The following is a 245,402-nucleotide window of genomic DNA, read 5'->3' as shown; positions in this document are numbered from 1 at the left end:
ATAAACAAACATGACCATATGAGATGTGATTCCAGGTTTCAACAATGTTATGTATTAAGTGGTTTTCCCACATTTCCGGGCTTAACAAAAAATATTTGAAGAGGAGGTTGTGCCTCAACAGTGGGATTCTCAGTGGAGAGCTAAACTCAAAGTCCACTGAACATGTTCCAAAAAAAATTAAAAGGAAGCACAGCTCAAGTTTTCAAATCAAGGGGGTCAAAAAAGTCACATTTCACTTGTTTATTTGCCTCAAATACTTTTTCAGTGGTGATGTGAGCCAAATAAACAGTGAAATATTAATATTCAATACTCAGCTCTAATGCTAATACAGCTGATAAGCCACTGTGGCTAAATTAAGAAACATAAACACTTTAGCACCAGTGTGACAAGAACTTTGTAAGGAAAAATAGCTAAGTCTTTCCTTAAGTTTCATCATTTATTTGAGTAAAACAATGATGATTTCAGCACTAAGATCCTTTGGGAAAAATGCAGCCTCTTCCTCCTCAAACAGCATTTTGCACATTTGTTTTTCCTTTCGCTGTCATCTTCTGTCATTTCTGTGTTACTGTCTGATTAATGACAGACTTGATTGTTTTGAGATGGTCAAAATGTTTGTTTGTATTATGATCATCATATTTATTTAAGCCCGGTTAAGAATTTAGTCTTGAGAAAGCACAAGATAATTGTTCAGATGTTTTTTGTTTTTTTTTACTCTTTGTCAAACTGAAATGGGCACATACTGTAGTCCAAGCCCAAACTTGAAATTCCTCATATAAAAATATTCTTAACAGAACGAATTGCATTTTGCTTTAGTTGATTGGCCGACATTTACTGTCCTTAGTTTTGAATGCAGTATCTTTATAGATTACTAGTATTAATTGATTGTAGACTTTTTTTTACTTAAATTTTCTTTCAGAATTTACCTTTCCCCATTTTGATTTGTAACATTTCCTTAATTTTTTTTTATTAAGTTCAGATTCGTTTCTTTATTGCATAGTTTAGTTTTATTTTACAGTTTTTAGGTATTAAAACTTATATCTTCCTGAGTGGACTGATCTTTGAGGAGCCCTCTAAGATTTTTAAATCTTTAGTAAAAAGAAAGTAAAGTAAAAAAGAAAAACTGTAAACTTGACAGCTCTGTGGAAGCCCACTGATGCCAGTGTGATGGGAAAAATAGGGCTTGTAAGTCAATATAATGAGATACTTTCATGAGAGAGCGATTTAGTATCTGAAAATAATGACAAAGTACTCAAAATAGTGACAGCCTTTCTCAAACTAAAGACTTATTCTGCTATATAAAATCATAATTTTGAGAAAGTTTACTTACAGAATCTTTTTTTTTTTATCACACTGGTGTAAAGGGCTTCTCCTATCTCTGAACCCACTGTGTTTGAAACATTTGAAACATTTTTGGGTTAACAAAAAATTATTATGTTATGAAGTTATACGTTTTCCCGTTATTGTTCCAACATAAGACTTGTTGGAGAGCTTTCTAAAACCTTAAAAAGGTGAACTCTTCATTTTGCGACACCAAGTATAATGTTATTTAAGATGTTTGACTTTCATTTTGTAGGTAATGTGGCAAAAACAATTGGACTGTTTGTCCTTTTACTTTGATTTGTCTTTAAGTAAAACTTTGCTCAGTGCCAAGTAATGACGTTTGAATTTTAGTGCAATAGTGAAGTTCTGTCACTTCGACCCTTTGGGCTTTATCTCCTGACATGTTTAAATTTGTCTAAGCTGATATAATTCTCACAAAGAGATGATCTTTTGTCGGTGGTACAGTAAAGCAGTATGACGATGCTTAACGGTAATGAAGGTGGATTAGATTGTGATCCAAGAAACCGCAGCTCAGTGATAATTAGGCTGATAGGTTCAGTAGTTGCTGTAATCTTTTGATCCATTCCTGCTTTTTGTTGTTATATTTGAAACATGATTATGCAAAAAGATCAGATTTCATAACTGGCAATTACTTACAACTACCACGCTGGATAAAAGTGACATCAGCTGATATATAACTCTGTGAAATCCATGCTGACTTTAAACAGAAAGGGACGTTTTCTGTTCAGTAGTTAATCTATAATCAGTTCATATAATCTTCATGTTAACATCGTTCAGGCGGAGCTGTGTTCCTTGTTTTCTTTCTTTCTAACCTGTAGACCTCATTTCTGAATGTAACATTTCTTAACGTGTTGAATCTGAGACAAATGTGTGTTTGTATGTTATTTATTTTAATGTGAAGCCCTGGTTGGCAATTATCTGTCATTGTTTATATGTAATTTTCTGTAAGTAGTTTTAAGTGTGTTTTTTTTATTTATTTCATTATGTGAGAGGATAAACTCTCCACTGCCCTAATTTTACTCAAACTTATTTAGATAAGAAATATTTTACTTTATGTGTAAAATATTCAGTATAGTATTCATATTTTCGGCATGTTATTCTGCAGTACACAGCAGCGTCTTTAAATGCCTTTTATTTTGTGAGTTTTCATAAATGTGGACAAAAGCTGACAATTTGAAACCTTGTCAAATCATTTTTTGAACGGTTTTAGGTGTATTCATTATATCCACTGAGTATGACATACTGTATGTGTTAGCTGACTGTGGGCTATGTTCCATCTTTAGCACTCTGTTGTCTCCATAAGATGTGCAGTACACCCTTTAACATCCACTATCCATGTTGTTGATGTGGCTGTCAAGTGAACGTTTGTCTATTTACTTGAATTTTTAAATGGATGAGAATTGGTGGATTTGTCATATATCAGGATCACAATAAGAAAATAAAAATATATACTTAACAGAGTTGCATATCAGAGTTTAAACTGTGCGTGTCTGAGATCTACTCATACACTGTTTTGCTTTTCACATGCTTCTGTTTTTTGTTCTACTTGAGCTTTAGGGCACAGTCACACATGCAACACAATTCACTTCTTGCTTTGTGTGGTGTTAAACATTGTAACTACTATATAAACATGAATACTCCTGTGACACACCATAAGAGAGATGTGATTCTCGTGTTTCAATTGATGCCGACCATGTGTAGATACAATCACAGAAGGAGGTACAATCAGCACCACAGACCAGCAAACCATTACAAGACTGAGGGAACTCACCACTGGAGACTTGTAGTAACGTGCTGATCAATAATATTCTAACAAACACGCTCCTGTTTCATTGCAACTTCCAGTTGATCTATCCATTACCAATTAACCTGTTATGCTGCATATCTTTGGACTATGGGAGAAAGCCAGAGTACCCAAAGTGAACCCACATGGACACGAGGAGAACAGGCAAACTCCGCACAGAAAGGTCCTGTCTTGCCCCAGCCACAAACCCCAGTCAGTCTAATCCAGTAATAAATTAAGCCCAAAACGCTATTTCCACAGATAAATACTCACAAACAAGCACGTAAAAGTCCCCCTACTTACATCCATGTGTCTGGATTGTGCAGATTGACACCACACTTGAGCCAATAGGAGCTTCCATCTCCTGTCCACTGCCCAAAATAGCTAACAAGAGTCTGAGTTAAAAGGAAGAGCCAGCCTCTCCTCTCTTGTGTAAAGACCGAGCCAATTGGTACAGATCGTGCAGGTGACAAATCTATATAGTTTAGAAGAGTAACACACACCAGGGATTGTTTGAGGGTGCTGAGCGCTGAAAGTAGACTTGAATGCATGAAAGAAGCGTCATTCAATCTGGCTCCGTGTGCATTTCTTTTTCTGATAATGTTTCGGCCTCCAGGCCTTCTTCTAAGATCAAACATCATTGTAAAAAAGAAAGGCACTGATACTATGTTGGTCTCGCTCTACTCACACATCCGATGGTGGTTACACAATCATCAAGAGGCCCTCTAACTCACAGCTTCAAACAGCTATTAGGAGGGTCTGCCTCCAATCAAACAATGACAAGAACCACTAGTACCACATGTAGAAATATAAGTTTTATATTCAATTTTTTTTTCTAGTTTTTTGAAAATTGAAGATGTAAATATATGTTAACTACATAGTATAGTAGTGCCTTTGTTTGGTGCTTTGTAGAGCCAATAAAATCCCCAAAATGACAATGTGCCGTTTTTAGGTGAAATATGAAGCTAGAGCAGAGAATGTATGTAATTGTTTGCTGTGAGTTGCTTTTTATATGAACTGCTTTTCCACCATTACACTCCTTTTGTGTGTGGTTTCAACAAGAGAAAATGCACTATAATGTATTTTTCCTTCATTTGGGTCTCCAAAAGGCTTTTTTTCCCCGAGATATACCTTTAACAAAACATGTGTAAATTAGTTTTGTTGTATTATTGGTATCCCATTTAATCTTGGGACTGGGTTCCGCTTAATGCTGTGGTCCCATTGTGTTTTCCAGCTAATAAGGCACAGTTATAGGGCATCTGCAGGCATGGCAACAAACAAGCACTCACTTCAGTCCTGGCCCGCATCACACTGTCATGTCTCATTGGTAAACCTGAATATAAATGAGACATCAAAACAAGACAAGACCTGTTACTAACAGCTACAGTTTTGAACGCCAAGATATTTTGGAGCCTCTCATTTCTTTATCTGTGGTGCATGAATTAATAAGAACACAATGAACATAATTTCAGCTACTAATCAAATCTTTTGTGCCTGTGTCGTAGATTAATGAGCCGAGTTCAGTCTACCTCCTCCTCCAATAAAGCACAGTGGAGTCAGGAATCAGCGACATAATCAGCTCATTTAGTTGAATCAATAACAGCGGCTCAGGCGTGCCCTTCCTTCCAGAAACTGTTTAAAATATTACTCCGTGGTACAGTCCGCTAATTTTGGGTAATAAGGAGCACTCAGTTTTAAATATCACCACCACTGTGGCACCCTCTGTTGAGTTCCTTAATGCAAAATTATGCAGTCATCAAATTAAATGCGAGAGTTTTAAAACCTGCTAATTCTGAAGCCTAATGGCCCAGCTTCTTTCAGACTTCAAATTAAACAATTCACTGCAATGTGGCTCACAATTTAAAAGTTGTCCCACCTTTATCGTGATGAATATTGACGAGGGAGAAGAGGGATCCACGTGCTCTGTTAATTGTATCTCTCAGGGATCACTTCAGTCTGATCACTTTCTAAACTGTTCCCTCTTCCTCGGTGAAAAACAAAATGCTAATGTCGAAAATATGTGCAAAACTCTCACAGCCTGTAATTGAGTTAAAAACTTTTATCTGCCACCTCACTTTCATCTGCATTCCTCTTTCATGGCTAATGTCTAATTTAAATCAGGTCTGTGTATTTTACCAGCAGGAACTGATAGTAAAAATCAAGCACTCAGCATCCACCTGACTCTTTCAACCAAACGTATTTGATCTCATCCTCAAAATACCCTTTTAGACTGAGATTAGAGCCTCCAGATCTAGATATTCCTAAAAGAAAAAATCTCACTGCAGTATTCATTAATATGCCTTTTTCAAGTTTCAGAAATGTTAAAGCCTCTGTAACAACTCATACTCTTTGTGCAAGAGAGGACACATTTGGATATATTAAATTAATAGCTCTGCATTTTTGGATTTGCTATGGAAGTCAGGGACAGCTGTGTATGGAATTATGTTCTTTTAATGCTGTTATCTCAAGATCACAAGCTAATTACTGCTTCCTTTAGCTTTGTTATCTTGAGATAAGGAGAAAATCAACCCATTTCACAAGAAAACAAATGGTTGCTTCCTCTTATTACTTATAATGTTCGTCAGAGATCAGGAGTTCTGGTGTTTTGGCAACTGTAGCAACTGATTTTAAGTTGAAAATGACAGATCAAACAGTAGTCAGTACTGATCAGTGCATCAGACTGTATTTCAATCACGGTCTAAGACAGGCAGAAAGTGGGTCAGTGATAACTCGTCAGGTTTGATAAAATTTATCCTGTGATCTTGACAAAACAAGACAACAAAACAAGTAGTTTTTGCATCATACAGTTTCTTGTTGAGAAAGCAGCTTAATGTTTTCTCAAGATAACAAAATAAATTACTATAACACAAGATAACACAAATTATCACAAGAGAAAAAGCTTTGTTATTGTGAGATAATGAAATAATTGACTTGTGATCTCGAGATAAAGACAGTAAAAAAACTAATTGCAAACGTGGCCGTTCTTGGCTAACATAAAATACACTTACTTGAGTTAAATAAGAACATTAATACCACTGTCATATCTGTAAGATAAATATATAGCTAGAACTAGCAGCCCATTAACTTTTACATTTGTACAGATTAACATATAATGTGTTGATTAGTGAGATTTGGATTTGCTGCTACTGTAGATGGACAGAGACAGGCTGGCTGTTTTCAGTCTTTATGCTAAGCTAGGCTAACAGGTTGCTGACTGGTTAGCTTAGCCAGCTGCTACATATTTATTCTAAAAACGCCAGAGTGGTATCAATCTTCTCAACAAACTCCTGGCAAGAAAGTTCTGACATATTTTAAAGGACCAAGTATTAAAGGTGTAAGATTTTCATAGATCTATCTATATTCTATTTCTATATAGAATATGGCAGAAATAATAAATAATACTCAAGTATGTTTTCATTAGTTTATAGTGAAAATAGAATCATGTTCCCGTTACTTCAGAATGGGCCGTTAATATCTACAAAAGGCGCGGACAAAACGAACAAACCTTACAAATCTTACACACTGGTCCTTTAAATCTGCAAATATGAATCAGAAAGACGCTGTCGTCTCCACTTTGACATGGTGTCATGTAAACATCTCAACATGGTCCTCAACAACACAGCACCAAATTAGCCAAACGCCATGTGTTAATGGATGAAATTGTTTTTTTTTATTTGGATAAAGTTTGCCAAGTTACTTGACAAAGATAAAAAGGCAAGTTTGAACAATACAAGACTTCATGTGTCAATGCAAAGTGTCAGGCAAATTCAAGATGAGTTGCGCCACCAGTAGCCGTAATACTGAATGAAACAAACGCAGTTCCATACAGAGACACCAGTCGCTTAAAGGGCCGTAAAAAGTTCATAGACTTTTTCCTCAAGTTTCTTTCATTCTCTCATAGCAAAGTAGAAATATAACAAGTCCTCTCGTTGTAGGTCCAGTTTTCCAAGGTGTGGCAGCTTAATGGACGCTCCGATTGACAGATTGTGCAGTAATAAAGCATTTTAATTAGACATCTGGCAAAACAACCAATTAGAGGCCACGTTACCTGTTCTTTTTTAATGCATTTTTATCATCCGTCTCTGAATTTAAACAAGAAATCAATTATTTTAGTCCATATTTGATGAATCTTACATCTTAATGAAATTCAGAATATGTTAATTCACCATTTAGCTGAGTACCAATCTGTTAATTAGATTTTGTTTAATTGGATTGGAGCATCCCCATTAGTTCCACAACTAATGAACAAAAATGATGTCTGAACGCTTTAATGATCTTGGCAATAAGGAGCGAGCACAGTGGGGTCACGATCAGTCAGAGTTTGGTCATGGGTATGTGAAGGCTGTTCCACGGGCCCATCCACAGTTCCTCCTCATCCGACTGCGTTCTGTCGCTCGGGCACTCTAACGGCGCCCTCATAACCAGTCCATCATCTTCATCGTTACTGCCGTCTACCTTCGACTCTCTCTGGCCTTCTTTCAGCTCGTCTCTCTCCGCTGTGCTCTGAGGCTGCTGTGTGCTGCCCTGCGCCGCTTTGAGCAGGTTTGATTTGGACGCCACACTTTCCACGCCAGTGTTGCTGGTGCTGGACGACCCTAAAGAAATGCTGGATTGTCGAGTGTTAAACTCGTTCAGCGTTTTATTGTTGTCAGTGTTAGAGAAAGAGGAAGTGGCCGTCGCAGAGGCGGCCATTCCCGAGCTTTGGAAGGTGCGCAGCGTGTTGCACCCAACGTCTGTTCTGGGGCTGTTCAGGGGGACTCGCTCCTCCAGCGTGGCAGCCATTTTGTCGAGTTTTTTAAAGTGCTTGGCCAGCCGCGAGCTGAAGACGGGGGAGGGGAGTTTGAGGTTGTTGTTCGTGTTGGTGTGCGTGTGTGTGGGACCTGTGGCATTCACTGAACGTCGGGTGCGGATGATGGAGCCGTTCTGGGCCACGTAGATGCTGCCGTTGACATTGGCGTGGCTGTTGAGGGTGGAGGTCAAACGGCTGCGTTGGTTCTCCGGCATGCTGTCTTCACCGGTGGAGCTGGTCTCATATTCCCGATCCACCACCAGCTTGATCCGACGTTTTCTGCTGCCGAGCTGAAAACACACACAAATAACATGTCGTTCAACTTCTAAATCAGGCAGAATTCTCTATTTGTTCTTATAAATCCTGTACAGATAGAGAAACACAAGGTCCCCTGAAGATAAAAAGCAAAAATTTAATTGGTTTTCCTGAACTCCTGGTCACTTATCGTCTGTGGGCGTTTGAGCTGTGTCTCATGGTTTAAAACACTTTTTTCACACAGTTGCTGTGCTCTCCTGTCGTGCCTGAACATTTACAAGTATTCTTTCCACTGAAATAAACAATATACAAATATATCCTACTATAAATGATGCATCTTCGTATGAACAACTAGACCATTTGAGAACATAATTTAAATTTCAATTAAATTATAAGTTTCTTCAAAGTCAGATTCTTAATACATTAATCACTATGAAATTGTCAGACTATGGATCACAAAAGGGTTTGTACACTAAATAGCCACATAATTTAGCACACCTGACCTGTACCATCCAATGTAGTTCAATACAACGGCTCTTACACTGACACCTGCCATTTACTGAGATTATTGGTGGTTAATACACCACATATGCATGACATGATGCAGTACACAAAACAAGCATCTAGTCTGTTTTTCTGGCAGGCGTGTGGACGTCTGCACATGGATCCACGTGGACGTTTGCACACGGAGACGGATTCAGTCACATGGACCCGTACAGCCACGTGGATGTGGCAACCATGAACTGACCTTTAGTCAAATCCAGAGAGTCTCTGCAAAGTTAAAGTGATTTTAGTCTGAAATTACTTCTTTTTGTTTCCCTGACAGTTTTTCCTTGCTGAGCCTCAGGGAAAACACACAAACTAATAGAGTAATTCGTTTTACCGATATCAACTGTAACTTTGGAAGAAACTTTGGAAGATTTGGCTGCAACTGCTGAGAACTCATTTTAGTTTGGGTTAAACTTCCCCATTACATGACATTAGCTGATCTCTCCTCAGCCAGTCTGGACAGAAGAAAGATTACAGTAACCACTGACTCTTTCAATGTACTGTAAATGTAGGCATGTGAGTATTGTTTTAAGAAAGACTCGCAAAATCTGAATCTATACTTTAACATTAGCTTTGCTTCACTGTGACCTCCTGTGGTTTTGAGCGTATGGGACCGACCTGTACGTAACCACACCAGACCACAGCGTCAATATGTCTCTACTGCAGCAAGGCGAGGAGAACTTTAACCACAAGAGGTCAGGAGAAGCAACATTTTCAGCTTAAGTTTAATTTGTGACCATTTTTCTTTTTAAGATGTATGTCCCGTAAAATCAAGAAATAAAGGTAGCGCTTTTACACTGCAAACACACTACACAGCAAAGACAGTCAGAGCAGCAGTGTTTACTCCAGATATCACACAAAGCAGCCTTTTGATAATGTGGTTCCAATAATTTAAACAAATTTAAGCATTGAGGAAAAGCTTTACCGTGTCTTGATTCTATAATGGATGTAAGTCTTGCTAACGTAAAAACATTATATGATGGTAAAACCTCCTTTTTGTTAGAGTAGAAAAACACTGCTTCTGCAAGTGCACACACTTCAGAAGTAGAAAATAACAAAATAACCCCCAGTTTTTCCATTTAGCCTTGATAGTATGGAAGAAAGAATGTGTTTACCATTACAAAGACAGCATATAATTTTCCCCTGGAGATAAAACAGGTGCTGGAAGAACTGACGGCAAGGATCGACACAGAAATGGAAATGACTAATGTAAAAGTTTTAGTGCTGCAAAGACAGGTCAGCGAATACAGAGAAATAAGCGGCTGGAAGTGGAGCTTGACACACATCAAAACTTCAGGTACGTAAACCAGGCGAGCGCTTCAGGAGCATCAGAGCTGTTTTAGAGGAAGTCGAGACTGATGAAGAGATGGAAGGGAAGGGAGGCCGATTGGAGGAAGGGCAATCAAGATACATGCAGAAGAATGTGGCAGAAAGATCCCCAGAAAGATCATCTGAGAGGGGGACACACAGGCAAGTTCAACCCCCGTGAATGTAAATTACAGCAAACAAGGAAAAAGAAGACAGATTATAGTAATAAATTCCACCCAGGTGACGACTTCACGCCCAATCCAGAGGTTTTCACCCAGATCTTACTTGGTGTCAAAGAATTTAATCTTTGAAGGGGGGCTGAGGCTTCATCTGCATTTCAATCAGCTGACTCATTTTCAAAATCCTCCTCCTCTTCTTCTTCCTCTTCATTCTCATCTCCCTTTCTGCCACCATGACTGCTGCTTCTCTCCTCCTCCTCCTCCTCAGTGTCTTCGATGATGGGTGACAAGTCGTCGCTCTCTGATTGGATGCGATTGGTGGATCGCCTGCTTGACGAAGACTTTCGAGAACTAGTGCTTTTTGCCTCCTCCTCTTCTGATTCCTCTTCTGCTTCGCTGTCTTCTCCGCCCTCTTCTTCTATTGTTTCATGTGAAGAGCGGGAATGTTTAGACGTTTTGGGCCTAGAACCTGAATATCTTGAACTTTTAGAGTTGCTGTTTCTATCTGTTGCTTTGCCTCTTTGTCTCTTGACGTTGGCACTTCTTCTGCTACTACTACTGCTACTACTACGTTTACTGCTAATACTGTTTCTACGTGCAGAACATTTACTGACACTTTTTGAGCGTTTTCTGCTCGACCCCTCATCCTCACTCTCTAGCCCCGACTCCCGCTCAGACTCTGACCCTCTCTCTGACTCTGTGTCGGGAGTTCCCTCTTCCTTTTCTGTCCCTGAGTCAGACTCATTTTTTTCCGTCTCTGTATCAGATTCGGTCTTGTCTCGCTCGGCTGTGACTGATGAGGTGAGGCTGCTCGCGTCAGATTGACTAAACTCTGATGGAGACTCTTTGCTGCCACTTCCTGTTTCTGAATCACTGTCATGAAATCTTTTCTCTCTCTTCCACCAATGCTCAGAGGAACTATTATTCTCCTCTTCCAGCCGCCTCCTCCTCTCCTCTCCCCTGGCTTGCTCCGACACTGATGCAGAAACACTCATATCTCCTACGGAGCCATACATCTTCCTGCTGTTCCCCTCTCCTCGGTCCCAGCTCGTTCCATCGCTCCACTGTTCGTCTCCCACCCTGGTGGGTCCCTGGAGCCTTCTGGCGAGGGAGATAAGACTGAGGGCCTCGCTCAGCTTTTGTTTCACCGGCGGGGGTTTGCTGGCTTCAACTGACGTCTGGAAATAACTCCCGTCGATGACTATGCCGCCGTCCAGGCTGGCGTAGTGGCCGGTGGACAACAAGCCAGGGAGCTCGCCCCTATGCTCTGGCCTGACGCCTTCTCCTCTTTCCAAAGCATTTCTCATCGCATTGTTCATTACGCCACCTCTGTTGCTTCTTCCCCACGTTTCCATTTCTGCTCTTTCCCTCCCTCTTTCTGCTGCTTCATCTCTTCCTCCCCCTTTGTTTTCTCTTTTCCCCATTTCCCCTCTCTCTAATCCTCTTCCTTCCCCTTTTCTTTCCTCCACTCTGTCTACTCTGTCTCTGCTTCCTTCCCCCTCTTCCACCGGCCTGACTCGGGCTTTATTCCAGGGCGGGTGGATGGCAGGAGGTTGTCCAGATGTTTTGCTCCCAGAGGACAGCAGTGAGCTCACTCTCATCACGGCCTTCAACCTGGCGGCCGCGCTTGAGCTCTTGGGCTTTGTGCTCATGGTTGGACCACCGTCTGGCGGTTGTTTTTTGTCGCCCTCAGTTCTCGCGGCTGGGGCTCCTGGCGTCTTCTTTGAGGGCCCGTGAGAAAGTGGAGGACGGGGCTGGAGGTAGGCAGGATGTGGGGCTAATCTACCTCCTTGAAACTGTCTCCTCACCTGTTGTCATGATGATATTAATTCAAAAACGGATAAGAAATTTTAGAAAAGGAGCAAACAAGACATGTATCACTATTAATGTCAGCATTGATATTAGGAGTAGGCTTTAACATTGCACCTCCCATTCTTGACCAAGTCATTTCTTTTTGCAACTCCATAGTCAAGTCCCTGAGTTTTGAGTCCTAAATAAGCAATAATGCACGCTTCACCAAATGTAATGTCATTTAAACAACCGAGCCTCGATTAAAAATAGTCCATTTGTTAAAAATTTGCTTTTTCATATATTTTTTTGCTGAACTAAAACTTAATTCAGTACTTAACTTCATTTCTGTTTTGTCTCTGTTAGAACACTTTTAAAAATCAACTTTAAAATCAATAAGTGACCCTTCAGCAACTTCTCAACTTAACATATGATGTGTTTATGTGTTTTTTTTTTTTACCTCTCCGTCAGACTCCTGTGGGCTGTAGTAGTAGCTCCCATCGTCATCAACAACAACTTCTCCATATTCATCGTAGAGGCCGGAGGGTGAGATCAGCTTCCTGCGACTGCCGTACTGTGGAAGGTCATACCTGGACAGAGAGAGGGAGGAAGGGAAGAAAAACAAACAAACAGAGATTTACAGATAAACAATAAAAAGTAAGAGGCTGTGCCAAGGAAACAGTGAGAGGCAAGTGAGAATAATATAAAATTCTGGTGGTCCATTATCTAAGTCTGGTCGAAATTGTTTTCTACTGTGTTTATGCCTTAAGAAGAGGTGAATAAAAAGATTTTATCAGGATGATCTCTCTAAGTTCAAGTTCACTAATTCTTTTCATTTGTGAAACAGGTGGACAAAAAAGTTTTCAGTATCAGTATTTTTCTGTTTGAAGTGCACCACTATCCCATTTTCTCAATCGATCTAAAAACATTCAGATTTTCTTCCAGGTGAGTTTAAATTTTTTTCCCATGCACTCTAAACACAAGACACATACTGTATATGGTGCATGAGGAAGTTATGTAACATTACTGTCATGTCCTTCACTTGGCTGGAAATGTATTTTAATGCAAAAGGCAGATTAGTTCTAATTAAAATACCTCTAATTTTAATTAACAATACTAATTTCTAGGATGCAACTTGGAACCATTAACCCAGCAATATCTTTCTTCCTCCTGTTCTTAATTCATAAACAAATAAATTTAGATCAGACTTAGAATGAATCACCAGAATTTTCTTTTTTTTCCCACTCGCCTCCCAGGGCTTATTCAAGTTTATTAAACTTACATTTCTAATGAACTTGAAGTCTTTTGACTGAAATTGATGACTTAAATGAATGAACGTACTATACGAAGTTCAATCAACTCATTAAATTCAGTTTTTAAAGAAGCAAGATCAGCATATCAGCTTCCCAGAATGCATTGTTCTTTTTTATGGTATGAAGAAAACATATATGATGAAAAACTGCTGTGTGTCTCCAGTTCACTTTAAGTTGCAGGTTTGCACAATAATGAAACACTGCAAAGCATGATGGAGGTTAGCATTCAATTAGTTAATTAAAAGTTTGTGTTAAATGTCATAAATGTTTATCAGTAGTGGGTGAACTTAATATCTTAAGTTTATTCAACATGTTTTCTCAAGTACAACTGAATTAAAATCACATTTATTTGACTAGAAAAGTTTGAGGCAGCTTGGACACTAACCTTTTTATGTTAAAACAAATAGTTTATTATTTACAGGAAGCTGTTGTACTGTTCAACAGTTTCTATCATTCAGAAGAGGACAGGTGAGAAATATAATGGACAAACAAAACAGTTGCACTTGGCTAATGCTTATCCACAGACACTTAAAGCAGCAACACACAGGGCAAAACTGCTGTTCACTCTGATGATAAGCACGGTCTAATGACTTGCCTAAGCAAAGCGGCCTTTATCACAAAAGGAGCATTTTGTTGCCAGGAGACATTTTGTTAGCAGGAAACACTGGAATCGATTCCCCTCCCTTTTGTCTCTCTTTGTTGCCTGTTGCCGGGAGCCCTGCCTCGGCTCCCCCGGCCAAAAAAGCTGTGTTGTGTATCACTGTTTGGGCTTCGTGCCCTGCAGCAAGCAACTCGGAGAGCCAGTGGGTCAAAAAAAAAACACATCTTTTCAAATGCTATCCTGGAAACAATATGTCCCAGTGTGATTAAAGTAACAAATCTGATGGAAGTCCTTTGGCTGGGCTCCGTAACAGAGTTGTACAGAAAAGTTTTCTTCCTGTAATCACTCTGCTCACAGTCAACTGGTGGGAGAAGTAGCCCTCCCTATTACATTAAGTAGCCAAGTAATAAACAAATGGAAGAGGCGAGTGGATGACGGATGTGTTTGGGTGAGATAAAGGGGAGGCAGAGGTGCGTTAGGGAAAGAAAGAAGAACAAATGAACAATGGAAGGGTCAAAACAAAAAGAGTGGGTCAGTTATAAGTGTTTCACAGCTATAATCCTTAGAGTATGGCCTCTGCAAGCTAATGTAATGAGTCTTAACCTTCCACTAAAACCTGCTTATGGGATTTCACAGTCATTAACCCGCAGACTCAAACTGAAGTGCACACACACAATCAAATTACTTAAAGGCTACACTAACTCTTTGCTTACATTTTCTTCCTTCCGAGTGGTCTTTCCTCTCCTTTCTTTCCCTCCGTTCATTCATTCTCTTTTTCCTTTCTTTCTCACTCTTCCCTCTCCTCATGTTTCCACAAGGGGGCAGTAATAAACTGAGAATTAGCTCATGCCTTTCAAAGTCGCCAGGCATTGCAGCCAAGGGTTGGTGATGTGTTTTTGTGTGTGTATGGACCAGAATGCACCTAATTGGGTCACTGGCCTGTTTTAGTTGGGTGTCCAAATGCTAAATGACTGTTTGATGGTCAGTCCCAGCAGGACGTGTGTACTTTCTACAGTAAAAGGCCTAAACATGACACTACTACTAGTGTTGTATGCTTGAATACCTTTTGAAAAGTTTCATAAGTGCAAGGTTGAATTCATTTGAAGTTTTTTTTTTTTTTCAAAATTACACAAAATGAAGAATTTAGAGTGTGGAAAATGGACTTAGTATTTTGGTGTATTAAATCTAGGTTATTACGGGGAATCTATTAAATCTGCATGTGAACGTCCATTTACTAATCATGGTAAAAAGTAACAGCCTGTAAAAACAATTGCACAGTCTCTGCAGTGAGGTTTGAAAAGAAAATGACTCAAGTGACATCACTATAACACCACGTATTTTACCAGAACATGCATTATACACTGTCAGTTTGGAGATGTCAAGAAGTGGTCATTTACCACACAGGGGGCTCTAAAGAAAATTGCTATCTAGTTGCATTATGGGAAGTTTTAGACCATATATTTTTGGAGCTTGATGCATAAAAGGGACAAAAAGTCATGTCTGCTGGTTCAGTTTTATCGTTCTTTTCTTCATCTGCCTCTCGAAAATCCCCTAACTTTGTTAGTAATATCACATCTCTGGAGTAGAAGTTTGCATGTCCAGCTTGTTTTAAATGATGTGCATGAATGTGTATGAAGACATTAATTACAAATGGGAACAAATTTTAAAGGAACAGTTTGACATTTTGGGAAATACACTTATTTACCTTTTTTTTTTGCCAAGAGTTAAATGCACAAAATGTTCTGCCACAAGGGGTCTCTCTCACATTAAAACAATAAGTAGCCCAGGATTACATTGTTGTCTTCAGGTTTGGGGAGAAACAGATTACAGGTAATGGGATTATGTAATTAGGATGCAAAAAAAGGTAACTGTATTCCAGTGCAGTTACAGAAAAAATACATAATCAGATTACAGATACATTTAGTTAATATAGGGATTACTGGCAGGATCACAACTTTTATACATTTTAAATAAAGAACGATGTACTACCATGAACAGCTTGCACACACTTCACAAGTCTCACAACACCACTCTGGTCTCAGTGAAACCATCTGACAGCCATTCATTATCAAAATGCTTTCTGTGGTGGAAATTTTATCTTTAAATCAGAAAACTTCACAGTACAGTGATTGCCTTCCAGCTGTGGAATCTCTGCCATCATTCAAGAACTCAACATCTGATTAAAATAAACATCTACAAGTTAAGCTTCACAGACCAACTGCCAACTAATGTAGCTAACATAAGCTACAAAGACCAGCCGCTAATGTTAGCTACACAGAAATACAGTTAGCTGGCTAACTTGTCAATACTACTACTCTACTGAGAAATTCACGTTCACACATGACGATGGAAGGAATAGCTGGACAACATTTTATTAGGCTAAATGCTTTCACCATATTTGGTATTGAAATAATCCTAAAGTAACAGACAGTAATCAAGTTACATTACTTTAATGTTTCCGAATACATGATTTGGAATACATTTTTAAAGTAACCCTCCCAACCATGTTTAAAATGTACATATCTGGTTTTGTACAGAAATGGGCATAAAGGAGCTTTAACTCCTTGAAAGAAAGCAAATCAGCACATTTCTCCAAATGTTCAACCATCCCTGTAATATTGTTTCCAATTTGTAATGCGTATTTTCATACGCCTTGCATCCAACGTCAAACAACCTGGACATGCAGATTTTTACTCTCCTCCTCTTTATGTTCCCACCTTTGTCCTGCTTCATGAAAACTGCATCCTCATTGTACTGATAATGCCAGATTTCACCCGTCTCATCCTATATTTCTTTATGTGGGTGCCCTAACTCAGCACCTATCAGCTTCATGACAGTCACACTGCTCATCACCCACGCCAGTAACGATTTTGGAAAAGCGAGATTTAATCCCTTACTGCTCTGTGGCGTGTACGGGTTGGAGTATTTTACTCTTGACTAGAGGGCAACATGAATTTGGCTTGTTTTGTTGTTTTTGTGTTGTTGTTTTTTTTTTCAGCCATGCATCAAACACCAGACCTGTGCAACAAATGGTTCAAGTTATTTTCAGCATCTGTATAAATCCAATCAGAATCATGCCAATGGCAGATGGCTGCATTCCCACATGCGGAGAAAATCCCATTTTGATTTCATCTTTTGAAGACAGATTAAAGGAAAGGTCAAAAGGTGATCATCCATCCGTCCAAACAGTTTCCAAATAGATACCTATGGCTGTGGAAGTAAATACTGGAACGGCTGTTGTCTTTTTCTCAAAAACTCTCCGAACTCTGAAAACTTTGCCTCTGTCCCAAGTGGTGGTTTAGCATTTGTTAGCTTCATTTTAGAAAAAAAATCCTGCACCTTTCATTAACAACTACGACAAATAAGGTGATTATATCTGAGTCCCACCAGGTCACAAAGTCTGATTTCCTGCTCCTGTGTACATACCGAGTCAGACATGAGTTTGTGGATGTTGCTCTAAGCCAACAGCATCTGGCCCATTGTCTGCCTCCACGGCTGGCTGCCTGATTAGCTGCTACAGTATTGCAATGCTAGGCAGAGAGAATTAGCTGTGTGTGTATGAGTGTGTGTATGTGTGTGTGTGTGTGTGCATGCATGTGTGTAAAAGAAAGAATGAGCAAGAGAGCATTTCTGAGTGAGTGAGTGAATGAATGTTTGCCATGAGAGAATTTATGTGTGTGTTTGTGTTTGTGTGTGTGTGTGTGTGTGTGTGTGTGTGTGTGTGTGTGTGTGTGTGTGTGCCCGCTACTGTGTATTTATGTGTGAGTGTGGGTGGGCGTATAAAATCAAGTTCCCGCGAGTCTGCAGCTAAAATTATAAAAATTACACAATGCATCACAGATGGCAGGCTCGGTGTAGAATCTCTCTCTCTCTCTCTCTCTCTCTCTCTCTTTCTCTCTCTCTCACACACACACACACACACACACACACACACACACACACACACACACACACACACACACACACACACACACACACACACGGGACGGATGCAATAAATCTTCAGAGGTCTTGTTCATGAACGCTTTGATCTAATGTGTATTTGTGTGTTCGTCATATCATCATTTCTATATAATATTTCTTGTTTTGTCGAGCGTCCAAAGAATGACACACACATATATATACAGTACACTCTTAGAAATAAAAGTGCTGATTAGAACCATATTGGGTTCTTTGTCCCCATAGGAGAACCCTTTGTCAGGGGGGTCCATGTAGTACCAAACATAAAGGGTTACACTTACACCCATCTGTAAATATAAGATGTTCTACAGTGAAACCTCTTATGGTGTAATGGTTCCACCCAGAATGCTCTCTGGGGAAAAACTTTTCCCCCTTCTAAAGGAGCAAACAAGAACCCACCCAGGGGTTCTACCAAGAATTCTATCAAGAACCCTTTTATATTCCAAGAGTTTTATATAGAACCCATCAATGGGAATCTACTGGGAACCCTTTTATAGTCCACAGGTTCCATCTAGAACTCACTGAGGGGTTTCTACCAAGTACCCTTTAATGTTCCAAGGATTTCATCTAGAGCCCACCAAGGAGGTTCTACTAAGAACCCTTTCATATTCCATCTAGAACAATAAAAAATGAAAATATTAAGGGTATATATATATATAAGGGTTTCAACTTTAACCCTCTTGCCTCCTGAAGTTTCTACAAAGAACCATGCTGTACTTTACAGATGGAGCAAAAACAAAACTAAACTATCTTCAACGGATCTTTCAACTCCGATATCTCCAGTAATACTTCCTGTCAAAAATGGTTCTGATAAAAATAGTTCTTAATGGAACCCCTAGTCTTACAAAGAATAATTAATGAACCCTTTTCTTTTTTTAAAAAAAGGGGGTTCTTCAAAAGCAAATGGCTCTGGGAAGAACCCCAGGCCTTCAGAAAGAACCATTTTGGAACCTTTATTTCTAAGAGTGTACATGCGCACACACACAACACTTGGAACAAAATCACTGTAAGATCTTCCTCCAACTCTCCTGGACTCCTGTAGATCGGAAACATACACACCATAAGCGAGTGGGAAGGTACAAGGCAGGTCACCGGTGTCAACATTTCACAGTAGCCACCATACTGTGTGACTGACACGGTCAGCCCGATATCAAAGCAGCTGCCACAGGGCTGACACGAGGCTCAGCTGGATAAAGTGCACACAGTGAACTCCAGAATCATGTAGGAGGAAATGTGATTCATCAGAGGTGTGGTGAGCGCTGTCGGTCACCGCTCCAGGTCGAAGGTCAGAGATGAAATGTGGCCTGACTTCACTAGCTTTGCTAGTGTGTGTCACTAATGGTTAATATTCTGTATTATTTTTCAACACGACTGCACTGCTAGAGAGAAATGTAAATGCTCATGCACCAGAGCGGCTACAGTCAACTACAGTACATTTGTTTCTCTTTTTACATTTGTTCAGAAAGTTCATTTGAGTTCAGAAAAAAGTTTAAAAGCTTCAAAACTGTCAAGTATAAGAGTTACTAGGTTAAGATAACAGTCAAGTGAATAAGCACATTTGTTTATGTAAATGATATGTGCGGCAGGAAACCATCCAGACAGAGAAAAATACAAACCCGTGATCATAGTTGTAATAATCTTGTGTGTAGTAGTCTTGACCGGGATCGATGCCAGATTCCATTGATAACTCCTGTTAGATTGACAGAGTTTTGTTAGCATCTTTCCACATGTGCACACCGCACACAGATAGAGACGCATAATACACCTACACAAATTTATCTGCACAAACACTCACACTCATACATACTTAAACATAGAACTTTGCACTTTTTCACCTCTGATTACATTGACCCGCACACTCAAGCGGAGACACGCATGCTGAGTGAAGAAGTTTTGAGAAAAGAGAGACAGAGTACCTCTGGTCTGAGCAGAGAGGGTCGGAGAAGTTGTTGTGTCTGCCAGAGGGAAAGAAAAGCGGCGAATGACAAGACAAATGAAAGAAGTTAGGAGTTCTCCCCTAAAATGCTAAACATCTATTGTGGAAATGTAAAATACATGATGTTCCTCATTCAATATCGCCAGAATGCAGATGATCCTGTCTGAGAATTTATTCTCGTTTGGTGTTGTCAATCAATTTTATAGAAGCAGGTATTACTTTTTTTTAGAGTGAATATCACTTTGGAGCTTAGTATCAGCTCAAAATAAAATATTTACAAGTTTATGAATGTGAATGCTGTCAAAGTGATTGCTGGAAATCAAATACGGCTTTTGGGGGAATGGATATTCACTGACTAAAAAGTCAGTTCTGTGCGCATGGACTACTTTTCATACAATAGTAAGATGTGTATTACATACAATGAATGTGAGGTAAAATTTGTTTCCAGCAGGTCTATATACTGTTAAATACTGGTAAATATTAAAAGACGGAGATATACTTGTATTTAAGTACACGTTTGCATGCACGTGATGGCTGCATCGCCGACCCTACATCTGATTGGAGGACTGGTTGTGCATGTCCTAACCTACAATTAGACAAGATGTGAATGGCAGGGGCAGTGTAGGGGGCAGTATGGGGATGTGTCAGGATCAGGGGTAAGTAGGCATGTCAGTTGCAAATGTTTGTATCATGTGTCACTGTCGCTGCACAGTGACAAAATATGCTTGTCAAAATAGCCGGAGACAAACTGGCTCTGTTATGACGATGTTTCCAGGTGATGTTCAGAGTTTTGGATTAAATCAGCTGTAAAATGCACCACCCTTTAACTTCTGTTCCTTTATGTGTGATGTTGATTCTCAGCTAAGACATTGTTTTATATATGTAAACCTGTTAAGCCATACTTTCATAATACTACCAAACAAAGCCATGGGATTACAGCAGTACATACTGTATATATCGTGTTCCCATGTGAACCTCAGTTGGTGATGCGGAAAATCATCCTGTTCATTTTGCACAACACCAAAACTGATTAGTCTGTCCTATTTATCACAAAAAACATTCAATTAATTAAATGAATTTCCCTTTGATTTGACCAAAAACTGAAGTGATTTCCACATATCCTTCATTATGGGACATTATCAGACCTAAATGCACATTGAGCATCATATGTACATATTCTGTATCAGGTTTAACTGTTAAATATGCAGCTGTCTCATTAGAAATAAATGCCAGGTATTGAAGGATTATCTAGTCAATTAGTAATTCCTCTGTTGCCTTATGTGCGATATATATATATTTTATATTCTTTATAGCTCTTCATTATAACAACTTGATCCTCCTGGCTGAAGTTGTCGGCATACGACTGGAACATCTGACGAGTCAAATGACGCAGCAGACGCCCCCTTTTTATATGAACGCGTGCAGAGCCTGAAGAAGAAATCCTGGGTTCACAAAGAAAGTTGATAACCACAGTTTTGATACCTGGGATCTCACGATGCAGCCGGTTGTCTTCGCAAACACGTGATTAAAAAGCGAGTGTGTCTGTGGCCTAATAGTATTCTTCATCTCCAAAAGTCACGTTTTTGGATTTAAAAAAAGAGGATTAACTTTCCTTATCAGTCTTTATATGCCAACAATGAACTGCAGGAGTCTTAAAATGTTTTTTTTAAGACATGGGAGAAACTCAATTATGCTACAGTAAATTGTAAATACACGGCACTGATTACATGCTGCTCTGTCTTGATTACATCAAACAAAACAAGAATAGAAAGAGCAGAAAACAACAAAGGACACCACTAAACATCAGAGGAAAAGACGAAAAAGTGAATAACACACGCATGCAACTATACTACATCCACGCAGAGAAAGACACCTACCTCAGGCTGTCCGTATCCACGGCTGGAAGATCAAAGAGAGAAACAGAAAGACCACTAACCAACATTACCAAGACAACCTGTCATTAGACATAATCCTCCTGATGTGGACGTGTCTTTAATACATGTCAGCACTTTGCTGTGTACTTTCCACACTGCAGAGGAAATGGGATGTTTAAACTCAAGACTCAAATGGAAGTGGCCGTTGGAAATAGATCACATTTTGGGAAAATTTTACCCAGTTTCCAAGAAGAAAGCGAGAAGATGAGATGTGTGTTAGCGTATGCATGGGAGTGTGTGTATTTTGAGATAAATGGGGACACATAGAGAGCTATATGAGAGAGAAAGAGACTAGTAAAGTATAAAACTAAATGAGAGAGCTGAGAATCTACAGTACACCATTCCTGCACTGTCATTTACTATTTATATTGCTGTCTTATTATGGTAAATATGCTGATTACACCTTCATAAATATATAATAATCAAATCTCATTTACAACCCAAATGAGCTCGTCCTATTGTTGATAAAGCCCATACATGGGGTTATATCAATATTAGCCACAACAATAATAAAATCATATTTCCATTAGTGTGTAATTTGTGACCAGTTTAATAGGTGGGATGTATTATTCATGACTGCAGGGCTGTTTATTCTCAGGGCTAGCAAAGATAAACACAACACATGCATGTATAATGTAAAATCTGTGCATCTAAACACACTATTTAGCATAAATTCAGCATTGTGCTTGCACATACTCTCAACATCACCAGTCAACAGATGTCAGCTCAAGTTTAATAGCGCTTAGCAATCAAACGAACCCTGACCAACCTTCTCCTCTTTGAGATGCTCCCTTCTGACTCCAATCAAACATTTCTGTCTGTTTTTTTGTACAGGTACAGGTCTAATAATAGTACAGCACTATTGAAACTATTTGGTGTCCTGGTTAACCTTTTCTTTTAGGTTTGAAAACAGACACAAGTCAATATTTCCGCTCTGAAGTTTTGAAGCTTTGATATAAAATTTAAGGGATTACTATAAAGATCAAAGTGTGAGAAATATCATTTTAAAGGTCAGACGTAACAATAAATTCTTAAAGGGATAGTTTGGATTATTTAAAGTGGGGCTGTTTGCAGTGAGTGTATTATACAGCAGATGGAGGTCTTGTAGAAGCAGAGGAGTAACAGCACAGAAGCTAACTCATGAGCTGCTGTAGAGAGGATCAGCAGCAAAAGTTATTTTATCCACTTAAAAACTTGAAAAAAATCAATATCAGTTTAAGTGTACACTATATTTAGAATATTTTCACTGCTTTACTTTGCCGTCAGACAGGCTTTTCTGATAAGAAATGACTTTTAAATAAGCAGAGTATCATTCTCTCCAAATCCACCAAACTCCACACGCAAAATCAGTCATTTTCCCTCCCAGAACAAGGGAGTTGCTGGTTTACCAACTGCTTCGATTTGTTAGTTAGTTGGTGTGATTTTAGTGAATCTGAGCCAACTTTTTAAAACAGAAGTCACACAATAACATAAACAAAGTAACCTATCAAGGCAGTGATAGACTAGCAACTCCTGAGTTCTGTGAGGAAAAATATTGATTTTGCCTATGGAGTTTGGTTGGTATAGAGACAGTGATATCTACCCTACTTAACAGCCATTTCCCATCAGAAAAGGCTGTCTGATGGCAGGAAAGCTGTGAAAATATTCTAAATCAAGCATGCACTTATCAATACCAATATTGATTTTTTTGTAGGTGGGCCTTTTTTTTTTTATAATCCTTTGCTGCTGACCTCGTCTAGAGCAGTGCATTGCTTAGCGTCTGTGGTGGTGCCGCTCTCTGCCTTTCCTAACTGCAGGCATGCCGACTGGCATCTACTGTAGGTAATACACCCCTCTGTTAGTACTTCTTCAAATTTCTCGACAGATGATCTCTGTTTTTGGAACTGAAAATCATAACACAATATCAGTGTCCTGGTTTTCAAGAGTTTAAATATCCACCATTGAGGTAGGATAGATTTCACAGGCAGAAATGTGGTAATGAAATCACTATCAGAGCATCTCCAACATTATTCCTATTCAATTCATTTTTTTTTATTCACTTAATGGTTTTGCACCAGAAAAAAAATCCAATATGATATGAGTAAGCAGTAAAAATTCTAACACAGCAGTGGTCCCAGGCAAATTGAAATTCATTCTAAAGATTTGACTATTTCCTGTTGGACAGGGCCTTTCACCCAGTTTGGTTGATTTCCCATAACTCTGAAGACACTCAGAGAACGTTTGCTTATGTTCTGTTCAGTTCATGTCCAAAGAAGAACTTATGTTCATCTGTCTTTAATGCATTTTTATTATATTGTGACGACCCTCTCTGCCCTGTCTGCCTGTTACTTGATGTGTGGCTGCTTTCTTTGCTGGCAGAGGGTCATCGGTCAAAATGGAAACAGCACCAGCAGCACTGGCAGAAATGCTCAACAGCATATGTAAAGTATATTAATGAACATGCTGTTTTATCTGTACAAAAACTGAAATGTAAAAAATGACAACCAGCAACCAGCAGCTAGCTACCAGGTTTTTACGTTAAGCTAAGATAATTACCTGCTGGCTCTTTATTGCTTTATATTTGCCGTACAGACAAGAGTGACATTAAAATTATAGGGCCCTATTTAGAAGATCTATAGCGCCTGGTCTAAAGTGCATTGCGCAAGTGCATTTAGGGAGCGTCCAACTCAAATTTTGACTGTTAAACAGCACATAATCTTGCCATAAAGAAAGACAATAGGTGCAAGGGTGCTGCATTTGGTATAGATACCGGTGTGCCTGGTGTGTAAATACGCACAGAATCTCTGAATGGGGTCATGTTTAACTGTATTTCACCCACCTGCAACCCATATAATGTTACTTTTTAGAATCTGTGGATTAATTACAGTGCCCGAGAGTGTATGTTCATTGTGGACCCGCCAATGTAGGTGCGCCACTGACTTTAGATCAGGTTTTTGTTGGTCAGTAGTACAACTGCTTTCTGCTGCCTCAAACTGTACCAACAATGAGCCTGACCACACCTCATTTTAAGACCACCATATCCATGGATGCACAGGTATATCTACTACTTACACAATGTGGATGCAAGGTAAGAAAGGTAGTATAGGGCCTGTAGTGTTCTCCCAAAATGCCAAACTGCTCCTTTAAGATCCTACTCTCCAACCATTAATAGTACTTTGCAGGAAAACAACAAATACTGGCTATTAATTTCACCACATATCAGACTGTGTCCACCCAGCAGACAAGTCGATGAAAGTACTATGAACAAATAAGCTTGATACTGTTTACAGTTCTGTGAAATTAAGAGAACAAGAACTGAGAGGAACAGTGAGATGGAGTAAGACACAGAAAAACTTCAAAAGAATGAGAGAAAAATGATGCTGAGATTTAAAAAAAAATGTTGGGAAAGGGCCAAAGGGAAAAACACAAAAGAAAAAAAAAAAATAGCAAACTAAGAAAAACAGCCCAAAATCTCACTGTCCATGCGTCTTAACTACGTCGCCAGCAGGATGTATTGTCACGCGAAAGCGAGGTAATGAGCTGGTCAAATGAAGATGTATCACAGAACAACAAATGGTGACTTTTAGAGGACATCTGATTCTCCTTTCTGAATGCAAACACACACATGCAAATTGTAAATCCACTTGAGAATTTCATTAAATAAATTCAAATGAGAATATAACTGTTCTTCTAAAATAGACACACACCAAGGAGAAACGTGGCCTTTCAGTCAGTATCAAAGTGCAGCTGAGTGCGCTGAAAAAGACGAGATTATGAGGCTAAATAAAGGTGTGGACAGAAGGGTGGGTGGGTGTATTGACGGACATATCAGTGGATGAATAGAAGAGGGATAAATGGATGAATACATAGATGAAAAGGTTGATTTTTTGGGTGAACGAAACTGCATCTTTTCACCATCACTGTGTGTGTGTGTATATGTGTGTATACTCAGATTATAGCTACCAGCAGTATGTGCCTTGCATTGTGTAATCTGTGTTTGTGTGTGTGCCAGTGTGTGAAGATAAGTCTATCTCAGTGTCCTTGTTGCGCTGACAGGCACATTATTAGGCCCTCTCGAGACAAAAACACACACAGACAGCTATCTGATCTCACACACAAACATACACACTTCTGACATGATTGACTCTCGCTCTTTGTGTCCTCTCCACCTTGTCTCGCAGTGTGTATGAGAAAGACAGGAGGAGAGAAATATTATTAGCTCTTAAAGACCAGGCACAGACTCTAACAGCCAATAACACTCCCCTCTTCTCTCTTTTCTATTTTCTTCCTACATTTTGTCTCTCACAGAGCTACTGTAGCTCCTTCGCCTTTTGCACTCTCTCTCCTCCCCTCATTTGTTACCTCCTTTTTCTCCTACCTGTTTCGCTCTCCATGTTTATTTCAGCCTTGTGTCTCTACACAGCCCCCTTTTCTCTCATTTTTTATACATTCTCTCATTGTGGTTGCACGTTACGCAGAAAATAACTTTAAAAAAATAACCAGGTCTCTTCAAATTTCCAGAACAAACCTGTTTGAAGGACGGTAAACAATTAATAAGTCAAGACATTGCATCTTTGTGTTGTAAATGTCTTGGGAGAGGAGAATCATTGCAGGCAAAGTGCCCTCAAACAGCTTTATATTTATACAGCGCTTATGATGTATAATAAACTTAATGTTGGGTTCAGATTGCTTGCCTCAACTTCTACTGAGTTGATTTACACCATATCACAATAAAGCCTCCCCAGCCTTTTTAGATATTTAGTCAATACTCACATATGAGCCAGTCATAGAGTTGTAGAGCCAACATTTTGCCTACCCTATTCTGCTGACTTGCTCGGATGCCTTCATTTTTATTTGATTTTGTGATTCCATGGGTAACAAGGCTACATAGTTAATTATTTTCCTGTCATTGTCTGTTTTTATGATCGGGAGTCTGGACAGGGTGTTTTATTTTAAACTGACCAGATGCTCTATGCTGTTCTTGTGGCTGACTTCCTTTGTGGCTTGATCTGCACTGTGCAGCTTGATGCAGCTTCTGTAAAAAATAGGCATGCATTTGAAGCAGAGCAGAGAGCTTCCTCTGGGCCACTTCTGAAACGCACAAGTACTGGCCAGCTCTAGTGGCTGTGTGGCAACTGTGATGTGACACAGACGTTCCCAGCAGCTACGCTAGCAGTGGCTCTGCGAGGCTGTGCTTGGACACGTTGCCTTGAGCTAAACTGCTGGTAACATAAACATCCTAACAGGCTGATATTAAGAAGATTTAATGTTTACCACTTTAGTGTGTTAGCATGCCATTATTGCACAAAATGACATTGATTTTGCAGAAATTCATCGTTTGGTCACTGTGGCAAACCATCCAATAGTTGAGAAATTTCACTCAAAACCACAAAAGTGAGGTTAACCAAAATCATTAGGATACATCTTCTGGGTGGCATGAAAGACAACTGGATAGAGCAGCTATATCATTGGATAAGTGAAAAGTTTGTCCAATTGTTGTTGCTAGAGAGACAATTAAGAGATTACCAAAGTCATTAGGATTCATCCTCTGGTTACCATGGATAACTCAACCAAAATATTTCATGTGAAACCCTCCAATAGTTGTAGAGATATTTAAGTCTGGACTTCCAGACCTCCATCTCAGCAGAAGTAAAACTGAAAGAACGGACACTCAAAATGTCGTAATCTGTCATAGGACACGAAATCTATGCATGCACGTCTATAGTAGATACGACATGTCTGTAAACTGCCTCATGGTTATGAACCATCTATGTTATAAGTTAAGGGAAACTGCTCTTCTTCATTGCTGTGTCTGACTTCTTTATTTGCATTGTGACCCTGTTCCCAGATCTCAGTGAATTTTGTAAATACAGTTACTACTTATGGAAATGGTGGCCAAAACCAGGGGCCAAAACCAGGGAAACAAATTCTTTAAGATACAGAGAGTTGCTCAAATGCAATTTAATATGTCTGACACACATGTTGAAATATACACCATCTACTACAGCACATATAATTTGCTACATCTCATGTCTATTTGCTGCTTCAGTGGCCACATTTCCCCTGATAATCTTTGCTATAGCGAGGATCAAACCTGTGACGTTGCGATTACATGACACCCTCTCTTTCACTGCATCTTGTATCTGTGTTTCTCAGTTCAGTTTCAATTAAATGCAGTCTGCTTTGCTGAATGTTGTAAACAATACATATTCCCGCAGATGTCAAAAGATGTCTGTTCTTCAGCAAAAGCATACAATAAAAACTGAAAGAGTGGAAGCAGAATCCATCTGTGAGACAATGAAGAAACGCAGAGTGTGTATGAGTGTGTGCAATGACATGCAGCACACTGAGGTTGAAAGCTAATCTTAACATAAAACATCTCCAATGCAGTCAGCTGAAACAGCAGCACTGCCTGCAACCTGTTTAATGCAGCTGTGTGTTTGTGTGTAAGTGTACATGTTCACACTCTTGAGGGGTTTTTTTTTATAAATGCACAGCTTAGAAACATAGTGTTTATAGCTTAATCACGATTTTGTGTATGTAAGAGGAGAAACACATTGCTGAACAACCGCAAAGGCGATGTGTGAGTGTGTCTGAACCAGCTTATTCTTTCGTAACGTAACAGCACTATAGATACCACTGTAGAAAAGATAAATCAAATGTATGTGTGTTTGGTATCTGACAGTATAAATCCTCTCATATCTCATTCCTTGATAACCACAGATGTGACCACCAGGATTTGTTTTATTTGAGCTGTACATCATGATTTGATCCATTTGCCGAGATATGATCACCAGTGACATGCTGGTCTTGCGGGACAGAGGCGGTTGTGTCACTTCATGATGACAATATGCGTCTGGAGACAACTTGTTGAGACCGTGTTAGCGGATGACAGTCAAATCTGCTGCTGACAGAGCTACTATATATCCACAGGCTCTGGCTGTACATCACAAATGAAACTACTTGTGATCCTTACAAGCGAATTTTAGACATTTTTAAGGTACTGTCTCAATTCAAAGCTGAGAGACTGCAGATAAGATGGACCTGTCATTCCTTTTGCTGTATAACAGCTACAGTTACCTCATCAAAGGAAAGAGAAAGACCTGACATATCTTACAAGCAGTTATAGATGACAGTCGTGGTCAGAATCATCTGCTCATCTCACCCAGTAGAATCTGACTTTATTGCAAATGCATTTTTATGTAATTTAACCACATATAAGATGTAAAAAATGGACACTCATCGGCCACAACATTAAAACCACCTGCCCTTTACTGTGTAAGCTTGTGCTGTCAAAACAGCTCTGACATGTCAAGGGTCATCTGGACTGTGGTGTCCTGTGGTATCTGGCACCAAGTCATTTTGAGGCCTAAGCCAAACACAGGCATGAAACCCTCCCCATCTCTTGTTCTCCTTCCTTTTCAGTCCTTGAATAATAATAATAATGACAATTACTTCCTAATATCATTATTGCCTTTGGCCCCAGAAATCCAGTATTGGTCAGGCTCAACCCTCAGAATCCTCCAGCGTCCTCCTTTTTTTGTAACTGCTGGGGTATCTTTGTTTTTTTAAACAGTCTGTTCATGCTGCTGTTTTCCAAAATAGGTTAGTGAGACAACACTCACGAATTAAGCATTCTGATACCATTTTAGCATGTGGATATTTGGAAAGACATAAGGCCAGACCAAACCAAAGACCATTAGTTTATTTGGTGTTTTATGGGGCCCTTTGGTAACTTGGGGTCTAAGGAAATTGCCTACCTTTGCCTAATGGTAGGTCTGCCCCTGACTACCTCCCACACAGACTCAATCAAACTTGGAGTTCAAGTCAACTTCTTCCATTGCGCCACTGTCAAGTTCCGACGCCCACATGCCCATTGCAGGAGGTTTCGGCGGTGGACAGCCGTCAGCACTGCTACTCTGACCTTCACTCCCAACACGCACCAGTGAGCCTTGGGCACCCATTTTTGCAAGTTCATTGGTTGTCCCTCCTTGGACCACTTTTGGTTGGTATTAACCACTGCATATGGAGAACACTCCACAAAATCTGCCATTTTGGAGATGCGCTGACCCAAGTCGTCTCACCAAACAACATGATGGATGAGGCTCAAAGCAATTGCCTAACTATGCCTTACATCTGCCTAGACGGGAAACTTCAACACGGAACAGCAACTGAAGTGTATTGATTTTATCCCCCCAATGCCCTGGATGAGTAGAAACATCTTCAAGTTCCAGTTGTTAGTTTCATTTTGACCAGATGTGGCTGTGTGACCTTCATAAAACACAGGATCTCATATCTGAGGTGAGGGAAACATTGTACTTCCTCATTAATATGCTGCAGATGTAGGAGGGCTGTGTACGTGGCTCCCTCTGCACACTTTTCTGGCACAATTCCATCAAGAGAAAACAACTGCACAGATGCTGTCATTGTCAGTCAGTAGATGCCACACTTTGCACATACCCATAGCACTGCTGCTACAATTCTGCAAATCCCTGAGGCATTTTTTTGGGGGGAAAGTGCCATAACATTGAAAGACAAATCTGGACATTTGGGGTTTCTACCTTGGTTATTGCATAACTAGTGCTAATGTTAAAGTGACAAAGACTGGAGACTATTTGGTACGAACTACGATGCATTACTACAGTAGCTCACAGTATAGGTTAATATGAGGTACTAAATGGTTACTCTTCCAGCACTAAGGCTAATCTTGGTTTGGAAAGTGATTTCAACCTTTTGTCAAGTAAAAATGGTCTTGCTCTGTTAGTCAGCAACATATTTTATTGAGAAAAATGTCTCATATTCATGACCCTTTTGTATTTTTCATTACTTCCCAAAGTTTTCATTTCCCAAAGTACCAGCACAATGATTTTAACAAAGCAAACCCTGGGTAAAATAAACAATAGAATGCTCAAGTTCATAAAAATGTAGCACATATTATTAAAAAAGTATCACTCTACATAAATGTTTTTGACATATTTTTTTACTTTAGCTATGCACCTACCTACATATTAACATTTGCCTCCTTGAAAAAAACATTCACATGACCTTGTGAAACATTAAAAGACAATGCAGGACCAGTGGGGATACACAGACAACGTGGGTCCAAATGAAATGAAAATGAGAACAACAGAAAGACTGTGCGGATCTTTTTAGAACTAAGAATCATATATGGGGAACTAAAAACAGATCAGTGGTTTTGAAGATATCTACCAACTAAATCAATCTGACAGAAAGATACAGACACAAAAAGACAGAAGATAACAGCCACTTAAAGAATGTTTTACTTTCACCGTGTATATGTTTGCAGTGTGGAGCAAGGTAGTTAGTTTTAACACATGTTGACGTCTGTAAGTATTGATATGAAAAGGTCAACCCTGTCTCCTAGAAATTACATTTGTATACAACTAATTTTGAGCACTTAACATGTTTACAATTAAACATAACAGTTAAGGGAATGTTGTTCAGGCGTATAGGTCACAAAACTGTTGTTACCTGAACACATCGGTAAAATTTTTAGTGCCATTATTATTTCATTTATTTTCTGCCAAAATTTCCAATAGAACATGAGCTTATATTGACTGTTCTGGTCTGGTTCCTGGGAATGCCTATACAAACCATTTCCTGTTTCCTGAGAAATATCAAAATAAAAAACTGGGAAAAATGTTTCTTAAAATATTCAGAACATATGGGAATATATTTAGAAAATATGTGGGATTAGTTTACTTTCTTTAAACATATGCAACAGCTGTGTCTGTGCTGGTGGGACAGCTGTGTATGTGCACTGATGGAGCACAGCTAGTGCTTTAATTAATTGGCTAACAAGTACAAAGTGGCACGAATTCAAACACTTGTTAGCATTAATGCAGTTAGTACGGTAACTGGTGGCTTAACATAACATGATTTCTGCCACCAGCCTTGCAAGGAAATACTTCAAAAGATTAAATGATGAGGATGTAAAGTGTGTCTGTGAACGAGGGATGGAGTGCGCTGGACTGAGGTTCAACGAACGATGTTCTGCGCCAGTTAGAACGTCAGACAAAATTCAAAGTCAAAGCCCAAATCGTGCAAGAACACTGTAATCATACTTAATTCAAAACATTTCTGGGTGAAATACTGGCAGTGATGGCAGCAATTACCTTCAACAGTTCCCTGTGGCGAAATGTGGCTCTCACTGGAGGAGGACGGCCAAAAGCTCCCCAAGAATCCATCAGAAATCTCACACCAATCGAGTAAGAGATTTTCAGAGCGCTGCTTTTTAACTGTGGGTGATTACTGACTTTATTTGGCCAACCATGTCTGACATTGTGGCTCACACAGTGAGAGTCTCTGAACAGGAACAGAATATGAAATCATTCTCTGGTCAGCAGAATTACTTTGAAAACAAACAAAAACTACTTGCCTTAAAGATTTTTTTGTTTATAATTTGAATAATTGTAAAATATCACTTCTATGAAGCTGTTCAGTCAGACAGTAACAGATCACGCTCACAGGGAATAAACTTGACATTTCATCCATTCAGCTGTAGTGAAGGTCAAGCCGCATGCGGTATTGTCTTGATTAATGTTGAAATGGCGTTCTTCTGCCTCAATAATTGTTAATAGCACCAGTTAATGCAACCCATAGCTCTCCTAGTCACACATGGTGTTGCCTGATTTATGATTTATGATCGTGTTTTGACTGTAGCCAAAATTATACCTTAAAAACAGCGCATTTCCCAGGATTCTCAGGTTGGCATGCTTCTGTCCCCGGAATAAGACATGTCTCATTTTCGTGAAAAATAATGCTTTGGCAGCACTTAGTTATGGTTAAAGAAATATCATAGTCTCGGTTTAAAACAGAAAAAGTAAGCAGTGATTTGAATCACAAAACACAACAACATGTAACTGAAACCAATCTTTCCCTAATCTTAAAGCAAGCTGCTTTCATTGCCTAAATGTAATTACGGATGGGCATCAGGAGACCAACCCCAGTCTCTGGAGTCCTGCGTGTTGCCTGCCATCCATCCCTGTTGCTCCAGTGAAGTAGATAACTCAATCATTCAAAAAAATATTGCCCTTGACCATAATCAAGCCAGCGACTACATTTGGTTGCACAATGTAAATTGAAAAACAATTTAGAATGGTAGAAATGTCATTTCTAGTAGACAGGGTTGAGAAAGATATGTAGTTGTGCATTGAGGCAAACTAATGAAAAAGATGGAAAGATGTTTGCAGACAGCAACCTACAATAGTGCAGATCAGACAGTATTCTTACACTAAGTGTTACAGTACTAGGTAACTATGTAACAGTGAATATTGATGAAATGGAGAACAAAAACAAAACCTGACACTGATCATTGATTGTAGCCCTGTAAATATTGCAGCAAAGCCACCAATGTAAAGAAAATATGAAGAATCCAGCAAAGTTCAAACCAAGTCAGCAGGTTTAACACTGTTCTTTCCTCCTCTGCTTGATTTTCCTTTTCACAACCACGGCATCTAGAATCAGCCGGTTTAGATGTCCAAAGGGTGTTAAAGCCATCCCAAAAGTAGAGGCTAATTAGCTTCTCACAGTAATTGGCCCCTTCAACAATCATATGTATTTCATTGATTATAATTTGTTGTTGACAAGAATGTCAATTACTTGGCGTGGATGTAAAACGTTAATGACGGTCGTCAAACTGAAAGTTAACCAGGAGACATTTTGCCACTTATAATCATTTGATTTCACTGTGCCCATCTGCAGCCATTCAAGCCAATTTTCCTCAGTGTAAATAAAAAAAAAACAAGCCCCAGAAATGTTGTTTGTGGAGAAACTAAAATAATGGCTGAGGCAGATAATGAGTTAGCCCTCCGAGCAACTACGTCGGCACAGGGGTGTTGAAGCAGGCTTTTGAATTCCTTCTAGGTTCACTGAAACGGGGACACACAAATTAAAAAATGGGCTTAACCTCTTAACCTGATTATCATTTCCTCCTTATCCTCAAACACTCTTTAATCCTTTTCTCTTCTTGTAACAGTCAAAGAGAAATAGTGGAGGATATAGTAACTGAGAGTGGAAACCCTTTCCAGCTGTTACATAACTGAATTTAGTGGGACCATACTTGCCAATCTTTAGACCTCAAAATTAGGGAGGATTTGGAAACCAGAGTGCCTGAGGTTCCTCCCCCGTGAAAATTTTAAGTAAAGTACTAAGTAAAAACTAAAAACTACTGAGTAAAAATACTCCGTAAACATTTTTTTTTTGCAGATGCCTGCAGATGACTGACGTAACTGCCACTTATCCATTGGCTGTGCTGCACTGATTTGAATCCCATTAACACTTTTAACACACCGAGCTGTGCCGAGTCGTGTTCGAGATGGACCCTCTCTGGAGTGGGGCCAAAGTGAGCTTGACATGCCTCCAAGCTGACTCCAGTGACGTCTTGCCGACTCCGGCCAACCACTGACCTAACTTTCTCCTCCTCAAACAAGAGAGTGCATTGAGACTCAACTTATGCATATGCAGGAGGACAGCGAGAAAGACATTTTTAAAATTCTCTGTATGTTCAGCTCAGTGGCTTCTAAATGAATCTCTGTGCTTTGAAGTTTAGTTTCTCTGCTGGGCTGCAGTTTGTAATGCTTGTACTAATTAGGTATCTGATTTATTTTATCGTTTCATGTTTGCTTTTGGTTGGAGTAGGAGTTGTGTTAAGTTACTGCTGATGAGAAGATTTGCTGATTTTGCTGCTTCATAATAAAAGTGTTTGAATAACAAATTAACGGGGGACTTTTATTATGAAGAATTTTTAGGAAATAAAGTGTCTATTCCATGTTTTACAGCAGCTTGACTCAAGCTGAACTCATTTTTAATTAAAGACATGTCTTCAAGTTAGTTGGATTGATGTGCCAAGTCAAACTGTCAAGCCAAGCCAGAACATGTGTATGGAAAAGGGGTATTATAAGCTGGGAAACATAGCAGTACCATGGTATTTAGCCTTCCCTCGTCCAATTTCAAATTTGATAACAAGAACACAGAAAATTTATATTTTACAAATGTTTTTCTAAGAGTATGTTAGTCAAGCTGCCCCTTTCCTTTAAAATGTCCCTTAAGAACAGGAATTCTTCTTTCCAGGACATCTGAAATTTCTTTCTCTTAGTACTCTCAGACTTATTTCTCTCCATCTCTCATTCGCTGAGGAGGACAAGTATGAATGTATTAAGGAGAACTAGAAACAGCGAACAACTCTCTTCCACATCTTATGCAATATTTGGTATCGCTGTATTGTTGTCCAGGTCGAAACTTTCAGAGCTGGAGGGCTTATACATGCTGTCCACTGCCAGAAACAGGTTGTGATAAGAAAAAAGAAAGATGAGAAAAATTGTAATAATTTGGGAGAAATACAGGAGAATTGTGACCCCAGGAGGAAACTGGGAGAGGGTAATGAAAGAAACAGGAGTCTCCTGGGAAAATCAGGAGGGTTGGCAAGTATGATTAGGGCTATGCAAGACCTCTGTTTTGCCTCCTTCCCTTCTTTTTTTTTCCATTTGCAACAAATACAGTCATTTCAGAGGAGAAACATTTTTCTTCTACCCACAGACTTTATTAGACCTACTTCTTTTCCTTTCTTTTCTTATGTAGAAAACAGGAAGTCTTGTTGGAAGAGCACAGCTGTAGCATGGTAAAAATCACCAAATCATCACAGCATCCCACTGAGCTATTTTCAGCATCAGGTCCCTTGACAGCTCCACGGCAACTACACAACAATTTTAAGAAATCCCCTCTGTGTGCTTTCCATATTATCAAGGCAAAGGCTAGAGCATTGTAGACTGAGAGGGGAATCGTTTCTCAAGCTCCTCCACAATGGAGTTCATGTTTGGGTTGGGCTGAATCTGTGGAGGTGGAGGTTCCTCTCCTCCTCCTCCTCCTCCTCCTCCTCCTTCTCCTTCTCCTCCTCCCTCTCCTCCCTCTCCTCCCTCTCCTCCCTCTGCTCCTCCTCCTCCGGATGCTGCTAATGAATCCAAGGTGTCAAGAGAATCGAGAGAATCCATGGAGGCTCGGCTCTTCATGACCTTTTTGAGTGGGATCTGTTTCTGATCTATCTGGCTGAACATGTTGGCCACTGACTTCTCAATGTCCGCGATGTTCTGGATGTTCTTTAAGATTCCTTTAAGCTCTTTTCGGGGAAGTTCAGGCTCCGTGGGGAGGGGAGGCGGTGGCGGGCGGAGGGACACGGGCCGCAGGGCTGGCGCCTCAGAGATTGATGGGAGGACAAAGGTGGATGGACGCAAGAGTGAGGGCGACAAAGGGGGAGGGAGAGGAGGCGGCGGGGGTGGTGGAGGAGGAGGTGGAGGATGAGGAGGAGCAGGAGGCTGCTGCTCTGTATGGTTGGAGTGAGATAAAGCAGAAGGGAGAGGAGGAGGTGTGGAAGGGTGTTTTGGAGGAGGAGGAGATAAAGGAGCAGATGTGGGTGGTGGAGGCGGTGGAGATGCAGGTGGTGGTGGAGGAGGAGTTGATGGAGGATCAGGGATCATCTCTAAATGGACCTGAAGTCTATCTTCAGCACCCTGATTTCCTGTTAAATTTGCCCCAAAGCGCCGCAGTACAGGAGGAGTTGGTTTGTGACTGGGTGGAGGGGTCCCTCCATCACTCTGGGTGACGATGATACTTGGGGGACCCTCTTTAAGTGGAGCAGTTGAGATACTGTGAGTTGGGATCTGTTTGTGTTGAGGAGACTCTGGATAAACAGAAAGTAGCATGTCAGGTGACAAAGATCCCCGTGAATCTCTGCTTTGCCGTTGCCTCATTTCCTGGAGCGCCTGTTGCTCAAACTGTCTGGCTTGTTCTTTGACGGTCAGTTTCGGTTCTAGACTTGGACTTCCCATTAAATCTGAATCCAACCCCCGATCAAATCCTGAATCTAAACCGGCATCTTTACTCTCCTTGAATTCGGCCTTTAGAAGCTCCAGTTCCCACTGGACAGGGTCCATGACCACTTGGCGTCTCAAAGCGTCATACATCTCTCTTCGATGCAGTCTTGATGGCAGAGTCCAGCTGTGTCCCACCCCAGATCCCCATCCGCTGTCGCTTCCACTGTACCCACCGAATCCCACATCTCCACCATGGGAGCTGAGCCTCAGCCATGCCTCTCGAAGGCCTTTCCTGGAGGGAGAGAAATTTCCAAGAAGATCCCTTCTCCTCTGGCTCCTTCCGAGAGTCTCTGGGCTACTCAAAGTCCCGTCCTCATGGTAGATGGGATTCTTGATAGTCAGGGGGTTTTCATCTGAGAGAAAGGTGATGTTGGACTCAGACTTGGGCAGGTTGTTGAGCACCCCTCCGTTAGCAACGCACTGACGATGGGCAGCGATCGCTCGTGTCGCGAAATCAGAGATCAGGCGCTGGCGGTCACTTTCATCCAGACTGCCGCCACTTCCACCACCACTACTGCTGTGGTTTGCCCGGCTGGTGCATGGATGGAAGCAAAAAATGAGAGAAAAAAGATGGAATAAAGGGAAAAATAATAAAAGAATTACAGATAAAATATGAGGGAGAGGAGGCTATAGTGAATTGGAAAGATGTAATTATATAAATCAAATCCAAATGAAATGGAGGAGGGAGGTGATGGAGATGGAGACTGAATGGAATGTAAATGAAAGAGCAGTAATGCACAGAATGGTTAACTTAAATATTGTATAAAGGGGAGTGACAACAGAAGGATCCATAAAGAATGGTAGAAAGACAGATAAAATAACAAAATGTCTGCTAGAGCCGTCGTCTGATATATGAAATGAAAAAGAGACTTCACATTAAGAGATGAATGAGCAAAGGAATGAGAGGGAGTAGAGGAGGGATCTTAAAAGAGGTAACAACATTTTCTTTCTGTGCTGTTTTTACCAGAGGGGCAAGAGATGGAGCACAAAAAAATAGTCTTGAAACACAAAGGGAGAGAATGCAAATAGATTTTATGTACGCTAAAAGTGGTGCACTACAAAGACGCTACTGCATCACGACTATAAACAACGCCAGATCTGTTGGGGCAGGGATAGACAACTATGTGTCAAAGAGTTCTGAGAGTATGCAGATTTCCTTCCAACAAAAGACTGATTATATCCTCCTTTCTGGTTGAAGGAGCACTAATCTGTGAAATCTCTGGTGCAGTTTGAGACTTTGTTGAAACTCTGCAGACTCTCGGTACTCCATGGCTATGCCCATGGCTGCCTATGTCTATTCAGAGGCAACCAATGCAATTTTTTGCCACAGTTCTAATTCATCTTGATCAGCCAGAAGCACAGCCAGCCTTCTGCAACACAACTCTGCTCTCTGATCTACCACAGTACAACTTGCCCTGCACATAAAACAAGAGTAACTACTAACAAGCATGGACACAAAAACACAAAACTAAAGCAAGAAAACTGTCACAGCAGAGTATCAAACTTGGCACAGATGTGAGGCAATTTTCAGCATCCTACTCACTTTTGTCTGTCAGTCATGGATAAAGGTGGATGGATGAGAACAAGAGACGAATGCATCAGTCAACATGAGAACAGGAAAAGTAGAGTGATGACATGATAGCAAAGAATGATGTTAAAATGTTCAAAGTAGTGACAGAAAAGAGCCAGCAGAAAAGGTTTACACAGCAGAACATAGTAACAAATCAATCACTACATTTAGATGCATGAAATATTCTGTTTTTTGCCCTTGTTCCAAAAAAGGCAATACGCTTACTGAGCTGTTTGTGTTGCCATGCATACTCCAATTAACAAATATCCTACGGCTTACATTATATACCATCTCCAAAGCACACAGGCATATCCAAGTGTTTCATAATGTTTAAAAGCAGGTGTGTTTCTGCTTCCAACCAGAAATGTGAGCTTCTCTTCAGTGTATGCATCGCTACCTGAGTCTCACAAACTGTTGGACAATTGGTTTGTTTATAACGCACAGAGCTGACTGTAAATAGGCAAGTATCTGCGTTTTGCAAACATGGCAAACCCCCCAATTGAAAGCGCTGTATACATGTCAAAAATCTAAACCCTGAATAATATCAGCACATCCCACATGTCTCAACCGGAAAATGCCACACTCCTCTGAAAATTTGGAATAGGGTCTGTTTACTCTTTCAAAGTCAGAGTATTGTCATATTTGGAATAATAGTGGAACATGAATGGGCAGGTAAATTTAGCCAGTGTAAATAAACAGGGGAACACTGGAACAAAATCTGTTTAGCTGTCATATGACAGCATCTTTAGGATTTATTTGTCCTGGAGGGGTTAGATTGGCAAAAATGTATTCTTGCTTTATTGAAGTGCACTTTCACGATACACATACAGCACATATCCCTGAACCTAGCAGATGCATCATAAAATTAAAACAATTAACTGCAAGGGATAAAAACCTTGAACTTTAACAGTGTTTCTCAGTATTGTTTCAGTGCCAGAAACCAAAACTGATAACTTTTAAATCATAAATTAATTGCCTTACCCATACGGTTGTCAATATGCTATGAGATTAAGAGTAGAAAACGGTGTTTAAGTTGTGTCACATAGTATATCTGTTGATCAGTTACATAAAGGGTAATAATACTCCACTCTCAGTATATGCATCCATTTGGGAAAACCTGCTGGGACTGCGGGGTGTAGAGGTTTAAGAATTTTATAATATAATCATCTTGTCTAGAGATGCTCATCACATCTGTTTTGGTTTCAAAGTAGGATATCTTAGGTCTAGTCCACATGAATACGTTTTCATTTCAAAACGGCATTTTAAAACAAAATGATCTCTATCCACATGAACATTTTAGCACAGTTTCAGAGATAAACTGTGGTTTGACTTACTCTCCAAGGCAGGGGAAAGTGATCGCTCTTCACAGAATCCTCCTGCATATTGTGATTGTTATTAGAACATTGTCAATAGCATTGTGTTTTTGTCTTTCTTTCCTGTCGGTGGACAGCATCATGTAATCCTGATACGATTGTTGCAAAAACCAACAACAAAAAACGCACTGTTAGAATGCAAACATTAAATTCACATTTAAACAGTGTGGAGGTAAAAAAAAAAAGGCCTATTGTGTACATGTAGTTATTGACACAGCACTGATGTTAACATCAGCTACATTACAAAATAACACAACTTTTAATTCAACTTTTCAAAAACGTGCTTCATTTAATATGCTGCTAATAATAAGCTGAAGAGCAGTTCATTTCTCTTAGGTAATTGAAAACAGACATTAAAACCCAATCCTGTCAAGTGAACAGCCAAAGGTAATTAAAAGGGGAAAAAATGCCTCGAAAATCAGTCTACTGAGCAGTTTGATAATGGACATTAATTATGAATGTGCAAACTTTTGCACTTTGCCAGGTTTTATACTCTTCAGGGATTATTTAGTCCCTACAAGATTGCAGTGATACAGAACACACACACATTCACACTCGAACACAAGTATTACACAAGAAATCCCAAACTGCCTACTTTCCAAACACACACGCACACACATGCACACAAACTACGTTCCCCACCACAATTAAACATGCTCTGTGGCTTATCAATAGAATTAATTATCGCCCAGGGTGGTCTTTATAAATTACGGGCTGCATTTATTTCAATTATCTCATATCCAAGTTCATTTCCGCACACATTTTTCAGGGGATCGTTTGGGCTGGTTAGTTTCACACACACACACACACACACACACACACTCTCTCACACACGTTTGGAAATCCCTTGTTGTCGTTTGGAGATAGTTTCTGCAATCTTGCATATGAATTGCTCTCATGTTAATGGGAGTGGGGAGGCATATCAAGGACAGACAGGAAACCGGTGATGCATGTAATGCTGATAAGAGTTCCTCTCAACTTCTTCTTAACGCTCCAGCAAGAAATTATAAATGAACTATATGTGTATTGCCTTGAGTGTTTTTGCGTGTGTGTAAAGCTGTTAAAAATTTCCAATAAAAGTTAATATGGTGTCTTGACACGCAGTCAGTATTAAACTCTTGTTAACCAAACACTAACAAATATTAAACTGGTAGCAGTTGGCAAAAGGATAAATAAAACCAAATTTGCTTGAAGATGCACAGAAAACAGGGGCGATACAGTAAATGGCAAAGATAATATGAGTAAATTGCACAATAATAATGCCAGTTTTTGAGTCAATATAGAGTAAATGGACAACAATGCCGTTCAGCAATGATGGAAGTTGAAATGTAGGACAGAATTAATAAAAAGTTCAACATAATCATCAAAAAGTGCATCTATATTGCCTCGATTTCCTGGCCATGGTCCATGGCCTTATGATTAGAAACAGCAGAAGTTCAAAAACAAACAAATTACTTGCAAAGCAAACGTTCAATAAACTCATATTGCAATCTGGTGAGAAGACTGATCGAGAAAAAGGTCATTCTTAGAGGATTAATTGGAGGGACGTGTTATAGAAAGCCACCGATCGATGAAAATCTTGATGTAAACTTGAGAGGCTGCACTCAAACTGAATATTGTTCTGCGGGCAGATCACCGACCTTGGTTTTTATCTTTTGTATAGTGAGGATATTGGTATGCATTACCGCAGGGAAACTGACAAGGAAAGAGCCGAATGTCGCTGAACTCTGTGAAGATAAAATTGCAGGGTTTATCTGCGACTGTTAATATATTCAAAAAATCAGAGCTTTGTTTGGTGTTAGTTTGATGTGGGGTTACAAGGTCCTGCTTGATTAATCCCAGATTGTGTCTGTCTCTACATGATGTCAGTTTCTTTGGCCGCTACAAAATGTTAAAAGAAGAAAACAGAAATGTCTCTGGATCAAAAAAAAAAAAAAAGCTTTGAGGCCACATTCACAACAGTCTGAGGGGAGACATTTTAAGTCAGCCGATAAATCCTTGCAAGGGCTCCCAAAGTAAAGAGTGATTTGGGAACATTCAACAAAGTAACTTGAGTGTGGTGAATCAACAAGTTTTATATCAATGAGGGGGTGTGTTTCAGTTGGTGTAACTGCTTCAATCAGACTTCAAGTAGTTATGCATAATTTACTTTTTACTTTATTCACTACTGTTCAAGAATTCTTAACAGGCTGAAATGTGCTGCTATTTTGTGCGAGGACAGCTGTCTTATCATTTATCAGTTTGACATAAAACTGGCTTCAGACTTTGACCAATTAATTTAATTGCTGGCAAGCCTGTAAATACGGTTGTTGAACAAGTCTGTCGATGATGTGGATACGTGTCTATCAGTGACCCCCAAGAACACCGACAGAGTCCCGTCCAAGAGTTACTGTATGTGTGATTAGGCTGTGTTAATTTATGAGCGTCACTTTTGCACTGCTGCATTTTGGTTTCCATTACAAATATCTTTCTTTTTCTGCTTTACTGAGCTCTTCAGTTGAGAGTATTTTAATACGAGCTTGACGCTATAGATGGAGTTAATTTATTGTTGTGTTTGAGAGGTGAAGGTACTGAAGTTTATGATGTTTGTCTTCTCTTCAGTGATAATCATATTATGGATTCATATTTATGTTATGGAGGTTGTTGGCATTTTCATTTCCTAATTGCTTTTGATAGTCATTAATAATAATGTTTGTGATATATTTTATCTATATAAAGGTGGATCATTTATGTGTACATGAAAATTTGGATGTACTCAGAGCCCATACATGCGTCACTAACATGCATCTTTAAGTCATGGCTGGTTTCAGGTCATTTAACCACTGTTTGTATGGTTGCAAGTTTAGATACATTAGTCAACTATAACTGACCACAGTGTCGATGTTTCATCATGAGACAATATCACAGCAGTCAGTCCACATGAGCACTCATTCTGCAAAAACTGCGCTCTGTCTGATCGGGGCCATACACTTTAGTGATGATTCAATCTTCAAGCACTCAGAAAAAAAAACGACTGTGTGAACACAAATATTCTACTTTCTCGCTTGGAGAAAGAAAAATTGGCTCTGGAACACCACACTATGTTTATGATAATCTATTTACGTGTGAAGAAGCTTTCATAGTATCCCAAATGGCTCCAGGCTCACGGTCCATGTTTTGAAACTAAAACAAAGCTTCTTAGTTTATGTAATTTTGCTTATTGTTTATGCTCATTTTCTTGTTTTTTTTTCCCTTCTTGTGTCATTCGTTTTCGTTGCCTTCTCATTTTTAATGCATGAAAGAAGTGTAAATGGAAAATTTAACACCTATGCTTAACCCCACCTTGTGAATAATAGCTCTGGTCTGTAGAGAATCAAAGATATATTTGCGGAGGCGGTTTCCATAGCGATTGTTAAAATGCAGGGAGATGTGATGTTATGGGACTGACTGCATGTGTGGATACCACAAAGCTCTCAAAGCAGAAAAAGGCACACTGCCAAAGGCTGAAGTTTAACAGCCATAGAAATGTGAGCTAATGCCTCTGCTTTGGCTCATCAATGCAAACGCCACTTTCACACTTCACTTACATGGCGTTGTCACCGAGCTCCTCATACAGGTTGTTGGCAGTGCCTCCCCCAGGTTTGCCTGTTGGCAGTGCCATCTGGATACGGGCTGTTTTGGCACACTCTGCCTGGCGTCTGGACACAGCAGAGAATAAACAGAGAGTTAGTTATCTAAAGTTAGAGCAAAACACAACCTTAGGAAGTAGTTAAAAAAAAATCAAGGCAAGAGGGCTTGTAACTCTTTTCTTTGTCCACAGGTACAAACCAATCTCTAACTTTATCCTTAATCAAGTCCTAATGTCAACTATTCTTACATTGTATACGCAGTACTAACAGTATTTATATTTTTAGCCATGCTAGTCTATCGTTGGTCCACCATTTTGTTCCAGACTTACAACAATTGGATGACTTACAAAGAAATTTTGAACACACATTTGCTTCCCAGAGGTTGGACCTTTTTGACTTGATCCCCTGGCCTTTTCTCTCACACCACCATGAGCTTGACATTTTAACTCGAGCAGCAGTAGACAGGCAACTTCTGTGTTCTGTGAGGTAAAAGTGTTGACTTTGCCAAAGGAGTCTTGTGGCTTTGGAGAGAGCAATATTTGACTTACACAGTGGTGGATTCACATTGTTAAATGCTGCCTAATGGCAAGGTAAAGCTGTGAAAACATTCAAAATATAGTGTACACTTAATCTGATATTGATTTGTTTGGGTGGACATCTTTTTAGGTCGCTAAAATATGTTTGGCTGCCGACCCTGCCCACAGCAGTACATTGCTCAGCTTCCTAGACTGGGACTATGTAGATAAAATCATCATATAATCCCACTTCAAAAAATCCAAACTGTCCCTTTAATATGCCTTTCTACATGACTTGAGGATTAAAGCAAGACTGTGTGACAACAGTAAATGCTGAACAGAGTCCTTTGTGGCCACAAGTGGCAATTACAAGATAATGTCATAGTGAATTTCCCTTCATTTTCAAAGGCTGTTTTTTTTTTTTTTTTTTAGTTAGTTGCCTTCATTAATAATAAAAGACCTGACGGAGCTTGTGGAATGGGAGCACAAGCTGGAAATAACAAACATCTATTTTCTGGTAGCTACAGCGTGTTCATTTCATTTTTCAGTTACACATGTCCCAAACCTTTGAAAAGTTAATTTATGACACGTTTAAACATGGTGCAATGGTACATACAGAAGAGTAATAAACTCTGCAAATTGACTTAATAATGCCAAAATGTTTGCTAACATTAGCTGCTGTAAGCTACAGGTCATACCAGAACAAATAAGACTCCAGCAGCAAAACAACTGTGTTTACTGAATTGAGTGAAGTTGTTTCTGATTACTTATTAATTTGACTTTTCATTTGTAAAAAGGACAATTATGTCATTTCTTCCCTTGTGACCTTGACTCTTATGTGACCCCACAAACAGATGCGCACACACACGTATACAAACACACACATGCACGCACACACACACACACACACACACAGACACTCTAATAAAAGCATCGGCCTGTGACATTTACCGATTTCATGTTCTTCAGGATTCATTTGTTTGATTGTCTACTGTCCTCTCTCTATTCGCCCTTCCTGATCCCATCCATTTCATTGTACAATGAAAGTCAACAGATTAATCACAATGAAAGGTGTTTAAGGCAGCCATGACATTAATATTTTAGACTGTGAATATGAAAGCAGTACTCACTCTTTGAATCTGGTGGCGACAGATGCAGCAGATAAGAGACAGGGAAAGAGAAAGACAGATTAGCAATTATTTGAACAATAAATCACACGCAGTACCTCTTGTTAGCTTTACTTATTGTAATTTACAAGCAAAGTTGGACAATTGGTCTTCATTACAGTCATTTAGCAACAGACTAGTCATTATTATGCTGTTGATTACTACTCTGTTTTTCTTTCTTCAGATCTCAACTCCTCTCTCTGTTATTTGTCTCAGGATGAGTAGTTCTCTCCAAAATGCACTGATCCAGTTTAAATGTGTGTGTATGTGTGTGCTTGTTTGTGTGCATTTAGGAGACGGATGAAATTAATAGCCTTTCACGGTGGTTAGCTAAACAAACTATTAGAAATGGCACTGTGGGACAGGCTGCCATGCTGAATCATCTAGGGAAGTGACTGGCCCAGGTGATAAAATGATAAATAGTACAAAAGGACGTCCTGTGGGAGACACCGCCGGCTTTGACTATTTTTTTTGACTATCTGCAATCTTTTTAAAGAAATCCATACATTTTCTACATGGCTTGTTATCTTTATTACCTTTTCTATTTAAAGTCAAAACATCAGGCCGCCTCTTTTATACCAAATGGTTTTGAGGACATAAATTCATATCATAGTTGAAGTAGATAGTTTCACTTCAAGCACAATGACATTAGTGACAGGAATGCTTAACCAGAAGTCCAAGAAGTACATTACAAAGAACATTATAATCTTCAAAAGATAGGCTGTTACATTGGAATGCACACAATAATGTAATCAATGTTTGTGATGTAAGACAAAATACAATGTCCATGTTCATCATATTCAGGGAACATACCACCCAGTACAATCATAGGGTTTTTCCATTGTCACTTTGGCTGCACTGAGTCAAACATTAATGTGCTGTGCCGAGATGGACCATATCTGGAGTGGCGCCAAAACTTGTCCCATGTGCCTCTATGTGGGTTGCGGGGATGTCTTGTCCTTTTCTGCTCCTCAAACAAGTGTGAGTTGTCATGTCCCACAGAGACCACAGTTTTTAGCTCTCTGTACATTTGTAGCTTCTAACTGAATCTCTGTGGTAAAAAAGTTTAGTTGCATCCCTACTTGTACTTTGAGGCATGTGCTTATTTTAGTGTGTGATGTTTGCTATCAGCTGCATAGGAGCTGTGTTATCTTACAACTGATAGAACACAACATTTCCTGATTTTGCTGCTTCAAAACAAAAGATTTTAAATAACAAAATAACGAGGAATTTTATTGCGGGGAATTAATAGGGAACTAAATATTTTAGTCATTGTTTTACGGCTGCTCGACTCAAGACATGCGTGTTTCGCTTAAAAGCCACACCTTCAAACTGGTAACTCTGCTGTAATGGAGATGCAACGCCCTGCTGTACTGGGCTGAAATGCCAAGTCAAAGCGAGTCAATCCAAGTCAAACCGTGTTCATATATGTGTATGAAAAATGGGCTTCAGATCAGAGCTCAACAATAAGGACTGCCCGATTGCAAAGGGAAAGTAGAATGCCATATTGGGCTAGTAAAGCTAGCAACTCACTTGGCCAAGGCAAGTGGTAAAAAACATTAAGCACACTGATTTTATTCCCCCGGAGCTGATAATGGAAGTATTTTAACAGTGAGCATCTCCATTCCTTCTTATCTCTGTTGCACATGTGCAGTACCTCCTCCTAGCTCCTGCGAGAAAATGGCAGCAGGTAAAGAACAAAAAAAAAGTTTATGAGCTGAAGTGTGAGCCAGCATTTCAGTTATCCTGGAAGCAGGTGTTGAATTGGGTGGCATTTAAGGATGTGGGTGAATTTCCAACTCTGTATTGTGCATATTGCTGCAAGTTTAACAGCAAGTCAGACAAAATGGTGTCCTTTTTCAAAGGCACATCAAAGTTGTGAAAAGTGTTGCTGGAGTGCCATAACAAGAGCTGACAGATCTCGCTTGCGTGGCAGCTATAAGCGCTGCTGACAGCTCTGCTACCGGGGTCTTGCTGGTGCTTCTGCAGAACACTGAGGCAAGCCAGGTAATCGCAAAAACCGATTATGCACAGCCATTCATCGCGTTCTCAAGTGTGATTACTCTTCAACCGAAGAATGGGATTGACCTGGGTAACAGTACCGTGTTGAAGACATTATTTGATAACCACTAATAAATAAAACAATGCACAGTCTATTCTAATCTAATCTCCTAACAGTTTAAGCTGTCCCTGATTTGGGAATAAAAATACTACCCATAAATCATACTTACTGTCTGTAGGTGATAATGACGATGAGTATGGCAGGGACACAGCAGATAATGATGATAACTGCCAGGGCCAACAGCGCCCCCTCTGTGTAGCCTACAGTCTGCATAGCTTTCTTTACACCGGTGACCACCTCAGGGGTCCGGATCTCCAGAATCCGTCCTCCAGGAGGGAGGAAGGGCTGGAACTCCTTATTGATGTCCAAGAGTTTACCATCAAGAAACCTTGAGAAGAGAAACACAAAGATGCATCTGAGACCATGGATACTTGGCAATAAACTCTACACGTTAACCTCTATTACTAGTGCAAGTGATGCTGGCACCAATAAGCATTAATGCGTGATAGTGAAGGGCACAATTTTCTGCCAGCTAGATGAGTTATCCAGGCAGGAAAATCAGTCACAAAGTCAGCAAGTTTAATTCTAAAATCATACAAATACACACCCACTCACTCAGGCTGTTATACTTGCAAATCTGTTTGATAGTTTAATTTATTTTTTTATATTTCTTAAAAATAGCTCCCAGTGAAAGTGATGACAACAAAACTTAGTAACTTTTCGTCTTGCTCAAGTATGCTGCCAGAAAGAAGAAGATTGACTTCAGCAAAATACCTGGAAACTTGTGTGGATGGCATCACTCCAAAAAACTAATTGAGGCAAATTAATTTAAAAATTACTTAATTGCGATGTAATTTCAGTTAGGCCCTTTCCCATCTTATGATACAAAGCTTTTAGAGAACTGCTATTTTACTTTTCACGAATTTGTTGGCTAAGTTCTTACTTGTAGAGCTCTTGTCTAGATACAGCTCTGTTTGTCAGCGGGTCGATGGCATAAATCATGAGGTCCGACTTGGTGTAGTCTTCCTGCTCCATCCCATCACCATGGCGATGGGGCCCGATGGTTTCTACGACAACCTTTGCTCCCGGTATCTGTTCCTGGACGTAGCGTTCCAAAATGCTGAGGATGAAAAATGATGGATTTTTGACTGATGGGATCAAACTATTCCAGCTCCTTCAGGATACCAATATGGCCAACACAAACAAAAACACACCTCTGTGGACACAGACATGTACTTTGAAATATGCAAAGACTAAGCCCTCAGACTCTGGTCACCCCACCGCCACACACACCACACATTTTTTTTTATATCCCGCCGGCTAGACAGACTCATGCTGTGCAATATTGATTCTTCCCCCCCTCAGAAACACCTGCTCACAGCAGGAATGGTCCCACTAAGGTGTGTCTTTGTGTGTGTGTGTGTGTGTGTAGCAGGGGAGTGGGAGAGACAGAGAGAAGAGATGGTAAGTGTTTTAAAACATCATTATCAAGTTATGGGTGTAAGGCAAAGGACAGCAGCAACCTGACTGAGCTGCAGTACAGTGTTTGTGCAAAAAGGCAGAAATATACAATAATATGTGTGCAGGAATGTGCTGTTTGTGTTTGGTATCAACATTTTGCCTTTCTTTACATGGATGTAAATATATTTGGCAGACTGTGGAGAGAGATAATATTACTTGATCCAAGCAAATTCCTCAAACAAGCTGAACTGGAGCAAAGTCTGGGTATCTTGCATTTAAGCTGCCAGTGTGGTGCTGATAAGGTCATGTTTTCAGAGCTGGAGTGCCAAATGTTTTGAACATTTGGAATATTTTAAATAGTTTTTTGTTGGCTTCAAGGGACAGAGGGTTGGGGAGTAGGTAACAATATCAGGTAACATTTAAAAAAAACACAATTGCAGAAATCTATCATACTTAGTAAAATGTGCCCTCAGTCACACACAAAGATCTGGGCTAAACCCTAAATATCTTAAAATGATTTCCTCTCTCCCGAACCATGTGCTAGTTTTTGTCAGTTTTAGTGGGGCAGCAGATCTTAGGAGGAGAAAGCAGCTTAACAGCATCAACTGAAAACTGGGAACCTGAAGATTAACTTAAGATACAGCCCAGCACTGTGTGAATTTCTAATGATAACTCTGTTATAAACATTTTGTTTTGTTAGATGCCTGTTCACAGGGCTTGGAGCATAATGATTGAAGTGTATGACGGCCATTCCCATGATGCTCTATCATGTTTCATAAGTTGCTGCAGCAATTTTTGTGTGGATACCATTTATTACACAGATTTGGGGGGAAATGTAACCATTTCTGACCACTCAAGAGTCGACAAAAATGGTCCAAAATACCACATTAAGACACCAAGACCTTGAGGGACACCATAGAAAAATCCATACTGTGATTTTTGGAGAATTCTTTTGGCAGTTGCATGGTGTACTTTTGTCCTAGAGATTGTTCAGACCCCCGTATTGTCATTATATCTACATGGGAAAGCCATACATCCTCTGTCTGTGGTTTCAATGTCTCAATGTCAAGTTTCATGAGGCTGTGATTATCCTAGAGGTCATTTTATACAGAGAGGTCAAGACTCAAAAATGGTCTCACCAAAAAATTAGATGACTATGATGGGGATTAACATCATCACACATGAATACAATTAGGCTCATTGAATCCACCAGAGTCTCAGCTTTCCATTCAGTTTTTGCAGTTCCGATCCCAATGAGCAGGAATATTCAAACACCATTTTTAGAATCGGCAAAAATAGCACATTTATACTGTATGATTTTGTCCAAATCTGCATATCTGTTAAGGGGAGACTCTTGGGTCCCCACAGAACCCATTTTCACTCAGATGTCTTCAGGAGAGAGGTTAATAGACTCATCGTACCCGTTTTTCACTTGCCAAAATTAACTAGCATAACATGATTAGCACTAATGGATTCCTTAGATCTTCTAGTTTCATATGATACCACTACTGTCACTCTGTCACAGCCTAAAGAGAAGCATCAGTTAAAGATTTTAATACCCCTTTATGTAAATACTGACAAAAACGGAAAAAAAACATGCAAAATATAAAGAACTATGTGAAAAAACTACATCTGTACCCACAGTTTGGTCTGTTTTAATACATTAAGAGGGAGATTCTTTGCTGTGGTCTAGCTGTGGTGGTCTGATGCTTGTCCCCGTTACAGTCCCAGTGTGAGTTCTGGCTCAACAAAGCACTCGGAGCGTCATTCTTACTAGGACACTTCATTATGATAAAAACTCTATTTTTAAACGCCAGACTGTTTGTGCTCTTTATCGAGTCTTGTTGATTTCCCCATGGTAGCAATTACAGCTTCAATCCTTGCTATGAAGACACACACAGCTAAATCAATAAAGAGGAACCACTGACTGTTTTAACTGTATAATCTAAAATGGCATCAAATCAAGGATAAAACTTTCATTTCAGTACTGTATTACTGTTAACTTATTATACACCCACTCTGATACAAAACAGTTACTTTTGAACTAATACTTTTAAAATCTGTGATAAAAATGCACATATGGACAGCAAGATGTTTTTTTCACCTATAACTCTTCATTGTTTTATGAATTTTCATATTCTGAGGTATCAGAATATAAACAGACTTTTGTTTCAAGGTGAGTGGGCAACTGTATAGAGTCTAACTATTATTTTAATTAAAGCACAAGGTCATTAGTTCAACAGAAAAGTTGTTAAAAAGCTATTTGTAGTGTTGATGATACATGTTGAACCCAAACTAGATAAGCATTTGTACTTCCTAAAAATAAGAAGCGTTCAATTGGTGAAAAGTTTGATTCCCATCACGCAGGGTATGTTGTACAGCCTGCTTGTTAATTTGTTGTACAAAAAAAGATAGAAATGTGGTAGAATGTACATTACCTGAGCAGCTTGTCTTTGTTTTTCTCCACATACGTTGGAGGGACATTTGATACGACCACCTGCATGTCCAGCTGGTTCACGACAGACACCTACATGAGAGAAAAAAAAAAAAAAAAATCTCATTACAGCATTTAAATTGAGCTGAAAAAAACATTTTTCAGCTGCACATTATTTCATTAAATCAGATGGCAGTTCCATCACTGGAAAAAAACCATTTGCATTAGAAAAGAAAACATTTCCAATTCTGCTTCAAACTTCCACAATGATAAAAAAGACAACTATGTTGTACAACGAAGCTGTTTACATGGCTGATGAAGATGAGTATTCCACTAATATTCTTGTTTTCTTGCATCTGTGCATGCTCTGATTATGGAAAAAGTGGAATAGCTGAAACAACTTGAGGCACTGTCCTTCTTTGTGGCACCAATTTTTTTTCCATTCTCTCTTTCCCTTGTTCAGCTCACAGATAGCAGAGTAGAGAGATAGAGAGAGTGGTGACATCACCCACTGGTTCTGGACTAATCTTTTAAAGCCTTGAGTTTGGCAGTATGGGGCAGCCATCTTGGTTTTTAGCAATAAGAGGTGAAGGGTGATGTACTGCAGCTTGAATGGTGCTGGGTTTGGCTTGTTCATTCGGCAGGAAATAATGAAAGCCTGTCTGGGTGGCATCTTTCTCATATTACAGCTCAACATTCACTAAAATCTGTTTCTGAAAACAGTTTCAGCAAAAATAGGCAATGTAGTAACAGAATGCTGATTCATATTTGATAAGCACTGCTTAGTTTGACAGTTTGATATGAGTTCCCTGAGTCCTCTGTGTTGCACTGGGTGGACACTGAGAATAGGTAATCCTGCCCTAAACTACACCCTGCTTTATCATCTATTTTACTCAACATGGGACCGCAATTTACAAAACGAGCATCATTCTATATTTAAAAAGACTTGAAACTAGTGATTGATACCATAAACTCATGAGGAGACTGTTTAATGAGGAATAATTCAAGTGAGAGGCAGGTCATTTTCTCGTAAGACTGCAGTCGCTCCCTGCTGGCCCATTAGAAAGAACGCTGGTTTAAGGGACTTCCGCATTGGCTTCACTTTTCAGACCTGGAAGCTCCATCCATTTATTCGTCTGTCTATGGGTCAACCACCTTCTTGAAAAGGTCGGCTTGTGATATTTGTGCATATCCAAAAATGTGTGGATATCCAAATCTTTCATGTTTAAAAGTAGGGTTCCTCCTTCTGACCAGAAATGTGAGCTGTTCTTTTGTGTATGCATCTCTACCCCAACCTTGTAAACTGTTCAACATGCACAGAAGTGACCATAAACAGGTAAAAGGATGTGTGTATCAAACTGCAGTAAAAACCCGTATTGATATTATGAATGTGCTGCATAAATGTCCAAATATAATATCAACATATCCCACATTTCTTAGACAGAAAATTCTCCATTGAGAGAAGGCCTAATTCAGACTATCCAAATGAACATGCCGTTTACATGACCAGTCTCAAATTGATAGTGAAAAATTGATTTGAATTTGTTTTTGAATTTTATCTACCTGAAGGACATTCTGGGGGCCGCATAAATCTCTCAGTTCAATAATGTCATTCAACTGGAAAACGCTACATGTAAGATGAAATAAACATTATAAACCTGTCATCAATGTCAAAAAAATGTAAATATACACACCACTATCTCCGCCTTGCTGCTGTGTCCTTGACCATAGTTGTCTGTAGCAACCACTTCAAATTTAAAATACGACCTCCTCATGTTGCGGTACATGATTGCCGTCTTCACCACGCCGCTGTACGGCTCGATGACAAAGCCGTCTTTGCTGTCTTTAGTGTCTTTACCAGCGGGAGGGGGGATGATGAGACGGTACATCATAGAACTGTAGTTTCCAGTGTCTTGGTCCAGAGCCTGCAAAATGAGGAAAAGAAGAATCACTACACACAGTGTCATTATTATAATCATTATCATAATCACTATTATAATGAAATGTCATCATCATCATCCATGCAAATAACACTGATCGAGTCATTGTTACCATTAACATAATAATCAATTCTTTGATCTGTGATGATTCCCCTCAGTTGATTCCAGGTGTTTGAGCAGCTAATCAATATGCAGCGCTGCCATGTATATTAATTAGATCATGAATTACATCCCGTCGGGTTTGTATTTCTCACCAAAAGGCCACATGTTATTGTTTTTCTGGATTTTGTTTTCTCCTGGGGGTTAACCTGCTGACTTTCAGTACTTGTGTTGTTTGATGTAGTACTCTGAATCAGCAGTAGGGGGTAAAGTGGTGCTTTGAGGCTGTATGCAGGTCTATTCATCTGTCCTGCCATTCTGGCTAACTATCAAGTCGCTCCCTCATTCACACATACATGCAAACCCCACATTCACATCCAGACACACACTCCGACAGACAGACATTGATTTATTGCTGGGTCTTTACAAGAGGGGCTGGGAGTGCAGACTACAGATTCAGCTCTGAGACACCCACCACATCAAAGGTAACTATATAATAGCAAGAAACAAAAAATGGCCAGGGAATAAGGAAATGGAAGCAGGGAAGAAAAGAAGAAATAAAGGAATTATAGAGGCATTCGTATAGACAGATGAGGGAATAAGGGAGGACCGAGGGAAGAAAAAGATGCACAGATCTATTTTTTTTTGTGTTGTTACTCGCAGAGGTAAGTTAGAATAAGTTTTCAGCAACACATTCACACCTGCAGTAACATCAACCACCTGTTCGAGTATAGCTGCGTCTAAAATCCACTTCCATGAATTCAAAGCAGGTTTTAAATGTGAAAGTGTTCAAACTGGAAAAGTGGCTAAATTAAATATACTTGAACATAGTACAGGGAGTTTTTTCTGGTCATGAAAAGGTCTCAAGTTAATACTGACATTTCTATATGACCCACATAAATAAACAAGACCATCAGTGAGAAGATTAGCTATTCTATGTGGTTCTATGTAGTAATTCTTAATGCCAGCCAACAGGTCAGATTATCCTTAAAATCAGACTGTAAGAAAACGTTTACATTTTCCATTTGAGTAGTACATTTTACCAAAGTTAGCAAGTCCTTTTGAAGCCCTGTCTGGCCAGCGTTTTCCCATTTTGACTGGAAATCAACAATGTGGAAACCATAATAAAAGCAACCACTCAAGTCCCCTGGACACCTGAGCCTGATTTTTTACAAGCATTTTTACAAGATGACTGGATTACTTGGTGTGTAGGGCCACGTTCAGACCAACAACAACAACGTGTGAAAAAAATGTAGCCTCCTCATTAATGTCAATGAAACTTGATGCCACTGCAGAACTCTGGCAAAAAATGTGAAAAAGGCTAAGGCACTGACGTTGCCAATTAAACAGCCCACATTCCAGATACATGATTGGCTACTGTTTACCTTGGGATTGTAATCATGAAGAGGAATAAAATTACTGTTGCTGTGGCAACTTTCTGGAGTTGCACGATAATTTCCACTGCTGTGTGGGGTTTTGTAATAACATGCTAAGTATTATGAATGTACTATTCAAAATCAACTTCATGGATTGTATTCTCTCTTCTCACCAGTGCCTCCAGCAGCACACCAGCCAAGGCCAATTCTCTGTGTGGTTGTTTAGGGCCACAACCATTATGGGGGGCTACACGATCAGTGTGACTTTCTGTGTTGCCACAGTGGCCTTGGCGCCCCACCCACACTGCGGTTTTTAGACTCCTGTGTCTTTTGTTTAGACTCTGATTGGGTAACATCAAGTGAAACACTGCTCACATAAGCACTGGTGTGTTAGATTTCAAGCTTGTCATTAACTGCTTGAAAACCAGGATATTTAAGTATGATGCAGACTCACAGCAGAGAGAGAGAGAGGAAGAGAGAAGGTCCTCATGTGGATGAAGGAGAAAGAGGGAGCATGCTAATATTGTACTGATGAGATATAAACTTTCTTTCAGCATGCAGCTTAATGTTACTCTACAGTTCTGTGGTTTAAACTGCACACTGGAGCCTGTTAACAGTGACAAACAGCTCGATCCACTCTACATTGTCTCCTTTATGAAAAGTTTTATTTCACTGCTGTTCGTGCTCTGTCACTCTCTATGGAAGCCCATTTCTGCTAAAGTGATGAAAAAGGAGGATCCTTTAAGTTAAGTTAAGTTAATTATAATGAGAAACTCTCTCAAAATAATGACTTAGCTAATAAGCTTTGCACTTATTTGGAGATGCCAAGTCATTATTTTCATATTGTGTCTAAAAGTAGTATATAAAAGTATATTGTTCTAATGAGAATCTATCAGCTAAAATTAATAATAATATCATCACTTTCCAACCATCTTACCAGGTTAAAATTACTATGACTATGTTCAGTTTAATTCATTCAAAATCAAAATACGACTTTAAAGTTGCATCAAAACTAGTGTATGTGTTTTTTTGGGCCACAAATCTTGTTCAGGGCCACCAAAATCCTAGGGCCGGCCCTGGGCTAATTGTTGTTATAAACACCAACTAACTGATTGGAATTGGTAATTAAAGAGGGAAGAAAATGCTGGAGAAAAAAAGAAGGGTAAATTCCACACCTTCACATTTGCATTTTGTGAATTAAATGAATTAGAACAAAACAATCTTTAGAGGTAACAAATAGGTTTGCTAATGCGAGTCTCATCTGCAATCTAATCGATATCTGCGTGCTGGCATCCTCTGAGGGACGGGATGACAGAACTCCTGCACGTGCACTTGAACACGTACTGATGGCATGACAGCCCTGCACTGAAGCAACGCACACACACACAACAAAATATAGCGCGGCATGCACACATGCAAACACACACAAAACTCATTAAGACAACGGGTGTGCTTCAGACAGATGTGATAGAATTAGTTATACTTGAGTGAAACCACTGAGATTGAAAACGCACATGTCTTTAACTTTCACTCCATCTTTTGTCTCACCTACTCTTTCATCAGGATGTTCGTGCCAGTGTGCCGCCAGCATCCCTGTCCATCTTTCTTGTCACCCCCCCCCCCCCCCCGCCGACTCCCTCTATTCATCCATCCATGAATCATGCATGTCTTCCCCGCCTTCTTCTGTCCAGTCAGTTTGTGTCTCAGCAGGATGCCAGTTATCTTTATCTAACCATCAATCCTCTCTCTTACTTCCAGCCTGCAGATCTATTGCTTCTCCCTGTGGTGATCGAGCAGTCTAGCTGGCTATTAGTTCTTCCTGTCAGTCTGCTTAAATATTTAAAGAGGTCAGGTGACTGTAGAGCAGGTTACTGTAAACCAGCTACAGCCAAATGTAGTCTTAATGCTCAAAAATCTGTATGCAAAGCCAGCACCTCAGGCCTCAGGTGTTTGCAGTGGAGGAATAATAATTTGATATTCCAGGTTTATGAGTGAGAAAAGCACATTTTCTACACTTGTGAAACTGTGATTTTGAATGTGACTCTTTGTTGCGTGCTCTCCCTTATTCTCTCATCTTTCCTGTCACTCTCGCTGTGTATGATCTAATGAAGCAGGAATATCTAAGAATGATCTTAAAAACTGTAATAAAATATTAAAGCAGATAACTTTTCTGCCGGAGACCCTGCCCGAGTCTCTTGTGGCATCCAGGCTCATTAAAACATATTGCTACTTCTCAGATACAGGCTGAAAGAGAGAGACTCTGTGACCCATTTTGGGTCCTGAAAGGCATTTTAATAATACGAGAGTCGCTCGAGTTGTTTACAGTGATATGAAATTCTCCCGAGTTAGGTAAAAAGGCAAGGGAAACAAAGAGACATATCAATTAACAGGTAGCTAGAGGTAGATGTCGAGGAGGAGACACAGAAGAATCTTACTAGTTAATCCTGTTACCTACTGGACTGAATATTGCCTTCATTTAAAATAAACAACATAAATAAAAGCACACTAAACCACACAGGCACTACGAGTGCCTTCATATTGAGCTGAACTGAATTTTGCTGGAGAGCCGTCATGGTTGGGTTACTTTTCATAATATTTTGAGTCTCACATTAAAATCTGGGATATTCTTTTTTAGTGAGAACTGGTTAGACAAAGGAGGACAAGTAAAACGAACATCTTAAAATTCAAAGCAATCCATTCAATGATATGACAAACTGAAACCTAAAACGTTGAAATATAGTTGAAGTCAGACTTCTCTGATGCAGTCTCAGAAAAACCTGAACATCATAAGCTTTACAAAGACTTTATTTATTGCAATGCAATAGCATTTCAGCCAGCCAACTCGTGTGGAACAGATTATTATGTAAATGGAGCAGAAGTGGCAAAAGTACACACATTCTCCAAGTAGACGATTTTGTAAGAAAAAAAAAAAGATTCACTGTAGAACGTCTGTTTCTGTGCAAATCGAACAACCCTTTTCTCTGCAGTCGAGTCTCCCTCTCTTGTCTGTTTTGTCATGTCACGTCTTTTCCTTTTCATCTTGTTATGTTTGTAATGCGTGATAAGCACTGATGGATACCCCAAATATATGTCCTATTTGTCGTTATGATCTATTGTCCCATCCATTTAGGTTGAAATCAGTCTTCATGTTAGGAAAGTACTGCACGGTTATGCAAAATACAAATGAAGAGTGCAGTCACAGTGCATTCATATTGTTTCCCCAGTAACTTTAATGGATTGCAATTACATTTATTTTGTGATTTATTTACACGTAATTAATTACCTGTAAGTATTTACTCTCCAGCACTGCTAGTTTTCTATTAGACATTTGTATTAAACATTGTGATTAGTGTAACAATTCTTGAATTATGGCCAAAAAATGTGTTTGTGAAGTCACAGTGACCTTTAACCACCAAAATCTAATCAGCTCACCTTTGAGGCCAAGTGGACATTTGTGCAAAGTTTGAAGAAATTCCCTCAAGGTCTTCATGAGAAAGAAAATTCACATGAATGGGACGCACATGAAATCACTTTGATCACTAAAATCCAGTACGTTTATCCTTGAGGGCAACTGGTGATTTGTGCCAAGCTTGAGGAAATTTCCACGTACACAAGTACATATGCATGACAGCAGAAATGCAGCCATTCAGCCAAAGAGTGAACAGAGCACCGGTGACTTAAGTACTCTGTCCCTGGTCAGGAAACAGATTAAACTTTCTGATAAAAACAACAGCACATGTTCACAATACAACAATATCAGCAATGGCTTTTATAAGTGATGGGTACATGATGTGTTTATTTTAACCATGACTTCATCTTGAATTTAACACCACCTACCCCCTGCAGTCGGATTGTATATGTATGTGTGTGTATGTCGGTACCTGTACTTGTAAGACGGAGGTGAAAGTTTTAGCATCTTCTGCAACCCCTCCGATGTAAAGAGATCTGGTGAAATACGGCGGGTGGTCATTCTCATCCTGGATGTCAATTATCACCTTAGCTGTGTTAGCTAGGACACACAGACACAGTTTACAGGTTATGATACAATCTTGCATTTGACATTATAAAAAGTAGTACGTGTGATGACGAACTGCATAGAATTTCTACTGCAGTTCAAGAGAAACACAAAGGGTGTTCTGTGCTAAAGGAACAAGCTACAAGGATAAAAAGCAATGATAAAACAATAACAGTGGAAGAAAATAATTAACAAGAACAAACAGTCATTGATGTAAATCACCCTGCAGTCCAACATGTCCCACATATCGCTAAGAAAAGCAACAGCAGCCACCTATGGGCAGGGAGTATTACATTTGCAGCAGCTCTTGCTATTTTTGCTTTTTGGGTGACAATAGACACATTTACACGAAGGGCCTAAAATTAGTGCCGCTGTTGCTTTCCTTGCGCAGGCTGGCAAGTGTAAAACTGGTCTGACAATGATTGAATGGTCTCTTCTTGTGGAAAGCTAAAGTCACAACCCATTTCCATGCGGTGGTCAGCAGCATTTTGAGTAAACAAAGATGAAGCAGCAGAGACCAGGAGAGATAAAGTCACTGAAAACCTGGTTTTTGAAATATTCTTTATGACTGGCATTTTATTGAATTTTAGAAAAGATGTAGGATATGAACACACATGAAACAAGAAATGAACAATGCATATTTAATCCCCTTTGAACAGATGACTAAGACATAAACTAGTAAAAAATAGGAACATAAAAGAGGCTGTGCTATAACTGGGACCAAGTAAGCAGATATATATGTGTCAAACAGAGGAAAGCTAAGCCGTGGGTTTGTCTCTAAAGGCCATTAATGTAGTCAAGAGATCTTTCTCATTTCAGATGCTACCGTTCTGTCCTAACCCAGCAGAGAGAAGGATACTCGTTCGTAAGCTGCCAACCTAGCAAGCAGATTATGCATGTCAGTGATTGATGGAGTGTGAGCTGACTTCCATGATAGCACACATGATAGCAGTCTGGATCCACGCTGTATAAATAGATGGGAGCTGTGTCTTTCAGGGTAGCCTGGACCACCAGCAGAAATTACTGAAGGCAAAACTGGACTTCCTGACCAACAATTCTTTGGATGTTATTATAAATTGATGTCTTTCCTATACTTCGAGGCAATACCAAAAAAACACGAGTTAATGCATCCTCATCAGGGCATTTCCAGCAGATGGCGTCACCTGGCTTAAAATTTTCAAATCTTAATTATTTCTCTTTAACATTTAACAAATATTCATGACTAACAGTCAAGGATAACATTTTGTATTATTTATTAGGAGTCCAACACTCAAAAGCTCAGCTTCATGCGAACCATTAATCATAGTTAAAAGCTGATGAAACCAGTTTTGATTCTAAAAAGTTGCTGTCAGAAATATAAAGGAACTGCTGGAAGTCTGAGGATGCTGCAGCAGAGGTGCCCTGACCCTGCTCAGGTCCATCTGATCAAATTTTTAAGCTATATGCGTCGAGGAACCTCACTGGTCATGACTATTGACAATGCTGCAGCCCACATCAGGGCCTTTCCAAGCAAACATCTTTCAGAAAAATGGCAGGATCCAAATAAAGTTTTACTGTAGATAAATTTTCAATGACTGAAATATAGATTAAACATTACTCTTAACTCTGCCAGTAAAGGGAAGTAAATATTGGAATGGCCTATCTACCTTTTGTTACCTGTCTAAGGACTACAGATGAGAATGAGCAGTTTTGATATAATTACATCTTGTATTTTCGTACTGATGTTCATTAGCATGCAGTAGCCCTTATCAAATAAATAAACAAAGTAAAGTAATCCAACCAACCTACACATTCAGTATAAGACAAAACATTGTTCATTCAGTGATAGCAACTTGGAGCGACTCATATTCAGTCTTATCTGGCCAAAAACAGAGAGTTGTGAATCACACCCACGTAAAACTGCAAGACAATGCCAACAACCAAATTCTGTAAAAGGGTGAATTATGTGTCAGTAAAACAATTTTAAAAAATCCAGGATAAGTTTTACTCAAAAGACAAAAGAAATCACATGAATCAACTTTAATCTGTTTATCTAGGAAAAGCCAATGAAACGCCCAACAAAAAAATATCTATTCACGATTCCAACCTTCACTTAAATTAGAAAACCAGATTAACACATTGTTACAATCCTATTGATTTGTTGCCTGATTAAAATGCCTACCAAAAAGAATTGAGGAAGATTTGCTAATGACTACAATGATTTGTAGTTTTAATCTCCGCCGCAGAATGCTTAAATTCAAATAGTTGGATGAAATGAGAACAGCATGTGGTAAACGCTATAATTAAAAGGAGAAAGGAAAAGCCCGGCGAGCTGAGCATCAATTAAGAAGAATGCAGATATGTTTTGAAAGGAAGGAGAAGAGAGAGAAAGACCAGCGGAGACAGACGGTTAGAAAAAAAGGCAGGAGAGAAGATGCAGGAAGAAGAGGGGACAGAGATGGAGACTAATTAGAGCCATTTTCGCTTCAGTTATAATTTCAATTAAAACTATAAAAACTTGTTTTGGTAGGTCCCTTCTCCCACATTCAGCTGAAATAAATTTCATTTTTAGAATGGATTGAAATGAGGAAGGAAATGAAAGAAATTTCAGACGAGGGAGTGAGGAAAGAGAAAAATACAAAAAGAACTAAAATGAAAGACTGAAAAAGTTTAAGGCTGTGCTGAGATTACAGCTGTTTCTGTTTAATGTAAAGGAGAAATGTGTAATGTATTTAGTGTAATGAATGATGAAATGAAAAAGAAATTAAGGAAACATGCTAAGTTGAAATACTGATCGCTTTGGTAAGACTTCAGCTGCGGTGTCCTTTGAAATTTTTTATTCCAGCCCATAACTTGTGTTATTGTTTGCCCATTTAATGTGCATAAGTGTCTGGTTGTGAGTTGTATGAAATCATTTATCATCTTTTAGAAGGATTAGATGTAGGAAATATGAATTCAACCTACGTAATATACCATCTATGGCTCCAACTTGCTATTTCAACTGCAGAAGTCATTTTTAGATGTGCAGCTGCTACATATTGCTCCTTTAACACTAATGTGACCTGCATGGATCACTCTATAGCAATACTTGGAGAAAAAAGTTAATGCTTTACAGATGAAATCTTCAAACTTTCAAACTGCACACCAGCTTTATTTTGCCACTTTGATCATTGCAAACATATTTGACAGTTAAATTCTGGACAGTCGCATAATTGCATATCAGTAAAGGCCTGTGACAGCCAGTGAGACCCAAATCTAGAAGGAGGAGGGAGGAGGAAAAGCAAGCATTTTTTAAACCACAGCAGTGAAGACAACAAGCTGGTGCAGCCTACAGGTTTGACAGACAGCTGAGAGAGAGGAAAAAGCTGCGTGAAAGGTAACAACAACAGCTAGGGCCCAATAGAACATGTCTTCCAAGAAATATAACTGTACAGACAAGGCGAGGAGCTGGAGCGAACTTGTACAAGGTAAAAGTAGAGAGAGCTCCAGAGAGAATGAGAGTCTGAGTGACTGGGAGATAAGTGTTTGTGCAGGAGAGAAAGCTGCAGCCTGTGGCAATTATCTTAACAATATCACATAGTGGGTAATGCACGTTATTTCTTAATCCTAAAGTGTGTGTGTAATTAGAGAGAAGAGGATCTGTGGAATCTGTGGTGATGCAATTCGATGTCAAAAGTAAATCCTGTAATCTTGGAGGTGGAGAGTTCATGAACTTGACCATGTACTTACTCTTAGAGGGAACCCGGAGGTTTGAGGACACAACCCTCATAGAGTCCGCTTCTACCTTCAGAACAAAGCTGGAGTTGGCTTCGTAGTCCAGGGCCTTGGCGGTGGAAATGACCCCTGTTGTTTCGTTTAATGCGAACATACCTGGAGAAGGAAGGAGAGCAGCAGAGATGAAGAGAGGCAGCGAGAGTGGGAGTAAGGATGAAAGAAACAGAGAGAAAGGCCAAACAGGGACACAGAGGCATAGTTGTTTTGTACTTTCTTGTATAAAGCAGTTGGATGGTGAGTGGACAGTTTTATGGTCTAAAGTTTTACAGAGTGAAGAGCAGGTAGCGTGCCCTGAGCTGTTGACAAAGGGAGTTGGAACACTGTTTGGAAAAGAAGCGTTGGCAAACATCAGAGAAGAAAACAAGCAACCTAACCGGAGACCTGCTGACTCCAAGCCCCCATTTACACTGATCACTTCAAGTGTTTCATAACCAGATGCAACATAATACTCCTTTATTTATTCTTGTTTTCCCTGGTCTTTATTTGCAAGTCAAGGTAGGCCATATTTAAGTCCAGATGGTGGTGGTAATTCACCTCAAAGCTGTTCAGCCACAATAACAGTTACACTTTATAAACTTTTAAACACTAATACTGCAGCGTTATGGCTTTTCTTTGATTATCAATGGCTGGAAATGCTTTCTTCCTATTGCATTAATGAGACAGCGAGCAAGATGGTGAATTCTAGTGTAACTTCACTATCAAAGAGTACAGAACCTGTTGTAGGCAATTTCTACAGTCTTCAGTCTACACCAAGATTGAATACCTTTTACTCATGCGTCTTGTGGGTCTTTCACACATAGTTCCCTGTAAATTACTGGGATAACCTTTCATGCACCACTAGTGATTTTCACTGTTCACACAGGAAAGTTTGCACCACAGAAGCCGTCCCCAGGGACGAGGAAGCTTTGGAGGAACTCCATTTCAAAGGGATTTTACTTATTTTACTCCCCAAAAAGTCTCTGCTACCCCAAAAAACCCTGCTCAGGAGGCAATACTTCCCAAAAGTGCAGGAATGTTTCTAACTGGTTGAATACTTGCAGCATTTTTTTTCAGCCACCATTTGTAAAAATCTGCAGTTGCAAACCAGATTGTTTTTGTTCACTGTGCTTCAACACATCAACACAGAGTTACAGCAGAAAGCATACAACAGATGGACGGACAAAGAAGAAAAATAATGAAGCCTTTTCATTGCTTTACGCAGTGATATTATTGTCGTACAGTCCCGCACAAAAATGATGTGTAAAAACAGCCGTCTCTTACCTAAACAGACTACTTTGCCTAATCTTCATGGGTCTTTACACCACAGATAGAACTCAGAACAGAGAACAGGCTGAAGGAACCTTTTTCGTTCCTTGAAAAGTAGTTCCTGGGACTAAAAGTTACATTCGGGAACATTTCTATCTTGCGCCTTTTCATACGTGCATCCAGCAGAGGTTAACGCAAAGCTTATGGATGTCAGAAAATTCAATAAAAGAAGAAAAATATGAGGCAACGTAAGATGTGCATGTGCATAACAGGAAACTATTTTCAGAAACATAGTGGGCGAGGACCTGTTTGTCTGGTGCTTGTGTAATGTATTTAATACTCAACAAGTATGCGAGAGTAGTGCTTTTTCATATCTACTTGAATCAGAAATACAAATTCGATACATTAAAAGAACTATTTAAAAAGTGTTGGATGTCTGGAGTGTTGTTGGAGTCAGCTGTAATACTCTACATTCTTGTTGTTATTAGCACCACAGCCATATCAGCATTTTCCCTGAAATGTTACCAGGTCTTGCAGTGGGAGTTCCTCAAATGTCGACCTCTGCTCCCATTCACACATGACCACATGCAGCAGATGTTCCTCAACATTTCAGGGATAGACTGCAGGTGTGCAAGGGGTGAGATGAGATGGAGACAAGGATCTATTTACACCTTTTCAGAGCTAAATGCTTCTCAAACCCCATTCTGACCCACCTCATCTCAGATAACCAAGAAACAACACTTGAATTTTGGTAAGTGTTGTTTGTAATTTGTGAAAAAAGAGATGGATTGTATTTTGGTTGCGTCACGTATGTCCTCTGTTGCTCTGTCACCACAAAACTGGTGGCTTCACTACGATATAAGCTAATAACCCCTTACATAACCTCATGGTGTGAGTGTACCACCCATTTAATCAGCAGCAACAGGCACTATTCTGCGTATAAAAAGCTTGGGGTAAACTCACCTCCCTCGTTGCCTTCCATGATGGAGTACACGATAGTTTGATTGACAGCAGCTGCCATGATGGCTCCCACCGGGGTTCCAACAGCAGCCTCCTCACTCACTGGTGGAAACCTGGGAATGGATCAGTCAATCAATATCAACTGATAAGAAAACTGAATATGTATATGCTGACTGTGGCCCCACTTAATCTCAAGGGTCAACTGCAAATTGGCAAGTTAAATACAACAGAGAGTTATATCTGTCAAATGTGTCCAATATTTTTAACTCCTTCAGGCTGACAGCTTTCTGTGCCTTGACTTTACCCCCAAAAATAAAATATGTGTTCAGTCTTAACAGATATAGATCTACCAATCAGGCAGGAGGTCGCCCTTGAAATCTGTGTTTACATTCAAAGAAAGAGTTGGCTGCTGAACAACAGCCTTTTTAAAACAGGTAACGATCAAACCCACTTCATCTTTGTCACCACATTTATTTTGTTGTCCTCTGCAATTAAATTTCTGGAAACATCATCAATGCATTGCTGCTGCCCAGCCAGCTGTTTATTGCAGGATACTGAATGTTCAAAGTAGTCTCTCACAACTACCACAAACTGATCATGTAAGAGTTTGACACAAAAATAAAGGCAGTGAGTAGTTCGATCAAGTTTCTGAAAGGTGACTGTCACGACATAGTGGAACAAACTCCAGCGGGTGGCTGAAAGGTACAAAATAATTTCATAAATATAGGGCATGCTTTGGCAAAAGGTCATTGCAATTTCCTCTGACCCCCTGAGTGTCTCTAATAGCATTTGAAGAAAGATAATCAGTTTACCCTGGTTTGAAGCAGAGAAAAACAAAAAATCGTCAGGTTTGAGGGGCTGAAACCTGAGAATGTCTGACATTTGTGCTTAATAGAAAAATGTAAACATTAAGTATTTAAACTGGTGGATTATAGAGATGTGCCCGAATCTAATTAAGTTATTCATGAAAGCACAAATAATGCGATGAAAACAGATATTTCCTCTATCTGAAGTTGTTTGTTATTCAGAAAAAGTCATTTCCATGGTTACCTCATCAATCGCTAATTCAATTTACTGTAGTTTTTACTTCCCATACAAAACAGAATCTTTCGATTTATAAGATGATAATATAACAAGTTTCTGAGTTTTCAATATCCCCAGTGACAGGGGATGTGGTGGCGGGCTTCAGACAGTTCTTACAGTATGAGGATGTGGAAGTATGTAATCATAATCCAACATGAAATATGAAACCTTTACTTGATTTAACATGACTTCTGGTCTAAACCACACCCACTTCTGGTCTTCTGTCTGAATACAGATACAGATAATGACATCACTGTGCACCTCTAGTGAATTAATCAACTGATTGTTTCAAAGCTTAAGACTCATTTATACTTAGTATTAGAAACACAAATGAACTGAGCCCTCTGTCCATACTCAGTGTAATTTTCGTCTGTATTTGTGCATGTTTTCTAAAAGCTTACGGATACGGACAAAATGAAGCAGCACCACCAAAAGTAGCAGGGGGCTGTCTATGTGTATGTAGCAATGTATTTATTGTATTGTATTCATTTTATTTACTTTATTTTGGCTGCGCAGCCCTACGGCATCTACAACATTGCCTGCTTTTACCTTTCTCCTCTACGGGGTAATTTTAGATTCTGAACAGAGCCCTTTATTGCAGTGGTTCTCAACCTGCAAGATAATTTTTTGGGTTTGCCAGATGGTTGTAGAGAAAAAAAAATTAAATATTGTCACAAGCAGCATGAAATGAGCCAAGAAGCAGCTCTCAGTGACATTAACCCCTTAAAGAGATAAGGGACAAGAACTCTAAAATATGTAAAATACAGCTGATGTCAAGAAATGAAACAGACACCTCACTAATAGTTAAAATGATAAACCTGCACAGAAATGACAGCTATCTACATAAATCACCATGTTCTGAACAGACGCAAACATTTGCAGTGTACAAATATAAAATGAAAAACTACTCAGTCCAGCACTAGGCATGATGGGAAATGAGGCTGTATTTTATACTGGGGAATGGTATTTACATTACACCTGTAACATTGATATAATTGGCCTTAGAATAGCTTTTGTGTTTGTACAAGTCAAGGCAATGGTCTTTGTATTTGTGTCTCTTGGACAGACGAGGGTGGGGGTCACAATTACCAACCTGATTTTTTTTTTCTTTTTGGTAGGGGGAGGGGGAATCTTGCTCTGGTGGATGTACTGCTTCAGATCCGTGTCAACGAGGACGCATGGAAATATGCTGGCAATGGTTGCACTGTTTGAAATGGACATCTCTATTTTTGTACATGAAAGGGGCATAAATGAGTCTTCAGTGCTAATATAAACTATACATGACTTAAGTTAATGTACTAAAACTTAAAGTGTCCTGCATGAGATGGTATACATTATGTGCTATCAGTTTGTCAGCTTGCATCTGTAAACTTGGTCTGATCCAGTACCATTTGGAAACAGGGTGCCTGGCAGACTCTATTAGTGACCTGAGCCAGGCGGTGAAATTAAACCATCCACAACTTTGAGGGAGAACCCAGGCATGGTGTTGTCTCTGTCCACCTGCATCCCATTGCATGCGGTGGGCAGTATTCCCTGCTTACAACCTTGACAGATTTTCTTAAAATCTGGCAACTCTCAAATTTCCAGCAGATTTCGCTCCATTAAATAAACCCAGTCCAGTCATTAGGCCAACCGTCACAGCTGGCTAAACATTATAACATGGGCTACCAACTGGCTAAGCTATCAAGTAATCACAACGTGATAAATGGGACTGTGGGGGAGAGAGAGAGCAGGAGTGTGTGTGTGAGAGTTTGTGTACTGTAGATGTTAACTTCCAACCCAGTCAATTGCATCTCTAACCACCTGCTCTGTCCAAATACTCCTCCATGCAAATATGCAATAAACCTGAAGTTCATCACATGAATATAGATTAAAATGAAAATCAGAAAGCAATGTGTTGTGCATCTTTAGGAAGATTAAATTGCAGGAGCTGAAAAGAATCCTTTAAAAAAGTGAATATATTCCCTCTTGCCACATCAGGCATTTTTTTAATCGCAGGAAAAGCATGGGTGTTACTAATAAATAAACAATGACTCTATACTGAGTGGCCCAGTAAGCCATGACAGTGTGACAGTGAGCCAGCATGCACAAGACCCGGAAACTGAGGCAGCTAAATAGCCATCATTAATTTTATTGTTTACACCCACGCTTTTCCAAACGTGATATGCCAAAAAGTCTCCTGTGAAAAAGGCCTATTTTGTTGTCTGTACACATCCCATCCCAGACAGACTCTTCTTCATTTAGCAACAGCTCAAATTTTCTTTCTTTTTAGATAGGCTTTTGACTCATATTCTACTGTTATATATAGATAGTATACTACAAAAGTTTGGACTCGAGTTACGTGACTTGGATTTATGTCATACCTGAGGCACAAATTCGATAACTTCAGACTTAATCAAAAAAGACTTGGAACTTGACTTGGACTGTAACACCAGTGACTTGTTACTTGATACCTTCCCCCATGCCCAAAGATTAAAGAGTGCAGTTATCAGCACTATTCAGTCTCAGAAAGCTGACACTTAATTTCTCAGTCCCACTTTCATTGAACCAGTGACTGTAAATAAAGATGGACTATGCATCTCCAAAGCCTCCTGATGTACAAAAATGAAGCCAAGATATCCTGGAAACGAGCGCTGCCATCATGTACCGATGACATTATTTGGAGCCAGAATCACTGGCTTGAACTCTCTGACACCACCACCGCTCACAAAACTGACATTACATTACTGAGCTGCAGTGGGAAAAAAAAATGACTCCAAAGATTTTATTCATGTCCAAAAACTATGTGATGGTCAACAAAAAAACAAATTGCAGAATGCAAAATGTGCAGGTCAAAAATTACAGAGGGAGACGACTTCCCACAACTTCCCACTTCCTTTGACATTTGAAGACTAGGCTAATATTAACATGTAAGCTAATGGTTAGCTAATGTTAGCAGCTAAGTAACTGTGTAAATCAATAAGGCTGGAAACTCACTTTACTTGTTTAGGATTTAAGTTTAAAGTTTAGGACCTTGGACATGATAAGGTTATTGTCAGTCTCCGGACTTGAGTGCAAAGACTTGAGACTTACTTGTGACTTGAAAAGCAATGACTTGGTCCCACCTCTTGCATAAAGTAAAGATTTGACAAGAAATGATGGAAGAGGACGTTGCATTTTCATGGCCAGTATCTTAAAAACATAGACCAAAGCGACACTCCTGATATGTATTCTCTTCTCTAATCAGCAAAGAGACAAACCTCTGCAAGGTGTAAGTCTGTGGATAAAGAATACTCTTGATATTGTATTAAAAAACCCAGACAATGATATTCAGGAGCAGAAGAAAGAAAATGTTCTCATTCACAACCATGTGGTTTTCAAATTATACAGAATGGGACTATAATAGGATTCAAGAGGAGAAGCTTTATGAACTCATTGTGCAGTTGGAACCGAAAATGAGAAACACCAAGTCTGCAGTTACGTAGTTTAGCTGCAGCAGCAGCAGCACAAATACAGTCCATCAATAAATTTGGACTTGTTTTGTACTAGCGTAATAACTTCTAAACATTAAATTATTATATTCCTCTCCTCTCACTGAAGTATTTCCTTCCAGTCTCTCTGTTAGTCCCTTCTTTCTTTCCACTCCTCCTGCTTCTTCCCCACTAAAATGTTAATTTCTCACTTATACCCGCTCCATTCATGCCCATCTACATTCCTCCTTAGGCAACCATATCTCCTCTTTTCTCCCTTTTTCTCAATCTTTACCTTCCAGCGAACATCCCAGCAGACCTCAGCTACAATTGTTATCCATTCCTCCATCCCTACCTCTCCACAATGGCTATTTGACAGGGGTGAAGGAGCACAATGAAGACAATGCCCCCCCACACACACACACGCTGGACTACATGCATACATACATTAGAACCATACCAATGCATGTGACTACTTGTGGATGGGTTTAAACACATCTATAGATGTAAAGATGCACGCAAGCACACAAAACTATACGTATAGTACATGATTTAGTGCAGATAAACACACACACACACCTCTACACACACACACAGAGCTCATTATCAAGCCCCTGTTCCCTCCTACTGTGCTCTGTAATCATTGCTGTCCTAACTACAGCAAGCTGGGCCGATACTGATAACAGAAACACACTCGCACACACACGAACGTGCACTGCTATACTTGTGAGGACATTGCATTGACTTTCAGTCACTTCCCTGGAGGATTACTCGAGCTGTATTGTCATTGTAATTCCAACATTAACCCTAAAACCAACCCTGAAATAAAAGATCTACCTTGTAGCGACAGAATCTTTGGAGACAGTGTGACAGGCACATATTCAGACTGAATGTAGGCTACAGGACTTAAACCTCAACAGAGCTACGAGAGCGTTCAGTGTTTCAGAAGTGTGCGGGGAAAGACAGAATTATGAGGGTAGTGACAGATGTTGGCGGTGATACCCTCCTCTATGTGGGTCTTTCCCTTATAGCCACTGTCATTAATTTGTCTCAGCCATTATGTTTTTTTTTTCTTTTCGCTTTTTAGCCAGTCTCTTTCAGATATGTATGATTCATCATGTTCCCCTCTTGTCATTATTCTTTCTGTGCCTCTTCGCAGGGCTCCTTTTCATCCTTCTCTTTCTCCACTGCAATTCTGGTTCTGTCACTTCTTTTAATCTCTTTCTTTCTCCGAGTCTCTTTGTCCACAACAAACTACAATATCTTCTGTGTCGAGCAGTGCTTTGCTTCTGTCAGGATCTGGCAATGGCTCCTCACACAGGCCTTTTTTTTTTTACTCCACAAGACAGTGATGTTTGATCTACTGTATGACATACTGTACTCAGCAAGGAAAACTTGAATCAATCAAATCTCACTAGTTGACACTGCCAGCCCTTCTGATTATTACTATTATGTTATCATTGTTATTTTAGCTGGGGATATGCTGTAGAGTTTTAAAAACCTTTATCTATCTGTCACAATGGGACATCCTGAGCATAAACATGGAATCCATATTGGGAAATCGACAGATTGCTTCAGTTACTTTGTGCATTTCTACTTGAAAAGGAAAGCAAGAAGCAAAACAAGACTAAAGATCTGCAGAAAGGTTGGAAGATGTTTACAATGCAGTCTGTTTTGCAGCAAAATTCAGTTTTATTTATATCACAGGACAGTCTCAGTAATGACATCAGTTAGCCAAAGCATGTAAAATATTGCTAAAATACTAGGAAAACAAGCTCATTGCAGTTCATAACATAACTTTGTTATCAGTAAAAGTGAAAATGGATTACGGAACTATCTGAACCACAGGAAAGCCTAACAAAACCCAGCCAACCAGTCAAGTTGCAGTTTACACCCATGTCTGTCCAGAGTCATAAAATGTAGTGAAGACTTTGATTTAATTTAATAAAAAGGTATCAAGTGTGTTTTTTTTTGCAAAATTGAAATGATCTCTATTGATGTGTGATTCCAGTGAATAACTTCCAGTGAGAAACATGCTGTCTTCACTTAGAGAACATTTTTACAGAGTGCAGAGGACTGACAGTGAGCTTCAAGCGTTTTTTTGCAGAACATTATGATGTCAAAGTGAAGTTGACCTTTTGGATATGAAATGTCATCTCCTCATCATTTTATCCTATTAGATGTGTGAAATTAGCGTATGAATTCTTGAGTTATGGCCCAAAATGTATTTTGTGAGGTCACAGTGACCTTTTACCGCTAAATTCCCATCAGTTCATCCTAGAGTCCAAATGGACGTTTGTGCCAAACTTGAAGAAATTCCCTCGAGGTGTTCTTGATATATCCCATTTAAGAAAATGGGACCCACAGATGGATGAACGGACAACCTGAGAACATAATGGCTTTGGCTACAGGTGCCACCGTCAGAGAGACATAAAAACAGTACAAAAACCCCTGCCAAAATTTAGAAATTCATCCAACTGTCCATCATCTGGATCACTGATTGTTCAGGCATTGTGATTGGGCTGAGACTGTACAGTTTCAGCCCGGTGTTATGCCCATGTTTGCCTGAAAAAGTCTAGATTGTTAGACCTGCCATCTGACCATGGTCAAAGGCCAAATCACTGATAGTGGATCCGAACTGCTACACTGTTCAGAGGGGGGAAATGCCAGCCATTATAGAGTAGGTAAAGACACAATAATAACATAAATATGGGGACACTGGGGCACATATTTAGGCAGTCTGTCCTGGTATTAACCCACAGTAAAATAACTGTAAAGAATGAAAAAAGAGCAGTGAAGAGTGAAGTACAAGGAGGTTCTGGAGCTGTGCAACTGTGCTACAAGCACACTTGAGGTTAAATTCATGGTTACTGTGGTGTGTGCTGTGTGTGTGGAGCTCATGGCAAAACCGTTTGCTCCACCCAGGTAAAGCAATTTATGGTACTGTAAATGTGCAGCAGCACGGTCACTCCATGCATGTACTCAATGGGCATCAGCTGTCAGTTTGTCAGTCTGCACGAATACTTCCCTAGTAACCAACTAACGTGGCAACAATGAGCCAATCATAGACTCGGAACTGTTGTTTGCAAAGGCCGTTATGGAGTTTCATATTTTGACTGAAATGTTAAGTGCTGTGCGGACCCTCTGCAGAGCTCCTTTCTTTTTTCTCTTTTGTCAGTGAACGAAGTACATTTTACAACCCTGAAGGACATGTGGGAGTGCAGGCAGGCGGGTGGTGAGGGTGAATCTTGGCTGATTTTGTGATGTCTGATTCTGTTGTTTATGAGTTGAAACAGTTTGTATCTGTACTGTCTGCACCATGCTTTGAAGGTTAATTTAACAAACATATCAGAAAGCTAAAACTACCACCGAGTGATTGTTGTTGTTGTGTCTGTCAAGCAGTCAAATTGCTGTTTAAATCCATGTCTGTCCAGGCTCATATAATGTGTATAGTGACTTGGACTTAATTCAGTATTAAGTGTATTTTTGATGGACTGTGAGTTATTGACATGTATGATTGATCTTGACCTTTGACTTAAAAAAGCAAATCAGTTCATCGATAGGACAGCTGAGGTGAGGACAGGAAAGGGGGAGAGAGTGGGGGTATGACATGCAGCAAAGGGCCACAGGCAGAAGTCAAACCATGGCTGCTGCAGAGAACCCACAACCTCAGTACACGGTGCACATGCTCTAACAACTGAGCTAACCAGGCACCAAAACGAGTTCATCGTTAAGCCCAAGTGCACTTCTGTGCCAAATCTGAAGAAATTCCAACAAGGCGTTCATGAAATATCGCGTTCACAACTTTGGGACACAAAGAAGTATGGATGGACAACCCGAAAACATAATGCCTCAGCTGTCATCAGCACAGAGGCATTAAAACTTATCTGCCGCTGATCTAGTGGGATATCATCCAAACACTGATTCTCTTCTCTCCTTTCAAGTCTAGTATAGAAAGTCTGGGCCTTTGTCCCCTTTGTGTTTGGATATAGCGGTCAAGAATTGCTACTGCTACAAGAATGCCAACCTCAGATGTCAACAAGCTGTTCTTTCCTACAGTCACCACATCTTTCACTGTATCCTCCTGCTCCCTCCTCCTCTCCCTTCCAGAGGGCTGCTAATTGACTGTAGGATTTTCATTAGGAGACTGTTGAGCGAGGGATCTTAACTGCCTGCAGTAATAACCTTTACAGGCTGGCAGGAGTTCTGTAAGTTACTTCTTCTCCTGCCGTGGCCACTTTTTTTTTCAGCACCGAAAGGCTTCAATTTTCAGATGTCCCCACAATTTTAAGAGCTTATAGAGACATGCCGGTTGAAATCCAAACAGTTTTCTGATAAGGCAGGATTGCAATTTTGCAACATCAGAATCTTTAAAATGAGTTTTTTCAAACTGTTGGTTTTGGTCTGTTAAAAACAAACATTAACACAGCAGACTGGAGTTAAAATGACATAGTAGTGAGCTAATATTAATAATTTTATTACACTTGCCAGGGCATGTAACTAATGTATTTTTCTGTTTATTTCTGCTCGGCACCGTCTGAATAATCAAAATTCATTTTTTGTACCCTCTGGCACTCTCCTCCTTTCTCTAATCCCACATCTCTCTCTCCTACCTCTCTCCATTCTGCTTGACTGGTTCACACACGACCTCTCCATTTTTGTCACTCCTTCTTTCTGTCAATCACTCGCTCTGGTCTTTACAGCTCCCCCTGTAGCTCCCAAACCGATTCTCTCGTTTCCGTGTTCTGTCGGCAAGTGTCTCAGCCCCCGCCCCCTTATCATGGCCCTCTTCTCACCTTTTGCTTTACAGTCTTGTCGTAATTGTCAACTGACAGTCAAATGTCTGAACTTGAGCGGAGGATTGTTGAAGTACTAATACATAAAACATATGGGAGACGGAGCAAGGAGAGAAAAAGGACCGGCAGTATATTCAGTACAAGGGCTGTTGGCAAAAGGAGGTGATATGAAGAGAATGAAACATGAAGCAAGAGCAAAAAAAAAAAAAAAAAAAAGGTGGGAAAGGGATGACACAGTGAAAGAAAACAGAGAAAGAGAATAATAAAAAAAAATGGTTGTGTAGATTTGAGTTAAAATGACTGAATCAGGCAAAAAAAAAAAAAGGTTGATGAACAGAGTCTGTGTGCGCAAATGTGCTTTTGTAAAAATCATTTGTCCAGCAAATGTGTGTAGACTGATACTATTTTCCAATCTTCCTCCTTCCTTCCTCTTCCAAGCCCTCAGTTACTTTGCAGTAAAACTATATTTGAATCTGTTATATAAAAAGTTTTAAAAAGCTTTTAAGGCCGCAACCTTAATCTAACTGAATATAAATGGGTATTGCTTAAACTGTGAGAAAAAATAATTGGACAATTGGATATTTTTTACTCACATCTTTTAGCTTCAACCAATGATTTACAACCTAAGTGCCACAGTTTCATGTTTCCCATGATGCTGTCACCTCAGTATTGTGCACTAAAGCAAGTGTGGATGGAAAAAAACATTAACTTTTAATTACTGAGCTAAAAGTTTACTTGCTGTAGGAAAAGTCATTTTAGTATGATGAAAATATGAGGGTTTGCATGCAATACAAAATGTGAAAATAAAATAATCTTTTCAGTGTGAAATCAGACCTGAAATCAAGTCTTTAGTCTATCATACATTATTAATTTTGTCCTGTGGTGCTCATATGCATGTTTAAGATCCAGTGTTACTGACTACACTACTTTTACGCTACTTTCTCCAAAATAATCACAGAAGTACAAGTAGGCTTTATAAAGAAGAAGATGGTAATGTTGTTTCATAGCAAGTAATCAAACTCAAGTTTATTACAGTTCACTACAAACCCAGTTGTGGGCGATGTTGTAGCCTAGTTGAGAGTTCCTTTGACATAGATTACACTTGACTATTATGTTTTGTCCTTTTCTTTGGTAAACTAAAATGTAAAGGGAGTAAACCCATTTGGAAAATGTAGTCTGACTCCGCAGCCATCAAATTTCAACGACAGGATTCAATGGGGGGTATTTTATCTGGTGGCAAACTGGCTGAAGTGGTGCAGTGTGGATGAATTCTTAAAAAAACTCCTAAATTTAAGATAATAATGCATTACGTGTCAGTGTAATAATAGTATGAAAATCCTACTGGTAACATGTTATATTACATTGTTCCAGTGAAGTAAGATCATTTTATATTAGTCCTCTATTTGTCATTCAAACTAACCCAATAAAAACCAGTGCTCCAAAACCAACCCAGATCAGTGTTTTCTGATCTGGTTTGACAATATTGTCACAAATGACTCATTAAAAGAACAGATTCAAATTACTTGAAATGTTTCTTGATCTGCCATTTCTCTGCTTACATTTTGAAAACTATGCCAGAAGAAAAAAAGTTGAACAGCTAATACTACTGTTGTCTTTGCTGATATTGTTTGCATTTAAAATACACCACAAATGTCCTGGTACTGTTCTTTCATCTGCACTTATAAAACAATCAGCCTAAAGTATTTAATTTCTTCTTCATCCACCTTTGTGTGTCAGTTTGCATTTGAGTAGTTTTAATGAAACATTTGTGTCATGTGAGTGATTGTGACTATAATTTCCTATCTTTGTTTCTGTGTGTGTGTTTGAGAGAGAGAGAGAATGAAGAGACTTCAGGAGATGGTAATGATTTTGCTTGTTATTATCATTAATCAAAACAAAAGTATTGTGATTACCATCTCCCTGTCTCTTGAAACCACCCCATTAATCTCCCTCTCTCTCCATTCATGATACTTTGTCTTTCTTATTAGATGCTTGACACTTAGAACCACATCGACTAATAAGATCCACTTCAAAATCAGGAAAATAATGACTATAATAAGTAGCAACCATGTTAAAAAAGAGATACTCATTTAAGGGGATACTTTTAATAAAGTGTTACTTGAAAAGCCTGTGTGCAAAGGTACATTTGCTCTCTCTCTAAACTTATCTTTTCTCCTCCTCGTCTAATCTTGAGCCTTTATTCTGTGGCTTAGAGAAATGCAGGGAAAACCAAATCACTGGTGGTGAACTGGTGCAAACACTATCCTTCTACACCAGTGGAATTCCAAGGAAATCTTGTACTGTGTGTTAACCTGAATAATAAATTGGACTGGGCTGACAATATAAATGTGTAATCTAAGGAAGGCCAGGTCTTTTGTAGTGCAGGGGCACTCCTAAGGACCCTGCCTCTGTGGTGGCATCAGTGATCTGCTGGGGCGGCAGCATCTCGGCTGCTGACAGGAAGAGACTGGTTTAGAAAGCCATCTCTGTCCTGGAATGGCCCCTCGACCTGGTGGAGATGGCAGGAGAAAGGAGACTGATGGCTAAGCTATTATCCCTGATGGAGAACATGCCCTACACCATACAGGACACTCTGATCAGCACTGGGCAGCTCCTTCGGTGACACGCTGCTTCACCTGTGGTGTGTGAAGGAGAGATATCCATCCTTCCTGCTGCTGTCAGACTCTACAATCAACACTGCTCCCGGCAGACCACACACGCCAAAAACTGACAAATTCACTCATGTGCAATATCAATATCTGTGCAATAATGTAATTTTAGTTGCTACATCTCATTACTTATTTTGCTTCCATTGCTTAAATTGACTGCAGATTTTCCTGTTGTGGGATTAATAAAAAATAATTTTGCCTACCTGAGCAGTGTGTGTGTTGTGGAACTACTTGCTTTTCATTTCAGCGCCAATGTTAACAGGTATTCGGTGTGTCGCCTATTTTTTTACTATGATGTTTCTCAGCAAAATAGACCATGATAACGATCTGTTGATAGTGATATGATATTGACATCATACCATCAACACTGCACCTGTCTCTACAGTTTCAATGTCTGTATCCAAAAAATATGTCACAGACATGAAAAAAACAAATCAGGTGAAGGACAGTATTTTTCTAGGGTTCTCTCTTTCCCTTTCTTCCTCTGAACAACATGACTGCTTTCTGGTTAAAATGCTTCACTTCTCTTCACAACACTTCTGAAAACTCAGTGTAGAGAGGTTGGGGCTGCAGTAGTTCAAGTAAAATGTAAGTGCTGTTACTTAAACTCTCTGTGTTCATGATATGCTGATAATTAATTCATAAGTGAGGTCATAATTTCATGCAACAAATAAGTAAATAAATAAATAACGCATTTGATACAAGGTTAAAAACTGACGTGTTAAAATCAGATGTGTAACAGAAAAAAAATGAATAGAAATTACTAAAATGCTATATATGCATCAAGGCACTGTTTACATTGCACGTCTCTAATCTGGAACTTTTGCTCCACGTTCATGGTGCCACTGCAGCCAAGTTCATTGAGGGATTGTATACAACGCGAGGTGAGCGTTATGTCATGAGGCTCTGCTTTTTTCACTCATTCAAGTTATGTTGATGTCTGAAGCTCAAGCAGACGGTAAAGGGACTTTCAAGAAACCATTAAAGGACTTTCAAAAGACTTTCAAGACTTAAAACCTCTTTTCATGACAAGCAGCCAGCAAGGTATTTCTTGAACTTCTAAAATTTCTTTTTGTTTTATGACAGCGCTGAGCATCATTTTGCATTTACTTTCATTTTCATGCAATGTGCCTAATAATTTATTGAGATATTTGTACTGTGTTTATTCATGAGTATAGTTCCCATAGCGTGACTATGACGAGAAACAGGATGTGCCTGTGTCTGTGGTGTTGTGAAGAGAGTTACATAGAGGTAGAGATACTGTACTGACACAGTGGTCTCTACTGCAGAAAATACTGTACAGAAGCTAAAGATTCATGTGCAGTATGAACAACTAGGAAAGAACGGGCCAAACACACAACTAACGTAAAAGCTGCCAGCTTTTTGTGCACAAGCTGCTCTTGCATTTTGGACATGCCTGAGTCAAGATAAGAAGAATAGAAGAATATCAGAATCAAGGCTAGTTTACTTCCCTGCGTTCATATGCAATAATGCAGAAACATACATAATCTGGCCATATGTTGCTTTTCCCGGTGTGTCTGTTAATTTGATCATCAGTGTCATTCCATCTTTGTCACTGGGAGCATTGTTCATTAGGGTTGTGTGACAATGTACACCAGTCTTTAAAAACTGTCATTGCACATTAGCCATCTTAATGTAAAGTATTCATCCATGCTGGGAAACATTAACTGACTTTAATTGAAAAGAAGCTTAAGAGAAGTGCACAGAACTTGGTCTGTAATTTATTGCAGTTGAATCCTTGTAGGCATGGAGAAAATTAATGAATGAGTATCTGTGGCAGCACAATCCCAGTGGACAGCGGTAGTACAATACCCTGCACACTCAAATGGGACAAAACAACACACCTTATGGAGGGATCTGGGAAATTATGACTATATTTAGGCTCTGCTCGGTGCAGGCTCAAAATACACTTTGCATCATAATTTTTCTCCCTGTGTTCATGTTCATACTGCAGTGCGGCTTTATTTCAGTAACCACAGATCAAGCTGCAACATACAACCTGCCAGCAGCTGACCTTTTAGAGCAACACAGATACGCTGTGTAACTCCGTCAGAAATGGATTTTCAGTTTTGGAGTTTAATAGTCGGTCCATCTTAACCTTTTTCTTTGATCTGCTGGTTTGGCAATCTGGATGTCAAGGCCAAGAAAACTGTATCTACAGCTGTTAAAAGGGAGTAGAAAGATAACCGGCATCCAGCAGAACAACATAAACCTGTTCAAAAGGGAAGAGATGTGCAGAGTTGACTGTGCTTACCCTCCTCAAGAGTTTCACACGCAATGGTCTGGCATTGGTTTAGGGTCAGGCAAACCTGCAGGAATAGTCGCCACACTTCTCAGGAGGACATCGACGTTGGAGGTTTATTATATTTTCAGGCACAAGCAGATGGATGACTTCAGTTATTTGACATGACAGACTGAGAGCTGTCCACCTGCTGCATCTTGTACATGTAGTTTCTATAGTTACCTATATTACTATGGGTGGTATTTATATTTTCATTGGTTGAGCTGAATATCTGCTGGATTATAATCTTAGAGTCTGTTGCTTTCAGCCATCATTCATGTCAATTACCCACCACCGCATATGAATCACACTGTTTTTTTTGTTGCTTGAATTGGCTGAAGTGAGTGTTTTAATGATGTCTGAGATGCTTTCAAGCACCTGTGCTGCATGAAGGAGCTGGCTACTGGCTATGGGGAGTCAAGTGGGAGCAGAAAAAGTAAGGTCTCAGCCATACAAGGGCAACAACAGAAGGCAATAAAATACAAAGAAAGGTTAAAGCTTCTGGAAATTCAGCTTCAAATAGCAAAAATGCACATATGATATCAAAGTTGAGCATCTCATTAAGCATCCAGAAAAATCTGAGTGGAGTAGATGGTCATGACTATTAGAAAAGAATCCTAAAGCAGCTCATTATGCTATTTAGACCATATCTCAAGACAGTGCACGCATAGCAGATAACAATTTGAAGACCTTTGAACACGAAGAGGCTTTGAAAATGCAAAGGACACGTGTCCTCATATCTATAACATGTTAACAGATGTCTGTCCACCTGACTGACGAGCAGCATGTTTATCTATCAAGCTAGCTGAATATTCACAGCGTCAGTCTGTGTTTTCTTGGCCATGTGCATCTCAACGCTTCTCTTTACCTGCTTGTCTGCTTAAGTTGCCTTCAATCTGTTATCTTGTCAGCTCATCTGCTACTTTAAAGACTTTTCTGACTGTATGTTGATCTGTCTTGATTTTTTTTTACCTCAAACTTTTACTGTAGTTTCTCCCATGTCCCCCGCCTCCTCATCTTTTCTTACTCCCTCCCTCTATCTGAAATTCACACTCCACATCTCTGAATTGCTTCTCTCCACTATCCTCTGCCAACATCTTCTTCTATCTGTCCTTCTTTCTCTCTCTTCAGTTTCCCACTTCACTCTCTCTCTCTCTTCCATACCTCCCCCCCTCTTTCTCTCGCTGTCTCCCAGCTGCAAGCAATCTTATAAATAACAACACCATGGTTGTTTGCCATTTGTTGTCACAGTCGTAACATTGCCAGGAGCACTCTCCGTTTACTTGCCTGTTTGTGTGCATCAACAAAACAAGGTAACCTTCAACTGAATTGGTTAGACATATACAGGATTTATAGAGCCGCAGATCGGACGTGCTTGTTTTGACGCACATTGGGGGAAGAGGCGTTTATCTCATAGTTAAAATGTTTAAGGGCCTCAGGGACTTTATTCATTTTGGCAGAGAAGATGCTTCATTTGATAGAAGAGAGTTTACAGCGGATGAAACAGGGTGTTGACTTTATACAACAGACAGGAAGTAAGTAACAAAAAGGGCAAAGGTGAAAAGAGGACAAAAGTAGTATAAACCCAAAATAATACAATAGAAATTACATGCATTACATGTTAAATTGCTCAATTGAGAACATTCAAAGGAAGAAACTTAGAGACTTAAAATGTCTAACTGTAATGTCAAATGCTTAGCACAACTGAAAAAAAAAAAAGAATACTTATTCTGCACATATTTGAGAGTTTAGATGACTGCTCCTCACTTTAACTGATTTTCTTTCATACAAGCAACAACGTTTTTTGTATTGTCCAGTATCTCATACAGTGTCTCAATGGACTTGGTCAAGGCTTTCTACAAGTCCCTAAAAATGACAACCCAATCTCAAGGAAAGGAATTTCAAAGAGAGACTTCCCTCCTCAGATGGTCAGGGGCAATAGGTGGAAAACATGCTGCTGAAATGCACCGGAACAATGCTCTTTTTTTTTTCTCCAAGTAAACAAATAGAATATTCAGTTCACATAAGCCAGGTGGACTGTCTGCCGTGGAACATCCTCAACATGAGGAAACTATTCATAAAGTCAGTCTAACATTTGATCAGGTGGTCAGATGTAAAGTTGTCACCGTAGAGTGAACAGAGTGACAATTTGTGCACACGTGTATGCGGGTCTCAGGTTTTCCACAGCTTAACAATGGAAAATAACAATGTTTCAAATGCAGGAAGATCTTAGCAAACAAGAATTTTTCAAGCTATGGCTGTTTATGATCTGGAGGTTTTTTTGAATTTATTTTACCCAAAATATTGAGAGCCAAGAAGGGGTGGTGAGAGGAGGAATAAGTGTTTTAACAAAGGTAAAAAGGTGAGTTATTGTGTTGAACATTGCATGGGAATACACTTACTATTCTCAAATTGTTATTACTGTTTACATTTGTGCTGTCAGCCATTATAAATCACTTGGAATTGCACTAACCTGTATGGAAGGTGCTGTACAAATAAAGTCTGATTTATTACTCGATTCTAGTCTTAGAAAGCCATGATAAATTGCTTTGCACCAATCAGAAAGTGTTAAATATTTGCAATAGTAGCGTTGCAGTACTTGAGATATGACTTAGTCTCGAAACCACTTTTTGAAAGTGTCAGTCTCGTCTTGGAATTGATTGCATGTTTGTGCAGCCTTGTCTTGGTCTCAGTCAAAGGACTCACAACTTTTTAAGACCCTGATACCACTAAATTGCCTCTAAATTGTCTAGTTTATTTGTTAATATCATGACTGTGATTGGATGAAAAGTGTACCAGCTGTCACCACTTCCCGTCCCCCCTTCATACGTACTTCAAGTAAGTGAATGCAGCAGACATGAAAAGATGCTGTGGTTATCTGGGAAAAGGTCTCAGTCAACTCTTCTGTAATAAAATCTGGCTAGGCTATATAAATCACAAAGCGTGTCTGCAAAACAGTATCCAAAAGAAAACACACAGCAGACGCTTACTGAGATGGCCGTGACGATGTCAAACTTTTATCAGCAAATAAAAGGAAGCATAAGTCATATGACCAAGTTATGTTTCTGCTTGTGATAAACAATGACTTGACACATACAGTATATAAGGCTATTTAGCTAATGTAAATAGTTATTTTACATCAACAGCTGGGACAGAAACATTACACATTACGGTTCCACTGACTCCCCCTGCCTCGCTCATGGTATCAACTTGCCTTGGTCTTGGTCTTGACTTGTTCTCAACCCCTCAAAGTCTTGGTCTTGTCTCAGTTAAACACACTTTGGTCTTGGTCATGACTTGGTCTTGGTTTGGGTGGTCTTGACTACAACATTGTGCAACAGTATTTGTTTTATCAGATTAGAATCTCTGCTTAAACTAAGATCAGTAGGTCTATAACGAAAAGCAATAAAAAGTCTGGCTCTGTATATTTTCTCAGCTGCATGAATTATGTTAAGGAGTGTTGTGTAGGACAGGCAGAACTATTATTCCTGTTACATGTGCAAGATTATGATGCTTTAACGATCAGTTTAGCCAGAAACTGATGTATGCATCTATTGTAAGTCTATCTTCTTACACTGCTGACAAAAAACAAATTTTCTTCCTATTTCAGTTATCGTGATGGCAGATGAATGTGATTGTTGTCTTTCAAACAGAAAATTGACAGCTCTGGGTTTGCAATTGTCCAGCTGGCTCATGGTGATAAAAACGGTGACCTGCTCCTGCCTGGCCGCCTGTGATTCTTGAACAGAGAGTGCACTGTATATCAGTGCAGAGAAGCTGATAGATACGACCTGATTTATCTAAATCTCTTATACCATAGTGTAGTGTATTATCTCTATTTTTGCAGTGATGCAAGACAAAGCAACATATTGCCATCTTTGATCACACAATTTCTTGATTAAAAACACAGCTTTGATGCTTGGAAGTGTTTTGGCCCTTAATTCTCTCACTACTTTTTAATTAGATTCATTAACAAAGTAACAGGCTATGAGGCATTTTGACGGCAAGGGGGGGGGCTTCGCCTGCATTCAGATGCAGAATCTCACACACACACATACATGCGCATATAGTTGCACATGCATACACAAGCAAGAAAGTGGTGGGAGGGGTTTGTAGATTCCAATAATCTTTGAAAATGCAATATTTTCTTTCTGTTCACTTAACCTCATGCTGATAATTGCCACTGGGAACTGATAACTATTCATGTGTATGGGATACTGACTGCATACTAATTCTGCAGGTGCAAGGATGGTCCTACAGTGACAAAAAAGAGAGAGGGGGAGAGAAGGGGGAGAGATTGTGCTCCACACACAGTTGCTACAATGATTTTACAAACTTCCCTCCTCGGCTTGTTAACTGTTTTACTAGATTAGAAACCCACAGAGTGAAAATGCACAAACAGCAGGTTATAGTGCCAAAGCTATGCTTCGCTGGTGTTCAGTCTCAGTGCACTGAGCGTGTGTGTGTGTACAAGTGTGTCCATTTCTCAGCATATTCAACTTTAATGCATACGGAAGAGACAAACCCTGTTTCATCTTACAAAAAGGTGAAGAAAACATTAGGAATCTGTATTTTTCATAAATCTAAAATTTTAATAAACATACTGCATTCAATTCTCTGTTGAATATGTGCCATAGGATCTGGTGTTATTAAATAAGTTTGTCAAAATTAAATTAAACAAGCATGAATTTGCAATGGCTTGCAACCAGCAACCAGCTTTTGCAGCATGCATAGTGCATGCATCTAAATGTGCATACATTCACAAACACGCAATCACTTCTAAGGAGTGGGGCTAAGTCACAAATAGGAAAAAGTCCACACCAATGATGCCAGCCACAAGGCTATATGACAAATGGTTCATGAGTTATGAAAGGGGGTGTGACTAAAGTATAAGGGATGAGGCAAACCACCACCAATGAAAAATGAACTCTGCTTAGTCCAATAATGACTCCCACAAGAGCCTAAAACGAACAGGTAATGGGTCATGGGGTGTGTGGCTAAGATACAGAAATAGAGGGCGAGTTCAATCTAAAAAAACTGGCATTCACCATTTTGTTACAATTTCCACATTGAAAGACATGTTTCCTTAAAATGGCGCGCAACAGCGTGCAACAGTCATTCAGGTATCTTTTCTCTCGTTTGGTGGGTCAGAAGTGTCACCCAATAAGCAGGAACATATATATAAACATATTACCAATATTACCAATTTGTTGCAGTGCAGTGTGCTTCGTCCACACAACAGCGTGTTCAATGCACCGCTGTTTCTGTTTAAATAAATGATTTGCCACACTTTGTCCGGGCCGAATGTGGCCAGGAACTCTCAGCTAAGATGAATGAAGCCTCCCACAAGAGACGATGAGAACCTGTTCATGAGTTCTGAAAAGGGGCATGGCATACTATAGTATCACTACTGATAGTAATGATAATGGCTCCTACCAACGATACCTCTCGCAAAAATATACAACTGACAGTTCATGAGTTACATGAATCCATTTAGAAGTTATGTGCCTTTTGGGATAGGCCACCCTAACTCCCACAACTTCTTTTTGCTTATTAGAGTGAATTTGACCTCCATGCCAAATTTCAGCCTCCTAGGGTGAAAAATATTTTAACATTAACATTTTTGTGGACCAGTTTACCAACCTACTATGCATCCGATAAAGCTGATGGCCACATATTCTTACAGCGCTGCTGGTCGCAGCTGAAGACAATGTGTACAACTCCAACAGCAATGGCGAATCAAGTTGAAAAACTGAATTATGCACTGGCAATTTGTAATGTTGTGGACTTCTTGTGTTCAATCTTTAAGAATAAGGACACTTTTGTTGTGGCTCTGTGCTGCAGCCCACTGGATATGAAAATTAACGTCAGCTGTAAAGGTTAAAAAGCGACTTCTAATGCATCTGACTTTTACCCTCACTTCTTCAACTGTTAGTATCTTTAAAATGATTGAAATGAAATGAATCACCACCCCACTACAACCCCTGGTGTGCGTTACTTTTCTACATTAACTATTTTCAAAAATACCGTGACTGTGAGTTGACAAGCTCTTACAAAATGATGTGGTCTGACAAACAGGAGTAAGGAAACTTTTTCTCAGTGGGGGTTTCACCAACAACTGTTATTGAAAGTCTGGGTTGTTTTGAAGTTTCGTGGTCGACTGGCCACCATCCTCTACCGAGGCCTTAACAGCATATATACTTTCACATCTCATGGGTCCATCCGTGCTTTTCTCCGGGACATTTCAGTTTACTACCTTCTATCCCTGATACACTGAGGTTAGACTGACATTATTATTTTGTGCAAATATTGTCAATAGAATAGCTCATCAAATCCTTTCTTTCTTTTTTTTGTTAATCCATGTTGTTCTTTTGCTTATCCTTGTCAGGGTCACACACCAAGAACTTTAAAACTGAACACTGGAAAGTAATGAAGTCTGTTGAAAGCTGATTAAACAAGCAATCAATTACATTTTAAATTTAAGCGTGTCACCCCACAGCAGTCTCAAGATATGCGTTGTCTAAACCAGATATGATAATGAGGGACTTTTATTTTAATTGTTGTAAAAATAAAGCAGTACCACTTTAAAATAAGACTGCCCTCATAAATGGTTTATATATGTTTATTATTAGGTCGTAAACACAAATATCATTAATTACCTGTTATAACACATTAGATAAAAAATAGCAACAATGAGCTGTTGCTTGCCAAATAGTGATCCCACATTTATCTATAATGTTAAGCACCATATCTCATTTCTTTTTTACTTTCATTTTCATTTGGCATATCAAACTGATAAATCAAATTACAAGATTCAAACACTGTGGCTTTAGCAATATTGTTTGTCTTGACTTTTTTTTTTAAACCATTTCCTTTTACCACTTACGTCAGCAAATCATTAGTAAGATTAATTAGTAATACTAATTACAACCCATTTATAAATTATTTAGAAGGGTAGCGTTATTGTAAAGTGGTGCCAATAAAACATACAAATCAACAAACAAATAAATGCATAGTACTTGTGTCACAATTACTTTGTTTAGTATAGGTTGTCTTACTGTACCTTAGCTATGTTACGTAAGTCGTGTGACTTAAGACATGTGACATTATACTTGTGGTTTACATTCTACAATGATCGCACTGGTCAGGTTTAGCCATAAAAAACTACTCGTAGGTTTAGGCAACAAAATTGCTTATGTAGGTTGAGGTAACAATCGTAGTTGGGGTTCAAATAACTACAGCACGGATGTCAAGTGACAGAAATGACATCACTCACATGATGGAGATGAAGTGATGTAAGTCACACACATAATTGAACTTAATTCAATTCAAACTTTAAATACCTCCATGTTGAGTTTTTGTTTCACAGAGCCCAGTCTCTTGTGTTGAAGTTTGTTTGTTTGAGCCATCCATCCACCTCACCTTGCTCTTTATACTTTTCCTGTCATATTTAAGCATCCGCTGCCTAACAATAATGGGAATCATGAGTCGGAATGAGCTGCTTGCGCATTTGACCTGGACACACTGTTCTGGTGAGAACTGGCTGGTTCAGCACATAGCGGCTTTAATAGCATGCCCTTTATAAATGAAGGGCACATACAAAATGCTTTTTAAAGTGTTAGCATGTGGAGATAACTAAATCTGGATGTAAAAGGGCATTTAAAATTTCATCTTTTAATGTGGTGATGAACAGAAAATGTGACTTAACAGATCCCTTCTTTCGCTGCAACTCCCTTTTTAAATATAGGAATCAATATTACTAACTCAGCCTTGCCCATGGCTAGAAGCCTGCATGTTGAAACCATACAAAATCATTAAGCTGCATTAGTAAGCTCTTAAAACCACAGTGGTACAATGGTTAGCTTTTATTCAATAAAGCTGGGATAATTAATTCAAAGCTGGTACACTGTACTCTGAGTGAATACAACATGGAATTACAAGAACAAAAACACAAAAACTATCTCTCTCTCTCACACACACACATGCACACAGCCTAAAATACAGACACAAAAATGTAAAATAAGGCACACAAGAGCCATACAAAAGACAAATACCCAGAGAAAGGGACATCCACAGTGCACAAACATAAAAGTGTGCACGTGCAGGCATTAATGTGAACTGTGTATTGATTAACAAATACAATACAAATACAGACGGAGTCTAGCGCACACTCACAGGCACAAACACCTTTAGCTGGAAGCTATGTTACATATTCATAAATGCAGTATTATATGGCTGGCTGACAACTCTCTTTTTTGCCTCTAACCCTTTTCCTAAAAATAGAGAGGAGCTTTACTCTGCTCTGTGTGAAAGACAAAGCTTGACATCTTGAAATTTTGTCTGAAATAGTGGGAAAAGATTTCTGTATTGACACTGATGTTGCAAATGACTCCTAAACAAGCTTATTAGCATAGTACTCGCTCAGGTGTTTGGATAAGGGACGCTCAAAGCAACTGTTATGCAAATGCAGATGCATTTCTTCTATAAAATCAGCGTCAAAGTTTAACATTGAATACTGAGTCGTCACAGAGGCAGCTGGGTGATTCTTGCATGATGCATGACAGATGGCAAAAGCAATGTGAAAGTGGATTGCATCATAGTAAAATGCCTAAACACATACTCTGCATATAAAACTGTGGAATGCTTTGACGTGTGATGAAGGTAGACATGAGGAGGGAAACAGGAAGACAAGGAAAAAGGAAACACAATCTGAAGAGGGAATAAAAAGACGACAGAAAATGCATGCTCTCTCTCTAACAAACAATCAGTCACAAAAAGCTGACTTTGATTGGCTCAAGGTCGGATGGCTGGTCTCTTTTCAGAACCGTCATTTTGAAACATTTGGAAAAAATATGTTTCTAAGCATCCTCTTGTGCAATAAGTCTGATGTCTTCAATCTTGTGCCTAACAGACAACACAGCAAGCAAGTGGAAGGAGACCGATTCACTCCCTTCATCGTCATTGTGGAGGGAAAAACAGACATATAGAGAGACTGATGAGAGTTTGAAATCTTGATCTTTGTATCCCCATAGAAGGTTACTGTATCACTGGGGAGACACAGCTTTCCACACACCTCACAAGTTGAGTCAATAACATTAGATGTGGAAAACTGGATTATTTTTGTGTGTACTTAAAACCCTTACAAAAATCAGAATTTGATGATAGCATTTTGAAAAAAGACGACATAGGATAGTACAAATTACAGCAAGGCATTGAATATCACTGTGGACTCACTATTTCACCCAGACTTCTCTTGATGTCTACCATCTAGAGAATTTTGGTGGCATTTCCATGAAGACTTGTGGAGAAGGGATGCACAATATTGGATTTTTGGCAATATCTGATTTGCCAATATGTTCCATGTAGTTTTAGTAACTGCTGATGCTGATACCATTATCTTCACATATTTTTCCCACCTGCCACAAAAGAACATGAAATTTCTCCTGCGGATAATTAACTTATTATTCTGTCTACATGATGGCCGAATGACAGATGCAGCCATAAAATACAATACTTTTAAAAATAAAATACAATGATCACTGCCAACTCCTACTGTTTAGCACATACAGTGAAGCTTGTTAAGAAAATTTTGGGCTGTAATGGGGTTCAGGATGAAATATGCTAATAATGGACAGGTCTGGGTCAGGTTCAGACAGAATTTTGTGGGGCTTGGGGCCAAGTTTTAACCTTTTTTAATCAGCCATTACCCAAATTCATCCATTGACTGAGTCATGAGCCAGGATTGTGTGATTGTATGAAAAACATTTTGCATTTGTGCACCGCCTAGTGGCAGAATATCCAGGGACTTTTCAGCAAAGCTTGAACCTAGCATCCAAACATGCAGAGATTTGTTACACTACTTTGTAGACAAAGTTCTTAATAGCACATCCAAGTGAAAATGGGGTTGTCTTTCATGGATCGATTCTTCAGGGCTCACAAAATCCAGAACAAAAATAATTTTGTTTCTGAGATTTATGGTTATGGTTGGCTAAGAAGAAGAAGAAGAAGAAGAGTAATCCTAACTGATATAAACGGTTTCCAGCAGATTTGCTGCTTGGATCTCTAATAAAAGACAGAGAGTGACAGTAATATGACAGAGTAGAAGAACAAGAAAGGTAATTAAGAAAAATGTTTATATATTTGACGAGAGATGAGAAAAGACAAAGAGTGAATGATCAAGACTTAGAAACAGAGATAATGGCTGTAGATTATAGTTCAATTTCACATCTGACCTGACTCACACCCTCAGTCTAGCTGATCCAAGAAGAGAAAACCTGAAGTGACCCCATGACCTCATAAAACAAGCTCCAAACAGAAGAGTTATAATGATGACTTGAGAGTGTGTATGTGTCTGAGGTAAGACTACAAATTTATGAATGTCTGTTGAGTTTGTTGTGTGTGAGTGCTGAGTTTATTGATATTTCAGAACACACAGCGAATAAAAAAGTGTGAAGCGTGTGTGCTGTCTTTACAAAAAATACGCAATCAATCCACCAAATTTATTGTTGTTTCACAGCTTCAGAGACAGACATTTCTACAGCTAGAGAAGGAAGGAAAACACTTTCTTTTGCTTAGTTTTGGATTAAAAGAACAATATTAAACACTGTTTCTTTATGATACGTTTAATGTATTCTTGCTTTGTAAACAGCTCTCTATATGCTTTTCCACTGCCAGGGGGCACGGTCAGCCATCTTTGCAAAATTCAATACTAAAGCATGCAAACAAACTGAAAAGAAATAACATGCATCGGCCAGCCGACCTGAAACTGGTGGTGGGTTATAGACAGACCGATGGCGAGCACAGAGGAGGTGACCACCCACTGTGCCCTTGTGTGCGTTTTATATTAGTTTGGAATGAGTGCCTGTTTATTTTTATACATTTCCAGTAGGTGGTGAAAAGTGTGCTGCTGCCGCTCACAGCTGATGCTGCTGTACACATTTGTTTTGAGTGGAACTGTGAGATTTGTATAATGAAAACAGACTGGCTTAAGTTCATACATTTTTTTTTATTTGTTTCTGGTATCTCATGACACTAAAGCACATCATTTAAGTTGTAATCAAAATTGAATTAAACAAGTAAACACCAATCATGCTGTCCAGACTTAACGCCATCTGTTTGATTGTGTGTGTGCATGTTTGCGTTCGTGTAGCTGCCTTTGTGAGGACCAGCATGAGTTTTAACCTTTGAAATAGGGACCATTTTTCAAAGTGAGGACATTTAGGCTGGTTCTCACTTTATTTTTACGTTAATGGCCTCCGCGGGACCTTTATGTGCTTCTCTCAAGGTTTCAGACAAGTTGTCATAAAAATGTCAAAATGAGACAAAAGGAGTAAGGTGCAAAAAGACGTTATTATTTGTCTGATCAACCAACAACATTATCTGTCTCTGTATCTATATCTGGATAGAGGATCAGAAGTGACCATGGTTTATACCAGAAGTCGCATAAATTGGGCAAACATTTCATTTTCTACCCTAATATTCATTGACAATGCAATTATTGTGCCTTCAATACATTAAAATGATTTAATGTTGGCATCTCTTTTTATTTTTAGCTGAACTGAGTTTGTAACTGTCTGAATCCCACCACCACCTCCCTTTTAACTGGGAGATATTGAAAAATAAGAAACTGAAAAACATGTTCTACAGACAGAAAAAAAAAAAACTATTGCAATATACTTCCAAATACTGATGAGCAACTTCAGAAAGAACAAGTATCTGTTTTCCTTGAATTATCTGTGCTTTCCCAAATAACGTATTAGGATTTGGGTGCATCTCTAGTCAGAAGCAGAGGGAGAAGTGGAAGGAAGAGGCAGCGGTGGCGTGGGCCTCGAGGGGAAATTCAAATTTTTCACTTGTTATTGTACTGAAATATACACACATGCACAAACAGAACCTATATACATACATCGATGTATAGAGAGATGCCAAAGAGGGAGAGGAAGGCCTGCCACATAGTCAGACACCCCGAACAGTTAGGGATTCAGTGCCTTGCCAAGGGGCACCTTGGCAATGCCCAGGAGGTAAACTGGTGCCTTTACCACCTATGTGTGTGTGTGTGTGTGTGTGTGTGTGTAGAGCTTCTGGTCAGAGAAAACAGTTCTCTGAAAAATTTCTTCTTGTTCCCTGTAGCGTGATTTTGCATAGCTGTGTTATATTTTTAATGTTCTATAGTGAAATATGGGGCAGTAGAACCATATTAAGTGCTCTTTGCTTTAATCCATCAGAGAAAAGTTCATCATAAAAGATTCTGCTCTTTGCATGTTCAACCTCCCTCTCCATATCTTAATTACACCTACAGTAAATTGATGCCATTTATTAATTCTGCAGATGAAAAACAGATCATTTGTCTCAGCCAGGAGGAGCAACTATCATCCAAAACTTCAGATGCTTTTTTTTTGGTTGGGTGTGTGAAACTGAGATTGATGTCTCTCTCTCTCTCCATTGGATTTCCACTCATGCAGCAACCAAATGGCTGCACAAGACAGCAAGTATAAACTCTGTGCATGTGTTTGTGTGTGGGTCAGTCTGGCGGAGCGTGAAATATCAGCCTCCAGGTTTATTGGTGTTTTATTAGTGGTTTACAGCTTCTGCAGGTAAATGTTCAGGTAGGCAGACATCTCTCTCTTGTTTTGGTCAAAAAAGCAATCTTTGCATTCAGTAGGTCTCGTCAGCAACCAGACGAACAACAAGTCTAGCATTTATTTATTTTCAGTGAGAAGAACGTGTATATCTCTGATGCTCAAACAGAAAAACAGAACAAAGCAACAACTAAGCATCATGGCAAGATCTCTTCTTTCTGTGTATAGATGGCTACATGAAATCTATTGTACGGATGCATGAATAGAAAATATGCAAGAACATGCTGTGTGTTTAAATTATGATAAAATCTGACTAACATTAATTATGTTAACAATGAGCATCTCTCTCACTAGTAAGGATGGCAGCAATTATGTAGGGCTGCCCCAAAAGAGCAATTGTATTTTTCTCTGTATCAGCATGAGCCCTATTTTCCCATGTTTTTGTGTCTAAGTGAATAAAGGGAACAACAATTTGTTATAGGCAATTGTGGACTGTCAAAGTGCATCCACTAAAAGTGTTTGTTTTGCCACTGACAGACTCAGATTGTTAGTATGTGTGTTTGACAACATTATGGAAAGTATCCTGGTTAAAGAGTAAGATCCTTTTTGTTATTCAGAAACAAACCATTCATCACCAAAACCAACTAGACTCCATTTACAGAAACAGTAATTTTCTAAAAATTGTAAAACACACCTCCTTCAAACTTGACAGACACAAACTCTCCATTGCTCCAACAATCACCAACTTTGGTTTGGTTTGGTCAAAATATCAAGAGAAGAGTGAGACGAAGGTTGGACATCAGAAAACAACTGAAATATTTTCACATCAAATGAGGTGAATGAAGGGTTTATTTCAACTTTGTAGTTGCCACTCTTTATAGTAGTGTGCATTGTCTGCGGTGGATTCACGGGAAATGACACAAACATCAAAATTCAAAAGACGGGAGCCAGCACATGTGCACACTGCATATAATTTGGGTGCACATGTATACATCATGTAATGATATAATCCATAAGAGCAGAGCTGAAGAGTATGAATATTTGCGACAGTACAAGTGTAGCATTAGTGAGGTACAAAGAAGACCGATAGGCAAATTGCTCATATTCTCCAGTTGTATTTTTGACATAATAGCTGCACAAACTGCTTTTCCTGACCCCAGTGATCCATAAATGAGGCATTTTGAACGGCCCTATGGTACTTGTACTACTATGATGTTCTTAATGTTATCACCAGGAACAGCAGGTTTTGCCACCAGAAGTGAAATTTTAAGGATTATATAAGCATGCACTGTGTGCGCATGCATGTGTGTGCGCGTGCGTGTGTGTGTGTGTGTGTGTGTGTGTGTGTGTGTGTGTGTGTGTGTGTGTGTACCTGTATTCCTCCTGAGTGAACACAGGAATGACAGAAGGCTGGAGGACTGTGATCTCTACCAGAGTTGTGTTCTCCTTTGCAGGCTTGCCATCATCATAAGCCACCACCACCAGCTGCCAATCAAACACACGTAGGTAAAGACAGAGTCACAACATTCAGTCGATATCCACGATTGTTTGCAATGTTGCTGTCTGGTGCCACCACTGCTCTCTGTTTATACCTTCTAACATTGCAAAGACATCAGTTCACACCTTTACACAGTCTGCTGACAGCCAAATAAATGGATGCACCTAATGCAAGACAGGCTGATACTAAACCAAAATAATTGTCTGCATCTTTGTTGCCTGCTTTCTAAAAGCACATTATTTGCATGGGAATTGGAGAATAGGATGAGTGTGCATCCCACTGGTGTGCTTATTTTTTCCTGCTTAGCCTTTCTTCTTCATTTAATTGGGGGGTAACCACTGTTAACCGGACCCAAAGGAATCCTAATGAGGGGCAAACTTAAATATCAAGACATTGAAAATATTGTGTTTCCTGCCTCTTACTCAGCCAGGAAATTGTTACTGATGTTTCATTGCCCTTCTTTATATTCATACGATAACTCACACCAACCAGGAGCACATAGATAACTTTAACTGGTGGAAACTCACTCAATCTCACTCCGTTTTTCAACTGCAATGATTATTAGAATTGGTTGCTTTTTAGTTTTGAACCTGTTTGTTTTTAACCTTGCAAACTTGCTTATGCATGCCAAACTGCTCCAAAATTGTTTTTTTAAAATACCCAAAGCTGTGGTGCTTTCAAGAGAAAATTAGATAGAAGTTTGTTATGTGTCAGTGAGACTGTCTAACTGACTGTGTGTCCTATTAACAATGATACCTTAAACAGCATCTACCTCAGTCACACTACCAAAATTGTACACAGTGTTGGACTGATTCATTTTGTTTGAGTTATTGGGAGCAAACGAAGTAGAATTAGTCCCCTGAGTGACATCTTCAGAGGACGCTGAATCCTTGTTGTGTTAATTAAAGCCCAATGAAAAGATGAAATTAGCATGGCCCAAAGCCCCATTGAGGAGTGCAGCTGGGGAAAAAGGCAGTTTTGAAACTAATAAGCTACTGCGGTATACTTTGTACAGTGGATAGGGATTTATAAGAGCGCTCTGTACAAAAGACACCTTTATGTACACAAATGCTACAAGTAAGCAAGTACAATCTGAAAGTGATGATCAAATAAATGTTTAATGACTCATTTCATGTGATGTTGTCCCAATCCCTCCACACACTAAATTCCAAAAGCTACAGCAAAGCAGGGATGCATCAGATAATTCCTCTCCAATAATGATGTCTGTATTGTACTACAGCCCCCGTGCCAGTGTTTACAGTTTGAATAGATCAATTTGATTGATTGGGAATTACATTAAGTGATTCAGCATACTGTATTTACTTTGTGATATACAGTGGACTCACTGCCACTTGATTATATTCAATACAATGAATAAATTACTGCCTCATGGAAGTTAAAACCTTTCCATTGTAGATGTGCATGTTTTATAATGTGAGTGTTAAATAAAAAATACACTTTTGTTTTGTATCCAGTTCTGATCAGTGTCATGTAGATGAAACTGAGCCTCAGGCATCTTTTACAGAGTGCTGTTTACAGAGTTTGGCAACAGGGGTTGCAAGGGTTGCCAACCTCTCAACCTCTCAATCAAGTTTAATCAAAGAGTTGTTTTCCCTTTACGGACTGACAAAAACAAAATTTTACACTTCTGATTTTTTTTTCTCTCCTTTTCTGGCTGTCTCCAAACTAAGATAAGATAAAATTCCAAATTTTGAAATCATGCCAAAGACTTGCCCCTTCTTCAAGCTCCGGCAATTTCTTCCAGACTCCAGACACCCGATATCTAGTGTTATAGGTCTATTCACAACCTCTGTATCTACTAACCATCTGAAAGAACCTCGTCCACTGAGCTGAATCCTGAGGTGTCTGAAAACACTGGGAATGAAGGATAGACAAAAATTCAAACTTGCTTCTTTAACGTCATGTACAAACGGTAGCTGCCAAGATGATTTTGTGTGTCTGGAAATCACATACTGTACACCCTCAGCTTCCAGAAATGGCTCAACAAAATAATCATAATCACACAAATGAAGGGAAATGGTCCTACAAATCTACAGCATCGAATCAAGGCCGGGGTCTATTGACTATCTTAAAGATAAATAATTGTTAGATGTGTCAGTCTATCCTTTACCTGTGCTCCAATAATACCTGACTATGTAACAGCATGAAAACATCTCTTTTCTTATTATGCTTGAGTCTGTTGGGATTTTATTTGTCTTATGTAATTTATATGTGTCCTGAATATAAACTGAAAATTTTGAAAATTAAGAACAAAGAAAAGAAATGTTCCCTTTTGATATTATTTGATTTTAAATAGACTGACATTTCCTGAAGCAAGTAAGCATCATCTGGTGCAGCAGAATTACTTTTTCTTATTTACTTTCCCGAAAATCCTCTCACAACCCCAAAGTTTCACCATGTTGCCCCCTGTGGGGGGTCCTGACCACTGGCATACAGCATAGTGTACATTATGGATTACTGGTGACCTGTAAGTCAACTTTGTGTGTGGATACTTACACTGAACTTGAGGTTGGGCTCCTCGTTGAGGTTCACTCTGGTCACAACATGTCCCGTCTTTTCGTCTACACCAAATATACTTGCAGAGTACGGAAAAGCCTCCTGGTCCACTTTATAGCGAACTAAACCTGCTGGAGTACGCTATGAAAGAGAAGAGAAGTATATTTAGGATGACAGATTTAGATGAATGTGGCATTAGGATGAAATATCTCTGCCTGCTTGGAATGCTGCCACTTTTACACACTTTTTGCAGTAGCATCAAAATGAAAGCATACTGTAGTAATGATTATGTAATGAATGTTGCTCTATTTAAAATTCAAAGCAATTAGTTAGGCCCTAAATGTCAAAAAGTGTGTCCCTGTCTTGGTACCAAGCTTGTTGGGAAGGGGGCTAAATATGAATCAAAAGTTAGGCTAAATTTTGACGAGGGGTAGAAACTTGCATGGGCATTTTCAAAAGAGTCACTTGATGTTGCGCTTCAACATGAAAATACGTTTTTTTGCATGCCGTTTAATACTATTATTTTGAAGTATTCTAATTGAACATTTCTGCATACTGGGATCCCTAAACACTGCTGCAATTGAATAACTGGGCACTAATGCAAAGCTGAGACTCTCGTGGTCACTTTCCTCTGACGTCACACTCAGGGCGAGAAGGTGAAATGCTGTTATCAAAAGGATAGTGTCGTACTGCTGTGTTTCAGGTTGCAAGGTGTATAAATGTAGGATATCTGACAAACCGACTCCTGGCTGATCAGCAACTGAAAAGACACTTGATCGTGAAAATCAAGAGGGACATGGGGCCATATTTCAGGTTAAAAAAAATATGTATTTGTTAACACATTACCAACGTTAGACAGCAACTAACATTAGCATTAAACCACTTCTTAGTAAACGTTACAGTCACACGAAAGGAAAGCCGCAAATGAAACTTCCATTGATATTTTACGATTAATTTACTACTAATTTAATGCTAATGGTAACTATTCTCTAGTAGCTACTAGGTTAGCAAATATATTGTTTTACCTTGAAATGTGGCCCCACGTCCCTCCAGATTTTCAATATCCACCGTCTTTTCAGCTACTGATCAATTTGAAATCGGTGACATGACAATTTGACAAGAAAGTGCAGGTCCAACACTGGTCACTACTGCACAGACTCTGGCTCCAAAAACGACATCACCAGTGCAAGATGGTATCCAAAATATTTTGACCTCACTTATGGCAGTGGGAGTAAGTGGGGATGTAGCATTCATCTTTTATTCATGTCAATACATTTGACCTTACCACCCTGAGCTTGATGTCAGGGGAGAATCACCCACTGTGTGAATATGGTGAACTGTATTCATGTGTGGTTAGTCCCTGTTCAAGTGAGACCATTTTCTTAAACTTGACCTCGCTGTAATGACCTACTGTGACCTCGAAATTTTACAACCACGAACTAGAGATCAGGGGAGAATACAGTGTAAAAACAATATAGATTTTTCTGAAAATCATATACCAGATAAACAGTCGTTATTATTCTATTTTACTGTCATTTCTTGTGAAATGAGTTAGAGGTTGTATAAGCACTGCAGTCCTTCAGAGCTGTCTGCTCCACTGTAAGCTTTCATTAAATAACAGCTCATAGTGAGTCAGCAAAACTTCACTGTGACAAATTCTTATAAAGATTTGTATTTCAGAGGTAAACTTTAGGTCTGAAGGGTATAAATGACATCAACACTCAAATATTCTACATACAGTATATATCAAGGGCTGTTAATGTGCTATTTAGTACCTTGTTTGAGCACTGGGAGCTTTTAAAGTATGCAGCCTGGACAGTATAATGATACTTTTTGACCCAAGAGAGTCTAGCTCGATGCTTAACCCTCAAGTCTCAATCAATTCTGCTGATGCAGGAAGACGGCAAGCACATTAGTAAGAGGAACACGGGGCTTTTAAAGAGGCTTATGGGGCAACATCGCCAATGTAGAAGATTTCAGACGGAGATGGCGGATTGAAAATAAGATCATGGCTTCTTGAAGAGTAATGCAGAGTAAAGACACTTCTGTGTTTCTGCTATTTTTCATAAATATTTATTTGATGATTTACCATACAGTAAAATTGAAAATTCACCAGCTGGTTGTTTTCTGTTTCTGATAAATATGAGAGCTATTTTTCCACACTCAGCCGCTGCGTTTCAGATCTGCATCTAAACAAAAGGCTGTGTGACTCAGCAAATCCTCATAAGCTATATTCACACACACACTTAGATCCCGGTATGAGCATTTTACAACCTTTCAAACCTGGGTTAACTGCACCAGACTATCTAATGGCTCACAATGGAACTCTAAAGTGAGATAACCTTCATTTTACAGCGCGCAGAATAAAGCAGCCTATATTACAAAGATGTTTAGTGTTAAAAGCCCAATTGAGGGATCACTAAGTGCTACACTGGGGTAAAAAAAAACAACAGGAGAACAAAGTGCAAACACACACACACAGTGGAGACAAGCTTCATTATCCTGCATCATTCCCATACACAATTTGGGGAACAGACTGCGAAAAACAGTTTGATTGAATAGCAGCGGCTGGAAATGCTCACCGCAGGGTCAGAGTCATTGGCCGTCACTGTGGTTACGATGGTTCCCTTGACAGCATTAGGGGCAACCATGCCTCGGTACACTGACTGGCTGAATACCGGAGAAAAGTCATTCATGTCCTGAAGAGAGATAAACACACCCACACACACAGAGTAGTATGGCATTAGCATTGTAAACATACAGTACACCAAACTGTTTTTGGTTTCCAGCATGTGCCTGAAATTCCACGGTTAATTTAAACTGACTTTGCAAACAGCTGCTTTTTTGGCTTTCATTCTGATTCTTGAATCTAACTTAATTCTCATTTTCACTTTCGCCCTGCGGTCATCAAAATTACTCACTAAAGTGGATTCACTCTTCATAGGGAGCATTTGGCCTTCACAAAAGAGACCACAAATTAGTTCTTTTAAGGTTTTGTTTTGGCTTTGAGTTAGAAAAAAAAGTCAGTTCATCTGTCAGTAAATAGATGCAGTAGTGAGTGGAATAAATGGGATGATCATAGGAAGAACACCTGTGGGTCCTTTTTTTTTTTGTCTTTATTAATCACTTGGCTGCATGGTGGATTATAACATTTGCTTTGCAGTTGTCAAATTGAGATGCAGAGATGCAGGGGGCTTGTCCAGATTTTTCTGATTTTTTCTGACTTTGCTGAAAATCCATTCCTATTTTTAACTACAAATATTGGCCTGTAGTAGGTTTGGGTACTTAATAGGTATCGATCGAAATAAGCCAGTACCAAGAAGTATGGAAACCTATCCAGTTAAACAGTATCTGCATTCGATTTTTATTGGTATCACTTTCAGGGTACTGATATTGACATTGATATCATCATTTTTTAAATGATGCTCAGTCCAGCCTGTAGTGGTATCAGTCACATTTAAAAAAAAAACACCACAAGCTTGCCAGCTGGCAACAGTACAGTATATTAGAACATTAAATGGTGTCCAAGGCCTAAATGGAAAACAGCTTCAACAACAAATTTCACCATTTATTCATGATTAGACTATTTTCTGACACTGATAAACCCTAAGTTGGTTGATTGCTCTGCACTGAAATCCAACTGAAAGCGAAAAATTTGTGCAATGCTGCCTCGACCACTTCTTGCTCATCACAGCGGTTACAGTCAATGCCAGCAAACTTGCTTATTTACAGTGTAAATATGCAGCTTCTGACTTTCTGCATCAACAAAATAGTGACTTTGTGCCAAGCAGCACTTTGTTTTGGCTCATATCTGTAATCTTGGAGGCAAAGGACATACAAATGAGCAATTCCAGAGACTCCAATAATCATTTTCTCCTCCGCAGTTGTTTTTCCACAGCTGATAAAGAATAAAATCCTGCGAGACAGACACGTTGACCTCACTTATCCTTCTGTCCTTATTCTTAGACAAGCCAACTCTTTAAACAAACACCCACCATGACTCTGACAGTAACAGAGGCCAGTCCAGGAGGCATGGTTCCCTTGGTGTCCACAGCCTCTACACTGAATGTGTACACGGGTTCAGAGTCGGTCAGAGCCTCGTAGTCCAGAACCTTGAGAACTGACAGCTCTCCAGTGAATGGGTCGATGTGGAATAGCTGAGCGACGTCCTGGTCCAAGCCTTCAGTTCTGATTCGATATGTGAGGTTGGAGCCGAGGTCAGCGTCTATCGCCTACAGAGAAATAAAGAGTTCGAGGATGGGAAAGAAAGTAATATCATCGCCTTGTGAATTTTATGGCAACTTGAATTTTTTATATTTGCCAGAAGGACAAGCATCTCAATGTGCTGGACCGAGTAGCAGACTGTAGTATTTTCATTAGGTCTGTGTTGAGCTGGTATGTCAGAAATGCCTGTGGTGGTAGAATTTATAGTCTAGTCGCTGGTCCGTATCTTATTTTTCCTTCTGCGACTATTTTACTTTGTAGCTGAAAGGAAAATCTGTTTTTTTTTGCTTTTTCACATTTCACAAGAACGCAGTGTGTCCTCAAGTGTTGTCAAACTAAAATTCTGACTTTTTAAGATGTATCTAGTGCTGGCCAGAATGTTAAATAAAACCAAATTTATCATTTGAAAGGACATTCATGGAAATATCTCTAAGTATGACTATGATGATGAGTCTCATTGAGTGGACTCAGTAACTCAGAATTTATGACTTGCAGCACTTTTATTGAACTGAATTCAAGGGCAGCTCAGTTTTGACCTGCAGGCAACTTGATTCCAACTGGTTGAAAGAGCAGTAATAACTCAGAACATTAATGCCATGGCCCCTAGTTTGGTGCTTAAACCTACTACCAGGAATTTTAAACTGCTTATAAAACAGTCTCAGTTTAATTCTGCTGCCACTATTTGACCTAGAAAAGAAAACGAGACCATCAGTGAGACTCTACCTCTACCTCTTTACAAATATACTGTATGTTATTTTGTATGAAGGGTTTGCAAAAAGGAAGTTATGTTTTGAGAATCAAATGATTTACAATGGCTCAACCAGAGACAATTAAACCTCTGATCAAGAGTTAAATAGGAGTAGAAGAAATTACAAGTCACTGGTAAAAGAACGTGGAAGCATAGCATCAAAATCTGTGCAGATTTAAAGAGGACCAGGATCCCATTTCACTGTTCAGTGCAATAACACATTTAACAAGCCGGAATTAACAGGCATGGAAGAAGAAATAGAGGGTTAGTAGGGGATTAGCACTACTGGAATTGGAATTGGACATTAGCTAAACTCACTATGGACCGACAAATCACATTTTAAACTTATTTAGTCTAACCACTGAGTCGACCGCAGAGCTCCCAAATAAAAGTGGGTTCCCAAAATATTTAGAGCACAACTGCACTGTTGTGGTTCAATAATAATCAAAGGAAATTTATGCTTCTCTGGACTGGAAACAAATTGAAACTCAGCGGGTATATGGGAGAAAAATGTTGACAACAGTATTGCCCCCGTCATGCAACACTGTATCATTTAAATGGGAGTTTTAATCATTTAATTATTCTTCTTTTGGGACCAAAACTATTTCAAATTTAAATAATACATTTGAGTTCTGACTTATGCTGTTTGTATTTGATAAATGGCTATTATTGAAGAAAAGAAGAAAAGCATTAATCTAACAGATGAATCCTAACTTTTGAATGGTAGTGTATATTTAATGTGATGTATGCGTATTTTATTAGAATCTCTTAAATAAGATTTTTTTTTTTGAAAGTTGTGATGAGCATTTGTACTGAGCGGGAAATCATTTGGCTGAAAATAAACTACAAATAATGTAACACAGATTGTATTTCTGAAAACCTCTCTGGCATTTCTGTACGGTTCTTGTTAATTATCAGCTGATGCAGATATAACTGCATGAAGCTAAAACCAGCCAATACATCAGGTGGGATGATTTAGTGGTGATGTGCGTATTTACATAGTGGAACCACACAATTTCTCAGACATTGACTTAGGCATTTTTCCCAGAAGGCTTATACTGTACAGTATAACACTACATTAGCTGCAGATAGACTAATCCATCAATCCACCCACTCACCTTTAACTGTAATATGACTGTATCTTTGGGGCTGTTCTCTGGTAGGCTGACATTGTAAGCTTGTTGGGTGAATGTCGGACTGTTGTCATCTACATCCAGAACAGTGACAGACAGCGTTAATCTGGATCGCCGGGGGTCGACAGCACCATCCCAGGCTTCAACGATCAGAAAGTAGTGGCCTTTCACCTTAAGGATGACAGAGAAATACATTCAGCCTGTTTACCGCCGTCTTCTTTTGTATTGCTTTCAGTGACAGTGACATTCATGTGAAAGCTGGACACATATATCACTTCTTCTGACCTCTCTGTCAAGTGGCACCGTAGTGTGAATTGCTCCAGTGGCATTGATGGAGAACAGCTTCTGGTGGTTGACCAGCCGATAATGGACTTGACCACTTGTCCCCAGATCTGGGTCCGTAGCCTAAACACAGATACGCAGAAATAACACACATGCACACAAACAAACATTAAATGAGTAATCTGTAGTATATTTATTGTAATCAGAATCACAAAATGACCATGATACGTCATCAGAAATGAAGGAAAAACACAGAGTTGAAATACTTGCTTGTCTGACAACAATACTACAGCCACAGTGTCCTCCTTTGAAATTTCTATTCCGCTCCATAACTCGTATTATTGTTTGCCTGTTTTGTGTTTATTAAAGGTTAAATTAATGAGTTTGTTGTTTATGAGTCGTAAAGCAACTTGCTTCGACCACAGGATTTCAACCTACATGATATACATCTATGACACTCCCTATTTGGACTGCAGCACTCATTTTTGGATCCACAGTTGTTCCATATTGCTCCTTTAAGAAAATAAGGACTTAAGGTTTAAATGATCTGTTTTGAAATGCATGCAATACATCAGAAAGCCTTTGAGGCAAATCATTTGTTTAATTAAAAGTGAGTTTCCTCTCAAATTAATCCAAATGTGTGTGCGAGTATTTCTATGAATATGTACAAATTATACTCTTAACTTCTTTTGGTTTTGTCAACAATGCTTCTGCTTTCTCCTTCTAGAATAAAGAACAATATTTATAATATTTGTGTATGTATATACAGTATATATATACATATATATGTAAGTGGGTGAGTGTGTGTGCCTGTATAAAAGGGAGAGAGGCCTGAAAATTATTTACAGATGGGTATGCGATCACAATTCATTTGTATTAGGTCTTCTGACCTTCAACAGTACTTCTAACAAACCATTCTATACAGTCTTAAACATCAGCAAAGATAGGTCACAGTTGTAAGAAAAAAATCTTTTTTCCTTTCATACTACTTCTTACTCCTTCATGTTTTTGCTCCTGTCTGTAAGTTTTACAATGGGTGAAAATTCACACTTTCAGCTTTGACAAGGTGACAAAGACAGACCTTGGTGATCCATTCTCTGCCTGTCTCTCATTTCTCCTGGCGTCGGCTCTCCTTTTTCCCCTAAGTGCAACTTGTCCAGAGGAGTTAAACTTACTTTCCAACAGTAGCAATTGTTCAACTTTTCCAGAGTTAATGAGACAGTGGTTTCAATTTTCACTCGGAAAAAGGTAACACAGAGTGTCTTCTTTCCTTTGTTGCACTTTCATCTGACTATCTTTCCGCATTCATGGACTACAGTCAAACTCTGACTCCGTCTCCACATCATCTCTTTCAACTAATAAAATAAGGTGTTGAGAAGGTGACAAATTGCTATCCGGAGTTTCTTCCTCCAATCAGCACTCTGCCGGCATTAAAATAGATGAGACCAGAGCAGAGGCGAGCAGAACTGAGGAAATATCAACATGGTCTGTGAGTGTGCGTTTGGGTGTGTGCGGTGAACGTTTGCTTACGTTGCTTTTTGACTCTAAAAGTCCCCAAAAGAAAAATATAAGTTGAGAGTTAGTGCTGTAGCAAGTTTTAAAAATAATTGCTTCAAACCTGTTCTTATGGCTAACGATAAGAAAACTGTGTGTGTGTTTAATGTTATCAGTCAGAGCTTGAGAAGACAGGACTTTACATAACAAAGTTAGCGTGGAGGATTATTTTAAAGTTGATTATAGTAAAACATGACAGCCTTATGATTAAGTTCAATCTTTATGGTATTTGCATACATTATGTTTCAGTGTTAATTTCTTAGAAAACAAGTGATGATAAATTGTCTTTGACAAAAGATATTACCATACAAGGTGATTTATTCATCATTTATGACAAGGTTGTAAAATGAGATTTTGATGTGGTTCCCTCTCTGGCTGATGGCTGGCTGAAAAGATAAATATATAGAAAAAATACAGAACAAATAAATTCATTTGGTGTACTGCTGAGGATGAATTAAGCAGCCTCACAGCTTGAGGGAAGAAGCTGCTCATCAGTCTGGTGGCATGGCTGCGGATACTTCTGTATCTCTTGCCAGATGGCAGCAGAGTGAACAGGCTGTGACTGCTGGTGGTGGGTATTATCTTTTAGTATCCTTTGGGCTCTATGCAGGTATTCTTTCAGAGAGTTTTTCTGTCCTGGGCCATGCGCATCCCACGCCAGTTTGTAATGTTTGCAATCAGGATGCTTTTATTGGTCTTCTGTAGAAGTTAACAAGGACATGGCATGGGAAATTGAAGAAATGCAGCCATTTCTGAACCTTCTTTACCAGTGTGGAGACGTGCAGCAACATTCAGCACCATATCAAGCGCTCCTGCTGCCTCAAGCGAAGCACAGCCTGCAGGTCAAGTAACATCAAGCACCAGTATATTCACGCTGCTAACAGGTAAAGATGGCTGGTAAACTTTAACTTTTGTATTCATTCCTTGATACGCGATACTTTCGTTTGGAGAAGTCTTGAAACTATTAAAAGCTACTCATGTTTGTTGTTCATGTTTTTATTGTAGGATGAGTGGGCAGTGATGAGGCACTACTGGTAGAGTAATGTGGTGTTGGATCCACTGTTATTCCATAAATGTGATTCCAAGTCAATTTATTATTGCAATTATTCAAGTTGAGCAATTCAAGTTAAATGATTCAAATTCAGTTACTAGTGTCACATTCGTGCCCATACAAACCCTTCTGCTCACTATTCAGCCAAAGCAGTGAGGTAACAAAAGAAGGCAGCATCTCCCTGACAAGTCACTCAAAAAGAAGACTGAGATTCAACACAGAGGGAAAATATTATTAGCTGAAACACAACATGGAGTAATGGCAGCTGAATTTAAATCCCACTGTTGATGTAAATGTATTAAAATAATACTTTTATAATTGGATCACTGAAAGTATGGAGAAACAAAGCAGCATGTAACTATTATGTTTAACATGAAAGTTCGTTCTAAACAAAAACAAAAAAGCAAATTTCATTGATCCATCAAACTCAATCTGTGGATGAAGGCCATGAGATGTCAAACTAATGCATTGTGACTTGCAGCATGTTTATCATATAATATATATAGGCTGTAACTTTCTACTCTATATAGCTTGAACATTTTAAATTATAACTTTAGTTGCAGTGTCAAAATTGTCATTTGAATATGTTTATCTAATCCCAATTACTCATTTCATATCTATATTCCATTTTATTTGCTCTGCTGTGTCACTTCTTGCTGTTGCTGTGACCCATTTTTCCACTGTTTGCCCAATTTTGGATCATTAAACTTTCATTTTACTTCACACAGTGACTATGAGGATTAATAAATGTGTTTTTTTCTTGGCCATTTTGTGTAGAATGTAAGAGAGAGGAACGAAGTCCTCTTGATGTGATCGTATTCAGTGATGTATCGATATCTGGGTGTAAAACTATTAGAAATGTAATGGAGCATCCAGCTTTTGGGTGATTATCTTGAGTTGTTTGGAGAAGAGAAAGACACAGAATGAAACATGGACAATGAGAGACACAGAGTAGAAAAGAAAGTGAGAAAGAAAGTAAGGAAACTAAGAGAAAGGAAACAAGACTCAATTTGCAACTGGGTAAGTTTTGTAGAAAAAAAGGAGAATTGGATGTAATGTCTGTGTTCATATGTTTGCATTTCCAAAGACACATCCATGCAAAGCGGTGTAAAAGAACTGATTGAACATTTTTTGGTTTTCAGACACTTCTCTATCAGTGGCTGTCAAGTTTAGATACATTTTCAGAAAAAAAAAAATCAGTCTTGCAGTTATAAATACAACTTGGATGATGAATTATTATAATTTGGATATGACATAAATGTGAAATGAAGCTCCCTAATTAAAATGCTATTTCAGCAATGACCAATTTATTGGACAGGCTCAGAAAATATTCATTGTCCATCCGTTATCTATAACCGCTTATCCTTTGGAGGGTCATGAAGGGCTGGAGCCGGTCCCAGCTGACACTGGGTGAGAGGCGCGGACAGGTTGCCAGTTTATCACAGGGCTGACACACAGAGACAAACAACCGTTCATGCTCACATTCACGCCCAGAGGCTATTTAGAGTCACAAATTAACCTATTAACCTGCATGTCTTTGGTCTGTGGAGGGAAGAGCCCAGACAGACACAGACAGAACATGCAAACTCGGCACAGAAAGGCTCCAGCCACAAACTCCCGAGCCACAGACGGGTCCCAGCCAGCCGGGGGAGTCCTTGCTGTGAGGTGACCTCACAGCCTCTCCGCCGCCGTGCCAAGAAATAGTCCAGCACATAACGTTTTGTGCTGTGCAACAGTCAATTATAATTTTTACACTTTAGTTTTGGTATGAAGTAAAGATGACCTTCGGACAGAGCCAAACCAAGCTAGCTGTTTCCTTCTGTTTCCAAGCATTATGCTAAGTTAAGCTAACCATTACTATATTTTAATGTACAGATAACGGGGTGATGTCACCTAACTCCCAGCAAGAAAGTGAATGAGCGTATTTTTCAAAACTATTCCCTATAGTGACACATTGTCAAGCTGTTATCAACAGATAATAAATATTATTTAGGTTCCAGGACTGTTTTTCACTTGTATTTCACATGTATTTCAAGAGGGAAAAAGTTACTTAATAGCACAACTAAATAGGCCCAATGTTTATCTCACATCATTTTGTGAGAGTTAAGAAATTCAGCCCTGTGTGATATCAGCCGACTGAACTGACTAGAAAAACTGAGGGAAGATAAATGGAGTGTAACTCCCGCCTACATAAACTATAAAGAATTATGATATTTGATATATGACAGGGAAACATTATTGTCCATTAAACGTTCCCTCAAGCTGCCTACAGTAAAGCTGTCATAGCATTGCATCTTAAACACTGGGTGAACTCCTGTAGATAGTCGGCTAGATTAATCGTCTTGATGTCAAATGTATTGATGTCTGCAGTTCCTGGAGACAGGCATTGTAGAAAGTGTGTGTGCATGTGTGACTCTCTCTGCCACTGTCCTTCCTCTTCTTTTTTTCTCTCTCTCTCTCGTCTTATCCCTCCCTCACCGTCTTTCTCACAGTTCTTCCAGCATAATTACATTGCCAGACAGTTAAAAGCCAGAAACACAATAGGATTAATGTCTCAGCTGCGTTGCTCCTGCTTCCTTTCAACACACACTGACAAAAAAAAGCAGCTTAAGGCCTGAAATATACTCTATCTCTACAATCGCTAGCTCTGCCTTTCCTGTTCGGGTGCTCATACCTCTTTTCTTCCAATTTCCCTCCTTTTTTTCTTTTCTCTTTTCATCACTTTCTCACCTCCACCTCTAATTTCATTCCTAGATACAGCCAGAAGTACCTGCAACTGAAACTAAATTAGAGATTTTCTTCTTCCATCTCTGAGCACATTTCTTTTGCTGCACCAATAAACCATACAGTCAGGTATTATAACAGTATGGGAGTCGTTCCTCAGCAAGTTACGCATAGAGACAAGCCATCGCTCCAGTCGTCTTGATCCTGCATTGTGGATTAGTGTGTTTGTGTGTGATTGCTTCTGTATTTGTGGCCCTCTTATTTTTTCTTTTAGGCTCTGCTTCCCATCAGGTAAATTTTGTGCTTCACCTGACTTCATTTCAACTGTTTGGTGCAGTGTCATATAATATAATGTATTTTTCTGCAGGAGAAACACACATACGGTATAGACATCCAAATGACAAATGAACCATAAGTGCATTGCCCGTCTCCACTAAAAATGTATTTCTACTTGCTCTGTGTTGTGTTGGTTGGTTTTAGAGCAGTAGTGCCTCTTTTGTCAGGCTTACCTTGAAAATTTGCTTTTTACCCCCCTTGTAAATTAATGGCTCATTCTACCTTTTGATATTTTTTGGTCATTTGATTTTTTTTCCAGAAATGGATATTAGAAAACAACAAACAAGTGCTTATTTGATTTTCTTTTATTTTTAACTAAATCGAAATACAAAGTGTTTTTCTTTGTCATGGTCAAAAGTGAAGAGCTGGTTTGATTTTCATTTTCTATTTCATATAACAAAAAAACAAAATCACTGGAAAACAGAAAGAAAAAAAGGCAATTCACTTGAGCGCAGTGAGATTTCTGAAGATGACAGGTCAGCTTGCTATGTCTAAAAACATATCAGAGTAGGTTTCCAGATATTTTAGTCCTGATGAAAGCAACACTGGCACATTGGATGCTTTCATCTTGTAAATGACCACATCTGGTCTCAAAGTATGAATATTTTTCAGTTCAGTGTTCTTTTTTTCCTTTCTTTTTTGGGGATGAAGTAGGAAATGAAAATCAAAACATGTTTTTTTAAAAGAAAAGGAAAAAAAAACACCTATTTCAATATTAATTTTTACATTTTAATACAAAAATCACATTTCTGAAAGGAAAATTCAATGACCCAAAGTTACACTGAATAATTAGGGGTTGTAAGCACACATCTACTCATTTTAAGTTGTCAGAGGCCAAAAACATTGGAAAAAAGTGCTGCCAGCTACTGTAAATGCAAACATATTAATATAAAGACAAGAAAGACATCATGCATCCCATATCCTTTTTCCAGTTCATTTAAATCAATGTTCTGCTCCCTAGCATTAATGGTGGATTTGTAGGATGTACTGAATCAGAATAAATAGTGAGATGTTGTTGTGGTAAATGAAAACATCATTCGCCACTCCACTGGCATGAGGACAGATCGATAATCTTCTTGAAGGTCTTTCCCTTCAAAGTTCTTATGAATCAATTTGAAAGACGTTAAGAGAAAGAAAGAAAATGTATAGTTTGTTTTCACCAAGGCATGTTTGTGCAGTGTATGGCCACTGACAATACATGTGGAAAGTAAATGACTATGCTGCAGGGACAAGCAATCACGCTCCGAACAACCACCAGTTTGCAACTTTTTTTCATTCCAGCAAACAACTGCAGCAGGTGCTTTCACTGATTCATTCCTCTCTCTGTGGTTCAAGGTGTGAAAATCAGCAAAATCATCTGGTGCTGTGTTGTCTCTCACAGCCTTGGAGGAGGGATGGCTGCCGTGGAGGGATAAAACTGTAGACTGTAAATTAATCAACTTTAAAAGAAATTTAGCTAGATAAAAGTATTTGATTTTGAAGCCAGATTGCAGCTCCTTTCATGCAGCCTACAGGTTTGACATTATCAACCTATAACCCCCATGGAGTCATCAGTGTTTTAAAATGTAACTGTAATTTAATTACACCAGTTACTATCCAGCACCTATAGTCTGTATTAAACATATGTGTGAAAATTCGTCATAATTAGCGGATGAATTCTTGAGTCATGGCCAAAAATTGTGATTTGTGAGGTCACATTGAGCTTTGACCACCAAAATCAAAGCATGTCATTCTTAAGTCCAAGTGGTCATTTTTGCCATGTTTGAAGAAACTCGCTCAAGGCGTTCCTGAGATACCAGACTCACAAGAATGGGATGGACATGAGGTCACAGTGTCCTTGACCTTTGACCACCAAAATCTGAGCAGTTCATCATTGAGACCGAGTGGATGTTTGCACCAAATTTGAAGAAATTCACTCCAAGCATTCCTGTGATGTCATGTTCATGAGTGTGGAAAAGTGATCTTTGACCTTTAACCACCATCTTATCAGTTCATCCTTGAATCCAAGTGGTAGTTTGTATCAAATTTGAAGAGGTTCCCTCAAGATATTCTTGATGCAGTGCATTTACCAGAATACCTCTGATCATGGCTGTTGCTGGCATGGAGCCATAAAAAAGGTTGTGAATCACAGACGTCCTTCAGAATACAGTCATGACTGTGCACAAAAAAAAAAAAGGGCTGATGGGTCCAGTAGTATGCGCATTGGACAAACTCCAGATCACACATTTTAATAATCTGCTGCAAATTACTGACATCACATAGGTGACACCGCAACGCAACAAATTGTAATCAATCAAATCAGTTTATATATATTAGAAATTCTGTTTTTGATGGCCATTCTCCTTCCAGAATCTTCCCTTTTCTGGTTCTCCTCTTCAAAACAGAAACTACATCTTAAACTCCTGAAAGTTAATGCAAGAATGCACCTCTACTCCCTTAGGTGTCGTCCTCCTCCTTTACTTTTCCCCTGTGTCCTTCTCCCATTTCTCTCTGCTACCCATGCATGCCTTACCTCCTCCCCTCTTTCCAACTCTCTCTACCTTACCGGCATCAGCAAACCAAGGTCAGGCCCATTCATTCTTCCGGAAATCTGTTTAATACCTACAGGTAGGGACCCTGGTTTGGAAGGAGGCCCAGAGTCGTGCCTTGCACAGCCCGCTGAGGGATCATGCCGTCTGTTTTGGTTTGGATAATATCCAAGGGTCCTTGAAAGGGAGGAAGTTCAGGACTGGAATAATTTCAAGCGCCCTCTCTGAAGATTAGGGTGGGTTTTTGGATGTTGAATTTGGAAAACGCCCAAAGGTCTGAGCTAGAGTTACAATTTTGAATGCTTGTAATGAAATGTTCTCTTTCAGGATAAAGTTGGGTTTATGAGTTTGGAATAGTGCCCGATTGTCCAAATAAGAATAGGTACTGAACACTTAAACTTGGTACCTGTTAAAAGCAAGACTTGCTCAAAATCTGAGACGAGTGTACAAGGGGCCAAATATTTATCTCCAGAGGAGCCGCAGTGTTCAACCAAAGAAGCATGATTAACATTTAGAACCTGGCAAAGTGTCAGACTGATCAAAGACCCCCTGACACTGGTGTATAAAGGCTATGAATTAAACTTGGAGCAAATCCAAGAGAGCGTGCAACCGAGAGAGCATCTTTAAAGATCAGAGCCTATCAAAGTGTCAGATTTACCCATGACCCCTGTCTCAGGGATACATGAGTCAGTTATTAGGTCTGGAACAAGTCCAGGAGTCTTTTGTGGTAAGTGGAGACGAGGGTGCTGATGCAGGTAAAAACGCACGCTACACTGATGAGAAGACATCATATCACTTACACATAATACTCAATTTTATTATCTCCCTCTCTACGTATTTATTCATTCATATTTATGCTATTTCCACACTCAATAGGAGTGAGAAGTGGTGAATTCAGATCACTGTAACCAGGAATTCTTGCAGAATCTGCTACTGTTCCCTGGAAAAAAAACCTGTAAGAAGTCTCCAAACCTTAAGAAAACTACTATGCAACTACAGCAAAGTGTTAAAAAGACCATGATTATGTAAATACAAGTGGATCAACTTTTCAGCTGCAGCAGTTTCAGTCATTAACTTTAGCACTGATAAAATGGCTGCTTACAGTTAGAGGTCAATTGAGTAAGATTTAAGGGGTTTATTGCCAAAACATAGCAGTTATAAACAGTTATAACTAGATTCATTAATCTAATCCACCTGAAATAAGAATAGCTGTGCTGCTTGGTTTTGTTACTATAGAATGAAATGTACATATCTACAGTGGGTGCAGGTCCTCTTCCACGGAGGCCACCATGTTGAACCACCACCTTTCTACAGGAGCCCAGAACAGACAAACTAAACACTTGCTCTGTATAGGATTGCTCATATTTTGGGGGAGTTTTGTGACCACCGTAGTTTCTCCTACATGCTCATATGGAGAGGGTGAGGTGAGTGGTAATCAATTAGCTGTAATCTACAACCTCACTGCTAGGCGTCCCTAAAGCCTACACACAGGTTCTTTATAAATTCTATATACAACATTAACTCGCAATAGATGTTACCAAAACAAATGGGCTCATGGCCCAACAGATTCCTTTGATAAATACAAACATTTTACCTCATAGATCATTGTAAACACACTTAATTCAAACTCGACAGGAGCAAAGTAAAACTCATCAAAACTGTCTAAATTAGTCTTTCCACTGTTCCAACAATCAACAACTCTGGTTTAGTCAAAACAAACCATTTTCAGTGAGAAAATATTCAGGCTGTTTGTGTCTTTGTGTCAGCTGCTAGCCGTGAAACAGGCTGAAATGGCTGCAACGTAATCCTTGGAGGCAACTGCACCCGTCAAAGTATGTTCACTGAAAGTGCTTGTTTTTTTGCCGCTGACAGGCTCAGATTCTTATAATGTGTCTGACAACATTATGGAAAGAATCGCCATAGAGATAGAGCTTTTAAGATCCTTTTTGTTTAACCACAAATAGCTGTTTGGTATGTAGAAACCCTGGTTTGGTCAAGATAAATCCTTAATTCACCAAGTTAGATAACAAAAGAAACAGCCATTACATGACTCTCTTCAAAGGCAGCCGCTGCACAGGGAGGGACTTCAGCTGCACTAACATTCAATAATGCACAAGTCAGACCAATTTCCAAACAAAGAGCAAAGAAACTTGACTTCTAACGCTGCTCAGGATGCCATAACTATATCTTCAGATATCAAATAGTTGTTTGCTGCTATACTGATGTTCAGAATTTCATACATACATAACCATTACATGAACTTTTTGACATTTTGTTTCTTTCACCATAGTTTACTTTTCAGGAGAAATTGTTCTATGATAATAATCTTAAAGTAAAATAAAATCGAGGAATGAAAATAAAGGGTATTTTACAATAATAATCTGCAGTTCTATTGTTAAAATCATGATGAGAAATTTCAGTTTTCCTGAGAATGAGGGAGTGATGCATTCACAGGATATAAGGAGAAAAGATTCAACCCAAGTAAACACCATCCTGCCACATGCAAAAGGAAACAGACACTTGGACACCATTCCCTCAAATCCATGTATCCCATCCACCTGCAATTATGCACACACACACATGCACGCTGAGTCCTCTGTGTATAATAGCATACAGTCCTAATTACAAAGCTGCCAAGGTTTACAAAGTTATGCTAGTGATCTCCGGTCCCCATTGTAAAAGATTATAAGAGCGGAATTTAATTAGAGCCTCTATGAATCTTTGTGTGCTGCGTGCATGTGTGCTAAGAGACTGCAAAGGGGAGGACAGATAACTGTAGACGAGTCTTAAAGGCACCTTTATAGCTTAAGTAATTATGTGTCTCTCTCGTGGTAGTGACCTCATGTCAGGATCAGAGAGACGAGACTTACAGTGAGACATCATGTTCTGTGCCGCAATAACAAAGATAGTTGTGTGTGACTAGTTTCAAACGTCTCCACCACTGGAGAAACGACAGAGACAAGCGTGATCAGCAATTAAAAGGCCCAAACACAGTGGGAAAGCATGTAAAATGACAGATGTGCTGTCAGGAATTATTGATACAGTGAGATAAACTGTCATTTAAACTGGCTTTTTTGTTCATGCCACATCATTATAGCAAAGGATTAGAGCAAGGAAAAACACAAAAATCTCATCAACAAATGCGCAGTCATGAGCGTGTGCATAATGAACACATTAGAATACAAGCACAGATTCTCCATGCAAACATGCTGCACTCATACTCATGGTCACACAGACTAAGTGTGATACAGTGAGAAACAGTTTATTTAAAAGCATGCAGTGTTTTCTGCATCTCCGTCCACGTATTTAGAGTGTGACTGCGTTTGTGTTTAAGTCTGTGTACATCTTCCTACCTTGACCTGTCCAACGTAGGCGTGATCCTGCTCCTCGATGACAGTGAGGTTCGCTGGCAGTGAAGAATCGAACAGCGGGTCGTTGTCATTAACATCTGTCACCACAATGTTCACCATCGCAGTGGAGGTCTGCACGCAACCAGACACACACAAAAACAAAAACACAAATTTGTATTACTATTCTGGTCGGTTCAGAAAGCATCTAAAGCTGTATTTTTTATTCCATTTCACGTTCGGCGAGTTTCAGAGTTTTGTTTTTTTTAATGATTAGTACTCTGGATTAATATTTTTCTCATTTCAAAGGTTTATTTCACTATCTAATTCCATTTGTCCTTCTTACTAACAGCTCCCATTCCAACTGCACTCAGGTCATGGCTGTCCTTACCAAAGACAGCTAAAAAAATGACAATTAAACAGTTTTAAGTGTAAACAATATTTGTGAATAAGCCACTCAAAGTCTAATATGAAACTAATTGTGGATGTATACTGCTAACGTGTAGATCTGTGACAGCAAAGACAGGAAATACAACAAACCTTATTAATCATCTAAGGAATTAAGGCAGGGTTGTCGATGTTTGGAGGGGATTCACTAGAAATCTTTTTTAAGAAAATGTGACTGATCCCCACTGTTACACAACCAACCGCAAAAAAACACAAAAATGTTATCAAGCAAGGGCAGAGGAGCAGGAGAGAGAGAGGAGCTGGTAGGAGGTCACCAATTTCTTAATTTGACTTTCATGAGAGAAGTAGAGAGAGACAGAGAGAGAGAGAGAGTGATCGAAGATTTGACTTTTAAAGAAGGAAACTGGGAGGAGGTGGAAAATGAGGGAGAGCTAACTGATTCACAACAGTGGGATGAAAAGAGAAAAAGCACTGTGCGCGTGTGGGTGGGTGTGTGTGGGAGAATGACAATCACAGAGGTGACAACAGGCTATTGAGGTTGGCAGGGCGCACGGTGATGCAAGTAATTTGAGGTTAAGAGCTCACAGTTGACAAAACAGTTTATCCGAATGCCAATACAGTATATGCAAAGAAGTATTAGCTCTGATATAATGAAAAGGCAGGCTGTGTGAGCCACGCTCGCACATACACACCCAGGCAGACACAAAGAGAGAGAAAGAGATGCAGTATTTTGCATCAGGGGGCTCTGAGGACAGTGTTTTTCGATAATGGCACACCTCGGTTTATTTTCTTGATGATACTGTGGGCAGCTGCTAAGATTTAACACCCATCCCTAGCATGATATTTTTGAAAAATACTCAAAAATCTATCAATCGATAGATGGATGTGCCTATGCTAGATAAAACATGATAAATACTCTCTAGGGTGGCCAAATGTCCAAGACAACATGTTGCCCTCAAGGGTGCTCATTCAGTTGACATAGCATAGGAAAGTGCCCACTATGGTGCTCTTCCAGTAAAATGCATGCTTTTGGCTGGTGCCCTTTTAATTCTTTTTTCACACCAGTCTGTCATACCCTCTGACTCCAGGACTTATTATAGTACACATATTGTGTAAGCAATCTGTGGTAGAAGAGTGGAAGGTAAAAGTTTATAAAGTCAGTGCTCTGGATTCATCCCCGTTTGATTAAAAAGTGATTTTAGCTTTGTTTGAGTCTCACGTTCTGCAGAGTAATCCCTGCCTGTGTCCGCAATTGTTCAGCAACCACCTGTGACAGAAGTGAATCCACTGCCAGCTTAAAAACTCCAAACTCTAAACCCCAAACGCCAAACTACTGTGCTTGCTCTATGTTGTTGCAACTGAAAGATACAGCTGATGATATTTTGTATTTTTCCCATCGGCTGCAAATCATTCATGCTTCACAATCACTAGCTGCTTGGCTGCCAGCGGACTAGTAATGTCTTATCATTTTCATTCAGGTGCACAGTGCAGCCATTACAATCTGACACATCTCACTATTACTCTGCTGATACACTCATGACAATGCTGTTACAGAGATCCTTCTACCACCCCAGCGTTCTTAGATTACTCCAGCTACACTGTGCTGTCAGTGGCTGAAATACATTAAACTGAAGCTGAAAATAGTCTCCAACAAATGCACTGTTTACTAAAAACAGCTGTCTTTGCAGCTCCAACACACCAAGTTGACTAAAAAACTGTTATTTCCACCATGTTTGTAGCCTGAATCTTCACTGTAGATCCTTAGTTTGAAGCCACGTTCACATGCAAATGCACAGCGTCTCAACTGGGTGTGTGTGGCGTAACAGCACGTCGGAACTTTAGGAAACTTGGATCATGCCAGACGAGCAGTATGGAGGCATTTTATGACTTTTTTCTCTTGTTTTTTTTACATTTGAAAACTGGTCACCATTCACTTCCATTGTTTGTGAGATTCTGTAACGATATTTTCCTGCGAAACTCCAACAGCGTTTAGCAGACTAACAAAATAATCCAAACCCTCAAAGAGAATGGAGGAAAAGTAGATAACGACTAAATTTTCATTTTTGGGTAAACTATTCCTTTAAGCATTCAGTCAAAGTGTGTCAGCCCTGATACAATGTGGCTTCAGTTGCAGTTGCTCAGGAATTCAATCAACAGATCAGAGTTATCTTATGTTATCTACTTTTTCTGTTTTCACTAGTGTATAATCACCTGAAAATAAGAATAGTTGCGTTTTCGTTACCTTAGAATGAGCTGTTTATATCGACACCATGTTGCAACACCGTGTTTTTCTACAGTAACCCAGAGTGGACAAACCAAACTCAGGCTCTCAAGAGGGAAATACAGTATCAGTGTGATTAAACGTCACAGCAGCTCCATCTGTGGATGAAGACACGGCAAGTTCAGCTGGGGACAGGAGGCTTGAAGCAGTTGAGGAGCGAGTTTGTAACTTTAGCAAGTTAATTTGTAAGAATACATCATCCATCATGTTGATACGTCCATGAGTATTTCTTTTTGTGAAGTTATTTATTCCAGTGTTTTGAGCAAGGTTTTATTGTAGCCCTGCCTTGCCCGCCTCACCTTTAACTGTTACAGTAAGAATGATGACCAGTGAGCCACTGTTGAACGTTAACATTTTTCAAAACGGCAAAATAAATGTCAAAAATCTTATTTTCCGCATTTTCCTAACTGCTGTTCTAAAAACCTACTGAACCGTGACCCTAAACCTGAGGTAAATATGGAACTGTAAGTTTTGTGTACGGTTACACCCCGAGAAGAGATGCTGGACAGAATATGGGATTTGCTGTTATTAATGAAGAGATAGCCACATAGTTTAAGCCACTAAATAAAGAATTTTTACCTTCGTTAATGGAGCTACAGCAGTGCCAATAAATGCAGGATTTAATGGTGAAAACATGAGCTGATTCGCATACAGTGTACCCACGCCAGTACATTAGACAACAGCAAACTGTCTTGCACCAAAGTTTAAGTTGCATCCTGTGATGCCCAGTGTCCTTACAGTGAGCTGGTTTACTGCACCAGCTTGTAGGGTCCTCAATCTGTGGCAGTATGATGGATTCACTGGCCAAATAGCCAATTAGGCACTTTGTAGTCTGACACTCTCACAACGGGACATTTAATAATAGGGGACACAGACGTGTGTGTGTGTGTGTGCGCACGCATATGAAGACAACCCAAGGCCTTTCGAGTGATGCTGATTAATGGGCCTGTATAAAGCAACTACACCCCAATCTTCTCTTCTCTTCTCCTTTTTCTATTTCTTTCTTTCCTTGTCTTCCCTTCTGTCTCTCTGTGTAGCCCACACCATTCCTCTCTCACACACCTTCCCTCCCTCTCTCTCTCTGTTCACTATTCTCCATCCTTTCCCCCTCTTGTTCAAAATATAATGGAGTGTCAAGCAGAAAAATGTCCAAACTACTTTTAGCCGTATTCTGGCTTAAAGACCTTTGGGGCACAAAGATAATACACTAATTGTCAGGGTCCAGAGAGGAATTGACTAAGTATATGTGTGCATGTCTGTGAGTGTGTGCGTGTGTGTCAAGACTCCTTTATAGAAATGTGTATTAAGGTACAACTGTTAAGGTAATAAGAGCCCCCCGAACACCTCTCACATCTCTCTAACTTCCTCCCACTTGTTCTCTCCTGTCATACTCTGTGCAAGGGTGTGTGTGAGAGAAGGTCAGAGTATTCAAATCAGCATTTTCCCTCCTCAGAGGGACCTTAAACTTTACCTTTTGTTTTAATTGACATGAGGAGGAGGGGGGTCAGTGACGAAGAGGAGGAGCAGACAAACTTTTTTAATGCTAGACTAATGGATGCATGATGAGGAAGAAAAGAGAAGAGAGAAACCGATGAAAGGCAGAGGAGTAGACGAGGAAGAAAGAAGAGAGGGCAGCTGATGTCTTCATTTGACTTTCATGTGAAAAGCGACTGAAGATTTGACTTTTAAAAAGGGACAGAAGAGACGAACACAAACAGAGAGAGATTGAGAAACCGACTCTGGTGACCTGTGATCAATTAGGTAAGTGAGAGAGGGCACACACTCCTTTATCTTTGCAAAGTAGCTCCTGCAGCCGACTAAATGAGACATTTTTAGCAATTTTAGTTTATTCAGACTGCATCCACACAAAGCCAGTTAAAGCTGGCGTGTGTGACTTTTACATATAAATTAGTGTTACATTCAAGCCCTTGCCAAACCAGTTCAGACAGTGCTGATTAAAGGTCCAGTGTGTAAAATTTATGGGGATCTCTTGGCAGAATATGGCAGAAATATGGCAGAAGTGAGTTTGTAATGGTTAGTGGATACAAACATTAAAATAAAAATTGTTGTATCCATATTTATACATTAAGATTTGAAGAGAGCGCTTCCAGAGGTGAGCTCACCTGTTGGAATACATCTTCAAGTTCAAGAACCTTTCTACCCTCTAAGAGTGCTAACAAGAACCCACCCAGGACGTTCTGCTGTAAACCTTTTTATACACCAAGGCTTTTATCTAGAACCTACACTGGGGTTCTGCCAAAACCCTTTTTATTTTCCCAGGGTTTTATCTGGAACCCACCTGGGGTTCTATTGAGAACCTTTTCTATTCCAAGGACTTTATCTAGAACTCTCCCAGGTGGTAAGGTACAAAGAATTCCTGACAAACCCTTGATATAAGGGTCTTTCAGTGATCCCTTAAGAACTCCCTCATTTCAAAAAGGGTTCTTTGGATGAAAATGGATCTTGACAAATCTTGACAAACCGAAATGTTTCTTGGTAGAACCTTAGCCCTTCAAGAAGAACCCTTTTGGAACCCTTGTTTATAACTGTGTATATGCCATTATCTGGTCCAACAATAACTAAAAAGTCATTTTGTAGATATTCTTGGGTATTTTAAATGGTATTTCAGACTTTCCTGGAAAACAATTAGACTGTTGATGACTCATCCTGTCATCACAAAACACTTTTTTTTCTATGACACGTACGCTTATGAAACATGGAAGGAGAATATATCTGTTCACTAGAGTGGACGGTAGTGTTTCTAGAAACTTTGTAACTTTGTTGCCTTATATGGGTGAAACTGGATGACATATTTTGGAGGAAATATTTTCTGTTTCCCCTCTGATGTCTTGATGAAGCCGCTCGCTTCAACTCTGTAATTAACGCACATTAATTTTTGGGTGAACTATCCCTTTAAGCACTCCGCAGGTTGTTAAAGTGCTTAATCTGTATTAAAATGCCAGAAGAATTAGGGAAATATTTGAATCTTGTCTTCTTGTCTCTCTGTGTTCTGAGGACTGAAATGTCATAAATAATGTGTGTAAAGAGTGATTGCCAGTAGATTGCAGTATCTTTTCAATCTTTTACAGTTGGCAAATAAGAAAACTGCTCATCACAGTCAGCATCAGGAGAGAATTTAAGCCACTCAAGGTGAGCAAAAACAGGATTTCCAAGAGGAGTTAAGTTAGCATAAACAATTTCTGTGGCCTGTAAACCACTTTCCATCATTTTAAATGTCAGTATAGCTCATTACTCAACACAAGTGTTACCATTAAAGAGTAACTTAACTGCTCCACGGCCTGCAACTATGCCTGGGCAGTTTCCACACCCACAATAAAACATCAAGTTGCCACTTTTGCATTTATCCAATATGTGTGTGTCCTTAAAGAGCTCCTTTGTAGGCGCAGTGCTGGTTAAGGACAGAGGCCAAAACAGATAGAAAACGATTCTTTCTCTGATTTAGCCAGCCAGCTGAAAAGTTTAAATCAGTGGATAACTTGTTTAGACCTACTTGATATGGATGTGATTAAAGAAGAAGTTTTTTGATAATGCACACTTTTGTGCTACAAGGTCTTCTCCATCATATCTGCCTGTTAAAGCTATAAAAAAAAATGTGAAGGCCAGGTGAGCCTCATTTGCACCAGATACCATTTTTTTTCAGGTAGTAATGTGTTACATTCTTTTTCCACCCATCCATTTTCTAAACATCTTATTCCGCTCAGGGTTGCAGAGAATTACCCATTATTTTTCATATCCATTTATATTAAATATCTGTTTTGTTTAAAAGTCATTGTTAGAAATAGATTTAGGCTTTTTATTTTGACGATGATGGTTGTTATGACTGTTATTTTTACTGGATGAGAATTATGTCCAAAAAATGCCTCTAATATCTCTCTTTTCACATAATGCCACAGCTGTTGTTTGTGGCATTTCACTGTGAAGGATTTAGTTTCCCTCTCGGCAGTCAATCGGTTTAATTCCACTGGGGAAGTGAAACAGCCCAAGTAAAGTCAATCAGTTAATATCGGTGCGTTTTAGCTCTTTTTCTTACCCCGTCTGGATGTCCATCGGAGGCTGTGACCACCAGGGTGTAATAATCCAGAGACTCTCTGTCCAGGGGCTTGTCCAAAACCAAATACCCTGAACTGGATGAACACACAGAGAGTCGTGTTAACCCTTTAGGCATTGAAAATAGAGATTAGAACAGAGAAATTAAATAGAGCCAAGGACCAAACACATCAGAATATTGTGGTGTGGTATACATCGGTTTTCATGCACAAGATTTTATGAGAAGTTTCAGTCCATAAGTCATCTATTACTCTCATGTTAAAACCTCCCAGTCCTTTGTAAGTAGTTTCTATGCTTACTATGTTAACATGGGAAAATTATACATAGCTGCCTTGTTTTCATGAAATGTTTATGCCTCTTTATATACATCACTTTGGAGACAACTTTTCAGACAGTTGGCAAGCTGATACCCTCTGAATAACACCCAGATGTGTGTTTTTACTGTGGTTATGGGTACTTTGGTGATGCAGATGACACCTCATACCCATCACCTCACCCACAGGGATATTAAGGAATGGGTGGTGCTGCTGTAATGGCTCAGACAATGATGTGTCATCAAAAAAACAAAAAAACAACCAATATTCTTAGGTAACAGATGCTTCACAAAGAGCTCATATGCAAAACACTCGAAAACAACAAGATCTTCTCTGAATCTGAATCACGGGTCCAACGTTAAACATCGACCACGATGTATTTAACTGACCAATGAGATTAAACGAGACACTGCACTCTATAGCGTGATCATATGAATGTCACTACACTCACAGAAGTAAGGTGCTAACTAGAACCACAAAGTGTTTTAATAGGTGGTTCCTATAGGAGCTTTGTTCTTGGTCAAACATTTTACAAAGGTTCCACTTCCACTACTTTCAGTGGATTTTACCTAGAATCAACAGAATGATCTGTGTGTGGTTTCACCCAGAACCCCCTATGCGAGGGTCTACAGAGAACCCCTCTATGATGTAATGGTTACATCGAGAACCTGCTCTAGGGGGTTCTATTCAGAACTTTTTCACACTCCAATGATACAATAATAAGAACCCATTCATGGGGTGCTCCAGAGAACCCTTTTGTATTTCAAGGGTTTTATCTGGAACTCACTCAGGGGTTTCTAAAATAGAACTTTTTTAATATCCCAAAGGTTTTATCTAGAACCCAAGCAGGAGGTTCTACCAAGAACTCTTTTACATTCCAAGGGTTTTGTGCAGAACTCACCCAAGAGGTTCTACCAAGAACCCTTTTATATTATGGTACTAAGAACTCTTGAAAAACTCTTGATAAAAGGGTTCTTCAAGGGTTTCAATGCTCCTTAACCATCTCTTTATTTCCAAAAGGGTTATTTGAATGAAAAAGGTTCTTTATGGAACCTTTAGTCTTACAAAGAACCCTTGGCAAACCATCTCTTCAAGAAAGGATTCTCCAGAAGTGAATAGTTCTGGGTAGAGCCTCAGCCCTTTGGGAAGAACCCCTTTAGATCCTTTCCTGCTAAAAGCTATTTTACACATTCTTGCACAAACTGTACAGCTTTTTCATTTAAACAACATATTGTCATATTGTGCACATTTTCTTCTATTGTTTATATAATATTGTATTTTTCTATTTATGCTTCTTGTCTTTCATCTTTATTTATATTTTTCTTGAATTATGTGTATTGTTATAGCCCAACATCTTGAAGCAAATTCCTTCTATATGTAAACCTACTTGGCAATAAACTGATTCTGATGTAAAACAAGTAAAGAGCTGGAAAACCAGTAGCCGGATTCTTCAATCATTTTTTCATACATAACAGGGTGTGAATTATTTCTCAACTCATCATATAATCTCAGACTCAAGTTACTCATTGAACACAATCCTGTAATCAGAAATGTCCGGACAGAAGCGAAGAGATAAAAGTCAGATTTAAAGGCAGATGATTACCACACAAGTAAAAATAAGTAAAGTACTCGAGAAGATCAACAGCTTCAGAGCAGCCTGTCTCAGACTTCCGACCAATCAAATCCAGCGGAGATCTTTGATGTTGGCCGTGATTGATTGCACTTTTATTTTCCAAGTGAAGATTTACATAATGATTGAAGTGTTTTTAATTTAAGCTACTTTCATGAATTACAAACCATCTGAAATGCACATGTTCTCCAAATATTGACAGTGTGTGGAGGTGTGTGTGTGCACTGATGCACAAGTAAATGTGTGCATGTGTGTGAGCAGATGTTAAGTGGTCTACAGAGGGAAAGATGTGAAGCTTTTTTTGACGATTCATGTATATTTATGGATGATTTATGGAAAGCAGACTGTGAACACACATGTACAATTTCCTGGGCATGTACACACACAAAAATAGTTTTAGTTTTTAATTTACACCACAAATGTTGACAAGTTTTCCTCACATGCTGACTGCTCTCAGACCAAAAATGTGTTGAGGCATGTAGAGAACCTACAGTAAATCCCATTGTGCAGGATGAACCTGAGATAATTCAAATTTATTCAACAGCTAACAGTGATTAATCTCCTCAAACCTTGTTCCTTGCATCCTGTACAGATGTCGGCTCTTTTATTTCTGTATTAAAGTAATTTTAATCTTCTGGACATTAATGTGTGTTTCAACAATGCCAGCCACCTTGCATTGTGAGCCAGTACCAGACCCATTTTGGTGCTCTCCCAGTGCTGTTCTGGAGTATTTTAACTGGGCCAAATTCTGCACAAAAACAATGAAAAATCACTCGGCCCGTGCCAACACGAGCTGCATGGCATGTTGCATTTGCGCAGAAGAAAAAGAAAAACTTGGCTTGTCCTCGTCGTGCCATAATGCAGAAAACACAGCTGAGGCACTGAAAGACTCTGGCACATTTTGGAAGATTTCACAATGTCCGACAGACGCCATCAAATATTCCTAGAATGCAGAAATCAAAGTTCTTCAGTTCATTTTAATCATTGCTGCTATGAATTTCTGTGCAGCAGAAATACATCCTCTTCTTTCATTCTGCTTTTAAATACTCATTTTTCAATCATTGTTTCTATCCCAGCTCTCTAACACTTTGTCCCTCGTCTTTTACTCTTTCCCTGCCCTGCTCTCTTATCTCTTTTCCAACCATTTACTTTTTTCTCTCTTCCCTTCTCCATCCTTATAATTCTGCCCCCTCCTCTTGCAGTCTATCGCCATACTTTTCCTTTGTTTTTTCTCTTCCTCCCTCTAGAAATGTAGATAGGATCTTCCCTCAGCATAAGAAATGCATTTTTAATGAGTAATAAATGAATAAATACAACAAAAGCCCTCAGAGTCTGAGTGGTGAGTACGTGCATGTGGGAGAGAGTGGGGTGCTTATGTGAAGCCCTTGGCAGAGCCCGAGCCTTGAAATGATATAATTTAGGCTGCTTTCGACCACGCAGACACACACACACACACACACACACACACACACACACACACACACACACACACAGATTAGAACTGCATATTGTATACTGCCATGGTTGTACAGAGTGCACATACTCAGACATTTTTAACAGATATTCACACAAATAAGAAAAAGGATATGGGTATAGTTTCTGAAAATGTTAACTTCAGCAAGCTCCACACATCTGATCAAACATGATGAATTAGAATTGTGTGCCTGTATGCATGCTTACTTTTGCTGCAGTGCAAAATGTCCATGGCGATCTCCGCTGTGGATTTCGTAGGTAATAGGGTCCCTCTCCCGATCCACTGCCTTAAGCAGTTAACAGAGACAGACACATTTACACAAATACACTCTTATTTCCATCAGCAAATTCTACCCTGATAGTTTCCAAACAGGGGTACTTTTTAACCAGGAAGTGCTACTGCAGTTGCCAGAGGCTCTGTGGAGAGATGAGCTATGGTTGTCGCTGTGTTCCAAGGCGAGGACATGTTAACTTTCCTATATTACATGCAAAAGATTGCAGAGTGACTCTGCACACAGCAGATTTGTTCTGTTTCCTCCTGCAAGAATGGTGGAAAAGAGAAAGAGGTCATGTTTTATATAAAAATAACTTTGCTTCACAGTGGAAACAAACTCTGGTCTTCCATGTGAAAGTCCTGTGACTGACTCATCATCCTCCCCATCACCTGCCTGACATGGACTTTGCTGCTCTCTGTACTACCTCCTTTTCTTACTGTTACTTGTTTTAACACAAACCTTAACCTATTTCCAAACCTAACCAAGTATTTTTGGTGTCTAACCTAAACATACCCAACCTTAACCTAATGAAGTAGTTCCAGTGCCTAAATCTACCCAAACTAAACTCAACAAAGTAATTTTGAAGCCCAAACTTACCCAAATTAAACCAGGCTAAGTAGTGTTTTGCAGCTAAACCGACTGAAACTAAACATAACTAAATCGTTTTGCTCCCTAAACCTAACCAAGTATAACAAAAGTAAACCTAATCCATTAGTTTTAGTGCCTACGCCTTACCAAGTTGGCTTGGGCGGTATACAATATCAGGTGGAATTTGTGTAAAACTTCAAACACATGCAGACGCCGGAGCTCCACTTCAGTCTTAAGAAGATGCAGCCTTTATTCAGTGACAAACTCAAACCTAAACTGTAATTTACAGCATGGTCTCCGTACATATGCTGCCACAATGAAGACTTCACTGCTCACCTTTCCCTCCGCTCAGCACGCATTCGCCAAAACTCTGTCTCCAGTAATCAGTCTGCCCCTCCCCTTCTGTAATGCTCACTTAAGTTACACACTCATGACAAAATGTTACTGTGACCAGTCAGTGGTCTGCAGTGTTTGTTAGCTTACCTTTATCATTTGGACTGAATCCAATAAAATCCAGGACAGGGGTTAGCTAAAACACTAACACACACTCACACTCAAACACTGGGGCATACTGTAGCTTTTATGCACCATTATGTTTGTGTGTGTGTCTATATGTGTGTGTCAAAGATAACGCTAGAGCATGAGCGTACCTGCAGATTAAGAAGTGTAGCTCCAGTCCTCATAGCCTCGCTGATCTCCAGGTTGTATTGTTGCCGGGGGAAACGGGGAGGGCTCTGGTTGTTTGGAGGCAAAACTTCGATATAGACCGTGGTAATGGATGACCTGAAGACAGGGAGAGAGAAGAGAGAATGGGATAAAGGCAGATAGGACAGAAGGAGAGAGTACAAAGACAGATAGAGAAACAGCCTGCAACACAAACACAGATATAGTTGCAGTGAAATGTTGGAGAGGGATGAGAGGAGCAAAGGAGGGAAAAGAAGAGCTGGAGGGCAGCAGAAGAGGATCGTGGGTAACAAAAAAAAAAAACTGTCAGGGAGGGTGAATGGTCTATTATTTAAGTTAAGAGTGGTTGGCCAGTGTTTGTTTCTTTGCACTCCATGCTGTGTTTAACTAATCGATAAGAACGTGAAGTCAACAACAGTGTGAGTGGCAAAGAGACAAGACAGCACTCAGAAGATGTCTCAGGTTTCTGTTGCCCAGTTTGACAAACTTATCCTGATGTTTCAATGATGCATCCGTGTAGAGGCTGCTGCAGTTGTACCGAAAAAAAAAAAAAGTTTATTCTTCTATTCATTCTTTTCAATAAAATGTATGTCTCTATAGACCGACTCCATCTCGTTTTGGCAGTATCATATCATCATTTACTGTGCCCTTTATTATGTAGTGTTATGAACCTTATTATGCTGCTTGGCATATTTGAAGAGCTTCAGAATCTCAACTATTACTTGAAGAGACAGTGGGTTGAATGAGGTACTTATTGATTGTCAGTGTTTTGGCTACAGTGGATGGCAGTCAGCACACCCCCAGTTTGGAGAAGCAGAGAGGAGCACCAGCACCGAATCTAAGTAATGTACTGCTGTGGACAGGGTCAGCCACTTGAAAAAGGCTCACCTAAAACAATCAGTTTTAGAGTATGCTATACTTTCACTGATTTATTTTACCACCAGACAGACTGTTTCTTTGGGTGGACCTTTTTTTTAAGTGGTTAAAACACCTTTTGCTGCTTACCCTGTTCCCAGCAATTTGTTCCTTGCTTCTCTCTCTAACTAACCCCACTTTAAATAATACTAACTATCCCTTTAAAAATGAGCTGTGCATTAAAATACATAAACCTTTAATATCATATTAGAATTAATATTGTTAAGAGGTTTGTATACAGAATTGCTTTTGAGCTTGAATGGAGGGATTATGCAGACGACTTAAATACAGTTATATAACAAGGTTAACTAAACCAGCTGTGGATGATAAGTGGATTCCTTGACAGGTAAGTAAACTTGATTAAAATGTTTAAAGAGGGAATTACAGAAATGCAGGTTTTATAGGAGAAGAGAAAATAGGCTTAAAGCCAATTAACGGAAAGAGGAAAAAGGGAATTACATTGGGTTTCTAATTTATAAGGTGATGACACTGAGTGAAAATGCATTCTGAGTAGTATCTGACGATAGATTGTTTCACTTTGTAAAATGAAGTCTTAATTACACCGTGTTTACTCCCCTCCGATAAACAGCTTTGGCTGTTCAATAAGCTGTATTCAGTGACATTTTTTAATCAACATAACACTTATTCCAAAACAGCATGTCACCGTAATGACCTACAATTGACAGAGCTGTTTCTTTGCAGCGCTGTAAACAGCTTGTGTCCTTCTGTCATTGTTTTTTATTTCTGAAAATATTAGATTACAGGACGTAGTTGTCAGGTTTATAGAACTACAGTTTTTAGCCCTCAGGCAAATTGACTACGTACATAATTGGGAGATAACAACATACTAACTGCAAATGAAACTAAGACCCAACTGAAAACAGAACTGACATCTGCTATACCAATTACTTTAGATAATTAAGTCTAGAATTTTGATCCTGAACATGTCCTCCCCAAAAGAACAAGATGCAAGTGAGCTGGGACTTCAAAATAAAATGCTCCACTGGCAGGAAATATGACTTTCTCCTTGATTATACATTACACTGGTGATAACTGTGTAGTATTTATTAATAGTAAACCAGCTTTGGGTTTCAAGTCTAACTAGGTGATTTGATATGAATATTTTCACAGATTCATATGTTGATCATATTATCTATTCCTGCAAAAGTTCATTTTGCGGACAAACTGGACAGAATTCGGGATTCCCTGTGATTGCTTGTGATTCAGGACTCTCTGGTCAGTCCACAGTCAAGAACGTAAAGCAATACACTGATGTAAACAGTTTGTACTGGCGTAACATCCAAGTCAAAGCAAATGCAGCAAATTGCAACTTTACATGCACACAAAACATTTTATACATTTGACAGTTATTTGTGGTGTTTGTAGTACCTTTGTACATGAAACTCGGCCATTTTAAGGCCTTATTTTAAGGATATTGCATTCTGTGCTTTTTAATACTTTTAAGAACCCAAGGGCACCCTGCTTCTCTTGATTTCATGACCGATTAGCTTGCTGGGTGCCTAATTTCCATAAACAGGAAAGGAAAATTAAAACAATTAACTCTATGAGGAACCGACAGATTTGGATAGATAAAAGATTACATAAAGAATAAAAATAAATTGAGAAGATAAAGCTTCAGATGGAGACCTATTAAGATTCATCTCATATCTAAAAGTAAAATATTCTGCACCTTTCCTACAAAGGTCATAAAAAAATTTGAATTTTAAATTCTAAAATAAGGGTTCTTTGAGCATTTGGTTGCACAGCATGAGTTTGCATTGACTGACCCTCCAGTGAGATTTATGGGTTTAAATATACTGAATTATTATTCGGAAAAAAGTAACTTGGTAGTAAAAGTTTAGTCTTAAGTTCTGTCAAACTGATCATTGTTAACACTTTTTAAATCATAGGTTGGAAAATATCCCAATTACTCCTGTTTCTCAGGTTTGCGCCCACACATGACATGAATGATTTTAGGTTTTACTCCCCCAGAATTTCAGGCTAAGAAACCGCAGGGATTTAGTTTGTGTTCCTACTTGGCGGGTGTGCTGAGTTTCAGCAGGGAGAGAAGGGAGAGATTAACTCCACTCAAACTGGATCATCGACTGAAAAAAGCCAAAGAACCTCGGGTCTAAACAATAGCCCACAAAATCTGTTTACGTTCACAACAATAAATAAATAAATGGATAAAGGCTTGGAAAATGTACGCCGCCAGACAGAGTGAACGCCAGTGTTTTATTAAAACAATTCAGATGGCATTATTGATGAAAACCGATTGAGGGAGTGGAGATTATTCAGTCGTGGTTTCTACTGTAGCTGGGGCCTGTTTCTCCTCCTCTATTTCATCCTAAAACTCTCTGTCTACCAATGGGAGGCAACTCCTTCTTTTAAAACTCTTCTTTATTATTTAACATGTATTATCCATTTCATAAACATGGTTACATATAACTGTTCCTACTTGTACAGTACACACAGACACACCCACACATGTGTACTTACAAAAACTAACTTGCACATTAAAATTCTTCTAGAGAATGCAGAGAAAAATAAAGTTGCTTCGTCTTGAGTGTCTCTTCAGACTTGAGTCACCACTCTGCCCTGCTGCACACACAAATAACCTCCTCCTCTCCAGTCATTTAGAGTTATTTTGTGGTCCAGCAAATCATTTGGGGTTAGATGAGTATTCAGGTGAATGGCAGAGCGCACATCACTTCATCGCCCTGTTTATATTCCTCAAACTCTCTGCATCAAAAAGCCGCTCGCCTCATTATTGAAGACCACGTATACATTCTGCATATTTTTTAGCTTGTCTCTTTGAATGTCTAACGAACAACATGCATTTAGGATTTAATCCATACAGTTTTCTATACCAGCCACAGCTCATGTGACCCAAGGCACATGTTTACACTGCAATTTACTGTCAGCCTGTGCACAGAACTACATTGATGGTCAGGCTTTGAGCTGTTAAAGCTGTTGGACAGCAGTACTGTGGCTGACTCGGCCCAGTGGTAGATACTGACAGAGGGGAACAGCTTGTTATAAGCCATGCAGATAAGGTGTTTATCTGCTAGATCCATTTTAAAGAGAAATTAATTGACATGGTTAGAAGGGGGACGACTACTGATCTGTTGATATAACAACTTCAGGGCTGTGCTGACTTTGGATTTCAGTTGCAAGCTTGTGACTTAACAACCCGTGTTGGGCAATAATGCCTTGCTCACATTGGTTTTAGACCAAAATTAGTGCGTATAATTAACTCCTTCCCCAGTGCCAGGTAGCCTTCCTGTTCTTTGTCTGATGATTGCCTTCAACGTCACAAACGCAGCAGAAAAAAGGGTTAGTAGAAAGCAGCATGGAAGCCAGGTTACTTGTTGAAAAACTCTTTCATTCTTTCTTTCAAACTGAAAGCGACTAATTTGGAAGGATGTTCAAGTGCAGCTACTAATGTAATTTGTGGCTGAGATGACAAAGAAGCTACCCAGGGAGGCGGCAATCCTTCATTGCCTCTGTGGGAAAGGGGGAAAAATTAACATGTCCAGCTGTGTTTCATGTTTCCGTCACTGCCGAACAGAGCCGGAGCTAATAAATACCTGCGAATACTGCGTTTGACCCCAGTAATGAATGCTGATTGTACCCTTTTCCACTGATGAAAAACGCCAGATTTTAGTGGGTTTTTTGTCGAATGTCAAAGGGACTTCAGAAACACATTACAGTAATGTATTCTGACAATAGCAATGCAATTTGAAATTCAAAAATGACATCACAGTTACTTATTAATGGAAGTCTGAAGGAGTATTTGTGCTCTCACTGGTGTGGTAAGTTTTTAACTTGGCTCATGGACTGGAGGAGTCGGGAAAAGAGGACAGATGCATCTGCAAAGTTGTCTCATTTACATGTTTTGTCCTCTTACTTAGCTTGCTATGGTTAGCTACTGTTAAGTCTAATCAGGAATCACCCGGTTCAGTTCAGCGCTGGAGCTGTGTGATCCCTGGGACCTCTGAAGTGCTGCAGCAGGCAGTCATCATTGCTAACGATAAGCTAGCTGTCATACACTGTCCCTCCATGCTGTAGGCTGGCTGCTTGCTCAACCTTTTCAGTTTCAACACAGCTGTCATGTGGGTGTGTGGAGGATTTCAAGTTGTTTAAAGTTGAGATTAGATGAAAAATGCCTTTTATTTTTTAACTCTTCTAGATTGTGCATGTTTAACAATATATGCCAAAAAAAATTTCTTCGTATTCTTATTTGAAAATCCAATTATGTTTTCATCCTTTTAAACAAACCAATTTCAGCCAGTAATATCATGACATCCATGCATCAGCCAGTCCTCAACTTTTAGCAGCAGAGAGGTAAGATTCAAGACACAGACATGCCCATTTTCCAAAGTCCAAATTTAAATACTCTTAAAATACTGTAACTATTGATTACATTTTTCTAGTAACTTGCCCCACACTACTTGCAAATTGCCAAACAATGACATCCTTCATATTTTACTACATGTCTCTTAGGGCACAAGTGCACAATTATCTCTGTTTCTTGATCTCTATCTAGCTATTTATCTAGCATCTCATCTGTTCTCTCTGGTGGTGCCCTCTTTTCTCTCTTACCCTACAGTTTGATGAAAGTATAAATGAGACCCCAGAGCATAAACTGTTTTCAGTATTCTGGGGTGCATCTATCTAGGCCATGCAAAAGCACTTCTAATCTGAACAAAACATATATCTCAGGGGTTATTCAACAGTTCCAGCCCCCTGACGTGGAGCCACGCTACTCACAAGCCGAGAGCCAACGTCATTAAAAAATGCTGTCACTCTCGTCTTGTTGGTGCCCGCCAGTAAGAGGACACCCAGCTCTTGTTGGGTCCTGACCCATAGTTTTAATAAATCAGGTAGCAGAGATAGATATTGATTTGTTATGCGGGCTGTTGTTTTCAACTGAGATAAACAGGGGGTCTGGGGAAATTTGGGGACAATCTGTGAGCCAATCACTGGAACCACCTCAATCTGCTGTGGTTCACATTCTGTATTGATTTGGCAGCTCCATAGCTGGAGCCGAGCACAGGAGGGGAGAGGATTCCAGTTTTTATGATGACTGACAAACATTGTTGGAGAGAGCAATCCACTCCAGTTGTGACAGATATAATATTTTGATACAGATATGGGTAAGGTATTGCAATATATTTGTTCTTAAGGTATGAACTGTTTTGTGAAACTGGATTGATTTATTAAGACACGGTAGATTGATTCAGCTGGGGTGAATCTGAGGACAGCCTACGAGCCACTGTTGCTGCAACTTTAATTCGTGTTGTTTCAAAAAAGCTTTGACTTTTGAGCACCTTATTAGTTTTCATTAGAAATGTCCCAAGTTCATCAGTGGGGCCGATCCAGGCCTGATATACTGTGAGCTTTCTGCTGCATATGTGAGTGAAAATTTAAGGTTGTAAATGTTAAAAAAAAAATATTTGGGCCCACAAGCGAGTGACTTTGAGTTCAGATTCTGAAGTTTTCAACCTTCATGACACCTTTGCGTTTTACTGACTGTTGCTCTAATCTGTTAAAATGACAAATGTCGCCAGCAGCAGATTTTACCAGCTGTCACGACTTAATGTTATCTCTGAGTAAACCAGGTCAACCAAAGATCATTTGTGAGGGAAGAACGTCCACTCTTAAATGACTGATATGATATGGGTGAGCGACAAATCCAGTGAGAACATCACAGGGAAAGCGAGAAATAAACACACATTTATTATTTTGTAATTTATTCCAATAAAAGCTGTGATCTTAGTCAGTGCTCCTCTGTGCAGAAGCGCCCAAGGCAGGAAGACACTTTTACCGTGCTTATGATGACACTATGTCTCCGTCGCTCTGAGAGTTTGTAACAAGCAACAGAAGGACAGGATGACAACACTAAGAGAGAACAAGGTAGGGTGTTCCCCCAACTGTGGCATTAAGTATCCACTCTTAGGAGTGTCAAATACATATTTAAAGGTCACATATTATGCAAAATACACTTCTACATGATTTTTCAATAAAATATATGTCCCCAGTGTATTAAAGACCCCCAAACTATGAGAAAGGACCACCCTCTCTGTTTTTTGCTTGCTCCACCTTTCAGAAAGTGTGTTCAAAAACACCTGTCAGATATGATTTTGATGGCACAAAGGGTTTAGCACCACCTCCAGTGAGGTGACCGTCCCACCCACTGAAGTCAATCAGTGTTCAAGCAGAATGAATAGAGGTGCTGAAACAATGGCCAGTGTGAGAAAAATGTATTATTTAAGTACATAAACATATTCCATTAGAACCTCCAAATAAAAGCATGAACTGGAAAATGAGCAGAATGTCTTCTTAATGTAAATATAAATATAAATATTAGACTGAACAAGGATCAGGAGTGGGACCCACAAAAATTCCCTAACATCCCTACCTTTGATAACTATTGACAAATAGGCAAAATTTATCCAGATTAAACTTTTAAATTTTTAATTCAATGTCAAAAGCAGCCAAGGGCAGCGGCACACCAAGCCAACAATCAGCCGTAGGCACCCTTTTGTCATCAGACAGCATCTGTGACTGACCATCGCCCCCAGTTTCTATGGTGTGTCCAGCTCCCTGGGCACTAGTTGGCCTTTACTGGTGGCAGTTCTGTCAGTTGAGGCTTTTGAATCAAGGTAAATGCAGTCGGTTATCCTTTCTGCTCTATGAACAGTTGTTCAGGCTGAAAAATTAAGTACATATATTGCAGTTTCTCCTTGATTTTCACCTCCACCTTATTGTTTTCCTAATGCAAATAACCCAGCATACAAAACATAGCGATACTAGTTGCAGTTTGACTGACTTTTAAAAAATATATTGAATTATTCCAAGGATATAAGAAAACAATTCAAACATATTTGCACATTGTTGTTTTTTGGCTTAGAAATACAGATGAGTGACCTATCAGCTGTAGTGTTTAACAGTGTGTTCGATTTGTTCAAGTACAGCTTTTAACATAAGTCTTATAGTGTTTAAAGGGACTCCAATGATTTTACAGATCAAAGTCTGTTTACAGGTCTCGGGGATGACTACTGCATAAGTGGAAAAAGTTGTGTAAAGCCTTTTGTGGCTCCAGCGGAGCTGCTCAAAGTCTGATAAATTGCCTCAAGTGACGTTTGGGGCTGAAGACTACAAGTTGAAAAACGAAATCCTGCAGGACTCGTTTTTCATCTCTGCTTGAAGCTAGCGGCTCTACCAGAATTAGCCACGACCAGAATGACATGGCCAACCCCATACTCTAAAGTAGGTGCCAAGTTTTTGACAAGTGAAAAAAACATGCTTCTGCAGCATTGATTTGTTTTTTAAATTATCCATCGTGAGTCCTACACCGTTACACAACGATAGGAGGGTGATGCTGAGTTGGTGGAGAACTTTCTTAATCAGCCTGCCTCTGATATCACTAGCTCTTTCAGGGCAGCTTGGCATGTCAAAGTTTTAAATCAACATTTAGGCTCAATCCCACAACAGGGGTTTGGAGTTCAACAGTTCTCACAGAGGAGGTGACTGCAGATGGACACAGCATCATATGCAAAACTTTTATATTCCTTTCCTATATTCCTACATTTAACCAAGTGCGAGGTGAGTTGATTAAATCTGATTAAATTTTAATCAGGAGACTGATGAACAGAAATCTCCATCGTTGGCTGCTGACAGCTCAAATTAATCATCAAAAATTTCAGTGACTTCCCCAAGTGTGTTCTGATATAAACACATCAATAATTGAGGCATGGAAGAAAACCCTCTATTGCTCGTCTTGTGTGAACCTAATACACTAAGTCTCTGCCTAAAGAGGGACTGTCACCTCAGTATTGCACTGTGCCTTTTCCTCAAACTATGCTTGAGGAAAAAAAAAAATGTGTTAAAAGTTCCTGTGTGTTGCTTTTGTCCCATGCTTCTTGTTTGAAGAGCAAGGACTTGGTTCTTGGCTTGTTTGTCCTTTCCACAAGGACACTGCAGTGTTAATTTATCCTTTTGTTGAGATATTCCAAAGCGTACAACACAAAGAACTACCCAAGCGTGCCTCGAGTATCAGCAAACAACAGGCTGGCAACGTAGCTCTGACTGAATGGCTTTTGTTTTTATTGATGCCAATTTCTCACATGTTTTTTAAGAGTTTTCCTCATGGTGTTTCTGCATTAGATGATATGGAATAAGACAAGAAAACTGGTAGGAAATGAAAAGCGGGACAACATGCATCAAAAGAAGCCAACACCTTTTGATGCGCATTGTCCCTCTTTTCTCAAAACCTGCGACAGCACATGGCGTGTTCCCGCTGAGTCCCTGTTTTATGATGTTTCTTGAGTCAAGTTGAGGCATGGTGCAGCAAAAAGAAGAAAAAAACACCATAGGAATCAAATTCTGTGCCAGTGCAGCTGCTACATCAATCTGTGAAGCGATGTAGATTGACCGTGTTCCAGTGGGTGAACGGTTCGATGGCTGGATTCGCTTCTGTTCTCAGATATTGCCCGGTAATTGCTAAACCCAAAATTTCACAATTGAACTGCTCTCTACTAGATTTTAGCTACATAATCAATACACACAGAGTTTACAAAATATTAGGAGCAGCTGCTTTTTCCATGAAATGACCCATGTTGGGGAGCAGCCTGAGTTTGTGAGTTGGTAAAAGTTACGGCTCCTTATTGATTTAATCTGTGAAGGAGAGGTGAAATGCAGGAGATGGAAAACAGAAGGCTGGGTAGACAAAAAAATGTCACTTTATAAAGTCAGCCCTCATCCTTTAGAATGCAGCAGATACAGAGTCCATTACCTTTAGTTTCTTTTACCATTTGCAGCGTTTTTATTTTAGGCACCATGTGTGCCTGCTTTTGCTGAAACTGTCCCTTTTCTGAAATGCAGACAGTATAATTTTCTTTCCGTTTCTCACCAAGACCGTAACTAGTAGTGAGGCACCCTTTCATTACCTTTGATTCTGCTTTACTTTTCTCCCTTTTCTTCTTTTCCTTCTCACACTAAGACTATCAATTTTCCTCTCTTAGACTTCTTTCCAGCCATTTTCCAATATAAAACCATAATTCATGTATTTCTAAAAATGAAAAGGGAGAAAAGATGGAGTGAATGGTGGGGAGCGAAAAACACAGAGGGAGTGACGGCGAGAGCTGCAGAGCATCTGACAATGAGCATGAAAACTCAGAAAATCTGATGACCTTTCGGCTCCAGACGGACAAGAGGGAAAGACGGATGAAGCGGGCAGACAGAACACTTACCGTCTATGAGGTACAGGCCCATTGTCTATGGCTTCCACAGTCAAAGCGTAGCTCCGACCGACAGTGAGCTCAACACCTGGTGCCACAGTAATGACTCCGGAGCTGTGAAAACAGTTCTTTCAGTGTTATATAATTATAAACTCCTTTATTCAACTAACTATGAAGGTGATAAGAGTAGCATGTTAACATGAATACCTTTTTTTTTTTTTAAATTCAGAGACTATTGCAGAGAAAGCTGAGGTTTAATTATGCCTTCACACCACATATTCGATTGTTTTGTCACACCACTGGTTTCTTGAGCTTACTTAGCATCATAGTTTCATTAATGTGAAAGTGATATGTGGGTGTTTACAAGTTACCTTCATTGCCACCAGTAATGACAACACCACAGAAATGTATGTGTCTGTTTCACTGAGGCATTTTCTCTGTCATTCTACAAGTGGATTTGGGGTCTCATGCCCAATACCAAAACAGTGAACAGTAGAACTAAGCTTTTTTTTTTACAATAAAGAATCCCCTGAATTTGTTTGACATTATGGTAAATATTATTTTAAAAAATACTTCTCACTTTCTTGCCGAGAGTTTGTCTCCGCTGACTGGCTGTTAGCCTCATAAGTCAAAACTCCCCCCTAAAACCACAACTTGTCATTTTTGCGTCTTTTAATGCAGATAAAACTTGTGAATTACAGTCTGTGAAGCCAAAGCAGCACACGAGCTGAGGAGCAACTGTGCCTATGCAGGATGTGTTTAGGCACAATACTGAGCATAGGTCAATGTCCAGTGCCAAAAAATGCAGGCTGGCTATTGATAACGAGCTGGCTCCAAAAGCAAGTCAGTCTCTGTAAACCCACATATTAAAAACCCCACTTTACAGCAGAAATGAACATGTTTACAACCACAACAGCCAGAGTTACCATACTGTGAGCTTCACAATGGCTCTTCTACCTATGGATGATGGCACAGAGGCTCCGTCCACTATTTATTATACAGCCAATGATGTTTCGGCAGCACTCTGAGCCCAGTAAACATTCAGTATTATACGTAAATAAGTATTGATTCATTTAGAAACTTTTCATCTTACATGTGTCTGAAACTCCTCCTGAGTAGACGATCTTTTCAGCTGTTGGTAGGTGTTTTTTGGTCTTACTGTTGGGCAGAGCCACACCAGGTGTTTCCTCCTGTTTTTAAGCTAAGCTAACCGGTGTTAGCTTTATATTTAGCTTGCAGTATGAGTGTCACAATTATCCAGATCCACAATTTGATTTTTACAACTTAAATCTTTATTTTGGCTATTAAATATTTATTTGTGAGTGATATAACAACTGGTGTGCTATGCTTTGTCATTTTTGAAGTAGGCAGGGTGAAGAGAAAAGAAAAAAAAACTGGCAGAACTGACTATCCTGCCTTTGAGTTTTGAATTTGAAAGCTATTTTAAATCCTCTTCCAATTTAATATTGAAATTTTAACACCCCTAGTCTATTCTTGCTTTAATATTCAAATAGAAATCTAAATAATATAACAATATGAGTAATATATTTACCTGTTGCCAATTAGAAAATGTCCCTGATCACCAGCTAAGATCCGATAGGTGACCTGACCGTTGGGACCTGCATCAGAGTCAACTGCTGTCAGCTGGGAAGATACAGACAAAAACAAAAAACTGTTTAAACAGTCACACACATATTCTTATATCATAAATGTAATATAATGAAGAATACTCCACATACTACTCATTTTAATACATTGATTATTGTCTTTGACAGCGTGTACCTGTAACACAGTTTCTCCAGGCAACATATCAGTAAACAGGTTGACATTGTAAGAGACATTAGCGAAAGTTGGAGTGTTGTCGTTAGCATCCAACACTGTTATTGTCACGGTAACGGGAATGCTCTGCTGGACGCCATCAGATGCTACGATCTGTAAAGACAGAGACGCACACATACAGAGAGAATGAAAAGTAACATAGAGTGTATTTTTTCTGACAAGAAAAGAAAATAAGAATATTCCTGCTTGTAAAAAAAAAAAAAATGTTGCACTTTGCTGAGCTACAAAAAGCTACCTTTTGAGATTCCCGAGGTGGGCGGACTGTACTCAACATGTCCTTGACATCTTGATAGTGTCTGTTTGTTTCCTTGATTCTTTTGAGGTCGAGTTGTTCTATGCTTTTTTCAATATAAATTCCTGTTCTGGGTGTATTTAAATGCTTTTGTGGGTGTAAGTGAAAACTCTTGAAACTCTTTGACCTAACGTGCCCCAGCTGTCTCCTCTCTATTTAATGTCACCTGCATGACTTCTTCACAAAAAAACTCATTCCGCACAACATGAAATGTGATTTTAAAAACAGGTATAAAACACAAAATTGGCCATAAACAAATATTTTCTTCAAAGTACTGTCTTGCAAAATAGATCCACAATTTGAGAAATGCTTATTTTCTTTGTTAGATAAAAAGATTGATACCACTCACGATAAAAATCTGTCTAAAGCTAACAGGTGGTTAGGTTAGCTTAGAGTAATGACCTGTAAAGCTCCCTAATTAACAAGTAATATCTTTTTAATCCATACAAAAACAAAACATTAGTCTTTGAGCATTAAACACATAAAAGACAAAAGGAGAGAAGCATTAATTTCTGAGCTTTAGAGGTCTGGAAGGCAGATCTTGTAAAAATCAAGCCAGCTGTTTCCTCACACTTCCAGTGTTTATGCAAACCTGCTTTCTCTACCATTAAGCAAATAAACTGTATTTCCAAAAATGCCAAGCTGTTCGAATTCTGTTTCTGGGTGTTAGATTATATTTGGGTTATGACTGTGTTCATGTTTAATGTCACTTTCGCACTTTTGTCATGATCTCCTCTCTCCTTAAATCAGCACACTATTGTCCACTTAAAATATTGGTTATTTAGGCTACAGTGTGACTTTTGTGTCTGCTTTTTTCCCCTCCTCCAGTGACTCAAATCTTCCAAAAAGGCAGTTTATACAACCAAATATAACTAAAACATCTGTTTCTCCATTTTTTTTTTTAGAAATCATCCATAGTGCATATCAGAGTGCATATCAACAGAAGCGACAGAAGCTTCTTCACTGATACCAATCTTCTCCACAGGCTCATCTGCCAAGGAGCTGATTGACTCTCCCTTAAATGAAAATCATCTTGCATGTCTCATAGCGCACTCTCTCCTCCAGTTTAATTTCTCCTGCAAGGCTTTCATGATGATTACCGTACACCTCTGCCTTTCAATCAATACACCAGACCTTCCGCTTCTTCCATCTTTAACTTCCTAATAGCTGCATGCACACAAAAGCTGCACTCCCACAAACGTGCACACACGCACACACACACGCACTATCAGTGTGAGCAGGCTGATCTTGACAAATAACGACTGCTGTATGAAGTAACATTGCTGTACATCATATGGTGAGGAGCATACAGAGAGATACTCTGTGCTTGGCAGCAGGCAGCCTCTCTGTGCCCTCTCAGTAACAAAGCTGCTGAATTAGATTGCCCTGAAATAAAATAAAGAATAAGAGAGGAACAATGAAACAAAAGGAGGAGAAAGGGGGAAAGTGGACCAGAGGAAGAACAAAGAACACAAGAGAGGAAGCCAGAAACAGAGAAAATAGATGGAAAGAAGTAAATACAAAAGGGGACAGCAACCACTCCAATAAGTCTTCTTTTCTATCTATTTCTGCATTGAGCAGTGGAAGCGCTAAGTACTGCCCTGAAGGCTGAATACAAGCCTCACGTTCAAGAAAGCCCTGCTTCTCATGCTAACCACATGCATAGAAGTACTATTATCTTCCATTCTTCTCGTCCTCCATTCTTCTTCTTATCTTCCTTCTTCTTGTCTTGTCTTCTTGTCCTATTTTGTGCACATTTATGACTGTCTGCTCAAGCACCTCTTGTGGTTGCTGTGATTTACGATTTTTGAAATACCCTGAAAAATCTATTTTATTGACTGCTCTGTTTTATACTGACTACTGACTCCTCACTCCTCTGGTACGGGTGGCAAACCATAAACAACTGCTTGGCTAGAAACCAGGCTTACCTACTAGTCTGTTACAGGCCACATCTTGGCCTTTGTTGTGGCTCAAAATCTGACATCCACAGGAAAGTTTTGCTTCATATTAAACGTGAGCATCTGCAGATTAATTCCATGCCGAATGTGTTATGACTATGACCAACTGTAACGTGCCACGTCTATTTCGTCTCCCCAGGCACCTCCCCTCCTTGCAGCTACTGCAGTGATTGGCAGCTGCTATGATCCATCTGTAATCAGAGTTTGAAAGGAGGGAAAGCGCGACAAGCCAGGGCCAGTGTGCCATTTGGCAGAACTTGGTCTGTGTGTTGCAGTTAATTTTGTATAGCAGTTTAGATTGTGTCTATCTAGCATGGCCACCTAACTCTCTTTTCAGAGGGAGGGAGTTTGTGTTTGTTACTCTCCTTATCCCCTGGACCGCCATCGGGGTACATAACAATCTGGGGGCTCATCCAGGATTTGAAAAAGGAGATCACAAAAATTGTACAGGTGTTTCTTTGTGTTGAGGTCGTCTCCAGTGGATATCATGGTAAGTACTGATGTCAGGATTGTCCATTGTCTAGCTGTCATGTAATGGTTTGCCAAAAGCTCAGCCAGACAGACTTTTGTTTGTTATTTAGCCTTTTTAATTTTTTCTTATTCTTACTTTATTGCAATGATTCAGAGTTCATCATTCCAGACAACTGTTGCTGTTGAGTATATTCCAAAGTTTTTGATTTTTTTTTTTATAGATTAAATAAATAAATAAAAAGACAGAATTTTTTTTTTCATTTTTGAGTAATCCTGGGCAGGGAGAAAGTTCCTCACTGGAGGCAGGCTTTTCAATCACCTCGAGCCTGGCACACTGCAGAGGGAAGGCAGGTCTATACAAGAAAATTGTACTATACAAAAAGACTTTTACACACTTTGCAAAATTCTGTTTGTTGCATCTGGCAGTTGTGGTGGCATTGCAGTAGGTGCTTCACCATCTGTTGCCTGGCAGAAATCTGCACTCTCCTACTGAGTCTGTGTTCTCACTCATCTTCACAGACATCTTCTGCATTTACTCTCCCCTCACTTTTTCTCGCTTCTTCCCTCTCCTCCAGCCTTGTTCCCCTTCTCGTACCTCTTTTTTTTCATTTTCGACTCATCTCCTCTTATTTTATGTCCTATTTTCACCTCTTCTCCAGATAAGAGTCTTTTTTCCAAGACCACCGCTACAGTTTTTATCAAAGGTCTTGGATTTGAGGTTAAGTTATTCAAATGCATTCCGACTTTTATCTCTCTCTCTCTCTCTCTCTCTCTCTCTCTCTCTCTCTCTCTCTCTCTCTCTCTCTCTCTCTCTCTCTCTCCTCTCTCTCTCTCTCACACACACACACACACACACACACACACACACACACACAGTGTACATAATGTACACAAATGCCAAGGCTTTGGAGTACCGTAAATGTATAGGAGTCTTCTGTCTCTCTGTCCAGTGGCTGCAGCAGCGTGAGGTATCTTCTGATTCCAGTAGCAGATGCAGAAAAAACATGAGAGTAGCTGTCCAACGATAACTGGAGCTGAGGATCCCTGGTCTGTTGGAGAGAAAGAAAGATGTTTAGAGGAGGAGACAAGACATAACAACAGTGATCTTTTTACTTGACCTTTAATCGCCCTGGGAAGGTAAGCTGCTGCACTTTCACCGCCGGGAGCTGCCCAGTACGGTGATGAAATGATGGCGCCTCCACTGCTTCAACTAAAGCAGGGGTTCACAAACTTTTTCAGTGGTGTCTCCCCAGGACCCAAACTTAGAAAAATAAATTTCCATAACATTTACATGTATAAACTACTGAGCAATGAATCTGTGAACCATTTTGGGTTGAGCTTTGGAAACGCTAAATTAAAGGAATACACTACATTTAATAAAAGTGATGTATTTTAAGAAGGCAAGACGCAGATGTTGAACTATATGTTTCTTTCCCTCTCCAAGTTCATATGTGAAATATTGCAATTTATTATATTTTACAAATTAAAGGAAAAACTGTATAAATAATAAGTGGAGAAACAACAAAGGAAAATGTGTCCATATGAAAAACAGCTGGAAGCAAAGAAATGCTTAGACAGGAGAAGGTGAATGAAAAAAACCTTCAAGGTTTTCTTGACATAAAAATTCTCCTAAGAGGACTGTGGGTGTGTGTGCATGTGTGAGTACGTGTGTGTGTGTGTGTGTGTGTGTGTGTGTGTGTGTGTGGTATACTCCGTGATGGAGAGGCAATCCTCATCCAAGTCCTCCCCTGACATTACCCACACAGTCACCTCCTCTCTGTGTGTGTGTGTGTGTGTGTGTGTGTGTGTGTGTGTGTGTGTGTGTGTGTGTGTGTGAGAGAGCTCTCATTCCAGATAAGGCTGGCTCAGCAGGGTAGGGGGGCTGATAATATTGTCGATGTAGCCAGTGTGGATATTGAGTCATAAATAAACACGCACACACATGCAGTTAAGGACACACACTCACAGTCATATGCAACCACATAAATAAAAGTGATGGACGGCACATAAAAGCAATTAGGACTAATCATCATTGTTGGTACTTATTGCTGGGGGAAAGACCAGGGTTAGCAATATTTAAAACAACTCAACGTATATCAAGCGCTACACACACACACAGTCTCATGAACACATGGAAACACACACATTATCCCCACTAAGCCCATTCCCTGCTGTGGGGGTCTTTAGAAAGCAATGAACCAAAGCTTGTTTTTGTCAAAATGCCTATGCTACATCTTAAACAAACTAAGCTCTTGGGAACGCATCGGTGATAACAATGTTGCAGCACTGTAAATTCTTACATTATCACTGAGAGGCAATTTAGGAGCGAAATGCTTTTACTATCCAGATTCACAGGGAAATTAGATAGGACACTTCACACACTGCAAGCAAACCACAAAGTAGAGACTCAGAGGAACACAAAGAAAGGCTGAAATGGACACTTCAATGGTTCAGTCCTTCATCTCTGGACGTTAGCTCCTCTTTAAACAGTCAGCATGCTGTTGCTTTTGTTTACATGGTGATTTGATTGTGTTTGAAGACAGGAATTGGTTTGTTTACATACTTGAGACGTGCATTTTATAGTTATATAGTTATGACTGGTTGTGAAAGTTTTGAAAGGCATCTTGCCTACTGAGTGAGAATGAAAGGGTACACCAGCACAATATATAAGTAACCGTTCCCCCATACCACAATTATACAATCATAGCTTCACAATTATCACAAGGTATGGCAGGTCAGCTCTGGATTTCTCTACATGTTGAAGTGTAGAAGTACATGGATTCAACAGTAAGTTTGTCTGACAACACAAGCTACCAGTAGCGACATGTCGGCATTGAGGAAATACACCCAGCGAAGGCCAGCGAGGGGCAGCGAGGACCCTTTTCCTCATGACTACTGTTCTCGCTTGTATGGTTTTGAGAGTTTTGTGACTAAAAGAATGACACAGAAGGGCTTCATTTCTCACATATCTTCTCCCTTGTTTCTGTGCCAACTTCCTCTTCTCAAAAAAACAAAGAAAAAAAAAAAACCCCAAAGCATTCGAATATTGATTTGGATAGTGATTAACATGCTAACATTAGAAGCTTCAAAACATTTGAGTCATCCAATTAACGTACACGCCTAACTTGTTGCATTAAGTGCATATTTAAGACCCTTTTTTACAGGGTTTTTGTTTGAAGAATCATCTGGAAATACATATATTTTTTAATCAGCTAGAGCCAGTGTTTTCAGCTAACTGATGAAACTAATGTTAGCTTAATTAGCTTGGTGCAGCTAATGTTTCAGCTACAGTTGTTATTTCAGCTGGCAAAGTCTACAAGTCGCTGGCTATAAGTAAGAAGCCTGCTTTCGTCTGTCCTTTTCAAAATCAGGGGCCCACTGGTTAAAAATTGCCATGATTTCTGAGTGGTAACCCTGCTGGCATGATCACTGTAAACTGCTTAAGTGATGCATGATAATAGAAAGTTGCAGCATTGACAACAAAACTGAACTTATTTTCTCTAAATTTCAAAAGCAGTGTCGTTAACACAAACCAGTTGAAGCTTCAGAGAACTCAGCAAAAGGAGGTAAAGATAGAAGAAATAAACCGATACCTACTGGCATCTCATTGGCTGTCAGCTATAAAGCAGTACATGCAACAAATAATGTGTGACCAGACATACATATGTGTGTTATAACACTGCATTTACTTGCCAAGGCAAAAACATTATGTGTATATTAACATTTTATAGCCATAGTTGCAAAAAGAAACTCCTGTATAGTTGTCTATAAATACAATAGCATTATTCTGTCTTTTAAGTGTTATAATTTGATTTGTCAGAACATGTGTATAATCAGCTTACAATGTCTTAAGTCAGTGACTCAGTATGGTTTTATCCTCACCTCCTCCACATCGTTATCCAGGGCTACAATGGCCAGCGGTGCAGACAGGCTGGCATTGCTCGCTATGGTGGTTCCCACTGGTGATGCCTCACTGACGTAGCCATGGTAACTGGTTGCCAAGAAGTAGGGTGCCTGGTTATTTTCATCCAGAACTTCAATTTGGAGGTTGGCAAAAGCTGGCAAGGGGTGGCCATTGTCCTGCTCTGCCTAAAGGGAAAGAGAAAATAATTGACCATTTTGGCAGTGATGCTTCACCTTCTGTAGTCCAGTCACTGTCTCTAACACAGAAGTGGTATTTAATGATAATGATTCACATAATAAGTGTGTAATAAGATAGCAGTCAATTGAGTTGATATTACCAAAACATGCCAATTCTACATTTTGGGTTTAACAACAAATACTATGTGCTCTATACTATGCAAATCTGGATATAAATGAATAACAATTTTTGGTGAGGATATTGTTGGATCAGCCACAGGTGAGCACTAGAATTCTTGTTTAAGCCCTATTTTTTTTTTTTTTTGGATCATATTTGCTCACATTTTTAGCAAACTGGCACCACAGCACAAACGTGCTGAGTGAATGGAAGCAGGAGTTTAAGTGGTGAGAATATGACACCTCTCAGGATTTTATGTGCTGTGGTGCTTGCTGCCAGTTTCCTCAACTAGCCGAGAAATCAAGCTAGTTTTTCATGGGAATCGGTGCCTTCAGGAAAACACCACATCACAATTCATGGGATAAGTGGAGAACAGAAGTGTCACAGTTAAGGAAAGCTGTGTTGAGTAAAATGCGTTTTCCCTTTTGTTTTGCATAAGTTTACATTTGGGTCACCAAAAATGTATTTTAGCCACCAAATGTAGGGGCTCAGAGACCGGTGGGAGCAGTGATTAAAAATATCAGTCACACTGAATAATATCAACATGTGTTTCATGTCCATATCTTAATATTTGACTGAGTTCACTTTGCGTGGTGTCTTTTTGTCATGTCTCTGCCTCAGTGCTCCTCTTCAGTCCTCCTGCAACCAAGTTACTGAAGTCTGACTATCTAAAATACATGACTTTACTAACTGCTTTATTGCCCGTTTACTTGTGTGCTTTTCTGTTTGCCCATCTGCTCTCTCCTATGCGTCTTGTTTTCTGTTTCATCATTTACATCTTTCTTGTTGCCGTTTTGCATTTCTTCTTCCTCCTCCCCTCATTCATTAGTCAATGTGGGATCCAAAAGCTTTACCAACCCAACAGCACACTCAATGCAGTGTCATTTTATAAATCTAATATCTGCACACAGACTCACGAATGCCTTTAACTACAGCAAAAACATCCCATGGAAGAAAAATTCAATTTTCAATGTCAGTAGAGCAGAACCTGATGCATACTTGGCAGTGTAATTCCATTATCGACCTAATTGAGACAAAAACACCTTCACAGCAAGCGATAGCGCCAATATTTTACAATTACCGGAATTTAATATGTTCAGGGTACATTTAATTGACATAAATCAGGAAGCACCAAATAAATACATTAAGGAGAAACATTTAGTCTTTATTTAACCCTAGAGATTTACTGATCAACAGCTTGATGGATATGTGGGGGTTAAAAGCAGTTAAAAAAAAAACATGCACATTGAAAGAGGGAGATTGCTGTTTCCAGAACACGCTGGGAGAAAATCAAGTTAAACCTCCCTGTTTGCAGCTCCTGTGTTCCTCACCTTGATAACCAGATCAAATCTGCGGTGGAGTTCTCTATCGATGGGCTTCAGGAGCAGGAGCTCCGCCGTGGTTCTGTTGAGGCTGAAATATTCTGAGTAAGACTCTGGTTTGCCTGAGAGAGTAGAGAGAGAGAGCAGGCAATAAGATACAAACAGTAAGAACAGAGCAAAAACAAAACATCCAAAAATGGGGTAGTGTGTGTGTTTGCGGGCATGTGAGAGAGGGAGAAACATCAGTAATTGGTTTTGGAATCAATATAAGTTCGTCTGGTGGGTGTCTAGGGGGAGTATAAAAGAGACAGGGATGGGGAGAGGGGCGAAGGGAGAGAGGCATGGCTAATGCTCCCAGTTTTCTCATCTCTGCTCTCCACAGGTGGGGATGCACAAACACACACACACACATATATGGTGCTTTGGAATGCTGCATTGCTCAGCAGGGAAATCAAGGGGAACGGCAGCAGAGGCACATGTGCACAAGACAGCATGATTCCCCCTATAGCTGTGGTTATGGATGTTTGGACCAGTGCCTATCTCCTTCTTAAGCTATGCTGTTATGTCTGAGAATCAAGGCGTTGGTGAATACATCCTAATGTTGCACTTGCAATGCTGTTGTCCAGAGGAATTGACCCCTCACTAAGCCCCTCCTCCAAACAGCCACTGCCTATCTATAGATTAGCGACCATAACTAGGCACCACAGGCCTGTCAGGTTTTCCATTTCTCTTCATGTTATAGCACCATGCACACCACTTCAAGAAGAGTGATAGTCAGTGTTTAATGAGTTGGGAGGGTGGTGTCTGTTTTTGTAAAAACGTAAAAACACAAGCACACCTGTGAGGACTGGATTTAACTTTGTCTGCTCTAATGTAAGCTACAAATGATAGTGTGTTTTGCTAACTAGCTTGCTACCGGCAATAACGTTACCTCCAGCGAAACCTGTATTAGATACCACTGCATTTGATAAACTCATGTCTTATTCCCAGGGTTTAAATTTGTATTTGTTAGGTGAGGAGTTTGAGGTTCATATACTGTCTGATGAAGGCCACTAGAGCCAAAAACCACAACCTTTAACACTGAAGCTTCCTCAAGTGACCCTCGATTCCCTTTTTTTTTTTTTTTTTTTCAAATAATTGCAACACTTTTTGCCCTCAGTGACACTGTCTCTCATAATCCTCACTCAGACAGAGATTAGTTTCACAGGAGGACTCTGGGAAATGTAATCAAGTCTGTGTCAAGTCATGTCAGTGCATTTTTACGGGCTATGCAGAGTCTCATGAATAAAAGTCAATGTTTTTTTGTGACTCTGCATTTTACAGTTTCAAACAGTGATCAAGATGTCTCACAGCAGTGGTAGAAATCACTTTCAAGCAAAGGTACTTATGAAGCATTAATGGATAGACAATTCCATCTCTGTAATTTTGGAAACCTATTATCCTTTGCAAACTGTTGTTGTAACTGGCTGCTACTGTCCTGTTAACAATTAGTTCACATACAGTTTTACTCTGCTGAGTGAATCTTGCACCTTAACATTTAAGTGCCATCCATAAATACTTTATAATCCTTCTCTAACAATTAGGCCCTGGGCTTAGCAGCCCTGAGACCACAGATCTGCATTTGACAAGATTCGGTTGTGCGAAGCCCTCTATGAACAGATGTGCTGATGTCACTCTAAATTACAGAGTTATCTCTGTTGTTGTAGGTAAATGGTCCGTTAAATGAAGTTTTCTTTTTGTGTTACTGATCAGAGCTCATTCAAGAGGACAGAATGTGGACGCTTGTACCAAATTTGAAGAAACTCCTCAAGGCGTTCATGAAATATTGCATTCATGAAGATGGACGGATCTGAGGTCACAGTGACCTTTGACCACCAAAGTTGTATCAGTTCATGTTCACAGGACTGGTACAGATGGACATACGGGAAACCCAGAGACATACAGCCTCCAGTCACAGCTGTTGCCATAGCAGAGCCATAATAAAACAGAAAGGAATAACTTTTTTTTTTTGCTGATACAACAAATATACTTGACAAATTATAGGATCATTGTGTAGGATTTAGTAGCATCTAGCAGTGAGCTTTTGGAACCCTTTAACACTTTGTGTCACTCTCCCATTCAAAGTGTGTAGGAGAACCTACAGTGGTCACAAAACCTGCACAACACATGAAACGCCGCATCTAGAGCCAGCGCTTAAGTTTGCACCTTCTGGGCTTCTGTAGAAACATGGCGACCTCCGTGGAAGAGGGCCTGTGCCCTCTGCAAATATAAACAGCTCATTTTAAGGAAAAGAAAACACAATGATCCTTATTTTTCAGGTGAATATTCACTGATGAAAACATACTAAAGAATATCACATTCTATTTCTGCCATTAAACCCACAGAAATTTTACACACTGCACCTTTAAAGTACATTGTTGCCCTTTTCCACAGATAGAATAAACAGGAATCCTACTCAGTGGCCTAGAACTGTGGGTGTTACATCAACGTATATTCTCATTAAACACAGAGCCATGTTACTAGTTCCAACTAAAACAACCTAAAAAGTGTAAACCTACCAATGAGGATGCTGTATAGAATCCCCGGCCTGTCAGAGGGAGGTTGTATGTTTCTGTCTTGGTCCACAGCTTGAATGGGTGGAGTCACATTGAGGGGACTCACCTTATTCTGGAAATGGAAACAAGCAGAGCATTAGAGTTGAATAACACATCCACTGCCTGCAAATATAGCATGAAGAGGATACAGTGAGCGAGAACTTGCAGCACAATGGCATACAGTAGCAACATTACACAGTATATGAAAATAACATGACTTTACTTTGTGTAGTTTCATTTTCGAGAGTGAAAAACAAAGAAAAAAGAGACGATAGAAAACTAAGAAAGAAAGAATCAAACAAACAGGCAAACCTGAACTCGTGGAACAGCGCCAGCTTTAATTTGCATCGTAAGAATAGATCCCTTCGATCTTTAAACAATTTTTTCAATGCAACCTAGTTTACTAGGAACGTTTGCAACAAAAACAGCTACTGCTTAAAAGCAACAGCTAAAAATGGGAGCGATATTAAAGAAATTTTTTGGTGTTCTGTCCCACTGAGTTGGTCCAAGGTATAAAGAAAAGCTTTATCTGTGCTATTTATTTATGTAACAACAAGCTCTGAGTAGCAAAGCAAGCGAGAGTTAAACAGAAAGCTGACGAAAAGGAAAATCAATTGTTGGCACAAACACACTGTAGTATATTTTAAATCACAGCATGTATGCACGTGCACACCCACGCACAAAATTCTGTGTACTGTATGTGCGGACAAACAAATTGTAGAGCACCGAAAAACACACAGAATAACAATTAAGACCTATGTATATTGTGCAGATTTATTGTATATATGTCCACCTACCCTGTATACACACACACACAAACACAATTCAGGAATCTGCAGGCGCGAATGCCTCGTAAGCCCGAGAGGCCAGGCTATAACATTGACTTATAATAGTGTAAAATGCTGAGGTGTGGGCAATATGAAGATCCCAACATGGGAGACGTGTTACATGCCTATAGGATGAAGCCTACAATCAGTAAAGCTAGAAACTGTCAAGCCAAGTGCACCAACAAGACTGCTCATATTCCCAAATGTACATGAATGCATCAGCACACGCCTACACACCCATGTACACCCAAGTGTATGCACTGTATGCGATAGTACACTCATACACCTGCTATGATACAATACTTTACCATCACACCTGTCATGCAGCACTTAAAATCTACTAGCCATCATAGAGCAATATCTCCTGTTGCCTGTCACTGAAAGAGGAGAAGAGGGAGACGCAGGCAGAGAAGGAGTTATGGCGAGTAATGAAGTGGAGTAAAAGAGGGTGTAAATATATGGAAGGGAGATGAATCTGCCAGGAGGTGTGAGTAAACAGGGAGCAAAGAGAGATGTAAATGCAGCAAAAAAAAAAAGAAAAGAGGGAGTTGGGGAAGGACAGCCAGGTTACTGAGAAGACAGTGATACTGATACTGCAATTTTTGCTTATGATAGCGAGAATCATTTTAAACACCACCTCACAAATGATAAAAAAAAAAAGATAAAGCACTGATAATGATATACAAGTATAATAACTCAAGATGAGAAGATGACAAAAGATAGTCCCAGACAGTATCACCCACCCTGACAATTAGGATAAGATCACTGACATTGTTACTATAATCACCATCATTGACAATAACACCGTCTACATTTACAGGGACATCATTATTCCACTATTATTCAAAATATGTTGACATTCATCAGTATATTCCATTTAGATTTTCTGAATTAAGCCTTACAATAAGATTACCCATATATATGATTTAGAAATGGATTTAAGTAGATCAATTATAAATCCTACTCAGCGCCAGTAACACAAGGAGTCCCACAAGGTTCTGTTTTCAGCCCACTGCTATTTGTGTTTTACATGCTGCCTGATATGACTGACTCCTCCCTGACCCTCTCTGCATGCTTAAGGGATATCAAATTCTGCATCCAACACCTTTTAAAACTCAGCTGCTCTAGACTACTCTGGTCGTCACTGTCTCTAATATAAATAAAGCAAACAGCATGAAAAACTGCATTATAACTTGTTTAGAACAGTTTATTAATGATTTATAAAGTGTTTACAAGCTAATTATAAACCATTTATAAATGGTTTGATTTTCTGATTAAGACATGTGGGATATGCTGATATAAGTTAGGTTTTAGGAGCGTTCTTACTCCTTACATGCATTCGGCATGTGCATTTCAACTGGGGCTTTTATGGCAGTTTGCCGAACACAGTCTGCCATTTGTTGGTGGTCAGAGCATCTTTGTTGCAAAGAAGCTAACTAGTTTGCAAAGCTGGAAGAAGAAACACATTTTAAAAACTTTAAAGACCACATATAACACAAGCAGTAGGATGTGTCATGAGGTTAACTTCTATCACTTGATATAAGAGATATAAAATCACCTGAGTGTTCATTTTCATTAGTCAAGTAATTAGCTTAGGAATATTTTTTTGGAATGAACAAAAAAACAGAATATTTTGTGCATGTAAACATAGGCCTTTTCAAGATGGCTCTGCAGCAGTTATTCTTCTCTTAACAACAAGAAGACAAACATAAAAACACTGAATTAATTTAAGATGTGAAATGCTTTGTTTACTTTGTTTTGGAAGTATGGCAGCCTCAGGTGAATAAAAACTGGTTGACAAAGTTGTTAAAACTTGCCAGCAAAAGTGACTGTTATTCAAACTAAGCTGCAACACATTTACTTTAATCTTATCCTCAAAAAGGCTAATTTGATACTTGAATGCCCTGAACATCCACTCCACAAAGAGCCTGACCTCCTCGCTTTAGACAACCACTTCAGAATTTTAGACTTGTTCCTTTTGAAAGGCTCAACCTTTAACACGTTCTGCCTTTCTAAGAAACTGATAGCACAGCACTTGAAACTGAATAGTGTCTTGCCTTAAAACAGGGCATAGATGTTGTATATACACACAGCACTTCAGTCATGAAGTCTTGATCAGGCTTTAATCAAACCTTTTTGTCAACTTTTTATCGTTGCAGACCTTCTACATCATGTACCAAGCTGTGGAAACACTAATATTATATACACATGGTGAAAGGGACAGCACAAAGGACATGCGATTGGTGAGTGACAATAATATCAATAATGACACTTAACTGGCCAAGGTATCCTAACTCACTGGTATGCCTTGAATTATGGCTGCAAATACAAATTCCTTTCACTTTCTTAAAAAGGAATTAAAAATGACCCATCACACAAGACTTGCAACTCAACATCAGTTACTAGTAACTTTACTTGGAGTTGAGAATTTTGACGTGAAAATGCTTGATACCTTCTCCCAAGACTAAAGAGTAGGTTATTTAAAGTGTTTGCCGTAAATCAACCGACATTAATCCTATTAATTCTCAGCAAATCAACACTAAAGCCCCCAAATCCACTCTGTTTTGAACCAACCCAACAGCATCCAATCAAGTTGCAGGAGAGAATCATGAAAAACTACCTTGATCATACTAAATGCCAGTTGGAAAAAAGACACAAAAGATAAATTTTGTTCACATACATAAACTATGAGGTAGTCAACAAAAAAAACAAAAACTGCAGTATGCAAAATGTATGTGTAGAAAATTAGAGGTGCAACAACTTCATCTGACATTTGAAGTTGCACAAACAATATGTTGAGACCAATATTGGTACATGAGGGAGGACCAGGACTACAAAATAAAACAGGAAATAACCAACAAAAAACCCCAAAAATATGACACAATTTCTTTTTGTTTGTTAACACTCTGCCTCCTTTGTGTGTGAGCCCTGACTTGGAAATACTGGGCTTACGAGAGACGGTAAATAAACTGTGAGATCAGTTACCAACCTTAGGTATAATGAAACTAGATAACTCAAGGAGAAAGAGCAACTTCTTTCCTCAGGCTGTTAGACTCCTTAACTCATCCTCAGTACTCTACCATGTAGACTTACTATTTATTCACACAAACTATACAGTGTATAAATTTTGTATACAATACATTTTTAAGTAGCAGGAAAAACTACAACTTAATCTTATTATAAAACCATAGGGTGTAAAAATGATAAACACATCTACCTTGTATCTTGGGAGATGTGCTTGCTTAATGATACAGGCCCAAAATGTGGACCAGTAAGCAGACACAACAAGCTGGGCAGGTAAGGTTCAAAGCCTCTTTACTCACTGGGCTTTCAGGGCTTACTGTCAGAAACACGCAGGCAGGCAGGATCAGGCGAGCAAACGCTGCAGAATGAGCAGCAGGCAGAATGCGAGCAACAGGTATCAAGCCGACATGAATGACTCAGCTACTACGACAACAAGGCAACAACACCTGGCAAATGTGTGAGGGGAAACTGCCTTTATATATACTGTGGAGCTAATGAGCAAATGAGCAGCAGCTGTGCAGGCAGGTGGCTGATCCCGAGAGCAGCGAGGAGATCAATAAAGGAGAGAAAAACCCCCAAGGGCATCTCGTGGTCAGGTGAGACTTTGTGACAACCGCTAAGCTACATTCCTCGTGGCGCAACAGAGACACAGCACTCCCCTATCACATAAAAAAATAACAGATGGCTATTTCCACAATGCAGAGCACCACCGCAGTGCTGCAAAGCTGTAGTACCGCTTCTTTTTTTATGCAACTTGTAGCCAATCAATTGCCAGTAGTCTGACGTAATGTCAAACTGCACGATTGATCAGGTCTTGGGAAAGTTGTTTACTGTATTGTTCAATAATCTATGTTTCCCTTAGAGCCATAAATTTCTGAGTTGCAGAGGCAGCAACGTTTTTTGAAGTGGATGTGTGAACGTGGCCTGACAGCCAACTCCTCGGCATAAATGACCAGCATCTCGGTGTGGTGTGTATGTGTGTTTTAGTGTGCGTCTGTGTGTGTATGTGTGTGTGTGCGTGTGTGTGAGGGATGGAGGGGGGAAAGACACAGAGAGAGAATAGTTATGTTGGCTCTGAGGCTCTGAGGTTGTCATATCTTATCAGTCTGATTAGGACTCAAACTATTATGGTGCCTTGACTCTCCTCTATGTTCATTCCTCTCCTCACTTCACCTCCTCATCTTTCTTACACCCAGCAACAGCAGCTCTTTGCTGTCCTTTACACTCATTTCCATCTATCTATCTATCTATCTATCTATCTATCTATCTATCTATCTATCTATCTATCTATCTATCCTCTTAAAAGGAAGGGCTTGAAAAGGAACTGTCTGACAGGGTTCCAAGTGGAACCTACACTCTTAAAAATATGGTTTCCAAAGGGTTCATCAAGGTTCTTTGTAAGTCTAAAGGTTCCATTAAGAACCCATTTCATCCAAATAACTCTTTATGTTGGGTTCCAGGTAGAACTCTCTGCAAAGGTTCCCATTGTAATCTTTGGAAAATGTTCTTCCAGACGCCAAAAAAGGTTCTCTTATGAGGACAAGCAAAAGCACCCTTATGGTTTGGTTAGCACCTTTATTTCTATGTATCTATCTGCACTCTTAGAAATGAGGGTTCCACAAGGGATCTTCTTGTTTCTGCCCAAAACTATTTGCTTCCATAGAGAACCCTTGGGAACACTTTTTTACCAAAAAAAAATCAGAACCAGAAAAGTTGGTTCTCAGCTGAAACCAAAAGTAGCAGGTTTTCCTAAGGAAACAAAGTGGGCGTGTTATATTCTACAGGTCATTGTGTATTGCACTGCGCCCCCTGTTGATGACATGTTTGATTACAATGGCACACTCAAAACTAGTGGAAACATGGACTGGCTCACTGGAAATAACCAAGGTTCCAAGGATCTTGGATGGAACCGGTTCAGGAAACAGAGCTAGTTTAGTGGAAAAGGGCCCAGAGAGAGTTTTTGGTCTGTCTGTCTGTCTGTCTATCCATCCATCCATCCATGCTCCCTCTTGTCCTCTGTCCTCTTTTCTCTTCAATGACAGTTTGAGGGGACTAAGCGTGAACCTCGAGCGTAAACTATATTCACTGTATTGGTGTTCATTCAAGCAGAATGTATCAGAGAACTCATGTTGGGTGGCTTCAAAGTCTAGTCTTAATCAATCAAACAGGCCCCCTGGGAGACAGCTGTTTTGAATAGAGAGAGGTGCATTCAGGCGAACTTAATAGGAGAGATCATGCTGCTGGCATAAACAGGCATTTATTTGAATGACCTGAAATTGTTTAGTGTAAGTATGTGATTGTTTGATTATCCGTACGTGCTTATTGCTGCCTGTGCTGGCTCTTGAGTTCTTTGACTTTTGATAGCACTCAAACTGCTGCAGCCGCCTTATTCATTTTAATGAGACTACTACACTGGCAGTAGAGGTGTCACAGAATATTCAGCCTGCTCATTCCAGGTTGAATACTGCGCACGGTGTAGCACTGTGCTGACTTTAATACCTTCCAACGATCCAGATGGAGAAGACAATTATTGCTGCTGTGATACGGTTCAAGAGTTGTAAAATCCTTCATCATTAAGGGTTTACAGCCTTGTAGATGGTCTTGTTGTCTGATAAGCTCTCAAACTCATGGATGTATTCAAAGTTTAAGTGGTTCGTATTTCATTTTCTCGTAGTACACAAGCCATATATTTACACCTTCTTTTACATACAGTGCATCTGAAGATATACAAATGAAAATGCTTTCATAGTGTTTATTGCATTTGAATATTTTCCACTCTGCAGCAGATTAGGTCTTTGAAAAGGTCAAAAGACATTTAATTTTCATTTGGACATAAATATTGCTTGTATTAATTGAATATTAGGCTACACTGTTCATATTGCGTTTTCATATTTGGATATTGTCGACTAGACAGCAGGTGAAGTCAAATGCCATTTTTATTTTCAAACTGACTTACGTAATTTCATAAATGGAAAATCAGGTTGCTTTGTTTATATTGCATTTTAATTTTGAAATGTTACTTGACATTTGAGTATTGTTCACAGTACAGCAGGGTTACGACTTTGAAAATTAAATGCCAAACAGGTTTTCTGTTTTCATTTTGATAAGGTCACAGAATGACAATGAAAATTTGCAAACTGGATAATTCATTTAATGTTTTACTCAAATAAAATATACAAATGTGTTGCATTGCTATTGTGGGATTATTTTTTTAAGTTTCAAGTTTAAACTATCATTCAAACAAACCTCAGTGAGTCCTGCGTTTGACTCCCTTATCCGCGTCTATACTCATGATACTATTTTCGTCCTTTGACTCCTCTTACTTATTTTTACCCAAACCATGATATTTTCCAAAAAAGTATTTTTGATGCCTAACCCTAACCAAGTAATCCCAGTGGACTAAACCTACCCAACCTTAACCTAAGAAAGTCATTTTTGTGCCTAAATCTTGCCAAACTATGACAGTTTCATATAATATGCAGGCACACCTGGTGCACCAGTGAACACGTTCCATCCTTACCGTGTTCTCAGCACAGAGTTCTTGGCAACAGACTCCGTTCTCTCTTACAAAGTTCAGGTCCTGCAGTTTGTATTGCAGCCTTACGACAGAATTTATTTTAATTTTTAGAAAGCTCTCGTCAGAGCTGCAAGAAGATATTATACAACTGTTTCACAGAAAAAGTCCATGTGGAGTGCCCAATTTCCTTCCAAAAAATATGAAATTGTCCAATTAAAGTTAAATTCTGAAGATAGAGAACATGAACTAATCATCTCAGTCTGCGTCCAATTAATAAAGAATAGTCATGATTGACAGTAGGACAAGTACAAAAAGGAGGCTTGTCAGAATCAATGGTTGGCCCAGATTTTACTAACAGACCTTTTTACAGCAGATATGTTGACGAGCAGGAGCAGGACAGGCACAGGTGCTAACATTAACTAGTCTCTGTTAATGATGGCAAATTAATCCATGTCAGTGAACCATGTACAACTCAACGGCCCTGAGAGTACATAGGGCACAGTCATCGTGAATTTGAAAGTTCCCATGAAGTACATCACCTATACACCTGTATTTGGCAAAACAATGGCAAAAAAGTTGTTTTGTAGATATTCTCGGGTATTTTAATGGTATTTCAGAATTTGTCTTCTTCTGGAAAACGGTTCAAAACAGTTAACTCTTCCGACACTCAAACTGCATCCATCCATTGACACCACGAAAGCATGGAAGAAGACTGCTTTTTATTAACTTTATAACTTTATTACACTGATTTGTGTGAAACTAGGCCATATTTTATGGAGAAGACCAAATCTTGGTGATTTAATTACATAGTTTTGTGATGGACAACTACTGCTACCATTAGCAGCTTACTTGTTGCTAAAGTAGCTAATCATGACTGTTAGCTGCTGTTAGATGGTAACCTAACTTAGCCTCAGCAACCTTCAAGTGAACATTCTGACTGGGATTTAAGTATTGAGGTAGAATATGAAGTTTCCGGATGAAAAGTTTGTTGCTAGCCAGTAGCTGCTGTTAGCTTGGCCAAACCCAGCAAGAAAATCTTGGTACTGTAGCCTGTTCCCTGTCATCAAACTGGGCTCTGTTGGTCTCGGAGGCTGTTTTGCTCCTGGTAATATGACCACTTTCCTTCCTACATCCCTGGACCGCTTTAGATGCGTTGTAGAGGGGCATAGTGCTGCTGGCTGTTGTAAACACCTCTCTAGCTGCTTGTTTTTATGGGAAATACATGAGCAATAAGAGTTCTGCTAACCATTTCAAGGTAAGTCTAAGTACGTTCGTGATTTTTCTGCTATAAATCAAAATGTGTGCTGTGAAAAAAGTCATCAGATTTCCTAAACATGAGCTCTAAACTGACATCTGCAGATGTTCCAACACCTGTAGCGAACAGGGATCACGGTCTTGTTCAGAGTGAAAATCACCAATAGAAAGGAGGAGCCATTTCTCTTTACTGCTGTGCTGTGTTGTAAGATTATAAATACTGAAATCAGAGAAGCATCTGGAGTCAGCAGCAGTTGTGTATTGGGAGCAAATTGACAAGTGAGAACCAGCCTTTGTGTTTGATGCGATGTGTTTTAAGCTTCGCTTCAGATTTTAAAACCCCTCAAGTATTTTCCCAGCACAACTTTTCTCTGTGTGTCTGCCTTTTTCTTTCTCCATGTTTGATTCCCCCTTCCACCATCGCTACCTCTGTATCGTAAAACCTGTCCTTGTCTTCGTACACTTGCTCCCTCTCAAAACCACGAGGTGTAAAGTTGATTTACTCCTGTTGTTCCTCGCTGCGCCTCTCCTGACTTGGAGAAAATCGTGTGTGTGTGTGTGTGTGTGTGTGTGTGTGTGTGTGTGTGTGTGTGAGTGAATGAGGAGAGATAAGAAAGAAAGAGAGGTTTGAAGGCAGAGAGTGTCTGGAGTAAAGTGAGCATATGTGTGTGTGTGTACATGTGACAAAGATCTCAGTATAAACAAAGAGATGAAGTAGACAATGTCCAGTTCGGCATGACTGCTCTACTGGCTTGACACTGTTAAGAGGATGTGTGTGGAGGTGGATGTGGGGGTGTTAAAGCATGAACGCACTGCTAGCTTGTCACCATCAAGGGTGTGTGTGCGTGCCTTGCCTGTGTGTGTGTGGTAAGGGATGAATGCTCTGCTGACTTGTCAGAGTTGAGGATTTTGCCTGCAGCAACTTTGTCTCATTTACAAAGTGGTATTGTAACTCGCTCTGGATAACAGCATCAGCTAAATGCCCGAGATACAAATGCAAAACGATATACAGCTGTGTAAGCATAAATACGTACCACGGGGTTTAGGACTCACTTTTAAATAACTCTACATGAGATTAACAGTACAAGAAATTACAAGACATAACATACAGTTTTAGAAATAAGGCTGTTAACTAGAACCATAAAGGGTTCATAAAGGGAGAACCCTTTTTGATTCCTGTCAGAACCTTTTATAAAGGTTTCATACGCCTTTTTGATTGAGGTGCTCTCAGGGCAGGTTCAGAACCAGTTCTTTGTGTTTTGAAAGCCAACGAACCAGCTCTCAAACTGGTTCTAGAGTAGCACCGACTTTTTGCTTGGCCAAGAGTAAGAACCACTATGCCACTGAGAACCTTCTACAGAGAAGCTTCCAAGGGGTTTATTCTAGACCACAGTAAGGGGGTTCTACAAAAAAACTTTCTTTTTTTTAGAATCTACCCAAGGGGTTCTACTTAGAACCTTCCTATATTACAGGGATTTTATCTAGAAACCAGTGGGTTCTACTGAGAACATTTTTATATTCCATGGGTTTTATTCAGAATCCGCCTAGGGGGTTCTACCGAGAACCCTATTATATTATGGTGCAAAAAACCTTGACACACTGTTGATAAAAGTGTTCTTTCAACAATACTTGAGGAATCTGTTCTTCCAAAAAGGGCTTTGGGCGAAAAGTGTTCTTAATGAAACCCTTAGTCTTACAAAGAACCCTTGACAAACCCTTCCTGCAAAAAAGGGTTCTTCAGACGCAAATGGTTCTGGGTAGAACCCCAGCCCTTCAGGAAGAACCGTTCTGGAACCCTTCTTTCTAACAGTGGAGACTTACTTCAACATCATAGTCAAAAACAGTCTCTTAGGTTAATTTAATATACAAGCTTTCCTTTTAATTGTGCTGCTGAACAGCATAACTTTCTTTTATCAAACAGTACGAATCTGACAAGAAATTATGTGCAAAACAAAAATGATTGAAACACTTTAATCACCTATATAATTATATAAACCTTTTCTTTCAGTTGTATAACTCTACAGGCCACATTATGTGACTAACACCCCCTCATTATTAAAATGTTCTTGTATCACTTGATGCTAATCTCCTGTGAAAGCTTCACATCGTTTCTGCCAGAGTTCATAGACAGAACATATTTCTGACACATGGATGATTTTAGCATTTCTTTTCATCATATAACAGCTAGTTTGCAGCAACAAAAGTTTTAAATGTCAAGTTGAATGAATAACTTTTTCCATATTTTTACCTAAACTGTAGGAGAGATACCGTCACATTCTGTCATGTTTAAAAGCTCAAAGATTTGAAAACAAAAAGACAACAGTTGTCCATGGCCAAACAAGGTCTCGTTTTGAGGCTTATGGTCTATTATTATGAAAATCAACAAAATAAAGTTGGATGATTTCCCTCGTTATATTTCTAAATCACTGTAACCCTAAAATAATTGAATTTCACTGGATTTCAAGGGGCTAACAAATTATTGTATACCAAAATGCCACTGTCAGTTCTGAAATGAAATAAAATTAAAAGCATTCTGAATGTTCTTTGATGTTGATGAATCAATTTTAAGGACAACTTTTAGAAATTAGAAACTTAAATTGTGGACAAATTACACAACTCAATTTTTCGAACTTCAGATTGCATCTAAGATGAACTATTACAAAAAAGTAACATGGCTGCCTGAAAAAGATAAGTGAATTCAACAAGGTGTTTACTTGAATTAACTTTTATTATTATGTTTGCACTTAACAGGTGATTAGTTGATACAACTCTTATTTTAATGTTTGTGCAACTCAACATATCAATACAAGTTTATTGTTATTTACTAGTTACTGTAGTAATGATTAATCATAAAGGTATAAAGCTGATGGGATTGTTTTGTCAGCTTCACCTTTGGCGCCCTTAATTACTTTATTCTAAGTTTATTCTAAGTTGTACGGAACTCAGATACATGTTCAAACAGCTGAAGTTCCATATGCGCACAGTTCCTTTCAGGAACATTACCATTAGCTCTAAAGACTTTGTTTGTTGTTTAAGCTAGGTGAAATTGAAAATGAGGTTATTTTTATTTGCTGTCCTGCCAACCAGGATATAACGGATGCAAATTTTTACTAAAAAAAAAAAAAGTCCTATATTTACTTAGCTTACTTTAGCTGGATGAGTATGAGAAACTTGAGTTGTGTTTTAGAAACAGAACCTTTTTTGCAGCAGACTTTATTTGTCAAGCCTGAGAGAAAATATTCTGTTTTAAACAGAGCTATACAATAGACTGCAATTTCATAATTAGTCTTGTAAATCCATGAGGGCTTTGTACTTTGTGTGCAGAAAGAAAATCAATCTGTTAACCTTATCTTGCTTAACTGAACATTTTAAGCAGGCAGCCAGGACTGGCTTGTACATTTTTACAGTGCAGGAGCAGCATCAGTTGTTCAAGGTCTTGGAACTGAGCTAAATATGTGTATGTATGTATAAATAGACAGAGACCATCATTAACAGAGACTAGTTAATGTTAAACATAAACGTGTAAAGGTTGCCTTATGTTATAAAAGTGCAGTAAATACGAGGGCAAAACTAAAAATAACAACATACAACCAAGCACACACATACTATCATTGTCTGGTGATGGCAATAAGTAACGCAGCAATGCACACAATCACAGGAACACAGATAGCAACGTGACATGTGCACCATATAACACAAATATATTACAGTAAGTAATATAGATGCAGTACATAACAGGTGCACACTTACCGGTTCTGTCAGCTCCAGTACATTAGCTCTATACGTGATGGGACTACAGTCACGGGTGTTTCCCACAAGTGTACAAGGCAGAAACATGGGACCCAAGTCATCTCCATCCAGCACGTCCACAGTTAGAGTGGTGGTGGCTGTACGGCGCTCACTGGGATAAGGGGCTCGGTCCTAGAAAGAGAAAGAGAGCTTTTATTTTATTTTTGGATGATATCGCATTCTATTATGGAGATATTTGCATATCTGTATCTTCACGCCTTGAATAGAAAATGACCACAACACCATCTCGCTGAATATTTTCGGAAAATCAAATCAACAAAACTGCAGGGATCTCTGAATGCCTTCAAAGGCTGGTGTCTACTTTACTCATCATCTTCATCTCTATTTATACCTCATCAAAAGCATCCATTCATTTGTAACTGGTTCAGAAGTTAAAACAAAGTAGTACTGAACCATTTTCTTGCCTCTAATCTCAAGCCTTGTCTCACTGACCAGTCCTACTGTTGTTATTTAAGAAAGATAAGCATACAGTAATTATCATACAGTAATTATCAACATGATATGGGCGAGTCATGCATGCAACAGATTTTTCCTGAACACACTTGTGCCAACTTAGTCAGCTCAGGCAATCTTTTAACATCTCATTTCCACCAGTTAATCGGATTTACACCCCAAAAGACTTTTTTTTTGACATGTGTAAAATACTGCTTCAAATGTTCGTATTGTACTGTAATTGCAGCCCTGCTCTTCCTAAACCATTCATGACCTCCGTACATTTGCATCCTGAAAGATATTTTCAGTAATCTCACAAGTGTTACGTTTGTATCTTCAAAGACATTTTCATGATGATCTCATAGGTGTTTACTCTCAGCCAGGGATGGAATCTTTGCCTGAGGCAAAATCATCTGCTGTATTAGCTGAAGCCACATTTTTATTTCTAGCCTTTCAGGACAAGAACTAGAAATATGGCTCTATTCTTTTCTTTTTAACTATACAAAACCAAATACTCCATTTAAACATTGGTTTTATGTTCTCATTCTTTGCAAATCTGTGAGATCACAATACATTTGAATGTGCAAACTGGATAACAAAGACATTTCTACCCTATAGGATTTGCACTAATAAAGGTTGCAAACGGGTCAATATACTCTGACCGCACAGTACCCCTGAGCCACAGTTAGCTGTTAGCCCATTTCTATTGAGCCTGGTTGGTTAGTTAACTGTTAAGTTTAGCTTTAGTGTAGCTAGCTAACCTGGACAGGAGACAGACACCAACTTGACCGACTTGTTAGCCCGTCAGGTGAGTTAGATAAATGCTGCCGGCAAGGTGAGGAGATTTTTTAAATTCATCTATGAAAGTTGGTCAGTAACTCAGTCTACATCCCCTAGTGGCATAATGTGGTACTACAACAACACCAAAGGGCATCTTCTTCATACAGCAGCACATGTCACTCATCTTTCACATTGTCTGTTTTAAAGATTTATAATATATCAAATTACCAAAACATATTTTAATTGAGTTTTGAGTGATTATTGGCATCCACAGTGCGTTTATTTGTAATGTCAAAACAAACGTTTGAGGTCTTGATATTAAACCACAGTTAAAATTCTTGTATTGCACAAGACTTAAGTCTTCTGATTTAAAACAAAATCTGATTTTTTTTTAAAAGGGGGCATTCAGTCAGAAAAATACAAGCTGCTCTTGTCATTTTATCTGAATGAACGCTACAAGATTTAGAAATTAATTACATTTAATACTGGTAATATATTCCAGTGGAAATGTTTGTATTATGTAAAGGTGCACATCAAAACGTGCATTTGTTGTTACACGCATGTTGTTACACACACGTAGAAAAATGGGTGTGTTAACAGTGTTTTTATTTATTAAGTTTTTATCTAGAAGAAAGCTTTCAGGGCAGCTCTTGTAAAATATCAACAAAACAAGTTCAGACACCAAAAGTAAAGCTTTTTATTTCTGCTAAGGCATTTATGTGCACCCATTTTTAAGTCCAGTGTCTACTTGTTGATCTGTTTTCGGTTCCTGTCATCCAATTACATAAAAAGGTAGCTGCTTAGCAAATTCACAAGACACACTTAACCGACTTTTTCATCTGAAGGGTCAATATCACTGCTGTGTTTTCAGTTTTTATTTCAAGATAATTAAGGCATAAACAAACCATTTTTTATTTAGTGAAGCTCTCAGAAGAAAATAGCAAATTAAGAAATCTACAGGAAATAATAATCAATGCAACCATCACACGCCCATCCTGTATTTAGGAAAAACCATAAAAAGAAAATATCTGCTATTTCAGATTTGTGCTTGTCATCTTGATTCCCATCTACTTCACATTATACAGTATGTGGTTGTGTCTGCATATCCGGCAGCTTGCTGGAGATGTCAGCATTTGTTTCTCTCTTTTTCGGAGAAGCAGGTTTTTTTCCCCATTAAACTCTTTTTGTGTTCAACAAACTTGACAATTGGCCAAACAAGATAAGAGACATAAAACCTTAATTAGGTTTTGTAAAACTTGTGTTTTAGTCTAATTGAATTACACCTACATTAAATGTTTCTCTATCCTTGCATTACATTACGCTCTCCTTAGTGTCAATCACCTGACAGTATGAAGAAAGAAAGACAGAAAGACAGAAAGAAAGAAAAAAATGGGGGCGCCTGCTGGAAAGTGATCACTCCAGAACATGGTGCCTCACACACTTTATTGTATCATCCATGTTTTTGTGGGGTGTCTTTCATAACAGGGGCAGCAGTTAATTTCAAGCAGCAACTGACACCATAAAGAATCTAATTATATACTGCATGCATTGCAAAATAACTGAGGAAATGTAAACTAGACAGCAGCAGCAGAGAAAACAGCCTCCGCAGTAACTGTAAACACTGGTATTGTATTTTTATTCTCCAATTATTCAAATTCTCCCCACACTGCAGGCTTTAAATAAAGTCATCTCCACACATGTTGTTTGTCACATGTAGCTATCAGATATAATAATAAACTTTTCCGCTTTTCCCCCCAGACTTTCAGAATTTTCCATAAGTCAGATTGTTCACACATGTTATTTGACTTAACCGAATACTGTAGTTTGACATTTTGGGAAATGCTCATATTAGGGCTGCCAACTTTAACGTGGAAAAAGGAGGGACATCCTGCCTGTGACCACAGGTGCAGGGATTTTGAGTGTCAGACATTTTAATTCCTGCATTCTGGTGAATTTTCATGCACCGCTTTGTGCTTTTTATGCAGAATACGGCATAGTTGCATCAGTTATATTGAGGATTCATTCATCAGTTTGTCTGAGTCTTCATAAACAGGGTAACAATGATGTTGAGTGACAGACGACTTGCCTGTCATTCTGATTTAATACTTCTCAACTATGTCTCATGAAATGGTTTTGGTTTTATTATTTCTCATGTCATTCCAAGTATGTGAAAATGTAGTGTTATGCATTATAGTGGAGTAAGCATGAAAATAAAGGACAAACTGTATCCTGTCTGGATTCAGTATGGGACAGTGCATCTTATTTTGAAGATGGATATTGTATAACTGTACAAAATGTGAAGTCACAGCTAGGACATGGTAGCTTAGCTTAGCATGAAGCTTGGAATCAGGGGAAACAGCTGGATTAATTACTGCCCTGAAGAGAAGAAGTACTAAATGAAGCACATAACCACCCACAAAACAGCAAACTTTTAATTTTTATAGTTCAGTTTTACAGATTAAACAAACTGGATACTTTGTTGAATGAGCTGTAGAGGTGATGGTAAGCAGAATTTGCTCCCATCAGATGGTCTTTAAGCTAACTGTGTCCTGGCTGTAGCTTCATATTTATCATATTATTTAAGTTACTGAATAGTTTGACATTTCTGGAAATGCTCTTATCTGCATTCTTGCTGAGAACTAGATATAAAAGATGGACACCACTGTCACAGCTGTGCGTTACATGTGAAGCCGCAACATTTTTTTTTCTCACATAACAGTACCTCTGAAAAGGTCAGCCAAGGTTTTTTTACCCTGAATGATTACACATCGTCTCCAAGTCTTTGCTCAGAATTTAAATTCAGCAAATTCACAGCCACTCAAAACACCCTTAATATTGCATTCACATGAACAGTGAATATGTCAAGCTTTCAAGCAGTCAGAAACACATTAATCTTTCACTATACTGTTGGCTTTTAATAATGCTTTCAGGGTAAATGGGCCTTGAGACGTATGAATATTTGCCAGAATACTTTTGTTGAGAACTAGAGGTTTTATAAGCAATGTTTTCCTGTCACAACAAAATCTTTAATGGTGCAATCAGCAACTTAAACAATTTTCTGTCATGCCTCAGTTTAGTTCCTCGCTACCACCATTCCCCATGAGTCTGTTTTGTGTGCTGACTACAATTATATATGTACTATATTGTAAACCACTTTTATAAATAAAACATACAGAGTGTTGTGAAGTAAAAGGAGGAAAACAATTACATTAAGAAATACATTATGATAATTAAGGATGCACTTATAGTTCTCTTAAGGCTGACTCAACAGAGCAGAAATGCTCCAAGGCTGTTTAACATCAGTGTTATCATGATAATAAAAATTTACATAAACATAACAACACTCCAGGCTGCAGACGATACTCCCACTCAGTCAGGGAAGAGTTTCTCCAGACATCCTTTATAACAGGTCTCAGATGAAAACAATACCCTTGAAAAATTTAGATTTTTTTTTATATTACATGAAAAAATGCTTTATCACACCCAGAACTGGTTTGAGATTAATGCAGGCAGAAATGCACACAGATATAAAAAAACAAAAACCACTTACGTTTGCCTGTATGATGACCAGGTACCGTGTTATCTCCTCATAGTTGAGCCTTTCTCTGAGAACTACGGCCCCAAACAGCGTCAAGGGGATGTCAAAGGTTCTGTTTGTTGTCTGAAACACACACAGATACATGACAAACACAAACACGGTGAGTTAATTACGGGGTCAGCAATTCATTTCTCCCATTTTTTTTTTTAAATATTGTCCTCTATCAGCCTGCCAAGATTTCAATTGTATCCTGAATGATAATGAATAGAGAAGTTTCACAGCTAAAGACTAACACATTTCTATGAGATTGGTCATATTTGAACAGAAAAATAAAAGAGATAGAATAAGGAGTGGGAAGGAATCGACTGTGAAACAGAGATTGGCCTCCTCCAATCTTTGGAACAGTGTCGCCTTGATTTTAACAGCCTCCAGTTTGCTCCTCTGCCCTCAGTTCCTTCTCTCTCTGGAGCTCGTGGTTGAACTCTTTACAAAAGGCTGCCTAGATCTCATAGTCCATGTGGGTTTCACTTTCTGCCAGTTCTTCAAGTCCTTTTCTCTCAGAGGAGTGTTTGCTGCAGCTCCAGGATCGCATGATGACGCTGATCCTGTTTGGTTTCCTCAGATCTGAGTTCAGCTGAACACTCCTCTGTGGCCCTGGAAGACAGCCCCAGTGATCTGTACAACTTCCAGCTTTTTCTGTCTCTGTCTGGACTCTCGTGACTTTCCTTCTCAGTTCATTGTTGACTGAGATCCTCCAGCTCCTGTTTGGCTGTGGTGAGCTCAGTGACAAGCATCCGCCTTTCAGCAGACTTTTTCTTTTTGTGTCCTCAAGCTGTTGAAGAAATTCCTCCATTGTTGATTGACAGGGCATCTCTTCTTTGCTTAACTCGTGGGAAGTCAAGGCTTCAGCATTCTGAAGCTCTTTCTTCAGCTCCCCAGTTTCCAGTTTTGCATGGCCTCTTGGTCCTTTCTCTCGGCTGATATCAGAGCTTTGGAGTGGTCTTTTAGCTCCTGGTTCTCCAGCTGAAGGGCATCCATGTCTCTGGAGACGACCCTGATCTCAACCTAAATGATCTTCCAGACGTCTTTACTAAAAACACTTTTGTCTGGTAACACATATGTTTTCCTGCAGGGCTCTTGCATATTTTTTAAAGTCCAATTCAATGTTTTTTGGACCTTTTGATGACCTCAATATATAGAATTTAAGTCCCAAACATTGTTGAAACACTTTCTGTGTCCTAATCCTTGAAAGTCCTTGAAATTAATGTTGCCTGCACACCGTGTGAAGGACCCACAGCACCTCAGCTCTTTGTGTTTCTGGAGATGGCACAAAATTGCTTCATTTCGACTGCTGAAAAGTTGTGAGAGAGTGAGAGGAAGTTTTGGATGTTCTATGTGCAAACAAAGCAGGTATTAGCATAGCCTCACAACCTGCCTCTGTGTACCACTGATGCTTTTCAAATTTTATGTGGATTTCAATGACTTTCCACCCCATAAGCCCTAACACAAATGCCCGTTGGCATAAATTGCACCTTGTTATATTTCCTGTTGGTGCCAACCACTTTCAAGACTTATCTTTCTCTTTGTATCATTAAACTCGTATCTCCTCATCCTGGCTAATCTTTAGCTTTTTATCTAGCTAGCAACCATGACTGATGATAAAGAAAAATTGACAAACAACCAGAAGGGAATGGCGGAGGCTCCCATTATCAAACAAATACACAGTAGACTACTGTCAGTGACAGCAAAGCCTTAAATTCACCATCATGACCTTAGTATTGATTTTACTTCAAGACCTTTCAGACTTCTCAAGGAGCTGTGGGAATGCTGATCTATGTAGACGTGTGATTTTACCTTATAGCAAGAAGATTCCTGGGTTCAAGTCTGGGTTTGGACATGGCTTTTCTGTTTGGCATTTGCATGCTTTTCCTATACTAGAATGTGTTTCCTCTGTATGTTCCAGTTTTCCCTACCATCATAAATGTACATCACTTCTCCAGTCACGACCCCCTGACCTGGAGTTGGTGCAGAGACTGAAACTCACTATATGTTGTACTTTGTTTGTCTGTAAATGCAACAGTAAAGTTGTCCTTTACCTTTGAAGTGTTCAAACTGAACAGGATGTTTGCATCTACTTCCTTATATGTCAAAACAGATGAATAACCTACCGGGTCTTTGGGGTTGTACTGGATGGTGTACTCTATCTGTCCATTGGGACCATCATCGATGTCTGCTGCCCCGTTGTTCCCCCAGAAACCAGAGAAGATAGTGGTTCCAACTGGCGTCAGCTGACAACACAACACAGGGAGAGAATGTCAGTATCTTTGTCTACAAGCTCACACGACATGATGTCAAACACTTAAACACTTTCACACTCTGTACCACTGACATCAAACAGCTTCTATCCTGCATTCTTGTGTCTTGTCTTCCTGATGGTGTCATGCAAACATCTACTGTCTGCGTGTGGCACAGATGAGGGAGGGACACATTAAAAAACTCTCCACATGCGTCTGGCCATAAGGGATCTTGATACCCCACTGTCTCGACAAAACAAACAAAATGATTTGCAGTTTTATGTTTATTGTGCTCAAATGGGGCTTGAGAAAAAGATCAGCTTGCAGCTGTTTGTGTGCTTTCATTTGCTCTGGAAATAAAAACACAGACAGCATGATTTGTCAAACTTTCTGTCTGTCTGCAGTCGGTGCCTCAGTCTTTCTCTCTGTCACCACTATGAATGTTTGTTACACCTCATTGCCCCGATGAATGGAAATTGTTAGAAAAAAGCAGGGCATTGGGTGATAGAAAGTCATGTATGGTATGTTAAGAGTGTGTATCACTCGAGAGACACAAAGAAAGTCTGGATATCTTTATCCTTTGTTTTGGTCTTTTATTTCAGTGCATAAACATAATAAAACAGAACCCAAATAATAAAATGAATCTATGTCAAAACAGATTAGAGCAATGACCAAAAAATGGCTCAAAGCCATAGCTTATTTACGCCCACTGTTTACACAGTATGAAATGAAAACAATGAATTAACTACAAACAAATCAATCAAATATGCCATATTGTGTTGGTGAACTTCTTGACCCATTCTCACTTGGTTATGAAATATATTCATATAAACAGTTTTAACTGTAAGAGTTTGCTCAGTTGCCAGCAGATATGAAACTGTAGTGATCCAAGTAGACTTTAAGTTACAAAGTGCCTCACAGAAAATGAAAACAACAGTACACATAAAAACAACACAGATGACAGTAGATGTTAGGGACTGAGGGCCTAAAATTTTGAGCCAAATCCAACTGCAGTCCAAAAAAACTTCTTCATCAAAGTAAACTTAGCCTAGCAGCAGGAACTTTTGCAGCCATCTCAACAGCAGCCAAAAAATGGAGAGTATGCTGAGCAGCTGAGTTGCAAGTAGCGGTTGCTGAAGTCTATTTTTAACGCACAAATTTATCAAATTCACATCAGTTTCACATGTTAATGTGGCAGTTATTTTTCGCTCACCAATGTTCAGCTTGTACATTAAGATCACAGGATATTTGTGTTGAATAGTTTCTTTCATCTTTATTTGTCAATACTATTGCCGTAGTAGCTACTAAGGATGGGACGATACTCTTAACTCATCATTAGATACTATCATAATACTTGGCCGCTGATTCGATATTCATCGCAATTCTACATATATTGTAATTTGATATTATGGTTTATTGTTTGCTCTTCTAATATTAGATCATGATAAAGACTGTATAATCCTGAATATTTCAAAAACAACCCTTTGGCGTTTCTGTAGCTGGCCAGAGTGAGTGTCGAAGCCAGAGTAGCAGATTGGGTTAACCATGTGTAAGTAAGTAAACCGCTATTGGTTTGTTTTTGCAGAGCAGAGAAAATATATGCCTGAAAGTATTAGCAGACATGTTGTTTTTTGAGGAGTTTGTGAAGTAAAATGGATCAGTTTGTTAAGATAATACTACTGTGCTTGCAATGCTAATTTCTATTAGCGTGTCATAGGAAATTCCCATTATGTGTTAGCACTGAGCTAACAAACTAAGTGCTACTTATTTATATATATTTAAAAAAAACATTCCATCTTTCATTCAGTGAAAACCACTTCAAATACAGATTTGGTGATTTTGAATTTTTTTGATAAAACTGAAGGAGGGAGTGCTTTTTTATGAGTTGACAAATTCTTCTATTCCTTAATCCAAAAAAAAAAAAAAAAAAACATTGACAAAACTGTCATTTTTTAATTTTAACTGGCGGAAAAGCCACATTAAAAAATTTAACAAATACAGTATCCTTTGAAAATTAGTAGCAATATGTATGCCTGTGTATGTATAGTATACCTCGTACATCATGTCTAGTCAGTAACATGTACATATAAATTGTAAATAAACACAATAGTGGCCTTTGTTTACAATATTTTTTTGATTTTGGTTTTAATTTGTACTTTAAATGTTACTTTAATTTTCACTGCATATGTGCATCCAGATAACTCAGCAGTGAAAAGAGAAGCTAGATATACAGAGAGATATTTAGTTAGATTTTTCTGAGAGAAAATTCTTAACCCGAAAGTTGAACACTTGCCACAGCACATGAAAGAAAGAACTTTGCCAGCCACAAATTGCCATGCTGTATTTTGTGTGATTATGTGTCAAAACAGAAGTCTAATCTCCAGACAGCACGAGAAACATTTGAGATTAAGTTTAATTTAGCTGCTGCACCAATGATTTGTTACATCATTTCCCTCAACAGGGTTATCTCTGCCTCCCACTGATCCAACAATGGTCCTCAGAACATCTCATGCTGTCAGTTTGCCACTTTTGGATACGGCTCTAATGAAACAACTCCAGACTCAGGCACCAGTGCCAACTCATGAAATCAGCCACAAGGATCACCTTGTCCCCAGAAACTTCCACAGTGAACTCATAAATTGTGTCCTAGACGTTCTTATAAATAACCATATTGCCTCTCAATCTGTCTGCCTGAATTTCTTGCACTCAATAATTGTTAGTAATATACAGCTAAAAGCAAGTTTAATGTAGATAAAGCTGGATGAACTCCTGAGTCACTCTTTTAATATTAAATTTACTGCATTTGGTAGTTGAACTTCTGGGGGCAACAGGAGTGAATTAGACAATAGCTGTCTACCTAATGAGTAGACTTGCACTCAAACCTTCATTATTGCCCACATCAGAATAAATGTATTCGCTTTTTTAAAATTATTACCAACACATTTACCTTGGCCTGGCACAGGAATCATATTTTAGAGTTTTTTACGATGCATCTACTAAATTGCATGGTGGTCGTTGAAGTGAAGGGAGGGAATTATTTTAGTAGGAGTAATGAGAAACTGGAGAGCTGTAAGAGGTGGCGGGGTGGAGGAGGAGGTGAGACAACCAGGAAATATATAGAGTGTGGCAGAGGAAAGGTGGAGAGGTGGAGAAAAGGTGACATAATGAAGAGCTGGGGAGTGGTGAGGGGGCACAGGAGTGGGGGAGAGCTGCAAAAACAGAGAGAAGAGAGAGGCCAAGAGAGAGACAGAGAGAGGTTGAGAAGACAGATTGAGTTGGACAGGCTGTGGAAGACTGTATAATGAGATATTCTACTGGGTGCGCCTAGGTCTGTGCTGGCAGCAGGCTACATGTATCCTTGTCCAGTTTAAGTTTGAACCTCCTCTAGTTAAATTCTGCTCCCCTAGACTCCGGAGGACACACTAACTGTGGGATTGGCATCTTAAAGACTATTCTGGAAGCCTCCGAAAAACAGATTTAGATCCTTTCCTCAGCTGCCCAAAAAACTTCCCTGCTTACAGTACCGCCCTTCAACTGACAGCAAAAAACGGCATGTACAATGCTATTTGGTGGAGATTTTATTTAAAATGCATTGCATATGCACCTATGCCAGGCTGCATTTTCTGGTCATTGCTGTGTCAATGAAGCCTCTGACACCGCTGGTATTGTTGACCCTCAGAGCAGCATGGAAAAGCTTGGTACAGTACAACTATAGACCGAAGAAGAAGTGGACGCATCCTCTGAGCCTGAAAAGTGAAGCCAATGCCTTTAACTTGCATTGTAATGTCCAGCAAAAGGTGATTCTGCTGTTTGCAAAAAGAAGACTATGACCACAGAAAACAGTTTCCTAATGAGTTTATCATTTCAATCACAAGTCTTCAAGTCTTCTTCAACACAGTATGATGTTCTTTTTGTAAATTATGGTCTCAGTTGGTTAAAAAAGACAATAAAGCACAGTACATTTTAAGGTGTGACTACCATTTAATACATCAGTGGAATGATTGCAACCAGGTGGCCCCCACTGTGTTTCCAACAGAGCCTCAACAATCTCAGATCAAACTGTAAAAATAGCCAGTATCAATAAAAAATGGATCAAGGTTTTGTTACTTTATTGTGTATCTCTTGCTTAAAACATTTTCAGAGACATATTGAAGACATTTTAGTGTACGGTTTAGTTTTAATACCAGAGAGATCATGACCAGGCAGGTGGACATTATATCCTGCTGAATGGACGTGCCAAAACCAAACACTGCCCAAGTCGCACATTACCCACCAGCTCCACAATCTCATCGGCACAATGGATACTCTTGTTGCAAAAAAAAAAAAAGATGGCAACCTGCAAGGAGGCTTCAAGATGGTAGTCCACAAACCAATGAGAGGTATCATGGTGGCTTCGTCCACTAATTATTCTACTGTCTATGAGTACAATTGATTTGTATTTGATGCTGGACTGGCCTCTCTTCCCTCTTTTGGTCTCTAGTCTCAGACCAATGAGTCCCATACATGGCAACATGAAAGAAAGCAGCACTGCAGGATAAATGCAATAAATGGCTCTTGACTTAGGTGAAAGACTGGACAGAGTAACTGTGGGCTTGGCATCTTAAAGACTATTCTGGAAGCCTCTGAAAAACACATTCAGATCCTTTCCTCAGCTACCCAAAAAACTCTGCTTCTTCCCATCTTTAGTCGGACAGCAAAAACGCCATGTCTAGTGCTATCTGGTGGAGGTTTTTATTTAAAATGCATTGCAGTATGAACCTATGCCAGGTTACATTTTCTGGCAATTGCTCTGTCGATGAAGCCTCTAACACTGGCATCGTTAGCCATGACCCCGAAAGCAGCATGGGAAAACCTTGGTACACTACAACTGATATGGCTTCATGTTGTACCCCTTTTCCATACACAAGTGCCAGCTTGGCTTGACTTGGTTTGACTCTGCCCATCAGCCGAGCACAGCAGGGATTTGCATTTCCATTACAACAGGGCTACCTGCATAGAAGTGGGTCGTTTAACTAAAGACAAGCTCAACAAAGCTCGAGTCAAGCAGCTGTAAAGTGGTGGATAAGCACTGCATTTCCTTAAATTCTTCACTATGAATGTCCCCAGTTACGTTGTTACTTAAACGCTTTTATTATGAAGCAGCACAATCAGGAAATGTTGTGTTTTCATCAGCAGTAACTTATTTAACACCACTCCTATACGACTGAAAGAGAACGTGAAACATTAAGATAAACCAGATACTTGAAAATACAAACAGTGATCCAGGAGAGAAACTAAACTTAAAACCACACAGATTCAGTTACGGAAGCTACACAAGTTCTGAGCACACTTTTAAAAAAATACCTTTCACTCTGCTCTCCTGCACAGACATGAGTTTAATCACACAACACACGGTTGTTAAGGAGGGTTGCCAAGCCGTTACCCCAGCCTGCTTGGAGGCGGTTCGAGTTCGCCTTGGCCCCACTCCAGAGAAGTTCCATCTCGGCCGCAACTTGGCACAGCTCTGCGTGTTCAAAGTGGTAATGGAAATGCAAATCAGCGCAGCACAGTTTAATGCGGCTCGGCCAAAAGTGCCAATGGAAAACCACCTGTAGCTCTGCGGCCCCTCTGGTCTCTCGTCTCAAACCCATGACTCCTGTACCTGCCGCCATGAAAGACAGCAGCACTGCATACAAGTGCAATAAGGGTTAGGTAAGAGATTATTTCTACCACACAGCCAAAAAAAACTCTGCCTTTCTTACAGGGCGAACCTTCAACTTTAGTCTGACAGCAAAAACGCCATGTACAATACTGTTTGGTGGAGGTTTTTATTTAGAATGTAATGCAGTATGAACCTGCGCAAGGCGACATTCTCTGGTTATTGCTGTGTCAATTGGAGCCTCTGAGGCCGGCATTGTTAGCCCCACACATGACCCCCAAAGCAGCATGGGAAAAGCCTGGTACAGTTCAACTGATTTGTAGTCATGCTGGACTGGCCTGCGGCTCTCTTCCCCCTTTGGTCTCTTGTCTCAGACCCATGAGTCCCATACCTGCCACCATGAAAGACAGCAGCACTGCAGGATAAGTGCAATAAATGGCTCTTGATTTAGTTGAAAGACTGTAAAATATTTCCACCACGATGAGTTTTATGGAGTTTATTTTCATCTCTGTGAGAGACTGAAGTTCTGTATGTTTATATGTGTGTGTGTCACTGTGTGTATATGCGTGTGTGTGTTTTACCTCACTGACAGCAACATAGTATCTTGGCTGCTGGAAACGTGGTGCGTTGTCGTTGCGGTCTCGAACAACGATGCGGACTTCATGTAAAATCACCGTTCCTACCAGCTCATTGGTACACTGAACCTGAACCACAATGGACTGAATATATGAGGGGGGCTGGAAAAGAGGAAAAAACACAGGGAAAGAATTTATGGTTAAAAGTTACAGTTGTACAGTAGCGATAAATAATTAAAAGACAATGAAACAAAATAAATAAAACTACTCCACAGACGACTGCCAGCATCTTGTATTATACTTTTTGTGCCAAATCAGACTTTCAAGAACATCTGCTGGATTACTTTATAGAGCAAAACAGCAGGAGGCTGGTTGTTTTCCAGTAGAGACGGAGCTCAGTTTCACACAATAGCACATGCTGGAAAAATTTACAGAGCTGTGAAAATCTGCTTCTGTCCAGAGTTTGTGTTGATTTGTATTTTTCATTAGTTTTCATTTTTATTTTGTTGTTTATTTTTTTGTTTTCAATCAAGTTTAGTTTCAGTTAATTTCCATGGTTGGCTTGTTTGTTTCGTTTTAGTTTCAAAATGTTTAGTTTTGATTCTGTTTTTATTACTTTCAGTGTTAGTTGTTTTTTTTAATTATTCGAATATAGGAGGTATTTGTCAGGGGCAATATTTACGTTTGAGACAACACACAACACAACACTCACATACACATTGGGTCCCATGCATGAATCATTCATACACACAGATTTGATCTTGATTTTGTACAAGCAAACAGTTTAAGAACGTCTGTGGCATTCAACAGTACTTTCGTACTTCCTGTTTGTTCTTAGGTAACATCAAAATTTACGTATGCCAGTACGCACAAAAGTCAACTTCTGTTTTTGTGCTGTGCTGAGTCATGAAGAAGGAGTAATCTGGGCCTACTTTATAAAAACACAGAAGAAAAATATATATGATGTAATTTGTAACTTTTTATGAATTTAATAATTTCGAATGTTTACACTTAAAGTTGATTAGGTTACCGAGACAGATTCTTCAACACCTGTGAGCCATTTTGGAGCTCTTCAGTCTGGTGGATTTATTGGCACGTCTCCATGGACTAATTGCAAATTTCCTGGAACACGGATCCAATTTAAGCTCAAATGCAAGTCATCAACAGAGTAAGTTGGGTAAAATCTTACTGCTATTTTGAGAAGAAATATAAGAGAAAAATGAGAAAACATTCACTCCTGGGGCCCAATATTGTTTCGTAGTTTTAGTTTAGTTTTGGTTAACTATAATAACCTTGTTTCTGCCATATTTATCCTCTGTAATCAAAAAAACAGACTGAAAGGTATTATTGTTCTGGAAGAGTATCTCATTAAATGTGCTCTTAATTTGGAAAACAAAGGTCGTACCTGTGTGTTTTTGTGACTGAACTAATTAAGGTTTCAATTTCTATCCGACATTGAAGAGACAAACCAAGAAAAGCAAAAATAGAGCCCGCAGGGTAAGACATAAAAAATGTATAGGACTGAAAGAAGAACTGTTCAGAACAGACAGGACTAAAATATAATGCTTCAGGTGTCTTACATCTCTATCCAGAACCCGTCCGGTGCTGTTGAGGTAAAGGGCTTGTTTGGCAGGGTCCAGGATCACCCAGTGGTCGTAGTTGTCCCTTAGAGACAGAGAGATGGTACGATCCGGACCCTCAGCCACGCCGTTTATCTGCATATTCTCCACCAGTAACGTACCTAGGAACAGAATAAAAACACTTGTATTAACCCAACTGAGACAAACGGTCTGGAGTCCCTGGAAATCGAGTATGAATCAAATAACTTCTGCAGAGAAATGGTCCTGGATCGAACATTATTAGTGAAAGAAAAAGAAATAGAGAGCTCTCTGCTTTTCTCCATGTTCTAAATAAATGATATACCTGGAAATTATATTTATGTTGTGGCCAAGGTCAAGGGCAATGAGATGGAGAAGCACATCAACATGATGACACAGAGAAAGACAGTAGCATCTGGCACTCTGATATGGGTGAGGTTTGCTTTCTCTGTACTAGTACCTGAAATACTTGGGACCGGCTGGAACACAAAATAAAATCAACATTTCAGAGAAAGAGGTTGAAAGCTGGTCTTCCAGGATAATGATCTAATGACTTCAACACTTTCATCTGCACGATTTTTCACAAAAAGAAAAAAAAAACTCAAAATAATAAGAGAAAACATTTTAATAAGACAGTCAGCACAGATGGAATAAAATTTGATTCAGTTAACACAATCAACCGTGGGCGGAGAAGCGATTTGGGAACGAGAGGAACATTGAAAGACACAGAAAAGGAGAGTCGGAGAAACACAAACGGGGATACAAGACATGATGTGAATGGAAACTGTCAGCCGTATATTTTCAAGACATGGCTATTATCTCTCAATCAACACAAAGCCAGAGATGAGGAGTGGAGAAGGGCAAGAGGTCAGAGACGGCAACGTGTTTCACAGAAACATCGTGACATTATTTATCAGATTCACTAAATTAATCTGGCTTTGTGTAACAGCAATCTTCTGTCAGAAAAGGCTGTGGTGTAAAGTGGGAAAATATTCTAGATGTGGCATACGTTTAAACTAAAATTGATTGTTTTTAGGTGGCTAAAATATTTTTTGTTGCTGACCCTGTCCACAGCAGTTCATCGCATCCCTTTAAAACTCCCACACAGGCCTAAAATGTGATAAAATATCAGATTAACTCTTCCTGTGTTAAATCAGTTTCATAAACCAATTCACTGTTGTAAAAGTGAAAATACACAGCCATTACCTGTCAACGATCAGTTTTTAATATGTGAAAAAGACAAAAAAAAAAAAACTGAGAAGCAAAAACTTTAACCGCTTGACTCTGTACAGCTCCAAATCATAAGAGACCCATTATCAGGCCCAACACGCTGCATTATTAATCAAAAATAACTATCATGTCTGTGAGAACAACACTATCCTTCAACACATTATTAGATGCTGCAGGTGTTTTAGACTAAGACACAATTTTATGAGTGTGTTTACATACACTGTGAGTGGAGAAAAAGCACAAATTGGGTATCTGATATTTAACAGATACTAGCAACACACCTGGATACTAATACACACACACACACAAAGAAAAAGAAAAAGAAAAAAGTAAAAACAAGATGTAAAGACAGAGATTTTAAAAATTTTAGGAGGTGAGCAGGATTGTGTTGGCCTGCCTCTGTGTGTCCATACAGTTTGTGTGAATGCTAGAAAACTTCACACTTTCCTGTGTGCGCACACACAACATAAACACACACGCGCTGAAAAATCTCATATCTGATCTGCCAGACATAAAATTAGGTCATGGCCTTCTGTGCTACCATGGAAACCATGTCAAATGCCTTGCTGTGATTCGCTGATGTTAAATAAACGGGGAAATTTAATGAAATTGGATTCTTTATACGAGAAATGGGATAGAAATGGAATTCATTAGGGGAGTTTCAGTCGCTGCCATACGTCTTTTGGCTATCTCTCTTCTGCTTTTCTGCTTCTGTCTTGCAAAATGAGTAAAAAAGACGAACACAAGTACAGGAAGAAGAAAGATAGCGGCTACACCTTGTGTGACTGTTCCTAATTTCATTCCATACACCACCTGATATAAATGGGATCTTTTCACAGTGACCTTACTTCATAGGAAGTGTGACTGAATACTGCACTCAGCAGCACCTGATTAAATTGACCCACGTGTTAAATCGCACAAGCAGAACCGGATGAAGCTGCGAGCGTGTGTGCAGCAACACAGAGCGGAGAGAGGGAACTGTCCGAGAAAGAGGAGCACAAAGAGCAATTAGAGGGCAAGAGAAATGGGAAAGATAGCAGAGGAGAGTGAGCTGAGAAAGATTGGGTTGAATGAGAGGCTGATGGAAATAAAGAGTAAAGAGAATATTAGGAGAAAATGAGCATTGTGGCGCCGCATTAATAGAATTTTTACAGGACATTAGCTTAACTGAATGTGGCGACACTGCTGGGGTGTCAGCCAGGTAGAAGCCATGGACTGAAAAGTAATCATCACATCTACTTGCTACCTCAGCTCTCGGTGGGGGGGATGAAAGAGGGGATTCAAGGCCAATACCAAAATACAGTAGGTGGAACTACAGAAATGCTATAGTGAATTTAAGCCTACATAAAGTCCAGACATAATTTATACATTCATTATCTGAGGTCAGGTCATGTTGAAGGAAAATGAGCTGCAGTTACACACACACATTACGTACATATAATCGGGTCATATGATTTCGTGTATGTGGAAAAAGTTCACTCATTCTGATGAATCTTCAACAATTATCACCTGCCTCTCTGCAGCTCCCCTCATGACTACAGAGTCATGGGCTGTATTCATACCAAATCAGCATTTTGTCAAGGGTGTGGGCATGTAACTGCTGTGAAACAACCACTAAATGACATTTTATTGACTAGCTTTTTTGCTATCACAGCTCCCTCCCTTTATTTTACTCTCTAACTTGCTGGACCACTGCTGCTCTCTCGCTCTGTCTCTTAAATGGACACAAACCAACTGAGGACAAAACTCGTAGAATATCATTTTGTCCATCATCTTTGCCTGGATAGAGCCTGGCGTCAGTCATATTTCAGACTGTGGAGCACTGTAACTGTCAGCTCATGCCACTGGCCTATGCAGTGTGATATTGGGTTGCATTTCTCCAAAAGTTGACCATGGCTAAACTTTTTGCCACAGGCTGCTTCATTTACATTTTTGTTGACGTCCCCTGCATTTCCCACCGGTGAAGCACAAACCGACTACCCCATTCCTAGCGCTTGATTCTGTGATTTGCTTCTTCTACCATTTTGGTTCAGTTCACTGTTTACATTGAAAGGGTTTCTTAAAACCACACTGCACATTACATACTCACACACATTCTTCTATCAGCTATCTGACAAAAAAAGTCCCACTGCATTTACTACCTTTCATTCAGTCCTTGTCACCATTTTCTCAAAGAGGGATGAAAAGAAGAAAATGAGGCACAGAAAGGAGAATCTCGGTGGCACTGAACAGGTGCAAGTCCTCTTGAAACACACAGATAGCCCACCAACTGTAGGTCAAGCATTTCCATTGGTTTGGTAACACTGAGGTTGATCTTTAATCCAAATACAACAAAACTCAGCCAGATTCATCCACGAAACCACATTAAAGTGTCTATTGAAAATAAATATATATATTTTTTAGAAAGGCCAAGGACAGTCAGGATTCTTATTTCATCTGAAAACTTCAGAAAAGGTTTAAAAGAAAGAAAAAGGAAAGAGGAAGAAGCCTCAGATGTGTTTACCAGTAAAACTGCAATCTTTTTACCGCTTCTGACAGTTGTAATTCAGCTTCACGACCAGGATTTTCTGTTATTTCATGCATGCGTGTCATTAGAATACAATTATGACACTAATGTATTTGTTTTTTGTATTTCAACAATGACCTTAACCTCAATATGGATTGTAGCTAATATATTTTGCAGATGGATATAGCAACTGGGCCCCTTTTCTATCCATATATGGAATAATAACAATATTATTTGGCTTCAGGACCCCTCCAGTATTATCAGTGGTCAAGCTAGATTAGCGAGGCTGAGTACATTTACAGCTGTTGTCTAATAATGTCAGAGCAGTAAGCAAAGATGATTGTACACTATTACATGCAATTTTTCATGCTGTATTATCTGCTAAAAGATATATTTAATGTATCAGGGGTATGCTATTGTATGCATTATGTTATTGTGAAGACCACCTTTAAAGCGAGGATGCTGGCATCTCTGTGCTAAACATGTGTGTGTCGTTCTGAGCACGTGTGTGTGTGGGTGTGTGTTCCACTCCCACACCTATCCAGTCATTCTAATCACCCCTTTACTTGATATTATTAAAATCAAACACGCCTAATTTTAATATTATCTCTTTTTATGACATTTCCCCAAGGAAAAATTCCCTAACTTGTATCTCGTTATACTCCTCTTCCTCCCCTGCCTCCTCCTCTTTCCTTTCCTCGAGTCTCTCTCCTTTTTGCCAACACCAGCCCAAGATAATCACCCTAAAGCGAGATTCTCTATTAAATCTGTAACACTATTTCACAGCCACAGAGCAATACATGGCATTATGCATACAAACCATTCCAATACTAAATTATTCTTCAACAGCCCTGTTAGGAAGATTACTGCACTAACAGGCACAAACACACACTTGTACACATAGTATGTACACGGTAAACAACACATCAGCAAAAAGATTGACAAACTACGCCACATTGTTGTTTGACAATAAGATGCATACGCTCATGCATGTATACACACGTGAGCACACAATGTAGCTACCAGAGGTTTTATCCCAGGACAAAAATGAGATTTTCTTTTCTCTGAAAATAGTGGTATGGCCACATGTTCACAATGAGACAAATGTAAAACTGTACAGCTCCCTCAACCACTCTACACGGCGAAATATCTATTATGATGTGTTGAATTAAAATAAACTTATTTTCAGTGTGTTCGTGCAGGGGTGCAATTTCCATTGAGTGTGTTTTCAAAATCCAATCTCACTTTTACTGTTTCAGTTTGGTTTAATCACTTAAATCTCTCTAAACAATATCATCTTACAGTCTGGCTGTCAAAATCCTGAAAGAGGAGGCGATTAAAACGTTCATATGGTTAGCAGAGTGGCCTTGTATTATGTGTGCTCACAGCAATAAGCTTAACAGCGGCACTGAGTGATTTTATGACTTTATATGGCCCTGGGTTTCGCCTCTCAGGCTACTGCCAAAACCTCTGATAAGCAGAGGATGTACCTGCAGCCTCAGAGTACGACCTGCAGACACCACTCAGGGCTGGAGAAATTAATTGTAAACTCCTCTGCATGTCTTTTGAGTGGAAGCCCTCCAACAACAATCTAACCTTTATTTTTGCACTCAGTATTCTCCTAAAAATAGGCTAAAATAGAAAATTAATGAAATATTAAAGAATGGGTATGAAAGTGCTCCTTATTTCAAGATGAACATTCAATATTAAGGTATATTTAGTATTAGGGCCATGTTAAGATTTTTTTTTTTACTTTGCATTTTGAGAATTAAGTTGAAATTTCAATAATAAAGTTGGAATGTTGATAATAAAGTCAGACTTTCAGTAATAATGTAGGGTAAAATTTTGCTTTATGAGAATAAAGTATAAATAAATGTTGAGAATAAAGTCATGTTCCATATATAATAAGTATGACGTCTCATTGAACAAAAACTAGATGTCGATACGAGGTTTTAGTGTATTGATAATACAGCAATTTACACAGCATTTCTACTTTTATTAGACTACCATTTATTTTGAAATCATGATGAGACAAATTTCACAATATATTATTTTCAAGATTGGCAAGTGAAATGCGAGAAAGCATTCATTATTCACATTTGAAGAACTTCTGACCTTTTGTGGCTTTCACACATCAGAAACAAACGATATGCCCTTGTGTCAATGAGCCTGAAAGGTTTTAAACTGCTTCAGAGTAAAGTTGAACTAATATAATGCATATTGTATTTACATAAATGATGTAATCCAAACAAACAAACACTGAAAAATTGTCATTGACTGTCAACATGGGTGGCATGCGGGAAATGCAAAACAAAGTCTTACACGTAATTACCAGTCCCAGGCTGACGTGCAAACTCAGTAAACACCCTTCTGAATGAAGAATATAGAAGAACAGTAAGAATGGAGGAATAAGAGGATGGATAGCCTAATAGGATGCATTAAACCATCAACAGATATAGACATGCCAGCAAGGCTGTCCTCTCTGTCTGGTGTTGCCATGCTAATCTCTTTTTGTCAGTTAGGATTACAGTGATCAGGTCACACAATTTAAAACTTTGTTAAAAGGCTAGACATGGCAAACATTCTGACAGGTTTCTGTTTCTGGACTGTAATCTATAGGCTGGAGATAAGAGGGTGATGTACGCATGCAGACCAACTCGTCTGTGTACATTTCTCTTTCCCCCATAAGACTTTGCGGCCTTCATAAAGGCCAACATAAGCTTCAATTTACTCTTGACCAAAGTAAGGATTAAACTCATCAATTAAAATGTGATCCCTCTAAGAATAACCTCCTCTGAACTTCACATGCACACACGAGCCTGCAACAAACTCCTACGGAGGCTGTGGGATTGTGTGTTTGTTTATACGCCTCTGTGCAGTCTAAATGGCAGAGCCATCAAACCGGGAGCCACTAATTAGCTAAGAAGGTCTTAAACAGTTTGAGCTAACTTCGGGAACAAAAACACACTGAAGATATTTCCTTTGGTGTTCAGATAAAAGGTGTCTGAAAGCTCTAGCAGCCTTATTTTTGTTTAGTCAGATGGTTCAAGAAAGCAGAAGAGAAGAGAAGAGAAGAGAAGAGAAGAGAAGAGAAGAGAAGAGAAGAGAAGAGAAGAGAAGAGAAGAGATTTTGGTCTCAAATATTCAAATTAGGAGTTCTCGTCAAACTAATGTCCAGCATCTGATACTATCATTTTGTCCAACTTGAGGATTTCTGTGCCAAACAACCACTTCATGTTCCACATCATTGTTCGGGATAAAAAAAAACAAAAACACGATGACTGACAAAATCATCACAACTCAACCCCCAAGATGCTTTTGAAGCCAAAAATAACTCATTTCGTCCACTTCAGAAAACAATAGGCTAATTACCATTGCTAATTCATATTAATGGGATATTTTGGATGCTTTGGGAAATGTACTAATTTGCTTTCTTGCTGCAAGTTTGATGAGGAGATAACTGAAGTGTAAAAATTAGGCTATTTTTGAGTCACAGATATTGTATATGAGATTATTTCTTGGTTGGATGTTTTATTTTTTCTGGGGACTCACTCTTTAAAAAAATGACAAACCACTTTAACCCAATTCACAAAGGGCCTTATTAGTAAACCTTGGGAGGAGATAATTTGTGCATAAATGAACGTTCCTTCTGTATCACCTTCTCTTGCGTGCCATTTAAAAATATACAGTACATGTTTAATATTTTATAAATGAGAAATGAATGCATTTAGACTGAGTTAACAGGCCATATTGTTTTTATTTCCTCTCATCAGAAAAACAATATAGGATTCACTTCATAGATGAAACAAAATAAGGGCATTTAGGCAGAATTAACAGCCTCCTCTCCTCAGTTAAACAACACACATTTGGAATTATTTATAAAAGGTGTACTACAGAAGCAACTGTGGAAGAAATTCTGCACATTTCTTTGGCGATCCAAATAAAATCTGCTGTGACCAAACTGTGTGTCAGTACATAGTCTCTGGGAATAGCTGCTCTGCATGATACCCAGTTATATGTTCTACCCCCTTTTAGAGCTCCAGTATTTTCGTATACCCACTTTACCCACTTACTTTGCCCATTTCTGCTGGAAAGGTAACAATATTTTCTACTATTTATATTTTGTGACATAACTTTCACTTCAGCAACTTGTTTTTGCAAAACACTGCAGAACATCAGATGATTTGTGAAACACAGCAATCCAACAGTTCACAGTAATGCAGTAAAATTAACCACGATGTCATTACGGGTTAAGGTTTTGTACCTCTGCAAGAAGGCTTTTGTGCTTTAATCATTCAGTAATTTAATGCACCACCCGACTAGCACGCCAAGCGACACAAATCAAACACAACCAAGGTACTTGGGTACACAAGGTATGTGCATTCTGGGTCTAACTAAATGCTAAATGCTGAAAAGCTCAGTGGGACAGAGAGGCTGAGTGCACTGGTTATAATGTGAGAATGAGAATGGTCAATCAAAGAAGCTGAATTGACTGGAAAAGACTGGATTGTGGAGGACTTTGCTGTGCACAAGGCTCAGAGAATGACGTTCTGACAGGTGAGTTTGAACACAGACTACACCACTGACAGTGACTTCCTGCTGGACAACTAGCAGAGACTCCAGGTATGGATTAAACAAACAAGCAAGTACTTTCCCTCTGTTTCCAGTCTTTATGGTAATCTAATCTAAATGGGCGTTGGCAGTAGCTTCACTTTTATACATGAATGATATTGACTTTCTTATTCAACTCTTGGCAAGAAAGCAAAGAGGCAGAAATGTCCCAAAATGTCAAACTCCTTAAGCATGCTTCTTATGAATGACAAGATTCTGTAACATAAGCATGCACACATAGAAAGACATGACATATGTTTTTGTTGTTTATGCTCATACACCGTGATTTAGCTCAAATTAAATGACCTAATGTCTCATCTTCCAGGACAGGGATCAGACTCCAACTATGACACAGTCTGCGCCAACCTAATACATTTTAATGAGTGCAGGTTACATGCCATGCCAATCAGCGTCTGCTAAAAAGGTCAAGATCATCTAACAGTATTTGTTTAACATACGGTAAAAGATGATGATTATCTTAAAAAGTTCCAACAAAAGTGTTCACTTGCCACATTAAAGGTTACAGACGTCTATTTAAATCCACCAATGAAGAAGTAAAAACAGATGAATACTTTACCGTTGGGGCTTTCTTCGTCTATGGCAACAATGGTAGCAGGAGGACCTGACCGCGACAGTTTACATTCTGGATAGGGGAAAAAAGAAAAAGAAAATTTAGATATAAAATTTTTTAGTATTTAACTACTTTATGTCCATTTTATAAAAGCTTGAACTCAACTGTGAAGTATACTAATGATTTCACTTGATGAATGTTAGTATTTAGAAGAATTATATAACTTAATTATAATTTTTTTATGAAAGAGATAGTTTGCATTATACAAAATGGGGTTGTATGAGGTACTTATTGGTAGTCAGTGTATTTCCTATGTTTTGCTGCTGACTCTATTCTCAGCAGTACAGCCCCATCTAATAATCCAAACTAGCCCTTTAATACAAATCTAGAGAGTGTGGTTATAAGTGGCAAAAGCAAAGTATTATAAGAAAGGCTTAACAGTGTATAAAGGGTTAGCAGGAAGAAAGTTAAAAAAGAGTGAAGTAAAAAAAACTCAATCTAAAAAAAGTAACAGCCATGGCTAAGAAATGCTGCAATGACAACAGCAATAAATACACAGACATAAATAAAGGGTAAGCTTGGTAGATATAATCTAGAGCTTATTAACCTCATTGTTCTCCCTACAGTGAGAGGAAATGGAAAGTACAGGGGAATCATATAATTGGAATGAAATGTAGTAGAAAAAGAGGTGAGGTGAGAGAGGCAAAGATTTGACAGTGAGGAGAGACGAATGCTCCTACAACAATCTCTGCAGGTTACTGGGGGTTAATAAACCAGCACAGTGACTGAACACACAGTTAACAGTGAAAGAGAAAGGAGATAGTTCTTACCCTCATATTGCCAATCTGCAGTGTGAGACAGCCACATCCAACCAGGAAGGAGAGAAGAAGAGCAAGAAGGAAGGGAGGATAGGATGAAGGAAAAAGCAGAGGAAAAAACTCATGAAAGATAAGAATTAACCTTTAGAGCAAAGCAAAGCGACAAAACATCCAATAGAAATGGGACAACGTGAAAAGAAACATGAAGTTTTGAGAAGGAGAGGCAAGTAGAGTGCAACAAAATAAAAAAAAAAGTGTTACGAAGTGTGTGTTTGCAGTATACAAATGTTAATCTCAGCAAAGGTTTCTGCCTCCATTTGCAGCTTCAACCTACATTTGCTGTATTACTATGAGGAGAAATAATTTTAACCCAAGCTGGGGGCTTAAAATGGTCCCATTCAGAGACAGAAACAGCAAAAAATTCAAGAATCCTCCTTTATCCTTGTGCCCCGTGCCAGAATGAGGAAATACAAGAGAACACCCACATTCAGCAGACAGAGCAACATGATTGTACAGCTCTCGAGGATGGTTGGGAAAAATCCCACAGGGAGGCTGGAAGATGGATATCTGCTCACCTGGAAAATAAACTTCATGGAACAATGATCACACTTTCTCTTTCTCTCACTCCGTCTCTCTGTCTCTCTTCCGCTCCAAGATTAAGCATTACAACTGTGTGACATCATAGATTATCTCAGGATTCATTGGAATTGTGTCTTCTTTCTTGCTATGGGAGACGGTATAGATTAAACTGTCCTAAGGCTCTGAATTAGCTTATCTTGGTGCTGAAAATGATTATTTGTCATGCTGAGAAGGAGGCATAGGCTGTGTTCTTAGCTGATAGGCGTACTGATTAAAAGTTGACCCTCAAACCAAGCCAAATGCTAGCTTGTGCACTTTATACAATACTTTACTTTGTTGAGTGTACAAGAAGTGACATATCTAATGGAAAATGCTCTAGGTGGTGCACAGAGTTGCTGCAGGGTTAATTTAAAAAAAGTCAGAAAAGACAGATTGATATCAATCCAACAAACCCAAACATTCAATTTACACAACAGTGACAAAAGGATACCCTTGAATCCTTGTGCAATCATGTGAGCTAGCTAATGTACTAAATCCCTGTGCAGCATCCATAACAATAAACTAATTAGCTAGACATTCTTGAAACACACTGGCCAATTAGCTGTATTATTATCCCAAGTGTACAGACACTCTTGTGCACCACAATTGATCGTTTTGTAACTTCTAAAGAGCCTCTGACATGCCCTTCAACTCAGAGACCACTGGTGAAAGTGCAGAGGGTGAGGCTGATGCAGCTAACATTAGCCATGCTTAAGCTGCTGTGGACTTTTTATATTAGCTACTTGTTAGCTTGCACATAGATTTGGTATTTATTAGCAAGCAAGTGGTTTTTCAAACTAGCATTCTGAGATGGGTATTCTGTTCTGCATGTAAAGACATTCAAACTGTACCAACATTGCTATTGTTCTCCCAAGTGGATTTTTTTTCTGTTTGCTACACACTGCACTTCTTGGCTAGCAGTTTCTCCCTGCTTCTTGTCTTTATGATAAGCTGAGGTTCATATTTAACATACAGTCATGAGAGTGGTGTTGATCTGCTTATTTAGTTCTTAGAAAGAGACAAACTGGTAAGTTTTTTCCCAAAATGCCTAGCTATTGCATTAAGGCCCGAATATACTCCTTGTTTTTATACAAGGACAGGTGTGAACACCTCCACACATGGAGGAACACATGATGAAATTCACTTCACGCAGACCCCAGCGGAGTATTAGTTGAGGCAGAAAGTATAATTTTGGCTTTAGTGACCTCTAGAGGTGCCAGGGCAACTTTTGAACCTTGGAGAGAACTGGGCTAGTTTTGTTTTGTCTTACAATAACTATGCACATTTTGCACATTAATAAAATAATGTGTACTGTTTATTGAATCCACGGCACTGTTCTGCACTTTTTATATTTTTTAATACTTTAGTCTATATGTAACTATGCTTATTGATATGTTCTCATAATAGCATTAGTATTGTTAATATCTTAATTCTTTTTTATTGTACTGTTCTGTTTTATTGCATTGTCTAGTCTATTTCCTTATTTACTATGCATTATTTTCTGATCCTTTCATATCTCTGCTGCTGTGAGTCTGAAATTTCCCCAGAGGGATGAATAGAGAGCTACCTAGATACCAACCAAACAGTCACAAGAGTGGTGCTCATCATCTGAAGAACACAAATATTGGTAAGCATTTCTCCTAAAAAGCTGAACTACTGCATTATAGTCAGGGTTTAAATACAGCATAATACAGTATAAGCACCAAGACTATGACCTCTCATTCCAACCAAGCAATTTGAGGTGTAGAAACATAACTATAAAAAAGTGAATCATGCTTTATTTGTCAGGGTCAGATTATTGTAGGGAAAACAAAGTAACTATGTTTGACAGTGAACATCTTGCAGGTGCAATTTCATGACAACAATGAACTTGAACAAGGTTTTATGTCTCCTGGTTATGTTGTAACAACCTGAAAGTATTATTGTCTCTAGGAAACATAGCTAATGCAAATTAGTTGTATAAAACCTATTTTTTGGAGACTGGGTTATGGCAGCTGCAGGAAATTGATATTATGCCTCCAGTTCCACCTCTGTTCAGCTTCCACTGACAAACCAGTATAATGAAGTGACCAGGATGTGAATTATCATTAGCTTTCCAACCACAAACATGGCCTGATTGCTTCTGTTTCCTCCACTGTCCCAGATCTCAGCGGTGGTGAGTAAGTATTTTAGCCTTTCACCTTTTCTGCAGCTTTTCTGAGGGTGCGTCTCAGGTTAGCAATCCAGAAAGATGCATGAGCCATGGAACAATAGTCACTAGTTACATCACACTCTACCAGCTGGCCTGGTGTGTGTGTGTGTGAGAGAGAGAGTATGTGTGTGTGTGTGTGTGAACAACAGATGACAGATGTGTATCCCCTGCTTGACTGCCTTTTTATCCTTCAGTGTAAGCTGATGCCCCTCATCTATTACTAACCAGCCATTTGTTCTCTATGGGGCATCTCTGTCTCTCTCTCTCTCTCCCCTCTTGGTCTCTTCTCATCTGCCTCCTCCTCTCTACCTGTCAGTCTGCTTTCCACCCTCGAATAATACAAATTAAATGGGATGAAACAGTAAACAGTCCTGGTTGTAATTTAAACTGACAGATGAACATGAGATATCTTTTTTTTTTTTTCCAAATCTGAACACCCCCACATGATAAGTTATGCTCATTTAAAGTCTAATATCTCTCTATTTATGATACATTTGAAAAAAAAATTGTTGGCACAAGTCTTGATGAAAACAAATGCTTCCATGTATTTGCACACTTTAACATTTAAGATGAAATTAATTAAGTTGCCACATTTTGTTAGCAGGTTCTAAATGTAATCATGTGTTAGAGTAATTTATTTCCTCCGCACATGACAGTTAAAGTTAAAATTTTGGATTATTTGAAGTGGGGTTGTATGAGGTACCTACTGTTAGTCAATATGATACCTTCAGTAGATGACGGTTGTTGTGCCTCCAGTTTGGAGAAGACTACAGTAGTACCAGCAAAGATGCTGTTTAGTCTGGTAAGAGAAATACGCTCCTATGCATTTGAATGGCTCTTTTAGGCCCCTGATGGTGTGTAGTTCAATCTTTGATATTGCGAAGATCAGCTACTGTGGTTTGGTTGGCAGCCATCTTGAATTAATATTCAAGCATGTGGTGAAAATCAGACAACATACAAAGACAAAGGAATATATACATATTAATACTAGTGATCAAATGAAAAGGTCATTTTTATGTTACAACAAGTCTATATTGGTAAAAAAAAAAAAAAAACTCAGTTGGAATTAATGAAAGAGTGCTACTTTGTTTCACAATAGTTTCCTGCAATAGTCAAATAAATGGACGGCAATAAAGAATATGGACTTCAGTGTTTTCAAAAATCTTCAGATTCACTGAAGTCACATAATAACACAAAACAAAGTATCATCTAGGATCAGCAGTAGACCAGCAACTCCTGTATTCTGTGAGGTAAAAATACTGATTTCACCTATAGAGTTTGGTTGGTTTAGAGAGAGCAAAATCTTGGCTTATATAACAGTGGTTTCCCATAAAAAATGCAGTCTGACAGCCAATTAAAGTGGTTAAAATACTCTAAATATAGCATACAGTAAAATTAATATTGATTTTTTTAGGTGGACCTTTTTTAAGTGGCCAAAATACGTTTTGTTGCTGGCCTTGTCCCCAGCAGTTCATTGCTTAGCTTGAGTGCCGGTGCCCCTCTGTGCTTCTCCAAAGGCCTCAGATATTCTAGCTTTTAACTACACATTTTCCTAGAAATCATGGATTTCTTGTGTATCCTACATCTGTTTGGACTGATGGTTGTGTATGTCCTCAGAACCACATGAAATGAACCAGACCATTCCTTTAAGTTAACTCAAGGTTGACAGTCTTGCTACAGAAAACCACACTAGGGAGGAAATTCAGGATGCAGAGGCAACTGAATAGAAAAGCAAATTGTCTGCTCTTCTTTCACACAGGTCACGGGCATATTTCCTCACAAGAGTGCACTTGTTTGTATGAGATATCCAATGAAAGGAATCCTATAGCGTTCTCTTGTATGCAGGTACTTGTGCCTGTTAAGTGTCTACTCATGCTCACCCTCAAAAGTTTACTTGTGCATTTCTTCCCTCTATTATATGTACTTGTCTTCCGGTAAGCACTCACTTATTCTCCTGTAAGTGCACACTTATGCTCTCCTCCTTCAAAGTTTCTGGAAAAAATAATCACTGAAATGACTTTGTGCATGAGCAAGTGAATAAATCCATCTAATGCCAGGTTTCTGTCAAGGTGATGAAAAGCCCCATGGAGGGCTGTGTGCGGAGAGTGAGAGGAAAGCTTTCGAGGTGTGGACCACATAAAATAAAATGTCTTAAAATTTTGAAACAGACCTTGCCATTCAGACAATATCCCAGACAGTCAGTGAAAGAACTTGCTCTGTTTCAGATTTATCATCCACCTCAACACAACTTTATTTAAACCTGTGAGTGTTTCAATCAATATCTTCTTTATTTACTATTCAAATGCTGGCCATCTAAATTTGGCAAGCAGAATAAACAGGTACGGGTTGCCAAGGGTGACAGGAAATAAAAAGTCCCCATTAAGAACAAAGACGACTAAGGGAGAAGAGAGAAGAGTGACTGTGACTGCAGCTGAAGACCGCAGCAATCACCAAGGAGTCCACACAGCCATGAAAACAACTGTTGTCGTTCAGTACATACAGACACACAGCTTAGCAACTGTCTCCATGACACACAAACACGCACACACACACACACACACACTGCTTAGGAACCATTTCTCCACGAAACAACGTGCACATTCACGCCACTTTACCCACACATGACACAATGGAGCCCATATGCCTGTCTGCACTCATACACTCACACATGCTAGTGTTACCATAAAATATACATGCCGAGACTGTGACTCAATGGGGCACCTGGACAACGCTGATTGTGTGTTTGTGTGTGTGTTGAGTCAGGATCTATTAGATATGTAGAGTGAGTCACTCTGCAGAGAAAGACTGCCAAATTGCTTACAACTAAGATGTTCACATCGGCTTGAATGTGTTGTTATGGCAATATTAAATGCACAGTCAACATTCTGTAATCCTCTTTTAAAACCACAAATTGCTGTTTTTATCTTTTCGTTCTTGTATGGATTAAAGGAGAAATATGTAATGTATTTACTGTACTAAATCATAAAATGACCATGATATGTCATCAGAGATTAAGGAAACATGCTAAATTGAAATCACTCACTTCTCCGGATTTGAACAATACTCTGTACATTTATACTGTGTAGTAATGCTAAAGTGGAAGCTGATGAGGAAGAAGGTTAAGTTATCCCTTGACTAACGAACCATCAAAAGTTTTGGTGGTGTCTTAGCAGCACGGTTGCACCCATATTGTTTTAAGATATAAATCTGATATAGATTATTTTGGACTGAAGCTGCTGATTGACAACATGCTGCACAATGAATTAATAACTGCTCTGCAGTTTTTTATAGTTTGCAAAGTCATCCAGTGGGCTGGATTGGACCCGCTGGCAGGCCGGTCCTGGCCCATGGTTCATACATTTCACACCCTTGGATTTAACAAACAAGCCTGGAGAATCCAGTGAGCTTTAAAGCCAGGTTTTGGACAGAGCCAAGCTAGCCATTTCCCCCCATTTCCAGTCTTTATGCTAAGCTAAGCTTAACTGGTTGGATGCTGTTTCGATTCATGTTTACCTGACAGATATCACTGTAATCTTCACTATTCCTTTTCTGTAACACCCAGCAAGAATGGGAATAATGTTTAATTATTGCTTTAATGCCAACAAGAAGTTGTTTACGGCAGTTACACTTTCACACCAGAAAGTCTTTATAAAGAAAGCATGTATATTGGGTACTGCAAAGAGACATATATTTGGCGCAGCAATGTAACATCATCAGAAAAAAGTCTTTAAAATGCCTGGAGAAGCTATGGAAGACCGGAAGCCTGTAGGAAAGGATTTTCTTTGGAAAGAAATTCTGAATACTAATTCATAGCTGCAGTACATATAATCTAGTGAGAAATTAGCAGTCTGTCTGCAGAGGTTAACTCCATGGCACAGAATCAGATGACATGGACTAGCAGAAAGGACTGGCAAGCTCAGGATGCTTTCTTCCCAAATGACAGTGAAGAATACCACAGGCGTCGGAGCCATCACACTGGCCTGCTTCCACTGAAATAATTGACTCGTTTCATCTGATGGTGTTTCAGACTGGGCTTGTGAATGATGTACTGTGGGCCCATTTCACAGGGCAGAAAAAGTAGCAGTCAGTCCTCTATAGATTATACTGTTATATATTTGTGTTTCTTGTCCACAGGGGAATACACTGAATGATGTGGGTATTGTAGTCAAGTAAAACTAACAACCTCAAAGCAATAGTTTTGACAATATTCACTGTCTTGCCAAGAGATAGATGAAAAGATTGATATCACTCTCCTGTTTGTACAGTAAATATGAAGCTACAGCCAGCAGCTAGTTAGCTTAGCTTAACATAAAGACTGGAAACAAGGGTTAACAGCTAGTCTGGCTCTGTCCAAATGCAGCAAAATCCCCCTATCAGCACCTCAAAAGCTCACAAACATATTAATTTCATAGTAGAGCAAAAATGGTATTATAATTTCTCACACTGAATATAACTTGACACAATATCCAACAAAAATCTAAGCAACCTGTCCAATTAGTGGCAAAAACCAAGTGGAGGGGACGACTGAAGTGCAGCGGCTGCTAACTTTCTAATTTCAGTCTCAACACTTTCTTTCTAATCTAAGAGTTCAAAGTAGCTTCTGAGGCTTTTTAATCAAAAATTTTTACTGTGCCATATTTGTGCTCATTTGAGCTGAAGTTGTACTCGACTGCATTCTGCTTGTTACCATCTGCTGAATACTCGCTTGGCTACCTTGCCTGGAGTCTAGACTGTGAATGGGAAAAACCCAGTGACGGTGAACTCCAAAATATGCTGGGATAATATGTTAACATACAAAAAAGACAAATGGACGTCATCTCAAGAGACGTCTGTGTTGATCGGATGTCTGAATAGACTTGAAGGAGAGACGGGTCTGAAAAGGCTGTTTCCACTGTTGATTGACGGTTACAGAATTTGGATGTGGCTCAGTCAAAAAGTGGCACACATTTCATGATGAAACTGTCCACTCTCATCAACAGGACTGTAGTGAAATGGATAACATAACAAGAAAGGAATTTGCTGTCATTTAAAAAAAAAAATACAGTCTTTTTTTGTGTTGGAACCTGCATGCTGAGTGGAAGTTGCTATTCAGAAGGTTAATGTTTTGGAGTGACTATTTGCACCTGGGTGAGAATAGGCACACTGCAGTGTATGATTTTGAGTGAAATGAGAAGACAGTTTTAACAACATTTTTAGGCTTGGGTGACTTATTATTTACAGTTTTAAATAGCTATTTTCAATTTTCAGTCAAAGACAAACAACATTGGTTATTTACACCCTGGGTGCAAATAGCATTGTTGGCCACAGACACCTGGATACTCTTCTCTGCCATGCAAGGCTGTATACGCCGAGGGCAAATAGCCACATTGGCCGTTTCACCTCTGGTGCACATAGCATCTGTCTGAAGATTTTGACATAGAGCTGTTTAGATCACTCCCACTAACTAAACTAAAGTAACAAAAAAAGTCTTGTGTTCAGTTTTTCAGGTTTAAAACAAACCCAATTTCATGAGAATTGGTTCAGAATTAAGCGAGCTGCAGGGGATTTCTTCATCTCATATCGTGCCTAACTTTAGTGGATCATAACATATCAGGTATGAAATTAATCTGCAGATGCTCCAGTTCAAGATGAAACAAAACCTTTTTATAAATGTCAGTTTTTGAGCTTGTGGCCCCTACCAGCCGGTTAAGAGGAGTCAGGAGTGAGCAGTCAGTAATAAACACAGCAGTCAATAAAATATAATGCACAAAAATATTTGTCTGAGGGGTCCAGTGGTATGGGGGTCCCTAATACACATGCACCCCATAACATGGTGGAGATGATACAACAATGCAGCCAAATCTGCAGGAAAATGTGTTTTGGGATGTCTTAAATATGCACACAATAAAATTAATGAGGATTAATGGCACTGCAGTGACCTAATATTGTGAACAATATGTGTACGTGTATAGCATTGCCACAGTATGTGTGGGTGTGTAGCCATTAATAGTGTTCCACAGGGTTTGTAAGTTAATTACAAATTAGGCCTTTTTGATATAATTTAATTAATATGCAAAGAGCCCCTTTGAGATAATTTACTTATTAAAAGCACATTAGAAAAACTGTGTAAATGAAAATGTTAAAACAAGAAGCCATGCTAGTAATTTCTTTCATTCATTCCAACTGAGGTGCTGCTGTCTGTTCTGCTGCATGGCTCACAATACATTTCAGCCCTTATACCAAAAAAAAAAAAGTTTTGCCACAGAATCAACTGGCTGGCTGACAGGCGTGACTTCTAAAAATACACAAACAAGAGGATTGAGAGATATGGTCGTAAAAAGGCTGAAATTCAGGAGCAGACAGACAGGAGAAAGGGTGTTTTTTCCTCTAAAAGTTCTCGCGTGTCATGTCCTTTTTAAGCTTCCATCAGCAGGTACACCTCTCCCTGGGGTCTGATTCCTCTCCGTCTTCCTCCCCTACCCAACCAGCCAGCCGTTCATCCATCACCCATTCATCTATCCGTCCATCCTCACTCCCCCCCCCGATCCACTCATCTATGGAGGACGGAGGACAAAATTGGAGAGGGGACGATTCAGGGGGACGGAGGAGAAGAAAGAAAAGGGAGGATTGGCAGAGGAGAGATTGAAAGAACAGAGGAGAAGGAGAAGGAGAGGAGTAAAAGGAGAGGATTGTGGAGGAGAGACAGTGTGACCTTGTGTTAGATTGATGTATCTCGGGAGAAAACGGATTGTGGACCCACTCGCACACACACACACACACACACAGACACACACACACCCGGGCTCAGTGCTGTAGGGATCACCACTTTGTCACTATGCTGGCTTATCCATTATCCTGACTCTCTCCCTCTCTGTGTCTCAGTATGTCAGGTCTGTTCCCAACCAGTGCAGGGCTGAACACAGCTGACAGCAGTAGTGGTGGTAATCAGACGCTAGTTGTTCTGAGGACACATGGTGGAAATACATAAACACCCCTCCAGTAACCCCAAGTGCTCTTATGGTAGCCAGCGGCAGCAGAAGGATCCGCATTGTTGTTTGTAGGTATAAATCCAGGACTTTGAAAAGATAAAATGAAAGATTTAAAAGGAATAGTCTGACATTTTAGGTAATGCGTTTATTTGCTTTTTTGTGAGAAAGAGATGAAAAGATCAATGTCAATCTCACGCCTGTGCTGTGAAAGCCCCCTGTGGTGTTTTTGACCACTATTAGCATTACAGAGAGATGTTTAAAGACAAAGTAGACACATAAGAAAATCCCTCTTTCCTCTTCCTGTAAGATGTAAAAAAAATATATTTTTGATGATTCATCTGGAACTGAGGGTGGTTACATTAACTAATCCAATCACATGTGATTTGGGGTGATTAACTAAATATAAAAACCACACTTGACTGTTAGCTAGTGTAGCAGAGCAACATCATAGTAGGAGGAGAGTTTCCAAATTTCCAAAAAATATGATTGAGGTCTAATTTTTTTTTTCATTTAATCCTTATCCTCCTCCTCTTGATCAAACAACATGGGTAAGGGAGATACAAACGGAAATCCAATCACATGTGAAGGGTTTGATGGATGGATGGATGGATGGATGGATGGATGGATGGATGGATGGATGGATGGATGGATGGATGGACTATCAGAAATATTGTGTGCAAACAGCAGGATTACCTTACCAACCAAGACCCACAAGATTAGGGATGCACAATAAATATCGAGGCTGATAAATTATTGGTCGCTACTGGCCTATCCAGCTGTGTCGGTGTAAAGTCTGGTACACTAATATCTGACTCGACTGACTGCCAAAGCATTTATTTTGAACAGAACTGTTCTTTGTTTTTGTCGTAATAGTGATGTCAGTTTGATTTGGTTTAGTCAGAGCTGTAGAATATGAACTCATCTATCTTTGCTCTCTACGTCTGAGCCTTTCTTACCCTCAGGTGTGCATAAACTATAGGCTATATGAACTTCTTTTTAAATCACAAAAATGTGAAATTATAAGAAGCAGTTAATTTTTTTCTAGGCCACAAAAATGCATATCGTGCATCCCTATGTATGATCAATAATTACCTATACTGACTGTAACACCAAGGCCTAGGAAAAAATCATGGTTTGGATTGATTTAAAATATCAACACTGACTTAGGTTTTCACATGGGACACAAGTAGCAGCTTTCTAGCAGAAATGTAAAAATCATGTGAATCAAACCATTTAGAAGGGGGAGGGGGGGGGGGGGGGTAGGGAGGGGCAGCTAGCCTGGCTCTTCATCCCATACATACACGGTAACGTATATAATAATTGTTGTGTCAAGAAGGAATTATCTGACTGTGCGCAGTTTCCCAAGATCTCAGTGAGGTTGCCAGGTTTGCAGATAAAACAATATCAAAGCCTGTGCTCGCCAAGTGAATGACAACCTGTGGAGATGTTACACAGCAGTGCTGGGTTTTTTGATAACCAAATGTTCTTTAAAAATTTGTTCCAGCATGTAACTCGCCCTAAAACTGTCCTGACTCTTGCTCTGTATTAAATGCACAGACTTGTTATGAAAGGAAATAAACTTATTTGTCAAAATGTTGGACTATTCTTTTAAAGGCATTTTTAAAAAGCATTTCCTTATGTTCTGTTTATATGTTGCTTCAACTTGTCTCCTTTTTCTTCTTTTTTTCTGATGTTTTATCTGCATTCATCTAACTCAGAGAGGTATTGTGAGTGCACACTTGTCCAATACACTTTTCATATATAGAGTGAGGTTCCTCAAAATAAAGTGTGAATGTGTGTGCATGTCAAGGACAAAGACCCTGTGCAATTTATTGACTTAATGCAGTAAATAAGCTGTGGTCTTTGGAAAGGAATATATAGAGATGGCGAGAACAAAGAGGGGCATTGAGAGAGAAGCAGAGGAAGGGAAGGCAGCACAGAGGAGAAAAAAAAGCAGCAATAAAAGTGAGAGGGGAAAAGTTCCAGAAGCAAAGGAAGAGGTGGAGAAATACCAATCTAGAGAAATACCAGTCTGCTTCAGAGATGGGGATATAACAGGGAGTTGACGGGGGCTGATGAAAAGAAATGGCAGACCGGGGAAAAAAAAAAAGGCAGTAAGAGGGACAAAGACAGTGAAAGGAAAGAAGGAAAGGCTGAAGTGAGGACAGATGGGAGAGACATTCACTTCAGATGAAACATCTAACAACAAAGGAAAGCAGTAATAAATATTAAAATCACCTTGAAAACTTCAGCTCCACCCACATCCGCACACCGACACACACCGACACCTTCACACATGCTGACACACGCACAAAATATACCATAAATCTGCAGCACCAGCCCACCACACAGGCACAACTGACATTAGTGGTGCAGCATATTTTTCATTAGCACGTATACTGTCCTCCTCCATCAAACAGATGTACAAGGCGTGGACACAATATCACGAACACCTGTGCAATCCAGTAGAGTCTAGTTCAAAAATGAAATTACTGTAATGGTTGGGTGTTGAACTTTTTATTATTGGTCTCGCACGTTCATGTGTGGGACTGCAATGGACTGTACATGTATAATTCTGTTTTTATACTGCGGTTGGAAATTATGAAAGTTTGAAAAGGCTGTCGCTGGGGCTGCAAAACTTGCCAGAAGAATAACCAGTGATACGAACCCTAAAATTAGAAACACGCTCCGAAGTACACTTGATTGCAGAGATATTAGCAAGTGACCTTTAAAACTATAATTTGAGCATTCTGGGTTTTTGTTTTTGTTTGTCACTGCTTGATTTTGAAATCTTAACTCAAGCAGATGTGGAGCATGATTCAGAGGCGTGGAACCAGGCAACCAAGGGTTTTGGTCGGGAAGTGTCTTTTGGTCTAGTGCTGGTTTAGTGGAAATTGATGGATAATTAATACATGACATAAAAGCCTAATGCCAATGTGGCCCCAGTGAGTGCTGGATAATAGAGGAAACATCATATAAATTTAAAATCTGACTTGCTAAGGCATAAACAATACTTTGGTTACTTTGGAAACAGTGCACATTCTCAATTTGACAAATGGTTACACTAGTGTCTGTCTCATTTCTCTTTTCTCCCTCTTTGAGAGCTGCACAGAGCGAAACATACACATACACACAAACAGGCCAAGTCCAGTGTTGTGCAGAGGTGTGGGAGTGTTTACAATCAGAAAACATGTGTTTATTACCAATGCTGCATATTCTACCTTTACAATAAAACCTTTTTGTCCCTTGCTAAATTTTCTTTCCTATATGTGGCACTTATGCAGTATTTGGCATCATATTTTATCGTATTCTATCATACTATCCTGTATCGTATCACATAATCTTATATCATATCCTAACTTGAAACAAATATAAAAGCCATATTTCCATCATGTCTCTGTACATTTTTCCACTATTTGAGGTCTTACTGACACTCTTTTAATTATGTCACCTCTTTTTCTGCAAGGGTTTCAGGTAGAATTTGTCCAAGCTGTTTGTAAATGCATGAGAACGATAGTATATTGTTGATTCTCCGTGCCAGGACGTCAAATACTGACGTTTCGGGTCGGTAAATTATCCCAAGCACAGCAAAATAAAGAGAAAATAGAGAGATATATGCAGAGAGCAGGTTTTCTGCAGATACAGCCACCACCACACACTTCTAGTGGCTCATAAGTGATGATTTAAAGGGATTATGTTTATATGAGACTATATATATTTCTTAGGCGACTGAGAATTAGCACCACCTACTGCTTATCTCAAATTACTAACTCCTAATATTCACATAATAACAGTGAATGGAAATGAGCATAAATCTGCAATTTTACATTTGGACGGAAACATGGCTGGTATCTATAGTGTGAACTGAACTGAACTGAATCTATAGCGACAGATGTTTCCTGCTCATGGTAGATGCATGGGGGCGAATGTGCCGCACAATTTACCTGTTTATTTATACCTTCCCTCTAAATGCAGAGTTTGTCACACAGCTGTGAGGGTGAGTTCATTCAGAGTGACACTCTGTAGTGAAGGGCTAGTGAGTAGAAATCGGTTTGGGAAAGAGTCACAGTCACGCTACCAACTGACATTTACATAAAGTCAGTACATCCTGCAGAAAGCTGGCTGGCCTGAGAAAGTCATGGTGAGAGGAGTGACTTAGAAAAAGATGGAACTGGCTATCTGCTAATATCTGCTATAGTACTGTACCCCTCTCAAGCATTCTTATCATTTAACAGACTACAGCTGTGCCACATAATCACTGGCATGTTGTCACAGACACCAAATGTCATTGTCATGCAGGAAAACACAATCACACAGGTGCAAAGGAATACATTCACAGGCATCTAGGCATTAAAATAGAGCCATATGAGCACAGAGATACACACACTTCACACTCAGTGTGTGACAACTCAAGCATAACTCTTTTCATACCGTCTGTTGTGTCTTGTTCCTGTTCGCAGATAAGTCACATTCAATTAAAACAACCAGTGAAGCACCGCCCACACACCGCAGGCTTCAATTGAATTCATAATTAGAGTGAAGTCAAGTACAGGAATTCACCAGAGCAGAGAGTTTGCATTTCACTCTGCTATTTTTGAAACTAGCAACATTAGCTAGAGATTTGTGTACTAAAACACTTGTGGACTCAAAGACACTGTGATAAAATGCCCTATATAGTGTCTTCTGACTGGACAGTGTGGTAAAACGTCCTGTACAGGGCGCTACCAGAGGACAAAATGTGGTGAAATGTCCTCTACGGTGTCTTTCCATTGAACAAAATGTGGTAAACTGCCCTCCGAGTGGCCTCTCAGTGGACAAAACATGATGAAGTGCCCTCCAGGGTGGCCAAATGTCCAAAACAATGTGATAAAGTGCCTTCTAAAGTGTCTTTTCAGTTAAAAAGTTAGGTGGCCTCTTCATTTATTTATTTATTTAGATGCCCATTAGTCAATACCAAGGTAGCAACTACTCTTCCTAGGGTCCTACATGCCTCTCAGTAGTGAAATAGTTAATACTTGCCTGTGTATTTGTATTACAGAGGTGTAGTATGTGTTGTTCTTCAAGTCACACATTAAAACTATTTAATATAGACAAAGGACTGGAACTGTTTCACCATAAATGCACCATGATTTTCAGCACGTTGATTCCCCACCACATGCAGCTAGTGGACTTTTTATTTCCCTCACCCCTGCCTCTCAGGCAGCCTCTGCACTTTAAGTCAAAATGGTTTCAGAAACAAGCTCTAAAACATTATGATCTTAATCAGTTTCAAGTTGTGGCAGTTTTTTGGAGAAGAAAAACAAACTTTCAGCTCAAAAGCCTCATTTGACATATTGTGTGGACTCTCACCCTGGGATCGAGGCTCATTAAAAATATACTGGTACTCTTGTCATGCAGGAAACCAAACGTGAGTAAATATAGTCTCCCTCTTACCTTGGGACCCAGGCTAATTAAAACATACTAGTATTCTTGTCATGCGAGGGTCCAAACAGCTAAAATCAGCCGTTCATCCTGGGACTGGAGCTCATTAAAAACACACCAGCACTCATGTCATGAGGGGACCCAAACTGAGCAACATATTGTCTGTCAACCTGGAAATCCAGGCTCATTAAAACATACTATTCTTGTTATGTGCAGAGCCGCCAGAATACCGCCTGCATTCCTGCTTTTGAGACCCTGCCAACAGTTTAGGAAACACAGTTTTACAGGTGTAATTGAATGCAGGTGGACGTGTGTGATGAGGAGAGATGAGGAGAGGCAGATGTGTCCAGGGAGAGCTAAATTGAAGGATGTTTCAAATTGTATACTTCACTAAAAACCAACATGATGCTTACATATGCTCCTCTTCTACCTCTGCACCGAAGCATACACACTCACAGACATTCACCTTTGGCTGCAGCCCCTGTCAGCTAAATGCCAACGAGATAAATCTCAAGGACTAAGAGTTAAATGGAATATTAATATTCTGACAAATCGAGCAGGAAGTCAAGAGAGTATTATGCTGAGCTCTCCCATCGGTGATGACTTCATCTCTGCCTTACCTTGCTTCAGTTTGCTCTCAGTTCAGGGATTTTTCAACGTTAAAATATCCTTGGCACATTCAAGTTTTACTATTATTGCACACTCTTCTTAACATTGAGAAAGAAACGCTGTAACACACCAGGGCACTTGAACTGATTACAGATCTTAAAGGTTGAATCAGTTGGATTTGTCAGTTGCTATTTGTATAATCAGCAGAAAGATAATTGCGTCTCATCCTCAGGACGACAAATATCAACATTTTGGGTTGGTTAAGCATCCAAGCACAGCAAAATAATGAGAAAATAAGAAGGCAAGGGCATGATGATTGAGAGGAATTATTTTTGATGAGTCTATTCATTGTATTTGGGATAATTCTGCATAGTTTACCACTTACATCCACCTAAACATTTACATTACACTAGTGATGCTCTGATCTGACACTCAGTATCAGTGATGGTCTGGTCAAAATCTCTACATCTCTAGAAACCAGACCAGAAACTAAAGCACTGGACAAAGTTAAAATTTGACCCGACGAAAAGTTTTACCAAAGTTATCAGAATTCATCCTGAAGGGGACATGAATATCTGCACCAAATTCATCCAACAGTTGAGACATTTCACTCAAAAATGAGAACTTCATCGTGGTGTTAGAATAAAGGCTGATTTATTCTAAATGTTAGATTTGCATTCGGACAGAACCTTCTGCCCATATTCTGCATTATATTTGTCTGTATTTCGGCACATTTTCTGAAAGCTTACTGGATGAAATGAGCATGATATCTAATAGACATGGGGGCAGGGTGACAATGTAGCCAATAGTTGAAGCAAGACAGCCACATTTTTAAAAATCTGAAAGTATTGGAAATAATTTTCATCATCTGTTAGTCAGTAAAAACTAAAAACAATATTTACTTGCTGCACAGACCACCGCTGTCTACAACACTGCCATTTCTTTTACCTCTTTCTCGAGAGGTACATAACCTCCTCCAAGTTTGTTATGTCAGAAAATTTAGATTTTTCTTTCATATTATTTTATTTCATATGTTACAGGGCCATAAATGAGCCTTTAAAGTAAAGGGATCACCAATGTCTGCGGGATTCATCCTTTGGGGACTGTAAATGTCTGTGAAAATCTTGGTGCCAATCCATTCAGCAGATTTTGAGATATAAAAATGGTGGACTGACCAAGTAAAGTCAAGTTTTATTTAAATAGCCCAAATTCACAAATCACAATTTGCCTCTGGGGTCTGCACAATACTCACAATGCTAAACACCCTCTGTCCTTTGACCCTTGATCTCTGTAGTAAGTCAAACCTCCCCAGAACAACCCTTTTAACCACCTGACCGGGAGACACACAGGCATTTCCATCTCTATTCACCTCTAGACCTTGTGTTTCACAAGGTCTTTTTCCCATCAGCTCTTGGCTTTTTAAACAAAATGTTATTTGGCCTGTTACTAGCTATGAGTGTGGGGTTCCTGGTGTCTTTGGCTGCTTCTTGAGATGGTTTTGATGACAACTGACAAAGAAAAGAGTGATGCTAACATTAACCTGTATGCTTGTGTTTATTTATTGTATATGTGAACACATTGTATTAATTGCCATTTTTATTCATTATTGTATTTGCTTCTATTAACTGCTGTATGTAAGCCAAATTACTGCATGAAAATTAAAACTTACTCGGTGTGCTGTCGCTTTCCACAACTAATTTTCTCACCTGAAACAACGCCTTCATGAAACACAACATCACAATTCAATCAAGAGACATGTGAACAACACAAGTGTCATAGTTAAAGAAGGCTGTGTTAAGTTGCATTGAATTGCCTTTTGTGTATCCTGCTTAAAAATATGAACATTAGACATGTTCCGATTAAATTTTTTCCTTCCTGATGCCAATTCCAATACCTGAACTCTGTGTATCAGCTGATACAGAGTGCCAATCTGATACCAGATATATACTGCTAATGAATGAATGAATGAATGAATGAATGAATGAATGAATGAATGAATTTCATTGAACATGAGTTTGCCATCCTGGGAAATAAAAATTGGCGTATGGGACACTGCTGGGAAGAAGCAGGGTCCATTTCAGGGTTAATAAATGATGTGGTGTTGGATCGGCACATGGACAAATAGATGTCTATCCCTGACTTTACTTTAAAACTACATGGCAAGAAAAGACTACAGTGATTTATGCTGTATAATTAGAGGTAAAACTGAGTATACTGCCTAATACCCTTGGCCAAATTGTGCTGTTGCTGTCTAAACAAAGCACCATTCATCGTCAGTCATCAACACACATCAATAATGAATCAGGGAAATCTTGTGACACAGCTAACTGAGATGTGCTCACGACCTAAGATAAGCCTGGAGTCAAGAAAGTTATGTGCACAGTTCTGATATTAAATCCCTGCTGAGCAGATTGATCCCGCTCTGAATTATAAAACTGAGAAAAAAAAGATGAAGACGAAGAGAAGAGGCAAGTCAAAGACAGAGAGTGACTGAAAGAGAGATGGATAAGGAGACACAACTAGAGAGACTGCCTTTACCTTCTGTGTCTTGGCCGAGACAGGTTGATAGCAGCAGCAGATAAAGGACTCCCGTTCCCATTATACTCGGCCATTTGACCCGGCCCCATGACAGTGGCCCCGTTAAGTGCGTTCTAACCATCTTCACCACCATGCTTCACCAAGCATCCGGCTGCGGAGAGAGGAGGAGGAGATGGGAACACGTAAACACAGGTCAGTCACAATCACTCACCTCGTTTTCAGCTGAGCAGTACACAACATTAAAAGCAGTCATTTTCAGGTACTTCCTTTCGGGGGGCTACTCCACCTGTCCTCTGGCTTTCAGCGAACGGCGACGTAGAAGCAGACATTAACATACTCACAAGACGACATCTGCCACTGAAAGAAGCAGCGGCAGTCATACAGAGTTTGATGTAGCAGAACTGTGTGCACTTTCCCGACCCATCTCTACAGAAGTAAGCTGTGAATAAAAATATGCTTTCCATATTGACAGTGCACTCCATTACATCCCTGAGGTGAGATGCCCTCACAATCTAAAGCTCGGCTGGCATTTAATATTCATTTTGTGGCTGCACTTCACGGCTGCTATGCTAATCTAAAATCTTTGATCAATCATCTTTGTGCTCGTGCATCAAAGTAAATGATCCTTTCACTGGGATTTGCCACCACAATGGAAAATATAGAAATCTGTGGATGATGATAGAGGAGGAAATATTTTGTGCGATGTTAAAAATGCCAGCGGTGGCAACAACACCTCAGGTCTTACAGTGGAAAAAAATGACACAACTGATAACACATTAGACGTTTTGAACGATGCAATGCAGAAGACAGAGGGAGAGAAATACATTAAGCTGATATGTGCGCAAGTTAGGGTGCAGGTTTTTGAGTGTGTTTATCGCTGAGGTTGAGACTAATTACATTTTATAAGGGGAACATGTACAGCTGAAGGGAAAGTACAAGCTGTCTTTGAAGTTCTCACTCAAAGAGACATTTGAGTACTGTCTGAGTCTCTCTCTGCGTGTGTGTGTACGTGTCGATAAATTGGACTTTTGATTGCTTTGTGGTCATGCAGTTCAGACCCATCTCACATCAATACTGGCCACTTACTTGCACAAACATTTAAAGTGAGTTTCAATGACCTACAAGAGAAAACAGCGATAGACTTTTAAACACAGACACTCGAAGGATAGTGTTTATCTACGTGGCTGTTTAAATGTGTGGCGAGGCGAAAGGAGAGCGCAGACAAAGTCCTCTGCCTCCACCGTCCCCCTGAGCCAATCTGGGATTTAAACTGACCAGTGGTTTCAAATTTGCCTCTTAAACCTCGAGCTTAACAACCACCTCAAACATCTACTGTGTGTACTGTGTATACAAATTAGGACAAAAGTATACTGATGCTGCAGTGTTACCTTGAGCAATTGATCATTCGCTGAACAGCAATAGTCCCGTCATAGTTTAGCCAACATAACAAATTTTCACAAATGAATAAAAGTAAAACTCTGTACCTTAAGAGTTTAGACAGTGGTGTCCTTCGTTTAAGAGTTTACAAAGTCAACAACACAAAAACAACAGTGTAAATAAAGCATTCGACAGTGTGTATCTGATTTAAACTGGATGTGTGTTGCAGAAAATGGAGCTCCACAGTTTGCTCCTGAGTATTGCTTTGTTTAAGTTGTGAAAGTGTCACAGTTTGGAAAGGTTTAAGTTAAAATAGTTTAATAATCAAAATATGAACATTACAACACACACAGTATAAAAGAGTGACATGTAGTGAGGATGTCAGGGTGGATGAAACAATTACAGGTATTATAACCTAAACCATATTATGTCCTATTGTCTTAGGACATGGAAACACAAATCTACATTGTGGACAATAATCAGATTGTGATTTTTTGCATAGTTATTAGGTAACGTTGTCCAGATGACTTGCTTCCTACTGACAGTCGTAGCGCTCCAGATGAATTTGCATTAGATGGCGTTACATTTGCCTGAGTTAAAGGTTCTAGGTTCTTTTCTTTAAAAGGACCACTGTGTAGGATTTAGTGGCATCTAGATGTGAGCTTGCAGACTGCAAACACTCTCTGTCACCCACCCCTTCAAAGCACGTAAAAAAAACTCACAGTGGCTGTGAGACCTGTGCAGTTTTTTTGCTTTGTCCATTCTGGGCAACTGTAGAAAACAGCAGCTTAACATGGTGATATCTGTGGAAAAGGACGCTGTCTGGAGATATAAAGGGCTGATTATAAACACAATGATTCTTATTTTGAGATGATTATATGATAAGATAAATATTCTTACAAATATATTCAATTTCTGGCATATTCTGCCAATAAACCCCCACAAATCTCACCCGCCTTTAAAAGAGTAGCATTACAGTGAAGAATAAATTTAAACTTTATTCTCGTTCAAGAAATATTATGTTAGAATGAGTAACATTTTAATTACATTTCTGTTCATAATACTGTATTACAGCCTAATAGTAGGACTAACAATAGCTTTACCCTGCAATACATGGAGCAGGCACACATAAACAAGGCCGCTCCTTTATTTCCATGTCTTCTAAATGAACCATCAACTGGTGAAGATGCTCACTTCATGCTCAGGACATAACCTCAGGATTTTAGCATGACATTGACATGACAGACTTTTAGCATTTGCATTACTTTATGCTAGCTCTTAACAGCTGATAAAACCTGCTACAAAAAATTTGTACCCACTTTTTTATTTACTTTATTGTGAAATTGAAGACCCATTGTTTCAATATTAAATTTGCCACTGCTATAATTGTAAACTGCATTTGAGCCACATGAGAATAGAAAGCCTGACAGGCGTACCAACAGCAATTAAAGAAGATAGGGCTCAGCAAATGGTCAATTACAAGAATCCAAATTGGATATAATATTATTTCTTTAAAGATGAATCATATCCTGTTGAAAATTACTCATGAGTTCCATCCATAGTATGAGTCATTTGATATACTTAAAAGGTATAAGCACTTCAACCTCTTTAGTCCTCTTTTGTTCCCATCTTTACGGTGATACTGAGAATATTCTTTATTCTATAGAAAGAAATGATCCTGAATGGAGCTTTAACTGAGGCCTAGCCACTCTCATTCAACAAGAACAACATTAACTGCTTCCCGTCACGCAGAATCTGCCGCCTGTTTAATTAGTCCTGATTTGTGAAGTTCCCATGGCAGAGATTACTGTGACAGAGTCAGATTACTATTGCCCGACCCCCAGAATGGAGATGGAGCTGGCTGACAACGAAAATGTAATTGTGATATTCTGCCAAATCCCGGAGGTGAAATCCAACAGTCACGGGGGCCTGGGGGCAGCTTCATTTGAGGGACACACTTTAGACTCACAATGCCACGGTGCCGCTCTTAACTGCCCTTAATTGAGTTTAACATATTAAACTCTGGTGCTTCAGTCCCTCCGTAATGGCATGCAGGTGTGGTGGGCTGTGATCAAGATGTAGCAGAGAGTCAGAGAAAGCCCTGCAAAGGAAACTGATAACACCTCTGACATTGTAGAGAGAGAAAGAAGCAGATGGTATTTTTTTTCTCTGGCACTGATTTTTATGAATCGCAAGGGATGCTCCATGTTTATGAGTCTAAAACTTCTCTGAGTCCCTAATGTCATGCAAGCTCTCTTGATGAGTTTTATAAATAATTCTGGTAGTTTTTTAATAAGGCTGAGTCCCCCGGCGACTCATCTCTGCACAGTCATACTGTGATATTGGCGAGAAACTGATGGACATGAGGCTGAGCTTGCACCACGAGCATTTGTGCTGGCCTGACAACACATTTCAAACATTAGAAGGAAAAAAAAACAGATTCTCTCAAACCTTATAAAACTAAAGCATGTCAGTAGCAACACAAGGGATTGTTTTTACATTTGTCAGAATGGTGGATGACTTTTGCAATTATCAGTTCAATCAGAAGATCTTTCAATTAATGCAACTGAAGATTATATCATTACTCATGTATGACCATGTAGTTCTGCATATCATGAAGAAATCATCTACACTGAACATCCAATCCAACCAATCTCCTTGTTTGAGCCATAGACTGTATAATAAATAGTGAAAGGAGCCATGACGTCATCCACTGGTCTATCAAATCTTGTTTTTTTGTTTTTTTTTTGGAGCCAGAAGAAACCATCTTTGGGTGAGATGGTGGAGCCGGGGACGATATGTACTGCTAGGAGGACACAACGTTGTATCAAGCTGTTAATAACAAGGTAGTCATGGCACGCCTTTAAATGTACCCTACTTTATCATCTTTTTTATTCTTAATGGGACTAGAACGAAGAAAAGGTTTACTGAGGTTACAAATCAAGTGAGAAGTTGGTTTAGTTCTCTGACAAGACCACTGACAGTACATTAGTGGGCAGAGCCACTGTGACATCACCCATTGTTTTGTGCACTGGCGTTTTAAAGCTTGGAGTTTGGAGTTAAAGGGGGCTGCCGTTTTGGATTTTTGCAAAAAGAACATGCACAGTATCGAAGAGAATGTGAAGCTGGTGGGTGACGTACTTTGACTTGGGTGGTGCTTTGTTTTGGTACGTTCATTCAACAGGACCATGGCAGCCTGCCCGGTTGCAATCTTGTTAGGATTACAGCTAAACAGTACACTAAAATATATTTCTGAAAACATTTTAAGCAAGAAATAGGCAACGTACCTACAGAATATTGATCCATATTTTAACAATACTGTTTGATGTGAGTTTGTGAGCCCTGTGTGTTGTACTAGATGAATTCGCTGAGAAAGAATGACTCAATCACAGGTAGCACCTGCCCTAAAGCATACCTTGCTTTATTGTCTATTTTACTCTAAATGGGACCAAAAAGTCATTAGGAAACTGTTTACTGAGGTCATACATCACAGGAGAAGCAGGGTAATTCCCCTCTACATTGGCTTCACTTTTCAGACCTGGAAGCGCTGTCCAATGTTCAAACTGTTTACAGTTTAAACACGTTTCAAACCATACAATAAACAAATATAAAGCGTACATACATGCTAAACATACAGTACTGCAGTCAAAATGATGCAAACAATGGATAGAAAAAGATGAAAGTGTGTTGTCAAGATAACGTTTGCTCAGTTAAAGTATTTATACCTTGTCAAATATCACTTGATACCTTTTCCAAATTCAAGCATACAAGGGTTGAAAAAGGTAAAAAACAGAACTTTGTTTAGTGTTGCAGGATGTTGCTACATTTTGAGGCTTAACCCTGTTAAGTACAGCGTGTGCCCACGTGGTGGAATAATTCTTTTAATTGCTTCACAGACGGCGCCCAATCACTGTACGCCTTCTTTTGACACACAGTGAACCAAACTGTGCAACACTCAATAGTCGACCTTTTCTTTTTTATAACCTGAACTTGACAAAACAATGACAACAATTGCAAAAAAAAGAGACTTGTTTGATGCAATAACCTGTTCTCAAATGAGCTCAGTAGCCTATTTTCACAAGCCAACACAAAGCCAGATTGATTTTTGACAGTGATGAATGGGAAAAGAGTTGGTACACTCCTGCTTACAACTGAGAGCCTATCAGAAATCCAAACTCTTAGGTCACACACATTGCTCTTTTATTCTATAATACTGCTCCTATATTATGAACTACAGCTCATTGTGAATAGGTAAGTAAAGATATGTTTGTCCCCTAATTTCAGCATCTAGTATAGCTAAGTCTGGTCAAAACATATACAGATACAGAACTTGAGTTCCTTCTAAAGTCAACTGGTTGACCAGACTCTGAGCCTGTTATGATTGCAGACATGAAGAGGGTCATTGACTGGAAGTTTAGCTTAAAGGTAGAGTCAGTCGGAATTGTGCAAGCTCTTCACAAATGCATCAGGACATCAAACACCAGCGGTTTGGGTTGGTGAAACATCCCGAGCACAGCAAAACAATGAGGAAAAAATGATGAAATACAGGCAGTTTTGTGAAGTTCCCATGGCAGTTGTTTTTTTTTTTTTTAGAAAAAATGTTGCAGATTATACCATTAATAAATGACTAATAATAAACAGGGGTATGTATTTCCTTTTGTTATTTCCTGTAGTAGTGTAAGAAGAATTTCAGAGTCAGTGATGGTGTGGTCTACACAGCCGTAATTAGCCTTGTTGTGTCTAATTGTAAATTTAAAGCGAACTTTAAAAAATTAAAATGGGAATTAGGCACATCTTCATCAACTGGTTTAGTGCAAATAACAAGCGCAGTTTTATTCAGGAGTGGTGAGACTATTACATAGGTAAGTAGAAGAACTAGAGGTTGTGAACCGGAAACAATACTGCCAATAAACCTCAAAGAAAGAGAAGGGAAAAAAGGCAGTCTCCTTTGTCATCTATAAGAGAAAAATTGAGAGAGGCCTTCCTGGCTTTTCTTAACTGGGGAAGCTGTCATTTTTCTTTCATGTCAGCGCTATTTGTGACAGCGGAAACAGCTTCTTCTTCTCCTCTAAGACTGAAAACAACAATGTTCACTACATCAGAACTTCTGCGGAAAACTTTGTGAGACCGAGGAGGATTTTATCATTAATTTTCCACCAAAAATGCACAGAAAAATAAATTGATAGAAGCACAGCTATTGAGTCCGTCCTCGCCTCCTCCATCACCATCTCGTATCACGATGCCACATAAGGTCAAAGCTGGACTGCAGCGTATCATTTGCTCTGCTGAGAGGGTGATTGGCTGCATTCTGCCATCCATCCAGGACCTGTACGCCTCCAGGACCCTGAGGCCAGCGGGAAAAATTATGATCGACCCCTCCCATCCCAGATAGAAACTTGTTAAAACACTCCCCTCCAGCAGGAGGCTGCAGTCCATCAGGACCAAAGTATTGTGCCACAAGTTAAGTTTTTTTCCCCAACTGCAGCTGGCCTCATCAACCCCCCACTCTTATTGCCACTCATAGAAACTACACGTTACATTAACATTAAGTCTCCATATCTGACTTAAATGCACAGCATTAATGGAAACGTTTTTAATTGTTACCTCTGCACATTGCACATATTCGTCATACATTATGCTGTGAACATTTCTTAGTCAATATTTCACAAATGCTGTCCTCTTTGTTTCAGACTCTAAACTGCCCCTTTTCATTTTAAAATGTGATTTATTTGACTTATTTGTCTTTTTTCATATTTGTTATTGTACATGTTTTGATTTTTATATTTATTCTATTCTTGACATTTGCAGTTCTTTTTTCTTTTTCTGTACACTTACTAGGTTTATTGGTTTTATCAAAACACCAAGGCATACCCCTTGTACGTGAAAACTTACTTTGCATTGATCCTAATCCTGACAAAGTTTGCTGTTACTGTCCCTCCCCTTCCTTTTTTTATTATACTTTCTTGAACTCCATAAACAATGTGACCCCAGATAACTCTATTTCCTTATTAAATCCACACCAATCACAGAGGAGGAGATGGAGATAAAGAGACACAGACAAGTGTGGTTGTCACTGTTATTATTAAATTATTATGCCTGAGAAAATTGAAGGAATTGATAACTGGGGCTTCAACTCATTAAAAGGTAATGTCTTGATAATGCTGATAAAGTTAAGGTGTCCCAAATATTGTGTATATTTTATGCAGGGCTTATTTGGGTGACAGGTTAGTGGCTTTAATTAGGTAGCTGCTCCATTTGGCCTGCCTGAACTCCACCCACGCTCCACCTCTTTGACCATTTTTGGATTAGTCATGAGTCAGTTTGAGTCAGGCGCTGCAGCGGCGGTGACAGCCAGAGAGACGGCTTTTCAAAAGCCTGTGTCTGACATCACAGAGACTATGCCCATGTTTGTTTGTCTGTCTTTGTCTCTTTACCAGGACTGTGACACTGAAACATCTGAGGTCTTTAAAAACACTACATTCTTGTACCAGCCTGCTTGACTGTGATATGATGTAGCTTTACCGAGCTCAGCTACATGTGTGATTGCTAGCACAAGTGCTATAGTCCACCAAACACATGCTTAACTAGGTACAAGAGCAGAAGTGCAGTAAAAAACTTCTTTCTTTTTCTTTTTTTTCAAATTTACTGAATATTTATTTTAATTATTTAAGAGGGAATGTGTTGAATATATTATGTATTGCACCATATAGTAAATTTCCATCTGTGGTTCTTTGGCAGGGACTGCCAGGGAGCGCAAGTTGAAAGATTTAAAACAGACAGTTGGAGAGATTTTTTAAAAAAAATTACAGCTCAAAACAACCGAAATAACTACAGATAATATAGCTAACAGATAATTACTCTAATCATCATATCAGTGGTTTTGTAAAGCATGCTGCAATTAAAATCTAACAATTTTGCAGAATGAGGATTTGAGAAAAAAATAGCTGCATGATATCAAGGCAGTACTTAACACAGGCCAGAATGAGCATTGTAACATTGTTCTAACATGGTTCTTCATGAATTGACCCTGACTGTGAGACTGTGTGTCAGGCAGAGTTGCTGGTTTATGTTTAATTCCCTGGTAAAGTTCACAAAGCACTGTGGCACACAATAGTAGGCCATGCTGTAAGCGCCAGTAACCAGGATGAAGTGTATTAGGGCTGAAGGCGCTTTTCCTCTGGTACAACTTCAAAAAGTCTTATTCCTCCAGAGAGAGAGGAAATACACCCGGCAGAGAGCGAGAGACGCTCACACAAAGGAAATGAGGAGGAGAGGATAGGAGAAACATGGAGATGCAGTGGAAACAGAAAGGGGGGGAGAGAGAACAGAGAACAAGGGGGAGACACGGGGCAGAAGGTAAAAAAAAAAAGAGAGATTACATTAGAAAAGAGGTAGAGAAACCAACCAGAGAGACTCTGTCCCAGACAATAGCAGCCAGACAGAGAGACAACGAAAGAAAAGCAATGAGACAGAGATTGCAACCCGCACTTTAAAGGCCACTGCTTTCATTGAGCATCAACAACCTCTCATTGATGTATAGTGATCACAGGACGGGGAAGAAAATGAGAAGAGGGCATAGCTCGGGTGAGGATGGGATAGAAAGGAGGATAAGAGAGAAACAATGGCAATCTGATGAAGACAAAAAGATTGAAAAGAAACAGAAGGGCACTTGAGAGAAACAAGCAAATGAAAAGAGAAAGTTTGGAAAAGAAAGGCACAAAACCTTGACCTTAAAAACAGGGGAGATATTGATAGAGAATGTGTCTCTGTGTGTTAAAAATAGTGAAATAAAGTAAAGTGAATTTAAAAAAAGGTGACAAAATGGGATGTTGACCGTGAACAATGAGTGAGAGCGGCAGATGTTGACATGCTGTTTTAAGTTGTTCACTTCCTTGGTGTTTGAGATCAGCTGCCTGTCATTGCATGTGACTGATGAGACTTTGTTACTGTAACTCTAACCGACTGTGTTTGCATGTGCGCAGAAAATGATAACAAATAAAAATATTTCCCTTGTACTGTCACAGCCGACATCTGTCTATTTTCTTTTTCTGTCAGTTGGTCTGTTTGCCTGTTTGTGTCGTGTTTGTGTCAGTATGTCTGTCGGCCTGTTTGTCACTGTCTGTCTGGCATCTTTTACAGCTCCTCTGCTGCCAAAACAAGACTAGAAATTTCCTTTCTTGAATATCAGGCAGATGGCTGACAGCCTTATGCTGAATGACTTACTATGCGTGGTTTATTGTCTTGCTCCAGGGTGTTTTGCCAGGACACAGAGCAAGTGAACTGTGACTCTTACAGGATGGTCTGTAATGGAGCCATGCCGCTGTACAGTGCAGACAGAAGGCAAGCTTTGCAGATTCACAGCACATTTTGCCTCAGTCTTGTGGCCAGGGGTGGAACAGTCGTGCCCCTAGAACCTGATTGACCACCCATGGTGCCCCTCCACAAGGGTCAGGGGGTGTTGGCTTGTTAGTTTCATGGATGGATTACTGAATTGGCATACTGGGCACAGCAAGGTCCCTGGACCAAAGCCCCTTCGAGAGAGACACAAAACAACCACAAAGAGATGCAAAATTACCACAAAGACATGCAAAACGATCACAAAATGGCCACAAAGATACGCAAATCTAAATCACAGAGATGCAAAAGACCACAAAGAGCTGCAAAACGACCAGAGAGAGATGCAAAACGACCACAACAAGACGCAACGTGACCACAAAGAGGCCCCAAACGATCACAAAGATATGCAACAAACCCACAAAGATACACGCAACCAAAACAGACACAAATGACCACACAGTGTGATGTAAAACAAAAAAACCCCACAATACTACAAAGACACTAAAGCAACCACAAAAATATAAAATGACCACAGGCTGATTAAAAAAAAGAAGCAAAACAACCACAAAATAACACAAAAGGACCACAAAGAGGCGTAAAACAAAAACAAGACATAATAATTACCACAAATTAAACACAAAGCAAACAAGACAGCCACATCGTTTGTAGTTGTTTTACGTCTCTTTCAATCTAGGGGCCTTGCTTCTGTTTAGAAGGGCCTTTTAAATGGATGTAAGTTAATATGTAATGATATTCTGTCATGTCAGAGTATAGAAAGCTGTTCATTTTGTATTAATTTATTACCAGGACTTTAATTGTGAATCTTAACATATGTTTCTTATTCTACTGTATCCCAGTCTGACCCTTGCCTGCATTCAAACACTATAAATTCAGTCCCTGCTTATCTTAGGCTTAACTTATTGTAGGCTTTGAAACACACACAGGATAAGGCAGTGGATGCCAAGAGTACAAGTGTCAAGCTAAACATTTTAAATCAGTTTTGTGGGCTGTAATGTGATAAACCACTTGCAGTACACTGTCAAATTGAAATAGATGTTGCATGTAGGTTGGAGCAAACGGTATTTGCAAATACACATACCACTGCACATCTGCATTTGGAATTATTAGATTATGCACAGTTCAGTTTTCTAAAAGAACAGCCATTAAACCAGTTTGAACAGGTTTGCAACATGCTTATTGGAGAGGAAATCTACCCCACTTGGCAGTATCAGAGAGCATGGATACACACTCGCACACACAGAGTTGTGTTGACCAGGCTGTCCAATAAGCTAATGGCGGGGCACTTTGCTCGTCTCGTTCTGCCAATCTCACAGAGACAGTCAGCACCTGTGAGTGTGAAGAGGCGGCATCCAAAACACCACAATTTCCCTGATTGCACACAAGCACTGAGCAGAGAAAAACAGAGCGCGAGAAAAGTGGTGAGAGAAAGACAGTAAGTGAGAGATCGGAAGTGCACATAAATTATAAAAAAAAAGTTTTTTAAAGCCTCAGGTCTTAATGCTCAAGTTCTGGATTTCATAAGACGGCAAATTCTTCAGTAGGAGGAGTGATGGAAGCACTGCGAAGTTTCTGAATAAATAAAGAGAATAGACTGTAAAGGAGTAACAGAATAGTAAAGCCAGACCAGCCAACCGCAACTGACCTGATATCCACCTCTCACCATGCCCCTCTAAAATGAACACTTGATACTACAGCTAGAGACTGAGCAAATTTCCATACACTATGGAATAAATACCACATTTTACATACTGTGTGCTAAGATCTATATTGCACAGGCTGAACATGCTGCCTTCAAGTGCCCTGGCAAGACAGATCCTCGCCAAGAATGGAAGTTAGAAATCAGCCAAATTAACCCTGTTTGACATAAGAATAATGGGCAAACACAAGGCCACAACAGCCCGAATATAAACCAAATATAGAGAATGCGCTAAAAGACCACAAGACACAGATAATAAAGTGCTATTTTCTTCTGCATATTTACGTTTCATGTTAAAACAGACAGCTAGGGACTTGTCGCAGTAGCCAATGCATCTATACAAAGTGGTTAGCAGTTAGCTACTTTAGCAACAAGTAAAGCCATCTTTCCCCCAGGAAAATCTGGAAGTCACCTGGATATTGCACACCCTGTTGGTCTCAGAGGCTGCGTCCAGTCCCAGTCAGGCTGTGTTCATTGTGAAGCTGCTGAGCCCGGTTCTGTTGTGTGCTAACGGCAGCTAAGTTAGCAGAAAGTCTGATCCAGATTTAAAGCTGAGCAACCAGAGGATGTCAGAGGGAGAACTAGAAAGCATTTTTTCTATAAATATGATCCAGTTTCACCCAAATCAGTGAAGAGTCATGAATTTGTGTTTTGTGTAACTTATAAAGTTGTGCTTTTGAACAGTAATGTTAAGCAGTGAGGTGAGACCTGACACTCCCATCATTTGATCCATGCAGCTAACTTTAGCTAGCTGCTGAAGCAGTCCACCATAAAATACCTTGCTGATAATCTGCGGTGGGTAAATTCTTGCCAGTGGGCCTGTAACGATGGTATTTTGGGGAAACAGGGATTAAAGGGTTTGACAAGAAACACCAAAGTACCACACTTTTGCTAGCTGGCTAACTAATGAATCTTAGCCTTAGCTTTGCACCTCTAAAAGTTGAATATCAATTGATAATAGAGTGTCACGATAACATTGGGTCAAAACGCATTAGTTCCAGCTTACATAAGCACGAGTCATATTTTGTTGTACAAGAAAAATGCCTGATTGGATTACAAAGAAAAAGATTTTTTGTTTGTTCGTTTGGCATATATTGTTAAACAGGTGCACAACATGACTGGGGATGTAATCTAAAAGGTTTTGAAAGACTTTTTTTTAATTTCATCTCGATTTTAAGTAAATGTTAGCTGTTGAAACAATATGTCTTCACGCCCCCCATGATATTACATCTTAGCATGTGTATTATTAGAAAAACATCCCACTTTTCCTATTATTACTCCTCATCATTAAGTTTCCAAGTTGTTTTCTGCTACATTCCTGGGTCGTTCATTTGCACTCTAGTTGTAATTTGAATATTTTTCAACAGCACTTGAAAGCAGCTTTACAGCTTGAATACAAAAGTTGCCGCATTATGCTGCTACATGTTCATGTCAACAAAACCAGCACTTGCCGCAGTTATGTTACCTCAAGTGCTACCAAATAAATGAAGCAATTTGTGGGATTTGCTCGTGTCTGCCTCAGAGGACTTTTATTCTCTAAATGTAATCAGTCTGTTATTGCCGAGCACATGGAAGGCACAATAAAACAAAATTTGGCTGCGGAAATAGATGTATCGATCCATTGTGCCGCCCCAGAAGCAAAAAGGAGGATATGAGCAATGCAGGACAAGTTTTGTGAACGCACACCAAATTGGCAAAACCAGAGAGCGAGCAGGGTGCTGAAGAGATGAAGAAGGAAATAAAGAGAGAATGAGGAAATTAGGCAAACGGTGGAAAGAAAGTCAAAGACAGAAACGCAGACTGATGACAAAATAAAATTGGGAACATAAAAATGAATGAGGAACGCTCGGAGGAACACAGAGAGAAAGAGAAATAGGGTGAAAGAGAGAGTTTGTGCTATTCTAAGTGATTATGCAATAAAGTCCTAAAAAGCGTTGAGGTGTACATACATAATTTTTCGTTCTATTCGCACATTTTTCAAAACAGCCATGGTGACAAGGCTTTGTTTAATAGTCATGCAAATAAATAATTTAAATTCAAAGCAAGAGTGAGAAACCAAGAGAGGTTTAAATGAACAGAGAGACAGAGAGGAGGGTGAAGACGGGTCAGTTGAGGACATTTTAGCAGCATTTCCACTGTATTCGTTCCACTTAGAAGAACTGGCGTCTCATCCTTTGTCAAATCTTGGAAGGTCTCGTCTCATTTAAGGCCTTTTAATCATATGGATTCCTTTCAGCTAAATTCTGTTACTGGTAAAAAAATATGATGCAGGGAAAACAGCTCCAGTGTTACATTGGATGGTAGCTGTGTGGACACTTTAAGTACAGGAACTCAAGATATCAAAATGAAGGTCTTATGGAAATCGGGGTGTCTTGTAGAGCATGTGAAAGTGACATAATGAAGTCGAAGTATTCTATCAGCTGCTGGCTTCTCAAGAAGTGCTTGAGAAAGTACAAGAAGCTATCTTTATCTACCCATCATTGTGGGAGGTGTCGAGGGCACCCAGGTGCAGCACTCTTTCCTCCAAAGGTAGACGCTATACAGCTGCTTTAGTGCGGGGTTGTTGTCGGTCTGAATCACACTTTACACACTCCCCTCTGACACTAAAGGCCCAGGTTCGCATCCTCCAGCGTTGGCCTTTTAAAAAATGTAATACTGAAGGTAAGATGCACACTAGTTAGGCGCTGGCTCACCGGTAGACATCACAGAAAGCGAGGGAAAGCCTCATGCACATAATAATTTTATTTTAAACTCAGTAGATCGAATTTGTTTGCTGTCTTTTAAAAAATATAACGAAGGCAACAATCTTTTCCATTAACACATATTTACCACTATAGTTGCCATTATTTCCATTAGTGCTACTTAATACTTTTACTCCTCTACAGTTCAGAGGGAAATATTGTACTTTTCACTCCACTATGTTTATTTGACAGCTTACTAGTTACTTTTTAAATTAAGATTTAACACTAAAAAACATTTTATAAAATGGTTCAGCCAGTTGAAGATTAAAACAGTGGCAGGTCTGGTTTGATCCCACTGTTTGCTTTGCTATATGAATAACATTTGACCTGACTACAAGGAACTTTGATTGTGTCGTTGTTGAAGGCACTGTGGTTTCCACTGTAATAACCAGAAGATATAACGTCAAAAGAAAAATTATGTATATAAAAATCTCCTCCAGTCTCTTTTTAACTGGCTAGCACAACACTCGCTGTAACTTCGCCTTTGGGAAAATATAAACAGAGGCTTGTTTCATCTGATTTCAAGGAGAATCTGACCTGGTGGCAGCCATTAAGAATAACTATACAGAAATAGCCAGTCTCCTCACAGGTCTCTTTTGTTTATCTAGGTCATATATGAATTGAGACTGTTTCATAACCAATTAAAAACTCTTTGTAGTAGCTTTAAATAAAGTATTCGAGTTCTTCTTCCACCACTGGCACTGATCTTATAAAACATCAGAAAAACATTGCTACTGAATGTAATCTGCAGTTTTGTAATGTAGTGTTTTGGCAGAGTTGTTTAATATCAACATTCTGTTTGATGAGTGCACTGCATGCTGGCAGGTAACAGGAGCCATGGGTTTTGAGTGTGAGGAGTAAGAAAGCAACTCCAGCTTGAAAGAATGATATTAATAGTTGAAGCTGTTTTGAGATGAAGCAAACAAACTTGAATCAGCTGCTTTCATTAACACAAAAAAGCCAGATTTCCGAATAAAAAAACAAATATCCGCTCATAAATGAATAAGGAGCGCTTTTAAAAATACACCTATTTGAGGTGAATTTGCAAACCCACACATATGCATGAAGACATATTCCATTTCGCTCACTTTATAGTTAATGGAGCGGGAGCTCAGTTAAGCTTTGGTGATCTATTTCCTGTCTTCCATTAAGCCCTGATGACTCATTTCCTGTTCTGTCTTCTCTTGAAATCCCTCCACCAGCAGGTGACACAACATTAGGGAGATATTCAATACAGGACACAATGAAGCGTGGTCTACACACATGAGTGTGTACGTGAAAGAGCTCACATGTACGGGGGTGCATTCACGTGTTGCCACTCGTATGTGAGGGAGTGAATAATGAGGTGTGCCCCGCGGTTAACATGGTGTAAGTAGGTGTTAACTATGACAGATTGTGCTGCCACTGGTGACCATGGTTGATCAGTCAGATAGCCTTCACCCCTCCGCTCCTCAATTATTTCACAGTCACATAATTGTATGGATGGCAATAAATCTCACATCTCATTTCATGCGCTTGATTTCACCTCTAATGTCGCGGCAGCTCCAATTTCAATTTGTCTGATACTCTTTTCTGGAAAAACTCCAGCTTACAATGAGCAAGCTTGTAGCTGTCAGCTGTCCCTGCTTTCACTCAAAGGCCGTCCAACGGGACACACACAGAGACATGCAGCTAGCTGTCCTGTTGTTGAGTGTTAAGTCTAATTGGAGAAATGTGTTCCAAAATGAGGTATCCGACATTCGGAGAAGTGGCATCTACAGCCTGTTTGCAGGGGTTGTTACCTGTAGATACCTATTTACTATGTGTCCTCAGCAGATAAAGTTTTGTTTTTACCCGAGGTGGAAATATAACAAGCAAACACAGGTGCAAATCTGTATCCAAGTCTTAATGGTAATATGTTTGCAGGGTCAGGAAAACTATCCAAAATCTAAATTTCAAACCATAGTAATGTTATCTTTGGCAGGAGAAATGCATTGCAAATGTTCCTGCTTTTCATATTGTTTTATTCAAAATGAATAAATTGTGTTTTTTGATGGTTTCATGGAGTTTATTTGTTATGAAGGATGATTTTTATACAATACATGTAATGGTAAAACAAAAAAAGTTAACAGCAAATGTCATGACATTTGATGTGAATTCAGTAATTACAGCATGTAAGATTATTTGTCAGGCCAAACTCCATCTCAGGAGATCAGTTTCTTCAGTGAGATTAAATTTTGAAAATTACCTCTTCACAACAAGTTTGGGGTTAATATCAGTGAACTATGGAGATGTGGAAAACTATTTAAAGTTAGTGTCAGAGATTTAATATGATTCTGCACCTGTGCGTCATATTATTTGCCTGAAATGTATTCAGAAACCGATTTTGGTGAAAATAGATATTTCCAGAACTGCCACTGTACTTTCCTAGCTTAAAATTTGCAAGGAAACCCAAAGACATCCGGCAAGTGGTGCATTTGTCCAATCAGATGCAAGAAGTTTTGGTATTGATGTCTAAAGGATGGAAACTACTGTCAATCATTTATTACAGGGCCTTCGTGGGATGGCATCTGTCCCGAGCAAATGTCTAGTGAGCCCTGACAGTGATGGAAAACTGTGTGCTGAAGCTTTGAGACTAGAAAAGTTTTTCACTGTTCACATTGCATTACATGTCAGTGTTGAAGTGGTCAGTTTCACTTGTGTTTCAGTGTCTTCTACAACATTTAATTCTAATTTCAAGCATACCTATTTTCATGCAGCGCTAGAACATACAGTTGACACAATACCAGATTTTTAAACTTAAATAAAATACTAGAATAAAGAAATGATACTCGATACCTCTTTTGATACAACAGCAAAAAAAGAAATGCTTTCATTGTTTTGAAACGTGTGGTAGTGAAAATGTATCAATACTTATAAACTTTTGACAGCCTTATGAGAACATTTGGATTAGGATTCACGAGACACAGTTTCAAAAAAGAACAAAAAAGGTGCAGCCAAGGCCGAAGTCTCCTGCATCTTAAGTTGCATTTGCACTGGTACTTTTTTTTTTTTTTGGTATCAACTTGGTCACTGTTCCATGTGAGTTGAGCCTATATTAAAGGGTGGAATGAAAACGCTACAGATCACTGATTGGTTTGAGACGAGCAGAGGAAAAGGTGAGCAGTTAATCTGGCAGTTAATGTGCAGCAAAGGTTACAGTTTGTCAGTGAATGAAGGCTGCTGCTTCTCAAGACCAAAGTAAAACTTCCAAGTGTTGTTTGTTAACAATCAGCTCTGCCAAAGACACCGGATCCTACACTTCCCATAATGCATGATGTCATTAAAACCTCTCCCCACTCACTCATCTGTGAAGCACCTCTTCTCTGTCATTTTTCTTTTGTCTGTACTTCCGCTGCGCTCTCCATCTTCCGTTGTTGATCTGCTCCCACGATAAGCACAAAATTCCTCTTTGTGGTAGCAGGGATATTAGTAATCAAGCCAGCTAAGTAGCAAGATAAACTATACATAACTGTAAGAACAGCGTAGGGAAGGTCAATCAAAAAGCTGGGATACGATTAGTGAGAGTCAGTTGTGCCGCCAGCAGTCTCCAGAGTGCAAAGAGAGAATGCAAAACAATAAGTTTTATGTCATAATGATGAGAGTTTGTAGTGATGTACATCTATTTCAGCAACTTCACAGCAATGGCTGACCTAAAATTTATTTAAAGTATAATTTCAGTTGCATTTGGCAAGAGGTGGGGACTAATTTTGTACCCTGTCTGTACCCATGTGAAATGACCCTTTAACTACTATACATACTCTTGCAAATTAAAAACATTCACACCAAGGTCCCCTTTGTTTTGAAAAGTGCTGTATTATTTTATATTTTTATTTATTTTGACCAGATTGGAAGGGACAGGCATTTAAGTAATGGCCAAATCTGTAACACTTCCAAACACCAGCATTTCAAGCTACTACCAGTATTCTCAGTGAGCTCTTTCCATTAAAATGTCAGACTTATAAAATCTGCTTCTGTCAGCCTAGTGAACTAATTCTTACCCTCACTGTGCAGGCCTGACATACTGCCCTGGAACAGGCGTCAAGGCTTGCATGCAGTTCACAGCTGCCAGCACCACTTAAATGTTGTCACCTGAGTTTGGCTGCAAATCTGCTGATCCAATGATCTGCAGGGGGCTGATCGACACGCACATGGCCAGTGCACAAAGCTCCTCTTTAAAAACTTTGGCCATTATTTGACAAACCAGCAAAGGAATTCATAAAAAAAACAAATCAACAAATGCATGAATTAATGATTTGATCAAACCAGCCAAGAGCAGCTTCTGCTTGGTTTGGTTGGATCGTAATACGTGTTATAGTGTGTTTGAGAAGATTCAGAAGCATGTTTTCTAAGATATTAGAGAAAATACCTAATTTTGTTTGATTATATGTATTTTGGAACATTTTTGTATTGACAAACAAGTAATCAACAGTAATCCAGAACATAAAAGACAAATGTGCTGTCTATGATAAATCAACAGCTAAAAACATATTTAGAGCCAGACTGTTTTAGCTTCTCTCTGATCTTGACCTGCTTCATCAAGGTCATGGACATTCTAAGAAATAGAAACAGAGAAAAAACCTGCCCTCTTCAAAACACTTCAAAACTGACAGCTTTGTTAAATATTAATGACAGCAGGGAGAATGAAGGATGGAACTGGAGAGAAGATACTGGAAGAATAATTGATGAAGGAGTGAAAATAATTGGTCGTAAAGTTGTCTTTCTTTGAGTAGTAGTGGTTTCATGTTGTGGGAAGGGAGCAAGAAGAAAAAAAAACACTGAGGGGAGAAGACAGAGTGCAAGAAAAGACAGGAAGAAGAACAGCAAGAGAGGGAATAAAGGAGTGACATAACATGAGAGATGGCCGTGTTTTCAATTTCCCTTTTAGCCTCTGCCCAGTCAGCATGTTAATCTTTACAAAAGCCACACTGTTCACCAACATACATCAACTGGCAAGATTTTTTTTTTTTGTACATCAAAGTTCTTACTGCCCTAAAAAGAAGAAAAAATCTACTATATTCTTATCTCATGAACCACTATGAAAACAAAGCCAATATTGCCCTACATTGGCACGAAACAGCTGATGTTCAGATCCTATTAAGATCTTTCTGCTTGTCTAGGATTTAGTTTGATGTGCAGCTGTGTGCTATATTTTCTTGAAAGAAAATTCTGAATGAGCCCCAGTTGGAGCTATTCATGGCATATGCTAAGGTAATTAAAATCCTTAAAAGGTCATTTTGACCTGGGATGTAAGAAACACCTGCCAGTGTTGGTATTAATTGACAAGAATAAAGGTCTAGCCTACACTTAGTGGGATATCGGGCTATACATATAGCAGTGGTGCTTTGAGCTAAATGCTAACATCAGTGTGCTAACGCGCTCACAGTGACAAAGCTAACACGCTGATGTTTAGCAGGAATATGTTTACAGTGTTAACCCTTTCAGTTTTAGCTTGATAGAATGCTAACATTTGCTAATTAGCACTATATAGACAGTAGGTGATTTTACAGTGAACACTGTCTCCTTTGTTAGCAAAATAACCAAAATGCATTCTCCTTGTTAATCCCCCCTTTCCATCCCTTAGTTGCAGAGATAGTGCAGGTATAGAAGCAAAAGGATTTTTTCTGAGTTGTTCATAAACGCGCCAGGAAGGTAGCTGATTGGTGAGTTTCTTTCCCAGGATGTAAAGCGCCTACATTTTGGGTTGGCAAAGCATCCTGAGCACAGCAAAATAAAGAGAAAATACAGGCATAAGGCAGAGTCTTTGCAGATACAGCCACCGCCACACACTTACAGTGGGTCGTATGTGACGACTGAAAGGGATTATATTTATATGAATCTATACATTGTTGAATAATGATGACTTTCTCTGAGTCCTGTCCTTCTGTCTGTTTTGTTTTAAGAAAATACAGAACCAAAATAGTTCTTCATGAGTCGATTCACTAGCTGCAGGTGAACAAAACAAGTCTATCCCCCTGTTAAAATTTGCAAAAAAAAAAAACTCACCTGTGTATAGATATGCTAGAATAGTGAAAAAGTACACAGTCTAAAACTGCACAGCTTCTTGAGATGTTGTTTAATGCCTAAGTTGGGGAAGTGTTGAAGAAAAAGGTGAACATTCAATTCACAATAAGTCCCATCTAAGGATCTTTTTTAAACACTTTTTCCGTAAGGATGGGATAAGTCTCATCAGAGGGCTCAAAGCTTTATCTTTCTCCCTAAAGGTTGTTCAGTGACCCAAGAAAATCCTCAGCCTCCCTACCATATGTGCATGAAATCCACACTTTTACCACCTGAGCTCCTCAAAATGCCCGGACAGTCTCTTCTCAGGTTTCAGGACAGTTTCTGTGTTACTCTATACTTACTCTATACTTATGCTTGTGCTTGTTGCGGTTTTTCATGCCACATACAAGTAATCAAGCCAGAATGTTTGACCTATATTTTTACAATACATTTTTAATACAGAACAGAATATTTCTGTGCTGTCGTATAAAACAAAGTGCAGAGTTTAAACTTAAAATCTCTAAACCATGCGTTGGTTATGGTATCTCTGGTCTGCAGCTCTTTTTTTGCGCATACCATCGTAACCACAATGAGGTCCTGTGATGAGTTACTATCATTATGGAGTGTGACACTTTAAAAATAGCCTCTCTTATCAACTTCTATCCTCATGTGTTACCTCACATTATATATTCAAAAGTTGTACCTCTGAGCCATAAATAACAAATGAGTTAAGCTCATTTTATTTTGAGTTTATATAACACCACTTTGGTTCGAGCGAATGCACATCTACATTTTAATTCTTGCACCATCATCATTTTAAATTTATATACTTTACAGCTTTCATTAATGTTATAAAACAATAATATGATGAAGGCCGCATCAACTTGACCCAACAAATGTTTATGATTGGAAAATATAATATTTGATTGGAATATAAAAACTTAAGCAAGACAAATGTTTTTCATAACAGGTTTCTGGTTTTTGATATTATGTGTGTATGTTTATTCCTGTAATCCTACATATTTTTTAACTGGCTACAACCAATAATCCATGTTTTGAATGTGCTAAATCAATAACCTCATTTTCACTTGTAAATCACAGAACTGTCCTTTTTACACTTCTGATTTTATTCAGATGAAATCAGTGAATTCATTCATTAGTGAGTTTTAGAGGCGCTGGTAGGTGAATATATATTCAACTTCCAGTGACAGACTGGGATTAGAAAACAGCCCTGACAATAGCAACAGACCAACTTTATTTTCAAACCCAACACCATCCCCACGCAAATGTTTTAACATTTGACATATACCATACAAACTACGTGCAGAAGTTCACATTCGTAGAACACACACTCAAATGACACACACTGCAATCACTAAAGTCGCTGACGTACGCCGACGAGGATTTAACACAATCTGAGAGTGGCACAGTGCAAGGTCCTCTGACATGATGTGCTCCAAAAAGACACATTCAGCACAAATACATAGGCATAACAATAAGACACAGTAGCCGAAATAATAACACAACAGCTCCACCAAAACATGAAAAGAGCATGGCACAGACACTGTGTATCTTCCATGGCTTCATCAGAACCTGAGAGGAGGAAGTGCACAGCCACAGCGCATAATAATAACTAAATGTGTCTCACCTTCATGGAGAAGATATTAAAGTAAAAAACAAACTTTCAAACAGTCATCTGCACTCTGGGTGTGCTAGTCCACAACAATCACATTGTTAGATCCCAGATTCATTAGTTCATCAGTTATTTTTGCAATTTTTTCACCTTCAACCAACAGTGGTTGTTTTGGGCCAGTAAATAGTGTGACTTTTTGTGTTGCTTGCTCTGCGGCCACAGTTGTCTGGATACCCCACTCACACCTCAGCTGATTTACTGTTTTCACCTCTGACTTTTCCTGTTATCATTATTATGATTATTTAATCAATTAAATTATGAACCTGAGCAGCCAAAAGCTACCCACATTAGGGCAGCGCTTCTTGCATTTGCCCAGTTTCCAGACAGCCAATCCACTGTTGCAGTCTTCTCATCTAACTCTCCACCAGAAAGCAAATGAGTCCATTTCCCAAAATGCTGAACTATTTATTCAACTATTACTGAAACACACTACCACTTGGTCAATCATTCTGGGGAAAAGCAGCAAGTTTAAAAACTACCAGGCAGTCAGGGAGTCCAGCATGTTGCAGAGCCAAACTTGTACAATCTTTCCCAAAAGTATCTGACAAAGTTAGTAAATCTATGAGAGTGAAACTATTTTTAAGCCTCAAGTGATCCAGTTTTAACTTTTCTGGAACGAAATTTTGTTGCTGAGAAATATTTAGCCAGCTAGACTGCTCAGTGTGAAGGGAGAGCGAGTGAAAGAAAGACAGGGAGGGAGAGGAGGGGGAGACGGTGGAGTCAGTTTGATGCCAAGAGCTGTGCGTTGACCCTGATTAAATGCCTCCCCGAACTCACTGGGACCACTGATAAGACCAGTGCACTCTGGGCGGTGTGCATGTTATGTGTGTGTATGCTCAGGAGCTAGAACAGGAGATAAGGTGTGTCTACACATGTGCATGCACAAGGAGTGTGTGTGTGTGTGTGTGTCCCAACACCAATTCTCCTGTGTAAACATGCTGACCTGGCACAACACCAGTAGACACTTTGAAGTTGGCAATAGCCACTGTAATCTCCCTCCCTCTCAAATACACACACACACATCCCCACACACACTGAGCCAGAGGCGAGACTTAACACTGGCAACCTTCTGTGGCTTAGCATGTGGCCACTAACACACACACTCCTGCATACACACACACACACACACAGAAATAGTCTTTCACTGTCACCGACAATAGCATCCTCAGTCTCCCGCGGAGAGATAAAACAATAAATTCTCTCACACACAAACAAGAAGAGACTCTCAAATCATATCCTTTTTTTGTTGTTTATGATACCTATAATGGAAATTTCCTCTGACAGTTATGTGTGAGTGTGTGTTTTGCTAAAAGTGCCTCTCCACCACTCTGGAGTGTATCACAGTACAGCCTCAGAGCATCTCCGGCTCTTAAATCAGCCAGGATGCAAGTCGGAGGGTTAACCTTGGAAGTCGATGCACACTTGATGAATTATAAGGATTTTCGAGCTACCTTGTGCTTTAAGGTAAAAGAGAAGTATTTCTTATGCCCACAGACACTCTTTAAAGGGTCGGCCCACCAAAAATACTAAATTTAAAAATAGCTCCTATGAAAACAGCATGCTGTTCTTAGAAGAAATGTTGCTGTTGAACTCTTTAAAGCTACATGGATATATTTGTTGGTCACAGACAATGCCATGCAACAAAATTTGACATATTCTGGTCTTTTGAAGGTGATGGCTAATGTGCCCGTTTACATATTCAGCGCATGCAGCGACATTATTAATTTGGAGTCGAATTTCTGGAGATTCTTTGCTCACCAGCCACCAGTTTGCTTTGTGTTTGGTGCTGGTAGGATGAAGTTGTATTTTGACTGGAAACAGTTGTCTGTGGAAACAAGGTTGATTAGACATCTGAAAAAGCAAAACAATTAGCTCTCTGGGTTTGTTACCTTTCACATGATGTGTTATTGTAACATCATGTTTTATCATACATATAAAAATACTGATTATTTAAATATTTAAATGTAACCTTTTCCATGCATTGAGCACTGATATTGGCATTCAATTAACCTCCAGTGTGTTGTGGTGGCAGCAGAAATCTCAGTGATACATATCAAAACTTGGGCAAATACAGTAAAAACTGCCAATCAGCAACACTGAATACCACTAGAAGTCATAGAGTAAATATATTAAGGTGAACTCATGACTCAACCAACACTTAATCACACCTCACTTGTCAAATATTGCAGCTTGGTCCTATATAATTAAAAATATGACACTCAGTAGAAATAATAAATATGCATCATCTCTTTGTTTGACCCATCTGTCCACCCCACCTCCTCCGTACACAAACTGTCTCACTCTTTAAGTTATGTCACCTGACTTCATTAGCTCATCTAACTGTAACACTAGAGAGGTGCCTCCAGCAATGATGTTTGAGGGGAAGCGTCATAATTTGAAGCATAGGAAAACTGACCAAGCTGCTGGTATCACACCTGTGTTTGTGTTAAGGATGCACCGATACGGATACCAGCATCGGGTATCGGTCCGCTACTGTCCTCACGTCCTCATACTCATAAAACTACTCTTATTCCCTATACCCGATAACACATCATGAAAAGTAGCTGCTCAATACAAGTAAACTTCTGAAGAACCACCTTGATGCAGAGTTCAAGACGTTTGACGCTACAACTTCTCTTTGTGAACTTATTCTTCACCAAAACGGCCTGACAGCTCAGGACACGCAACTTCACTCTTCAGGGTTCACAGCAGGGTCAACAAAACTGTTGCACACATGGCACCACACTCATACCTGTTCCCCCTAAACAACGGCAGGTAGGAACTAATGAGCTCTTGGACAAGACAGACATGAAGAACAAACCTAAATACTACACATGTAAATGTTAAATTAAATGCTGTAAATGATAATGGAATAATTATCATATATAACACCATTTATAATAGTAAACTAAATTCTGCAAATCCATAATAACGTTGTGAAATTATTAAACTGAAATATATCACATACACAGTAAACTGCACAGCTTAATAAGGAACACAAAATCAGTAAAGTAACTTACTACAAATAACCTAAAAATGTAATGTGTACAGTAACTATGGTTACACTTACACAGCAACAGTGATTTCTTAGATTTAAAAAGTGACCATCTACTGAAAATAAAACATGTTTTGAAAGTTATTGTAAGAACTTTAATGGCATTATTAAGTACTTGTACTTAGTATTGGCAAGTACCCAAGTGTGTACCCTGCGTGAGATGAAACTGAAAGTTTGCAGCAAAGCAAACTAGTTTAGTTAAAAAAAATAGTGACCCGCTGACAATAATATGGTTTGGTAAAGATGGTTATGTAAACTTAATAAATGCTGTAATAGCCTGATAATAATGAGGTAATATAGGTTGATGTTTTGACAGTGTTATAGGCACATTAATTCTTCGAAGTCAAAATTGGTAATTATCACGTGATGATACAAAAATTCATCCTCCCTTATGATCCAAACATTCCCTTTTGTTTCAAGGTAATACTGTACAAATTCAATTTTTAATGCTGTGACTTGTTACCTGCTCCTAACACCATGACCACCTGGTCTGTTATAAAATAACAAATAACACATTTGTGACCCTAAATAACCAGTGCAGCTGTGTTGACTGTTTCCAGAATGGTGTCATAAAAGCAGGCTGCCTTAGGTGACTGCAACATGGGTGAAAGCCTGCTACTTCATTACCTCATTGCCCACTGGTTATGTCCCACTTTCACATTCCCAGCCACACTAAAGAGATTGCCATTGCACCAACTGTTGTTGGCCATGTATCATTGCCTCAATATGTCAAAATTATGAGTAAGCATCCACAGTGGAGATGGTGAATCTACATGGCAAACACAGCACCATGTTATAATATGGCTCATTGATTAATTCTTTCTTATTCGGGTCCAAGACTGAAGAGGTTTAGGAGCCCCTGATCAGATCGAAAGCTACTTAGGGTATTAAACTGGGGCAGGGGGTTCTCAGAACTTTTACCACACAGGATTAAAATTGAGTTCATTTAATCTTACCCTGGGACTCAAGCACACTAGTAAACTTCTCCTTGTGCAGGGACCCACCACAAACAACTAAAAACAAATTTTCGACCCAGTTTTGGAAACTGGGGGTCTAGGGAAATGAAAATCTAGAGTGTGATGAGGTATAAATTGGAAAATTAGCATGCCGTTGAGTTCATGTTGAGAATTTTATTTCCTTTTATAAGTTGCCATAAATTGCTTTTTTAACTTTCTTTATTTTTCACCCGCTCACTTTCTTCATCATTTGTTCTTATTCTGCCTGTTAGAATTATACAAAGTGGTTACTCACTGTGAACAGTTCAATACAATTTGTGATGTTCTTCATAAGCAATAAATGGAATAAAAATTTGGTCCCAAAGAAAATAAGTTAGGCGGCTCTTGCTAATTTGCTTCTTTGTTTCTCCTGTCTGTGTTGCCAGATATGCAGATTCCAGGCAGTGTTTTGGCCAGCAGGCAGATAATCTTGTTAGGAACAATTAACTCGGTTGTATTGTTGAATGTAAACTCAATCCCTCACACAGAAGCATTCAAAACAGCAGCTGGCACCACAACCAACAAACTGCAGCAAAATGTCAATGAGGATCAACACTCCTGCACTGGAGTTGGAACACAACAGCCAAACTCACCCATACCTTTGGCCCAATATGTGAAGGAATGCAATACCTAGGAATAAAGAAAATAAACTAAACTCCTACTCTTCAGGATCACAGAATGTGTGAGTCATCTCTGTGTTTACTGTCTTGAAGAAACGTATTGGATGCCATAGAAGACTGGAGTAGTGAGCTGGCAGCTAAACAAACAATATGAAGAGTTTTGTGACTTCTCAGTAGCTGACATTCTACAGTAAAAAAAAAAAAAGACTGATTCCAGTATTATTAGACTCAAGATTTTTCGCAACAGACATGAGTTGTGACCACATTGTTAACAGCATTTCCTTTAAAATTGATATAACTTGTGCCATTTTTGAGCCACCTGATGAATGTAAGTCCAATGTTCACTCTATTTTTAGCTATGTTTTTGGTCTCCACCAACTCCCGTTTGAAATATCTGACTTTTTAGCTGCTACGGTCTCCACTATAGCCGCATTTCCCCTGCAGGACCTTTCCCCAAGAATTATGAACCTTTAGAACACAAACTCTGGTGCATTTTCACCACAGGGACCATGATCTAAATTAAGTTCCAGGAACATTATTTTACACCCCTAAAAGTCCACGTGTGGGGATAGTACTTTCCCAAAAATACAGAAATCTTGGGGGTGGGCCCTAAGCACTGAACATTTCTAATTGGTCAAGCACTCACAGCATTTTATTTTAATCAGATTGTTTTATGTTCATTGTGCTTTAGCACATCATCATGGCGTTATCAAAGAAAGCATACAGGAGATGGACTGATGCCAAAGTCAAAGCCTTATTCATCCAGAAGATTAAATTAATAATCGGTAGTAACTTAACACAACCACAGCTGGAAGCAAACATGAAACACTACAAAGAACGAAGCAGATGTTTAAAAATACAAACAGGGACACAGAAATATTTAACTTCCAACCACAGAGATTTAGTTAGAAGCTACAGAAGTACTGAGAGCTGATCACAGAGACTTTTAAAAACCTCTTTGTCTCTGGTTTCCTGCACAGACACTAGCTGAGTCTAACAATACACGGCTGTTTGAGGGGGAGAAGCTTTGGCTCAACTTGTTGACGTATGCCTTTCTTTGGTTTTGGATGGATTACATTGATAAATTACTGTTTTTGGGAAGCTTTTACTGCACATCAAGTAACATAACGAGTTACTCGAGTAATGTAACCTGTCTCTTTTGCTTCACTCCGTGTGTGTTTGTGCATCCGGAAGGTACAAAGCAGAGGAGAGTCAGAAATTCAACCAACAACACTAAATGCAATAAGGCTCTCACGCTGAGCTTAAAAGAAAACCACAAAAATCTAATATTTAGTTTCTTCCATGTGAAAACAACCATCGCTTTTTCATATATCAGCAGTCTAATTTGACTAATCTTCGCAGGTCTTTAAACTGCAATGGAAAGGCTGACAACAACTTGAAAAGTAGAATCGAGTAGACTTTTAGAGCCTTTCCACTGAACATGCCTGCTGCTGCTGAAAAGAACGTTATGAGATTGGTGAGAGTGAACCTGAACAGTAAAGTTGTGTACCGACAGCTAAACAATGAGCCACGGAAAATAAAATGATTATGGGGCTGCGCAATATGACTTCTAAATAACATCTCAATATTATTAAGCTATTTCACAACATACAAATATATCTATATATCTAAAATGACATATAAACAAAGAAAAGCAAGACAAAATCAAATATCACAATATTTCTGACTAAAATCAATATCAAAATTTATCTATATTATGACGATATTGTAGAGATGACAATTGGTGCTGTCACAAAATATTAACACCATGACATTTTTGATAAATAATCATCAGTAATGTGGATCTAATGACTGCCTGGGCAATGGTAAATAATAGAAAATTATCAGGCAACACTTGTTCATGATACAACAATATCCAAAATCAAATGTAAAATTTGAGTTGGATCGGGTGTCATGTTAAAATTTTCCAAATTATTTTAGCTCAGCAACAGCCAACTGTGCAGATGTGCAGCTGAATTAGCTCACTCATTCTTCTGAGGCAGACTATTAAATTATCAAAATATATTTAAAAAATATATTAACCCTTTTTTAAAGTCTACAGCCATGTTAGCAGCTGGTGCTTTGAGGAGACATGAAAGTCTGAACCAAAATACATGGTAAACCATCTTATACTTGAGAAAACAATGTCAACCTGCTGGCAGTGCTGGAGGAATAGTATGACATCCTGTTTACATAAAGGTTTAATAATGACCCAGAGAGAAAAAAAGACTATGTCAAAGAGCAACACTCTCTTTGGACCAACATTAATGATAAATGCAGTCTGAAGCTCAAGAATCTCCAAAAATAACAATACCACAGGGATATAATCGACGAGCAGACATCTTCACCCTCCTCTCACTTCTTCCATTATCCACAAAGGTACCACAATGCTCTAATGACACACACATATTGATGCTTGTAGCTCTGTATGGAGGGCAGAGTCTTAAATCAGCCGAAACCATAAACAGCAGCGCCAGCAATTTCCAAAAAAGAATGGTAGGCCTATTATTTGGGTCTTGAATGAGCTACTTTCAGGATTAGTAGTTCCTGATGTGTTTTAGTGGAAAGTAGGCTAACATGACCCGAAAACTCACCACACGTTCTTTCATCTGACAGGAACACTTAAACAAAGTTCATAAACCCACAGAATATGTTTTTAGTTACAAAGCGGCTAGTGTTGTTCACAGAGGCTTGACTAACTCAGTAAGACGTGTCTATGACAGCTTGTTCTAAGCATTAAGCCAAATATAGTTACCAGTACAGGTGCAACAACACAGTCGGACAAAGTTTGAAAGAAGTGTTAAAAATTATGATTTCAGTTGACCAAAAAAAACAAAACAAAATCAAAAACAGAAGTGTGAGTCTATGCAGAAATGCACAAAGGAAAAATGGTCATATTTAGAGAGCGAAAATGGCTTTGCCTACATTATGAATGCATAGAAGCTGGGCAACACAAGTTAAAATTTGTAATAATAAAAAAAGATCAGATATAGAACACATGCTTTTCTGCACACTGTCCACTTCTATCAGATAGAAACCGAGGAACTCAGCCATAGACTGCTATCTGTCAGGAATAAGAATAGTTAGTCTTGCTCACATGAGTGTGGCTAATTCAATATGACATCTTTCTAATAGGTAGTGTGGCCACTGGGAGGAAGGGACCGTATGCAGAGAGAGTGGGATATCACAGGTGTGGAGGAAGTTCATGTAAATAAAGCTGAAATGAGGGCTCTAAATCTTTAGCGAGCACCGTGGATCCGTTGGTAAAAATCAAAAGCGGTAGTAAAAGAAGAGGCCCCCTGGATGAAACAAGACCATCACAAACAATCTGCAGCGATAATGTGTGGAAATAGACTATTACAGCAGCACCAAATTATTATCTGGTATCTCAGTCAGTTATTGCTGTGATGATAAGAGAATCAAGATGCAGGGACAGCGGCTGTCTTACACAACAGTCCTGTTTGATTTTATAACATGCATTCATGTGATAATTAGCGTCTGGGTTAAGGGCAACTGTGAATCACATACAAAAACTGAATCATCGGCAATGCTGAATGCCTTTTCATGTCATTAACTTAACATGTTAAAATAAAATACACAACCGAAACATTAGAGTTAATCTTTACTAATTAAAGGTTCCATGAAATGAAAACCTTTACCTTGTGTCACAAGGTAATGGTTTAAGCCCTGTTGAAGTCATCATAATGAGAAATGTTCTTAAAATAAAGACTTAATATCTTAAACTAATGACGCTTTCTCAAAACACTTTATAAATTTGATTACTAACTAATTAAGTCATTACTTTGATATGTTTTGAGATAATATGTTTTTCAATATAAATAAGTCATTATTTTTGAGACAATGTTTAATTATTTTGAGATACTAAGCCATCATTTTGAGAAATTATTTTGAGAAGTCTTTTTATTTGACTTATTTTGTGATACTAACTGTTAAGTTCAAGATAAATAATTGAATGTTTTGAGAGAGTTTATCTTTATTTTGGGATAACAGTTATTATGTGATAAGTCATTATTTTGAGATATTATTTTGAGGTTTGTCATAATACAATGATTTACAAATAGAAATTTTGATATTTGAGAGAGATAAATAAGAAGGAGATAAATTCTGAGGCAATGCAACCATCATTAAAACTAAAACTCTAAGCCCAAACAAAAAACATTTTTCGATATTTGAGACCTGAACTTGACTCCGTACAAATAAACAAGCTTTGGACACACAGAAGTGCTTTCTCACAGTTACCGACAAAATGAATGTTGCTGGTAAACTCAGACCTTCATTCCCGTCTGAATTTGACGGTTCAAATAGTCAAACTGCAGGCCATTATTTCCATGTGCACAGACAGAGGTCGTACAAGGTCAAACTGTTTCTATGATGAGGCTTTTACTGAATCACTGGGGATTTCGAGCTCGCCTTAACTTCAGACGGATGGTGGGGTGGGGGAAGTATTTCGCAGTGTGTTTGTGGTCATTGTCACAGTTATTCCACTACTGTCATTGGCGCAGTCCCAGGTGATTGTAATGAAATCTGAGTAAGGCTCTACCAGTCACACCAAGCCCTGTGGAAACCGCGCTAGTTAGTAAGCTCTGCTTATTATGACCCTGTTTGGCCCCAGTGAGGAAACAACGCCACTCCAGACAATTGTTGAGGTAAAAAAAAACACAGCCTATATTTGTAAACTACAACCCCAACTCCAAAAAAGTTGTGGCGCTGTGTAAAATGTATGTAAAAACAGAGTGAAAAGATCTGCAAATACTTTTTGACTTGTATTCAAGATATTTTATGTTCAAAGAAATATATAAGGGAAACAATGGTCAATGAACAGAGTTTGTTGCTGCAGCTACAAATGAAATAACTCTACAATGCAATACAAAAGCCATATATCAACAGTATCCAGAGAGGCTGCTGACATTTCAGATTGTTTTCAGAAATCATGGATGTCACATTCTCTTGGCTAAAGAGGAAAAGGACCATCCAGATTGTTATCAGTACTAACTTCAAAAGGCAGCATCTGTGATGTTATGGGGGTGTGTTAGCGGCCATGGCAGCAACAAATGTTGCCATCCAGATGACGTCTTTTTCAGATACGTCCCTGCTTATGTCAGCAAGACAGTGATGTGACACATTCTGCACGTGTTACAACAGTGCGGCTCCGTAGTAAAAGAGTTCAGGTACTGGACTGGTCTGCTGTCCAGACTTGTCTTCCATTGAAAATGTGCGGTGGATTATGAAGCATAAAATACAGCAACAGAGACCCCAGACTGTTGAGCACCCGAAGTTGCATATCAAGCAAAAATTGGAAACAATTTTACTTTCAAAACTTCAACAGTTAGCATCCTCAGTTCCCAAATGCTTACTCTGCAGAAGTAAGCAGAATTTAGCTATGCTGTTGGCGAGCTGTCTGCATAGACTATGTGGTGGTAGCTAGCTTTAGTAGCCCAAATACATTTTGCTTATTCACAATCTTCAGATCCATTAGTATCTAATACTTTTTGCATCGCATCTTATCTGTGAAATACATCTTGGTATCATAGGATATATTTAAGTCGACCAACAAGGTTATGCTCTCGGTTCAGTCGTGTGTCTGTCAGCAAGATTACAGAAAACTGCTGGCCCGATTTTCATTAAATGTGTTGGGAAGGTGTATCTCTTGGTGCAAACTATTGTTTGTCTGTAAATAATATTATAAAGAGTGCAGTCTTGACCTGCTCTATATGAAAAGTGCCCTAAGCCAACTTCTGTTATTATTTGGTGCTATATAACAAAGAGTGGCTTGACTTGACTTGGAGAAAGTAGTTTCATAGGAGAATTGGTACAACTGTAACCTCACCACAATTGTAACAACACTTTCTTTGTCAAACTAAGGTGTGGCTGCGGAAACGTGAACACAAACATATCATTCGACTAGTTATACTCTCACTCACATCCAAATCTGAATTGTCTGCAATAAACTCCAGTAGAGATCTCTTCCTCTTTTCTCCTCCTCCTCTTCAAACTGTACGCTTCACAAGAACAAGCAATAATACTGACCATGAAATTTGTGCTTGCAGATTTGCATATCATAGAAGAGTGACTATGTGCCTTGGCAGAGGTCTGTGCACTCCGAGTGCCCTTTTAGTTTGACATTTTAATACATTTTTAATAGCTTGGGTTGGTCTCATGATGATTTCATGTACACTATACTGTCTACTGTACAACAACTGCAGGGGAAAAACCTGTAAAAAAAATATGTAAAGGAGCTACAAGGAGGTGAGACCTTAAGTGAATTCTGATGCTTTTCTGGTATTAAAAAATCTCTTTCATTTATGTCAAAAGACAACAGAAAAATGGAAGCATTTAGAAATAGCACAAATAAGCAGCGGATCCTAACTGTGGACCTTATTAAGTGGAAATATTTGGAGAGTTTATCCAATCACCTTGTAAATTTAGCATCCCACATGTGTATCATTCAATGAGCAAATGACTAACCGCTGACCCTGACTGAAAACCACTGGGAAAAGAAGCATGAATAGATTTGTTTGTGTGTATTTCGTTAAATCACAAAAATACTCTAACATTCTGCAATCCAGGTTGCTTTGAAAACTACATGCTTCACACATGAAGAACAGAACAGATGATGATTTGATCTGCTTTAGAGGAACCATCCTTAAAACCCTGAAACATTTGTACACAAGCTGATTAAAAGTGTTGTCAATGCTGTTTGATTACCACACTGTAACAAAAAGTTAGTGTAAGACTGGTTAGAAGACATAATGCCAAAGATCTGATTAAAAATGATTGGATGTTTTGCTAAAAAAAAAAAAGAGAGAGAGAGAGACAATTCTCCCTAAAATCATACACATCTTTCCTCTTACTTGCAGTGCTATTTATCCACCCAGATAGTTTTGGTGTGAGTTGCTGAGTCTCGAAGATATCTACCATCGAGGTTTCTACCTTCTTGTGAATATAATGGAACCAGATGGTTCTCAGCTTGTGGTGCTCAAAGCACCAAAAACTACATCTGAAAAACTCAACAGCAATGTTTTTTGTTCAGAAGTTGAGGTTTTTCAAAGGTATTTGTTGGCTGATATCTCCAAAACTCAGCAACAGATAGACAATATGCAGCACAGGTAAGAGGAAAATGTGTGTGTTTTTTTTTTTTTAATTTTGGGGCGAAGTGTCCCTTTAATTGGCCTTTTAGGAGATTTTATTTAGGAATTTGTACAATCACTGCAAGGATCAAATCAGTAAGGAGTGCAAACATCAAAGCCAGACAAAATAGTAATAAATGACTCTAAAATGTGAATTTAGTAAAGCAAAAAGTATTTCTTTTTCAAGATCAGAAGTCCAAAAGGGGTATTTTTAAAAATGGAGCATGATTAAATGCACATTTTTTTCTGCACTAATTAACTAACTAAATATTTTCATAACTGTGAAACACCCCTTCACAGACAACCTCCCACTGAAAAGGCAAGTAGGACTTAGCAGCAGTTATTTAAATCGAAGTCCTGGTGCCTCTGTCATCCAGCGTGACTAACAGGATTTGACATGGTGACGAGTGGAGGGGTCCCAGGTTCACAAAACACATTCTGTCTGTCTGACCCCCACCACCACCACCACCACACACACACACACACACACACACACACACACACACACACACACACACACACACACACACACACATAAGACCTCACAATCCCACCCTCACACCGCACACACAGGTAGAAAAGCAATGGCACATAATCCATTGGGAATTCTCTGCTTCATCATTACACACACACACACACACACACACACACACACACACACACACACACACACACACACACAGCAGCAATATTTAGCCATGTGTTTTCCCCTGCTGGTTATTTAGCACTAAATAGCTCTACTACCTGTGTGTACACTCCACTTTCACACGTGATCGAGCAAAGCTTTGCATTTAGGATAAAGCAGGATAAAGTTCCTCATAAAGGTGAAAGCCATATTGTAAGAGCTTTATAATCAACAAGAAAAAAAAAAAAACCTGCTTTACTGTCACCTTTGACTTTCTCCCCTCACTATCTGCTCTGTGTTGAGGAGGCGACAGCTTGCAGTAATTTAAGGTAATCGGATGACTCTCTCTCTGTCTTCATAATCCGAGACACACAGGCTGCTTGTGTGAGGTAACCTGCTTTTGACAGGACCACAGAAAGAAGACCCTGAGACAGACAGATCATATACTTTGTATTAGAGCTGCAACATTTAACTGATTATTAATTGATTGTGAGTCATTTTTTGGGTCAAAAAGTCAGAATTCTCTGATTCCAGCCTCTTAAATGTGCATATTTTCTGGTTCTTTTACTCCTTTATGACAACAAACTGCTTTATCACTATTTTCCAACAAACACCTAATTGATTAATTGAGAAAATAATGGACAGATTGATTGCCAATGAAAATAACTGTTAGTTGCAGCCCTACTTTATACTGTACTGTAGTAGAGCATAAGGTACTTGTTGAAAACACACCACACTCTTCTTTCAGATGAAATGGGAGATCAATTACAGTACAGGGGAGTGTGTGAGCTGCTCAACTACAAACCAGAAATACAACTTTACTCAGTTTATCCAGTTTAATATCTCATTAAACATCAGATAAAAAACTGTAAGGCAAAGCCAGGATGGTGAAGGCTACATAAAAACGACTTAAATCCGTGTTTAATCAACCTTTATCGCCATGATCACTGTCCATCACTGATAGCAAACAGCTCCAGGAGATGCAGGGGTCAATTAAAGCAGCGTGTTGCATATAAATGTGCTGAGTTGTCTCGAATTAATTCAAGTCGACGTGTATTTACTAAAGCGGCACCAGTAATCCTCCTCGGCCGGTTTCAGCACCGCGGACAGCGACATTCTCCCATTTAACCTGCTGCAACACGAGCAAGAGGAAGAAGAAGAACTGTTCAAACTACTGTTACTGACGATACTGTCGTGTAAAAAGACAAGTAGAGTTTATCAAAGCATGTGTCAGCAGCTGAACCACGTCTTTATATCTGTCTTTTGTTTCTATTTTAGTTGCAGTAGCAGCGGTTTCTTCCTGCATGCAAACTTCTTCATTTTTTACCAAAAAGAATGTCGACCATAAAGTATGCAGCCATGGAAATGCAATAAACACGCTGCTTTCAGGCCCTTAAACGCACCTCACGTGCACTGAATAAGTCAGAGATGTTTCATGAAATAATATAGTTTAAAGAAGGATGCGTTGCAAGACTTACCGCGTTATCCTCGTTGAAGCCATGTTTAACATACAAATCTACTTTTCCACACACTGTTGCCGTCTCTGGGCCGCGGTGAGACACAGCCCGAAGACAAAATCCAGGAAATAACATCCACACAACTCCTCATCCACCCGCCTGGCTGGCTTAAAAAGACCGACCCCACTTTTTTTTTTTTTGGGGTGGTGGGGCGGTTAGTGGTGGAGGGGAAGAAATACGTCCGCGCCTTCAAGAAGACGAAAAAAATATATATTTTCAAGTCACACATAAAATAAAAAGACTGTTGTGGCCCCTCGTGCAGTCTCCCTCTCCTGCCAGTCCTCCTTTAGTTTGAGTCCCCAGTCAGTGTGGGACTTGCAAGAGCTGTGGAGGAAGCAGAGAGGCAGGGTAACAGTATATCTGCTCTAGTATTCCCCCTTTGCTTTCTCAACCAGAGAGACAGAGTGAGGGAGGGAGGGAGGGGGGAGGAGAGAGAGAGAGAGAGAGACTAAAGAGAGAGGGGGAGAGGCGATGCGGAGTCAGAAATAAGGGAGGTGTTTTTTTGCCGTAAAGGTACCCGTGCGTTTACCGCAGGAGCAGCAGGCAGCAGTGATCGTCGGCGCACCACCGCCGTAATCTAATTATGTCCACGGCAAAAAGGCGCACGGATTACCGGGCGGTTGCTCTGCTCCGTTCCGCTCCGCTCCGGTCTCTGCGCCCCATGGCGGAGAGGGAAGCACACGAGCACCGCGTTCCGTCTTATCAAATTTTAACTCGTCAGTATCCACTCACACTCTGTGAAAAAAAGTTATCAGAGACAAAAGAGCCTCACATATCGTGCCTCAGATTTGCAGGGCATCTTTTCTTATCTTGATTTTCTTTCGTATCTAAAAAGCAAAAAAAAAAAAAAATATATATATATATATATATATATATATATATATATATATATATATATATATATATATATATATATATATATATATATCTGACTATCTTTTAGGCTGGGCTGCACCAACAAAAGCTAATTTAATCCAAGTTTAGGTCTTTTAAGAGTTGAGCAAAACTAGATTTAAAATGCGCGATCCAGATCCGAAATTGAACTTAAAATTTATAATCTGTGTTAAGTAAATTCAATGGATGTAAACTAAAATTAAATAGTTTAATCAGTGTGAAGATGCTCGCTTATGCAAATAAAATAGATAGATGATAAATAAATACACAAACAAATACGTAAGAGTGCTGTTAGGAGGCACAAAGCCTTAATTTTTCACAAAACACTGAGGTTACATTGTTTGCAAGTTAGCTAAAAAGTTAAAGGGAAAGTTCCCCCACCCTCCCACCCCACAACAAAAATCAAATAATAGAAAATGGGCAAAGCACATTGAGGAAAAAAGAGAAAGAAAGAGAGGCTCTGGATGTCACCCTTCTGTAAATTCACGTAAGACTGTTGGAGGCTGTCTTATCAAAATTTAACTTCTCAGTATCCAATCACATTTGTGAAAAAGTTATCAAAGACAAAAGATTCTCACGTCTTGCCTCAGATTAAACATCAACATTTTTTTTTCTTTGCTTTGCTTTCTTTCACATCTAAAAAGCAAAAGCTACCTGATTATCTCATAGCGTATTTTCCTTGGTTTAAGATTTGGAGACATTGCAATTAACAATTGGATTTCATGCTTCTTTGGAACTGTAAAGCAGCCCTAATTATTTGGGATGAACTGTTCCTGTATGCTTATTCCAGCCTCAAGTTATTGTAAGGTATATATTCAAGAGAAGTCACAAAACAGATTCTTTTCCAGCAATGATTGAAATGTCTTACTCACTTATTTTCAATGATACCCCTGGTCACTTTGAGGACATGTAACTGTTGCACTGCACTGGAAATCATTATAGCTGGTTGAAGTTAAAAATGCTAATGGTGCAAATATGAACAAACTACGAGCTGGTACCTTTTCTTTCACAGGGATTTAAACATTTTAATGCCACCGCTCACCTCCCCATGTACAAGTGTTAACTAGAACAATTTCCCCGACACAATATTGTGGGGAAACTGGTAGCTGCATCCAGGTGTTCGCTCCACCCAAGACAACTGTGATCATCTAGTGCTGAGCGCTGTGGAGAGGAGTCTGGCTATGCAAAACACAACTGCATGCTGGGAAGTCTGCTGAAATTTAATTTAACGAGTTGAGAGGACTAACAGTAAGATATTAATCTGACCTCAAATCAGAACAACTCATGTTTTTAAGTTCTGACGTGGTCTATATATAATATAATATAATATAATATAATATAATATAATATAATATAATATAATATAATATATAAGTATAATTACAATAAGTTAACAAGCAAGGATTAGTTGATTCCAGTCAGGGTGCCCCTCTATCTTAAATCCTGCATTTCCTCTATCTGAAATCGTAATGTAGTTGAGTAAAAAAATATGTTTGCCTCCAAAATGTTCTGAAGTAGATGGAGATACATAGGTTTAAAAAAATTAGCAAAGTTGGTGAAGTAGAGTCAGAGGTAGTCTTTTTTAGCCCACACAGTGATGCCTACATTACCCAGAATGCAACATGATGGCTGCATATACAACATAAAACATTTCATAATATGAAACCCTAGTTCAACTAACCTGCATGTCAGTTCAAAAAAAAGAACTCTAGACTTTCTTGCTGTGAGACCAACCGTACTAACAACTAAACCACATGTCGCGCTCAGCAGACATAAATGTTTTGACTAATCATTTTGAATAAAAGTCTCCCATGACCAAATACAAGTCGATGCAAAATGGGTTGTTCCTACAAACAATACAAACATTGTGGGTCTGTTGGTATAGTGGGAAATGCAGAATACAAAGCGCCACAGACAGTGCCTTTCAAAAATAATTACTTTGAATATGTAGATTCAAGGAGCCGCACTGAACTCACACTGAAAGACTCTGTAAAAAAAAAAGTTGATTATACATCTTCAGTATGGGTTGATGAATCTCTGTAGAAAACTGTTGTGTAATCCTGCTCTGGAGCTCTCACCATCTTTATATTATAAAGATTTTTCTCTGCCTGCTGATGTGTTCACTGTTTGTTTAGAAAAGAGATTACTTTCTAGGCAATTGCAATGGCTTATTTATTTTGTGAGGCAACTTCGCCAAACTAGATATTGGCACTTAAAAAACTAAATATATCAACACAGCAGTAGAAATAGGCTACTGGAAGGCAATGACATTAAGCACTGACTTAATTTACTATGTGTCTATTCTGTTAGCCTGTCTGGACAGAAAAGACACTAACTTGAAAGAGGAGGATCTAAAACTGAGTAACCGTTTACCTAATTTGCTTTGAGCCAAGTCATCCAGCTCTACCTCCACATTCATTTAGCTATATCGCACAGAGACCCAGACTTTACTTGTAGACTCATCTATGTAGCACAAACTATGAACTTCGTTTTGTTTTTTCCTTTATCGGACTATTAAGAAGAACTTGTGTTAGACAAATCTAGCTGCTTAAATTCTCAGCAACTTATTTTATGATTACAAAAGCAACTTAAATTAATTACAAATGGTTAATCCTGTTAACAGCTTTAACGTAACTCCCTAAAATCTTAATTCCTAACAAAGTCAGCAATCTACGCAGGGGTGTTTTAGGTATGATGAAACTCTGTGCCTCCTGCTAAATTAAAAAATAGATTTTTTGCTTTCATGCTGTAGCACAAAACAGTTATCAGAGTAACTTTTAATATTTAATTAGAAGGCTTGGCACCAAACTGTGTATTTTGGATCCCAGGAGTTACTTTAAATAAGTGGTGCTTTAGTAAGTGGTGTTTTAGACTTACGTTGAATATGCTGTACAAAAAGACAATGCTGTTGCCATTCATCTAGCTTTGACTGAAATGTCCATCCATCCATGATCACCACTTATTCTTTGTAGAGTCACAGGGGGTTGGGCCAATCCCTGCTGACACTGGGCGAGAGGTGGGCAAAGTCTGACAGGTCATCACAAGGCAAGGCAAATTTATTATTTATAGCACAGGTCATACCCAAAGTCTACTGCAGAGCACATGGGCTAAAAAAAAAAAAAAAACAATGATAAAAACAAAAGCAAGCAAGCAAAAGCATATAGAGAAAAAAACAATAAAACAAACTAGCACATGCATTTGATTTTAAAAAATAAATAAATAGCCACAGTAGCCTGAGGAAACACATGCAGACATAGACAGAGCTAACCACTGCACCACTCCGTTGCCCTAAGATGTGTCATCAGCAAATTGGGGAAAAAATGATCATGTCATTCTTACCATGTGAGATTCCTAGCATTAAACATGCAGTAGCGATAATAATGCAGCTCAACCTCTGAGTGGAAAAAGTGGAAAAGTGTGCTGTGCTTTTAGATTTTTTTGGAAATCATGAATGTTACGTTGTCCAAGCTCAAGTAGAAGAGGACCATTATTTATTACTGGTGCAAAGTTCAAAAGGCAGGATGTATGATGGTATAGGGCTGTGTTAGTGCTCATGGCATCGTGGGTAACTTTCACATCTGTGAAGGCCCCATTAATGCTGAAAGGTACGTACAGGTTTTGAAGCAACATATGCTGCCATCCAGACGTCTTTTTCAGGGATGTCCCTGCTTATTTTCACCTCTTATGACTGCTGTCAAACAGCCTTCTGCTCAATGACACTGCAGTGCATCTCCTAAAGTTAAGATCTGATGGATGAAGGCACAGAGCCAAGCTGGTTCATGATCCTGTATGACAGTGAATCTACCTGTCTCTCCATCTGCTCTTTGGGATTAAACCATAGTTACTGTAAGTGATTCCCTACATAGCAGTAACTGTACCAGCTAAATGTGCTGTACATTGATTAAAGGGATTTCTAACTCAAATGTTGGTTATAAATTAATCCAGGTAATTGAAACAGCTACACAGTTACTCTAATTTGAAATCTGATTACATAATCAAAGGATTGAAATTACTACCAGTAAAAGGGGTTTGCAGGCAGAGGGCCAGGCCAATTATAGCGCGTATACCACTGTGATCTTACTTGTGTGTCCATCTGCTCTGCTCTGCTCTGCGGGATTACACCAAATCCTATTGAGCTCAGGGAATGGCAGCCAAGATCAGTAGGCCTGAACTTATCAAGACAAACCACCAGTACAAGAGAGGTTTGTCTTTTCCAACAAAGCAAAGGATGGATGAAAAGGGATGATTATTTGCTGATTAATAATGCTCATCTAAGTTGGTACAATTAGTAGATGGCATGCTGGATGTCTGATAATGCTATTATAGAAATAAAAATGGTGCAGCATAAGGCACAAAGCCTGAGATTCTGCCGGTTCCAGATACCATCACATAACTGAGGGAACACAGTTGATTTTGTAATATTATTGATCCATAATGGAGAACTTTTCTTTCCACTTGCTCGACTCCACAGGAAGTGGAGACACCACAGTGCAGAACTCAGTTTCATGAGCACGTAGAAAGTTGTTGCCCCTGTTGCCTGCCTCTGACCTGCTTGCTTTGTCTGCCCCCTGGTAAATCATCTTCATCATCGTCCACATCCACGAGATCTGCCTCTCAACTTGCTGATGATGCTACAGCATGAGTGTTTCCTCCTGCTCATCTGTGTCAGTGGCTCAGCATCTCTCTGTGTGTCGCCACGTGTTCCTGCACGAGCATACTTTGTGCACCTACCTGTCGCCTCATCGATCCCCCACCTGACCTCGACCCATCGCCTGCCTGTCCCCCCGTCAGCTCATCAGCTCCGTCCGTCTACTCACCTGGTTCCAGACCCTCCGCCTCGTTGACCATGTTTCCCGCCTGCTCCATTCTGGTACAGTCACCTGAAACACAATGAACTGTTTGGGTTTGTCATGATCCCATGTTCCCACCTCTGGTTTCGGCTCAATTCATCAATTGAACCGAAACCACCAAGACTATGCATTTACACTTTACCTGAGTAACAAACACTATTCTGTGCTGCATTACCTGCTCAAGTTCCTTTGTTGCAAGTGTGACAATAAAGGTAATTACCAATTGTTTCCAATATCCAGTGTGCTGCAATTGTGTTCAGCCTTTACCCATTGAGTATCATTAGACCACCAGCCTCGTGTGCATGTTTGTGTTTGTTAATACTTCCTAGTCACTTTCTATGTCACCTGACTGTGATGCCACATTATAAGTGGCCCCTCTGCAAATGACACTACAGGGGTACCTACAGCATCATAGTTTGAAGCGGCACTGATCAAGCTGCCCTATTTGATGCACTTGGAGTGAGAACAGGCTGGAATATTAGCCGGTTGTTTTTCTGAGAGAATCTGTGAGAAACGGTGATGTAATGATCATAGGTGTCAGCATAGTTTTTTAAAAAAAAATGTATTCTGTTTGATAACAGAAATGGTAAAGGACTAATTCATCAATGAAATCAAACAAAATGCTCAGAGTGAGAGCAGCAGAAAAACAGACAATTACAAAGACAGAAGGTGAGATTTAAAAAAGCAAAAAGCACAGACAAGCAGAGAAATTGGAAAAAGGAAGACCAACATGAAAGAGAACATAATATTTACTGTCTGCCATCTTTAAATCCATCCAGCGCTGGAGCCCTTCCTAGTTCATTTGGTAGAGCAGATGTTAATAGCTTAAC

At 39.2% G+C, this 245,402-nt stretch overlaps 1 protein-coding gene and 1 pseudogene across 1 annotated transcript; both read right to left on the bottom strand.

Annotated features, from left to right (window-relative positions):
• Nucleotides 1-6,771: 6,771 nt before the first annotated feature.
• On the bottom strand, nucleotides 6,772-239,207 carry LOC146312021 (protocadherin-15-like). Its single transcript, XM_084740319.1, has 41 exons — nucleotides 238,790-239,207; nucleotides 202,983-203,133; nucleotides 184,650-184,664; nucleotides 183,826-183,891; nucleotides 174,884-175,044; nucleotides 173,310-173,465; nucleotides 166,965-167,084; nucleotides 164,809-164,919; nucleotides 159,987-160,157; nucleotides 147,579-147,687; nucleotides 145,030-145,142; nucleotides 143,323-143,529; nucleotides 140,355-140,489; nucleotides 136,663-136,812; nucleotides 136,433-136,524; nucleotides 134,893-134,994; nucleotides 124,687-124,819; nucleotides 123,381-123,460; nucleotides 119,740-119,833; nucleotides 113,006-113,134; nucleotides 101,463-101,582; nucleotides 101,163-101,348; nucleotides 99,068-99,304; nucleotides 97,655-97,771; nucleotides 95,073-95,213; nucleotides 92,430-92,542; nucleotides 64,184-64,293; nucleotides 61,931-62,071; nucleotides 58,089-58,216; nucleotides 52,487-52,717; nucleotides 50,797-50,885; nucleotides 47,841-48,017; nucleotides 47,067-47,285; nucleotides 44,800-44,808; nucleotides 43,113-43,223; nucleotides 21,680-21,701; nucleotides 19,783-19,821; nucleotides 19,483-19,556; nucleotides 12,453-12,582; nucleotides 11,800-12,012; nucleotides 6,772-8,203 (listed from the first exon to the last, which is right to left on the bottom strand). The coding sequence occupies exons 2-41, from the start codon at nucleotides 203,113-203,115 to the stop codon at nucleotides 7,439-7,441; spliced, it is 5,649 nt and encodes a 1,882-aa protein (XP_084596445.1). The 5' UTR covers nucleotides 203,116-203,133; nucleotides 238,790-239,207; the 3' UTR covers nucleotides 6,772-7,438.
• On the bottom strand, nucleotides 165,020-166,564 carry LOC146312022 (uncharacterized; annotated as a pseudogene).
• Nucleotides 239,208-245,402: the final 6,195 nt, after the last annotated feature.

The sequence above is a fragment of the Lutjanus erythropterus genome, chromosome 17, assembly GCF_056507025.1.
Source record: "Lutjanus erythropterus isolate fLutEry1 chromosome 17, fLutEry1.hap2, whole genome shotgun sequence".
NCBI lineage: Eukaryota > Metazoa > Chordata > Actinopteri > Lutjaniformes > Lutjanidae > Lutjanus > Lutjanus erythropterus.
Note: the sequence above shows the minus strand (reverse complement) of the source record. Positions and strands in the feature narration are given on the sequence as shown.

What these genes read in the sequence shown, in the direction of transcription:
- LOC146312021 (XM_084740319.1), bottom strand. Translation starts at nt 203,115, where the DNA reads ATGGTGGTGAAGATGGTTAGAACGCACTTAACGGGGCCACTGTCATGG. An exon ending in TTCACTCAGGAGGAATACAG is followed by an intron (nt 64,294 to 92,429) that starts GTACACACACAC and finishes ATCCATTCCCAG; the next exon opens with GTTTCCACCAGTGAGTGAGG. An exon ending in CACAGGAGTCTGACGGAGAG is followed by an intron (nt 12,013 to 12,452) that starts GTAAAAAAAAAA and finishes TCATGACAACAG; the next exon opens with GTGAGGAGACAGTTTCAAGG.